This window comes from Chiloscyllium plagiosum, unplaced genomic scaffold (assembly GCF_037043375.1).
Source record: "Chiloscyllium plagiosum isolate Xiang-an unplaced genomic scaffold, Cpla_swu_hap1 HiC_scaffold_14, whole genome shotgun sequence".
In the NCBI taxonomy this organism is placed as follows: domain Eukaryota; kingdom Metazoa; phylum Chordata; class Chondrichthyes; order Orectolobiformes; family Hemiscylliidae; genus Chiloscyllium; species Chiloscyllium plagiosum.
Genome location: NW_028270152.1, coordinates 45,188,719 through 45,448,887, shown reverse-complemented (window position 1 = coordinate 45,448,887; position 260,169 = coordinate 45,188,719). Strand labels below are relative to the sequence as shown.

At 41.0% G+C, this 260,169-nt stretch overlaps 4 protein-coding genes across 10 annotated transcripts in view; 2 read left to right on the top strand and 2 right to left on the bottom strand.

Annotated features, from left to right (window-relative positions):
• The window catches only part of atxn7 (ataxin 7), a 141,359-nt gene extending 95,397 nt beyond the window's left edge, over window positions 1-45,962 (bottom strand). Inside the window, exons 1-3 of one of the 2 annotated variants that reach the window (XM_087994408.1) lie at window positions 45,470-45,535; window positions 45,255-45,323; window positions 11,199-11,509 (exon numbers count right to left, since the gene is read on the bottom strand). Coding sequence is in view for 1 of the 2 variants with exons in the window: in XM_043708266.2 (XP_043564201.1) it covers window positions 45,255-45,323; window positions 45,470-45,635 (235 nt within the window). In the remaining variant the exon portion in view is untranslated. Of the gene's footprint in view, window positions 1-11,198; window positions 11,510-45,254; window positions 45,324-45,469 lie in introns of both variants that reach the window. The other variant, XM_043708266.2, reaches the window with a different exon arrangement.
• Window positions 45,963-83,410: 37,448 nt separating this feature from the next.
• On the top strand, window positions 83,411-115,163 carry thoc7 (THO complex 7). The gene is made up of 8 exons (XM_043708263.2): window positions 83,411-83,446; window positions 86,266-86,383; window positions 90,701-90,828; window positions 92,837-92,923; window positions 105,913-105,970; window positions 106,317-106,383; window positions 106,474-106,543; window positions 112,978-115,163. Exons 1-8 carry the CDS (start codon window positions 83,431-83,433, stop codon window positions 113,043-113,045), a joined length of 612 nt encoding a protein of 203 aa, XP_043564198.1. The 5' UTR covers window positions 83,411-83,430; the 3' UTR covers window positions 113,046-115,163.
• A 6,340-nt stretch (window positions 115,164-121,503) lies between these two features.
• On the bottom strand, window positions 121,504-237,430 carry LOC122559053 (putative uncharacterized protein C3orf49). Of its 5 annotated transcripts, none has more exons than XM_087994407.1 (7): window positions 237,327-237,430; window positions 231,240-231,413; window positions 132,551-132,756; window positions 127,811-128,271; window positions 122,668-122,798; window positions 122,463-122,579; window positions 121,504-122,283 (listed from the first exon to the last, which is right to left on the bottom strand). In XM_087994407.1, exons 3-7 carry the CDS (start codon window positions 132,670-132,672, stop codon window positions 122,092-122,094), a joined length of 1,023 nt encoding a protein of 340 aa, XP_087850533.1. In that variant the 5' UTR covers window positions 132,673-132,756; window positions 231,240-231,413; window positions 237,327-237,430; the 3' UTR covers window positions 121,504-122,091. The 5 variants fall into 5 exon arrangements, with proteins under 5 accessions (XP_087850533.1, XP_043564195.2, XP_043564196.2 ...); XM_043708260.2 differs by lacking the exon at window positions 231,240-231,413 and adding an exon at window positions 137,380-137,544; XM_043708261.2 differs by lacking the exon at window positions 231,240-231,413.
• On the top strand, window positions 156,555-247,982 carry LOC122559258 (cadherin-related family member 3-like). 2 transcript variants are annotated; one of them, XM_087994406.1, is made up of 20 exons: window positions 156,555-156,662; window positions 160,391-160,453; window positions 162,454-162,656; window positions 165,388-165,553; window positions 168,893-168,984; window positions 170,396-170,487; window positions 173,826-173,933; window positions 181,138-181,334; window positions 184,567-184,744; window positions 204,023-204,185; window positions 206,052-206,148; window positions 208,817-208,915; window positions 214,715-214,947; window positions 217,786-217,957; window positions 220,504-220,739; window positions 221,678-221,898; window positions 233,331-233,350; window positions 233,451-233,482; window positions 235,231-235,279; window positions 247,425-247,982. In XM_087994406.1, the coding sequence occupies exons 2-20, from the start codon at window positions 160,426-160,428 to the stop codon at window positions 247,577-247,579; spliced, it is 2,541 nt and encodes an 846-aa protein (XP_087850532.1). In that variant the 5' UTR covers window positions 156,555-156,662; window positions 160,391-160,425; the 3' UTR covers window positions 247,580-247,982. The 2 variants fall into 2 exon arrangements, with proteins under 2 accessions (XP_087850532.1, XP_087850531.1); XM_087994405.1 differs by lacking the exons at window positions 156,555-156,662; window positions 160,391-160,453 and adding an exon at window positions 160,482-160,611.
• Window positions 247,983-260,169: the final 12,187 nt, after the last annotated feature.

The following is a 260,169-nucleotide window of genomic DNA, read 5'->3' as shown; positions in this document are numbered from 1 at the left end:
GCGCGCGAGAGGGAGAGGGCGCGCGCGCGCGCGAGAGGGAGAGGGCGCGCGCGCGCGCGAGAGGGAGAGGGCGCCGCGCGCGCGCGAGAGGGAGAGGGCGAGGGAGCGCGCGCGAGAGGGAGAGGGCGAGGGAGCGCGCGCGAGAGGGAGAGGGCGAGGGAGCGCGCGCGAGAGGGAGAGGGCGAGGGAGCGCGCGCGAGAGGGAGAGGGCGAGGGAGCGCGCGCGAGAGGGAGAGGGCGAGGGAGCGCGCGCGAGAGGGAGAGGGCGAGGGAGCGCGCGCGAGAGGGAGAGGCGAGGGAGCGCGCGCGAGAGGGGAGAGGGCGAGGGAGCGCGCGCGAGAGGGAGAGGGCGAGGGAGCGCGCGCGAGAGGGAGAGGGCGAGGGAGCGCGCGCGAGAGGGAGAGGGCGAGGGAGCGCGCGCGAGAGGGAGAGGGCGAGGGAGCGCGCGCGAGAGGGAGAGGCGAGGTAGCGCGCGCGAGAGGGGAGAGGGCGCGCGCGCGCGAGAGGGAGAGGGCGCGCGCGCGCGAGAGGGAGAGGGCGCGCGCTGCGCGCGAGAGGGAGAGGGCTGCGCGCGAGAGGGAGAGGGCGAGGGCGCGCGCGCGAGAGGGAGAGGGAGCGCGCGCGAGAGGGAGAGGGCGAGAGAGAGAGGGCGAGGGAGCGTGCGCGAGAGGGAGAGGGCGAGGGAGCGCGCGCGAGAGGGAGAGGGCGAGGTAGCGCGCGCGAGAGGGAGAGGAGGGCGCGCGCGCGCGAGAGGGAGAGGGCGAGGGCGCGCGCGCGAGAGGGAGAGGGAGCGCGCGCGAGAGGGAGAGGGAGCGCGCGCGAGAGGGAGAGGGCGAGAGAGAGAGGGCGAGGGAGCGTGCGCGAGAGGGAGAGGGCGAGGGAGCGCGCGCGAGAGGGAGAGGGCGAGGGAGCAGCGCGCGAGAGGGAGAGGGGCGAGGTAGCGCGCGCGAGAGGGAGAGGGCGCGCGCGCGCGAGAGGGAGAGGGCGCGCGCGGCGCGAGAGGGAGAGGGCGCTGCGCGCGCGCGAGAGGGAGAGGGCGCGCGCGCGCGAGAGGGAGAGGGCGCGGGCGCGCGCGCGAGAGGGAGAGGGGAGCGCGCGCGAGAGGGAGAGGGCGAGGGCGCGCGCGCGAGAGGGAGAGGGGAGCGCGCGCGAGAGGGAGAGGGCGAGAGAGAGAGGGCGAGGGAGCGTGCGCGAGAGGGAGAGGGCGAGGGAGCGCGCGCGAGATGGAGAGGGCGAGAGAGAGAGGGCGAGGGAGCACGCGCGAGAGGGAGAGGGCGAGGAGCGCGCGCGAGAGGGAGAGGGCGAGGGAGCGCGCGCGAGAGGGAGAGGGCGAGGGAGCGAGAGGGAGAGGGCGAGGGAGCGAGAGGGAGAGGGCGAGGGAGCGCGAGGGAGAGGGCGAGGGAGCGCGAGGGAGAGGGCGAGGGAGCGAGAGGGAGAGGGCGAGGGAGCGAGAGGGAGAGGGCGAGGGAGCGAGAGGGAGAGGGCGAGGGAGCGAGAGGGAGAGGGCGAGGGAGCGAGAGGGAGAGGGCGAGGGAGCGAGAGGGAGAGGGCGAGGGAGCGCGCGCGAGAGGGAGAGGGCGAGAGAGAGAGGGCGAGGGAGCGCGCGCGAGAGGGAGAGGGCGAGGGAGCGCGCGCGAGAGGGAGAGGGCGAGGGAGCGCGCGCGAGAGGGAGAGGGCGAGAGAGAGAGGGCGAGGGAGCGCGCGCGAGAGGGAGAGGGCGAGAGAGAGAGGGCGAGGGAGCGCGCGCGAGAGGGAGAGGGCGAGAGAGAGAGGGCGAGGGAGCGCGCGCGAGAGGGAGAGGGCGAGGGAGCGCGCGCGAGAGGGAGAGGGCGAGGGAGCGCGCGCGAGAGGGAGAGGGCGAGAGAGAGAGGGCGAGGGAGCGCGCGCGAGAGGGAGAGGGCGAGAGAGAGAGGGCGAGGGAGCGCGCGCGAGAGGGAGAGGGCGAGAGAGAGAGGGCGAGGGAGCGCGCGCGCGAGAGAGAGAGGGCGAGGGAGCGCGCGCGCGAGAGGGCCGAGGGAGCGCGCGCGAGGAGGGCGAGGGAGCGCGCGCGAGAGGGCGAGGGAGCGCGCGCGCGCGCGCGCGAGAGGGCGAGGGAGCGCGCGCGCGCGAGAGGGCGAGGGAGCGCGCGCGCGCGCGAGAGGGCGAGGGAGCGCGGCGCGCGCGAGAGGGCGAGGGAGCGCGCGCGCGAGAGGGAGAGGGCGAGGGCGCGCGCGCGCGAGGGAGAGGGCGAGGGCGCGCCGCGCGAGAGGGAGAGGGAGCGCGCGCGAGAGGGAGAGGGCGAGAGAGAGAGGGCGAGGGAGCGCGCGCGAGAGGGAGAGGGCGAGGGAGCGCGCGCGAGAGGGAGAGGGCGCGCGCGAGGGGGAGAGGGAGGGCGCGCGCGCGAGGGGGAGAGGGGGAGAGGGTCCCCGCGCTTGACCTCACCCATTCGGGCTGCTGCACTTGTTCCAACTTCCACATAAAAAAACCTCAAAGGCCTCATGCATATCATGCATATAATTAATTTCAAAATTGCATGTCTCCAATGAGAAGCTCCGTCTAAAGGCTGTGGAATTTTTAACCTCTTAACATTTTTGGAAAACTTTAAGGATTATGGTCATTATACACATAACTGGCAATATCAATGGTGAAATGTTGCAATGCCAACATCAAGCTCAAGGTCTCCTTCTCAATCTTAACACTATAATGTTAATTTTTAACTTTACTACTTTATTTTTATAGTTATACCAACAACAGTAATACTTTACTTGTAATTTGGTTTCTTGATGTTACTACTTGTACCTAGTTTGCACCCAAGTTGGTACTTCTGTACTTGAGTACATGTGACATTAAAGCTCAAATCAAATCAATTGTGGAATATTTTTCTTGACAATTATTCAAGTTTCTGGAAAACTACCCAATAGGTCAATCTTCCTTCAAGAGTACAGCACAGGCAGGCACATCATTTGCTTCGATAGCCACATTGAATGGCTTCGCACAATTAGGTGTGGCTAACAGCTTTCAGGTGAATACTCTGGATTCTGCATGTTTCCACTACTTGCACTCGACCATATGTTCCATTCAATGATGCTGGATGTGACTGGTACCTTCGCAAATCTTTCTTTTCCAGGTTGCGCATTTCAGGCAAGTGATTCCCACATGCTGGTGGAAATGGTGCATTTGTTTAGGGAGGCATTCAGGGTGCCTTTGCTCATGACCTGTGTCTCAATGCTGGGCATACAGTCCTGGAAGAGAACACATGTTATCCTGCACATGGATTTGCAGAATTTTGTTAAGCCAGCATTGATTATAACTCTCCAAAGTTGCAGCAACTGCTGTACATGGTCCATGTTCTGATGCACATAGAGTGTGGACCAAAGGTGTTCTGTAGACCAGGGGCTTCCTGAGCTGTGTTCGAGGTTTCAGACTACTGTTCCTCAGGTACCTAACAGCCGCACTGATGCATTGGAGTTAACGTTGAAATTGATCACTGATGTCGGCTCTACACCAAGAGGGGGACCCATATATATGGCCAATGATCTACACTATTCAGGGACTTACCATGAATTATGATGGTTGCGTGACAGGAATAGGTTGGTAGTGAAACAATGAAAATTCTACACTAGTACACCCTGTGATGGACTGAGGGCAGCCAGAGCAGCCTTGGCTGATAGGGCACAGGACCATTTGTTGGGATCCTCCCTCGTTCCTGGCCTGTACTGTGGCCATGGCCTGGTGTTGTCTTTTTATGGGCCCCACAGTGGCCTTTCACGTTGGCTACAGCCACCTCTATGATCTGCTTGGGCCAGTACACAGTGGATGTAATGCTTTGCAAGCTGCAAAGCATATGCTCTCCCAGCACCACCAATCAACCCTACACACACAACCAAGCTCCTATGTCTTATGCCAGATAATGGCCAGTGGTTGGTTAGACACAGGAGAGCTACTTCAGGTTGGAGGCGAACAGATGATTGGACTTAATAGTTCAGCAGCTCTCTTGCACTTGTTGCTGGCTATTGGCCATAATCTGTCATTAGGCCCTGACATTCTGGTCACTACCTCAGACAGGGAGGGAGCTACAAGCCTTGTCCTAACAGGTACCGGTAGACTTGGGGAGGGCTGCTAGTGAGGATTAAGTGGCTGTGCTCCAGGAGTGGTGGAGTATTGCACAGTTTCTCAGGGCAATGATGTTCGGTGGATGCAGCAAGGCACACGTTAACAGGTTGTGATAAGTATCTGGAGCGTGGTAAAGACCTCAGAGATTGTTGCAGCTTGGCATGGGCAAGTCTCTGAAGGTGAAACCAAAATTGCATCATTCACGTCAGGCAAGATATTGCATTTACAACAAATAATGTTAAAATGATTCTAGAATTCAAGGAGATTTCCGTTCTTAACAATTTAAGTGTTCAAGCGAAAAGGATACTAAAAGAGGAAATTATAAACACGGAGTTCCTATACTTATGCATAGACTAACTGGATCAAAAACTGTAATATAGTACCAAAACAAGGGGAAGAGATTAAGTACAGCCAAACATCAACCAATGATTCACTACTGCACTTCTTAAACCAATAGCACAAAAAATACAGATCAATAACATGAAATCAAAAATATCCACTTAAACAGGACAAGAGAGAGTGCCCAACTCACTCCTAACACAAAACTGTTGCCTTGCATTGGAAAATTCAGAATATTTCCTTTCACAGTATATCAGTTAGTTATTTTCAATAAGGCAGCAGATTATACAATGCTCTCGGAGCATACACCACAGGATTCAACTTGGAAACTCAAAATTCTCCCATAATACTAAGTTGCAGAGCAAGTGATCAATGTGGTTGCAAAAGACATGTAATTGCCATATGGAATAAACAGGAACCCAGTCTCAAACGTTTTCATTGCATTCAATACAGCAAGCCTTTATACAAACAAAAATCCTATAGATGCTGGAAATCTGAAATTTTTAACACTAATGGAAAAAGACTCAACAGGTCTGGCAAGAACTGAGGAGACAAAAACAGAATTCATGACTCAGATCAACCATCTTTTGTCAGAACCAGGTCTGTGATGAAGGAACTACGAGAGATTACATACAACATACCTCAGAAACAGGCCAATCTGCCAAACCAGTTATAGAGTCAGAGATGTACAGCACAGAAACAGACCCATCCAACTCATCTACGCTGACCAGATATCCTCACCTAATCTAGTCCTATTTGCCAGCACTTGGCCGATATCCCTCTAAACCCTTCCTATTCATACAGCCATCCAGATGCCTTTTAAATGCTGCCACTGTACCAGCCTCCACCACTTCCTCTGGTAGCTCATTACATACACGCACCACCCTCTGCATGAAAAAGTTGCCCCTTCGGTTTCTTTTATATCTTTCCCCTCTCACCCTAAACCAAATGCCCTCTAGTTCTGGATTCCTCCACCCCCAGGAAAAGGGCCTTGTCTATTTATCCTATCTATCCATGCCCCTCATGATTTTATAAACCTCTATAAGGTCACCCCTTAGCCTCCAACGCTCCAGAGAAAACAGCCCTAGCCTGTCCAGCCTCCCCCTATAGCTCAAATCCTCCAACCCTTTGCAACATCCTTGGAAATCTTTTCTGAACCCTTTCATGTTTCACAACATCCTTCCAATAGAAGGAGACCAGAACTGCACACAATATTCCAAAAGCGGCCCAACCAAATGTCATGTACAGCTGACCACCCGACTCCTATACTCAATATGTCCAATAAAGCAAAGCATACCTAGCGTCCTTTTTCACTATCCTATCTACTTGCGACTCTACTTAAAAGGTCTCTTTGTTCAGCAACACCTCCCAGGGCCTTACCATTACGTGTATCCAATGAGGCTTTCCAAAATGCAGCACCTCACATTTATCTAAATTAAACTCCATCTGCCACTCCTCGGCCCGCTGGCCCATCTGATCAAGATCCTGTTGTACTCTGAAGTAACCTTCTTCGCTGTCAACTAACTCTCCAATTTTGGCGTCACCTGCAAACTTACGAACTGTACCTCCTATTTTCACAACCAAATCATTTATATAAATGACAAATAGTGGTAGATCCAGCACTGATCCTTGTGGCACACCACTAGGCCTCCAGTCTGAAAAGCAACCAATCAATCACCACCACCCTCTGTCTGTCTTCTACCTTTGAGCCAGTTCTGTATCCAAATGGCTAGTTCTCCTTATATTCCATGAGATCGAACCTTGCTAACCAGTTTATCATGATGAACCTTGTCAAACACCTCACACCACTGTTTACATACTAAAGACTGCTGGCATAAGAGTAATAGTATGCGAAAAAATAAAATGATTCAAGAAAGAAAAACTGTAAATGAGTAATAATGAATCATCAGTATCAGTGGTCTGCTGGGAAACAAATGGAAGGGGAAGAGGTTATGCTTTGAAATTAGTGAATTTGATGTTGAATCTAGAGTCTGTTCAAGTACCTCGTTAAACAGTGAGATGGTGTTTCACCAGCATACATTAGGCTTCCCTGGAACAATGGATATTGACTCTGACTCTGACTCTAACAGCACAGAAAAAGACCCATCGGTCCAACTCACCCGCACAAACCAGACATCCTAATCTGACCTAGTCGAATTTGCCAGGATTCGGCACACATCCCTCCAAACCGTTTGTGTTGATATACCTACCCAGGCGCCTTTTAAATGTTGTAACAGTACCCACCTCCATCATTTCCTTTGGAAGCTTGTACATGCACGCAACACCCTCTGCATGAAAAAGTTATCCATTGCATCCTTTCTTAAATCTTTCCCCTCTCACCTTAAACTTATGTCCTCTAGTTTTGGACTCCTCCAATCTTGGAAAAGACCTTGACTATTCACCCTAACCATGTGCCGAATGATGATTTTATAATCCTCTATAAAAAGGTTACCCCCTCAGTCTCTGACCCTCCAGATTAAAAAAAAAAGCACCTGACCATTCAGCCTCTCCCTATACTTCAAACCCTCTAGTCCAACATGCTTGTCAATCTTTTCTGCACCTGCTCATGTGAAACAACACCCTTCTGACAGAAGGGTGACCAGAACTGTATGCAGTATTCGACCAATGTCCTGTAAAGCCACAACATGACACCTAACTCCTATACTCAATGATAATGACCAATGAAGGCAATTGTGCCAAAGGCTTCCTTCACCACTGTCTGTGACTCCACTTTCGAGTAATTATGCATCTGCACCCCAGGTATCCTTGTTTGGCAACACTGTTGGGGCCCTACCATTCAGTGTATAAGTCCTGTATGAAAATGCAACATTACACATTTATCCAAATTAAACTCCATCTGCTACTCCTCAACCCATTGGCCCACCTGATCAAAATCCTATTGCACTCAAACAATCTTTTTCGCTGTCCAATTCTCCACCTATTTTGGCGTGATCTGCAAACCTACTAATCATACATTAAAACTCAATCATTTATATAAAATGATGAAAAGCAATGGACCCAGCAGTGATCCTTGTGGCACACCACTGGTCTCAGGCTTCCAGTCCAAAAATAAGTCTCCACCACCTACCTCTAAGCCAATTTTGAATCCAATTGACTGGCTCCCCCTGCATCTCACATGATCTAATCTTACTAACCAGTCTACCATATGAAATCCTGTCAAACACTTTGCTGAAGTCCATATAGACAGAATGTTTCCCGAGCTGCCTTCAATCCTCTACATCACCTCTTCAAAAAGTATCAAGTTATGACACACAACTGCCTATGCCCAAAGCCTTGATGACTATCCCTAATGAGTTCTTGCCTTTCCGACTGCAGTAAATCCTGTCCCTCAGAATCTTCACTAACTTACCCACCACTGCCTTGAGGCTCACCAGCTGATAGCTTTTTCTTGCAGCCTTCCTTAAATAATAGCACCACAGTAGCCACATCTCTAGTCTTCCAGCACTTCACCTGTGGCTATCCAACAGGGGACCCAGCAATCTCTTCCCTAGCCTTCCACAAAGTTCTGGGAAACACCTGATCAAGTCCTAGGGATTTATCAACCTTTATGCATTTTAAGACATCCAGTACCTCTTTCAGTAAAATGACTTCTTTCAAGGCATCAATATTTATTTCCCTAAGTTTGCTAGCTTCCAAACCCTTCTCCACAGTAAATACGGATGCAAAATATTCCTTTAGTATCTTGCCCATCTCTTGTAATTCCACACATCGATGGCCAATCTGATCTTTGAGGGGCCTTATTCTCTCCCTAGTTACTCTTTTGTTGATGTTGGGGAAATCCTTGTTTTTATTCAAGGTGACGACTCGCTGGGGCCCTGCACTTGCTTTTACCTCCTTCACCCCACCTGGCCCCATTGATGTTCAGTATTTTGACAGCTGACTGTCTCGGTTGTGTCAATCACCTGTGTAAACCCTCTCCACCAATGACCATGGGCAATTATTACTGATGCCAGGATAATTATTGTTCCCTCAACTAGGAGAAAGTGAGGACTGCAGATGCTGGAGTACCAGAGTTGAAAAGTATGGTGCTGGAAAAACACAGCAGGCTAGGCAGCATCCGAGGAGCAGGAGAATAGACGTTTCGGGCATAAGCCTAAAGAATAGCGTGTTGGCTATTAAATCTTTTGTTTATGCTTGTGGAGGGCTGGTTACAAATGTAACAGTTAAAACGAAGTTTCATGCCACACAGAGAACACAAAATGTGAAATGCTGAGAGAACACAGGCTTACTGGGAGACATCCATTTCCATCGGACCTTGTTTCAAACCTGACTCTTTGGTCAAATTTTAGGCACTTGCCCCCAACTCTGCATATAGTTTGGTATCAAATTTTGCTTTATATTTTGTTATAAAGACAACATACAAATACAAATTGTGTCAACTCCAGGCTACCTGAAACAAAAGATGAATAAAAAGGCCCATCTAAGACATGTGACCATGACACTCTAATCTAAAGGAAATATTTGAAAGTTTAATTTACAAAGTAGATGTAGGAGGACAGAGAATTTAGAGGGGGAAACGGAAGAGAGAATTAAACTTGATGGTGACCTGCAGCTCAAGATCACACCTACAAGTTGAGTGTTCCAAAAACAAAGTAACTCAATCTACCATCACATGGCAACATACCACCGGAAGGAAAAAGGGGTTGATGGTTGAGTGGTTGATCAGAATTTCATGAAGGAACCAACTTTTTGAAACAAAAAGGGATGGGGGTTGATGCGTTTTGCAGTATGGGCAATTATTACCAATGCCAGGATAATTATTGTCCTCTTGTCCACATCCAGTTTGAGCTGAGTTTTCATTCCTTCCAAAAACAAAACCTTATTTCCAAAAACTTGGCACTCAGTGGGATAGCGCGATGCCTGTTAAATCTTTTCTTTATGCTTGTGGAAGGCTTGTTACTAATGTAACAGTTAAAACAAAGTGGAGGTTATTATCGCAGTTGAGGTTGCACAAGTGGGGACGATGATCCATTGAATAAGGCAGTTGATAGCTGGAAGATGAGGGACAAGAGTGACAGTCTTGTTGTTCTGGTAGGGAGGAAAGTGATGAAAGAAAAAAATGCGGGCGATGGAATAAAGTCAAGGGCCTGTGTACACCAATTTTAGGTAGAGGGGGTGTGGGACAACCATTGATACAGAAAATCATATAGAAATTTAAGAAATCATGAGGGGCACAGATAGTGACTTGTAAAAAGTCTTCTTCCTAGGGTGCGGAGCTCAACATTAGAGGGCACAGGTTTAAAAGGGGAGGGGAAAGACTTTAAAAGCACCCGAGGGGCAGCTTTTTCAGAGAGTGATGTGTATGTGGAATAAACTGGCAGAGGAAGTGGTTGATGAAAGTACAGTTATAACATTCAAAAGAAACTTGGACAGGTATATGAACAGGTAAGGATTAGAATGAGATGGGCCAAACATAGGTAAACAGACTAGTTTAGTCTGGGAAACTTGGTCAGCATGGCTGAGTTGGACTGAAGCGTCTGTTTCTGTGTTGTATGACTGAGATGCAACAAAAAGAGAAACTGGGAGAATGGGAGAGTTCTTACAAGGAGGAGTAGAATCTGTGAATTTATGCTGGATGTCGAGTGATTGTTCATTTCTGAGGTCAAGTGGGAAAGTTGAGGAAGAATAGGATATGGCAAGGATAAGAGTTGAAAATTGGAGACAAAGTTGATGAAAGTTTCGGGTTCAGGAGAGCAGAAATAGCTCTATAAAGAAAAAGATAATAGTTCTGTTCAGAATCATAATCAAAACATCTTTGATTTCATTTGCTTTCTTCAAATAAAAGGAAAGGCTAATCAGTACAAAGCTGAACAAAAGTTTAGCCAGGCACAGGCAGGTAATGGTGGATGGAGGTTGGGTTTCCATCCAAGGAAGATTCTTGAGTTATCTGGGTGTAGAACAGAGGTGTCACAGGATTGGAGAGCCATGGTTAAAAAAAAGATGCCAACTAAGACCAGGAAACAGTTATCCGATAGACTGTAAGGAGTGTTCTAGATGTACATGGAAGAGAGATTAGACATGGGAGGAAATGAGTCAAGATCGGATAAAATCAATTCTGTGGGGCAAGGAAAACAGATCAACCAGCATAGTTCTGTTTGTGCACCATAAAGCGATAATGAGTGAAGATCCTCAAAGAAAACTAAAATCAATGATAATCTTCAAAATTGAGTCAGCAAACTATGTGGTTTGCACTGGCTAAAGAATAACAAATTTAATAATAAAGCAGAAAACAGTACAAATGCTGTAAATCTGGAATAGAAAAAAACCCATCAAAATATTCGAGGTATGTTGAGATAGATAGAATTAGCAGCTCAGGTCAATATCCAAGCATAGATGGTGGTGAAGTGGGATGGAGGCAAAGAAGAAAAATAAGCTGGAGACAAAAAGAAACAAGGCATAAGTACTGAGAAAATCAGAGACTCAAGCACAGAACAACCTTGACTATCTGAATTAGATGAGCAGGAAGTAGACTGTTCAGATAACCAACAACGTTTTTTATGGGACCTTGAGATTTTGTTCGGATAATCAGAAATTTGGATAAGTAATGTTCGGATAACCAAGGTTGTTCTGTATACTAGAAATGGAGAAAAGGTACATCCTAATTTAAGTTAGTAAGTGGAACGTAATGTAGAAAATGGGAACAGAGATAGACAACTTTGTCCCTTGCACACAGTGCACCATTTGATAAGATGAATCTTACTGTGGTGTTAACTCTACTTTACTACCTCTGCAACTTGTTAACTTACTGCATGTTCACCAGCGAGATCATAACTAATCTGAATCTTCTACTCCACTTTCCTATCTTATGTAACTTTCTATTCCATTTCTGATACAAAAGTTTATATATCTCAGCCTAAAGAACGTTCAAGGTGGAGAGATTTTTTACATCAGTACAGAAATGAAGAATTACAGGATGAGGCAGGAAAGTGGAATTGAGGATCATCAGATCAGCCATGATTGTACTGAATGGCAGAGTAGTCTCGATGGGCTGAATGGCCTACTTCTGGTCTTATAGTATTTCTTGCTGTAGTTGATCTTGTAGTATCAAACTGAATATCTAAATACAAACAAAATAATTAAACTTTTGATTATATATGTACACTTCTGCATAAATTATGTAATTCAGCTATAAAACTAGATCAATATTTTAATACAAGCATGGAGAATACACTCAACTAAGGCAATCATAATATTTGCAAATAATGAACAAATGTCAGATGAGCAAATGCCATGTCAGTATCAATGTCACATGATTGCAATCCACGTGATCAAAATACCTAGGAATATATCACTTAGCAAGACTAATGTCCATGCAGTAACAATGGTAACGATCAAATAAAATAAATGTAGTTGCACAAGTTAAGGCTATATCACTAAAATATAGATTTTGTTACTGTATCATCAACAGGGCCAAGGCATTAAGTTGGCAATAATATGGACATATTGGGAGTCCATATTTCCGTGGGCGGCACGGTGGCACAGTGGTTAGCACTGCTGCCTCACAGCGCCTGAGACCCGGGTTCAATTCCCGCCTCAGGCGACTGACTGTGTGGAGTTTGCACGTTCTCCCAGTGTCTGCGTGGGTTTCCTCCGGGTGCTCCGGTTTCCTCCCACAGTCCAAAAGATGTGCAGGGTCAGGTGAATTGGCCATGCTAAATTGCCCGTAGTGTTAGGTAAGGGGTAAATGTAGGGGTATGGGTGGGTTTCGCTTCGGCGGGTCGGTGTGGACTTGTTGGGCCGAAGGGCCTGTTTCTACACTGTAATGTAATCTAATCTAATCTAATTTCAAATCCAAGTGAACTTGCTTCACTGAACCAAGGAATGGAATAATTTTCATTCAAGCATATCAATGTTCCCTAAATTCCACATGCAGGCAAGTCCAAATGGAATATAAAAAGAGGTCAAGGTTACCACACAAGCATCAGCCCAGACCTAAATGGCAAATTGAACAATAGGAGTGTCATTATGACCCAAAATATGTTAAGAGATACTTGCCAGACCAATAGGGAGACATTCCATTTGTCTATTCCCCTCTTGGCAACGTACAGTAAATCATACCTTGGAAACAGCATAGGTAACATAGGATGACCTTGCCTAACCTTACTATGCACTGTGACCCCAGTGGCTGAAGTCCAAAAAGGCTCAAAGTTGGGGATAAGGGACACCTGGCAGCCAACCACTCAGGAAAGACTCAATGCAAGACTCACTAAGACCACCTGGAGTTTCTTGTCGATGGACCCAGTTAACTGAGCTCCAACAACCCAATCAAGTTCACCAGAATGGGTATTTTTCAGGCAGCCTAGTTTGGGAAAAATTCACTTAAAAAAAAAGTTTCGCACAGGTTAAGTTGACAGTATTTTAACAACAAAGTTGGAACCATAGTCCTTTGTCTCTCAGTAAAAAAAAACACACCTGGGTAAACGTGTTGTAAGTAATAAACTGGTTGAAGTTCTGTTTAGAATATTTCACATGTAACACAATGTTGATTTCCTTTCATAAAAGGTACAGGCACCAAAGTCCTACTGGACTACAGGGCTGCCTTCATTAGAAAGATATGACTGGTGATGGCTGCACCTCATGTAACCTCAGTGGGAAGTGAATCAGTTGTTGCCATCACTGTGCATCACAAACCAGCCAGTCAGTCAACTGTCTTCTTCCCTTAATAGGGCCTCTGTCTCATTTATTTGACCAGCTATATCACCCACCACTCAGCTTGCAGATTCAAATACATATCTTTTCCTTAAAGCAGAACCCTGGCATCCAATGCTTTGCACCAACTTGGTTGTGATATTTTAGAGGAATCCTCAAGAAAGTGAAACTCCTCTTTATCCTTTCAAGTATCAAGCAGTGCAAGCTTCAACAACATTCTGACACCAACACCCTTCCAGATTCGTCATCTCTTAAAATCTCCTCTGATGTCATCTCTTCCTTCAATCTCACAACTTGTGATTTGATTATCTCATTCAAATCCTTAAATCAGTACCCAAGGCTGGCCCCTCCTAACAGCATACATTAATGAACTTCAATCTCAGCACACCAGTTATTATTTACACCTCCACATCTTATGATGCTCGGAGCCCTGCCCCTCACTACAGATCCTTTATGTCACCTTTTGTGCCTGCCTACATGAATCCTTCCTTTTGGTCCCTCCATTGAGAACAGTTAACATTATATCAGTCATCTCAATACCTCTAATTTCTTCTCCCATTCTAACTTACTTCACTCTAACATTCCACAACTTCATGCTCTCTGATAGAAACCCAAAAGTCATTAAATTAGGGACAAAACAACCTCAATTATCCCAACAAGATGGGCAGAGAGTATTTCGTTTGGATAACTGATTGTTCAGATAACTGGTCTGATCGTAAACAAAAGCAGCATTTACGGGACTTTGAGATCCTGTTCAGATAATCCAAAATTTGGATAAGTGATATTTGGATAACTGAGGATGTTCTGTATACCAAGGGCACCAATGATATTTTTCATTGAACCAACTTCTATCGCTCAACGGTAAAATGTCACCTCTGACATACTTGCCCAGCACTCCTGGACAATGATCCCATTACTGAACATCAAACCATCAATTCCAAGGCTGTCAATGATTATGTTTCAAATTTACTTCATTGGTTTTAATATGCTTTGGGACATTACTAGATTGTGAAAGGCTCTGTGTAAAGGCTCCAGAGACCTTCTCTTAACCCTAGCTCACACTACCAAGATCATAATTTAAAAGTTGAGTTTGCCCCGGGAAAGTTTTTCCCCAACCCATATCTGAAACTATTCCACCGCCTTCTGGCACTTCAACAGCTTCTACCTAACTGCTTTTCACCATATACATTCGAACCATCTACATCTCCAATTTTCACCATTTCAGTCACTTGTTCTTTAACCCGAGAAACAACTACCTCCCCCATCTGGCTCAACTAAACTTCTCCTTTAACATGAGAAGAAGTTGCTCACTCACTTCCTCCAAATAAAACATGCTACTACTGGAACCCATATGGGTTTTGGCTAGGCCTTCTCTTTTGTGAGCTAAGCAAAATACTCTTGGCTCCAGTCCTCCTCTGGCTCCTTCTTCCACCATTTTTTTCACTACATCAGTGTCATTTCTCTCCCAGAACTGGAAAATTTACCAAGTGACTCCAACTTGCACCATTCTCTCACCTGCCCATGATCCAACAATTCTTCGCTATACCAGGTGGTGTCTTAAATTTGTTGTTAGCTTCAGAAATTAAGTCCAGACACTAGTGACCCATAATACACTTCCAGTAAGAGTACGCTATCGCTCTTCAACGGAATAATGCCCTCCACCATGGTTAGCAATCCTCAATGTTTGGCACTTATTCTTACTCATTCACCTCTGTCCCAGAACTGCAATGATAACCCTCTCAACTTAATCTTTCGTCCCATTAGGCTCCACATTCAACATCATGCCATGCTATATCTACTAGCTCCAGCATGACATCAAACATTTCTTCCTCCCCTTTCAGTAAGGACTATCGCCTCTGCAATATTCTGGCTCACTTCCTTAATAAATCCCTCCCTTTGCAAGTACAAAAAAAATTGTTTTAATTACTTTCCACCATTCAGAACACCAAACTATTCTAAAAGCAATTCTATTATTCCTTCCATTTGACTGTTCATTATGCAATTTCCAGCCAACTGCTCATTTTAATTCTCCATTCTATTGCCATTCTGACCTTTGTCATTGGCTCTGAAAAAGTTCAAATGGAGGCCAATGCAAGCTTGAGAAACAACACAATGACTTTTGGACTCAACATGAAGTATAACAATTTCAGATCATAACATCTACCTCCACAATGACTCTGCTATTCCTCATCCAAACCTTTGCTTAAACAGAAATGCCCACTTAACATCTCCCTTTGCCTTGAACTACTGTCTTGTCATTTAACTTCCTGTCTTTCAGCCTAATATATCCTTCCCTGGTGTGTGTCAGTGGTTCAGTTAGTAACATTATGTCAGAAGGTGGTGGGATTAAGTGGCACTCTGAATCTGGAGCAGCAATAGCTACACAGTTACTTCAGTGCAATACAGAGACTGCGGCACTGTGGAGGTTTCATCTTTTGGATGAGATGCAAATTCATGGCCTACCTGCTCTCCCAAGTATGTGAAGGAAGATCCTATAGCATCATCACTTCAGAGATGAAAGCGATTGCATTTGCTATCCTGATCAATATTTATACTTCAAATCAGCATTACAACAAGTAATATCTGGTCATTTTCACAGGTTGGGCTGATACAAACTGGCTGCCACATGTCCTATATTATGATATGGACTACACTTCAAAATTACTTCATTGGTTGGAACATGCTTTGACACATGACACAAATGTAAAAGGCTCTATGTAAATACAAAGCTTTCTTTCATTTCCTTTCCTTTGTGCTGTCTAATCTTTAGCCTCTCTAAATACGGAGTTCAAATTAAAACTAAGAACCAAAATAACAATCAACTCCTATCCACATGCTACTTGAGCATCCAAACTTTGTTGTTTTACTTCAATTTTGAATACCTGCATTAATTTTGTTAAAGTGCTCTTTTTCTATACGATCTCTAATTGTAGTTGTGGAAATAACATTCCTTTTTTTGGAAGTCAGCATAGTGAGAGTTTTGAACATAAGACGATGAGTGCAACAGCGGTCACCTGAACCTTTATAGCTCTTCGATAGAACTCAAAATAGATATCCAACCTAGAGTTTAAGGACAGTTCTACTGATACACCTACTGCTGGAAGCAACGATATAATCAGGAGATTGGTAACCTGCAAAAAGTGCCGTGTAACAGGAGCAATGACATTTACACAGAATGATTAACTGACCCTTGATCACTACATGTTTATGGAATGACAAATTGAGCAACTGGTAACATACAAACATATGAACTGATCTGTCAGTCATCTTTTATGGATTTAATGATTTTTCTTGGTGATGTAGAATCTTGTTGTGTTTAGTTTGCATTACACTATAATTATGTTGCTGCTTTGGTGAAAACTTTCAGGAGACTGCAGGACATGCACTACTTCACAAATTAGCCAGCTGTTACTATCTACCTGAATAAGTTCAGAAATGTTGTCAAGAAAAAGGTACATTTTTATACATTAGAATAAATAGAATTTGATTCAAATGTTTTAAAAAGGCACTAATCGAATAGATTCTGTCTCCCTACCAACCCGATGATGTTCATGTTCAGAATCATGTTGATGGAATGTTGGTGCTGAAAAGTCTCTGAAATGTAGTATATCACAGTTAGCTAGATACTTAGGAAAAATTGCAAATTCAAACAATACCTCACAGAAGAGAAAATTCTGCATTCACTGAAGATTTTAAGGAAATAACCTGCTGAATTAGTTTACCTCATTAATTTGCAGCACTAACTTTCACGTTGTAGATGTTAGCATTGTCATGAACTATTGAAGCATGACCACGTTATTTCCATCCCAAAATGAACTGATGGCTTCCAAAAAGGCAGACATGAAAGGCACTTCTACACCTCAGTAATTAAACAAGAATTTGAAAATGGATTGCAACCCACAGCCCCAAGGTTAAGCTACTTACCAAATGTTTTAGTGTCTTAAAATATGTAACTGTTTTCAGCAAGAGGTGATATATTCTGGATGCCTCTCAAGGTCACCATCAGAAGCCAATCTTCAGCCAACTGAACTCCATGTGAGATCAAGAATTGGCTGAGCACAGCATATACAGGAAAGGCTATGGCTCCTATCAATACCTCAACTCCAATGTTGAAGTCTGTACTCCAGACCTAGCTGCAGCTCCAACTTTTTAAAACAGTAAAATTACACCCTGGCAGCGACCAAAGTAGAAAGTTTCCCATGTATGTCCTGTCAAATGTAATCCAGTCAGTTACTGCCCCAGTATATCATCAAAGTAACAGCCAGTGTCAGTGTGCTATCAAACAATTTGCAAATAACCTGTTCGCAGCAGAAGCATTGCCTGTTAGAACGTTAAGGTGTAAAGTTGCATAGCCTGCTTGAGAAGACACTACAAAGGCCTTGTTCTGGTACAAAGAAGAATATAAGCCTCTCCTGACCCCGTAACCCTCCCTCCATAAACTTGCGGTCATCCAAAACTCCTGAGTATGTCCTAACTTGCAACAACATTGTTCACGCTTCATTCCTGCCTTTGGTCAAAACGGCATTAGCTTCCAGTTAAGCAATGTGTCAATTTTTTTTTTAAATCATCCTTGTTTTTAAATTCCTCTATGACCTTATCTCACCTTATCTTTAACCTTCTCCAGCTCATTTCAAGATATACAATCTTCTAATTTTGTCCCAAACATCTGATTTTACTTACTCTATTTCTGACAGCCACACTTTCAGAAGGGTCTCGGATGCAGTAATATTGTCCCTACCTCGGAGCCTAAAGACCTGGGTTCAAGTCCCATCTACTCCAGAGCTTTGAAATAGCATATCTTAAAAAAAAAAGGCCATGCTTTCAGAAGAGTCTTGTGGCACAATAGTAGTGCCCCTATCTCAGAGTTAGGGAACCCAGGTTTGAGTCCCACATACTCCAGAAAATATGTAACATATGTGAAGAGGTTGTTTAATAATAGCAAGCCACACGTTCAAATAAGGGCTCTTGTGGTGCAATGGTAGTGTCCGCACCTCTGGGCCAGAAGTCCTGGGGTCAAATGCTATCTGTTCTACAGGTGAATCATAAAACATCTGGACACATTTTAAATCAAGTTATGCCTTCAAAAAAAAAAGGAGCTCAGGTAATATGTTGGTCGTGTCCCTAACTGCCGTTGGTCCAAGTCCCAATTGTTCCACTGGTGTGTAATCTCTCTAAATAGGTGGATTAGAAAGTATCAAGCCACACCTTCATCTGTCAAGGGCCTCGGCCTTTTAGTGGAGGTGATGGCCTGGTGGCTTTAATCCAGAAACACAGCTTATTTCTGGGTACCTGGGTTCAAATTCCACCACAGCAGATGGAATTTGAATTCAATATATTAAAAAAAACTGCAATTAAGAATCTATTGATGATTGTTGGAAAAACCTACCTGGTTCACTAATGTCCCTCAGGGAAGGAAATTTACCATTCTCACCTGGTCTTGCCTACATGTGACTCTGGATCCATGGTAATTTGATTGACTTCCAAATGCCCTCTAAATTAATTGGCCTAGAAAGCCACTTCTTTGTATCAATCACTACAAAGACTCAAAACAAAAATCAAAAAACTGACAGGCTACCCCATACCAAACTACATGCCAGAAACGGCCCTGTTAACCCTGCAAAGTCTTCCTTACTAAAGTCTGGGGGTTCATGCCAGAATTGGAAGAACTGTCTCACAACTAGTCAGCCTGACCTATTTGATAGGTCCTTCCAAACCCACGACTACTCCCCCTAGAAGGGAGAGGGCAGTAGATACATATGAACCACCACCTACAAGTTCCCCTCCAAGCCACTCATCACTCTGACATGGAAATATATCACCTTTCCTTCATTATCACTGGGTCAAAATTCTGGAACTACCCACATCCCCCACCCAGATCTCTCCATCCACATGGATTTTGCTTTTTTTTCTTGCTGATAGCTGCCACTTTGTTCTATTCTTATTGTTACTTTGAATACTCCAGCTCCCCATTTCCTTCCATCCTTTTCTAAATATTTTATATTCTACAATGTTTAATACGAGTCCACAGTTTTCTGTAGCCATGTTTCAGTCATCTTTATGCCTGGTTCCTGCTATGCATGATGGCATCTGTCTCTCAATTTAGTACTAGCACTATCTTCATTGCTATACAGACAAGTTAACTCATTTTTATTATGATTATTCTTCACTGTGTTTAACCAATGGCATAAGTAGGTATTGCAAAAGGTGAAATTGTTGAGGCATTGGCTAAATATTTGACCCCAAAAGGGAAAAAGGGTGATCCAGGTAGAACACATTAAATTGGCTGGGATTCAGTTACAAATGAAGAAACTTGAATTGAGGGGTGGATGAGCATGAAGAGGAAAATATGAAATAGAGAGAGCACTACTATATTTGATATTTGAATTTGACAGTTAAAGACTACAATTAAATGAATGGGGAGGAGATGGTAAATTTGAAAATGGGTCAGATTTAACTCCTGGATACTAATTTAGAAAGGAATATTCACGTAGTGCCTAAATGGAGTGAGAAAGACATTGAAATGTATTTTGTATCATTTAAGAAAATTCCTATGTAGTTACAGCAGCCACAAGAGATTTGGGCAATCTTATTATGATGTGTATGGTTAGAAAAAGCACTGGAGATTTATTCAACTCTTTCAGATGAACAATTTACAGATTTTGACACATTTAAAACTGTTGTGCTCAAGGCATCTGAGCTAGTACCCGAATCTGATAAAAAATAAACTTGGAGTCAAAGCCAGACATTGTGAAACGTGACTGATCAAGAGATCATATTTGAACAATGGTATAAGTTAATGAAGCATGAACAGATTTTTCAAAACTTGGAGGTATTGTTAATGGATGTATTTCAGAAGTAACATTACCACCTAGATGATCAAAGTTTGCTTCTATCAGGGAGGCAGCTGTTTTAGGCAATAGCTACAACTTGCAATAGAGTCATACAGCACAGAAACAGGCCCTTCAGTCTAACCAATCCATACTGCACCCTACAAAAAGACAGCAGCAAGCCTTTGCTTGCAAACTCCAGATGGAAGCTGGAAAAAAAAAACAATCTAATAAAATACTAATTACAATAAAAAGGGGTGGTGAAACTGAAAAGTCAGATGCTTCTCAGTGGTGACAGAATAAGCATGGGAAATACAAATTATTCAGTGAGACCAACAAGTCATTTTTCCATGTAAAAGAATGAATGAAAACTCAGCTTACGGGAAGATGACATCAAAACCCATAGCTTGTGAAAGTGCGTGCCATGTTCCAACAGAAAATACTGGAAATGCAGGTGGAGCTGGTGACAAACTAATACTATCTTATTGACAGCAAGTACAAATTGCAGCATAATTTTTGGATATGAGAGCAAAGTAATTCCACGAGAACTGACGGCTGAATGCCACTGGCTCTAAACTACAGATTCAGAGAAATTCTGTCATAATCTGTTTTACCCTTTCGAACAGAATTTCCTTCAGCGACAGTCAGTTTGCATTTAAACCAGGTGGCTAAAGTTTTAACATTTGATCTGTCTTCTTTCAGGACTACTTTTTTTGTATGTTTACATATAAAAGACAAAGTTTTAGCTAGGCAACCACCAGAGTCACCTTTCTCCCATTCAAGTACAGGACAATGCTTCTCCTTTGCTACTTTAAGAATCTCATTGAGATTATTTTCTGATAATTCTTCATCTTTAAATTTTAATTAGTGTCACAGTTTTCTGCATTGCTTCTTGCCTTGCTATCCATATAAGCTTTGCATAATTCTTTACAAACAAGAGCCATATCTTCATTAGATTTTTATTTGCTACTCCATCGGTGATTAGGTATTACAGGGCAATCTTAAGAGACTTCATTTTCAACTTTTTTCACCAAATAGAAAGGCATCAAATACAGATGTAGGTAAATATCAGGCCTAAAGTGCAGCCAAGTCATGAGGGATATAGATAAGTTGAATAGCAAAAGATCTGTGGGCGGCACGGTGGCACAGTGGTTAGCACTGCTGCCTCGCAGCGCCTGAGACCCGGGTTCAATTCCCGACTCAGGCGACTGACTGTGCGGAGTTTGCACGTTCTCCCCGTGTCTGCGTGGGTTTCCTCCGGTTTCCTCCCACAGTCCAAAGATGTGCAGGTCAGGTGAATTGGCCATGCTAAATTGCCCGTAGTGTTAGGTATAGGGGTAAATGTAGGGGTATGGGTGGGTTGCGCTTCGGCGGGTCGGTGTGGACTTGTTGGGCCGAAGGGACTGTTTCCATACTGTAAGGTAATCTAATCTAATCTAATCTAATCTAATCTTTTCCTCAGGATGGGAGCGTCCAAAATCAGAGGACATAAGTTTAAGGTGAGAGGGGAAAGATTTAAAAAGGGAGTGAAGGGGCAACTTCTTCACACGGAGGATGGTGCATATATGGAACAAGCTGCCAGAGGAGGTGGCAGAGACAAGTACAATTACAACATCTAAAAGACATTTGGACAGATGCATAGATAGGCAAGGTTTAGAGGGATATGGGCTAAATGGGATTCACGTTTAGGAAATCTGGTTTGTATGAGCAAGTTGGGCTGACGGGCCCGTTTCAGTGCTGTGAGACTCCATGGCTCATCCACTCTTTGTACTTCCTTGCTTGGTGGCAGGGAGGGGGGCAAGTTTATAGTTCTGGTCATACTCTACTTCAGAATTCGGATTTATAGGATAAAATTCATCAAATTTACAAGAATTATGCATATACAAATGGAAATAATAGATTGTAGGTTTAAGTTACAATTTTCTGACAGAATGTGGAGGTATTTCCCTGGTAGCTCAGTTAGTGGTTTTGGCACTTTTAAGCAGGCCTCAAACATCACACATGATTTTTTTTCAAAATGTTACATATTCACTATTTTTTAAACAGAAGAATTCAATGATTTGTAGAAAATACAATAGATCCTTTTGATAGCATTTGTAATAATAATAAAAAAATGGTGTGGCACTGTGGCTCAATGGTTAGTACTGATGACCTTATAGAGGTTTATAAAATCATGAGGGGCATGGATAGGATAAATAGACAAAGTCTTTTCCCTCGGATGGGGAAGTCCGGACCTAGAGGACATATATTTAGGGTGAGAGGGAAAAGATATAAAAGAGGCCTCGGGGGCAACTTTCTCATGCAGAGGGTGGTACATGTATGGAATGAGCTGCCAGAGGAAGTGGTGGAGGCTGGTACAATTGCAACATTTAAAAGGCATTTGGATGGGTATATGAATAGGAAGGGTTTGGAGTGATCTGGGCTAGGTGGGACTAGATTGGGTTGGGATATCTGGTCAGCATGGACGAATTGGACCGAAGAGTCTGTTTCTATACTGTACATCTCTATGACTCTACTGCTGTCTCAGAGTGTCAGGTACCAGGGTTCAATCCAGCCTCTGGCGACTGTGTGTGGAGCGTGCACATTCTCCCTGTATCTGTATGGGTTTTCTCCGAGTGTTGCAGTTTCCTCCCACAGTACAAAGATGTTTATGTTAGGTGGATTGGCCATGCTAAATTGCCCATTTAGGTGTCCATAGATGTGTAGGTTAGGTGGATAAGCCAAGGGAAATCCAGGGTTTATGGGGATAGGGTACTGTGGGGTGGGGTGTTTGATGCTCTTAAGAGGGTCCATGCGGACTCAGGCACACGGCCTGCTTTCATACTATAGGGATTCCATGATTTTATGGCTGGCAAATACACGTGACAGGTACAGTCAATCCTTGCATGTTTTTTAAAAATTTACTCCTCAATCTAGGTGTCAGTTTACATCTGTAAATATAATTTAGGAAGTCTGTCCAGTAGCAAGTGATATTGTTATAGGTTGTCAGTCGCAGTGGATCATTATCTGCGCATGAGCAGAAAGCGTCCCCTCTCATGTTGCAGCAGAATTGAAGTAATGAGATTATCATATTTTGGAAGGACAGTTTCATGTTTATAGTAAGTTAATTGGGGGTCACAACATCTGTATGCAGTGTGGACAGTAAGCCTGTGTGTTTGAATTGTTTAAGATCAAAAGAAGATTTAAATTGTTTTACTGAGAAGGTATAGGATATTTTTATTTGGAGACAATGGTAGCAATCTGTGTGTTAACAGTGGAGTCTTAGTCTCCCAAAATCTCAGCAAGGTGTTATTGGTATCAGGTTGTAAACACTTGTCTTGTAAAATGTCTACTTCCAAGTTGAAAGGAGTTGGAGTCAATGATCGTTAACTAACATTTCTATCCAAATGTAAGACTGCTATGTTTTACATTGCCATGGAAAATCTGGCGGAGGCAGCCATTTTTGATGTCAGGTTACAGCTTTTCTTTGAATTTAATGAATGTATGTACAGAAGGAAAAGGATGCTTTATGTGCCATCATTGCAGAACATGGCTTAGGGAGAGGAGGGGAAGAGGAGAAGAGGGGAGTGGAGAGAGTGGAAACGTTGTGTAGTCTAAATGATGCATCCTGCAGCTAGATAAAATTTCTGAAGTGTTTATCTTGACTTGGTCTGAAAAAACAGGAATCATTGAAACAGGCTTTACTACTGATAGTGTCCTTAAGAAACTCTGAACATGGAAGAGAACAACTAGAGACGGTCATTCAGTAAAACAAGGCTGTGTTAAACTATTGAAAGCTGGGAGCAACTGTAGATTGTTGGCTAAAAGTACCACAATTCTGTGGCAAATATATTGGGCGATAAGCATAAAAAAGGGACTCATTACATTCTATAGTTTAAGTTCTAAATTGCCTACAAGAGAGAGTGTTCAGTCTCTCTTCTCTACAATGTTGGCATTTTGCTGAAACTCTTGTTTTACAATGATTAGGACAAACTAAGGGTATACTTGTAAATCATTCAGGACATTTCCCCCCTATAATATCAATTGTTGCAAATGTTTCAAGTTTGACACACTTGCATTTGCCCTTGTGAGCGTATAACAAAAGCTTCAGCAACAGGTCTCTTTTCATCAATATTCACGTTCTGCGCTATCAAGCAACTGTTTATTTAATAATGTATTTTAGATATTTTTTGCAGTACGTCTGAAAGTGTTTACAGTACATGTGAAATGTTGTCTTGTCATTCTTCCAACTATAAGTTCAAGCCATTTTGAAAAATTCAATTTCTATGTAAAACATTTGTATCATTAGCATTGTTAAATATATTATACTGGATCCTCTCATCCAAATCATTGATACAATTCATAATAGCTGATGCTCAAGCACTGATCCTTGTTGTACCCCATTAGTTACAGCCTGAAAATGACCTATTTATTCCTACTGTCTTGTTTGCTAGCCAACACTCCATGCTAATATAACTCCCAATCTTCGGAAGCTTGTTTAATAATCTGAAGTGCCACTTTACTGCATTTTTGCCGCATATAGAGATGCCACCTCATCTAATCTGTTGTTACCATCTCAAAACTCAGGTCTGAAATATTATTTCTCCTTAATAAGACCACATTAACTTAAAATATCCTTCTATGATCAAGTGTCTCATTAACACCTCCTTAATAATAGATTCTGGCATTTCCCACATTGCTTCTGTCAGGCTAACTTCCCCATAATACCAGTTTCACTCCATCTTAGTCTTTTCTTTCATTAATTGTCATGAAATGTTTTGTATTGTCCAAACCATAGGGCAGTTCCAGAACCTAAGAAATTTTGTAAATCAAAACTAATGGCTCCACTATCTCTGTAGCTACCTCAAACCCAGAATGCAGGTTTTTCAGTTCAGATGATTTGTTGACTTTGTCATATTAAGTTTTTTGCCAGTGTTATTTCCTTACTATTAATAAAATCACCAAGTTCCTCATTTCTACTAGTCCTTTGGTTTCTCTAAGTTTTCCAGAATATTTGTGTCTTTTACCATAAAAGCAGATCCATAATGTTTGCTTAATGCCTATACTTTCTTATTTTGTCAATGATCTTATTTTCAGTTCTCCTTGGTATGCACCATCTAACCTAATTTGGTTGGAAATATAAACTAAGAAATTAAATTTCAAATGTCTGAAGTACATAAACTGTAAAACTTAAAAACAGGGACAGGCTGATCCTTGTGATTCCTCTTTTCATTTCATGCCACCTTTACCTCCAACTTCTTTCCCATTTGCTACCCATCTGCTGCTTTCCTCGACTCCATCCTGTGACCATAATCATTAGTTTAAGTGGCACCTTAGCAAAATAATTGCAGAAACAATATACATCTACGACCCTATTACCTCTTCAAAAAGAAGAATGAAGTTGGTCGATCAAAATTTTCCCTTTTGAAAACTACCCTTGCTGAATATTTTATGTTTAGACATGAATCCCTACTAAAAATGAGATATGGAAATATTATTTTTGGAAATGAGAGAGATGCTAAAGAAAGAAAATGTATTAGATTAAATACATTTGATACGTAACCACATTTGAAAAGTCGATGTACAAAATTTGGCATTGTAATGGCTTTGTATCAACAAATACATAATCATATCAATGGCCATGTTTCACTGGAAAAAGATAATTGAAAAGTCATACAATTACTGATTTTAGGATTCTAAAAAAGGGATCATGTAGACTATAACAGGCTACTTCACTTTATTCAGGTGCAACAGAACTGGAAGACACAGCCTGTGTTTGAAGTAATGCGGGGCAACGGAAGTTTAATTTCAAAGCTTTGGCAGTAAACAAGATTTCAGTAAACAAGTGGTCAATCTATGAAACAAGTTCCCTAGGGAGAGGATGGAAGCAGTTAGTATTGATTCATTCAAAAGTAAATTCTATAGATCTTTCTCACTAAACATTTTGGGACACATTACAAGTAATCAAAGACATGGCATTCTTTGGAGGTAACTTTAAATCTATCAAAGCTCTCCAAGATGAGAATTATTCACATATAATTTGTCAAACTGGAAAAAAAAAGATTGCGAGGGTTTGTCACGAAGTACATTATTATATCATGAGATGCTAGAAGTCAACTAACTGATATATAATTTTTCATCTAGCAATTCGTATGCTCGCGAATAAGAGTCAAGTGGTAACAAATCATATGCTGTTACACAATCAGGGGAAAAACTAAACTTGATCAAACCACCATGAAAAAAAACAAGTCAGATTACCCAGCCTAATTCAGTGTAGCGTTGACTTATCCTTTCTAAAAAAAACCATTATTGTTTGAATGAATGAGTGATAGCACGCAATGACAAGATGAAGGTTCACACATTACTACATGAGGGGTAAAGTCCAAACTTGAACAGAGAAACATTTGTCCAGCCAGAGAGAAATTTGCTGGAAGGAGGAATAGGGGACAAGACAAGAAAAAAAGTTGGCAATTGGGGATTTTGTCTCATCAGCCAAACAAAGTAAATTAACAGAAACCATGGCGCCACCCATTTTTCTAGCCACTGAATGGAGGAGTGGTATACTGAAATGGACTAAACAATCGTCACACATTTAGACAAAAAAATTAATTAGAAAAGCAATGCCAATCCAGCCAAGTAACTCAAGAGTCAGACCCATAGAAACGTACAGCACAGAAACGGACCCTCTTGTCCAATACTTCCATGCTGACCAGATATCCGAAATTAATCTCATCCCATTTGCCTGCACATGGCTCATATCCCTCTAAACATTTCATATTCATATACCAGTCCAGATGCCTTTTAAATGTTGTAATTGTACCAGCCTCTGTCACTTCCTCTGGCAACTCATTCCATACATGCACCAGCCTCTGCATGAAAAAGTTGCCCCTTAGATCCCTTTTAAGTCTTTCCCCGCTCGCCCTAGACCTATGCCTTCTAGTTTTGGGCTCCCCCACCCAGGGAAATGACCTTGCCCGTTTACCCTATCAATGCCCCTCTTGATTTTAAAAATGCTAAGGTCACTCCCTACCCTCCAACTCTCCAGGGAAAAACAGCTGAACCTAAAATTGACTTCTCCCTACAGCTCAAACCCTCCAACCCTGGCTACATCCTTGTAAATCTTTTCTGAACCCTTTCAAGTTTTGCAACATCTTTTCGATAGGTGGGAGACCAGAACTACACACAATATTCCAAAAGTGGCCTAACCAATGTCCTGCATGGCCACAACACGACCTCCCAACTCCTATTCACAATGCTCGGACCAATAAAGGAAAGTATACCAAATGCCTTCACTATTAACTGATATCTTATCAAAAATTTAATAAAATGTAAAATTTTTCAGCAAACCTTTAAAAACACCAAACTGATGTCACTCAGTAGCTTATTGTTACTTTTTTCCCTATAGCTGTATTTTTATGAAGGTCATGCAATTGGACATATTGCTGCAGTCTGGCAAAGTTTCCCCATTCCACACTGTAGTCAACATGTGTATGACCAGAGGAATAAATTAGAATCAACAAATAAGTCAAAGCAATCTCATTTTCAACATTTTTATTCCATGAATTTATGGATTACTGATTATTGCAATTCTAAAGAGTAAAACACAAGAAACTATTGCACTTTGATTTAAAAAAAACATATCTGACATGTATTGTGACACCTCGTTCAGTGACTAGATGGTCCTTTCCATTTTGTGAATATTGAAACAACCAGACACTTGAGTATCTACCCACAGTGAGCTTTTTATCTATAGCTTTCATCAGATGCAAAACTAACCCCAAATTTCATTGAGATTCCTTTAAATAATGAAGGTACACACTTGACAACTTGTATGTTTATTAATCAAATTTCAACGTAGTCAGCCCCCTCTCCCCAATACAGCGAAGAGTTAAAGGATTTACAAGTTCAATACAAGTTTAACCTCCACCAACTTAACATTTACAGAACAAGTTGATAACCCTTCCTTACCAATCAATCAATTGCTTTTTAAAATGTTGGAATTTATGCTCTAATTGATAAATGCAATCACCCATGAAGATGGAAAAGCAATCAAACTTCACTTTTGCCTGCTGTGACTGATAAGGGGAAACTGCAGAAATAAACTTCCACTGTTTACCCTTTGAAAATCACCAAAGTGTTTAAGAAAACATTAGCTATCTCCTCAAATATTTTTTCTCACTGGAGCTAAACAAATTATGTAATGCAAATAATAAAATTTGTGTGGTGGAGTGTTGAATGCTACAAACAGTATACAAATACTCTAATTATGGGCAAAATGACATCCTGTCACGTGTTCTTTATGGCCCCTTTATTCCCAATACATTTTAAAAAGACCTGTATATCTGGGTCTGCAAATTATTGTTTCATCAATAAACAAAAATCACACCATTCACTGTGTACTTCACTTCACTCTCAAAACATACTGCCCCACATGTCTTTCAGTCATGCCTACTATCCTTTGCCCTCATTTTTACCCATTTTGGCATTCCCCAAATTGGTACCACAAACTTCACTATTGATTTCTACATCCATTTCATTTTTCTAAGACAAACAGAATCCTGCATATCTCTAAAATCACAATAAAGTACCCACACATTGATCAATTTCTCCAAATTCACCTTGTTCATCTCCAATCCACGATGACTGTCCCTAATTAATCGAGGACTTTGAATGCTCACTTAGTGTATCCTTTCCAAAGTGGTGTACTGTATCGACAATCAGCCCTATACTACAAGCACTCCAATTACAGCTTCTGTTTATTGCACAACCGACATGTGACAGAGCTATATGGTTCCAGCAAAATAAAATGGGGGGGGGGGGGGGGGGGGTGCATACACACACTGTATTACTACTTCAAAAAGTGGAAAACATTCTTAGGCAGCCATGCACCAACCAGATTCTTCCTCCCCAACTGATGCTGTACTGTTGTGTGAGAATAAATCAGAAAGTGTGGCAATTTTCCTTGTACTGTTTCTTCAGTTTGGGCTTCGGAGGCTTACCTCTAACCCACTCTTTACTACTATACCCTCCCCTTCTCTGGTTTCTCTCAGCTTTTATCCATATTTCAACACCAATAATTTTAATTAATTCACGGTTTTATTTTAATTACTTTGCTCTGAAATATGCTTTCGATATCATCCATACCTGGCTGCATTATGTCTTAGTTTATATTGTTTCTAAAAAGGGATTAGAATTTAATAACATTTCTGGTAAGTATTTTAGGCAGTTCAAACATCAGCAACATAAAATCCGATGATGACAACAATGACAACAATAACAATAACAACTCAGATATGGTTAGGCCTTCTTTCAAGAATAAGTATCTTGGGACATTATGAGGTACGAGCACAAATTTGGTTTACAACATTGACTTGCACCTTCATGTAATTTGCTTAGAGGGTCTTGTAGCACAGTGGTAGTGTCCCTACCTCTGGGCCAAAAAGTACAGCTTCAAATCCCACCCATGCTGGAAGAGGTATCACAACATGTCTAAACAGCTGATTAAAAACATATATTTATACACAACCTGCTTTTTCATGTAACTCAAATTCTTCTGAATTAAGCAGGTTTCTCTTGGATTGACTTATGTATAAAATCTTTCACAGCCTTATAATGTGTTTACAGCCAAGTATATATTTTAAAAATATATATTCATTCTTGCAGGAAAACACCAAGTATGTATGGCTCTTCAGCAAATATTTGCACTAAGTCTAGCCCACAATTAAACAATTCTCTGCAATCATTGTTATGATAATTCCACTATCTGATTTTAATATCTTGGCTCTTCAAGGACTAAGATTTATAAAGAAATATACTGAACCAGTTTCACTGAAATTACCATTTTATCCAAAACCAGCAAACCTAAACAACTAAGGCAGTACCAAGAAACTTACATTTATGCTGGAGATGAAAGACAGTCTTTCCATGCTGAGTAACCCACAGACAATAGAGCTGGACTTGGAAATACATAAATGAACGATATTTCAGAGGGTGGTTGGCAGAGTAAACTGAAAATCAAAACCTGGAAAACTTGCAGTTTTGCTCTCCATTTCTGTCAACCTTAAAAGTTAGTGTAAAAAGCAACATGGAAAAAAATAACAAAGTACTCAAAATTCTACAAATTTCATAACTGCTGAGAAAAGACTCAGGTTGCATTCTCAATTCATTGACTCTAAAGAACTTTAAATTGTATTTTTCTCTAATCTTTCAGTTTGTACTAGACTACGCCTCTTCCTTTAAGCTTATTACCTATTTCTGATGTCACATTTTATTATTTTCTCAGGGTTAGTTTGAAAATTCCTCTCCCATTACTTTAAAAAAAAAGTTAGCAATTGGCTCCTTCACTTTCTAGCTAGATTTTAAATGTGCGTGCTAAAAATGAAATTGTTGCATCCGACCAATGGATTTTAAAAATGGGTCCAATTCCCCTTCACCTGATTATACCAAGTTTGGCAGCTTGAAGTCCAACAAAAGTTCCTTCGACAAACAAAAACAAAATGAACTGGAGCAGAATATAAATTCTTCCTTTGAAAGCTTTTTGATTTTATAGGGATGCAATGGCCTACAGGTATTGTCGCTATACTGTTAATTCAGAGACCAAGGTGCAAATCCTTCAATAGCAAGTAGTGAAACTTGAATCCAATTTTTTTACAAATATGGAATTAGAAGTCTAATGGTGACCACGAGTCCATTGTCAATTGTTGGTAAAAACATCTGTTTCATTAATGTCCTTTAGGGAAGGCAACTGCCATCTTTACTGGACTGGATTTAATATGATTCCAGACCCATAACAATGTAGTTGACTCATGGATGCCCTCTGGGATGGGCAACAAATGCTAGACTAGCCAATGATGCCCTCAACCCATGAATGAATTTTAAAAATCGTAACTAAAGATTTTCTTCAGATTAAAAGCACGAACATGTCCACATTTGATATGAATGCTTTCTCAGGGTAGAACTTGGGGAAAAAATGTTGACATTCCAATTGATGCTACTGCTGGACAACAAATCCCAGAGTGAAATCTGATCTGATTAATTATATCTTTGCTTATATTTAATGTAGCAGTCTTTCACTTTAACATTAGCACAGCAGGTTTTGGATTTGGTTTTAATAGTGAGAAGTTTATTAAGCAAAAATAAAAATGAACCAAACTAAGTTATCTACATGCAAATTTAAAAGATTTCAGAACCTGACAAACCAAAATCCCATCTCTTCCTCAACACCATTACATTACAGTTACTCAAAAATCCACAGTGCCTCTGGTCAAGCCTACAGGTTTGACTTACATGCTTCGTTGCAGGCCTTCTCTTCTGAACACTCACAACCGAGTTTAAGACTTTCTCAATCTTTTGAGAATCAATGTAGGTTTCTAATTAAATACTCCAGGTCTGGAAGTTTCACAAGCTAAAAACATATAAACATAAGAACTAAGAGCAGGAGTGGGCAGCCTGACCCTTCAAGCCTGCTCCTCCATTGAAGATCATGGCTAATCTTTTCATGCACTCAGCTTCACTTACCCACATTCTCACCGTATCCCTCAATTCCTTTATCTTTTTAAAAAGATAGCTACCTTAGCTTTAAAAGTTTACTGATGTAGTGTCAACTACTTCACTGGGCAAGGAATTCCAGAGACTAACAGCCCTCTGGTGAAGAAGTTCCTTCTCAATTCAGTCCAAACTCTGCTGCCTCTAATCTTGAGGCTATGCCCTCTTGTCCTAGTTTCACGTACCAGAGGAACCATCCTCTCTACTTCTACCTTATCTATTACTTTCATAATTTGATATGCTTCTATAAAGATCACCCCTGATTCTTCTGAATTCTAATGAATATAATCCCAGTCTACTCAGTCTCTTCTCATAAGCCAACCCCCCCTCAACTCTGGAATCAACCTAGTGAACCTCCTCTGCACCCCCTCCAGTGCCAGTACATCCTTTCTCAAGTAAGGACACCAAAACTGCACACAGTACTCCAGGTGTGACCTCAGAAGCACCTTATACAGCTGCAACATTACCTCTCTGCTTTTAAACTCAATCCCTTCAGCAATGATGGACAAAATTCCATTTGCTTTCCTAATTTACTTATGCCTGCAGACCAACCTTCTGTGATACATGCACAAGGACAGCCAGATCCCTCTGCATAGCAACATGCTGCAACTTTTTTAACCATTCAAGTAATAATCCTTTTTTACTGTTACTTCTACCAAAAATGTATGACTTCACATTTGTTAACACTATATTCCATCAGTCACACCTTTGCCCATTCACTCAATGTATCTATGTTCCTCTGCAAAGTTTTACAGTCCTCTGCACACTTTGCTCTGCCATTCATCTTACTGTCAGTTGCAAACTTTGACACACTACTCCAAACCATCTACATAAATTATGAATAAGTGTGGTCCCAACACCGATCTCGGAGGCACAGCACCAATTACCAGCTAGTACAGCATTAATTTATCCCCACTCTTTGCATCCTGATAGTCAGCCAATCTTCTATCAATGCTAATACTTTACCCGTAATGCCAGAAATCCTCATCTTATGCAGCAGCCTCTTGCGCTTCACCTTGCCGAAGGCGTTTTGGAAATCTAGGTACACCACATCCACTGGGTCCCCGTTGTCCACTTTACTTAATGTCCTCACAGAATTCAAAAAAAAATTGGCAAGCATGACCTGCCCTTCATGAACCCATGCTGCGTCTGTCCAATGGGACAATTTTTAAATCAAGATGCCCTACTATTTCTCCTTTGATAATAGACTCAAGCATCTTCCACTACAGAGTTTAAGTGGTTAGCACTGCAGCCTCACAACACCAGGGACCTGGGTTCGATTCTGGCCTCGGGCAACTGTCTGTGTGGAGTTTGCATATTTTCCCATCTGCATGGGTTTCTTCCGGGACCTCTGGTTTCCTCCCACAATCCGAAGATGTGCAGGCTAGGTGAATGGGCCATGGTAAATTGCCCATAGTGTTCAGGGATGTTTAGGTTAGGTGCATTAGGCAAAATTAAGGGTAGAGTAATGGGTCTGGGTGGGTTACTCTTCGGAGGGTCAGTGTGGACTTGTTGGGCCGAAGGGCCTCTTTCCACACTGTAGGAATTCTAAGAAAAACCTAACTGGTCTGAAATTTCCCATCTATTGTCTACCTCCCTTTTTAAACAGTGGTATCACATTTGCTGTTTCCCAATCTGCTGGGACTGCCCCAGACGTCCAGTGAATTTTGGAAAGTTACTGCCAGTGCACATGCTATTGCTCCCACCATCTCTTGTAGTGCCCTGGGATGCCTTCCAGGAGACTTAGCTATCCTTAGCTCCATTAGCTTGCCCAACACTAGCTCTTCCATAGTAATGATTGTTTCTAGAGTCCTCACCTATCTTTGTCTTTTCTTCACTTACTGGCATGTTATTAGTGTCATCCAATGCAAAGACTGATACAAAACGCCTTGGCCATTTCATCATATCCCAAAACTAAATGTCTCTTCTCATCCACAAAAGGGCCAACGTTTACTTTAGCCACTTTTTTTTTTGTTTTATATATTTATAGAAACTTTTGCTATCTGTCTATATATTCTGCTATTTGTTTTTCTCATACTTTTCTTTATAGCTCTTTTTGTGGCTCTCTGTTGATCTTAAGTTTTCCCAATCTTCTAGCTTCATGCTGTTTTTGGCCACTTTGTGTGCCTTCTCTTTCAATTTGAAAGCTTCCCTGATTTCCTTAGACACCCATGACAGTTTACCCTTTTTCTTTCAGTCCTTCCTTTTTACTGGAACGTAAGTTTACTGAGCACTTAAAAATATCATTGGAAGTCCTCCATTGCTCATCAACGGTCCCACCATGAAACCTATGTTTCCAGTCTACTTTAGCCAGGTCCTCCCTCATTCTATTGTAGTCCCCTTTGTTCAAGCAAAGGACCCTGGTATTGGATTTTATCTTTACACTCTCCAGCTGTATTATAAATTCAACCATACTGTGATAATTCCTTCCAAGAGGATCCCTAACTGTGAGGTCATTAATTAGTCCTGTCTCATTACACAGGACCAGATCAAGAACAGCTTGCTCCCTAGTCAGTTCCATTACATACTGTTCAAGAGAAACAGTCACACAGATACACTCAACGAACTCCTCCTCAAGGCTACCGTGACCGAGCTGGTTCAACCAATCTACATGCAGATTAAAATCCCCCATGAAAAAGCTGTACCATTTACAGGCCTTGGTTATTTCTTTGGTTTATTGCCCACCCCAGTGTAACGTTATTATTTAGTGGCCTATAGACTATACCTATCAGTGATGTTTTCTTAGAATTTCTAATTTCCACCCAAATGGATTTAACCTCATTCCCCACAGAACCTATTTCATCTCTTAGCACCGTCCTGATGTCATCCTTGAATATCAGAGCTATACCACCTCCTTTACATTCCTGTCTGTCCTTCTGAACAGTCTGATACCCCTGAATATTTAACTCCCAGTCGTGACCATTCTCGAACTATGGCTCTGTAATGGCTACCAAATCATTCATTCGCCACAATTTGTGCCGTTAACCCATCAACCTTGTTACGAAAGCTACGAGCATTCAAGCAAAGTGCCTTCATGCTAGCTTTCTCACTGTCATGATTCTTTTGCCAAAGTATCTTACTTCCTTAACTGCCCTGAACAATCTCCTTTCCTTTCCTCAGAATACACAGTCATTCTATAACAAGATTGTTCCGTTCTTGTGCAGCCCTGCATTATCGAAAAATTGTGCTCGAGAAACAGCACTTAAAGTGTTGGCAAAGTAATTGTATTACAGCAAATACACGTCTTGAAAGTGTGCGCTATAGAAACCATGTCCCCTACTCGGCAATTGGCCACAGCAAATTCAAATTAACAAAACACACCCGATAGCAGAACAATCTGTACACTTGCTTCTGACTCCAGTCAGGATTCCTTCAAAACAACTCTAAAGCTGCTGAACTACATTACAAGCAAACTAACTCATCCGAGATTCTGCTATGCTAACGGATCGATGTCTTCTCTCTCCACAGTGTAAACAAACTTCCATTAGCACTACAGGAGGCACGTACTGGTTTAGAATAGGTAGGTCAGTCTGTCTGGAACCACTAAGTTTTAAACTTCTTGACAAAAAAAAAGACGCATACTGTGAAATTAAAATCCAAACTGTAAAATAAAAATGAATATAAATCACACACCTTTCATCACACTTGGAAGAATTAAAAGGGGTAGACAGGCCCATAGTGTTTAGGTTCTACCAGAAAGCCAGGAAAGTAGAAATTGCAAAAAGGGTGGCACCTGAGAATAGCGAAACAGAAACCTGAATTAGAATTCCAGAGAAGAAAAAAAAAGGGAAGAAAGAAAATTCCTGGAATGGAAAGAGGAGAAACAGGGGGGGAGAAAAAAGAAAATTCCAAGAAAAGAGAAGAAAAAGGGAATTTCAATTGAACCAACTTGAGCTAAATCACAGCTCTGGAGAAACAACCAAACACACCTAATTTATACATGATAAAAGTATTCAAGTTAGTTTGAAGAAGAGAGGAACACCTTTTTTTCTGAAAGGTCAGTAGCGGCCAGTCCAGCAATAAACATTGATACATCATTGGTTGAGGGGGAAAACTCAACAGTGACTCTCTTACATGGAAAGTACTACTGACTACCATGTAACAAAAAAAAGGGCAATTTAATTATGTACCACGAGTGCTAGAGGCATATCAGCAAACAGTCTGACAAGACACATGCAAAGTATGAACAGCTTAAGCAGCTTACTTTTGGTCAGTGGGTATATGGGCACCTAAAATTGCAGAAACAATGAAAACCTTTGTGAGGTAATAAGGAGTTCAAACAACTCCTTATCTTTTCCAATGTAGACTCATGTTGAGGCACAGAGGTTAGCAGAGCCCAAACAAGCTGAAACTTTAGCTGACAATCAGGAGTTAACACACACCCCCATAAACTCAGAAGCTGGAGTCTGGGAGCAACATACTAGTCACTGGGAGGTTCGGTGAGCTGATGAATTGACTTTTGCATGTGGAAGTTGCTTCCACATACAGGCCTGGGAGATTTGCACAGTGGAATTGTGGGGAACTTTGGGGAAGCGGTCACAGGCCAAACTGCGACAACAGTCAATATCTGAAACAAGTTGAAAGATGAACGGTCTCAACTATTAAGAGGAGGAGAGATCCATATAGGAGGTAGGTGGGATATACCTAAAGTGCTTTCACCATGAGAAACCAGGACATGTAAAAGGAAAATTGTTGGTTTCAGCATTCCCCAGAAACTCAACCAGTAAAAGCAATGTCTGGAACATTAAGATTCGGAGCATCTGCGCAAGCATGATTAATGACCAAAGACTGCTATTTGGCATTTGTGTCCAAAAGGAAGAGAGACTGACATCCAGGGACAGAAACCAGCATTCTGAGACACTGGATATTCACAGACCTTGTTACTGGAGGAAAGAAAAAGTCTACCTGGAAACAAATTAAATCACGGGATGCCAAGTGGAAAAAGGTGCCAGGAAAGCATATATGGGATGATGAAAGATTGACTGTGGAGTACGCAGCTTGGAAAGACAATGGAATTAGACCAAGGTTTATAATCTTATTGACAGAAGAATGACGGGGGAAAAATTGATTCTTAACAGAACATGGAAGACAAACTCTCTTTTGCTCTCCGTGTTTCCCTTAATCTCCAAAATCAATGTACACTTGAAAAAATAAACAACTGAGGCAGGGGGACACAATTCAGAGAACTCCAGAATTTTATAAAATGTCACCAAAAGTGCTCAACAGTTGTGGACTCAGTTTCACTCACAAGGACTCTTAAGAACTTTAAACTTTATTTGCCTTTATTTTGTCGTTTGTACCAAACACTTCTTCCTCCACCCCAAGGGTTTATTACCCACATTTAATGTCATGTTTTATTATTGTCTCCAGGCTACGAGATAATAAAATACAATTTTCCTTCACTCAAGCAAACCTTAGTAATTGGCTCCTCCATGTTAAACTGAAGGGTAATATCTGCATGTTACAAAAAAATTGTGACCAACCAAGAGGGCGAGCGAAAGGGGAGCAGACTGGTCATCTAATAAAATTTGTCCCTCTCCTTCACATCATGACAATCTTTGCAGAAAACAAACTTTCAAAGCCCTTCATAATTTATTCATTCTAACAAAAACAAATAGCAAACATCAAGTCTCCTTTCTTAAAATCATGAGCAACATTCCAGCAAAGTTTTGTTTAAGCTCAGCCTCTGCTTCTCAACCTTCTGATAATTGTCTGCCGTCAATGATTCTCCACCTAAGCCCTGTTCAAACACTTTAGAAATCATCTGAATGGACATGAAAATCGACTTCCCGTGCTCTCATCTCAATATTAACCAATCATCTGCCTTCAAAAGGTACGTCTTGTTGGAAAAAAAAGTATAATTGGGTTTGAAAAACCATTTTACGTAAAAGGTTCAACAACTGTTAACAACTTGGTTGTCAAGGGCTCCAAACACTCCAAGAGCATAAGCAATTTACCTGTACTTCTGTATTTTGTTTCTCTGCATCATGAAAGTTCTTGCGACTGCTTTGCGAACCCCACTGTTCAATCTGTAAGTGGGAGCTCCAGCTTCCATTTAAGAGTTGTTTTAATTCTCTGCCTCATTTATACTTCAATCATTACCTCAAAGTATTCCCAATAAATTTAATACAAGACAGGAATTAAAGCAACTCATTTCAATATAAAGCAGGAATCGAAGGAAAAGCAACGCATTTTTTGATTAGCCACTTCACAGTCTTCAAACCTCAGTTCACCTATATCAGGTCATGAAATAGTGGCCATTTTTTGGATAGCAGTTGTTAATTCAACAATTTTTCCATTTACACTTCAGCTAATTAGATCTTTTGTTTCAACATTTATCCTTGTGTAAGACAAAGGCGAATGCAGTGTCAACTCTAATAAAAATTCAATTTCTTCTACATTCCAACCCAACTCTTACTCTCCATTTTACCTTTCTCTGCCTCAGGGTTTGCTCAAGGACTATTTCATATCTTTCCAGTTCTGACAAAAGGTCAACTATTTCTCTCTCCATAGATGCTGCTAGAACTCTATTCTCCATGTTACTACAATTTTAATTCCTGCTTTGTTATCAGAACATTTTTGCAATGTAAATTGCTGTTTTGCCTGCTTTACGGCACCATCACAACACCAAATCCAGAGACCCTTCATAGGAGATCCCATAAGCAAGTTAACACAAGGAAAAGATTAAATGAAAAGTAAATGCTGAAAGTACTCAACAGGACCAGCAGTATCAATAGAGAGAACCAGAATTAATATTTTAGGTCAATAATGATCCTTCATCTTCATATTCTGAAGAAAGGTCATCAACATCCTGAATCGTAAAATTTATTCCATTTCACAAGCGCTGCCTACGAAACTCAGATCAGGCAAAGTGCAGCCAATGTTAACTTGGCAAAAAAGAAGATTCAGATCATCAAATGTATACTTCAAAAATTATCTTCTCAGACGAAAAGGTTAGCAAGAGAAAGATACCAAGGAGCAACTACAAAGCTACATATGGATGCTTAACCAGAAGTATTTAACACAAAAATAAATTTTAAAAGAATGCTTTAACTAGTGAGTGAGCAAAGTCAGAATTAATTCTTCTGTGTGATGGACGGAAGCAACCTTCAATCAAAATATGAATCCAAGTTCCATTACAACCTGTCTGTGTGGAGTTTGCACATTCTCCCAGTGTCTGCGTGGGTTTCCTCCGGTTTCTTCCCACAGTCCAAAGATATTAGGTGAATTGGCCATGCTAAATTGCCCAGTGTTAGGTGCATTAGTCAGGGGTAAATGTAGGGGAATAGATCTGAGTGGGTTGCTCTTCGGAGGGTCGGTGTGGACTTGTTGGGCTGAAGGGCCTGTTTCCACACTGTAGGGAATCTAATTTTAAAATATTGTTAGTTTCATCCAGATATTTAGAGTCAGGTGTACAGCATGGAAGCAGACCCTTCGGCCCAGCTTGTCCATGCCAACCAGATATCCTAACCTAACCTAGTTCCATTTGCCAGCACTTGACCCATATCCCTCTAGACCCTTCCTAATCATATACCCATCCAGCCTTTTAGTTGTAACTGTACTAGCCTCCACCACTTCTTCTGACAGCTCATTCCATACATGCACCACCCTCTGCGTAAAAAAGTTCCCCCTTAGACCCCTTTAAATTTTGCTCCTCTCATTCAAAACTTATGCCCTCTAGCTCTGGACGACTCCGCACTAGGGAAAAGACCCCATCTATTTACCCAATACATGGCTCTCATGATTTTATAAACTTCTATCAGGTTACTCCTCAGCCTCTGACACTCCAGGGAAAACAGCCACACCCTATTCAACCTCTCCCGACAGCTCAAAACCTCCAACCCTGGCAACAACCTTGTAAATCTTTTCTGAACCCTTTCAAGTTTCACAACATCTTTCCGACAGGAAGGAGACCAGAACTGCACGCAAAATTCCAAAAACAGCTTAACCAATGTCCTGTACAGCTGCAAGGTGACCTCCTAACTTGTATACCCAATGCTCTGACCAATAAAGGAAAACATACCAAATGCCCTCTTCATTATCCTATTTACCCGGGACTCTACTTTCAAGGAATTATGAACCTGCACTCCAAGGTCTCTCCGTTCAGCAACACTCCCTCGGACCTTACCATTAAGTGTATGGTAATTTCTGCTCAGATTTGCTTTTCCAAAATGCAGCACCTCACATTTATCTAAATTCAACTCCATCTGCCACTTCTCAGCCCATTGGCCCATCTGATCAAGATCCTGTTGTAATCTGAGGTAACCTTCTGCGCTGTCCACTACACCTCCTGTTTTGGTGTCATCTGCAAACTTACTAAGTATACCTCCTATATTCAGGTCCAAATCATTTATACGAAGTTATGAAAAGCAGTGGACCCAGTACCGAATCTTGTGGCACACCACTGGTCACAAGCCTCCAGTCTGAAAAAACCAGTCCTCCACCACCACACTCTGTCTTCAACCTTTGAGTCAGTTCTGTGTTCAAATGGCTAGTTCTCCCTGTATTCCATGAGATCTAACCTTGCTAACCAGTCTCCCATGAGGAATCTTCAAGAAGGCCTTACTGAAGTCCATATACAGATGAACCTCAATTATCCGGCATTCGATTATCTGAATATCAGATTATTCGGCAAGATTTCAAGGTCCTAATGCTTGGCTAAAACTATGTTATGTAGCATTCAATTATCCGGAACTCTGTTAACTGAACGAAATACTTCCCACCCCTGTCCTTCTGATAATCGAGGTTCCTCTACAGATCACGTGTATTTCTCGGCCCTGATCAATCCCCTTAGTTACTTCTTCAAAAAAACTCAAATTCACATCACAACCTATTTTCCATTTTGTTTAAGGATAGCCGTAGTGAGACAGTTACCTAGGAGAAACAAATAACGAGAGATATCAAAGGATTTTCTTAAAGTAACAACTGCAAAACAACTGAAAATTGATACATACAATGTTTGATTTCTTCATCAGTAAATGACACCAAGTTATAGATAAAAACTGTTTCCCTTTCCCAAGATTAAAACAAACTGCGAAATTCTTCCTTTCCCCCATTTACACCTCTTGATCCAAGTTTTGCTTCTATACTCACCTCACTGTTTCCACCTTTTGCTTTGCACCTTCTCTCACATGCACACTTCCTTCCACCACCAACCCCCCCCACCCACCCATATGGCTCAAAATTTAATTAAACTACCCTCTATTTTTTCCAAATTCTGAGAAAAAGTTCAACTATAAAATGTTTAATGTTCAAAGTTTGGGTGAAGATTTGTAGCTCGGGTGCTCGTTGTTGTGCCGAGCTGGAAATTTTTGTTGCAAACGTTTCGTCCCCTGTCTAGGTGACATCCTCAGTGCTTGGCAGCCTCCTGTGAAGCGCTTTTGTGGTGTTTCCTCCGGCATTTATAGTGGCCTGTCCCTGCCGCTTCCGGTTGTCAGGTACAGAGAACACCGAACGGAGAATTCACCACAAAGGTATACAGAAAAGCCACACACACAGACCAAGTCCTGAACTATGAAAGCAACCACCCCAATACACACAAACGAAGTTGCATCAAGACACTATTCAAAAGGGCCACAACACACTGCAGCACACCAGAACTGCAAAAAGAGGAAGAGGAACACCTATACAAGGTATTCGCCAAAAACGGATACCCGCGCAATTTCTTCAACAGACGCCTAAGGGAAAGACAATGGAACGAGGACATGCCACAACCCAAAGGACTAGCCACATTACCATACATCAGGAGCATTTCAGAAATGACAGCAAGACTACTGCGACCACTAGGACTTATAACAGCACACTCTCAGACAACAACTCACCAGGTCAAAGGACCCGATACCCAGCATGAGCAAAACCAACGTAGTGTACAATATCCCATGCAAGGACTGCACAAAACACTACATAGGACAAACAGGAAGACAGCTAACGATCCATATCCATGAACATCAACTAGCCACGAAACGACACGACCAGCTATCCTGAAGAAGGGCTTATGCCCGAAACGTCGATTCTCCTGTTCCCTGGATGCTGTCTGACCTGCTGCGCTTTTCCAGCAACACATTTTCAGCTCTGATCTCCAGCATCTGCAGACCTCACTTTCTCCTCAAAGCTATCCTTAGTAGCCACACTCGCAGAGGACAAGCAACATGAGTTCGACCGAGACAGCATTACTATTATAAGACAAGCCAAACAGAGAACAGCCAGGGAATTCCGAGAAGCATGGCACTCATCCACAAACTCCATCAACAAACACATCGACCTGGACCCAATATACCGGCCACTACAGCGGACAGCTGCAACTGACAACCGGAAGCGGCAGGGACAGGCCACTATAAATGCCGGAGGAAACACCACAGAAGCGCTTCATAGGAGGCTCCCAAGCACTGAGGATATCACCTAGACAGGGGACGAAACGTTTGCAACAAAAATTTCCAGCTCGGCGAACAGAACCACAACAATGTTTAGTGTTCTTCACCCCCCACAAAATAAAATGGTACATAACCTGCAGAGTATTTACAGCAAATGGATTTCCAGCATCTATACTGCTTTGCTATCAGAGCAAATTGAGCACTTCGAGCATTACCAAACAAACTTGCCGTTTTTAAATATCAGTGAAAACTGACTGGAACATTGTTTTATTTTAGGGGGATTGGGATGGATAAAGAGCTGATAGAGAGTGGTTGCAAGGAAAGACCACACATGCTTATGACATGTGGATTTGCCACCACAAAAAGAGACCATTCATGTAGGTTAAACAGTTACAAAATTTCACAAAATATATTTAAAGACCCTTAGCTGGATAATGAAGAAATAAGTCGTGACCTTGACTGTACATTCATTTGCAACGATATAGGAATATGCTGCAAATTGTACCAACAGTTGTAAACTTTACTAACAGAAGAATTATATATTTCAATGCATGAAGGAAGAGCATGTTTCAAATATCAGATTTCAAAACTCAGTCGCTCATCTAGATTTTTTTTTAAAAAAGTAAGATTCCTCATTCCAATCAAATCTAAATAGTATTTAAACACTGGTGCAAGAGTCTTCACTAGCATAAAACTGACACGTAGTGATCAGAACAGGTGCAATTTACCTTACAGTTTGGATAACAAGTGTCTAATCGGGCTACTGATTTTTCAGCCAGCAATGGGAGGTCAAATAATACTTTACAATTATGTCGAGCATAAGATGTACTAAAATTTTGGTGTGCGTAAATCACGTGTCAATTAATAGGAATACACTGACTAATGGAACAGGTATATAGAACCTTTCCTACTGCACTGAAAAATATAGATGTGTCAAAGAATTTAACTTCAGTATATTTTCAGTGAATTACACCAATTTACAGTACAAGGAACTCCCTCATTTTCTTTTCTTTAAGCCATTCCATTAGTTATGTTGTTATTTGCTTCAACAGTCACTACACTCCAAGATACTCCAGTGGCTATAAGAATGATTTGAGAAATCCTGAAGTTGTGAAAGGGACAACATAAATCCAAGTTCTTGAAATATGAATATATGAAAAGATGTTTAATACTGCATGCAAAATAACTTATTTCAATGTATGTAATACCAGAATATGTAGGTACGAAAGGTATTTACTCATTCTGGGCGAAATAAGACAGTTGTCCTCTTCCAGTGCAACTTACTAAAACAAATGCGCAAGCACGTAGGGAATCAAACCAACTGGTCAAAATAAAACAGCATTCACAATAAGAACTCAAATAACGCAAGATTTAAAAACGTTTAATAATCACCCACCAAACCAGACTGCAGTATCCACAAAAGTATATACTCAGTGGAGACACTGCGTTCAACATCAAAAGATGTGTCAAAGCTGGTCTGATAACATCCACAAAGCAATCATGACAAATTTGGATTTTGGCTCTTGATAGTAGAAGGCAAAACAAAGGGTAAATAATGACAATCATGGACAGGAAATCAAGCCAAATATTTTTAAAAGCGATTTAAATTGGTGCAAATGCTTCCTGTAGTCTATAAGCATTAGATTAATAAAACATCACATTTTTAATGGATATTTGTTCAGCATAGTGAATTAAAATTTAACCAGTCTAGGTAGATAGCATTTTCCTATTAACAATTGAGATTAAATATAACAATGATGTTCAATTTACAATATAGTTGCCCATCGGAGACTCCACTTATCCAACTCTGAGGAACAAGTCATATTTCTCAGTGAAAATAGCTGTCAAATTGAACACTAAAAACATTAGAGATGTGCAACAACATTTTTAACATTGATATCTGGCTTCTTAAAACTTAGTTTTTCTCATTTATTAAATCTCATACTGACATTCTAACCTAGAAAATCTATTTTTTTTTTGTTGCGACATCTCCCATCTATTAACTTAAACTTAAAGGGGAGTTTGTGTTAAAATGCCTTGCAGGTCCATTAAACATTTTCCATGCCTACAAGCGTGTATCGAAGGGGTTATTAACAGCGTATGGTTTCACAGATTCAACAAAATTTAGTTTCAAGTAAACCGGCACTAGATAAGTTTGCCTTCAGAAACTGATAAACGTTGGTCGAGGAAATGAAATATTATTAATGTCAGCAAACACATATCAAGTATAGTGTTCACTCAAACACCCTCAAACAGGTTTGAATCCCAACTCAAGAACACATCTATCGAATCCGTACAAGTTTTCCGATTTCCACCTCAACACTCTAGGAGAGTGAGACTAGTACTGGATTGTGGGCAGTCATGTACCACAATCTCAGTCAGTATCTTAGAAAATAGAAAGACTGTCCAAATTCATTTTCTTAAGATCTTTCCAGACATCTTGCCTTAGCTGGATAGATTCAAACTAAAATACCAGTACTTAAAATTTAAATGTAAATCTTGTAACAAGATCAAAACATCCATCTGCAGTATTTTACTGAATTTTATTTAATATTTCAGCCCTATTCTAAATTAGAAATTAGATCATCTATAGATTTAATAGGAAAGAAAGTCCAGTCTTTAATGTTCCATTTCACAATTTGATTTTAACTGAAATTTAACTGTGATCCATTCATAGATCAATGTCTAAACTACAGATGATCCAAGATGTAGAGAACAAAGGTAAGATAGGTAAATTTAAGTGCCACTTTTTCTTCAAATGGTCACTCCTGCCAGTTACAATAGAAACTGCTAGATACATAATATGGACACTTTAAAGTTAGTTTACATGGAACAGTTCAAAATTTATCTAAAGTTTAAAATTTGACTAAAATATCAAGTTTCACAAAAATGAATCATAGTGGCAATTTAGTAACAGGGTATATTACTCAGCTTGAACAGAGTCTGGCATAAATGAAACCAAAAATAGCTAACATTAACCTCTTGAAGTATATTGTGATGAGCTTCTCTGCAATCAGCCAAACATAGCAGGATGCCAAATTATGTTGTTACTGTTCGTGATTTCAAGTTTGAATTGCTCCAAAATATAATCTAGAACCACTCCCTCATTACCTGACAAACAAGATAGCAACTGAACCTTAACACGTAGATCACGGAAAGCAACTTTTAAAAAAATTAAGTCTACGAAATCATTACGTGGGTGGGGGAGGAGAAGAGCTGGCGAAGGGAATGGGAACTTTGAACGTTTTGTCGGTTAACCTAGCTGCTACAAATATTTGGGTAAACCATGAGTTCAGAATGCATCCATGTAACAGGCCCCCTTTTTGGTCTAGTTGCCAGTGCCTGCGAAGCGGAGTCACCAGCCCGCGGTTAGGAGCCTGTACAACAGGCAGGCAGGAGCAGGAACACAGCAAAGTTTGAAGCCGCCACTCACCTTCCCGGCTCAGCCGCATCACCTCCCGGTTTTTCCCGCACTCCTTAAAAGTTTCTTCCAATTCGGTGCCTGTGTAACAATTGGACACATCAGTCAGTCACTGAGTTACACTTGCCTGCCTTGCCTGCGCCAAGTCGGCGCACAAACATCCCGGGCCCGCTCGTCACTTCGCCGCTAAAAGTCTTTTCTAAGGTTAAAGACCGTTTTGGGCTCACCGTCCGCCCCGTGCTGTTTGGCGGCATCGATCCAGTGGGTCCAGGGCTGTCCCGCCAGCGCCTCCGGACTGGGTAGTCTCCTCTCCACAGTCGCCATTGCTGATCCTTCTTGCTGCCCGGCCGCACTTCGGGCCGCGCTGACGTCAGCCTCGGCCGTTTCCGCCATCTTTTCGCTACATTTTGGCAGGAATTCGCCCTCCCCTTTAACTGGCGTCCCCTCCCCTTTAACAGGAGGCGCTGCTGGGACTCTGCAACACCGGGGCAAGTTTCTGTGGCCTCGCGACCCCCACTCTGCCCTTTAACACACTCAACCAATGCACCGCCTCATAGCAGACAGTTCACGTTATAACCTGTAAAATGAATTTATTGCGTAAATACTTGGAGGGTTTTTATTTGTTTATTTTCGCCGAGAACAGCAGGTTGAAGCTCTTTCGAAAAGCTAGCAGAGGCTGAGTGGCCTCCTGCGTTGTGTCATTCTTTAAACTCATGGATATGTTAAACATCACCATGACTATGCTGGTCAGAATGTGGCTGTACAGTACAAATACCGGCACTTGGTACTTTCCCAGTTTGTTCAGAAAGTGACAGCAGGGTAGTTGGGCGAGCTGAGATGTTCTTGTACTTATCCAGAGCAGACCAACGGGCTGAATGGCCTATTTTTGCCGCAAGAATTCTGTGATGATGCTGTTGTTGCCCCTCTTGCCATTTGCTTCAGTACCATCATATGACAGGCCGTGAAATGGGAAAAAAGCAAAAGGCACAAAAAACAGTAACCTTGCTGTTGACGAACTCCCCCCCCCAAGAAAACTTTTAAAATTGCAGACGCCAATGTCAGAAGCAACAGATAATATTCATTCAGGACTGACATCAACCTGCTATCCAGACTAGGAATGGTGGATCCCTATGCAATATATAGACCGAACAACAATGAGCCACCAGCAGAGGTGTCTGGCTTTGACAATCCTCGATAATAATGCAGAGCACACTATAACATCTTCAAAGAGCTTGGTGATAAAGTCAGCTTCTCTGTTAATGCAGAACTGCCTGAAATATAATGGTGGCTATGAACGCACATGGAACACATCACCTTACCCACTAAAACCAGTAGTGGGGGCTATCTTGTTTCTCCAATTATCATCTCAGTCCATCGCATGGACAACTAAACTAGATATTCCATGAGAAACTATTCCTGTTGTTGAAAATGTTGTAGTATTCTATAAATTTGCATCTGTATTCCTTGTCACCAGCTGTTCGCAGCAGATTATAACTGCAAATGTGTATCGATTGAAAAAGCGTTTGGGATTGCAACTCAATGTTTTCTGGAAATTTATTGTATCATTGGTGTATTTACGTTTTTATTCCTTAAAATAAATAGGTACGTCGAAAGTGGTTTAGATAGTCTGGAATGTACTTTTATGTGGTAATAAAAAGGGCATATTCTCCAACCGAAGAATGATGACGCACACTTTAATACTTTTAAAGGACAGATTATCATTATAGCCACCCCCGATAACTGTGCTCTGCATCTACACTTGGTAGCAGGTGCTGACTTCTTTAGCACAAACATAGCAGCGTTGCACTTCCTAAAGGGAGGACGTCAGCTCCAATCACCTACGCTGTATCGCGCGTCACGGCTGGAGTTCCAGCCCAGTGAGGGAAGCTCCAAATCCAAAATACTCATATCAGCAAAACAAACAGCTGGAGTGGTTGATGCTTCAAGCGGATAAGCTAGTTTGCAGATATTAACAGAAATCTCCATTTCAGTTCTGAGGAAGTGTCACCGGATCCGAAACGTTAACTTTCATTACTCTTCACATTTGCTGCTAGAACTGCTGAGCTTTTCCAGCAGCTTCTGATTTACAGCACCCGTAACCTTTTTATCTCCATTTAATAACTAGTAATGGAGTTTATAAAATGGATAATTCCCATCTGCACTAAAATGCAACTTTTTGTGCCCCTGAATGAGATCAAAACGCATTGTTTCCCTCTCAAACATATTATAATAGGCTTCTATCATAAATAATATGTAGTAAGTTAATTATTTTTATATTCTTCAGTTTTTTATTTGTAGTTCTGTTCATATAGAAAGTGTATATCGAGATCACTGATTTGAAGCTGCGTCCTCTCCTGACTGTTATTCACTGATTATTAGCTCAATTAAGTCCCAAAACTAAACTCCGTCATTGTGGTGTCATCAACATGATATAATAGAGATAAAATAATATAATCTTAAAATTATTGTCATAATTAAAATTCTTTGCAACTGAAGCCATTAATGGAGCTATTTCCGATGAGAATCTTTCCCTGAGCATTTATCTGAAAAAATGCATCCATTCTAAAAGAAATTAGTAACAGGTTAAGAAATGCATGAAAGGTACAACTCTAACTAGGAGACTAATCAGACTATTTAAATTCACTTTTGATTTATAGTGCCTTCTTTTCAAGAAAGGCATTGAGAAAGATGTCAAGACAGGGCTCCTCCTGGAATATTCCTTCAGGTATTTGTGGAGAATCTGATGGAGAGAGAGAGAGAAAAGGTCATCTCATTTGAAGATGCCCTGATGTTGCACACATTCCACCTCCCCTCTTTTTTCTCACCTTGCCTTCTATTCTCCATTCTTTCCCCTTTTTGTGCCCCAGCCCTCTTACTGTGTTTTACCCACTCCTTTTAAAATATACAACACCTTTTAGCTCCTTCTTATCTAATATCTTCTTCCTTTCAACTCTTCTGCTAGACCTCTTTGTTACTTAATTTTCCTATCACATTCTCAATTTACCCTTTCTCTGTGCTCCACATCAACAAAATGCCTCGTCTGAAAATACATCGCCCTTGAAGAATTTCTCCTCTTCTCCTTCTTCCAAGGATGCCTACCCTGAAAAAGTTCTCATCCTTGTGAGAAGATTTGTAACTCGGGTGCTCGTTGTTGTGGTTCTGTTCGCTGAGCTGGAAATTTGTGTTGCAGACATTTCGTCCCCTGTCTAGGTGACATCCTCAGTGCTTGGGAGCCTCCTGTGAAGCGCTTCTGTGATGTTTCCTCTGGCATTTATAGTGGTTTGTCTCTGCCGCTTCCGGTTGTTCGTTCCAGCTGTCCGCTGCAGTGGCCGGTATATTGGGTCCAGGTCGATGTGTTTGTTGATAGAATCTGTGGATGAATACCATGCCTCTAGGAATTCCCTGGCTGTTCTCTGTTTACCTTGTCCTATAATAGTAGTATTGTCCCAGTCAAACTCATGTTGCATGTCCTCTGCGAGTGTGGCTACTAAGGAAAGCTGGTCGTGTCGTTACCGCAAATTCGACCCAAACTCTGGGTCAGATATGTAGATGACACCTTTGTAATCATTAAAAACACAGAAATAGAAAACACACACCGACCGGATCATCAATGCAACACTCACAGGAATCAGATTCACTAGAGAGGAAGAAAAGGACAACCAACTCCTATTCCTAGACATGATGGTACAGAGAACACCAAACGGAGAGTTCACCACAAAGGTATACAGGAAAGCCACACACACTGACCAAGTCCTGAACTATGAAAGCAACCACCCCAACACACACAAAAAAAGTTGCATCAAAACGCTGTTCAAAAGGGTCACAACACACTGCAGCACACCAGAACTGCAAAAAGAAGAAGAAGAACACCTCTACAATGTATTCACCAAAAACGGATACCCCCACAATTTCATCAACAGACGCCTAAGGGAAAGACAGGAATGAGGACATGCCACAACCCAAAGGACTAGCCACATTACCATGCATCAAGAACATTTCTGAATTGACAGCCAGACTACTACAACCACTAGGACTCACAACATGGCACTCATCCACACAAACCAACAGCCACTCTCAGACAACAACTCACCAGGTCAAAGGACCCGATACCCAGCATGAGCAAAACCAACGTAGTGTACAATATCCCATGCAAGGACTGCACAAAACACTACATAGGACAAACAGGAAGACAGCTAACGATCCATATCCATGAACATCAACTAGCCACAAAACGATACGACCAGCTATCCTTAGTAGCCACACTCGCAGAGGACAAGCAACATGAGTTCGACTGAGACAGCATTACTATTATAAGACAAGCCAAACAGAGAACAGCCAGGGAATTCCTAGAGGCATGGCACTCATCCACAGATTCTATCAACAAACACATCGACCTGGACTCAATATACCGGCTACTGCAGCGGACAGCTGGAACTGACAACCGGAAGTGGCAGAGACAAACTACTACAAATTCCGGAGGAAACATCACAGACGCGCTTCACAGGAGGCTCCCAAGCACTGAGGATATCACCTAGAAAGGGGACGAAATGTCTGCAACACAAATTCCCAGCTCAGCGAACAGAACCACAACAGTTCTCATCCTCTCCCTCTTCTAAGTATGCCTACCTTGAAGAAGTTCTCCTCCTCTCCCTCTTCCAAGTATGCCTACTTTGATGAAGTTCTCCTCTCCCCCCCACTCCACTTTATCCCAGTTCCAATCTTCCAACACGGCCCCACACTCATGTCCTGTCCTACCTGTCCAGCGTCCTTCTCAGCTATCCACTCCATCCTCCTCTCCGACTCACTATTACCCCCCCCCTCCGTCTACCTATCGCACTCTCAGCTACCGTCCCCCCCAGCCCCACCTCCCTCCCCTCATTTATCTCTCAGCCCCTCGGCTCACATCCTTGTTCTTGATGAAGGGCTCCTGTCGATTCTCCTGCTACTTGGATGCTGCCTGACCTGCTGTGCTTTTCCAGTACCCCACTCTCGACACTGATCAATCCAGCATCTGCAGTCCTCATTTTCTCCTGAAAATACATCACAGCAATATAGCTTCTCCTTAACTCAGAGGACCATTATGGCTTAGTTATTAAGTGTATTCAAGTCAGAGATCAGTATGTCCTTTGTGTTTCTAATAATCTATGGATATTGCAGGAAAATGGAATTGAGGTAGAAAAGCTCTGATCTAGTTGCATGGTGGAGAAGGCTCAGGGGGCCAAATGGCCTACTCCTGTTCCTATTTCCTTCTCATTGCATAGATGATCAGAGAAATGTAATGGAAATAGAAGCATGTTAGAATATGTGATTTTAAAATATAAATGAATTAGTTCTGCAAAAATAGTAGAATTATCTTCACATAATTATCTTCACCCTGCTTCACATAAAATGACATTTGTTTTAGTTAGTGTGTTATACAATGATGTATTAATTAATAATGGAAATAAAATGAATTATATATGGAAAATGTTTAGTTTGTAGATCACAGCATTCTATTTAAAATGATTGTCTTTAAGATGTTATAATGTTTAGGTTTACCTGTAATACCTGGTACACCTGCAAATTTAACTGCTATAGACCTTTGCATTGTCAATGTTAATTTAACTCATAGTTAGAATATCTAATAGTCTTAACATCCTAACTTCTAAAATTATAATCAACATTTAAAATTGAATCTTGAATTCTGCATTCAGAGATTGGTCACACTTCCCAACATTCATTGATTTCCAAGCCTTTGGACAGTTCTTGGTGGAAATTCTGATTTCCCCTTATAAAAGTGATTCCCAACAACTTCTTCCCTTCTCTGACTATTTCATATCTTCATTATGAAGCACTTATTGGCCCTTTTGAGCTATCGTTGGTAAACTATACCTGCTTCTCCTGGAACAGGCTCAAGGTGCTGAATAGCCAACCGTGTTCCTAGGTTCTTCAAGGTCTTGCAAGCCACTTCATGAGCTTAATTAGCTTATCTTTGTTACTCGTATAGCTATTAGCACACTCAAGAAAACAAAAGGAATATATTCAAGCCTTGTTCCTATTTGGAACAATCCAGTAACTTGGGGAGCCTATTTCTCCTCATTACTTTCTTTATGGCAACACCTAGGCTAGTCAGCATTCTTTTCTCTTATCATTCAAATTGTTCACACAAACAAAACAGAAATTGCTGGAAAAGCTCAGCAGATCTGATAACATCTGAGGAGAGAAATCAGTGTTAAAGTGTTGAGTCCAGTGAATTTTTAGCAGCTGGGGAAATGTTGGTTTTATGTTTATAGGTGTAACATCTGTCCATTTACTCCCTTCCTCCTCAGTATCTAAGGACTCAAACATACCCTTCAAACTAAGGGTTAAAAGCTAACATTTTCCTAGCTTCCTACTGGACACTATATGTTAGCTGATTTCTTTTCACAGATACTGCCAGACCTGCTGAGCTTTTCCAGGAATTTCTGTTTTTGATTCTGATTTCCAGCATCTGCAGTTTTTCAGTGTAAATTGTTATGATTGTTTGGAATTTCTCATTCTTGTCATAGAGTCATAGAGATCTACAGCATGGAAAAGACCCTTCGGTCCAACCTGTCCACGCCGACCAGATATCCCAACCCAACCTAATCCCACCTGCCAGCACCCGGACCATATCCCTCCAAACCCTTCCTATTCATATACCCATCCAAATGCCTCTTAAATGTTGCAATTGTACCAGCCTCCACCACATCCTCTGGCAGCTCATTCCATACATGTACCACCCTCTGCGTGAAAAAGTTGCTCCTTAGGTCTCTATAATATCTTTCCCCTCTCACCCTAAATCTATGCCCTCTAGTTCTGGACTCCCCGATCCCAGGGAAAAGACATTGTCTACTTATCCTATCCATGCCCCTCATAATTTTGTAAACCTCTATAAGGTCACCTCTCAGCCTCCGACGCTCCAGGGAAAACAGCCCCAGCCTTTTCAGCCTCTCCCTATAGCTCAGATCCTCCAACCCTGGCAACATCCTTGTGAATCTTTTCTGAACCCTTTCAAGTTTCACAACATCTTTCCGATAGAACGGAGACCAGAAATGCATGCAATATTTCAACAGTGGCCTAACACTGTCCTGTACAGCCGCAACATGACCTCCCAACTCCTGTACTCAATACTCTGACCAATAAAGGAAAGCATACCAAATGCCTTCTTCACTATCCTATCTACCTGCAATTCCACTTTCAAGGAGCTATGAACCTGCACTGCAAGGTCTCTTTTTTCAGCAATATTCCCTAGGACTGTGTTTGTCCTAAGCAATGCAACACAAATTTAAAAAGCCTCTTTTCAACAATATTCAAGATCTATACAACCAACTAACTATTTATAAATCTACCACTCCCAATCACATGATACTACATATTATTTTCCTGCAAAATATTTCCTTATCACATGTTGCAAAAATGGGTGACAAAACTCAATTTCAGAATGTCCCAACTAATTACAACTAATAAAGTAATTTTGAAGTGCACACTTTCTTTACATCAGCCTAACGGGTCTGAAAAATCTTTACTTGTACAGTATTCCTTCAGTGCTGTACTAGATTGTCCAACATAGAGATTGTATGTATTTCTTGAACCCATACCATTTTAATTCAGAGACAACAATTCAGAGTAAAGTGTCAGCACAAAATGATAGTTGATATGTTTCGACTGTAATGCAAATAGGCAACATTTGGATGGGAACTAGCAAACCTGGCATCATAACAGTCTATGGCCAGAATCTGAAATTGTTGGAGAAACTCAACTGTTCTGGCAGCATATGTGAAGAGAAAGCAGAGTTAATGTTTCAGATCAGTTCTGAAGAAGGGTCACTTAACCTGAAATGTCAACTCTACATTCTCCCTACTCTCTCCATAGATGCTGCCAAACCTGCTGAGTTTCTCCAGAAATTTCTATTTCTGTTTCAGATTTCCAGCATCCATATTTGTTTGATTTTTTTGAATGCCAGAAGCTTCAGTTTTTTTGAGTGTCTTGCTTACTTCCTGACAGGCAGCAGGACACCTAAGGTGGATTTTCAGGGCAGTGGTATTTTCCTTCAGGAGAGCAGCGGTTGTGCTTTCTCTGAAATCAAATCCCCGAGGATGGAGGCCTCACCCAGTAAGAGCTGCTAGGCAATTAGAGACTCTTAAAATCAGCAGTGCCACCGAAAAAGTTGTACCTACTGCCTGAAGGACAACCAGGATATAAACGGATCAAGGTGCCAGGTAAGTTTTTTTTGGGTTATGGGGTGTTCTGGATTTAGGAGATATGGGAAGAAAGATGGCATGGGGAAGCAGTGGCAAATGTTTGACTCTCAGCAGCCAATCCCAGCCCTATGTCTGATTCCTCATTCACGCAGGAGAAAGTTAGGACTGTAGATGCTGGAGATCAGAGCCGAAAATGTGTTGCTGGAAAAGCGCAGCAGGTCTGGCAGCATCCAAGGAGCAGGAGAATCGACATTTCTGGCATGAGCTGAAGAAGGGCTCATGCCCGAAACGTCGATTCTCCTGCTCCTTTGATGCTGCCTGACCTGCTGCGCTTTTCCAGCAACACATTTTCGGCTCCTCATTCACGCAGTTTAGTACATATCAAGAGAAATCCCATCAATGCTCACCACACTCTCTCCCCATTTCCACATAATGGAAAGATGACCTGCCATACTGGTTTTGTCAATTGGGTAGGCTGACTCTTCTTTTGTCCTGCCTGGAGGCTGAGATAATTGAAGCCTAAGGGGGAACAAGCTCTTTAAATCTGTCATGAGTTGACCAATTAAGAGTCTCAATTGGTGGAAAAGTGGAAAGCTGGAGTTTGGGCCTTACCCAGAACATAACTTTGGTAGAGATGGGAAGCCAATGAGGTTCTTGGAGGCCAGCAAAGTTCTGGGATGTCACCACTCTACCTCTCCATTAAGTTGCCTTCTGGCCTCCAGACCCACTGACTTCAAGATCAAAAGATTCCAATGCTTTTGCAAGTGGAACAGAAATTTGGCAAAATAAGTTACGTAGTAAAATAACTAACAATCTCAGGGCCTAGATAGATATCCAGGAATTGCTCAAAATGTTATATTTGCAATGGGTGCAGCTCTTTGCTTGTTTGTGGAAAGTGTTTTTCACCAAACTATTATTCTCTGAAACATCCACAAGATAGAAAAATGCAATATTATTATAAAACAAAATGTAAACATTAAATCCTATACATATTCAGATATATTACACAACTTACTGAATTAGCCTGTGTTAATTCACCTGTTAGAAAAAAAAACTACATACAAATAAAAGTGTTATGGTTTGAGGGGTTGTGATTGAGGAGTGAGCATATGTTAATGTTTGTATCCTGGTCCTGTGATATTTTAAAGTATATATGGCTTCATTAAATCTCTAAAGTGACAAATCAGTTTTCACTCAGTTTTCATTAATATTTTATATAATTCCTAATCCTAGCATCACACTTGCTTTGAAAAGCTTGATCCATAAAATGTTAGCTAATACAGCCATAAAATTATCTTTCTCATAATGCTCCATATAATGAAAGTTGGAATCCATCTGCTGCAAAATTTTTCAGAGACATTTTACAAGTCTAATGGCTTCTGAGTAAAATATTGTATTTGTTGTTAGATTTTATCTAATCACCACAGGGATAAAAGAAAACAGTTAGTCATTATATTATTACATTTATTTTATATCATCAAAACATGAAGATCATTAAAGCTCTATTAATTACACTTTTTTATTGTAGTAGATAAATTAAAATATATTGCATAATGAAAGTAAATGTTGATATTAGTATCAAAGTGTTTGCATGAAGATAACTAATCATATTTTTATTACAAAACCATGTACCTACAAAAGATTCTCCAAAATGAAAATGTTGAAACAAAGTGCTACAATTCAAGGTTATGTAACTACTTTAGTAAATCCTCTACTTTCAGTGTAGTTTTAACCATATCAGTCAATCAAATGCAGGTTTATTTGAAAACATTTTATGAACTACAAAAGTACTTAAACTGCGTTTAAATTGGGGTTTTAGCAGTCACTACTGCAGATGCACAAACTCTATTTGCAACTATTAAAATTGTATTCCTATGCCAATGAAAACATAGTTAATATGAAAGTAATGACTTCTTGTTTGTGGCTTTGCACTTGTGAGTAAGAAGGATGAGAATGGCAAGTTTTAGGAATCGTGGAATATACCAAGGCATTTTATATATGTATTAAGAGCAAGAGGGTAGCTAGGGAAAGGATCGGTCCTGTTATGGACCAGACCAACCTCCTGAAAACTTTTCAAGGAAATAGCCTAGGCCCTAAATTTTTCTTATTTTAAAGGCAAGTGCTGGTGTTGCATTTGAATGTAATTCAATTGGTTAAGCTAACAGGCTTGAAGCAAAGCATACTTTATTCATACACTATAGTTAAAATACAGACAAGATAAAAACCAAAGAAAAGAATTGCCTTAACTGTAACTCTATTAAATTACTTAACAAACTAGTAAGCTACTGATTAGTCATTCCAATGTAGAAACATCCGATAAGCACACCTTTGGCAAAGGCAAATTCAGTAACGTAGATTGTCTCACATGCAATTCTAGCAGCAGGAAGAGAACCCCAGCTTTCAGTTGTAATTAGAGTGGGACATGTATCAGCTATCACAACTTCAACAGCTACTGAAAGCTAAAACTAAAATCCCTTTCTCTGTGGGAAGTTGGCACACCCATTCAGGCTGCTTCTGTTGTTCCAACTTTCAAAAAACAAACTAAGGCCTCACAAGCTGCTTACTTAGTTGGTTTTGAGCAGACCACTTGATATCTCTGTCTCAACCTCTCTTCATAAAAAAAGCCAGCATAAAATATACTACAGCCATAGTGTCATCACAGTCCACTCAAGGCCCAAGGAGGGAATTTATGTATGGAGCCAGAGGAAATGGGTAAGGTCCTTACTGAGTACTTTGCAATGGTATTTACAAAGGAGAAGGACATAGATAATGGCAAATTAGGGAGGGATATGATGATGTTCTAGGGCATGTCGATATTAAGAAGAGGAACGTGTTCAGTGTCATGAAAAATGTTAAGGTAGAAAACTCTGATGGGATCTATCCCTGGATACTGAAGGAGGCAAGGGAGAAGATTGCTTTGTTCCTGACATAGATCTTTGTATCTTCCTTAGCCACACGCATGACCCCAAAAGACTGAAGAATTGCCAATGTTGTTCATTTGGTTAAGAAGGGCAGCAGGAATAATCCAGGAAATTATAGCCCAGTGAGCCTTACATCAGTGGTAGGGAAATTATTGGAGAAATTTCTTAGGGACAGGATTTACTTGCACTTGGAAAAGAATAAACTTATTAGGGATAGTCAGCATGGCTTTATGCAGGGGAGGTCTTGTCACAAATTTGATCAAGTTTTTTGAGGAAGATGATTAATGAGGTAGCGCAGTGGAATATGTATGCATAGATTTTACTAAAGCATTTGACAAGTTCACTCATGATAGGCTGGTCCAGAAGATTAAGTCCCATGGGATCCATGGTGAATTGTTAATTTGGATACAAAACTGACTAGGTTATAGAAGACAAAGTGTAATTGTAGAGGGGTATTTTTCTGTCTGGAGGTCTGTGACTAGTGGTGTTCTGCAAGGATCAATGCTGGGGCCTCTGTTGTTTGTAATATATATAAATAATGTGGATGAGAATGCAGGTGTCTGATTAGTAAGTTTTCAGATGACACAAATATTGGTGGAGTTGTGGGTAGTGAGGAAGATTTTCAAGGATACAGCAGGATATAGATCAGTTGGAAAGTTGGGTAGAGAAGAAACCGATGGCGTTTAGTCTAGACAAGTGTAAGATGATGTGTTTTGGGAATAAACTATAGTAAATGGAAGGAATATTGATATACAGAGAGATATTGGGGTGCGAGTCCATAGCTCCCTAGAAGTGGCAACACAAGTGGATAAGCTCGTAAGGAAAGTCTAAGACATGCTTTCTTTCATTGGTTGGAGTATCCAGTATAAAAGTTGGCAAGTCATGTTGCAGCTGTATAAGACTTGAGTTAGGCCTCATTTGGAGTGTTGTGTGCAGTTCTGATTGCTGCACTATAGGAAGTATGTGGAGGCCTTTGAGAGTGTGCAAAAGAGGTTTTCCGGGATATTATCTGGATTGGAGTATATTCGCTATAAGGAGAAGTTGGATAAACTTAGATTGTTTTCACTAGAGCATCGGAGACCAAGGGGGCAATCTGATTGGCGTATATAAAGTTATGAGAGGCGTGGATAGGGTGGATAGTCGGAGTCTTTTTCCCAGGGTGAAAATATTAAATACTAGGGGGGCATAGGTTTAAGGTGAAAGGAGGAAAGTTTAAAGGAAAAGTGCAAAGCAATTTTGTTTTGCACAGAGGGTCACAGACAGCTGGAACACGCTACTGGGGAGGAGATAGAAGCAATCTATAGTCTCTTTTCATGTAAATAATATTTTGTTTTTCTTATCTCCCTATCATCATTTTCCACATTTCGCTTTATCTGTAAAATCTTTGCCACTCAATGAAACTACCTATATCCCTTCACAGACTTCGTGTTTTCCTCCATATATATTGACGACATATCAAAGCTGATAGTCTTAGTAGAATATTTAAGTGATAATAGACTGCCAGACATAGAGGTATTCTGATGAGATATTAAGCCAAATTGATTTTCCGCCTATCTTTGTGTTGTCAACAGGTTTGGCTACAATATATATGGTCCCTTCACTAAGTCATCAATATAGATCATGGCATCCAATAGTTACAATCTGACAACCCTAAAATGAACCATTTATTCTGAGCCTCTGTTTCCAAGCTATTGCATTGTCTCTAATGACTTGGTGTCTTGTACCTTTTATGTGGCAACATATTGAATGTCTTTTGGAAATCTAAATACAACATTTTGATTGGTTTCCCCATATCTACCCTACTCATTATATGCTCAATTGCAACATTTAAGAGGCATTTGGATGGGTATATGAATAGGAAGAGTTTGGAGGGATATGGGCCGGGTGCTGGCAGGTGGGACTAGAATGGGTTGGGATATTTGGTCAGCATGGACAGGTTGAACCGAAGGGTCTGTTTCCATGCTGTACATCTCTATGACTCTATGACTCCAATAAAATTCTTAAACATTATTTCCCTTTCGTAAAACTATGTTGAATCTGCTTGATTCTACTAGGATTTTCAAAATATGCTACTCCTTTACCAATGGATTCCAGCATTTACCAATGACAGAATTAAGCAAACTAAGCAATCATTTCCTGAATTCTGTCTCCCTCCTTTTCTGAATCGGATTTTTAACACTATGCAGATTTTCAATCTGCTAGGATCCTTGTAGAAAATTGGAGGATTTTTAAAAATGCACTCAGGCTCTCTACATCATTTTTTAAGATCCTAGGATATATGACATCAGGTCCAGAGGGCCTGTCTGCCTTTACACCCATAGATTTGTCCTGTACTAATTTTCTACAGATTATTACTGAAACATTGATATATGGGTCACAGAAGGAAGTGGCTATTTATGTCTGTGTTGCTCTCTGCAAGAGCATCTCAACTAGTCTCACTCTCCTGCCCTTTCTCTGTTGTCTCTTCAGATTAATATCCATTTCTCTTTTGAACATCATAGTTGAATTTGATGTGAGCACACTCTTAGGCAAAGCATTGTTCAAAGTAAATTTACTGTATCCGTTGCACCCGATGTGGTCTCCTCTACATTGGGGAGACAGGCTGCCTACTTGCGGAACGTTTCAGGGAACACCTCTGGGACACCCGCACCAACCAACCCAACTGCCTGTGGCTGAACTCTTTAACTCCCCCTCCCACTCCGCCAAGGACATGCAGGTCCTTGGCCTCCTCCATTGTCAGACCCTGACCACACGACACCTGGAGGAAGAGTGCCTCATCTTCCGCCTAGGAACCCTCCAACCACACGAGATGAATGTAGATTTCTCCAGCTTCCTCATTTCCCCTCCCCCCACCTTATCTCAGTCCCAACCCCTGGATTCATCACTGCCCTCTTGACCTGCAATCTTCTTCCCGACCTCTCCGCCCCCACCCCCTCTCCGATCTATCACCCTCACCCTCACCTCCTTCCACCTATCGTATTCCCAGCGTCCCTCCTCCAAATTGCCTCCCCCCTACCCTTTTTCTCAGCCCGCTTGGCACACCAGCCTCATTCCTGAAGAAGGGCTTATGCCCAAAACGTCGATTCTCCTGCTCCTCGGATGCTGCCTGGCCTGCTGTGTTTTTCCAGCACCACATTTTTCAACTCCGGCTCCATTCTTATCCCACTTGAAGCTGGATCTCCCCAGTAAATTATTCTTATTTATTTTCTCCCATCAGCCCTAAAGTTTATGATACAATGATCATTGTTTCCTAATTGTTCCCCCACTGACATTTTGTTTACTTGGCTCAATTCAATTCCAAGAACCAGGAAGGGGACTGATGGTGCTGTTGTTGACACTCTGGGAAGGAAACTGATGCCGCGAGAAAGCAAGAGAAAGAAAAAAAGAACAAAAGTAAAATAAAGAGAGTGAAAAAAAGAAAAAAGAGATGTGGATGGAAGCCCTGGGGGCAGGACTCAGTCACGAATGCTCCTACTCCACAGCTTGGATGGATACCTTGTATGGCTTGGGTGAGGAAAGATTTAATATCCTGGGATCTTGAAGAAGATAATCCTATTATCCAGACCTCCTCATAGCCTTTGTGAAAAAGGTTTTTGTTTACCATTTCCACCTGTTGACCCAGTCAGAAAGAGATGGTGGTGACAGCTATCTACCGAACAACATGTTGGCAATGGTTGGCATCATATATTCATATGACGAAAGCCTTCTCTTCAAGTTATTCATGGATGGCAAGATGACTCAGTGGTTCGCACTGTTGCCTTACAGCACCAGGGTACTAGGTTCGATTTCACCCTCAGACAACTGTCTGTGTGGAATTTGCACATTCTCCCCTATTCTGCATGGGTTTTCTCCGGGTACTCCGATTTCCTCCCACACTCCATAGATGTGCAGTTTTGTGGATTGGCCATGCTAAATTGACTGCAGTGTCCAGAGGTGTGCAGGCTAGGTGGGTTAGCCATGGGAAATGTAGAGTTACAGAGATAGAGTGGTTGAGGTGGGGTGATGCGCTTCAGAGGGTTGGTGTGGTCTTCCAAATGGTCTGCTTCCACCCTGTAGGAATTCTATGATTTAATAGGTAAACCATTCAGTGACATACTCTATTTGTGGAATGCAACAAATGGAACATGAAGAACAGCTCCAATGGTAGTTGTGGCGGTTCAGGTCAGGCTATTGCCACATATTCTTCAGCCTTCAAAGATCTATCCTGCTGGCATCATAACCATTTACACTGCATCATCCTGAAGCCATTACAGGATTGTTAACACTGACATAGAACTATAGCTCCTCATCAAACTATAACTGCTTCCCCAATTGTACAAAAGAAAATGGTTCTGTTCTATTTCATACAATGTGAGCTGAGATGGTGAAAATTTTTACGTTTTGTTCAGAAGAGCTGATTTCATTTCACCTCAATAAAGTGTAACATAATGCAAGGATAATCAGGTATGTATAGATGGAAATATCTCTGCCTAAGTACATTTTGTGCTCTTTGTGGCTCAAGTTCTGGACTTGCTTTTAGACACCCTGGAACATTGTCACTTGACATTAACAATGTTTATAAAATCATGAGAAGCGTGGATAGGGTAAATAGACAAGGTCTTTTCCCAGGGGTGGGGGAGTCCAAAATTAGAGGGCATAGGTTTAAGGTGAGAGGGGAAAGATTTAAAAGAGACCTAAGGGGCAACTTTTTATGCAGAGGGTGGTGAGTGTATGGAATGAGCTACCAGAGGAGGTGGTGCAGGCTGGTACAGTTACAAGATATCTGGATGGGTATATGAATAGGAAAGGTTCAGAGGGATATGGGCTAACTGCTGGCAAATGGTACTAGATTTATTTAGGATATTTGGTTGGCATGGACAATTTGAACCGAAGGCTCTGTTTCTGTGCTGTACACCTCTATGACTATATGACATTCACTGCGTCAGGTTGCTGGCAGTCCCCACCTCCCATAACATTTGCTTTTATACTCATGCACACTTTGAGTTTTTCGGTAATAGTTTAGTGTCCAGAGTGGAGGTCTGGAGAATCGAGTGGCGAGCTGGACTCTCCAGTTATTATTCTGATTTACAGTTTGGAAATGGTCACCATCTAGTTTCTATCTGGCAGGTGGGAGAATGAAAAACTATGTTTCAATGAGGCAAAATGATGTAATAACGAGGATGTTAATGCATGCTAACACATGCAAATAACCCTCTTGCTGCTCACTAGTGAGAATCTTGTTTTGTTATTCAACACATGGTTGAAAAATAGGAACTTTGCCCATGGCAGGAATCCCCTTTCTGCCGATCTGACATGATTCTTTCAACCTTCCTACCAATGCTCTTTTCTAAACTACCTTCTAGATAATTATTAGGGATAGGCCAAAAATGCTGGCCTAACCAACAACACCCTCTCCCATGAATAAATTAGGAAACTATCCACTTTTTAACCATTAAACCACTTGCCCAATGAGCTCTCTCTCTCTATCTTGGTTTCCCAGAAGAGAAATAATCAAATTACTTTCAAACTCTTAGAAGTGTTTACACAGTCCAAGCTTATAATTTAAACTTCTATAAACTTGAGTACCGGCTTTATTTATTTTAACACTGAACAGTGGCTCAGTGGTTAGCACTGCTGCTTCGCAGAAATTCAGGTTCAATTTCAGCCTCGGGTGACTGTCTGTGTGAAGTTTGCATATTCTCCTTGTGTCTGTGTTGGTTTCCTCTGAGTGTTCCGGTTTCCTCCCAAGGTCCAAAGATGTGCAGGTTAGGTGAATTGGCCATGCTAAATTGCCCATTGTGGTCAGGGGTGTGTAAGTTAGGTGCAATAGTCAGAGGAAATATAGGACAGGGGAATGGGTCTGGTTGGGTTACTCTTGAGAGAGTGTGGACTTGTTAGGCCAAATGGCCCGTTTCCACGCTGTAGGGATTCTATGATTCAAATCATCTTTGGTCACAGAAGTAACTTCCAACCACCCTTTTCTTTGCTTTTGAACATATTGCTTGGTGCTTTGTGCCTTATTGTTGTTGGTGCAACACTGATGTGAGGCTTAGTTGTTAATTTTGTAACGACTGAATATGTTCAGATTGTTTAATTAAACACACTGTAAATAGCTGAGGATATATAATTTCTGGTTATTACTTTCCTGCAAATGCCATTGAGCTTTAAAAAAGCTTTCTTTGCATTCAAGCCTCAATCTCCAAGTTCAGAAGTGACGCTTTACCACTATGGCAGCAATCACAACATTAATGTCAGAAGGTGTGATAAGTACTCTGTTGGGAACAAGCAAGCTGTGCTGCATAACATTCTGGAATTGTCACTTACTCTACAGTTGATTACTGCACTGTATGTACATCCAAGATGACACTGCAATTGTGCATAGAGGACACTTGAACCCAGCCACCAAAGCAGCATATTTTGGGTCTGCTCCACTGTTTGTGTCTTTGCTCGATGGATTTATAAGGATCTTCTGGGTATTAACGCAGGAAGACAGACTGGAAAGCAGCAACATTTATTGAAAAATATCAGGATAGAACCATTACTTGTGTTGTACATAGGCTAGTCCAAGTCCAAGGCAGACAAATACCTGGATCCGCTTTTTAATAGAATTAACCTATGTTACTAATCTACTGGTTCAGAGATGTCATTCCACATGTCTGGAGCAGATGGGACTTGAACCTGAGCCTCTTAGTCTTAGGATAGGGAAACTACCACTGCACCACAAGAGGATCTCTGGGCCTTTTTTTTCGTTCTCTTTCCTTTTTTATTTTTTGTAGAGACATTATTCCGCACCTCTGGGGCAAGTGGGACTTGAACCCGGGCCTCCTGGTTCAGAGGTAGGGACTCTACCACTGCACCACAAGAGCCCATGGGTTTGCTGTTTTAAGAAAAATTAACTTATTTTCCTAATCAACTTGCTCAGATGTTATTATACACCTCTGGAGCAAGTGGGGCTTGAACTCAGACCTCCTGGTTCTGGGGTATTAACTCTACCTTTGCATCACAAAAGGGCTTGGGTCTGCTTTATAAAAGGCTCGAGTGATGAGTTCCAGCTGTGGAGGCCATTGTCAGTTATGAAGATAATTCAAACTTAACAAGTTGATGGAGAGGTGGAGGTCATATTGAAACATTAAGAGGCTATGACTTATTGATTTTTCTTCTGCTGGTTGTCATGGTAAAAAGAAAGGTATGGATAGATGACTATAAGATTCAGATAAGTAATTAGTTAGTTTGAAGCGGTATGATGCCACCAGTATGCTTTCAATTCCTATCACCACCAGCTGAAGTCACCATGAAGGACTTCCTCAACCTCTCCCCCTGCCTGATTAATGGTGGCCCTCAGGTTAAATCACCACCAACACCCTCTCTAATGAGAAAGCAGCCCTATGGTCTGGTAAGACTTCAGTGACTTGACTAGCTTATGCAGTCATAATGTCATGATGGATATTAGACATGATAGAAGAACTAAAGAGACAGGACAAGATAGATTTCATGAATAACTTGCTGCTGGTGCCTTCCAGAGTGGTTTACAACACAGAAGATTGCACTTGGCCTATAATGTTGGTGCTTTGCTTTAATAGTACATAACTAAACCTTCTGCTCTCAATTTTCCAATTGTCATGCATCTTCTGCTTGAAATATTTTTCATATTTTTCTGTGAAAACATTAATATTCATGGTCCTCAATGATTCCTTCTAGCAATGTATTATATACTTTAACAACCTTCTGTTAATTGTTTCACATTCCAAGTAGCAATTTTTAAATTTAATACCCATAACCAGAAAAAAATATTGTTTTCCTGTTTCTATCAAAATTCTTGGTTTCATTAAATAACATTCCAAATCTCTTGAAATTTTCTCAGTTCCAATGTGAATAATGTTTGTTATTACAGATATTATTTATGTGTTCTTTTACTGCTCATAATCATTATGCTTTTTATGGAAGTAAGTGTAACTTTTCTTCCCCTTGGAACATAATTAAACTAAATTTGAAACCTCTCAATTAAGTAATTCAGCACCAAGCTTATACAAGCTTAAAAATAAGGATTGTTTATTCTCACATATTTTGAATTAAATCTAACAGCTCATACACTCATTTTCAGTAACCCACAAAGATTTAGGGCAGGACCTCCAGTTCCGAGTAGATTCCAACATTTTCCCTCTCCATGCTAGTGAAAATTGGAGCCATTGCATTTCAACGCATTGTAATGCCAAAACATGGCTATGATGCAAAATAGCTTCTAAAATTTATTACAGTATGATAACAATCAGCTATTCAACATTTTTAAATTTTTTCTCTACAATTTGTTACAAACTCCAAGACATTGAACATTGAACATTGTTACAAAATACTTCCATTCTGGTACAAATCTGATACATTGCTGTTACCGTAATTGGAAAGTAGTAGTGGAGATAATAGAAAATTAAAACTACAGGAAACATATTAGCCACGTGGATCGTTGGATAATGAAGCGGATAAATGCAAATTTTGCGACTCAATTCAGAGCAGATTTTGGCATAAAACCCTTACTTTTATTCCTCGTTTTATTTGTGTAAAAACAGATATTCTAAACAAAGCAGGTTTAAAACACCAGATGCATTTTTAAAAATCAAAATCATGTCAAGCGTGTAACATGATACCCTTAGTTGGGACAGACCTCAAGTCAGTTTAACTATATTTTTTGAAGGTTCTTGCTGATTGGATTTCATTTCTTCAAAAACGGTACACAACTTTTCTGATGACTAGTGGGGTATTACAATAAGCAGTGCTTGGGCTGTTCGCAATCTATGTCAATTATTTGCACGTGGGGACGAAACACAATATTTACAAGTTTGCTGATAACATAATACTAGGTGGGAATGTCAGTTGTGGGTAGAATGCAAACAGGTTTCAAGGGATTTGGACAGACTGAGCGATGGGGCAAGAATGTGGCAGATGGAATATAATGTGGAAAATGTTAAGCTTCCAAAAGCAATGTTTTTCTTACATAGTGAGAGATTGGGAAGTGCTGATATCCAAAGAGATCTGGTGTGCTCATTCGTAAGTGCCTGAAAACTAGCATGCAGACTCAATAAACAACTAGAAAGGCAACAGAATACTGTATTTATCTTAATTGCAAGAGGATTTGAATGCAGAAGTAAAGATATCCTGCTTCAATTGTACAAAACCTTGGAGAGATAACTCCTGGAATATTGTGTGTAGTTTTATTTTCCTTGCCTCAGGAAGAATAGACTTCCCATAGAGGGCATGCAATGATCAATCAATAGACTGGGATGGAAGTTCTATCCTATGAGGAGAAGTTGAGGAAACTGTGTCTATAATCTGTTGAGTTTCAAAAAATGAAAAGAGACCTTATTGAAAGATACAAAATTCTAACACAGCTCCACATGTTAAATTCAAAAATGATGTTTTCATTGGCTGGTGTTCTGGAGCCATGGAGCAGAGGAATCAAAAGCCAGAATCAAATGAAGACATAGGAGAAAATAATGGGGATGGGACAAAGAACTTTAAAAAAGATGAGCCTTAAGGCTTTGTGCCTGAACACCCAGTGCATTTGAAACAAAATGGATGAATTAATCATGTAGATCAATATTGAAAGGTGTGATGTAATTTGGATTAATGAACATTGCTGCAGGGTCACCAGGGATAGAAACTGAACATCTGGGAGTGTTCAACATTTAGGAAGGACTGACGAAAAAGAGAGACATAAACACAATATTGAGGAAGGATGTTAGCTCAGACAATGTAGAATCTGAGTGGGCAGAATTGAGAAATGCCAGGGGCAAAAACAAATTAGTGGGGTGTATGCCGTATAGACCACCAAACTATAGTGGTCATGTTGGGAATGGCATTAAACAGGAGATCAGAGAGGCATGCAATAGTGGAATATCTGTAATTCTGGTTGAGTTTAATCTGCATCTAGATTGGGCAAATCAAGTTAGTCACCGCAACACAGAGGAGGAATTCCTAAAATGTACTGTATTTGCGATGGTTTTCTGGATCAATACTTTGAGGAACTACAGAATAGGTCATCTTATATTGGGTATTACAGAATGAGAAAGTATTAATTGCTTATGTAGTTGTGAGAGACCCTTTTGGGGAATGAGTCTTATCATAGAATTCTTCATCAAGATAGAGAGAGAGTTGATTCTGAGACCGGCATCCTGAATTTTAATAAGAGAAAGTACAATGCTATGAGGCATGAGTTGAGAAATGTTGCTTAAAGGAATGACAATGATAGGCAAATGCAAATGTTCAAAGATCAAGCATGTGAACTACAAAAATTGTTTATTCATTTCTGGTGCAAGAATGCAAAGACAGCTATGATCAAACCATGGCTCTTGAGGAAAATTTGATGTAGTATTAGATGTAAAGTTTGATATAGTATTAGATGCAAAAAAGATGTATACAAATTGGCAAGAAAAAACATTGAGGATTGGAACAGTTTAGAAGTTGACAAAGGAGAACTGGGGACCTGTGACCAGTGGTGTCCCGCAGGGATCGGTGCTGCGTCCACCATTGTTTGTCATTTATATAAACAAATTGGATAAGAATTTAGGAGGAATGGTTAGCAAGTTTACCGACAACACCAAAATCAGTAGTATAGTCAACAATGAAGAAGATTGTTACAAAGGGGTCTTTATCAATTGGGCCAATGGGTTGAGGAGTAGCAGATGGAATTTAATTTGATTTGATTAGATTTATTGTTGTCACATATACCTAGGTACAGTGAAAAGTTTTGTTTTGCACGCAGGTCACAGCAACAAAGATGTATAGATCATAGGATGCTTAGACAGAGTGGATTTGGATAAATGAAAGGTATTGCACTTCAGTAAAGTGAATAAGGGGAGGACTCATATAGTTAATGGCAGAGCCTTGGGTAGTGTTGTCAAACAGAGAGACCTAAGGATTCAGGTACATTGTTCTTTGAAAGTTGCAGCACAGGTGGTAGGGCATTTAAGAGGGTCTTTAGCACGTTTGCCTTAATTGCTCAGAAAATTGAGCATAGATGTTGTGATGTCATGTTACGGTTGTACAGGATGTTGCTGAGGCCACTTTTGGGGTGCTGTGTACAGTTCTGTGGAAACTTAAATATTAAGAATGTTCAAGATAGATCGTTAAGATTTATAGATACCAAAAAAAAAAGAGATATGGTGATAATGTGGAAAAAATGGCCCTCAGGTGTAAGATCAACAATGATCTAGTTGAAAAATGGAGCAGGTTTGAGGGACCAACTAGCTTATTCCCGAAACTATTTTTTGTGTTCTTATATTACCATCACGAAAATCTCATGGCCATAGAGATGACCATTGCTGGTGAATCAAAATTGAAAATCCAGCTTAATATTTACAATTTCTTTGAATCCAAACTCTTTTATTCTACTGCAGCTTCACCTTTCCTGATAGCTTCAATACTGCCTGTAATACCCATAGCTTCACAATATTGAACTTGTTAACAAATGACATTCAAAGTCTAACTGAACCCAAACTATCTACTAACCCTGAGTTTGAGTGAGTAAGAATGGCAGAACTCTCAACATTTGCTTTCATTACTCTCATGCTTCTGACAGAATTTTCTAGAGTCCACATATGTACATCTTAGTACAGAAATCCTTTACTTCCCCAGAGTATATTCTGCACTGTTGAAATCTATCCAAAATCATAACCAATTAGAAATCCTAATTTCATTATTACTGTTAACTATCCATATTGGCTCTAAAAGTGTCATTATAATTTGCTGAATGTCAATTTTCTTCCATACTTATTCTTTTAGGAATTTATGATATTTTCACTTTCATCTTAATTCAGTGTGTATGCCCTAATCATTTGTTTTGCTACCTGTAAGCTTTAAAATGAGAAGTGCTGGGATTTAATGGTTTTTACTGCCTGCGTGGTTACTTATGAGATTAGCTGATGACATCACTGTTGCTGGAGATTCCCTTGGCTTCATGCCAAATTCAAACCTATATCAGGAAATGGGAAATGTCTGCCAGAGAGACTGCCAGAATTTTTGGGACAGCTTTGTTTGAGATCAGTGCTGAGAGTTATTACTTCATGATGTTCAGTCCAGTATTAATCATTTATATAAATGTACGGTTACCCAATTCAGATTATGAAATTATTTTGAACTCCATGCCTTTTGAGTAATTTAAGTCATTCAAACGCAAAACTAGAAAATTTCTAAGATATAACCTTACTTAAAACATTGATAAAGAATGAAATCATTGAATAGTTACAAAATTCTGACCATTGTCACTGTGTTGGCTCTCTGTAAAAGTAACTCACCTAGTCCCACTTATCTACCATTTCTTCACAGCTTTGCAACCCTGTTGGGTTACTCCAGTAATTTCTGTTTTTATTCCTTGTTACACACTGATCATTGTTCCTTAAATGATCCACTTCTGACCTGATCCATTCCCCACAATTAGATGAAGTAACGTTCCCTTGCTTTCAAATTGGAAATGTGCGGCAGAAAACTCTCATGAACACATCAGCATGATCATAGTGGAATGTGGAGGCCTGTTTTTGCAAATGCAAAAACATTTGATCATTGCTTTCTCCGACAGGTCAACAGCAGGAACAGACTGCTGCCATCGCCCAGATTCAGCTGTTCAAGAAGGATGGCATATCAGAGTGTCCAAATTCATAACATGAACTCCCTCTGCAACTTACGGAAAACACAGCAGACTATTGCAATCTAGAATACCAATGCAACAATACATGCAAATAAATTTTATCTTCAGAACTATGCAGCTTGGTTGCTGCACGGCTGGTGTTGTATCTTTCTTCTGCCCCTGCCCTAGATTTCTTTACTTGAGTTAGTCACAATTTTTTTAGTGGATGATCCTTATCACCAAAACTCAATCTTGAAAATGTAAAGATTGTGTCTTATTCTTTCACTCTACTTTTGATTGCGGACTGAACTGGGAAAAGGATTTTTTTTAACAACAATGGACTGAGGAAGAATTTCTGTATTTTAAAAAGAGTAAGTTACATTTTACTCAGTAGCTGTGCAAACATTGGCCAAGTGTAAATAGACAGGGTGAAACCAAGGCATGTGTACAAAGTGAGATTTGGCAGCAAAAAGTAGCTGATAGGTTTGTGCGATTGTGATGAGTCATGGATGCTAACAGGTAATAATTCTCAGATTGGTCGTTGGGTAGTTGAACCGCTTATGGGTGTGAAAGATACGGGGAGAAGGTGCTAGACCTTTGGAAGGGCAGGTGGTTTGTCTTTCTCTCTCTCCAGTGAAAGAGAGAGTTAGAGAAAATGTGATGATACAATGGCTTTAAGAAGTATATTTCATCCTTTTTTCTATGCAGAAAGCTTGAAACAGAGGTGCTAGGCCATCTGCTCAAATTCAATAAACAACCTGTAAGGCCATGGGATTTTTTAAAATTGAAACAGGACTTTTATTTTTGTCATTCTGTATTTGTTGGGGTCTTGAAGCTGAATGTGGAAGCTCTTACTCCTCTCTTTGCTAAAAGCTGGGGCTCTCTTCCCACTGCTAGAATTGTATATGAGACAATCTATTTTACTGAATTTGCTTTTGCCAAGAATGTGTTACTATATTGGAACAGTTAATTAGTAGTAGGTAATTTATCTATTATTTTGTTCAGCATTAGGATAGAGTTACAGTTAAGCCAATTCTTTTCATTTTTTTTGCACGTATTTTAACTATAGAAGAACAATAAAGTGTGTTTGCTTAATGTCGAGTAGTTTGATCAATTGAGTTACATTTGGAGTGTAACACCTTACACTTTACTTTAAAATAAGAAATGTTAGAGTCTAGGTGTCCTTCTCTTTTTTTTGAGGAGATTTGATGTGTTCCATAACAGAAAGGCAGCTATTTGCTCCCATCAGTTGATGTAAGGTATTGTTTAAACTGATAAGTCAGAGAATTTATTATTTGTGAACCAGTCAATCTGTGCATCCTGTGAAAAAGTGAAAGAACTTGAAGGTAAAGATCAGAGAACAAAAATATTTGGGAAACAAAAATGTCACCCATCAGTCCTTGAGGACCAATGCTGTTGAGCTGTTTACCAAATTTTTTTGTCCCTCCAGCCAAAACACCAAAGACTTTTAAAAATCTGTTTGTGTGTTTGTGTGTATAGGGCGATGCCAGAGCTTTACCTAGTAGAGTTATATGTCAACACTTCATTGCTGTTTCCCAATGGTGAGAATCTGTTTATTTGCAATAAGTACTAGGGCTTGTTAAGTGCAGAAACCCAGTCTGTGTTATCTGTATTCACAGCCAGTCTGGCAGCATCCATGGAGAGGAAGCAGATGACCCTACTTCACTGGACCCAAAACATTAACTCTGCTCCGTCTTCACAAATTTTGCCAGACTTGCTGAGTGTCTCCCGCAATTTTTGTGTTTGTTCCTGATTTCCAATATTTGCAATTCTTTGTTTATTTTTACTATCTGTAAACGATGTCTATCAGACAGGTAAATTGAGGACTTTGTGTACTTCAATTTTTTTTAGCTCTTGAGATGACTTTAGGAACAGTGGGGCTTGATTTTCAGCTGTTACCCCAGTGAGGCATAACAAAGAGAGACAGCGAAGTGAAAAACTTAATCAACTAAGAGTATCTGTGTATGTAGGCATCCTGCTTGCTTCCAAAGTAACTACATGGTCAACAGTCAGTGGTTATTGACCAGATACACATTGATGGAGTGAAATTCCTTGCGATTAATATGCAACTTGGTTTGTAGTTGGTTTGTGAGGCTCTTGTTGGCACATGTTTGCATGCACACTATCATACCTTGTACCTTGTGTTATCCAGTGAAAACACCTTTGACTCTGTCTGAGTGATTATCTGGGATCAAAGTAATAATCGATGTACTGGCAGGGTTGGCCCTATGGAAGAAGCCATTGGTCACCAAGCCTGGGTGCAATGACTTTTCATGGATTTGAAGTAGCCACATTTCTCCAAAAAGCCCCTGGCATAAATGTCAATACTGAGGACAACTGCAACAGTTAAAGGAGGACATTACGAAACTTGCAGAATGGACAAACAACTTACAAACAAAGCTTAGTGCAGATTATAATGATGAGGAGATGTAGGAGCTCCATTACATGTGGAATGTACAAATCCAGTAATGAAGTGAAATGTAAAGGAACAAAGAAATCCATGAGCGCAAATCCTTTAATTTTGAAAGATAAGGCCATAGGTTGGCAGAGACATAAAAAAAGAAAAATCAAGCAGTATGTTTTATTTCATGAGGGATAGCTTTGGTAAACTTGCATCAGACTTATTGTGTGCAGTTCTGTTTGCTGTACTATAATGAGAATGTCAAAGAATCAGAGGGATGATTCCAGAATCGTGTAAGCAAACATAATCTTGAAATGGTTGTCAGGTTGGTCCACTTCACTTTGAAAGTGATAGTATTAGGTTTTCACCATTCTAAAAGACTTGAATAGAGTGGATAGAAATTATATATTTCCTCTTGCAATGGAAGTATAACTTGAAGCAATCATTATAAGGCAGTCCTCAAGAACTTCCTAGGGGAAAGATATAAAAGAGACCCAAGGGGCAACGTTTTCATGCAGAGGGTGGTACATGTATGGAATGAGGTGCCAGAGGAAGTGGTGGAGGCTAGTACAATTGCAACATTTAGAAGGCATCTGGATGGATATATGAATGGGAAGTGTTTGGAGGGATACGGGCTGGGTGCTGCCAAGTGGGACTAGATTAGGTTGGGATATCTGGTTAGCATAGACAAGTTGGACCGAAGGGTCTGATCCGTGCTGTACTTCTCTATGACTCTAATTTGTTATGGACCAGGTCAAACCCCCTCAAAACATTTCAAGAAGGTAGCCAGAATCTGTTTTAAGCAGGTGTAAATGTGGATATTCCAGGAATAATGCAGCTGGCCCAACCACTCAGTTTTAAACAAAATAGAATTTATTGCTACATGAACAAAAGAACCAAATTTAGAATAGCATAACTATTTGAAAATCCATCGACTCTATCACAACTTCATGACGCTGTTCCAAATGCCTGCAACTGTCCCCATAAATACCACCTTGGCAAAAAGCTAAAATCAGACACATTGGAATCTATGTGTTTACGACCCCTCTGAAAGAAAAAAAAATTCCAAGGAAATCTAACCTTGTTAAAGGAATAGCATCGTCACAAATTCCAATCAGGAATTCAGAAGAAATTTCTTTACCCAAAGCTCATTCAGCCCAGTTCATTCTGACTTTCACAGAGAAACATAATCAGTCCCAGTCATCCTCTTGGTCCCTGTGCTCTGTATTTCAGTCAAGTGCCCATCATATTTCCTTTGAAATCATTGTTTCCAAATCCATCCCACCTGAGCAACAAATTCCCAGTCATGACTATTCACTCTGTAAAAATATTTTTTTCTCAAATTTCTCCTGCATCTTTCTTATCTCTCAAATCTGTGTCTCCTGGTCCTTGTACCATTTAGGTAATAGATTTTTATTGTCTACTTTTTCTCAGGCTGTCAATCCGGTACTCCTCTATCAACTTTCCTCTCAATATCGTTTGTGTCAGAAATCTGCTTCCAATGGGAACCTGACTGTATTTTAGAATTTCTGAAAGTGAACCCTTAATAGAAAAGAAGATGGGTTTCCTGTCCAATGAAAGTAATTGGATTAGTAATGGAGGCAGGTTTCAGACAGTAGCAGTGTCTGGAGCAGCAGTTCGTCATAAGGGAGAGAATTTGTGACAAAGCTTGCCCTTGCACCATGTGGAGAGGAGATGGCACAACAGAGCTAGAGCCTGGCACACATGATGGAGAGGAGGGAAGTCTTCATGTACGTGGCAGGAGGAGGCTATCACATAAGAGGGGTACTTTTCTTTCTGCCTGACAGTATTGCAGGGCACTACCTGACTGTACCAGGCACAAAACACAATCACCCAACACCACAATATCTCATCACATCTTATGCTATGCATTGTCCATCATCAGTAAAGATGGCATCTGTCATCTGGGATGTGCACTAGTGTATAGCCAATTATATGATGCCACAGAAATCTGCATTTTAGGGCACAAATATCTGTAACCATTTTTCTAAAGAGATTTTGTCTCCTTTGTCATTTTTTGTCAGTCACTTACAGCCAACTTCTTGTTTGCCAGTAGATACCATGAGGAGGGTAGTGTCTCCTTCACCTTTATGGCTTTCATTTGTTTCATTTGGCTTCCCAACACTCAGTACTCTGCCATTCCTTTACCCATTGGTGCAATTCACCTTGAATGGCCTTTATTTCTAAGGTTGCAGAGTCTGTTGTCAGCTGTAGCCTTCCTGGGGCTCAGGGGGAGTCTAAATAGCCACGTCCATCTCCCCGAATACCATGTGATGCCAAGAAGGTGATGGTCCTGAAGATTCTTAATTCTGATTCTTCTCATGACCTCAATTTTAAATTTAATTATAGAGGGATAATCCCATTAATCTTTTAAAAAAACTTCCCTTTTAAAACTTTTTCTGCCTCCTTGCCATACCCTCACCTCTATGCTGCCAGTCTGACACCAGACAGCTAGTGAAGTTGCCTTGATAAAAATTTTTAAAAAACCTGTGAAGATGAGTACTTAGTGAGTATACAATGATTACGAGGTATTACTAGGAATGGGCAAGATCCTTCTGCCAGCCTTGAGAAAATATGCAAGGCAGAACATAGGTTAGGAAATTAAAGAACTTTCCTCCTAAATGCACATTTTTTTTTCTCAGAATATAATTATGTTTTATGATTTGGTGTACATAATATCCTTTGGTACGCTTACAAATGCACATTATTTTTTCACAGAATATAGTTTTGTTTTATGATCTGGTGTATATAATATCCTTCGGTACTACTTACTACTGAGGAGTTTAACTGAGAATATTTTGCTGGTAGCAACTTTAAATCTAATATCAAATGCAGGCACTTTTACTACAAGTAGTAAACACTGCATAAACATGGCAGGTAGTCATGTGACTCAGCCAACGTTGTCTATCTCATATGCTGCAGGCAAGGATGCCCTGAGGCATGGTACATTGGTGAAACTGAGCAAAGGCTGCAGCAACGGATGAATGGGCACTGCACAACAATCAACAGACAGGAGTGTTCCCTCCCATTTGGAACACTTTAGCGGTCCAGGACTTTCGACCTCAGACCTTCGGGTGACCATCCACCAAGGCGGACTTCAGGACAGGCAGCAGCGAAAAATGGCCGAGCAGAGGCTGATAGCTAAGTTCTGTACCCATAGGGAGGGCCTCAACCAGGACCTTGGGTTCATGTCATACTACAGGTGACCACCATTGCACTATACACACACACACACACAGACACACCTACACATACACACAGGCACTCACACACACTCCTACAGACACTCACATGCATCCTCTCACAGACTTAGACCACTTTATACTCACACACACACATATACACTCTCTCTCACAGACACTCACAACCTTCCGCCCCAGACACACACGCACACTCCTACAGACATACACATTCCCACACTCACACATGCATCCTCTCACAGACTTAGACACTTTACACTCACACACACATATACACTCTCTCTCAGAGACACTCACAACCCCCCACCCCTGACACACACATTGTTACAGACACACACACACTCTGACACTCACACACGCATGCTCTCACAGACTTAGACACTTTACACTCACACACATACACATATACACTCTCTCTCACACTCGCAACCCTCCACCCCAGACAGACAGACACACACATACACAAACCCACATGTACACATATACATATGTTTGTGGGGTGAATTTGTACTTGCAGAGTTACATTGTACTTTGCTCAAAAACTGCATGAATCCATGTCAAACTCTGTTAACTCACGTTTTAGATTAGAATCAGTCTCAACATTATGGCACAGACAGGGAACACAGGGGGCCAACACCTTTAACATCTCAACATCATATCTGGCTGACACCATTGTTACAGTTAACCTGAGAATGAAACTTTTAAAAAAGGTTTTGTGATTTACATATGAAAGAAGTGAAACTATCATAGTATTCCAACAGATGAGAGACTTAACAAACAATCAAGGTATTTTTCAATGTATAATTTCAGTTACATCACACTGTAAACTTTTGCTATAAATTCTATGTCTTACAATAGTGTCCTCCACACCCACCTGATGAAGGAGCGGCGCTCCGAAAGCTAGTGCTTCCAATTAAACCTGTTGGACTACAACCTGGTGTTGTGTGATTTTTAACTCTGCAGAATATATGTATCCCAGCCAATTCTGCTCTAACCTGATGTCTCTATTTTGTATCAACTATACTTCAGAAAATTTCAGAAATTATGTGGAAAAGGAAATTAATTTTATTCAAGTATTTTCAAAATGAATTTGTTTTACTTTTTGTATCACAAATACCTCACTCAATTTTTAAATTTATTTTCATGCATTCCGAACAAACCATCCAACCCTTGGTTAACTCAGTAAACTACATTTTCATCAGAATCAACATTACATTAAATTTATTTTATTATTGTAATCAAATATAAATTATAACAGTTTCAGGAGATTAATACATTTCAAGCTGACCTAATTGATCTTGTTGGACCATAGCCCTGTTGTGTTTATTTTGAGTCATTCAGTATTTGTGTCATAGACTGTCGCACAACATACGTCACTCTCTGATCAACTTTAATATTAAGTGCTTTCCTGGAGAGGTTGGCAGAATGCCATTAGACTCAGAAATAGTTTCACATTCTCCATTTACATGCAGATTAGCCACGGGGGAAGGAGTGGAGAGAGTGATGTATCGCATGCAGGTTATGAAATCAGCAGTGTGTGCAACAAAAGCTCTCCACAAGAAGGCAGTCTCCATTCATCAGACTTTGAGCAGATGGCTGCAATTTCTGTAACACCATTTCTGAATCTACATAATCACTCTGTGAAACTGAAAGTTGTAGCTGAATTGTGTGAGAATATTAAATGATCAGATACATATAGCAGGGGTCGCTTATTGAAAGTGATCTATAAATTAGTAAATTGTCCTAAACACAAATTTGTAGTGAAGTTATTTGTGAAATATAACATTTCCTAATGTTAGCATGGAGCAGAGGATAAGGTAATAAATTTGAAAGAATCAACCTTTAGTTCTTTAGTTCATCTTACACCAAAAAATTACAACCTTTAATATAAAAGACTTATAGTAAAATGAACTGCTTAATTTCCAAACACACGACCAATACCATTTAGCAGGACAAGGGCTGCAGACATAGGAACATTACTACCTCTAAATTTCCCTCCAAGCCATCTTGACTTGGAAGTATATCACTGTTCCTGTGGCATCACTGGGTCAAAATTCTGGAACTCTCTCCCTAATGGAATTGTATGTCTACTGGACTGCAGCCATTCAAGAAAGCAACTCACCATCACCTTCTTAATGGGCAATAAATGCTGGTTCAGCCAGCGATGCCCACATACCATGAATGAATTAAAAGAAAGAAAAATAAAGATAACATAGCATAAGGTATAAAAACATAAAAATGGTTATATCACACCACATTAAACATCCAAAACTAACATTGAAGGGTTAAGTGACTGTACTACAAAGACAGATATATAAATTGACCATATTGATCATAAGAACTTGTCAAAGCTTTACCTCAGCATGTCTTTAGGAATTAAAGGGGTTGTTAATTTAACTTGTAAAGCTGAAAGGAACTTATTCATTAAGAGATGGAGACAGTCTGAATTTAATTCATTAATCTATTAACTAATATACTCATGAAGTGATCAGACCATATAATGACATGTGTTTGTTCAAATAAAATAGACTGTCTTGACTATTGAACAAATATGGCCAGATTGTTTGCAATATTTACAAATCAACATGGAAAGTAATGATCAGGTCTTAGGTCAATGCCATCAAATTCAAGACCATAAGAAATAGGAACAGGAGTAGGCTACCGTCTGCCCCACCATGCAATGCGATTATGGCTGATCCCATATCCTCATTTCCACTTTCCTGCCATTTCCCCATAACCCTTGATTGTCTTACTGATCAAAAATCTATCTATCTCAGACTTAAATAAACAGAAGGACTCTGTCCCCATAGATCTCTGTGGCACATTTATCTTAATTTCATTATATCTTTATTTAACTTAAACACAATTGTTTTTGACCCAGGTTTCTGATTCTTGAACTGAATATTAAATTCTATCATGTTACGATCACTACTTCCATGGGACCTTTTACTCTGAAGTTATTTATTAAACCTTATTTATTAAACCTGCTTCATTACCCATTACCACATCCAAGGTAGCTTGCTCCATGGTTGGCTCCATGACATATTGCTCTAGGAAGCTAACTCTAATGCACTCTAATTTAGCAACTGTATATATCAAAATTGTTAATGCAGTAAAAACATTCCCTCCAACCTATAAGATTCCTAAAAGTCAGAAATTTCCCTCATTTAAACACCTTGAGATGTTAATGACTAAACATTGTACAAAATGAGGATGGACAAGAAGTTGGAGCAAGATCAGGCCAATCAGCCTCTCGATTATACTCTGCAATTCAAGTAGATCATGGCTAATCTTCTACATCAGTGACGTTTTCCCATATCTCTTAATGTTGTAAAATCTATTGATCTCTGCCTTGAATATACTCAACGATTGACTCTTCACAGAATTCCAGAGAATTTCAAAGATTTTCACCCTCTGAGTAAAGAAATTCATTTATTCAGGCAGTCCTGAGGTCTCAGACTAGAATATATGTGGCATTGCTAGTGCTGTAAAAATGTGGCGAAATTCATCAACTTCTTTGTGTTGGATCCTGTCAAATGGAACAGATATTTCCAATGTGTTATGCTTTGAAACAAGCAAGTGGAGTGTACATGTGGCTTCACCAAGGGCCTTCATTCCTGATGAGGGCTTTTGCACGAAATGTCGATTTTCCTGCTCCTCGGATGCTGCCTGACCTGCTGTGTTTTTCCAGCACCGCTCTAATCTAGACTCTTCACCAGGTTAATGATGAGGGTGCCATTGACTATAGATGTATTGTTTTGTGGACACAAGCCCCAACTGTACAAGCTCAATATCCAGTTGGTGTGCAATCATTGTCAACACATCCTACAGGTTAACGAACATTAGTAGCTCCTTATAATTCTTCCTGAACATCCATCACACCTCCTGCCCACTCCTCCTTTTCCTGGTTCCCTCCGCCCCCTCCACCAAAATCTCTCAACCATCTATCCCTCCCCACCATTTCTCCTTTCTCCTCCCTCTCTCCATCTCATCTCTTTCTCCCTCCTAGTTTTTCCCCCAGCAACCCTCTCACTCATTTCACCTAGCCTTTCCCCTCCTCTCTTTTCCCATATGGCATTCTTCCCCCTACCCATTCCCCAATCTCTCTGTACCACCATCTCTTTCTCATTCCCCACACCTTCCTCTTCCACTCCAGTTCATTCCCTTCCTCTTTCCCTCATCGCCCCTTCCCATTTACCTTCTGAACCCGTCTTGTTTTGCTCCATTCTTCCCTCTCTGCCCTCCCACTCATGTACTATTCACCCCCATCTGTCTCATGCTCCCCTCCTGCATCCTCCCACTTCTCATCCTCCCATAGTTCTCTCTCTCTGTCCCCTTTTCTCCCCTTTCCCTCCCTTCTCCTGTCCTGTTTTCCTCTCTCTCTGTCACCTCTCGCCACCCCATATCCCCCTTCCCTCATCTTCCCTTTCTCTGTCATTCCATGCCCCCCTCCCCACCCCTCACTTCTGTCATAGTTATAAGGGTCTACAGCACAAAAAAGGCTTTTTGGCCCATCAAGTTTATGCCAGTCAAAGACAAACATCTAACTATTCTAATCCCATTTTCCGGTTCTTGACCCATAGCCTTGTATGCTTTGGCATTTCAAGTCTCCCATGATAAATGCACTATCTTTTTTGCATACTTTCATTATCTGCTAATATACTCTGTCCTATCATATAGCTATTAGGGTGCCTATTGACCACTCCTTATCAATGTCTTCTTCCCCTTGTTAAATCTTACCCCCATCCATATCAATGTTGCAGATGAATTTTAATAAAAGCAAGGTTATCCATTTTTGGACTGTAAAAGGATAAACTTTTTTTAGAAGGCATAAATTTAAATACTTGCCAGTCCAATAAGATTTAGGGGTTCAGGTGCATAGATCTTTAAAATGCCACAAACAGATGCAGAAAATAGTCAAGAAAACTAATGGAATGCTTGCCTTCATATTTAAAGGGCTGGAATATGGTGATGTAGACTTTATGCTGCAGCTATATAAAATCCTTGGTAAACTCCATTAGAATACTGTAAGCAGATCTGGGTACCATACCTTAGGAAGGATGTTTTGGCCCTGGAGGGAGTTCAGTGCACGTTTACAAGGATGAAACCTGTACTTCAGGAGTTCAAATTATGAGGACAAATTAGATAAATTAGGCCTTTAGCTTCTAGAAATGTAAAGTTAAAATGTGATCCAATTGAGGTCTTCAGGATAATAACATGGAAAGATAGACTAGACAAAGACAAACTATTTCCACTGATTGAAGTTTTGAGAACCAGGGGGCATAGTCTAAGAATTAATACCAGGCCATTCAGGAGAGATGTTAGATATGAAGAGTAATGGAGTTTGGAACTGTCTTCATCAAATGATGGTTGATGTCAATTCAATTGTTAAATTTAAATCTTGGGATAAACAATTTTTTTATCAAGCAAGAGTATCAAGGGATATGGGCCTGAGGCAGGCATGTGGAGTTAGGCTATAGATCTTATTGAATGGCAGAGCAGGTTCAAGGGCCTGACTGGTCTACCCCTGTCCCTAGTCTATATTTTCTAATTCAAGATAATTTCTTGCGATTGTAATTATTCTATTGCTTATTAAAAATAGCAACCACTATTTCCTTTCTGTCTGTTTGAAATAAAAATTACAAACCCTTGAATATTTAGCTCCCTGCATTGACTTTCTTGAAACCATGTTTGGGTAAGGCCAACAAGATAATACCCATTAACTGCTATTTATACCATTAATTCATTTATTTTGCTTGAGTACTATAAAGAGCTATTAATTTTGAAATGGCTTCCAACATGGATCTGCACTGATTCACCAAGTGGGGAAGGATGGTAGATTGTAATTAGTAGTTTGTGTTGGACAGATCCAGGGATAGTGATCAAGAATCTGGGATATTGGCTATGATTTGGTGAGCATAACCATCAATAGCTGTTGATTAGTTTGTGGGACAAGGCATTTTGGCACAGACTATCACTTGTTGGTGAGGGAGAATTTTGTTTGGTACTACCTTTTGGTTTCTGCTGTGATACCCTTTTCCTCATCACCAATCCCCCTCCCTCTGTCATTCCCCCCTCCTCATCTGTCTTCTTCTGCCTTCTGTCATTAACCCCACCCTCTGTCATTCGCCCCTCCCGGTCATTAGCCCCTCTCCTCACCCCTTTCCCATCTCCTCTGCCCTCATTCTATCATCAACTCCTCCGTCATTCTCTATTGCCCCTTTCCCACCGTCATTCCCCTTTCTCCTCCCTCTCTGTCATCCTTCTCGATAAATTTACCTAGATGAGTATGCTACTGCTATTACACACTTCATTAGCAAGTGTGGCGAGGACTGAGAGCCAAAGAAGTCAATCCGAATGTTCTCCAACCAGAAACAATAGTTGAACCAGGGAGCCACTGCCTACTGAAGTCCAAATGTGTGGTGTTCAAATCAAAAAACCCTGGCAGGAAATCCTTACACAACCTCCGTAAGACTATTAGAGATACCAAGAGACAATATCAGACTAAGCTAGAGACCCAAACTAACCACACAGACATCTTTTACACCTAAAACACTGACTTCTCCACCTCCTGACACTGCCTGGCTTACTGTATTCTTCCAGTCTCCTGCTTACTCACCATTTGTGGCAAGGCCTACATGACACAATAGGCTACAAAGTGAAGCAGAATAGAATAGGACAAAACTACATCCCTCCTTAATGCACTCAATACATTTTATGCTTGTTTCAAACAAAAGGTCAGTGAAATGGCGTCATCTGCCCCGAAAGCCTCAGACACAACTGTTCCGTCAGACACTGCTGCAGACATCAGCTCAGCCTTCTTGAGAGTGAACCCATGAAAAACAACTGGCCCAGATGGAGTCTCCGGCTAAGCACTCAGATCCTGCGTGTATGAGCTGGTGGGAGCTGGCATCTTTAACCTCTCCTTACGATAATCTGAAGTCCCCACCTGTTTCAAGAAGGCCACCATCATCCCAGTACCAAAGAAAATTCATGCAGTGTCCTCAATGCCTCAATGGTTTATTCATCATTTCCAGTTGGGAAACATTCAAACTGACCTCTTTCGCACGCAGTCCTCACACACTTTCTAATGAACCCTGTAATAGTAGTGGCATACTCATCCACCATAATTCCACCAAACTAATCTTCAAACTCAGAGACCTAGGTCTCTGCGCTGCCCTCTGCAACTGGATCCTCAACTTCCTGACCAATAGACTGCAATCAGTGAGAATAGACAACAGCACCTCCTCCACAACAATCCACAAAGTTGCGTACTTAGTCCCTTACTATACTCGCTGTACACTCATGACTGTGGCCAAATTCCATCCTAACACCATCTACACGTTTGCTGATGACACCATCATTGTAGGCTGGATCTTAAACAATGACCAGACAGAATACAGGAAAGAGATAGTGGTGGCGTGGCGTTGAAGATCTGGACTCCCAGTGGGGTCTCTTTGTTCCGCGATCAGCCAATAAACACTCGCAATTGGTCTGGCTTTTTAAGACTTCACTCTTTATTTTTCATACACATGGGCATAGAACATCCAGAAACACAGAGGTTATACACTTCCGTGTTCCTCAGAGGAGCTGTGCACATGGCTTAAAAAAAGACATTCTTATACTTTTCTTAAAGAAGGGTAGAGGCCATGATCACATAGTACATTCAACAATTACCAATCAATACACAATACTGCTTTATTTGACAATTATTTGGTCCAATGATATTTCCTGGGAACCAACTTTATTTTCCAACACTCAGGCCACCCTTATCTCACTAACCGAGCCATTGCACCTGCATCTGAAGGTCAGTTAGGATGGCCAGTAATGTCTTATCCAGTCTAATTATTTCTATGCTGTAAAGGAGGCATTTTCTGCTAATCTCTATTGAAGCAGATTAAAAGCCATTTTATGCAGCTTTAGAAGAATTGTCGATTTGCAGTCTAGGAGCCATTTTGTCATGTTATTTGCATTGAGAAGACATTTTATTAAGTTATTAAGAGCATCTGTTAAGTGGTTGTTCCTGACAACAACTAGTTACCTCAGCCTGTATTCAGGTTTCAGATCCTCAGTGTAAAGAAAACAATCTCTCCCTCAACACCAACAAAATGAAAGAGCTGGTCATTGACTTCAGGAAGTAAGGTGGAGGACATACCCCTCTCTACATCAATGGAGCTGAGGTGGAATTGAACGAGAGCATCAAGTTCCTAGGAGTGACGATGCAGCCTCAAGAAAGCACAACAATGCCTCAGGAGGCTAAGGAAATTTGGCATGTCCTTAAAGACACTTGCCAATTTTTATAGGTGCACCATAGAAAATATTCTATCTGGATGCAACATGGCTTGGTACAGCAACTGCTGTGCCCAGGACTGGAAAAAATACAGAGATGTGAACACTGCCCAGTCCAGCATGCAAGCCAACCTTCCAACCATTGAGTCCACCTACACTACTCCCTGCCTTGGAAAGCAAACATAATCAAAGACATTTCCCACCCCAGTTATAATCTCTTCCAACCTCTTCTTTTGGGCAGAAGAATCAAAACCTTAAACACATGTACCAACAAGTTCGTCAACAAGCTCTTTCCTGCTGTTATTAGACTTCTGCATGGACCTCTCAAATTTAGTGTTTGCGCCTCCTCTGCAGCTGTAACATTGCTCTTTACTATTACTCGTATGCACTTTTTACGGTACAATCTGCCTGTACTGCATATGACAGCAATAAATGAAATAAAATAATTCTCCTCCCCTTTCTCTTCCCTCTCTCTTTACATCTCCTCACCATCAGACTCCTCTGACTCCACCCCCTGAGACTGACCCCGCCCTGGAGCTGCCATGTCGGTCACTGACGGTACGGTTTTGCTCCTTTTCTCGTTTCGCGCTGTCGGGGCCTGGCCTCCGGACCCGGATCCGGGCACTGGGTTGGGTTGGCGGGCGGGAATTCTCATTGTTGAATCGACTCGTCTGCTGCGGCCGGCCGGCCGGGCTCGGCTCGGTCCCCAGTTGTAGTTTGTGCCGGCGGGAGTCCGGGGCCTCTGCCGGTCGGTGGGGCTTCCTCGGTAACGATGGGGAAGCGGCTTGGATTGTGTTCCGGTTAACTGGCTCCCTGTGCGTTTATATAATGGAGCTTTAAAGGGACACAGTGGTTGACTGTGGTAGAAGTGGAGTGGGGACCCTGTCAGAGCACAAGGCCTCAGTCAATGAGAATGGAGAAGCGCAGCGTGTGGTCAGTGGGCCCTTCACTCTTCTGTTTTGGACCCATTCCTAACGCCCGCACTTTCTAGATAAACATTTCACTGTCACTAGGGAGAGAACGATCTGTTCCATTACATATGCGATGTGGTCTACTAGCTCTAGTCTTTTTTTGACCCATCCCAATCTCTGGTAGTGTTGAGGGAAATTCTGCCCTCCATCGCTCCCAAATTGTTTCACCTCTCCAATGTCCAATTTTAATTATTCCTCGATTGAACACAGTGCCCTAAACTGTTGCTAGGCCCGTGGTTATGAAAGTTCCTCCTTGAACCTTTCCACACTCCTTTAAGGTCTGCCTGAAAGCCTACCTCTTTGTCCAAGCTCTGCCCAGTTAACTCTTTGTGACTTGGTGTTTAAAAGCAACACTTTTTATGACACTTTAATACATTGTAAGTATTTTCCATAAATGCAAGTTATGTCTTTGCAGCTTAATCTTTCATCCTGTGTTCATAATTTCTGGCACCACTCCATTGAGCTATATAGAGAAGGGTAGCTCACTGAGCTTTACTCCTCAGGTTCTTAAAGGCCTAATTTATCTCATTTGTCCTCATAACTTGAACACCTGAAGTCCAGGTTTCATCCTTATAAACTCCAGGACCAAAGCATCCTTCTAGAGATGATAAAGATAAACTATTTCTACTGATTGGGGGAGTCTAGAACTAGGGGACATGCTTTGGTAATTGGGACCAGACCTTAATGAGAAATGTTAGGTGACACTTCTAAACGCAAAGGATGATAGATGTTTGGAACTCTCTTCCACAAATGGTAGTGGATAGTGGATCAGTTAGTTTTAAATGTGGGACAGATTAATTTTTGTTAAGCAGAAGTATTAAGGGATATAGACCATAGGCAGGCATATGGAATTAGGTCACAAATCAGCCACAATCTCACTAAATAGTTGAACAGGGTCAAGGCTAAATGTTCCTATGTCCTGAGTTAACATTTTATAGAATCCCTGTGGTGTGGAAACGGGCTATTTGGCCCATCGAGTCCATTAAAGAGCATCCCACCAGACACGTCCCTACCCTATTCCTGTAGCATTGCATTTCCCATTGAGAATGTTTGTAGGGTATAAGCAAGCAGGGAAGAAGAGTTAAGCTCTGAGTTTTGTGAAACCAGAGGTTCAGCTGAGCATGACTCAAAGCAGATAAGGACTTAGAGTTAACAATGGGGTCCTGGAGGCAAAGGTAATGGGTTAACAAGGTGCAAAAGCAGTCATTATGTAGAGTCATTTAACAATATTGGAAGCATTTCGTATGCAAGGTTAGCTAACAAGGGGAAAAGTATCCATTGTATGAATCCGGTTAACAAGGTTAAGAACATTCAATGTATAATAGTAAAGGGCTCGGTCTCTGCTATTGATACTTGTTTGTAGTGGTCACCCAAATGATATGTATATTACCTTATCTGGATGCTCTTCCCTGTAAAATGACTATATAGTTCACTGAGAAACTGCTGTTCCAGAGAAGACTCATGTCTCTGCATATGGGCGATCGTTCTCTCTCTCCCTCCAAAGTCTAGAATACAGATGGAGGAGGTAAAAGTATACTGTGTCTCTGAGCATTTTGCTTCATTTGAGGGAGGAACAGGACGACACCACCCCAATCCTATAATCTTGCATTTCCCATGTCTAACCCATACATCCCTGGACACTATGGACTTTTGGCATGGCCAATCCAACTAACCTGCATGTCTTTGGATTGTGGGAGGAAACCAGAGCACCTGGAGGGAATCTAGGCAGATACGGGGCGAATGTACAAACACTACACAGACTGTCGACCCAGTGTGGAATGAAACCCAGGAGCCTGGCACTGAGGTAGCAGTGCTCACCACTGAGCTGCCATGCTGCCACACTTGAATGAAAAAATTTGTACATTTTTCCCTTGGCTATAGAAAAAATGGATTTGCAGCACCTTCTCTGTTATCAAATTGGTGCTGTACTGTCAAGCAACTTAGCTGAGTTAATATATTATATACAGTTATCTTTGCTTTAGCTTGCATGTATGTAAGCGTCAATGCTGCCCATATACTGAACTACTTTGTTTAAAAATCCTCCCAAATAGCATTTTTGTCCAAAATGCTTCTAAGCTAACTGTTTGCTCTGAAATGAATGGATTTTGTTTAAAATTTCTCGTGATACATTAAGTTGCAGTTCATCTGACTCTTGCTTTTGAAAGTCTTATTAGCGTATTTTAATCTCAGCGTGCCAGGATCATGCAATTGTGAAAAACAACAAAGCAGACTTCTGTACAAGTGGTTAATTTCATGAATGATATATTGGGAATGATGAGACCTCATTAGTTTAAAAAAAAATTCTTACAAATGTTTTGAGTGAAGTAAAATCTTATTACACTAGGGAATCTGAAACCAACGTGATTGGAAAACATGAGTATTATTATCTCAATTATTCCATTTTAGATGAAGTTATACGTAAGCGGCTTCTAATTGATGGAGATGGTGCTGGAGATGATCGACGTATTAATCTACTACTAAAAAGCTTCATTAAATGGTGTAATTCAGGATCTCAAGAGGAGGGGTATGTGATTAGTTTCACTTGAGATGAGCATCTCTAATAATCATCTCTTAGTAAAAGGGCTACATATGGAAAGTTACATTATAATATATTAGACAATTTGTGGAAGTTTATGCTTGTAGAGTGTGAGATCATAAGTATTATAGGCAGTTAACTATATTTGTTCAATTTCAATGCCAAATCGTTTTGTATGTTTTTATTGGTAAAAATTATTTTCATAATCTTTGCAGTATTTAAAGTATATTTGTCCACACTCATACAAATTATAATTCATCCAGTATTTCGAGAATACGAACATTATATTTTTCTGAAAAGGACTATCTCCTTGTATTGATCTAATAGGAAAGGGCATAAGTGGAGTGTTTCAGTGTTCTGCTGGTGAATATTTTATTTTCTGTTATTTATGTAGACAACTATTGCCACTTCAGTACCACGTAATTTAAACAAATTTGAGTTTATCAGCACTTTCTATTTCCATTGTCTAATTCAGTACTGCTGTCATTAATTTCCAGTATTGAATCAGATGATATTCCCTCCCATCCGTGCATTAAATTGTCTATCTGCCTTTATGATCATTATGAACCTATTGTGCTGGGTGACAAATTCTTCATATGTTAACACTTCCTGACTGTAGACCAGCTAATAATGTACAGTGTTTCTTTGAGCTGTCTGATTTTATGAAGAGCTTGTCTGTGCATCCAAACAACAAAGAAAGGAAAGAATCGGCTGGTGCATGTCTATACTATTGTTGTTTAAATGCAAAGTTGCCATAGTCCTACCAGAACTGATCTTAGTTAGCTGCTGTCTTTAGAGAGAATTGACTGGTGGTCATTTAAACTGAGTGTCCCCACACTGCAGGTGAGGGGAAAGGTTGAGAAGGAAGGACCTTCATTGTAACCTCAGTTGGTATGGGAATTAAACCTGCGTTGTGGGCCTGTCTCTAATAGTGTGGCACAACTACTGTGTGTTCTGACATAGATAAGTTGACTGTATAATTTCCTGGAAAAGGCAAGAAAAAAGTTATAGACCAATGAAGGGAAAAAAACGGATGGGGTATTCTTCCGATGCCTAAAGTCCATCAAAGAAGTTCTTTAAAAAAAAACCCAGCAGTTAGTGGGGAAATGCTCCCCAATACCCACAGCTCTTCCTTAAATGCTTGCAATGAATGTGCAACTTGTTATATCAATCACTGACAAATGAGTTACCTTGTCATGTTGGATGTTTATTTTGTTGATGCACAAGTTCCCTGATTCTCCCCAATATTCTTAAGTTAAGTAGATTATCCAGGAACAGAAGCAGCAAGTGCTTGAAATACTTAGCGAGTGAGAGAGAAACAGAGTTAACATTTTAGATTGGTGCCCTATCTCCAGAACTGGTAAATATTAGCAATGTAGTTGGTTATTTTTACAGAGGTAGGGAGGGGATCAAAAGAACCCAAGGGAAGGTTAGTGGTCGACCAAAAAGAAGGACTGATTTAATGACAAAAGAGGTGATGTAAGTGAATGCCCGCATTCATGTGCATATTGATTCAACAAAGAAAGAAATTGCAAATTACTAAAGGTCAAAGATTTCAGAAATAATTTGCATGAATTAGAGTGTCCAATAGGTCAGCCTCTACTTGAGGTTTTTTCAGCTGGTTGTGCACACAAGTTCCTTCCACAGGAAGTCAAGCAGTTAATTTCCAGAAAAAGATGTAAGCTGGGACTTGGTTTACCTTGCAGATAAAGACAGTTTTTTTTCCTGAAATCAGACTTTTGAGAGATCAGAGGCAGGTGCTAGCTAAGCCTGGAATTACTATACCTTTACAAGCAAAAGTCACAGCTGGATGATTGATGGTGGTTCAAACAAACTGATATTTTCAGTCACAGTACTGGGCTTTTGGTTGAGACACTCGGCTAACGAGCTGGTTTTGATGTTCCCTGGTCAGAACCCATTGTTTTTTTTGTCGAACCAAGTCAAGCAATATTGGGTTTCACTTGTCTGTTGTATAGAGCTAGACATCTTAACTTCCAGACCTTTGTGTTAGCCTGCCTGGAATGTTCATGCAGTACAAGGAGCGTCACATTCCAGGAGGTGATGAATTTGTTTTTGTCCTGGTAATTGTTGGAAATTTCTGGAAGGAGCCAATTTGCTCAATCTTTGTTTGTTAGTAGCCGTTTTAAAACCTGACATGAGGCCATTATAAAATAAGACTTTATTTAGAAAAAAGGATCTCTCTCACTTTCTGCCCCCTGTACATTGCACAATGCTTATCCACTGATTTAAAATTACCAAGTGATTTTATTACATTTGTTAGATGTGATTGCCTTTTGTTTATGCTTAGATTTATTGACTTGCTTCACTAAACTCCTGAATTCTCTGTAGATTTTAATCTTTACTTATCCAGTAGCAATTTTAAGGATGATCATTCTAAACTTTTTTATTAATTAAGATTATTTTTGACTTAACATCCTTTTTTGAAATGAGGTTTGCAATAATTTTTCTATCTCATTTTGCTACTACTGTAAATTCTCCTAATACAGGTCAAGGTATTGTACTGAAACCTGTTTTAAACATTTATGTACTTCACCTGGAACAGATCATTAAGAATAATCTTGAAACATTAAACACAACATTAGTCATTGCTATTTGACCACGTTGTTAACAAACACGGAACAGAAATGTGTATTTCATGAACTTAGATATGAAACATCAATTTTATGAACATATGAATTAGGAACAGGGATAGGCCATTTGTCCTATTGAAATGCTCTGCCATTTGATAAGATCACGACTGGTTTGATTGTGGCCTCAACTATTTTCCCATCTATGCCCATACCTTTAGAATCCTTAGTTGTTTAAAATTACAAACATTAATAATCCTGCCTCCACTGCTCTCTTGGCAAGAGAATATCACAGACGCATGAACTTCTGAGAGAGGAAAAAAGTTTTCCTTGTCTGTCTTAAATAGGAGAACCCTCATTTTTCAATTATGTCTCTTAATTCCAGTTTTCTCCCAGATGGAGAAACATCCCTTTAGTATTCACCCTGCTAAACGCTCTCTCTATCTAATTATATCATTTTTTCATTCTGCTTAAAAGCCCAATCTGTCCAACCTTGCCTTGGAAGTAGCTGCCTCATCCTAGGAATCAGTTGAGTGAATCTTTTAATTTATTATGCAGTTATGTTCTTCCTTAAATAAGTAGACCAAAACTGTATGCAGTACTCTAGATGGGGTCTCAGCAATTACCTATACAACTGTAGCAAAGGATCCCTTTTTTCTAAAATTCTATCCCCTGTGCAGTAAACAGCATTGTTATTGGGAGATAGTTGGGGAATTGGTGTTGATTTTGGTGGGGGGGAGCTGTGAAAAATAAACATAATTGTAATCTTTTATACTTGGCTATAGTTTTGATGTTGATTTGTTTTGCTACTTTTCTCTTTTGAACTATTTTCTGCTGGCTCCTTGACTTGAGATATCCTTTAATGTCTTGCTCAAGTGGGCACCATTATAGCCTCCAACTAATTTTGTACTGATCAAGCCTCGGGTTTCTGTTGGTTCAGCTATTCATAAAATAACCATACTGTGAAATAAAAAGTTTAGCTTTGGGTTTTGACCTCCTATTTGAAGTGAAATATAAAATTGTGCTTCTGGAATTTCCAGTGACAGTCATAATCTGCGACTCATGACAGCACTTTGTTTAGTGGCTGTTCTTATGGACCAGGCCAGACCCCTCAACACATTTCAAGAAAGTAGCCTGGACCCTAACTTTGCTAGTTATTTTAAGCAGGAATAAAGTGGATAGTCCTGGAGTGATGCAGCTGGCCCAACCACTTAGTTTTAAACAAAACAGAATTTATTGCAAGATTACCAAATGAAACACAAACAAAAGAGAACAGAAAAAGCATAACTTAACCTATCCAAAAGCTCAACAGATTATCCCAACTTAATGATGCTGTTCCAATACTTACTACAAGCCCCATAAACACCCCTTTGCAGAAATAAGAGAAAATCTAGCAGGAGAGATGTCAGAGAGAGGAAGGATCAGCATTGACCTTCTTTCGGTCCAGCAGCTTCACAACTGACTGCTTGCTAAATACCAAATCAAAACAAAGACAAAAGCTGAACTAAGAGAACTGGCCACTCCCCTTTCATTGTGCAAGTTTTTTTAAGTTAAAAGCTTTTTCAGTTAGATCAATCACAGATATTTCGGAACCTGCGTCTTTACGACCTCCTGAAAGAAAAACAAGGACAACAAAGGCTTGTTAAAGGAGCAGCACATCTCACTAGGTAGGATGAAAATTGACTGTTGTGTTTTAATACGTTATACTATTTTCTAGATATAGCCAACACCAGCGCATGCTTGGTACCTTGGGGCAGTGTGAATTCTCTATGGGAAAAACTTTGCTTGTGTATGATATGAATCTGCGGGAAATGCTGAATTATGAGAAAATATCAAAAGACATAGGTAAGAAAAATCTTGAAAGTGGTACTGTGAAATTGGTATGTTTGTAATGGTAAACAAGTGGCACTGATTAGTTTTTTTTATAGGATGACTGGTCAGAAATGCATGTTGTACTTTTGATCTGCCTGTATGTTTACTGTGTAATACAAACATTATTTGCTTACATCAAGATTAACATGGAAGGTAATGAACCTCTCAGGACTATTGGATGTCTTATTTCTGCAGTGCTCTACTACATAATTTTTAAAGTTAGACAAAACTAGATCAAAGTTCAAAGAATGAACCAGAATTATCATACTTGAGAAGGTTAGAGAATGAAGGTCATCTTATTGAAACTTAATAAGAGGATGTAGTTTAAGTTTGGGACATTGAGGGAGTAAGAGCCAGTGTAGTTCAGGAGAAGTAGAAGGATGATGGGTATTGAAGTTTGCTGCAGAATTAAATAATGGCACCAGAGCTTTGAATGTGTTTATTACTGGAATGAAAGACTGGTGTTTAAAGTATTCCCTTTGGAATGACAAAGAAACAAATGAGAGTTTTAGCAGCAGTTGGGCTGAAACAGGATCAGAGTTGATGGAAAAATGAACAGTCGTTGAGACAGTGAGGATATAAGATTAGAAGCTTGGCTCAACGGTCAACAGGAAGTGGCTGAAAAATGTCTGGTTCAATTTGAGGCAATGGTCAGGGAAGGAGATGAAATCATTGTGCCAGGCATTGGAAACAATTACTTTGTTATTGCTGCTATGTAACTGAGGGAAAAAGCAGCTGATCCAAGGCTAAATGTTAGGTACTTGTGGGTTTCTTGTGTGTGTGTGTGTGAAAGCTGATTTCATGTTTAGATAATGCTGTCATAGGTAAATAAAAGTGAACACGTAAAAGTTATTCTTGAGGTGACATAATGCTGGGAGAGGAAGAGAGGCCACTGGCAAAAATGTTCCAGTTATAATTGGATAGGTAATAAAAGACCAGCCCATCAATCACAGTGGCATTTGGTGAAGATGGTGTGTCTGACCATGTATAAGCTACAGAGACATTACAGGAGCATAATGCACTATGTTCATACTCGCATAAAGCAGTTTGAGCCTTTAGTTAGCATCATTTGAATTCTGCAGAAGAATTTGAATGATGTATTTGAATGTGGAACATAGAGTTTTACTGAGAACAGCTATCTTATTGTAACTCTCAAAGATCTTCGAGATGCTGGCCATAGTAAATTGTGCAGAAGATTGCTAATAGCCCTTGAAATGTATCCAGTACAATCTACCATGTTTTGGAGTGGAGAGCTGAAAGTATTATGGAGGGCAGATGAAGGAAGAAAGACACAATTTTATTTAATGGTTAGTTTGGTTTTTTGAAAATTTATGTTGGAGCTTTCAGGGTACTTGGCTATAATTGCAGTAGTCAATGCTGACCATTATTATTGTACTGTTAAAACATTTTCCTTGAATATTTTAGCATGCATACTTCCACATTTGGATTGTTAATGAAAGCTCAAACCTGTGCCAAATACTTGGGCGGCCCAGTGGTTAGCACTGCTGCCTCACAACGCCAGAGACCCGGGTTAAATTCCCGCCTCAGGCGACTGACTGTGTGGAGTTTGCACGTTCTCCCCGTGTCTGCGTGGGTTTCCTCCGGGTGCTCCGGTTTCCTCCCACAAGTCACAAAGATGTGCAGGTCAGGTGAATTGGCCATGCTAAATTGCCCGTAGTGTTAGGTAAGGGGTAAATGTAGGCGTATGGGTGGGTTGCGCTTCGGCGGGTGGGTGTGGACTTGTTGGGCCGAAGGACCTGTTTCCACACTGTAATGTAATCTAATCTAATCTACTTCTAAAGAAGTACCTTACTAACAAATACGGTGTGTTAGTACATTAGAATTAGAGTATCCATTTACTTTTTACTACGGTCTTGCATACAGTGGAACATTTCTGATGAGAACCTTTGGAATGCAAGAGAATTTATGAAAATGAATTCTATTTTATATTCGTGTTTGTGAAGAAAATTGTTATTTTCAGAAAGTAACATTGCAGCTGCACATGACAAGATCTCAGAATGCAAAAAACAGATTCTACAAGCAAAACGAATTCGGAAAAATCGTCAAGGTAATATTTGTGCAATTTTTGTTTGTCTACAATTCAAATAATTTGTCGTCTTGAACTAAGAAGTTTGATCCAAGAAATCAGCACAGGCACCAGGAAAATCTATATTAAGATTTCTGTTTAGAGTTGAAGGAATATAGGAGCAGGAGCAGGCCATTCAACCATCCCATCCCCTTTTTAAAAAAAAGTGTACTATTCCCATGGCCCTTAATGTCATTTGTAACTAGAAATGTATCAGTCCTTGTCATAGTCATAGAGTCATACAGCACAAGCAGATCCTATGGTCCAACCAGTCCCTGCTGATCATAATCCCAAACTAAACTGGCCCCATGTGCTTGGCCCATATCCCTCCAAACATTTCTTATTCATGTATTTAGCTAATGTCTTTTAAATGTTTTAATTGTATTCATATCCGCCACTTACTCTGAAAGTTCATTCCATACACAAACCTCTCCCTGTGTAAGAAAATTGCCCCTCATGTCATTTTAAAATCTTTCTGCTTTCTCTTAAAACAAAAATGCCCCTAGTCTTGAAATCCCAGACCCTAAGGAAAAGACACCAGCTATTCATCTTATCTATACCTCTCATTATTTTATAAACATCTGTAAGGTCAGCCCTCAACTCTCTACACACCAGTGGGAAATTTCCAGCCTCTCCTTATAACCTAAACCCTCCGTTTCTGGCAATATCCTGGTAATTCTCTTTTGAACTGTCTCCAGCTTAGTATCCTTCCTATAACAGTCAGACCAGAACGGGGGACAGTACTCTAGAAGAGGCTTCTTCAACACTCTGTACAACCTCAATGTAATGTCCCAACTCCTATATTCAAAAGATCTGAGCAATAAAGACAAACATGCCAAACACCACCTTAACCACCCTATCTTTGTGATTCAAGCTTCAAAGTTATGTACCTGAACCCCTTGGTCTCTCTGTTCTACAATGCTACCCAAGGCTCTACTTCTAATTGTATAAGTCTTGTCTTGAAATTATTCAAAGACTGGTCTTCCTCAGCTCTTTGGGATGGAGCATTCCAAAGATTTACCATCCTCTGAATGAAAAGGTTCCTTGCCATCTGTGTGTCTTTTATTGAGAGATTGGTTCTAGATCTCTCATCCAATGGAAATATCCTTTATCTCTACCCCTTTGAGGATTTCATTAATATTTTTTATGAAGTTGCTTCTCATTTATCTAAACTGCAGAGAATACAGGCTCATTCACTTTCATGTTTCTCAAAGGACAGTTCCACCATCCCAGAAATCAGTCTAGTGAGTTTTTGCTATACTCCTTCTATGGCAAGTATATCCTTCCTTAGGTTGGGGATCAGAACTGCGCATGATGCTGGATCTTAAACAGCTTGTACCATATTTGATTCCTCAAAATATTGCTCCAGAAAATGATCTGGATTGTGTTCTAGGATTTCTTTCTCCACAAGCTTAGTATTCATTAGATTTACCCAATCTATTTGAAGATTTAAGTCAGCCATGATTATTCAATTTGCTATCATGCACCTTTTAATTTCTTGATTTGTACAATTCTCTACATTACCACTTACTGTTATTGGTCTTTAAATTATTTCTCCAATATTTGCAGCCCCTTAGCTGTTCCTTCGGTCCATCTAAACAACCTCCTCTTCCTCTTTTAGTAATACAGTTACCTTATTCCTTATTACCAGCACTGCTCCACCTTTTTCTTCTTGTCCTTCTCTCCCAAATGTTGACTATCCTTTGATATTCATTTCCCAGTCAGGCTTGCCCTACAGCAGTGTGTTATAACGGTAATTAAATCATGCCATTTGCTTTTATGACCAGTATTGCTTCACCTATCATATTGCAAATGCTGTGCACATTCGGAAACAGGTGCTTTAAGTTCTGCCTTAACATATTCTGTAATTTGACCCTGGTTGATTCTAGGAGTTACTTTCCTGCTGCTCTCCACTTCAATTACAGCTTTATTTTTTATCTAAATTCTCTGAGGTTCCCACCCCAGTAAGTGGTAATGGAGTATAAACTCTTCCCAATAGCGCTAGAAAAGTTCCCCACATATTTTAGTCCAGGTCCTGCTAAGGTGTGCTCCATCCTCCCTATAGTGTTCTCACTTGGCCCAGAATTGATCCCAATGCAGCAAAATCTAAAGCCCTCATCCCACGCCATCTTTTTCAGCCATTTGTACATTTGTTCAAAAGTCCTATTTTTCCGCTCAATAAAACATGATGTACAATCCTGAGATTACTGCCTTAACGGTACTGATTTCGATCTTTTGCCTAATGCCCTACATTCTAATTCCAGGATTTCATCCCTTTTTCTATGTATGGTGTTTGTGGCAATGTGAGAAATGGGATCTCTGGTACTTCACCCTCCTCCCGCAGTCATCAATGACCTGGTATCAGACAGCATACCATCCTGGAGCCAGGTCTGTGGCCCCAGAAACTCCTGTGTGTTCCCCTAACTCTTGATAAGTCTGTCACTGTTGCCCTTCCAAGCTTCTTCTCTCTCCACCCTCAACCATCAGTACCTGTGTAGTTGAGTCACTTGCAGTGCTACAAGCTTGTTTCTCGCATATGACTACATTATAGTGGGTCCATACTTACTGGAAAAATATTTACAAGTTAATAATATGCAAATTGGCCACCAAATTCAGGAAGTTACACCTCACTGGGGTAGTGTGCTGGAAATAAAGCTATGCTGTTCTTGGAGCTGTCGCAAAAGTTAGATTTTAAAAAGTATGCAGAATTCTGCATTTTACTTGTCTTTAAAATTGGCATTGATATAAAGCACGAGCCAGGTTTCAGTATTTATAACAAATGAACAGATTCCAACTACAGGTAAACAATGATGAACTGCCAACATTTATCTTGACTAGTTAGTACCCTAAACCCCCTTATAAGCTCCCCTTTTAGGCACACACTCAGTAGTTTGGACACTGGACAAGATAATCATTGGGCTTTTCAGTTTTAATGGCATCACTGACACAATTTAATTTTTAAATATGTTTCTTGTGTGTCATGCACATTGTGCTTAGTTTAATTCAATTTAGTTGCAATAGGGCCAATTAATTCAGTTGCCGAGAGAATGTTGTTTAATAACACCGATGACAGGTTCAGGTTCTGTACCAGCTGACATTTTACATCCTTCATTGTCACATCAGACAATATCATGCCAAGACAGTTAAGAATGCATTGCCAACCATAAGTAACTACCTTCAGACAATTGAGATGCCACATAGACTTGGCAATGGAATAGGCCACTCAGCCCCCACAAACCTGCTCCAGCATTTAGTAATATCACGGCTGATCTGAGTACTTCATATTTCTGCTGACACCTGATAACTTTTCACCCCTTTTTTTTAAAATCAAGAATCTATCTACATCTGTCTTATCAATTTTCAAAGATTATGCTTCTGCTACCTCTATTTTTATTTGCTCATGGGATACTGATGTCACTGTCAATGTGCCAGCATTTATTGCCTGCCCCTAATTGCACTTGGTTGTGAGCTACCTCCTTAAACTGTTGTTCTTGGGGTGTAGAGACATCCACCTTGGTGTGAGGAAGGGAGTTGCAGGATTTTGACCCAATGACAGTGAAGAAAAAGTGATATAGTTTGAAATCGTGATTGAGGTGTTTTGCGGGAGGTTAGGGGGTGGGGGAGAGATTGGAGACTTGCAGGCAATGATATTTGAATGTATCTGCTACTCTTGTTCTTCTGTGAGATAGAGGCCATGCGTTTGGAAGGTGCTATTGAAGAAATCTTGGTGAGTTACTGCAGTGCATCTCTGGATGGTAGGCAATGTGCATTGGAGGTGAAAGGGGGTGAAATTTGAAGATAATGGATGAGGTGTCAATCAAGTGGACTACTTTGTTCTGATTACGATGAGGTGTCAATCAAGTGGACTACTTTGTTCTGATTGCTGTCAATGTCCTGAATGCTGTCAAGTCTTTTGAGTACAATTGGGGTTGCATTCATTCAGGCAAGTTCGCTGCCTGAACTGCTGTGCTTTTCCAGCACCACTCTAATCTAGAATCTGGTTTCCAGCATCTGCAGTCCTTGTTTTTACCACTGCAATCTTGCACTCCTGACTAGTCTTGTTTCGATGGATGGGCACTGGGGAGATAGGTGAATTACTCAAAGCAGAAAGCTTAGTCTCTGACTTGCTCTTGTAGCCACAATAGTCATGTGGTTGGTCCAGTTCAATTTCTGGTCAATGGAAATCTCAAGAGTGTTGATTAGTGTGGGGTTCAGCAATTGTAATGCCATTGAATGTTCAGGGACAAAGTGTCAATATCACTTTCATTGGAGATGGCCATTGCCTGGCACTTGTGTGATGCAAATGTTAATGTCATTTATCAATCCAAGCTTGGATGTTGGGTACGCCTTGCTGCATGTGGACACGGACTGCTTCGTTATCTGTGGTGTTGCAAATTGGGGAGATAATGACCTGTTGGTATTATTGTTGGACTACTCATCCAGAGACCCAGGTAATATTCTCCAGACCCTGGGTTCAAATTCCACCATGACAGATGATAAGAGTTTGAATTCAGTAAAATATCTGAAGATGCGTCGATGACCGTGATTCTTTTGTTTATTGTCGGAAAAGCCCATCTGGTTCATTAATGTCCTTGAGGGAAGGAAATTAGTTGTCCTTACCTAATCTGGCCTACATGTGACTCTTAACTGCTCTCTGGGTAGTTGTAAGTGGGTATTAAATACGAGCATAGCTAGCAATCCATTCCATGTGCATGGATATATTTAAAAAATGCTGGTGAACATTATGCAACAATAAGCAAGCATCTCCCCTTCTGACCTTATGATAGAGGATGGTAGTCTTGGAACATGGTGGATCTAGCATACAACTTTGAATGTCTGCAATGATGACTTGTGCTGAGATGATTGGCCTCCCAACAACTACAACTGTCTTCCCTTGTGCTATTTTTCTCCTTGACTCCAGTTTTACCAGGGTACCTTTATGCCAACTTGGTCAAATGCTATCTTAGTGTCAAGAACAGTCATTCTTTACTCTTCTGGAGTTCAGCTCTTTTGTTCATGTTTGGACCAAGCCTAAAATGAGGTCAGGAGCTGAGGTGGCCTTATCCAAATCTAAATTGAATGTCAGTGTGCAAGTTACTTCTTGGTAGAGCCACTTAGTAGAGCTGTTGTCAACCATTTCTATTTTTTCGCTGATGATTCAAGTAGACTGATTAGGGTGGTAAGTGGCAAAGTCTAATTATCCTGCTTTTTGTGCACTGGGCATGACTGCAATTTTCCATATTGTTGGATAGACGGTAGTGTTGTCTTGAAAAAACCTGCTTAAGGGTCAGCTAGTTCTGTTCACTGGTCACTCAACTTGATACTGTCATGGACATTTACATCTGGGACAGGGACATTGGTGAAGACAAGGTAAAGTAGCTTTTTCCCTTTTGCTGATTCTCTCACCACCTTCTGCAGTCCCAGTTTAGTAAGCTATGTCCTTTCGGTCAGCTCAGTAAGCAGTGGTGCTACCAAGCCGCTCTTCGTTTTGAACGTTGAGGCTCCCCCTCCTAGAATATGTTTTGTGCCTTTGCCATCTTCAGACCTTCCTCCAAATGGTGTTCAACACAGAGGAAGAAATGAGGTTTTTGTGGTACTGAGTTCCAAATACTCTAAAGCTTTATTGAGAAACCATTTCTCCTTAGCTGTGTCTTAAATAGATGATCCCTGATTTAAATGGTAACTCCTTGTTCTCAATTTGTGACATTGTTCACGTACACTTTAAATAAGATTACTAGTACTGTACACCGTATTTCAGGTTGGTCTCCCCAATTCCCTAAACTAAAGCATAACCTAGCAAGTTTTGAGAAAATTTGTAGCTCAGGTTGAGGTTCTGGATGTAGGTTTACTCGCTAAGCTGGAAGGTTCGTTTTCAGACGTTCCGTCACCGTACTAGGTAACATAATCAGTGAGCCTCTGGATGAAGCACTCGTGGCCTGACCCACTTTCTCTTTGTGTTTAGGTTTCCTTGGGTTGGTGATGTCATCATGGTAGTCCGCAAACCCACCAACACACTAAAACAGCAGCTAATGAACTTAAAAGACTCTATACAGACAACAAACAAAACTAATATCATTTATAAAATACCTTGCAAGAACTGTAACAAACACTATATTGGACAAATATGCAGAAAACAAGTCACCAGGATATATGAACAGCAACTAGCCACAAAAAGACATGACCCACTCTCACTAGTATCCTTACATACAGATGAGCAAGGACAACACATCCATCCTGTGACAAGCCAAACAGAGACATGAGGGAAATCAAGAGGGCAAAAATGGGATATGAGATAGCTTTGGCAAATAGAATTTAGGAGAATCCAAAAGGTTTTTACAAATATATTAAGGACAAAAGCATAACTAGGGAGAGAATAGGGCCCCTCAAAGATCAGCAAGGCAGCCTTTGTGTGGAGCTGCAGAAAATGGGGGAGATACTAAACGAGTATTTTGCATCAGTGAGAAAAGGACATGGAAGATGTGGAATGTAGGAAATAGTGACATCTTGAAAAATGTCCATATTACAGAGGAGGTAGTGCTGGATGTCTTGAAACACATAAAGATGGATAAATTCCCAGGACCTGATCAGGTGTACCCTCGAACTCTGTGGAAAGCTAGGGAAGTGATTGCTGGGCCTCTTGATGAGATATTTGTATCCTTGATAGTCACAGGTGAGGAGCCAGAAGACTGGAGGTTGGCTAACATGGTGCCAGTGTTTTAAGGATGGTAAGGACAGGTCAAAGAACTATAGACCAGTGAGCCTGACGTTGGTTGTGGGCATGTTATTGGAGGGAATCCTGAGGGACAGGGTGTTCATGTATTTGGAAAGGAAAGAACTGATTAAGGATAGTCAACATGGCTTTGTGAGTGGGAAATCATGTCTCACGAACTTGATTGAGTTTTTTGAAGAAGTAACAAAGAGGATTGATGAGGGCAGAGCATAGATGTGATCTATATGGACTTCAGTAAGGTGTTCGACAAGGTTCCCCATGGGATACTGGTGAACAAGGTTAAATCTCACGGAATACAGGGAGAACTAGCAATTTAGATACAGAACTGGCTCAAAGGTAGAAGACAGGGTGGTGGTGGAATGTTGTTTTTCAGACTGGAGGCCTGTAACCAATGGAGTGCAACAAGGATCAGTGCTGGGTCCTCTACTTTTCGTCATTTACATAAATGATTTGGATGTGAATGTAAGAGGTATAGTTCGTAAGTTTTCAGATGACACTAAAATTGGAGGTGTAATGGACAGTGAAGAAGATTACCTCAGTTTACAACAGGATCTTGACCAAATGGCCAATGGGCTGAGAAGTGGCAGATGGAGTTTAATTCAGATACATGCGAGGTGCTGCATTTTGAGAAAGCAAATCTTAGCAGGACTTACACACTTAATGGTAAGGTCCTAGGGAGTGTTGCTGAACAAAGAGACCTTGGAGGGCAGGTTCATAGCTCCTTGAAAGTGGAGTCGCAGGTAGATCGGATAGTGAAGAAGGTGTTTGGTATGCTTTCCTTTATTGGTCAGAGTATTGAGTACAGGAGTTGGGAGGTCATGTTGCGGCTGTACAGGACATTGATTAGGCCACTGTTGGAATATTGCGTGCAATTCTGGTCATCTTATCGGAAAGATGTTGTGAAACTTGAAAGGATTCAGAAAAGATTTACAAGGCTGTCATCAGGGATGGAGGGTTTGAGCTATAGGGAGAGGTTGAATAGGCTGGGGCTGTTTTCCCTGGAGCGTCGGAGGCTGAGGGGTGACCTTTTAGAGGTTTACAAAATTGAGAGGCATGGATAGGATAAATAGACAAAGTCTTTTCCCTGGGGTGGGGTAGCCCAGAACTAGAGGGCATAGGTTTAGGGTGAGGGGGAGAAAGAAATGAGAGACCTAAGAGGCAACTTTTTCATGCAGAGGGTGGTATGTGTATGGAATGAGCTGCCAGAGGAAGTGGTGGAGGCTGGTACAATTGCAACATTTAAAAGACATTTGGATGGGTATATGAATAGGAAGGGTTTGGAGGGATATGGGCCGGTGCTGGCAGATGGGATTAGATTGGATTGGGATATTTGGTCGACATGGACGGGTTGGTCCGAAGGGTCTGTTTCCATGCTGTACAACACTATGACTCTGATTCTAAGCATGGCATTCCAACTGGAACTCTATCAACAAACACATTGACTTTGATCCCATTTACCACCCTCGGAGAAAAAATGAACAGGTGACGAAATATCTGAAATGAACCTTTCAGCTCAATGAGCAACCTACATCCATAAAGCATAACCTTTTTGTACTCCTTCCCCAAACTGTAACATTCTACTTTTTTTTCATCGAGGAACTCTCTTTCTGCAAAGGCAGTAAAAGCAGAGACTGGAATGTTTTTTAAGGTAGAGATAGATTAATTCTTGATAAGAAAATTGGTGTAACATTATTAGGGTTAGGCAGGAATGTCACTGTAACCCAGCATTTGCCATGACTAACCCACCTGGCCTGCACATCCCTGGATATGATAGGGAAATTAGCATGGCCAATCCACCTAACCTGCATAACTTTGGACTATAGTAGGAAACCTATGCAGAAACGGGGGAGGATGTGCAAACTCCATACAGACAGTCACCTGAGTCTGGAATCAAACCTGGGTCCCTGGTGCTGTGAGGGAGCAGTGCTAACCACTGAGCCACCATGCTGCTACATTCTGGCCTCAACTTGTTTGTGGAATAAATGTGCTGATTTCATGCTGAAGAAGATCAGTTTGAATCACAAAGATTAAACCACCTCTTCTTTCTCCCCCACCCCAGCATTACATAAGGATATTTTTTTGGGAAATGAATCTTCTTAGAATAGCCAGCTTTATTATTTTCCTGTTCTTGCATGCTACATGTAATACTTGTGTGGTGACATGGTATATATTAGCATAAGTAACATCTCAGAAACATCATTATTGCACTTAACATCTTAGTCATTAACATCTTAGCAGGGCATCAGGATAAATCACGTAGCTCTACGTCTGTACAAAGCGTGTGTGGTGGTAGCTGATTTAAGCAACTGTACATTCAAGTCCATATTTATGATTTATAGCACCCACAATTTTCCTGGCATTAATATCACATAGAAAATTTTGTCTGCCTGAAATTATACATGAAGATCCTCTGCCTTTTTAATGTACTTCATTTCTGTCAAATGAGCGAGGAATATTATGTTAAAAATGGACTCAATTATGAAGTAAAAACATAGCATCAGGTGTTGCAATGGCTGCATTGTTATCCCTGAATCAAAAGTTGTTGCTTCAAACCTCATTCTGGATATGAATACATAATCCAGGCTGTTACTTTGATGGACTACACTGCAAAGTTCATGTTTTGTGCTTTTTAGTACCTTGGGTGGATGTAAAATATACAATTGCACTTCCATGTCCTTGCCATCATCTGTTGATGAGCCAATGTCTCAAGCAAACCAGATTAAAACTGATTTGGAGATGCCGGTGTTAGACTGGGATGTACAAAGTTAAAAATCACAACACCAGACTACAGTCCAACAGGCTTAATTGGAAGCATTAGCTTTTGGAGCGCTGCTCCTTAATCAGATGGTTGTGGAGGACAGAATTTATAGCAAAAGTTTAGTGTGATGTAACTGAAATTATACTTTGAAAAATACCTTAATTGTTTGTTGAGTCTTTCATCTGTTCGAATACCATGATAGTTTCACTTCTTTCATGTGGAAATCACAACACAATTGGTGTTAGCCAGACAATATGTTGAAGGTGTTAGCCCCGTGTTCTCTGTGCCATAATGTTTAGACTGATTCTTATCTAAAAAGTGAGATAAGAGTCTTACATGACTTCATGCAGTTTTTGAGCAAAGTACAATATAACTCAGCAAGTACAAATTCACCCCACAAACATATATGTATATACGTGCATGTGGATCTCTCACTCTCAGCCATTCCTATAGACACACGGACACGCACGCAGACACTCATAAACACCCTTACAGACACACACACTCCCACATGTATCCTCTCTCAGACTTCGATCACTCTACACTGATGCACACACATATACACTCTTACAGACACTCTCAACCCCCCACCCCAGACACACACACTCATCCCCTCAGACTTAAGACACTCTGCACTCTCATACACACACTCATATACTCTCTCTCACACTCAACCCCAACCCAGACAGGCGCACGTGCACACAAGCACTCATATACATATATGTTTTGTGGGGTGAATTTGTACTTGCAGAGTTACATTGTACTTTTCTCAAAAACAGCATGAATTCATATAGGACTCTGTTATCTCACAGACAGAGGACGCAGGGGGGGCTAACACCTTCAATATATTGTCTGGCTAACACCAATTGTTACAGTTAACCTGAGAATATAACTTTTAAAAAAAATTAAACCTGTTGGACTATAACCTGGTATTGTTGCTTTTTAACTTTGTACAGATTAAAACTAGTCATTTATCTCAATGTATTTTGTGAGGCTATGCGGTGTGTAAAATTTGCCCCTTATAACAAATTATCACTCTTCAAAACTATGTATATGTTGCAAATTTCTTTGGGATTCAATACAATTGTGAAGTTCATTCCATCTTTCTTTTATTTCTTAGTTAATAAGTAATATGTATGCTATGGGCTGTACTAAAACTTTCTTCCAGATTTTATATTTAGAAGGGTCAATGTTACTACATAAGTAGAGAAATGCAAAATATTAATGAGTAAAAATTTCAGAATCTTCTATCAGAAAACTGATATTTAAGCTACCATAAATTATTTTCTCCAGTCATGTAGCAATTTTAACTATCATCTGGATGTCAGAATGTGATGCAGTGACACAGGTTCAATCTTCATACCAGCTGCAGTAGTCCATGGAACTGTGCGTCATGCTTGTGGAGTGATGCCCTTCAACCCATGTAATCAATTGTCTGCCTCTAATAGAGAGAGATGCCTATTGCCAGTTCTGGATTAGGGCTAATTATTCGAGTTATCATCAAAACATTTTTTGAAATATGCAAACAATCTGACTGGAATTTGTTTCCTTAAAACTACATTGCAGTCAAAGTAAGAGCAACATAATTTTTAATCACAATTATTTTTAACATACAGAAAGGCATGAAATGTTGGCCTATGACAATATTTTTGGAACATTTTATAACTATTTCAGTTTCTCGTATTGAGACATTTAAAACATTTGTAAAGTGGAAAAATTATAATCAAATTCTAACAGAAGTAGAATCTTTGTCATAAGGCTGGGAGCAATAGTTCAACTTCTGAACTTGTGGACATCTTTACTCTTTGCAAGCTTCTTAATTTTTACCACAATGAGAAGAACGTACATTGATTATTATTCTCTCATGGCACAGTATTCAAGAAAATGTTAGTTTCTTCGTGTTAAGTAACATCTGCATTGAAGAATACAAGATCTTTTTCAAGTTTTAACATTCAGATGTCAATATTTAGCATGTTTTTACAAACTTCAGTCGATGAAAATATCTCTATCTGAAATTATGTTAGTAGCTTTAATATAAATGTTTAGTTTATGAACCTGAACTAGACTGAATAGGGAGTATAAATTCAGGTTCAATATCTATAAGGAATACACACTGTCTGTGTCCCTCATTTCAAATTGTTTAATCTACTTTTATTTGACTTGCATTAAACAAATTTATTTTTCCCATCTTAATGTTCTGAATCACATTGTACTAAAAAAATGAAACCGAAGCTCAAGTCCCCATCTATTTCATTACATGCTAATAAATATTCTGAGTAAAATAAAAATAAGTTGTTTGGACAAAGATCAGAAACTTAATCACCACGTCTAGTTATTCTAATTTTTTTTCACACTACTGCAGCATATAATCTAGAGCCATAACTTGGACCTCCTGAAAACCCCAACCTTCAGTAAATCCCCAGTCAAGTTTATGGCTCATTTAAGGCAGAATTCTCTGAATAAAATAACCACACTACAGATGCCACATGCCATTAGGTATCCATTGCTATTAACACATGGCAATTACTTAAAGTTGAATTGAAGCATCCAAGTAACCAGGCTACAACTTGAGAAGTTATTGTACAGACTCTGGGCTTTCCCTCATCTTCTGTTGCACTGTACGGCAGCCTCAAGATCTGTAACTTTGCACTTTTTCAACACTTTGCCAATACCTCATGGTCTCAGTGCTGTCTTGGCTATCTCCCTATTTACAGATCTCCACTCATTCCACTCTTGTTCGCCACATAAATCCCTTTCTTGTTGCTCAACCAACATGAGCATCACTTCCTCTGATCGTCTTTAGATATCTTCTTGCCTTCAATTTGGGATTTCCTGTCACCTGCCCTTGTGTTAATTCCTGTCTCAGCTTTGGGTCTCAATTTCCTTTGGAGAGAGTGCAGAGAAGGTTTATGAGGATGTTGTCTGGAATGGAAGGTGCTAGCTATGAAGAGAGGTTGAGTAGGTTAGGTTTGTTTTCATTAGAAAAAAAGAGATTGAAGGGGGACCTGATTGAGGTTTACAAAATCATGAAGGGTATATTCAGGGTGGATAGAGATGAGCTTTTTCCCAGAGTAAAGGATTCAATAATGAGAGGTCATGCTTTCAAGTTGAGAGGTGAAAAGTTTAAGGGGGATACACGCGGCAAGTACTTCACACACACTGGTGGGTGGCTGGAACGTGTTGCCAACAGAGGTGGTAGAGGCAGGCACGGTAGATTCATTTAAGATGCGTCTGGACAGATGCATGAGTAGGTGGGGAGCGGAGGGATACAGATGCTTTGGAATTGGGTGACAGATTTAGACAGTAGATTTGGATCGGCTCAGGCTTGGAGGGCCGAAGGACCTGTTCCTAGGCTGCAAATTTTCTTTGTTCTTTTGGTTCATTTACTGGGAACTAAATTACCGATAATTAGATATTTTTAACTCATTCATTTGTGTTGGTGAAACAGCATTTTTATAGTTTTCTCCATGTTATTTTTCTTAGAGTATGATGCATTAGCAAAAGTGATACAACAGCATCCTGATAGACATGAAACCTTACAGTAAGTATGTAAGCAAATAATTTACCATAAATTTTACTTTTGTTTATTAAATATGACATAAATTCTGATACAATGGGTAAATGGGCAAGTATGCAGAGGCAATATTTGGTCATAGTAACCTTACTGTTTATGACTAATGCTGAATATTGATTGTTCTATCAGTTTGCATTTGTCACGTGGAAGATCCCATCCACTGAACCGAAATCAATGATCAAAGAAACAGAAGGCAAATTCAAAAGAGGAAAGTTGAGAATAAATGACAGAATAAAATGCACACTAAATGTCAGTAGAAAATGTTAAAATTATATTTGATCTTTGATAAATATTTTCTCTGATTAATTTCTAGGCAACTGGAAGCATTGGGTAAAGAATTAGAGCACCTTTCTCATATTAAGGAGAGTGTTGAAGATAAGGTAATATTAAACCCCGGGCAAATTTTCCATTTTTATTTTTTCAGGTTTCATTCAAATTAACACTCCTAACTGCAATTTTATTATTACTAGCTTGAATTAAGAAGAAAACAATTCCATGTTCTACTCAGTACTATACATGAACTACAACAAACACTGGAAAGTAAGTACTTACAGAAAAGAAAACTTTTACCATTTTCCCATATTTGCATATAGCAGCTACAACGTGAAAGACTTTGACCAGCCAGCTTTGTTAATGTGGTGGGAAAGATGAGAAGTCTGGAAAATTTTCAAATGATGTCCTTGACCCATATTACAATCACAACACCTGAACAACTCCTATCAAAATGAACAGTTATACCTGACGGTGCTGGGTGTACTGAGCCATGCCGTCTTCTGTGGCACACAAATTAAGCTAGTTGATGGCTACATTTAAGTATTTGTGTGTTAACCCAAATGTTTAATTTCTGCTTTTATAGTATCCTAAGTTTTTAATTGTGCACTTATGCACATGTTAAAGCTCCACACTATTTTCAGTGTTATGCAAGGGAATTACTAATTCAGGATAATTAAATTCAAGAATAAAGGATCCTGAGTTAGATTAAGTATCCAAAATGATTAGGCTTGATTCACTGAGCATAGGTATAATGTACTAAATGCAATAATCATGGAGCTAATGGTGAAGGAGCAACCCTGGCCAAGTGCAAATCAGTGAAAATGCAATGCAAACATTATATGGTGTTTAACCAGTTTAGGTTCCATGCCATATTTTGAATGTCTCATCAAGGCAAGGGAATGTTCTGCTAAAACATGCTTTGCATTACAAACTTGGAGCTGTCATTTGCACCTTTCAGTGAAGCCAGTTTGTTCCATATGCAGTGTTGAGTATCTCATGAGAGTTGCCTTATGCTGCTGTGGACGCAGAACAGCTAGTTTCATAACATAACCAAGGATGTGATAATAATCCTCCCTCTTGATCTGAACTGGACATTTGTGGACCTTCCTGCTACATTATCTCTGGCAGAATGAATATTTACTTATTGAGGTGAGACTAAATATAAATCTGTAGAAGGCCATAAGAGAGAACAACAGAATTAGTCCATTCAGCCACTTGAGTGCTCTGACATTCGATCATTGTGGATATGTTTCTCAACCCCATTCTCCTGCCTTCTACCTGTAACCTTTGTTCCTCTTACTAATCGAGAACCTACCTATCTCCAACTTAAATACACTGTGACTTGGCTTCCACAGCCTTCTATGGCAATGGGTTTTACAGATTCACCAGTACCTGGCTGAAGAAATTCCTCCCCTTCTCAGTTCTAAAGTGTTAACCCTTTACGCTAAAGCTGTGCCCTCATGATCTAGTTTCTCCTATAAGTGGAAACGTCATCTCCATGTTCACTCTGTCCAAGACTCAGAATTCTGAGTTTCAATGAGATCCCCCCCTCGTCCTTCTAAACTCCATTGAGTACAGAGCCCAGAGTCCTCAACTGCTCCTCATGTGGCAAACCTTTCAATTCCAGGTTCCTCCTTGTAAACCTGTTCTGAACTCCCTCCAATGCCAGCACACACTCCCTTAGATATTGGGCCCAAAACTGCTCACAATATTTAAAATGTGATCTGACTAGAGCCGTATACAGCCCCAGGAGGACATCCCTGTGCTTGTTTTCTATGATTTTTATTTTGTGGCAAGGTCAACATATCAAATAGCAATTGTGATTTGGTTATAGATGAGAGTGCTCACACTGATTTCTCCATGCAGGATATTTTTGTTGTTATTCATGAAAGAATATTTTAGAGAAAGGACCACTTCTTCGCACTATTCAATTAGATCATGGCTCACCACTTCCCTAATCTTCCATAGACTTTGGTGTCATGAATACCCAGATATCTATTCATGTTTTGAACATGCTTAATGATTGAGATTCTGCAATCCTCTGGGATAGAGAATTGTAAAGATTCATCACCGAGTGAAAAACATTTTGCTAATCACAGCCTTAAATGTCCAACCTCTTTCTTTGAAATGATGCATTTTTCTAGGTTCTCTATCGAGGGCAGTATTCTCTTTATAGTCACCAGTCAGACCCTCTGAGCTTTAATGAGATTACCCCATATTCTTCAAAACTGAAGAGAATACTGGATACAGTTTCTTCATTCTTGCTTTGTTAAACAATCCTGGCAATCCCAGAGTTTATTCTGGTGAACCTCTGTTGTACTCCCACTATGGCAAGATGCTTGCAGGTAAAGGGACAGCTGGAAAAAGGGACGCCTTCAGGAATGAGATAACGAGAATCCAGAGAAAGTATATTCCTGTTAGGGTGAAAGGAAAGGCTGGTAGGTATAGGAATGCTGAATGACTAAAGAAATTGAGGGTTAAGAAAAAGGAAGCATATGTAAGGTATAGAAAGGATAGATCGAGTGGATCCTTAGAGTATAAATGCAGTAGGAGTATACTTAAGAGGGAAATCAGGAGGGCAAAAAGGGGACATGAGATAGCTTTGGCAAATAGAATTAAGGAGAATCCAAAGAGTTTTTACAAATACATTAAGGACAAAAGAGTAACTAGGGAGAGAATAGGGCCCCTCAAAGATCAGCAAGGCGGCCTTTGTGTGGAGCCGCAGAAAATGGGAGCGATACTAAATGAGTATTTTGCATCAGTATTTATTGTGGAAACGCATATGGAAGGTATAGAATGTATGTAAATAGATGGCGACATCTTGCAAAATGTCCATATTACAGAGGAGGGAGTGCTGAATGTCTTGAAATGCATAAAGCTGCCTAAATCCCCAGGACCTGATCAGACCCTAGAACCCTAGAACTCTGTGGGAAGCTAGGGAAATGATTGCTAGGCCTCTTGCTGAGATATTTGTATCATCGATAGTCACAGGTGAGGTACCGGAAGACTGGAGGCTGGCTAACATGGTGCCACTGTTTAAGAAGGGTGGTAAGAACAAGCCAGGGAACTATAGACCAGTGAGCCTGACGGTGGTGGGCAAATTGTTGGAGGGAATCCTGAGTGACTGGATGTACATGTATTTGGAAAGGCAAGGACTGATTAGGGATAGTCAACGTGGCTTTGTGCGTGGGAAATCATGTCTCACAAACTTGATTGAGTTTTTTGAAGAAGTAACAAAGAGGATTGATGAGGGTAGAGCGGTAGATGTGATCTATGTGGACTTCAGTCGGGCGTTCGACAAGGTTCCCCATGGGGGACTGGTGAGCAAGGTTAAATCTCATGGAATACAGGGAGAACTAGCATTTGGATACAGAACTGGCTCAAAGGTAGAAGACAGAGGGTAGTGCTGGAGGGTTGTTTTTCAGACTGGAGGCCTGTGACCAGTGGAGTGCCACAAGGATCGGTGCTGGGTCCACTACTTTTTGTCATTTACATAAATGATTTGGATGTGAGCATAAGAGATACTGTTAGGAAGTTTGCACATGACACCAAAATTGGAGGTGGACAGTGAAGAAGGTTACCTCGGATTACAACAGGATCTTGATCAGATGGGCTAAAGGGCTGGGAAGTGGCAGATGGAGTTTAATTCAGATAAATGTGAGGTGCTGTATTTTGGGAAAGCCAATCTTAGCAGGACGTATACACTTAATGGCAAGGTCCTAGGGAGGGTTGCTGTACAAAGAGACCTTGGAGTGCAGGTTCATAGCTCTTTGAAAGTTGAGTTGCAGGTAGAAACAATAGTGAAGAAGGCACTTGTTCTGCTTTCTTTTATTGGTCAGAGTATTGAGTACAGGAGTTGGGAGGTCATGTTGCGGCTGTATGGGACATTGGTTCAGCCACTGTTGGAATATTGTGCAATTCTGGTCTCCTTCCTATCGGAAAGAAGTTGTGAAGCTTTAAAAGGTTCAGAAAAGATTTACAAGGATGTTGCCAGGGTTGGAGGATTTGAGCTATAGGGAGACTGAATAGACTGAGGCTGTTTTCCCTGGAACGTCAGAGATTGAGGGGTGACCTTATAGAGGTTTACAAAATCATAAGGGGCATGAATAGGATAAATAGACAAAGTCTTTTCCCTGGGGTCGGGGAGTTCAGAACTAGAGGGCATAGGTTTAGGGTGAGAGGGGAAAGATATAAAAGAGACCTAAGGGGCAACTTTTTCACAGAGGGTGGTGAATGTATGGAATGAGCTGCCAGAGGAAGTGGTGGAGGCTGGTACAATTGCAACATTTAAAAGGCATTTGGATGGATATATGAATAGGAGGGTTTTGGAGGGTTATAAGCCAGTGCTGGCAGGTGGGACTAGATCAGGTTGGGATATCTGGTTGGCATGGACGAGTTGGACCGAAGGGTCTGTTTCCATGCCGTACATCTCTATGACTCTAAGACCCGAGATAAAAAATCCATGCACAATCCAGGTGCCTTGGATCAGACACTTCCCAGCCTCATTTAAGCAATGATTTTGCAGAAGTCACATGACACCAGGTGATAGTCCAACAGGTTGATTTGAAATCACAAGCTTTTGGACTTTACTTCACCTGACAAAGGACAAAGCTTTCGATTTTCGATAAACCTGTTGGATTGTAACCTGGTGTCGTGTGACTTCTGATCTTGTCGCACTATTTAAATCATACTACTTCTGTTTTCTTGTTTCAAATTGGGTAACTTCACATTTTCCATTTGCCATGTTCTTGCCCGTTTACTTATCCTACTTAAGTCTCCTTGAAGCCTCCCTGCATCCTCTGGAGACTTGCATTCCCACCCAGTTTTGTCTCATCTGCAAATATGGAAATACTGCTTTTGTCCCCATGTCTAGATATGTTCTAATGAACTTGTTCACATACGCTATGGCGCACCTCCAGAGCAGGTGGGACTTGAACCTGGACTTCCTGGCTCACAGATAAGCACCCTGCCCATGTGCCACAAGACCCCTCCTTGGTCCCCACATCTATGTTTTCTGTTTTTTGTATTCAAAAGTGCTGTTACGCAAACAAATGTTTTTCTCCCCCTCACCAAGTCAGCTGTGGGTTTTTTCCATTTAATAACCATTACTAATAGGTAGTCCCAACATCTACCTCTTTTTGAATCAACCCGTTCAGATGTGATATGGCACACCTCAGGATGAGGTGGGGCTTGAACCTAGGACTTCTGGTCCAGATTTGGGATGCTACCACTGCACCACAAGATGCATAATTATAATTGAATTCAGTTCCACCATCTGACATCGTGGGATTTGAACCTTGGTCCCCAGAACATGACGAGGGTCTCTGGTTTATTAGTCTATCAATAATACCCATTTGGTCATCATCTTCCCTGGGTCCTCACATCTGAATCTAACATTTTCCCTGCTACTGACATCAAGCAAAAAGGTCTGCAGTTCAAGTAAAAGCAAAATACCATGGATACTACAAGTCTGAAATAAAAACAAAGTGCTCGAGACTGAAGAATCAGAGTCATACTGGACTTGAAATATTAACTTGTTCTTTTCTCTCCACAGATGGTGCCAGATATGCTGAGTTTCTCCAGCACTTCGTTAGTTCACCATTTAATGGTGAAGTTATACTTGCTACTTTCCGGTCTTCAGGGTCCTTTCCAGAATCCATAGAATTTTGAAAGATAGCAATCATTGCATCCTTCAGCCCTACAACCTCCCCCATTAATCCTCTGGGATGAGCTCATCAGTTCCAGGGGATTTATCAACCTTCAATTCAGCTAATGTTTCAAGTGCTCCCTCTTTATTAATACTAATTTCTTTCAGTTCCTCATTTTCACAACCTCATTCACTAGTATTTCTGGAAGATTTTCTGTATTTTTCTCTGTGAAAGCAGACACAAAATAGTTGTTTAGTGTCTCCCATTTTCCTATTGTCCATTGTAACTTATGCAGTCTGGTAATCAACCCACAATTGTCTAATGTTCTTCACATATACCTAAAGATGCTTGTATAGTCCTTCATCTTCTCACTAGCGTGCACTCTCATTCTCTTTTTGTTTTTGTTTTAATCAGTGTCTTGGTCATCATTTGTTGAATTCTTAATTGCTCCTAATCCATGGGTTTTTTAAGCAATTCTAAAAGCAGGACTCCTGAAAAATTAAGTGGCCTTTTTGAAGCCATTTCAAACCCCTTTCATAGTGTTATAGCTTTAGGATTAGTTCCTTGTGCCAAATAAAGTGTCCCTTTACCTCATGGAGTGTGTATTTTGAAGTGCTGCAATATTTCACAAAAGGGCTGCAGATGTATAGTTCCTTGAAAGTGCAGTCGCAGGTAGACATGGTGGTGAAGGAGGCTTTTGGCATGCTTGCCTTCATTGGTCCATGCATTGAGTATAGGAGTTGGGATGTCATGTTGGAGCTGTACAGGACATTAATGAGGCCACTTTTAGAATACTGCATTTAATTCTGATTTCCCTGCTATAGAAAAGATGACATTAAACTTGAAAAGGGTCAGTTTCCATCCTTTATAACTAACCATGCATTATAATGCAAGGTAGTTCTGTGCAATTATCAAAGAATTCTACTGTTGTTTCAACAGAATAAGGATGTTATTTAACCTTTCAAAGGTATGATAAAATAAACAGCAATGCTCAGATCTTAGTTATGCAAACATTATATTTGTTGTAACACCACTTTTTTTATGCTAATTTAGGTGATGAGAAATTATCAGAAGGTGAGGACTCTCCTGAGACTCGCATGGAGATGCAAAATGGGCATTAGTGGAGCTGCCATTGAGAACATTTTTATTACAGTGAAAGTTTTTTTTTTTAAGAGGAAAAACATTTAATGCTTACCTTAGAGCTCTAAAGATCAGCTTTTTAAGTGCATATTGTTTTTGAAAGCAAGGATGAAAAATATGGAAGTGTTGAATTGATTAATAAAAAGCACAAATTGAAAGCTTGTCTCAATACAGATGCCATGAAAATATTGTTGAATGTCATAAAAGCTTGCTAGGTTCACCAATGTCCTTTTAGGGGAGGAAATCTGTCATACTTAACTGGTTTGGCCTACAAGTGATTTCAGTGTCTGAACAATGTGGTTGACTCTTAAATGCTACATGAAATTGTCTAACATTCGAGTCATTTGAAGTAAATTGCTACAGAAAAGTTGCAAAGGAATAGAACTGGATGGACCGCATACATCAACTTGGAACTAGAAACGACAAAGCACACTTTGCCTCATTGACTCTGCAAAGCCCTTCTTTCTAAAGCCTGATGGCTTATACTACCATTTGAAGAACTGTCTGAGAGACTAGTCAATCAACAGACTGATACAGTCATACTCACCAAATTGTACCTTACAGATGTATCACATCACTAGGTATTGTCCCACTAATAGGGCAGACCAAGCTGCACAGCTGGGAGGGAGTTACGCTTGGAATCTTCAACATTGTCTCTAGCCTCCATGAAGTGACATGATATCAATCCAAACATAGGCAAGAAAATCTACTTATTACCAACTACTACACCATTAGCTGATGAATCAGTAATCCTCCCTCAAACATATATTGGATGAAACACTGAGGGTAGGAAGGGCATGGAATGTACTCTGGGTGGGGACCTTCAGTCTCAATCATTAAGCGATGCTTGGCAACACTGCTACTGAGCAACCTAGCCAAGTCCTGACCAATATAAATGCCAGGTTATGTCTGCAACAGGTGTTGAGGCAACCAACAGGAAAAGCCTACCATATCTTGTCCTCCAACAGGAAAAGCCTACCATGTCATTGATGCATCTGTCCATGACATTTTTGGTAGCAGTGAATATTGTACTGTCCTTGTGAAAGCAAAGTCCCAACTTCACCTGATCATATTCTCAATCGTGTTTTGTGATGCTATGATGCTATCACTGTAGTAAATTGGATGATTTCAGCTCTAGACTGGGCATCCTTGAGGCATTGTGGCCCATCGAAAGTAATAGAATTACACTTGACCACAACCTCTAACCTTGTGGCATATCACTCACTTCACCATTGTCATTGGAACAGTTTGGTGGAGGGGGGACATTGGTGGGGAAGATAGTCCAACTCCTGGTTAACTATTGAACTAAGGTCTAAGTTTTTCATAATCTATCCAGTAGTTTACCTGAAGCAGAACCCTTCCGATTATCCCAACTTTAAAGTGTTATTTCAGAGGGTTCCAGAATCTTCAGTGTTTCAACCAATTCCCACACAGTCAGCTGCCTTTGAGATTTTGACTGGTCTTGGAGCATAACCCCAACCTGCTCGCTGACCAATGGAATATCTGGACCCAGATAATTTAACTATCTCCCCTTGATATTCAATGCTATTACTATTGCTTAATTTCCAATTATCAACATTTGGTGAGTTACCCTTGGCCAGAAAGTAAATACTTTGGCTATAAGAGCAGATCAGTGGTTAGGAATGCTGCAGTGAGTAACTCACCTCCTGGCTCTCCAAAGCTTGCCATCATCTGCAAGGCAAAAGTCATGACTGAGGGGAAACTCATCACCTGGCTAAGTGGTTGCGCTCCAACAACACTCAAGAAGCTCAACACCAACCAGGAGAAAGAAGCCCACTTGATCAGTAACCCATCATTCCTTGCATCATTGACACGCAGTGCAACCAATGCGTACTATTAACCAGCTGCATTGCAACAACTCAAAAGAACCTTCAAAATCCACAACTTCTACCTCCGAGAAGGTCCACAGTAGCTGCCACATGGAACCATCATTGCTTGTAAATTCCTGTCTAATCTACACACTTGACACTGATCTGGAACTACTGTGCTTTTTCTTCATTGTTGCTGGATCAAAATGTTAGCTTTACCAATGTTGCCCAATTGCCTTTAAAGAATAAAAACAGAAAATTCATACAATATCAACTTGTAGTAAAAGTTATTATGGGTTTAAGTTTTGTTTATAGGATCTACACATGACATTAGTTTTGTGAGATTGCTGAAATAAACCACTGGGAAAAAAAAAGCAAAGCTGAATGGAAATGTGAATGAAAGTATTCTAATTGAACAGAAATAAAGTTGAAAATATTTCCTAATGCATTAACTTCTTTCCAACTTTCTGTGAATAATATATTCTATGCTATTTGCTTTCTTAAAAGAATTAAAGCGGAGAAACAGATAATCGGTTTATTAAAATATTGCTTTCAAGAACTTTTTTTTTCTTATTCAGTTATCTAATGAACTGAGCTGAGTATGTGATCTTAAGAGTAACTGTGCCCCTATGGCTAACAGTTGAAGCTTAACAAGCATTATACTAAATTTATATAAACACCAGAACTGTCCACTGTGAAAAGAAGTTGTAAAATCAGACTGCTGACTAGGTATATGTCTGATACTAAAGGTTATTTAACCTCTGCGTTTCTAAAAAGGGATAAGTAAGACTGAAAAGAGGAACTATGGGCACATGTCTTCTGTTTACACTATGCTTGGATAAATGAGCTCAGAACTCTGAGAGTCTTGTTCAAGGGAGCATGATATCAAACAATCTGGAAGACTGGGGAAAAAAACATATAAAAGGGAAATTGAAGACACCGACAGCTTGAGACCAACCATTATGAAGAGGGGACCTTGAGTTTGGAACTCTGAGAAGACTACAACTTGATGGAGTAAACTTGGCCAGTTCATTATGCACAGGCAGTATCTAGATTCTAATCAAACAGTTAGATAATGTGTTTATTGTCTACTCACAAAGAGTTCATACTAAAGTGGAAGTTGTGTTGGATTCTGATTTGTCCTGATGAAGGGCTTTTGCCCGAAACATTGATTTTCTTGCTTCTTGGATGCTGCCTGACCTGCAATGCTTTTCCAGCACCACCCTAATCTAGACTGATTTCCAGCATCTGCAGTCCTCACTTTTGCCGTCTAATTTGGCTGTCTGTCCTTTATCAGACATGAAATTTGGGACTCTAGTGAAAAGAAAGGCCAACAAGTGTCTCACATTAATATATTCACCTTGTCTCATTGTTTAGTTATAAAAGTTTATAGAGAAAAACAAGCAGGCTTTACTAAGCGGTTTGTTTCCTGGGGACATTAATGTCAGTTGGAAGAAAATGGAAATGCAGTGTGTAATTGGTTGCTGAGCTCCTATCAACAACTTTTTGCCCCACCAAAGTCTCACTTCCTCAACCATTATTCTTGACAAATCAAAATGTAATCAATATGAGGAAATACATTCATTTTAGGTTACAAATAAGTAGTATTTAATAGCAGTTTTGGAACATAATTTTGAAGTCCCCCTGTAAATTTGAAAGAATGTAGTTGATTTTCTTCCTTTGGCTGAATTTCCCAAGTACATCAATTATAAAAAGGAACACAGTTGAATTGCCATAATTCTTTTAAAGACATTAAACAGCAAGCTGTTGGTTGCCAGAAAAATTGAATTGATTATTTAATGGATATTGCAGAAAATGTTTTAAAAACCGATGAGATTTGCTTTAAACTAAATACAAGAATGATGAATTATAAATATCATTTGTAAATAATTGTAATATTCTGTAGGATTGTTTAAAAGGTTTTGAGTACCTCCTTCATTAATTTCAACTCATTGCTTAAAATAGACATCATTATATCTTTCTAAGTCCTGAATAGGTTACATCAGACTTGAAACATAATCTAGTTTTTGTCTCCAAAGATGCTGCTAGACCCTGCTGAATTTTTCTGGCATTTTCTGTTTTATTTCAGAACTCTGGCATCTGTGGTGTTTTGCTTTTATATAACTGTATCTTTTCTCTTTTCCATTAAGAAATTACAAAAAAAAAACATTTTTGTGTGAGATAACATTATTGAAAAAGAGGTACAATCTTTTTATTTTTAAGATTTGCATTCATAATGTTATTTAAATTGTCTGCTATCTTGACAATAACAGATGCTTCAGAACACATACCTTTAAAGCCTTAGCTTTTTATTTTTCACGTGTTAAATTGCTACTTCATTAATTTGTGTTTATTGTTGCCTTTTTACATCACACCAGAGCGCAAACTTACTCAAGGAAATCCACATCCATTCACTGTAACACAACACCTGTTATATCTGTTCTGTGTAATTTGCAGTTGATGAGAAATGCTTGATTTTGGATACATGCATAGTGAACATAAAACCTAATGGAACAGCGTTTTTAGCTACATAATGATAAGACTCATGGGGTTCCTATTATGTATTTTAAGTTGATACCATGACTTCTGAAATGCAACACATTTTAATATAGTCTCGAACAAATGTTAGCACATATTTTCAATATTTGAATAGATGTGGGAAAGATTAGAATCAAAGATAGGAGCAGGAGTAGGCCACTCAGCCCTTCATATCTGTTGCACCATTAAATATGATCTGAGCTGATCATCCACTTCAGCACCATGTCCTTGCTTTCTTCCCACACCTTTTGATAACTTTAGCCCTAAGAGCTCCTTAAAAACAGTCAATGCTGTGGCTTCACTCAATTTTTGCAGCAGAAAATTTTACAGGCTCACCACATTTTTGAGTGAAGAAATTTCTCCTTATGACCTACCCATATCCTTAAACTGTGACCCCTAGTTCTGGACTCCCAAATAAGAATATCCTTCATGCATTTACCCTGTCTAATCTTGTTATAATTTTATAAATTTCTATGAGGTTACCTTCATTTTTCTAAACTCCGGTAAATAATGTCCTATCCATCCAATCTCTCTTCAAATGTCAGTTATGTCATTGCAGGACGAGTCTGATAGACCTTTGCTGCACTGCCTCCATAGCCAGACTATTCTCAAATAAGGAGAGCAAAACTGCACACAATATTCTGGGTGTCGTTTCACCAAGGCCCTGTACAATTGCAGCAAAACATCCTTGTTCCTGTACTCACATCCTCTCGCTACGAGGCTAACATACCATTTGTCTTCTTCACTGCCTGCTGCACCTCCAAGCTTACTTTCAGCAACTGGTCTTGTTTCACTTCCCCCTCTCCCAATCTGTTGCCATTCAGATAATAACCTGCCTTTCTGTTTTTGCTACCAAAGTAGATAATCTTACACTAATCCACATTCATCTGCTTTGCATTTGCCCACTCATTCATCTTATCCAAATCACAATGAAGCATCTTTGCATCTTTCTTGTAGTTTAGTGTAAAATCGGACCTCTTATTGTCTTAACAGATAATTACTAATTATTCCAATAGACAGAGGGTGCTGATTATTTCATTCAAGTTGGAGGTTAGAGTGTGATGCAGAACAATGAAAATGGGACTATTCCCTATACCTGCTGTAGTAATGCTTGGAGGCCTCTTGCCCTTGCTTCACCCTATTCATACAGAGTGGTGCTGCTCAAGGCAAATATTACCAATTGACTTTCTAATAGAAATTGATGTCAATGGTCTTTTGTCGATACAGCAAATTATTTTTCCTATTTTAGTAGACATGCAGGAAATATATATTTTATTCCTGAACTGTTCAAATTGTGGCAAGTCAAAAAAGGATTTTTATCTGATAGATTGTGTGCAAAGTTAAATATGTTAATACAGGAAAAGCAAAAAAAAACTTTTAATCTTGGACTCCCACTTCCAACCCTTAGCTGCGGACTAAAGATCATTCTACTCTAATCAATCTTTGTATTAACATAACAGCCTTCTATGTCACTGATGGTTTGTACCATTCTGGACACCTGCATGTTAAGTATCACCTCATGTAAATCAGTAACTCCACTCTAGCATGCGAGTCTCAGCCACATTTGCTACAGAGGACGACAGTGGACCGATATTTTGCTGGCCACTGTTTCCTCTGGAACCCCTTGTTCAATTGAAGTTTTAGTTTCTGTTGTTCTCATTCAATGCCCTTCCAAACAGTCACCCTCTAGGTCAGAGTTAATATCTATCATCTTTGTATCTCACTTGTAGCTGAGGAAGTCATGAACCAGTGACCAATTCACCATACAGGTGAGCACATTGTTGAGCACAAATTCTAAACTCCAAGCAACAGTTGGACTGTAGCAGGTATACATCTTACTGGCCAGAAGCTGTCTGACTTGAGGTGTGCAGTATTTAACAGTGGGCATGACGGTCCCTCCCAGCACTGGACCTAACACTTGTGATTATTGTCTCCACTGTTAATACTCTGTAACCTGGGGAAAAAAAAAATTATGGAGACTCTAAACTGCCCAAATCTTAGCATCCTTCTCTCAATCTCCCTGGTTGAATCCAGTGGAATGCAAAGAGTTATCTTTAATACTCATTTGGTTGCAGAAGTTTCCAGAAAGATTACATATTGTTTCATTAGTTTAGCTGAAGCCATGAGGGATCCTGTTTCCATGTGTTGCCACCAGGAAACACAGCTGAGGGCTAATCACTAGAGAGGCTCTGTACTAACAGGGAGATGGTATCCATGATGTGGAAGTGCTGATGTTGGTCTGGGGTGGTCAAAGTTAAAAATCATACAACACCAGGTTATAATCCAACAATTTTGTTCGGAAGCACTAGCTTTCAGGGCGCTGCTCTTTCATCAGGTAACAAGTATGGCTGGATCATACGACACAGAATTTATAGCAAAAGATCACAGTGTCATGCAATTAAAACAATATATTGAAGAAACCTAGATTGCTGTTAAGTCATTCATCTTTTAGAATGGGTTGCAGATTTTTGTTCATTCATATGTAAATCCCAGAATTTCTTTTAAGTTACATTCTTGAGTTAACTTAAGGTTTTATTTAAAAAAAGTGACATCTCAGCTCAGACAATATATTAAAGGTGTGAGGTTAGAGGCAGTCTGTATACCAGTCTTGAGTCAGACTGGTTCTACTTCCAATGTAGGAATTTATACAATGTCACATGAATTGACTGCCTGCAGATTGTGTGCTTTTTCAGCAAATGTATCTGCAATTACAATTCTGCAAATGCAAATTCATCCCATAGACTTATATGTGTGTGTGCATGTAAGTGAGGGAGAGAGAGAGTCACAGAGTGTGAGTGTGCTTGTGAGTGTGCACGTGAGAGTATGAGTGCGTGTGAGAGATGGTGTATTTACATGTGCGTGTGCTTGGTAGAGTGTGTGCATGAGTGTGATAGAGTATAAGCCTGTGAGAGGGTGTGCGTGTGAGTGTGGGTGTTATATGTCTGTGTGTCTGAGAGTGTATAGTGTAGTGGGGTCACCTGTGGTGTGACATGGACCCAAGGTCCCGGTTGAGGCCATCTCCTCAACTTGGCTATGTGACTTAAAAGATGAGATCTCACTTTTTTTTGTTATCTCAAGAATGTGACTTAAAAAAAGTTCTGGGATTTACATATTAATGAATCAAAACCTGCAACCCAATGTTGAAAGGGTTGAAACTTGAAAGAGTTCAGATTTACAAGGATGTTGCCAGGGTTGGAGGATTTAAGCTATAGGGAGAAGTCGAATAGGCTGGGACTGTTTCCCGGAGTGTCGGAAGCTGAGGGCTGACCTTACAGAGGTTTATAAAATCATGGGGGGCATGGATAGGATAAATAGACAAAGTCTGTTCCCTGGGGTAGGGGAGTTCAGAACTAGACGGCATAGGTTTAGGGTATGAGGGAAAAGATGTAAAAGGGACTTAAGGGGCAACTTTTTCATGCAGAGGATGGTGTGTATGGAATGAGCTGCCTGAGGAAGTGGTGGAAGCTAGTACAATTGCACATTTAAAAGGCATCTGGGTGGGTATACGAATAGGAAGGGTTTGGAGGAATATGGATCGGGTGCTGGCAGGTGGGACTAGATTGGGTTGGGATATCTAGCCGACATGGAGGAGTTGGACCGAAGGGTCCTTTTCTGTGCTGTACATCTCTATGACTCTATGACTTAACAGCAATTTAGGTTTGTTCAATATATCATTTTAATTGCATGACATTGTGATCTTTTGCTATAAATTCTATGTCTTATGATCCTGCCGCATTCTGAAAGCTAGTACTTCCAAATAAATCTGTTGGACTATATCCTGGTGTTGTGTGATTTTTTAACTTTGTCCACCCCAGTCCAACATCAGCACTTCCACATTATGGATTCCATCTCCCTGTTAGTACAGAGCCTCTCCAGTGGTTAGCCCTCAGCTGTGTTTCCTGGTGGCAACACATGGAAACAGGATCCCTCAAGGCTCCAGCTAAACTAGTGGAACAATATGTCATCTTTCTGGAAACTTCTTTAACCAGGCCAGGTAATCCTTCACACTCCACTAGACTCCACCTGGGAGACTGAAAGAAAGATGCTACAATTTGAGCAGTTTAGAGTCTCCATAAATTTTTCCCAGGTTGCAGAGTATTAATGTTGGGGCCAACAATCACCTGATGAAGGAGCAAAACTCTGAAAGCTAGTACTTCCAAATAAACCTGTTGGACTATAACCTGGTATTGTGTGATTTTTAACTAACATGGAGAGATTTAACACATTTGGCTCTCTTTTTGCATTGCTGCTAGCCAGGTGAGTTGACAATAAGAAGAAAACAAGCACACAAAAGCAGAAAGCATGCTATGTCTCTTCATACACACACCAGATACAACACATCAACCTGTTGGGATACATCAAATATTTGCATGAATGGAGCATTTGTTTGCAAGGCAATCAATGGCATTGGAACAAGATTGCTAATTAATGTTGTATTGGGCCAATTTTGGGTTGAGATTGTTCAATTAATGTATGCTATACTAACATAAAGAATTTAGTTCTGATGCCAATATAATCATCTGACTATATTTACTGTAAGTGTATTTTGCTCTTTCAAGTTTATCCTAATAGTTCACCTGCAAAGCATACCTTTTTAGTTCTTTGCATTATAAACTGAAGAATTAATTTCTAAATGGTGTACTTAAGAATTAAGGCTGATTTAGCAGCAGCATCCACAGAGAAAACACTTTTTCCACTTGTATTTCCGGGCACTTTTCTTAGAAATTCGCTGGAACTGCTTGGATGACTGTAGGATTTCATCTCCTAGATACTCACACTGCTGGAGTTCTGCATGCCTTTGAGCCAGTAATTTCATTGACTTTTCTGAAACTGTTTCAATTAAGTCATCCACCTAATTGAAAGAATGTTAAATAGATATTACTTCAAGAGATATTTAATCAGAGTGTACTGTGTAAACCTGAGTCCTGTAAATACATAAGGAATTCTGAGAAATGTAATTCACTGTCAGTCAGCAGAGTAGTTTGGCGATATGCAAAGAGATAGTTATGTTTGGAAGTCGTCTGTACTTACTTGTGCTTGAAGCTTTCCTACGGTTAGAAAGGAATGTCTCCTACTTTGCTCCACATTTTTTCTTTTATTTTTCTTTTTAAATATTTTTAAGTACTGTCTTTTACTTGAGCGGGGTGCCTAAAATGAAATAAGCAGTACTTTAGTTTCAGAAAATGTAAGCATACTTTTAAACTTATTATCACAGGATGTCATTAATTATGCAAACCTTTTGCTTGTCAGTGGGGAGACTCGTCACAGACACGCGGCGGGACATACGGCGTGATGTCACAACTAGATTGTTGCCAAAAATACTTGCAGTTTCTGCCTCCAAAACATCCACGTCCACTTGAATAGTTGCTGCAAAGAAAGTTATGTTGGATTTATATACATTTCCAATAAATTGTTGGGGGTCATTTGATCAAATTTTCAAATTATCGAAAGAGTTGGAAGAAAGATTTCAGAGAATTGCTCCATAGAAACACATGGTTGCTCAAGTCCACACTGTGGCACTTGGTGGAACAAATTGATGGGGAACTGCTCACACAAGGGCATGACTTTAAAAAAAACATATTTGATTTGATTTGATTTATTATTGTCACATATATCAAGATACAGTGAAAAGTATTGTTTTGCATGCTATACAGGCAAATCACACTTTACATAAGTACAGCAGGGAAATAGAACAAAATGCAGAATATAGGGTCACAGCTACAGAGAAGGTGAATAGAAAAATAAACTTTAATATATGCGAGGTCATTCAGAATTCTGATAACAGTGGGAAAGAAGCTGTTCTTGAATCTGTTGGTATGTGTCAGGTAATATGATGTGTGGACAAGGAATTCATGGCTATGCAACCGATTTTAATCTTTACTGTGGGACTCCATGAATGCAAGATAGGGGAGAAAAATCATCACTGCATCTCTGATGTAAGTAAGTTTTATTTAGACTCAGACCATCCTGAATAAACAGTTTAATAGTGACATTTGAACTGTTAAAAATATCAGTGTATCCTGTCCTTCTGTTGTAATCTTATGTGTGCATATCCTGTGTGGATGAGGAATGGGAGTTGCAATTGTATTTTGAATATTGCATATATATAAGCATTTATCATTTCTTTTGATTTAAACTTATAAAATGCCTGTTTTATGCCTGTTCTTGAAAATCACACACTCAGGGAATTAACAACTCTACAAAAACACATTTTGTTGCGTTTATTCAAGAGACTGTGTGCATGCATGTGTGGCTTCTATCATGCCTCAGAACTAGGGGATCTCTTGCTCATACAATTACATGTCCAGTATTTTAGCATAGTTATGTTACTGTTAACATAGTCTTGCTGATCAGGAAACTCTCTCAATCTTACTATCTTCCTTGGTGTATTGGAAGAATATGCAGATGGATAATACCCATTTATGGCCATAGTTATGCCAGAAGTTATGACACAACTTCTACAGCCATCAAATGGTGGTACTTGAATCTGAAGTTTCTGGCCAGAGATACGGACATTGTTACTGCACCACAAGACAGTGTATTGGCAAGTAATATCCTGGCTACAAAAGCACAAGATACAAATGGTAACAGGTGAGATCATCACCTTTAGCTGGACCGCACTTGAAGGAGGATGGTGTGGTGAAATGAGTCAAAGGCTGCAAACAATTTGAGAAGGATGAGGAGTGCAAGTTTACCATTGTTACATCATTTAGGATGTTATGTGAGACTTTGATAAAAGGGATTGTAACAGAGTTTCAAGGAATTCGGCAACAGATAGGTATTTCCTGAACTGACAATCCATTCAAAGACTTTAGAGAGGGAAGGGAGTTTGGAAATCAGATGCAGAGATATTTGCAAAGCCATTGGCGTCCTTGAAGAGAGTGAACCCATTTACAGTAGGGGCTAACATGCTGGATGCACTTGTGGTGCAGTGGTAGCATCCCTACCTTTGGGTCAGGAATCTGGGGTTCAAGTCCCATCTGCTCTAGAGCTGGTATAACCTCCCTGAAGGATTTGGTTAGAAAATATTTTGTGATTAGCATGGAGATGAGGAGGGAAGTTCAGTGTTCAGCAATTTAATTGTCATCAAGGGAGCAGGAGGTGGGTCTCCGAGACAAGATGAGCTCAGAGAAGACATGAGGGGAGGTAAGCAAGAAGCTAGAGATGAGGGCTAAGGCAACAGGGAACCTTATGTTTTTTTTCAACACAATTTTCCTTACTTCCATAGTGAATAAGAAAACAAATTTAAAAATGATTCAAAGTGAACTTTGGGGAAGGAAGTTCAATTATTGGTATATGAATAATACAAAACTGAATAATTTCCATTCAGAACTTTTAAACTTGGGCAGAGGGATAAAAGATTTGATATTATATGCACATATGTGCACTTAAACTGCAGAATAAAAGTTTCCTGATGTCTTAACACACTACCACCCTTCACTTTTGAGTTCTGTGTTTAAATCCAGCTTACCTTGAGGTAAAAATCTTAACTGAGCCACTTGTAGAACCTACAAGTCAGCAAACCTGCTGACTTTGTGTAAACTCAACCTAGTGTTGTTGATGGAACTCTAAGTAACTTTGCACTGAACTGGCAGTTTGATTTAGATTGGAAATAAAAATGACAAGAAGTCAAATAAATACAGCGATACAATGGGCATTGCTGTTCCGAGAGTACAGTTAAATTAGAAAAGATTACCTACAGTGCAGAAACAGGCCCTTCAGCCCAACAAGTCCACACTGACCCTCCAAAGAGTAACCCACCCCCATCTGACTAATGCACCTAACAACTATGGACAATTTAGCATGACCAATTTACCTGAGCTGCATATCTTTGGAATGTGGGGAGAAATCCATGCAGACACAGGAAGAATTTGCAAACTCCACACAGACAGTTGCCCAAGGCTGGAATCAAACCTGGGACCATGGTGCTGTGAGGTAGCAGTGCTAACCACTGAGCCACCATGCCATCCTAAATATGCAAAGCTTTTTTCTGTCTAAGATATGTGCAAAGCATCACCAAATTGTGTTCAGTGCTAACATTGGATATCATAAGAAGAACAATGATGACCATCTTCACTTTGTAGAGTACAAAGAATCACAATAATGTGAAGTACTGCCTTTATAGAGTCAAAACATTAATTAATATATTACATAATCTTAGAACTAGGAGAAAGTGAGGACTGCAGATGCTGGAGATCAGAGTTGAGAGTGTAGTGCTGGAATAGCACAGCAGGTCAGGCAGCATCTGAGGAGCAGGAGAATCGATGTTTCAGGCATAAGACATTCATCAGATAGGGTTGGGGGTGGAGCAGACGGGTTGGGGTGGGTGGGGTTGGGGCTGGAGCAGATGGGTTGGGGTGGGAGGGGTTGGTGGTGGAGCAGACAGGTTGGGGTGGGCGGGGTTGGGGGTGGAGCTCATGGAGTTGGGGTGGGCAGGATTGGGGGTGGAGTAGACGGGATTGGGGTGGGGGGGTTGGGGTGGAGCAGACAGGTTGGGGTGGGTGGGCTTGGAGTGGAGCAGATGGGTTGGGGTGGGCTGAGTTGGGGCGGAGCAGGGTTGGGGGTGGGCAGGGTTGGGTGTGGGCGGGGTTGGGGTTGGAGCAGACGGGTTGGGGTGGGCGGGGTTGGGGGTGGAGCAGACGGAGTTGGGGTGGGCGAGGGTGGGGTGGAGCAGACTGGGTTGGGGTGGGCAGAATTGGGGGTGGAGCCGACAGGTTGGGGTGGGCGGGGTTGGAGTGGAGCAGATGGATTGGGGTGAGCGGGGTTGGGTTGGAGCGGGGTTGGGGGTGGGCGGGGTTGGGTGTGGAGCAGACGGTTTGGGGATGGGCAGGATTGGGAGTAGAGCAGATGGGTTAGGGGTGGCTGGGGTTGGGGGTGAAGCAGACAGGTTGGGGGTGGGTGGGGTTGGGGGGTGGAGCAGACGGGTTGGGGGTGGGTGGGGTTGGGGCGGATGAGGTTGAGGGAGTGGGCAGGAGGTGGGATGGGAGCGGATGAGGTTGGGGGAGTGGGCAGGAGGTGGGGTGGGGGCGGATGAGGTTGGGGGAGTGGGCAGGAGGTGGAGTGGGTGGCGGATGAGGTTGGGGGAGTCGGCAGGAGGTGGGGTGGGGGCGGATGAGTTGGGGGAGTGGGCAGGAGGTGGGCTGGGGGCGGATGAGGTTGGGGAAGTGGGCAGGAGGTGGGGTGGGGGCGGATGGGGTTGTGGGCAGGCTTGGGGTGGGGTTTGGCAGATGGGGGAGTGGGTCGGGTGTGGGGGCAGGGAGGGAGAGGGATGGGTGTGGGGGCGGATGAGGTTGGGGGAGTGGGCAGGAGGTGGGGTGGGGGCAGATGGGATTTTGTGCGGGCTGGGGGTGGGGTTGGGTGGATGGGGGAGTCGGTAGAGTGTGGGGGCAGGGAGTGTGAGGGATAGGTGTGGGGGAGGACAGGGTTGGGGGCGGCAGGCGGCAGGGTGGGGTTGGGTGGATGGGATTGGGGGAGTGGGCAGGGGGCGGACAATGTTGGGGGAGTGGGCAGGAGGTGGGGTGGGGGCGGACAGGGTTGGGGCGCAGACATGGGGGGCGGGGGCCCGCACGCAGTCTGCTGCTGCCTCGTCTCCTGAATGGGGAGCCGACTTCACAGAAAACCCTGAGCCCCAGTGGAAATCAATTAACCGAATAATCAATTATCTGAACGATACAGTACCTGCCCATCCCATTCGGATAATCAATGTTCCTCTGTAATTGTCTAAGCCTGTCATCTGGTGGTTTCAGAGCTGAACTGCATATCATTGACTACATTATAAATTTGGTTTCCTGCAGTTTAGGTCCCTAAGCAAAAAGACTTGTGCTGATAAGAAAAGAAAACAGATCCTAATCTAGCATCCTTTTTGAGTATAAAGTTTGAAATAAAATATCAAAAGGATCTCTAAAGACACTATTGAGATCAAAGGTCCCTGACGAAATTGAATCTTCAAAACTGAAGTAAACTTGAGAGGGAAGTGTTTTAAATTTCTTTGCTGAAATATCAGCATATAATTACTTAGCTTAATAAATTGCAAAGTGAGGTCTTACTTACAACCTTTCAAACAATTTCTTTTAATTCTGCAATTTTCTGGTCACAAACAAGAAGATTAACAGTTTTCATTTTCAATATTTTCCGTAACCTTTGTCAGTATTCTTCCATCATTATAATCCTCTGCCTGGAGATACAATTCAGCCTAGGAACCAAGACTTCATGTGAATCAGCTGAATAATTCCTACTCTGACCAGACTTAGCCACACACAACAGTTAACTGATATGTGAACATCCAACCTTTCTGTTATGAATTAAACAGACTATCTTTTTAATGGAAAATGGCCTCAAGTTTATAAATAACATGCAAGTTATCTGCGACATATACAAACCAGTTTTCTGCGGTTGTGATTTCAATGTTGACAGTATCTTTGTTTCATCAATATTTGCCAATTGCTTGGCTTGTCCCTTGGATGTTTTGGCGTCTTTAGATCTGTATAAGTGTGAATCATTACACTGTACATGGTTTGATGCTGATTTTTCCAAGAACTCCAGTGGTGAGTCAGGCATCTTGCTTGTTCTTAGAACATGATCGCATTTTACTGGAAATTGTGGGAAGCTTCTAGTTCTCAAAGGACTTCTAGCACAATCTCTTCCAATTCTTTTGTCAACATTCTTTAACTGCTTGCTTTGGTAAGGATGTGCTATAAATCTCCCTACTGTTTTTCGCATTTTATTTATAAGGCTTTTTTTCTTTGATTCTCTACATTCAGAGCCACTTTGTCTGGACATTTCATCTTCAGGAATATATATTATAGGCTTGACTAGATTGGTAGATACAGCTCTGTGCCACCTGCAGCAAACAGCAAGAGAGAAATGATTAGAGGAATCATGTAAGCCACCCAACATTCCAAACATACAGCATTCATTCTTTTCAACTACTTTAGAAAACTCTCCCCTTTGTTCGTTAGAAGTTGATCCCTTTACATAATTACCCCATTTTGTCGACAATCACTTCTTTTATTCTCTTGGGGAATGTGAGCATTACTGGCTGGCCAATATTTAATGTCCATCCCTGGTTGCCCTTGAGAAGGTGGTGGCGAACTGCTTTCTTAAACCATGCAGACCATGTGCTGTAGGTAGACCCACAATGCTGTTAGGTAATGGATTCCAGGATTTTAACCCAGTGACGGTGAAGGAACAGTAATATATCAGGATGGTAAGTGGCTTGGAGGGGAACTTGTAGGTGGCAGTGTTCTCATATATTGGTTGCTCTTGTCCTTCCAGATGGAAGTGGTCATGGGTTTGGAAGTGCTGTGTATGGATCTTCGATGAAATTCTGAAGTGCAGCTTGCAGATCGTCCACGCTGTTCTGCTGAGCGTATGTGGTGGAGTGAGTGGATTCTTGTGAATTCGGTGCCAGTCAAGCAGGCTGCTTTGTCCTGGATGGTGTCAAGCTTCTTGAGTGTTCTTGGAGCTGCACACATCCAGGCAAGTGGGGAATATTCCATCACTCTCCTGACTTGTGCTTTTTAGAAGGTGGACAGGCTTTGGGGAGACATGTTAGTTTGATTATATTCAGATGAGATAATGAATTTTATACATTTAATCAAGCAATTACTAAAATACCTTTGCCACTTTCAAAATACAGTGCAAGGCCAATTTTTTTTGGAATTTCAATTACCTTTCCCAGTGGTCTGGTAAAGATTTCTCTTTCAAGGTTAAGGAGATTCAACTGATCATTTATTACAGTGAGAAAAATTTAGCCTTTTTAGAACTACATTTCCTAGGGAGCTCCCTATGTACCATCGTCCTCCTCCCTCTTCAGCTCTGATGAAGTCAATGATACTTAAAATGTTAGCTTGCTCTCTCCTCATGGATGCTGCCTGACCCAATATGATCTCCAGCATTTGTTGTTCTGGGCTTCTTTTTTCACTTGCGCACCATTGAATGCTGTGCACTACAAGGTTTATTTTTAGCTTCCTCACATTTCTCATCTACATGTTGCTCCTCAGTGACATGACCTTAAAACAGTGTCTGGTTTTGTGTGTACACTGACTACTGCAGTTGACTCCCACCACTGGCTTTTGGTACCACCCACCCACAGTATCTATTAGACTATCCAGTATTAGATGAGCAGAAGATGCTTCAAAGTAAACATTAGGAAATCAATGCCATTGTGTCTATTCCATGCTGCAAACTCCATTTCCTAGCAACTATTAAAGGCTCAATCAGACAGCTTGCAACCTTGGTGTCATATTTGATCTCAAGATGAATTCTTGGCCTCATATTTACACATCTAGAACTGCCATTTGCACTTATGTAATATTGCCTGACTTCATTCCTGCCTCAGCTTCTCTGCTGCTAAAATTTTATGCATGCCTTTTGTTACTTTTACACTTGGTTGTTACAATTAAATTCCGACAGGCCTCTAACCTTTCACCCTCTGTATGCAAGGAGTCATATATCAGTCCTTGCTCTCACCAATTTCCATTTATCTATCACACCTATGAATGCTGACCTACATTGTTTCTAAATTAGACAATGCTATGATCATAAAAAAAATCTCATCCTTGAAGTCAAATGCCTCCATAGCTTCACAGACCCTATCTCTGTCATTCCCTCCACCACCCTCAAGATATGGCTCTCCAAATTCTGGTCTCTTCAGCATCTCCAATTTTAGTGGTCATACTTTCAGTTGATAAGTCTCTAAAATCTTGAATTCTCTCATTCTCTTTACTGTTCTTACTCCTATAATGTACTACTTAAACCCAGCATTCATCTGCCCTAATATGTCCTCACAGTCATAACAATTTTGTGATATTTCAACCCATTAAAGGTGCAACATAATGTTTAGTTATTAGTATTAGTCAATAGACCAATGGTGGGTCTTTACAAGATGAGACATAAGAGGTTACAGTTTATTATATAATAGCAATAGGTACAAGTTACATTGACTAGTTAGGCAGAATTACTTAAAACTGTTAGGAACCAGAGATGTCATGTTTATCTCCTTGCCCAATTCTACCCAAAGACCCTGTAATATTATAAGATTGGATGGAATTTCATGCAACTTTAGCATTAGCTCTTTCTGAAACACTGTCTTACACAGCACCAGACTCATTCAGCAAAACTGAAATTAAGTATAATCACGATTAGCACCAGTGACAAAATCACAAGGCCCAGGGCTACATCTGACCTGGACTCCCAAACCCCAACCTGAGCATTGAGGCCCCAGCACGAACCTTAATATAATTGATTCCACTCACCCTCCTCTCCAGTTACCACCCCCACCCAAGCAGAGCACGCCCCCAGAGCCTCAGGGCCCAGTTATGGTCATTTAAAATTGATTTTTATTAATGGCCAAGATTATCGAACTGTTAGCAGGGCAATTGTCTGGAGTAGTTTAGAATCCCTACAGTGTGGAAACAGGCCGTTTGGCCCAACAAGTCCACACCGATCTTCCGAAGAGTAACTCACTCAGACCCATTCCCCTACCCTGTATTTACCCCTGACTAATGCACCTAATATACACATCCCCAAACACCATGGGCAATTTAGCATGACCAATTCACCTGACTTGCACATCTTTGGATTGTGGGAGGAAACTCACACAGACACAAGGAGAATGTGCAAACTCCACACAGACACTCGCCCAAGGTTGGAATTGAACCCAGGTCGCGGGCGCCAAGAGGCTGCAGTGCTAATCACTGAGACACCATGCCATCCTCAGAGTTTAGGATTCAATTGATCTGTGTCAAGAGGAAAATGTTGGCACCATCACCACTGGTTGAGGTAGGTCTTTCAGGAAACTGTTTACCGTGTAAAGGAGGTATGACAGCCACAAGGAAGATAGTGACAAATTACAGGAATAAACATTATTAGTGGTGTTGAAACATGTATTTAGCAATACAGATTGGACAAATGAAGATTTCTTACCATACACTTTTAAATTGAAGAAAAAGTTTTCAATTATCTATTAACTTAGCTACAAAATAAAACTACTCACATTGCTACAATTGCATTACTTAATTATTTGACCAGTACTTTCCAATAGTTTGTGAGAAGAGAATGTATTGTAGACAAGATTTTAATCAGATATTAAAACAAATTGGCCATCAAGTCTTCAAGAAAACATCATTCTCATTTTGCAAGTTATTATAAAGTAAGCCCTTAGAAGAATTTTTATTTGAAGCACTGTTTACAAAGTACATTTCCTTTAGTTTTCACATTACACGTGATGAACGAACTTAAATACACTTACATTAAGTGTATTTAGCAAGCCATGTTAATTAGAAAAGTGTCACTATTTGACTTATTAACATCTATTTTAATCTATCACTTTCACTTACATAAGCATAATTCAAGAGTTTTGAATTATTTTGATCAAAATTCTATGATTGTAGAACACATTTTCACATGTCATGTGCCTTCTCATTAAAAAGAATGACAGTCACAAAGATTGTCAACATGAACACATTAAATACTGTCAGGTTGATAAAATTCGACGTAAAGTAATTAGAATTGAACCAAGTATTAATTCTGAGACTTAATCTGCTTTGCAGAATGAAATATTATCTTAAAAATGTACATGGGGTTTTGTTAACTTCATACCATTCCCTAATTCTACTCATACATTACAAGGTAAATGTTAATTATAAATCATTTTCAGATCAAAATATAGTTTACTACACATATAATATCATAAAACAACATACAAAAATGTTCAGCAGCACAGAATTGTAATTCAGATTTGTGGAACAGCATTTCCAGTTTTAAAAAACTGCTACACTTGGCACATCATTGCATTTTCTTGAACTGGGAAGAGTCAGCAATAGAATTCATTCACATTTTGGGTGTTGTGTTATTGGCTAAAAAATATAGAAAAATCAAATTATAATAAAATGTAAACATGGCAAAATTTCAAAAAGTTTAACATTTAAGTGCTCCCAGTTCACAGAAGATTGAAAGAACAATGATGGAATTTGCTGTTGATTATAACTGAAATAGAAAAACAAAGAATGGTGCAGATACGTCTGAGATTAAATTAGTTGGTTTACAACCTGGCATTTGTAGAGTTTTTCAAAACTTATTTTCTAGTTAATGGAGTTCTCAAAATTGCAAATACTTACCTCACAATTCCTTTTCCTCTGTGTTCAAGTGCTTCTCTTTCTCTTTTGATCACTCTTCGGTAGTTTGGATCTTGATTCCGCATGACCTGGGAATGAACGCAACTTGCACGATTTTGGTGCATGGTTATAATGTAGCTGACAAAGTCCAGTTGAAAACTAAAACGATGCAGTTGTCAGATGCAGGATCTCAGCAATTGATCCTAGACCTGTTGGGAAGCAGAAAAGATTTAAACGTAGCTGACAGGATCATTGCCACATAATTGCACAACTTTGCTTGTGGTTAATTATGGAATGTCAGCTCCTTTTGCTTGCCCTTGTGAAGTGCATCATTGGAACTATAGCTGAGTGGCTGAGACTAGGCTAATAAGAAATCAGATGCACTTGTGAAATTCTACAACAGGCAGCTAGGCAGTGAATTCATATGCGTAAGTATTAACATCAAAGCCAGTTTGATTACATAAATAAAATTTTCTTTCAGCAAAAACAATGTATCAGTTATAAGAAGCTGCGGTGTGCAAGTTACGAAAATATTCGATCCAAAATATGCAAACATGTAAATTTCAGATATCTTAGATTATGATCGCAATTTTTTTTCTCAGGCTAATTACACAGGTAAGTTTCTATACTTTTTTCCCCACTTTCAATATGAAATAAGCTGCTAATATGAAAATGAAACACTTCAAAGTTGAGAGAAAAACAGGAAGCGCTATAAATACTCAGCAGGTCAGGCAAAATCCATGGAGACCGTAGCAGTTAACACTTCAGGCTGATGACTGAAATTGGATAACGTTAATGTTTTAAGCAAGAAAATTTGGGAAGGGTGGGAAAAAGAATGAAAGGAAATATCAGTTATAGAGTGGAGAAAGGAGAGATTCAATGAGAAAAGGTGGTGCAATGCCAAAAGAAATAGTCATGAGGTAAGAAATAAAAGTTCATGTGTGGAGGAGAAATGAAAGCATTGAAAAAAACAAGCAAAGAAAACCAAAGCCAGCATAAAAAAGTCAAAACAGGCGCACGGATTACGGTTTACAATTGTTGAACTCAGTGTTGAATCCAGAATGCTTTAAAGTGCCTAATGAATGGAAAAGTTGCCAATCTTCAAGCTTGCCTTGGAAAATTGCAGGAGACCAGAAGTATGGATATCCAAGTTGCAAAAATGCACAACATCATACTTGTAGTGGTGTTCTGTAAAGCAGTCACCCAATGTGATTTTGGTCTTGCCAGAATAAAACAGAACCCATTTTGGTTGTCTCAATGGCAGGTCTAGCCATTTGTTACTCATCCCTAATTATCTTTGAAAAGGTGTTGGTAAACAGACTTCCTGAATTGCTGCAATCCATCTTGTCCAAATCCATCTGTATCGAAAGAACATTGACGGCCATACTGCAGTGCATCTTTCAAGGGCAACTAGGGATGGGCAATAAATATTGGCCGAGACAGCAACACCAATACCCAATGAATTAATAATAAAAAGAATGATGTAGCATGCAGCTACAATTATGTACTAGTGGTGGAGAGAATGAATGTTTAAGGTCATGAATGGAATGTTAATCAAGCAGGCTCCTTTATCCTGGCTGGTGTTGAATCTCTTGAATGTTGTTGGAGCTGATGGGTGGGTGGACCATAAGACCATCAGATCTGCAAGCAGAAGTAGGCCATTTGGCTCACAGAGTTGGCGCTGCCTTTTGATTAGTTCATGGCTGATCTGATAATATTCAACTCTATTTTACTCCTTTATCCCCAAACCTCTTGATTCCTGACTTGTTTCTTTTAGAAAGGTGGACTACCTCTGGGGAGACTGAACATAAATTACTCACTACAGAATTACCAGCCTCTGATCTGCTCTTTCAGCCACAGTATTTAAATAGTTGAGACAAAAATAGGAATTGCTGGAAAAGCTTAGCAGGTCTGGCACAGAAGTTCTGAGGAAAGATCACTCAACATGAAACAATAACTTTGATTTCTGTCCAAAGATGCTGCCAGACCTGCTGAGCTTTTCCTGCAATTCCTATTTTTGCTTCTGATTTACAGGATTTGCAGTTCTTGTGGTTTTCGTTTAAATGGCCGGTCCTGTTCAGTTTCTCATCAATGGTAACCCCCAGAATGTTGATAATGATATAAATTTCATTGACTGTCAAGGGGAGATGATTCAATGTTCTCTGTTTCAGATGGTCAGTGCCTGCCATTTGTGTGGCATGAGTATTTCTTGCCAATTTATCAGCCCAAACCTAGATCTTGCTGCATGTAAAAACAGATTGCTTCAGTATCTGAGGAGTCATGTATGGTGCTGAACATTGTGCAATGGTCAGCTAGAACATCTCCAATTTTGATCTTATAATGAAGGGAAGATCACTTACTTAAAGGTCTATTCGAGGACATTCTAGAGCATGCTATGTTGTCATGGAGATGTGTGGAGTTCAGAGAGGTTCTCGGATTTCCATTAATCTGGATGATTACTGAGAAAGTTGGTTGCAGCTTGATGATGGGATAGAAACATAGAAACTAGGCCATCTGGCCCTTCGAGCCTACACCACCATTCAATATGATCATGACTGGCCATGCAATGCCAGTATTCCACTCCTGCCTTCTCTCCATCCCTTTAGCTGCAAGGGCCATGTCCAGCTCCCTCTTGAATATACCTAATGACCTGGTCCAACAGCTTTCTGTGATAGAGAACTCCATAGCTTCACATCTTTCTGAGTGAAGAAATTCTTCCTCATCTCAGTCCTAAATGGCTCACCCTTTAATCATAGACTGTGCCCCTGTTAGGGAATAAATCTTATGCCGGATTGTTTAAAACAAAATAGTCAGGAGTCGAGACCTTGAGCAATTAATTAGCTTTTAATCATGGCCATGGGGAAGTACGTCTTCGTTCAGAGAAGTCCAATGTAATTCCAATGAAGTACAGAATGTTACAAGTTACGTAGTACAACACAAACCTACTGCCCATTAACTATGCAACCTGGGGCAGTCGTAAGGTAAATGGTCAGCTCATACAGCTGCTACATACATTGTCCTGACCTACATTTCTTAAAGTCTACAAAAATGAGTGTTATCTTATCCTGCAAGTTTAGCAAGACAGAAACAGAAACCGATAAGAGGGCGTAATGAACAATACATCATCTATGAAGCAGAACTGTGTCTAAGGGGCCAGAGGAACTAAGACAGTTTGCAGCTGCAAGGTCATGTGATCAAAACAAATTCCTCAGTTTCAGCTCTAAAAGTAGGGTTAGTAGTCTGCATCTTACTGCAAAGATTGCTTTGTGACAAAATGGCTTCCACAGACATTTTGTGTCAAATCTGGTCAAATTTCTTCCACAGTCCTAGTACTGGACTTACCCAACATTGGGAACATTGTTCCCACATCTAGTCTGTCCAGTCCCATCAGGATTTTATATGTTTCTATGAGATCCTCCGTCATTCTTCTAAGTTCCAGTGAATACGATCTCATTCGATGCAATTATCTTCATATGTCAGTCCTGCCATCCCTGGAACCAGTCTGTTGAGCTCAATAGCTGGGCTCACTCAATAGCTGAGCCTGAGTTGAAAATTTTGAAGTTTTATTTTTATGTATTAACCTACTGAAAAATGTCTTCAGCATCACATCATTCTGTTATAGATTCTCTGCCACTGAAATAATCTTTTGCATTCTACTGAGCTGCCAGAGGAAATGGTTATGGCTGATACAATTAGCAACATTTAAAAGGCATCTGGAAGGGTATACGAATCGGAAGGGTTTGGAGGGAAATGGGCCAAATGCTGATAAATGGAACTAGATTAGGTTAGGATATCTGGTTGGCATGGATGAGTTGGACCAAAGGGTCTGTTTCCATGCTGTATATCTCTATGACTCTGCAGTTTGCAGCTCATTAAGAAAAAGTAACCAAAGTAAATGACAGCTAGTAAACCTACACTGTAGTGGAGAAGGAAAAAAAAGCGAGTTCATCATTCACTGTGTGGAATCTGCGTAAGAAGGTGGAAGACCGCCTAGTAATGAAAGGCCTACAGTGGTTGAAAATAATCTCTTGGCAAAAGAAAGCAAATTGTCACAAAAGTATTGAGAAGACAATCAGATCAAGGGACTGAGGTATCCACAGCCAAGAGGTAGTACATCAAAGTCTTAGTTTTGTGAACAGCTTAAACCGAGGAGAATTAAAATGGTTTCCATAGCAATATGGCACACCTTTGTGTGGTTCCAACTGAGCTGCTAGAGGAAATAATAAATAAATTTAAGTGCATGACCTAAATAGCTATAAGTCATATTGCTAAGTTAAGATGTTTAAATCTCTTACATATAATGAAGCTTGCTTTTGTTTAGAAATGTTCAATCTTGTGGAATAGTCTGTCTGGCTATAACAAAGTGCTTGAATTTCTCTTTAAATGTTAATAGTCCCTAACAGGATCGTAACAGTGGAAAAAAACTTGATAAGTACTGAATGCACAAAAGAAAAAAATACTTTGATGCATTGATGACAATAGAATATCCTCTGTAATTTAGGTACAGTATTCAAAGAGCTTACCCCAAATCTGTTCATGATTCAATATTTGTTTGTCCTGTGCTGACATTTCTTGCAACACATTCACTATTCCTTTTAGTGTTTTCACCTTAGAGTTGTTTTATTTGGCATTTTATTTCCATCTTTTCCCTTCAAGTCCACACTGCTGTTTCATATTCTGTGTTTTCATCTTCTGTTACTATCTCATACAAGCCTACATTCTCTTTCCTGTTGATGTGATTGTTCTGAACACAGTATGGTATTCCATTTTAATGAAATAAATAACTTAAAATTCACAGTAAGTCACCATCAGATGTTTTATAATTCACTTACCACACCACATTGGTCTGTATTCTCCAACCAAAAGAAAACATTATTGTGTTCATTTTGATGTTTTTTTCCAGATTTCCAACCATCATGCTTTGTCCTTTGGCTCACCTACAGACTTCTCCAGTCACATCTATACCACTTTGTGATCAGCTGACAGTACTTGCAATTCTGCAGAAAGTGAGTGGTATGTCAATTTTTTATCATTTGGGATTCCCAACTGTTCCTTACATTTGTACTTTGCTCTTTGGCTCAAAGTGTAGTTTTGTTTGGGAACAGAGATATCTCTAAAGTTGCCATCAACACAGTTGAGTTCTGTGATCAGTTGGCAAGAATTGCAATTTTATAATCATGTTGGTTGGAGCCAGTTTCTTTCTGAGATGCAGTAGACCATCTTGAAGAACAGCTGTGAACTAGTGTGATTTCTTTCTAGAAAGATGAGAACATTAAATTCTCAGTTATCACATGAACTTTCAGTCCTTTGCAGTGTCAGTATGGCTATTAACTTGCCAAAAGAAATCTATGTATTTTAGAAAGACTTTGACTTATATAGTATTATGGCATGTTCTGAGGGATCTGAAAAGACTTAAGAAAGGTTATTTTTGGAATGCAATGCAATTGTAACACGATCTTGTATACAGCAAGGCCCACAAACATCAATGATGAGTCTATCTGTCTTTGGTTGTGTTAGTTGCTAGAAAGCATGGCAAAAACATTCCCCATTCTTCTTCAAATGTTGTCTTGCAATACTGAATGTTTTATTATATAAGGTAATGTTTCCAAAGGCATTAATATTTGTGTTATATTGGTTTCATTATCCTACTGATGCCATACACAGTCTGTCAGTGGACAAAGAAAGTCTGCTTTAGCTTTCAGAGGGAGCAGCTGGATCTGTAGTAGCTTCCTAAGATCCTAGTAACAATGCCTGATCAAGTGTAGTTGGACTTATTGTTATCGTACTGTAAATCTTCTTTTTGTCTAAGAACAGTGGCTATAGTGGTGCAACCACTACCAATAATCAGTAGGTAGAATCAAAACAAGGCAAAGACAAGATTGGTGGAAGTAAATGATCTCAAACAGCCTTTACCTGGTACCACATACTACTAGAGGTCGCAATTACCGCAAATTGCCAGCAGTCGTCATCTGTGGAAATACCGCAGATTATTCCTAACATAAAAACAGCCTCTGTTTAATATTTCATTCAAATGTAACACATCTGATAATGTAGCACTGTCTCAGTATTGCTGTGAAGTGTCAGTTTAATTTGTGTTATGAGTGCTCAAGCTACAACCTTCTGACTGAGCAGCAAGAGCAGTAATAACTGAACCAAGCTGACTCTTTAGCAGATCAGATAAGCCTGATGAAGAAGTTTTACTTGGTATGGATATAACAATGCAGATTCTCAAGGTGATTAGGGTTAAACAATAAATGCTAGCATACCTACAACTCAGGAACAAATGAAAAATATTTGTTCTTCCATGGGATGTCTGTAGTATGTTTGACATTTTTGAAGTGTCATATCCAAATTGAAATGTTAACTCTTTTTTCTCTTTCCAAAGATGCAGTTAGACTTGCTAAGTATTTCCAGCACTTTTTATTTTTACTTTGTACATGTACAGCTATTCCAAACTGTTCTGTTCGGATCCCTTTTCCAACTTTCCAAATTAAATTGTTACGTGGAAACTGGCACCAACATCTCAGTGCACCCAGCCACATGCATCCCACATCAGTCAGGATACACGGGTATACAGTATAAATGTTGAAAAATGTGGTGCTGGAAAAACACAGCAAGCCAGGCAGCATCCGAGGAGCAGGAGAATCGACGTTTCGGGCATATGCCCTTCTTCAGGAAGGGCTACAGTATAAATTACTTACTTTTAAGTCTGGTGTTTTTCAGTTCCTGCAGGCAGTTGGAGAGCACAACTCGGGTAATGTCTCCCACCCATCCTTCTCCTCTAAACAAAAAAACAACTTTTGTCTCGGTTGGCAAGGTGACAAATGTTGTCTTTTGTGTTTCTTTTATTTTCCCAGTGATGTATTTGGGAATTTACAATAGTGGGAATGGAGGCTACGGCAGTTGAATGTTCTCCTCCAGTATGTGGAAGGTAAGAGTCACCTCCAGTGTCCCTACTGACTTCATTTGTGGGAAGTGCACCCAACTCCAGCTCCTTGAGAGCCATGTTAGGGAACTGGAGCTGGAGCTAGATGAACTTTGGATCATTCGGGAGGAGAGGTGGTTATTTAGAGGAGTTACAGAGAGGTAGTTACTCCACAGCCACGTGAAGAAGGTAGATGGGTCACCGTCAATGGTAGGAAAGGGAACCGGCAGGCAGTGCAGGGATCTCCTATGGTGGTTCCTGTCAATAACAAGCATACTGTTTTGGATACTGTTTGGGGAGGGGGGGACTTACCAGGGGTAAGCAATGGGGTACAGGTTTCTGGCGCAGTCTGTCCCTGTTGCTCAGAGGGGAAGGGGGGAGAGGAGCAGAGCTTTAGCCACTGGGGACTCTGTAGTTAGGGGGACAGATAAGAGGTTTTGTGGGAACGAGAGAGACTCATGATTGGTGTGTTACCTCCCAGGTGCCAGGGTTTGTGATGTCCCTGATCGTGTTTTTGGGATCCTTGAGGGGGAGGGGGAGCAGCCCCAAGTCGTGGTCCACATAAGCACCAACGACATAGGTAGGAAGACAGGTGGGGATTAAGGCAGAAATTCATGGATCTAGGGTGGAAGCTGTCTCTCTGATTTTTTGCCCATGCCATGTGTTAATGAAGCGAGGAACATGGAGAGAACGGAGCTGAACACGTAGCTGCAGGGATAGTGCAGGAAGGAGGGTTTTGAATTCTTGATGATTGGAGCTCTTTCTGGGGAAGGTGGGACCTCTACAAACAGGATGGTCTTCACCTGAACCAGAGGGGTACCAATATCCTGGGGGGATATTTGCTAATGCTCTTTGGGGGGAGGGGGGGTTAAACTAATGCAACAGTGGGATAGGAACCTGAATTGTAGTTCAGTGTAAAGGAGGTTAAGGGTAGTGAGGCCAGGGATAGGTTTTCAAGGTTATGAGAGGGCACAGTTTAGATCAGAGTGGTGCTGTAAAGGCAAACAGGTCAGGCAGCATCCGAGGAGCAGGAAAATTGACGTTTCGGGCAAAAGCCCTTCATTCCTGATGAAGGGCTTTTGCCCGAAACATTGATTTTCCTGCTCCTCGGATGTTGCCTGACCTGCTGTGCTTTTCCAGCACCACTCTGATCTAAACTCTGGTTTCCAGCTTCTGCAGTCCTCACTTTTGCCATGAGAAGGCACTGGCAATTAGGACGTTGGTTTGAAATGTGTGTACTTCAATGCCAGGAGCATCCGGAATAAGGTGGGTGAACTTGCAGCATGGGTTGGTAGCTGGGATTTCGATGTTGTGGTCATTTTAGAGTCATGGCGAGAGGAGGGACAGGAATGGTTGTTTCAGATTCTGGGATTTAGATGTTTCAGCAAGAAGATGGTAAAAGAGGCAGGGGTGTGGCATTGTTAATCAATGGTTGTATTACAGCAGCTGAGATAACATTCGAGGATTCATCCACTGAGGTAGCTTGGGCTGAGGTTAGAAACAGGAAAGGAGAGGTCACCCTGTTGGAGTTTTCTGTTGGCCTCCGATTGTTCCAGGAATGTAGAGGAAAGGATAGCAAAGATGATTCTCGATAGGAGCGAGAGTAACAGGGAGTTGTTATGAGGGACTTTAACTTCCCCAATATTGACTGGGAATAATATGGTTCAAGTAGATGGGTCAGTTTTTGTTCAATGTGTGCAGGAGGGTTTTCTGACACAGTGTGTAGACAGGCCAATAAGGGCCGATGCCATATTGGATTTGGTACTGGGGAAAGCCTGGCCAGGTGTTGGATTTGGAAGTAGGTGAGCACTTTGGCGCAATTCGGTTATGTTTACAATACAATAAGCAGGGATAGGTATACACTGTAGGGAAAAAGGTATAACTGGGGGAAAGGCAATTATGATGCGATTTGGGAAGATTTAGGATGCATAGGATGGGGAAGGAAACTGCAGGGGATGGACAGATATGAAATGTGGAGTTTAATCAAGGAACAGCTACTGCGGATCCTTGACACATATATATCTATCAGGCAGGGCAGTGGTTGTTGGGAGCCATGGTTTACTAAAGAAGTTGAAGCTCTTGTCAAGAGGAAGAAGATAGCTTATGTGAGAATGAGGCATGAACGCTCAGTTAGGGGGCTTGAGAGTTATAAGTTAGCCAGAAAAGATCTAAAGAGAGGGCGAAGAAGGGCCAGAAGGGGATGTGAGAAGTTGTTGGCGAATAGAATCAAGGAAAACCCTAAGGCTTTCTATAGGTAGATCAGGAACAAAAGAATGACTAGAGTAAGATTAGGGCCAATCAAAGATAGTAGTGGAAAGTTTTAGATTTTTTAGATTACATTACAGTATGGAAACAGGCCCTTCGGCCCAAGTCCACACCGACCCGCCGAAGCGCAACCCACCCATACCCCTACATTTACCCCTATACCTAACACTACGGGCAATTTAGCATGGCCAATTCACCTGACCTGCACATCTTTGGATTGTGGGAGGAAACCGGAGCACCCGGAGGAAATCCACGCAGACACGGGGAGAACGTGCAAACTCCACACAGTCAATCGCTTGTGTATGGAATCTGAGGAAACAGGGGAAGCACTTAATGAATACTTTTCATCAGTATTCACATTGGAAAAGGGCAATGTTAGCGAGGGTGCGGAGATATAGGCTACAAGATTAGATGTAGTTTGCATTGACAAAAAGGAGGTTTTAGCAATTTTGGAAGATCTGGAAATAGATAAGACGCCTGTGCCGGATGGGATTTATCCTCAGATTCTCTGGGAAGCCAGAGAGGAGATTGCAGAGCCTTTGGCTTCGATCTTTATGTCATCGTTGTCGACAGGAGTTGTGCCAGAAGATTGGAGGATAGCAAATGTTCCCTTGTTTAAGAAGGGCAGTCGGGACAACCCTGGTAATTATAGGCCAGTGAGCCTTACTTCGGTTGAGGGTAAGGTGTTGGAAAAGGTGAAAAGAGATAGGATTTATAATCAACTGGAAAGGAATAATTTGGTTAGGGATAGTCACACGGTTTTGTGAAGAGGTGGTCATGCCTCACTAACCTTACTGAGTTCTTCGAGAAGGTGACAAAACAGGTGGATGAAGGTAAAGCAGTTGATGTGGTGCATACGGATTTCAGTAAAACGTTTGATAAGGTTCCATATGGCAGGCTATTGAGCAAAATACGGAGTTTCGGGATTTAAAATGCTTTAGCGGTTGGATCAGAAATTAGCTAACTAAAAGAAGACGGGGTGGTGGTTGATGGGAAATGTTAATCCTGGAGCTCAGTTACCAGTGGTGTGCAGCAAGGATCTGTTTTGGGGCCACTACTATTTGTCATTTTTATAAATGATCTGGATGTGGGTGTAGAAGGATGGGTTAGTAAATATGCAGATGACACTAAGTAAGGTAAAATAGTGGATAGTGCCGAATGATGTTGTGGGTTACAGAGGGACATAGATAAGATGCAAAGCTGGGCTGAGAAGTGGCAAATGGAGTTTAATGTGGAAAAGTGTGAGGTAGTTCACTTTGGAAAAAGTAACAGAAATGCAAAATATTGGGCTAATGGTAAAATTCTTGGTAGTGTAGATGAACAGAGACGTCTCAGTGCCCAGGTGCATAAATCCCTGAATGTTACCACCCAGATTGATAGGGTTGTTCAGAAGGCATGGTGTGTTGGCGTTTATTGATAGGGGGATTGAGTTTCGGAGCCATGAGGTCATGCTTCAGCTGTACAAGATACTGGTAAGGCTGCACCTGGAGTATTCCGTGCAGTTCTGGTCACTGCATTATAGGAAGGATGTGGAAGCTTTGGGAAGTGTTCAGAGGAGATTTACTAGGATGTTGCCAGGTATGGAAGGGAGGTCTTATAAGGAAAGGCAGAATGAACTGAGGCTGTTTTTATAGGAGAGAAGAAGGTTGAGAGGAGACTTAATCGAGACTTACAAGATAATCAGAGTGTCAGATAGGGTGGACAGTGGGAGCCTTTTTCCTTGGATGGTGAAGGCTAACATGAAGGGACATAGCTTTAAATTGAGGGGTGATAAATTTGGGACAGATATCAGGGGTAGTTTCTTTACTCAGAGAGTAGTAGGGGGTGTGGAATGGCCTGCCTGCAACAGTAGTAGAATTGCCGACGTTAAGGGCATTTAAATGGACATTGGACATACATATGGATAATAATGAACGGTGTAGGTTAGATGGGCGTCAGATTAATTTCACAGGTCGGTGCAATATCGAGGGCTGAAGGGCCTGTACTGCGCTATGCTCTATCCACAAAGGTTGGCATCTGTATTGTTGGGCTGAATGTACCTAATAGATTCTTTACAATTTGATCAAAATGAATGCAAGAAGACATACATGGAAAATACATGGAAAATTTATTAGCTTAATTTACTTAATATATACAAACTGATGAGTCTCACTGTCTGATCTCAAGTCAGGGACTTTGTACAGAAGGGACTTGGAGCCTTCATTTTTCCAGCTTTTGCTTTTTATGTGATGTGGTTTGATGCCCACAATGAAGAGTTTGGGTTTAAGGCAGACTGGTCAAAAAGATCAAAAAACCATCTTCAGGTTTGGCTTCCTTGGAACACTGAGTATTATATGTTAAGACTAAATGCTACAGTACATCATTATTAAAGATTTTCCAGGCTCTAAGCTTACAGTTACATTATTGAAAAATTATTTCATATTCTGTTGCCTAATTCTAGTTAGGTTATGTCACATGCTTATCTTCATATTTCTGTCTTTAAAAACCAACTAACTCCACTCACACTCTGGTTTTTGTACCCAGAAGGGAGCAGCTTCATAACATCATTGTGAGGTTGCTCCCTTTCTTTAGGCTACCTAGTTATGTGTTCCACATACTCTCACCTTATTAATTAGTCTATTATGCAACATTAATTAGTCTATTATGCAACATCTTCCTGTTTGTCAAACAGCTAACGATCCGCATCCACGAACATCAACTAGCCAGGAAACGACACAACCAGCTATCCCTAGTAGCCACACACGCAGACGACAAGCAACATGAATTCGACTGGGACAACACTACCATTATAGGGCAAGCCAAACAAAGAACAGCCAGGGAATTCCTAGAAGCTTGGCACTCATCCACAAACTCCATCAACAAACACATAGACCTGGACCCAATATACCGGCCACTACAGCGGACAGCTGAAACTGACAACCGGAAGCGGCAGGGACAGGCCACTATAAATGCCGGAGGAAACACCACAGAAGCGCTTCACAGGAGGCTCCCAAGCACTGAGGATGTCACCTAGACAGGGAACGAAACGTTTGCAACAAAAACTTCCAGCTCGGCGAACAGAACCACAGCATTCATTATCATATTTTTGATTTCTAGATGTTTTTCCATTTTGTTCTGAAATAGGAGTTCCAATACTTTTCTTGCTATTAATGTTAAGCTGGCTGGCCTGTAGTTCACTGGATGTGTTTTGTTTCCTTTCTTAAATATATGAAAAATATTAATTACCCGCCTTTCCTCTGGGACTACAACCTTTACTAATGAATTATTAAAAGTGTGTAACAGCACCTCTGCTCTCTCTTCTCTTGATTCTATTGAAATTTACAGATACATCTCTCCCAACCATGGTTTTATTCTCTTGAGCTTTAGTTTAGTTTATTGAATATTTCTCCACATATTTTATGTACAGTTTTTATCATTTCATGTTTTGATGCCATGCCCTCTTGAACTATTTCCCTGATCAATACTGAAACAAAACCATTATTTAATATTTCTGCTACTTCTTTATTGCTGCTTTTCTCCTGTCTATTCCTTATCCCATACTATTCTTATCCCCACTTTCCTTGTTAGGGCTCAATCCCTATTACTAGATCCAGTCGCAAATCCTCCTTTTTTAATACTTATGTAGACATTTGGGGGGGGGGGAGGAATTCCAGGATTTTGACCCAGCAATACTGAAGGCATATCAACATAATGGCAAGTGGTTTGGAAGGGAACTTGCAGATGGTGTTATTCCTACAAGAGAAAGTGAGGACTGCAGATGCTGATGATCAGAGTCAAAAAGTGTGATGCTGGAAAAGCACAGCAGGTCAGGCAGCATCTGAAGAGCAGGAGAGTCAACGTTCTTCATCAGGAATGTTATTCCTATATATCTGCTGCCCTTGTCCTTTTAGATGGAAGTGGGAATGGTTTGGAACGTGCTGTTCAAAGAGCCTTGGTGAACTGCTGCAGTGCATCTTGGAGATAGTACACATTGCTGCCACTGAGCATTGAACGAAGAATGAAGAACTGGCTTGGTCATAGAATACCAAGTAGGCCCTTCCGCTCGCCAAGACTGTGTGGACACATGATGCCTTTCTAAATGAAAAACCTTTACCCTCTGCATGGTCCATATGTTTTTATTTCATGCTTATTCAAAAACCTACTAAGATGCCTCTTAAACATTGTTATTATAATGGCCTCCATCACCTCATCTGGCAGAGTATTCCAAGCACTTATCACTTTCTGACAAGTTCTGTATCTCTCACATCTCCTTTAAACTTATCCCTTTTACCTTTTGTTCCCAGCAATAGACATTTCTACCTTGGGAAAAACACTTGATTATCTATTCTATCCATGCTTCTTATAATTTTGTAAACATCCATCAGTTCACCCTCATCCTTTGATGTTCAAGTGAAAACATAACAAGTTTTTCCAATCTTTCGTAATAGTCAATATCTTCCAAACCAGGCAAAATACTGATAAACTGTTTCCTTACCCTCTCCAAAGCTTCCACATCCTTCTGGTAGTATGGTGACTTGAACTATACACATTATTCCAAATGAGGCCTAAATAAAGTTCTTTATTGCTGGAACATGACTTGCCAATTTTTGTACTCTATACCCTGACCAATGAGTGCAAACATGCCAGATGCCTTCTTGACCACCTTATCTACCTGTGTGTCACTTTCAGGAACTGTGGACCTGTATGCCAAGATACTTGTGTTTGTTGATGCTACTCGGGATTCTGCCATTTACTGTATAGTTCTCTCTTGCAATAGATCTTCCAAATGCATCATCATGCTTTTGTCTGGATAAAGTCCATCTGCCATTTCTCCACCCAGGTCTCCAGCCTTTCTATATCCTGTTGTATCCTCTGTCAATCCTCCTCACTATTCACTCCCCCAATTTTTGTGTCATTTGCAAGCTTACTAACCTGGCCACCTCCATTCTCCTCTAAATTATTTATATATTTCACAAACAACAGGACTGATCCCTGCAGAACACCACTGGTATTAGATCTCCATTTAGAAAAATACTGTCTCACCATTACTCTCTGTATTCTATGACCAAGCCAGTTCTGTATTCATCTTACCAGCTCACTAGAGATCTCATGTGACTTTACCTTTATATCTGCCTGCCATGAGGCACCTTGTCAAAGTTCTTGGTAAAATCCATGTAGACAACATCTACTGCCCTGCCCTTATCAATCACCTCAAACACTCAGTCAGGTTTGTGAGACACAACCTTCCCCTCTCCATACAAAGCCACTTTGCTATTACGTACATATTTTTCCAAATGGGGGTAAACCCTATCCCTAAGGATCTTCTTCAGTAATTTTCCTGCAACTGATGTAAGACTTACTGGCCTGTAATTTCCCGGATTATCTCTGTTGTCTTTCTTAAACAAAGGAAAAACGTTGGCTATTCCCCAGTCCTCTGGTACCTCTCCAGTGACTAAAGAGGATACAAAGATTTCATACAAGGCACCAACAATTTCCTCACCTGCCTCCCTCAGCATTCTGGGATAGATCCCATCAGGTTCTGGGGACTTGTATATCTCAGTGCTTTTCAAAACATCCAACACTTCCTTTTATGTATTGACATGGCCTACAATAACAACATACCACTCCTGAAACTCAGCGTCTGCCATGTCCTTCTCATTTGTAAATACTGATGCAAAGTATTCATTATGGACCTCACCCACTTCCTCTGGCTTCACACATAAATTCCCTTCATTCTTGAGTGAACCTACCTTTTCCCAAGCTACTCGCTTGCCCCTTAATCCTTAATCCTGCTTGTCAAAAACATTTCATGGCCCCTTTTAGCCCTCCTAAATCTTTGTTGAATTCTTTCCTGCTATCTTTGTATTTTTTGAGGGCTCTGTCTATCTTCAGTTTCTAAACCTTACGGATGTTTCTTTTTTCTTTTTGACAACACTCTCAATTTCTCTTGTCATCCAAGGTTCCTGAATCTTTCCATTCTTTTCCTTTATTTTCATCGGAATATGCTGGTCCTGCACTCTAATCAGCTGGCCTTTAAAAGATTCCCACATACCAGATATGGACTTACCCTGAAACAGATGCCTCCAATCTACATTCTGCAGTTCCTGCCTAATATTTTGTTAATTAGCCCTAATTTAGTACCTTCAACTGAAGACCAGCCTTATCCATAAATAACTTAAAACTTATAGAATGATGGTCATTATTCCTGAAATGCTCCCCCAGTGAAACTTCAATCGCCAGGCTGGACTTGTTTCCTAATGCTGGGTCTAGTATGGCCCCTTTTCTAGTTGGACCAGATACATATTGTTTCAAGAAAAACATCTGGACACATCTAACAAATTCTCCTCATTCAAACGCCTGACACGAAGACTGTCCTGGTCAATATAGATGGTGGAGTGACTGAATATTTGGGGATGTGATGCCAATCAAGTGAACTGCTTTGTTTTGGACGGTGTCAAGCTTAGTCATAGAGTCATAGAGATGTACAGCATTGAAACATACCCTTTGACCCAACCGGTCCATGCCGACCAGGTATCCTAAATTAATTTAGTTCCATTTGCCAGCATTTGACCTATATCCTTGTTATGAAGATGTGGGTGTACTGTACCATTAAGAGAGTTAAAGGCTAGCAAAACTACCTGACAACACCAAGTGTTCTTTATAAGGTAACAATGTAACACTTAGTTGAAAGCTAGATTAGCTGGGTTGCCTGGAGATGAAAACAGATTTGAATTAGGCAAATCAGTTTAAATTATACTCTGAAAAAATACCAAATTCCAATCAAGTTTGAATTTAGCATATTGACAATCTTAAAAGCCAATGACACAATCCAATGCTTTGGGGGGTATAAGACTAGGGAAAATTGAACAGTTGGGAGGAGAATTGCCACACCACCTGCATGTAGAGACTGCCCAAAAAATAGCTCTCTTAAAGGTACCTTTATTGATCAGTAACCTGTGAAGAGAATTCCCAAGAAGAAGAAAAGAAGACAGGAATACAGAGAAGAACAGAAAGCTGCTTGGTTTTGAGATAAGAAGTTTTGTTTTGTAAATCTTAATCCGGATTTTTATTGTAGAGGGGAAAGTAAAAGATAGGTTAGCGGAAGGAGTTGTAAATATTTGTTAGTTAATTATTCTCAGTTATACTTTAAGAAATAAAGTTGTTAATTTTTACTTTAAATAGTTCTTGGCCTCTTGAAGTTTCACAGATTACTGCAGGGGATAAATCTTTTCTGTGTTGCTGGTTTAAATTAAACAGGAGGGTTTACCCCGTGTTGTAATACTCTCTAAATCCGGATACCTTTTCAATGTTGTAATTGTACCAGCTCCCAGCACTTCCTCTTGCAATTCATTCCATACATGTACTACACACTGTGTGAAAAAGTTACCACTTAACTCCCTTTTAAATCTTTCCCATCTCACCTTAAACCTATGCCCTCTAGTTTTGGAGTCCCCTATCCTGGGGAAAACTATTCACCCCATCCATACCTCTCATGATTTTATAAATCAGCCTATTCAGCCTCTCTCCGTCGCACAAACCCTTCAACCTTGGCAACATCCTTGTAAATCTTTTCTGAACTCTTTCAAATTTAACATCTTTCCTATAGCAGGGAACTGAATGCAGTATTCTAAAAGTATTCTAACCAATGTCCTGTACAGCTGCAACATGACCTCCCAACTCCTATACTCAATGCACTGACCAATAAACACAAGGGTACCAAATACTTTCTTCATTACCCTATCTACCTGCTGACTCCACTTTCAAGGAAGTATGAACTTGCACTCTAAGGTCTCTCTGTGTTTCTTGAGCTTCTTGAGTGTTGTAGAGTTCCACTCATCCAGTAAAGTGGGGAATATTCTATCACAATCCAAACTTGTGCCTTGTAGATGGTGGACAAACTTTGGGGAGTCATGAGATAAGTTATCTACTGCAGTATTCTCAGCCTACGGACTGCTCTTGTCACCATATATGTAAATGGCTGTTCCAGTTAAGTTTCTGGTCAATGGTAATCCTTAAGATTTCAATAATAGGATTTTCATGATGGTAATTCCACTGAAATGTCAAGGGGTGGTGGCTGGATTGTCTCTTATTGGAGATGGTTGATGCCTGGCATTTTTGTGGTATGAATGTTACTTGCCATTTTTCAGCCTAAGCCTGGATATTGTGAAGATTTTGTGCTTCAGTATCTGAGGAGTCAAAAATGATGCTGAACATTGTGTAATCATTATCAAACATCCCTACTTTAAATGGTGGTGGAAATGTCATTAAAGAAGCAGTTGAAGGTGGTTAGGTTGCTAATTTATATTGCAGTATGTGCCCGACAAAGTCATCAACCAGTAAAGGGGTTTTGAAAAAGATGCAGGATTTATCAAACCATGAAACTCCTGGATCCCTGAATGGAGGAGGAGAGGTGAAGAGGAATAGTGGACCAAGCACCAGAAGAACAAATCCTGTAGGTGCAGCTTGCAGCCAGACAAGCTATAGAAGCACTTCAAGGAAAATGAAGAAGTCAGACTGAACTCTGGTTGTGTCAAGTCCCACCATTTTCCAGAAACCACAAACAACCACCTGATGTCAGAGTGTGACTTTTGTATAATGCTGCAGGATAAGTTATGACTCGTGGGATATGGTAAGCACCCAGTATCAAGTGTATCAAAAGACACAACTAAGTTGGACTTCTTCATATTTGGTTCCTTCCAGAGGTCCACCAGGGAGCTATGCAATGTCCCCATTGAGTTAATCACTGCTACATTAAGTAGGTGGCCCAGACCTTGTTCAAATGTATGGACAATTCTTATAATACTGCAATGATCCCGATAGTTCCCAGGCAAAGCAGAGTATTGGTTTGGGACCTTTGTAATGTATAGAGTCCCTACAGTGTGGAAACAGGCCCTTTGGCCCAACAAGTCCACAGCGACCCTCTGAAGAGTGTCCCACCCAAACCCGTTCCCCATTACTCTACCTTTATCCCTGACTAATGCACTTAACTGACACATCCCGGAACACTATGGGCAATTTAGCATGCTGAAAATGTGTTGCTGGAAAAGCGCAGCAGGTCAGGCAGCATCCAAGGAGCAGGAGAATCGACTTTTCGGGCGTGAGCCCTTCTTCAGCAATTTAGCATGGCCAATCACTTAACCTGCACATTTTTGATTGTGGGAGGAAACTGCGGCACCTGAAGGAAACCCACGCAGACACGGGGAGAATGTGCAAACTCCACACAGGCAGTTACTCGAGACTGGAATCAAACCCGGGTCCCTGGTGCTATGAGGCAACAGTGCTAACCACTGAGCCACCATGGTCTATTCACATGTGCAGGGTGTAATCAGTTGTATCTGTAAAGCCATCAGCTCCTTCATAACAGCAAGTAGTTTTTATGAACATGAAGAGGTTCTATGAAATTAACATCCATGTGATGTGCAACTACCCGAAGCACATCCTGTAGATATGTGCCTCTTCTCAAGGAACTGTCATGGAAGTCTCAGTACTTCAACACCCTCAGATGGCAAATCTGTCCAGTTCCATGCATGATTTCACAGATGGCTCCTTGGAACAAAGTGTGCCAACTTGATTTGTGTACTGATGCTGATGAGAAAGCCTTGCATTGCAGCTAAAGAACAGTACACAGGTTGACCCAAACCACAATCAAGCAGACAATTGGTTTATCGAGGATTGATTTGTTGCCTTAACTGTTGCCAATGGAACAATGCAGAGCGCTTCATTGAAGATTCCACGCTCATAATTGTCTGCTACACAGCTTATCATTCGAGAGAGGGAAAGTGTTGTAGCCAGAAGACTTGGATGAGCCACATTTATCTGATGAAGATGATTGGGAGAAGGAAGCAGTTAACTAAATAAAGGGTGGTATGTTTGATACTTTGAGAGTTTGAGATAATCAGTATCTTTTTTTTGAATAATCTATTTAGTTGATAATACGCATTTACATTGATTTCAGGAAAGGACATGGATTCGCAACTGACTTGATTTGATTTGATTTATTTATTGTTACCTGTATTTTGTTACAAAATAGACTGAAAAGTGTTGTATAATGTTACTGCTATCTGACACCATCTTAAAACACAGAAAAATAAACCAAAACATAGAATATAAAGGCAGAAAAATAAAGAAATAAAAAAACGTGTTCAGTTTTACAATCCTACTTGTTAAGTGCTCCACCATAGGCCATGGGCTTGGTGGTCAGGCATGAGTCCCTTTCACCACTGCCACTGGAATGGAAGTCACCATTCTTTGGCACCAGCTCACCTCCACCTTTACCCTCATCACTATGGATCTCCACAAACTTCCTTTTATTCCTCTTAGATAGCGGAATGATTTAAATCCACAAGAGAAGTCATTTATTTCAGCCTAATGGATTCAGGTTTTAAAAAATCAAATTAGATGTTCAGAATAGACTGTGTTGGTTCTGCATATGATAGAAAGCTTACACCAAAGGCATCAGTCATGGAGTGAAGCACAGGCAGCCCTGTGATAATCGCAGTTACACTCACTTCCAGCAGTTGTAATATCCTTGAGTGACTCTTGCATAAGACCTCCAACGTGCATTGCCAATTTATCTCAATGCTCTTATTAGTTATTGGGATCCATCAGGGATCCATCACCCAGCCTCTCCATGCACATTATCCCTTCCATGGAAAGGCCCATTTTCTACCTATCTCCTTACAAACAGTAAGATGATGATGATGCAAGGTTTTATACTGCAAGTGAGAAGACAACAATTACTAAAAGAAAGGATTCAGCAATAGTCAAACAGAAGTATTGATCAGGAATATGGAAACTATAACCATCTATCACCTGGGGGTGTCTAAAATGTGCTTTCTGATGCACGTTTCAGAGCTACAAAGAGATGTGGGCCCAATGTGTATAATTGAGGAGAGGTAGGCTGCTGGACATGATAGATTGTGTCCTGTGATGACCCTGGGGAGATCCCCTTGGTGCCCAAGATCAGAACAGCCCTGATATGCTGAGGGGCTTATGTATAAGTGCTGCCCCTCCTCTGAGGTTGAGACAGAGGAGCTGAGAAGTACCTGTACCTCATCAGAGCACCTTGGGTGGTAGCCTCGGTAAGATGCTGCTACTCCGCCACCATCTCAGTGTACCATAACATCTCCCTGTCTACTAGAGTCACCTGGAGAGGAGTGCAGGGGCTTTATTCCATTCTCACCTGGCCTCTGAGAACATAATGCTAATGATCAAAGTGTTGCTGCACAGACTTATGGCAGATCTAGCAGCCGCTAGCTAATCTGGTAGATTTTACTTTCTCTAGTGTTGCCACCCTCTCGATGCAGGAATCTACATGCTTACAAGCTGACAACCACAGCATGCCAGGTCTGGATTGTCATCCCCATTATCTGAGCATGGCTGTGGCTTCTGGCTACTCTGTCAGATATTCTTCTGTCTGCTATGGCAACAACAACAGGGAGGAATATTCTCCTCAGCCTGGGGATCAGCATGGGCCAGGCCTCCAGTCGTACTCTGACTATTAGGCCCCTCAGATGCTCTTTTGTGTGTGAGAAGTGTTCACCACTTTGTGAACTCTTTTTAAATTGCAAATATGTACCCATCAAGGTCAACATATTTGTGTTGGTGCGGGGGGGGGGGGGGGGGGGGGGGGGGATGGAAAGATACATTAGTTTGGGAGCTGAAGTCTCTTATTCTGGGATTGAGGCTTTTATTTACTGGTTGAGGTCTATTACTCTGGGTTTGAAGAGTCTCAGTCCGGTAGTGGTTGGCTCCTATTTGGCTCTTATTCTGGGCACTCTGTTCAGGGGGTTGATAGCTCTCTGTTGGTGGGGGTGATAGCTCTCTGTGAGAGGCATTGATGCATCTCTTCAGGGGGTTGTTAGCTGTCTGTCAGAGGGTTAATATCGCTCTGTCAGGAGGCTGTTAACTCTGTCTAGGGGGTTGGTAGCTCTGTCGGGGAGTTGATATCTCTTGGTCAGGGAATTGATAGCTCTCTGTCAGAGGGTTGATGGATCTCTGTCAGGGGGTTGATATCTCCCTGTCAGGGGGTTGATGGATCTCTGTCACGGGATTGATATCTCTCTGTCACGGGGTTGATGGAACTCTCAAGGGATTGATGAAACTCTGTCAGGGGGTTGATGGATCTCTGTTGGAGATTAATGGAAATCTGTCATGCGATTGATGTATCTCTGTCAGGGGATTGATATCACTCTGTCATAGGGTTGATGGATCTCTGTCAGGGGATTGATATCTCTCTAATGGATTTCTGTCGGAGGTTAATAGTTCTCTGTCAGGGGATTGATAGATTGATTAGATTAGATTCCCTACAGTGTGGAAATAGGCCTTTTGGCCCAGCAAGTCCATACCGACCCTCCAAAGAGTAACCCACCCAGACCCATTCTCCAACCCGACCCTATATTTACGCTGATTAATGCACCTGACACTATGGGCAATTTAGTATGGCCAATTCACCTAACCTGCACATCTTTGGATTGTGGGAGGAAACTGGAGCACCAGGAGCAATCCCACGCAGGCACGGGGAGAACGTGCAAACTCCACACAGACAGTCACCCAAGGCTGGAATTGAACCCGGATCCCTGGCGCTGTGAGGCAGAAGTGCTAACCACTGAGCCACCATGCTGCCCCAAGGGGATCTCAGGGGTTGATTGCTTTCTATCAGGAGATTGATATCTCTCTGTCAGGGGGTTGATGGATCTCTGTCAGGGAGTTGATGGATCTCAGGGGTTGATAGCTCGCTGTCAGGGGATTGATATCTCTCTGTCAGAGGGTCGATGGATCTCTGTCAGGGGGTTAATGGATCTCTGTCAGGGGGTTGATATCTCTCTGTCAAGGGGTTGATGGATCTCTGTCACGGGGTTAATGGATTTCTGACAGGTGGTTAATGGAACTCTGTCAGGGGATTGATGGATCTCTGTCAGGGGATTGATATTTCTCTGTTGGGGGTTGTTAGCTGTCTTTCAGGTGTCCTGTTACTCTCTTTACATAGGTGGGGCCTGGCATAGGTTGGTATGGCAACACTGCAAGTTCAGAAGCAAGGTCTGGCAGCAGTTGAAAGTGATGCCATGTGTATACTCCCATCAGCTGACGCTGAAATCAGCACCTTCATCCATTCTACACCAACACTTGATTTGTCAAGTGCTGCACCTCCCTTCACTGTGTATTCCATTTAGCCAGCCATTTTCATCCAAATGGCAATATTGCCCACTTGTTCTTTCTGTCATTAAATTTCACCAAGTGAGTGAAAATTTACCATTGTCTGAGATTTACTCCCCTGAACAGAAGATGGCAGTAAAGACTGGCAGTAGAAGATGTTAGTTTAAATATGATTGCAGCCACAGTATTCTCTATTAGCTATCTCTCTACACAACTATAACCCATCAAGATGATAGTTATTGATATATTTTATAGTATCCATTGTTGTTGATGTATTGAAATGACAAATAAATGGCTCCAATAAGTTTTGCCAAGTGCTTGTCACCCGATACTTGTGTCCCACTTTGTTACAAATCATATTGAATCTAACCCTTCTTGGGCAAAATATTGCGTAGAAGCATATTTCTACTGTTGCTGTCTCCTGCATTTTGCTGAGTTATACATGCTAAAGACAAGACATTTTGCAAATATTTTGGGAAGCTAATTAAGCACATAAGGGAATAAAGTTATTTTGCCTAGTTGATGAATTGAGATGGGAGAAGGTTCCTGTGAAGCATAAACAATGGTATTTAGGGTATTTGTGTTGAATGGCCTCTTTTTTATACTGCAGACATTTGATTTGATTTGCTTTGTTATTGTCACATGGATCAAGGTACAGTGAATGTTTTGTTTTGCATGCAGTACAGGCAGGTCAGACCATACAAAGTGCATTAGGGAGGTAGAACAGAGTAAAGAATACATTTAGAATTGAGGTTTAGCAGAGCAGAATGATTATAAGATCTGTAAGAATACAATCAGCTTAGACAGCTCACAAAATGTTGCCATGCTCTGGTGCCATCTTGAATAAACTGCATAGAAACTGTGCATATCAATGTGTTTAATTTCGATAAATTAGCTCAAAATGTCACATATTCAAGAAAAATACCTGTACCTCAGCATTTATGGGCAGAGGATTGTTATGCTTCACAAAAGAACAATGCTTTGGTTGGCAAAGATTGTTGTATCAAATTGTCAGAGATATCTGCAGCCTATTGTGAGTGTACTCCACCTGTCATTGCTCCACCTGATGCACTTTTAGAACTCGCAGCCAGACAGCCACCCGATCATCCTATCTATCACCAACTATCTGTGAGCTTCCTACCTCTCCATCCCTGACCAAGAGGGATGCAGGTTTGGCACTTACCTGTGTACATCTGTGAACTCAATCACTTGCAGTGACCAGTTCAAAATCTTGCAATTTTGCAATCACTTCTTTTACAATGGGGAGAAAACAGATCAATGAGAGAGCAAAGGTGAGGCACTCAGCCAGTCGAAACAGTGTACTTGACCATGAGGCTAATGCGTCACATTGAATAAGGATTAGAGTATCAACATAGATTGATTAAATGGGAAGGTGATTAAGTGTGTGGAAACTGGAGGAAGGGGTCTGGCCAAGCTGAACATCAACAGGTCCAGACACAGTTGATAAAGGGAGTCATAGTACCTGACTGTTTGACTCTCTTTTATGGTTATGTCCACACTCAGTTGCCCATGGAGTGGGAGCATGCAGAGTCCATCAGCATAATCTATGCTTTTAGTGACCTGTTAGCAGAGAATAGGGTGCATCTTTGCCCTTGGTAATGATATTTGGATAAATTTCCATTGACCTTTACTTTTATTATCATGTTCCAACACAGGCTTTCTAAACCACCATTGCTTATTTAAAAAAAGAGTAAAACTGGAAGGAAACTGAGAGCTTCTGCAAGTTGAGAGCCTGCGGACAGTGACTGAACAAGAACAAAAGCATTGAAGGTGGGGAAGGTGGCGGTAGCTAAAAATACAGCATATAGCTGAACTTTTCCTTCTCTGGTTTGGGCATTAAACCACTTCCTACATTACAAGAATGACCTGAAAACAGTGTTCTTGCTGCGCCCAACTTCTCAGCCACCTCCAACCGTTCTAAAAATCATACAACACCAGGTTACATCTAATAGGACCACCACATCATGACCTCTAATAATAGTTACTTAGTGAGAGTCTCAGGGTTTTTTATGTCCTTGGCTGAAGTGACAATCCCCCTACTCCTCCTAACTATTCCTGGTAGAAATTCCTCTTGGGCATCATTACTTTTAGTCCTCCTCATACTCTATGACTACCATTCGTCCTGAATACCTCCAATTTACACTTATGCCTTCACTCTTTATTTGTCACTGAGTTCAAACCACATGGGTTTGTATTATTCTCAATCTATAGTTAGAAGGTGCATAACAAGAAATCAAAACAAATTGGAACAATTCAGCTGTGATTGCAAACTTTAAACCATTTAGTTGACCTCCCAGATTTCCTTATGCAGTTCCACTGCTCTCCTCATCCTTAGCACAGAGCCTTCTTCAGATTAATATCAGAGCCACAATCTCACCTGTCACTGCAGCCTGAATTTTACTGAACTGAGAGTCATAGAAATAGGGGCAGAGGGTCGAGTGAAAAAGTGAGGACCACATCGGGATGTTTCCTTGACACAGCTGGGGAAGTGGTGAGCAGGAGGTAGAGTGGTGCCTGAATCATCTGCCTACTCCACAGGGGCCTTCAAGAAAGTAGCGTCTCTGTGACAACCGAGGGTGCCATCACAGCAATAGGCTCCATGATCGCATGAAGCAGCCTTCAGTGGGAAAGGCATGTTTCATAGCCCCAATATATTTTTCCCCTTCATTGAGTAGGAATTTTCCTCTATGGCCATCTTGAACTTATTATTTCTAATTACCTACCCAAAGATACTTTGATTTTGCAGTTCCCCAACGTACCTCTGCAGCACCCAACTCTCTTTCAGGGGTGCTGTTTAGGTTTTGTGGCTGTTGGCTGTCAAATTTGGTGAGTGCAGGTCCTCTATTTGGTCCCAAAATCAGGATCCGAAGCCCCCAGGAAAGTTCTGCTCTTCTGTGCAGTTTGTCAGTTAGGAACCCCTCAGTACAGTCATAACCACAGAAGAGAGGCAGACAGTCAGGTAGTACAACTCCCCTTATTGTCACATGATAATTATGAAGCTGTTCCACCCATCCAGCTGGACAGTAAGGATCATAGTCTCCAATTTAAAGGAGAGTTGACAGTCTTTCTGATGATCTGGGCAATATTGATTCCTCAGCCAGTAACTCCAAAGCAGACGAACTAGTTGTTTATCTACCTATTCTTTATGGGCTCTTGCTATCTACAAAGTGATTACTGGTTTACTGTAGTCACAGCAGTTCACTTCTTGCTTGTAAAATGCATTGAATGTGCTTGTGAGAGAGGTAGTTAGGAGCTAAATAAATGTAAACTTTTTATATTCAATTTGTAGAAAAGAGGATGTAATTGAAAAAAAGTCCTCTTTAATGATTTAACTTGAATTATAAGTATACAACATAAATGGTTATTTATTTAAAATATCATGTTTACCTGCATTAAAATATTCCACTTCTACCTTTATTCAGACGTCAGTGGCTGATTAAATGTTTCCACAGCCCAAGGATCCTTTTGCCACGGTGTAGTATGTGCTCAATTCAGAGCTTCCTCCTTGGGTCAGCTGATTTAAGAAAACTTCATGATAACCACATAAATATTTATGTATATCTTTACAATGTCAACCAGTGTTGTGAGACCTATTGGAGGCCATTAGCATGACATGTGAATCAATATGTAACCCTGTTAAACTGTGAAGACAACTGAAATTATATGTGTTCTTGGTATAATGATAATTATTATTATGTAATAGACTATGATAATGTACATGTTACTTTATGTGTTATCATTGTGGAGGAATTGAAGGATATGATTTTGCTCTAATGTTGAGAGCTTTTCTGGGCAATTGCTCAGGGATAAGAATGATTGATGTCAAGCAATTTCCTTTTGCCAGAGGTGTTCTTGTAGCAGAAGATTAGCTCTTCTGGGACAGTGAATGCATTTAAAATTTGCCAAGTCAATTGGAGACTGATACTATGTGATCAACTTCTGAGGAAGTCATTTTCACAGCAGATTTGCTGACTTTATTTAAACCATGACAGACATATGAAGTGGAATTCAAATGTGTTTATCAAAATACTGTACAGTTACAATATATAGTTCTGAGTTGATGTGAGTTCTTTTCACTTCAAAATCAAGACTAGTTTGCATTACAGTACACTGACAAGAGTACTTGTCAATACTTCTCTTAACTTTTCCTTTTTGTTCCTTTGAAGATCAATATACATCATCCTAAATACACTGTTTTCTTTCTAAAAAGTGTGCAATTTCCTTTACAAAGTCTCAAAGCTATACAGCCATTTTATACTTAAGTTCCAATGTCTTTCTTATTCCTCTCTTAAAAATAAGTTAGATTTACCCAACCAATTCCTGACATATTGCACTTCTTGAAAATTTCTAACCATTTCTGCTTTGGGCAATGCCTTGGCCAGTTTTTATTTCTCTATGACAAAGGTGAATATTTTAACTGCATGTACTTCATCAACCCTTCAGAATTTTCAAGTTGTCAATTCAGTCAAATCAACATCTCTCCTATTCGAAGCAAATAAAGAATACATTTTCAGCACAATGGGCCTGTGGATGGCTGAACAAATCTTACTTCAGCTGAAAATCAAGTCTGTTTAATCTATGGCCTCTTGTCGTGGACTCTGCCACAGGGACCAATTTGTTTCCATCTGCCTCAATTTTTTCACATTTTCACATTTCTGACTTACTCCTGTAACTTTACGTTCCTGTCTGATGAAAAACAACTCAAACTTTTCAACTCTTTATCCTTACCTGTATTTCATTAGACCCGACAGCATCATAATGAAGCAATGGAAGGGCAAAGCAGGAAAATACTTCTTCAGAAGAGGTGTTAATTTTGCTAAACGTCAAGGCTGTAACCCTCTAAAGAATGATACAGCCTAATTTTTCTGACAAGGTATGCTCAAATTGAGCTACTTTTGAACATTGGTCAAACGGGTGCACAAAAACCTTGTGCACCACTAACCTGATCTTGAAGGTGGACTGAATTTTAAAAATGGTTTTACAATAATAAAAAAAACACAAGAGGGAATCCACTACAGTACAATATAAAGCCTGATTTATGCCACAACACAACGTTGCCTGAATCTCTGCTTCTCAACCTGTCATCAGAAGGATCACATTTCAGCTCCCCCCTCATTCAGTGGCCCTACTCATCATGTTTCCTATTCTTGCAGGGCTATAGAAGCCAACCACCTCTCACCACCACCTCCTGCACTACTATGTCAATTGTCAATCAGGAAATCTGTTGCATTTCATTACACTGGTGTCCATAGCTTTAAGAAAATCCTCTCTTAAATGTGATCTTTTCTGAGCTTGTCATGTTTCCTCTTCAAGCAGTTTGGGAAAAAGCTGTAACAGATTTGAGGTGTATAAATCAGACATTAGAGTATGGTTGGAAGCATGGAAAATGCTGCGGTTTGGAATATCATATTTCTTAACACATGGATTGAATTACGTTTAGGCTGAACGCAAATAAGGTAGCTTTTATAAGTCCGTGATTGAATTTCTGCTTTCCACAGATGTCACTGTAAGGTTTTGGAGGTGTAACCAGTCAATGTTTGTGTTGGACACCTGGAGACGAGGTAAGATTTGAATTCCAAACAAAGCTATCAAACATACGTCCTCATAGGAGAGAAACTACAAACTTCATGAGCAAAAGTCATTTGCTGCTCTATCCCGCACACTTTGAAGAAAATGTGGAAAACTTTGTCTGTCTTCTTTTTATTTGAATCATTGACAGGTTAGCGTTTCTAACAAATTAAGATGTAATATTTTACCCATTTTAAAAAAATTAACAAATGGAACATATATGGAGCACGATACATATGTCAGTAATAATTATTTAAAATGGTAAAATAGTATAAAGATTTTAAAGTGCCTTAGGTAATAGGATTATGTTTCAAGCAACAGAAAAGGACAATGATTTTTTACAATTTATGAAAGGTTTTAATAACTTGATTCCCTTGTTTTACTCTAGCTGCTGTATGCAATACGTTTAACAATACATTTCAGTTGATCTCCCGGTGAAAGCTGCATACTAATTATTTATTGCAATGATATGCTTATTAAATAATTCAAAGATATTGTTAGGAAATAGATAATAAGGGACCAGATCTTCTGGTCTCCTGATGGTTGGAGACTGGGCATGCCCCCAAAGATGTGCATTGAGACCATATAGTAGTCTTAATGCATGGACAGTGGAAATTGTCTGGGAGTTTACAAACAAATCCCATGAGCAAATATCCTCTAACTTTGAGTTAGAATTGAAGGCTTTTGAGGTTTCTAACTCATGTATATGCGTGGCTACTCAGGAAAATTAGATAGATAAAAACCATGTTTAACTAAAATTCTGAATTCCCTGACTCCAGACTGAACACTGTCTGACTGCTGCCTGAACTGATTGCTCCCTCCCCTAACTAACCCCTGACCAAACTATCTCCCAACTCCACAACTACCCACTGACCCTACCTAACTGATGGCCCAAACTGACATTTCCCACACGACTAAGCCTCAGAGCGCAACTTGGCTCCCTACACTTTACTACACTGACATGACTGGACAACCCACCAGCTTCATCCAACTACACTCTCAAATATCCCCTCAAGTACCCAATGACACTTGGACTTCAGTGTTAAGCTATGTGGAGAGATTACACAAATTAGGCCTGTTCTCTCTAAAACTTAAAAGGTTAAGAGATGATCTGATCAATGTCGTCAAGATATTAACAAGAAAAGACAGGGTAGATAAAGATAAACTATTTCCACTGGTTGGGGATTCTTGAACTCAGGGACATAGTCTGAGAATTAGGGCCAGACTGTTAAAGAGAGATGGTAGGAAGCACTCCTATAACAAGAGGTGGTAGATATTTGGAACTCTCTTCCACAAATGCACCTCCTGATGCTGCCTGGCTTGCTGTGTTCGTCCAGTCTCCTGCTTGTCTACCTTGGATTCCAGCGCTTCTTGTCTATTCCACAAATGGCAATGGAGACTAGTTTGGTTGTTAATTTTAAATCTGAGATAGGTCAGATTTTGTTAAGAAAAGGGATATTGGCTTAAGACAGGTATGTGGGGTTAGGTCACATATCAGCCATTACCTCACTGAATATTGGAGCAGGCTTGAGGCGCTGAAAGGAATATTCCTGTTCCTCTGTTCCTAATATGTCCTGACCTGATCACATCCCACCACAACACAACTAACTCCCTGACCCAACTTATAATCTACCCATCCACTTGCCACCTTGTCTTTCTACTCACCTGCCATCCTATTTCCTTATGCACCCAACTGTCACCCTAACCCATCGCCACTTGTCACACGACCTTGATCCTTCTGCCACTCCCCTGCTTCACCCATCCACCATTCTCCCACCTTGACCAGCTGACACTCTACTTCCTCACCCACACAGCTGTTATTCAATGTCCTTTCTCCCATGTCATCCTAACCTAATGACCCAATACATGACCTGTAATCCTAACCCAATTCATGAAATCAGTGAAAAAGAAATATTTTTAGAATTAAGTTGCTAACCCTAAAAAATATCATATTCTCTGTGAAATTTGACTTTGAAATTTTTCCTTCATCCAGGTACTCATTGTGCACCAACTATTTCTGGTGTGAACCCATTGAATCTTAACCTTCAAGAAGATGCAAAAATCCATCATCTACTCACTACAATTACAGTTGCTTTGCCTGCAGGAGATAAATTAATTGGTGGTCCAGTAATCATTAATGCTGATCCTGCTCAATATCCATTTGATATAATTCCAAATACAACAAATATGTGGGATGTAAGTTTTAAAGCACTTACTTTCTAGAGTTTCTGTGTATAGATTACTTTATAAAATTGCAGAATCTAAAAAGCAAGACTTTAAGAATATAAATTTATGTATCTTTTTAGTTATTTGTCTGAGCAATAATTGCTTACAAATTTGAACATTAAAATATAATCTGAGAGATAAAATGATATTTAGCACGGTTTTTTACTTTCATAGAAATACTTTGGAGAAATGCTGCAGGTTTGTTGAAGTTATGAATTTCCACAGTTTGTTCAGTCTCAGTCTGGTTCCCAGTTTCTTCAGTGTCATTCTGACTCCTGGTTATTTGGAATTGTGAACTCTTGTCTGATGTATTCTTGGAGGTGTGATCACATGGCATTTCCTCACAGTTTGGAAATATTATTGCATTGATCTAAGTTGCATATCAGTATCACCAAGAGCCAGGTAAGATACTTCTGTTTCATAGTGACACAAGTAGAGTCATGGAGATGTACAGCATGGAAACAGATCCTCATTGCAACTCATCCATGCCGACCGGATTTGCTAAATTAATCTTGCCCCACTTGCCAGCATTTGGCCCATATCCCTCTTAACCCTTCCTATTCATGTACCCATCCAGATGCTTTTTAAATGCTGTAATTGTACCAACCTCCACCACTTCCTCTGGCAGCTCATTCCATACACACAACACCCTCTACCTGAAAAAGTTGCCCCTTTAAATCTTTCCCCTCTCATTTTAAACCTATGCCCTCTAGTTTTGGACTCGCCCACCCCAGGGAAAAGACTTTGTCTATTTATCCTACCCATGCCCCTCATGATTTTATAAACCTCTGTAAGGTCACCCCTCAGCTTCTGATGCCCTAGGGAAAATAGTCACAGCTTATTCAGCCTCTCCCTATAGCTCAAAATGATATAACTTAAATATTAAAGAGAAATGCAAGATTTAAAGGAAAGGAAGGTTGAAACAATATGTGTATATCGTGTTTCTGCAGATCGATCACAACAAGAAACATTAAATAATTATACTGACCCAACGATTAGGTAAAGATAAAGTCACATTAGTCCTACCGCCATAGAGCTGCTCTCTCATTCAAGAAAGGTGACTGGTGGATCACAAATAAAAGTAAACTAAATCTAAGATTTTCATGCAATTTTGAGATTTTATACAATGCACATCAATATAGAAAAATTATGAATAAAATCAAAACCAAAGTTAGTTCTATTTACTGACTTCCCCATCTGCCAATAAACTTCACAGAGTGATGTTCAGTCCTTAGGGAACAGTATCAAGGTGATTGAATCACGTGGTGCAACACAACAGCACATAGCCTCTGACCAGACTCTATGGAATCAAGAATTGGATCCTTCCTTGAGATCAGGAAATGGTATTCATGGTCAGAATTCCTACTCCAGATTTGTGTCTGAATCTGCCTGATAGTGATACCTCTTCTCCACTATTCCCTGCCTGGCTGGAAGCCAAAACTATCAATTAGGCTGATTTCAAAGTTGGGAAACCTGTCAGGAGCTTCTTACATTCTAATAGGTCTGCCCAACTTTCAGTGGGTTTGAAAAGTTAAAATACCTCTATGATAGCTGGATAATACAGAAATTGGGATTAATCATTCGAGAGTATACAGAGTAGCACTGAAAGTTAGAGAGTAGGAAAACTAAGACTGATGGCCCAATTTTCCCCTGGAAGTGGGGAATTGGGATTGCATCTTCAGACTTCTGGGGGACTGTGATTTTGTGATGTCAATGGTCATAATTCACCAGAATGTGAGTCCTGGACCCAATTGAGTAAACCTGAGGTGGAATTGGAGATGGGATAATTCTAGAGTGGGCAAGTTGAAAGGTCTTCCTCCATTCCTAAGTACATGATCCTTGATTTCCTCATGGATAAACTTCAAACATTAAGCTGTATTGAGAAGGCCTCAAAATGCATTTAAATTAATTTGAAAGAATGAATGTGTTAAAAAAATGTTTTCACCCCATCCCTCTCACCCACCCAGGCCTCCCACCCAAACTATTCCCCACCCAACCCTTTCGTTTATCGTCCACTCTCCATTCTCTATCTTCCATCCATTATTGACTTTGTGAAAATATGAACTCACAAGTCCTACTATAAAAAAATTGGCTTAATTGTATTCGAGAGCCCATAAATCCTCCATATAAACAATTTGACCTTAAAACTACAAATTTCACAGATGGCTAAATTGAAAACATTAAAGCAAACAAAAGTACTTTGTAAGTTACATCTCTTCTAAAATTCTTTCATGCTTCCATGCAACGGATAAAAAGCCTGACAGCTACATATATTGCACAAATTAGAAAATGTTCAAGAGATGGCCTGTTAATGAAATTCCCACAGAAAATAGTGACTTTGTTAATAGGAGGGGGACTGATTAAAGCATGTTCATTCTCCCAACATTAGGATTTCTGGCCATGCCACTTGGTAGCCATTATTTTGCCATTGCACCTCAATTCCTATCTGAATCAAAATGGAAATATTCTAACTAAATGATCAAAAATCGAAGAATTAGAATTGAGAGTTAGAGAATGAAGCCATGAAGCTTTAATAGGAAGACAGAGGACAAACTGACAACATCAGAGATTTTCTAAATTGTGTTAACTAATCAGAAGGAGTGACTGTCTGTAATCTTTAGTGGTGAAGTAGATAATTACTCGATCCTTCTGCATTATGCACTGATTTATTTTTTGTTGCTATGCTTTTCCTTTTCAATAGTTCGTGACAACCAACAGTCCAAAGCTGGATTTTGAAACCACTTCACGATACACCCTTCAATTGCTTGTTAAAGATGAAAAGGATAGCTCTGCCTCTCAGACCATCATAATAAATATTCTTGATGTAAATGAACCGCCTGTCTTTCTGGGACCTTTGGGTGAAAAAGGTATATATGTATTTCGAAGTATCTATGGTAAATCTGTCTCAGCTAGCAACGACAGCCTGTTGAAAAAGGTATACATTACAATGGCTTGGAATTCATTGCAGTAATAATGTCAGTGAAGAATGCTTTAAATTAAATGGTTGTGCTGCCCAATATTACAATGGAAAGTTTATACCACAAGTGGTTAAAATACAATACAAAAAAACACAGTAGCAAATTGGGTGTGATGTTCCTCATATCCAATAGAATATCAGAGATACCATGACCTGACACAGAATAAACAACAGGTTTCTAAACAGAGATGTATTTGGGAGCAATGACTTTGACCAGATAACATATGGATGAGTTGCAGTCTGTATGGATTGAACAGTGAGGCTAGATTAATTTCACTGAGTTTTTATTAAAACAATATAAATATATACATCATATGAAGAATAAATTCATGTGCAGAGGATTATTTCATGCACTGTCTGTAATTTTCAGCCATATTTCTTTGCCACTTACAATTCACAAACCCCATCAGGACAACAGTTCAATAAATTACATTAGAAAAATAGTGGTTGGCAGAAAACCAGATCATGTCTGCCTGTCAAAACATTTATTTCATTGCTTAATTGAGGTTTAAGATTCCAATTAAGTTCCAAGAACAAATTTAGCCCTCAGGCAACCCACTGAGTGATTGAGTACTGGTTCTGAGCCCTTCAGCATCATCCTGTAAAGGTCTGAGTGGTTGTGGTGATCACTGATGTTATTTCAGTAAACTCAATCTCACCACTGATTTTAATGGGAAGGAGATAGAACAGTTAGATTTCCAACCTTTTTGGCAAGGTGATGTAGTGAAAAAGTCTCAAGAAATGATGTTACCTTGTATCCACATTATTGTTAATAATTGTTCACATCACTGACATCATAATTTCTGGAAATTTCTTTCCATTTTAAAGACGTGTATTGCAGATGGAAGATTACTACAGAATGCTGCAAATTCAGGGCAGATATTTGTTGTAGGAGCTTAATTCATATCACCCAAAATGATATTTTGTAGGAGTACATTTTTTTTTGTATGCTGTTAAAGTGTTCATCTGCAGGGTAAGCATAATTTTCATTGAGCTTCAAGGAAAATTTCTGTCTGAGAGTCCTAGTGAATTTTCACACATAATCATCTCAAACACATGCCACTAACTACCCATCACCCCCTTATGGCAGCCTTCTTGTCTGATGCAAATCCATTTTTTTCCACTCAATGTAGCTGGAAATACTCACCACTACTTTAAAAAGGAAGGATATTGAACCTGATTGCCCAAAGTGACCAAATGACCTTGTCCAAGCCTCAGGACTGATGTCATACTATGCCAGGACCACCTGACCAACAAGTGTTTCCCTGGACCTCAAGGAGGACCACTCCCCTTAGACTTTAAAACATGTCATTTGTTTATTACACATACAGTGTGTTTGCTGCATAAACTGCTGGTACACGTTGCAGCTGTGAGATTGAGGGAGCAATCTGCTGGACAGCAGATGTCCCCTTCCTTGGTGGATGGTGAAAGACTAGCAATGACAAACTGCCTGGCTTTGTGTCTGCACTGAATAGCAACACAGAACTGTGATCTTTTAAACTGTGGCTGAGAGGATAAAGTGCAAAAGTCAATGCAAGGCTGTGAGCATCTAGGTAAGTGCTAAGTGAATGCGTGCTAGGAGAGTGAGTGAGCAAATCTGCACTGCAGCCTGGTCCAGTGTGAGCTAGAGACCTGCCCTTCTGTGCGAAGTGTTTCATTTTAGTTTGTTTCAGTCAGTGTTTCATTTTATGTCTGTTTAATTTACTAACCATTTCAAATTTTCAACTCTATGGTTTGTGATAATAATAGTAGCTGGCTAGAGAATTTAATGGGTCCTAATGTCAGTGGGAATACCTCTCAATTTCTTGAAAGTTGATTTATATCTTAAAAAATGATTGAGCGGTCAATCTGAGACTCTACTAAAAGTATTTGCTAGCTGTAATAAAATCATAATTGTTCATTTGTGATTTTGCAACAAATTTGACCAGAAGAAATTGCCATCCAGAATGGACTACTTTGACTAAGAAGTGAATGTTGGAGAAGAATTTTTATATAAGTTGAGTATAAGACCATAGCAATAAGTGTAAGCCATTTATTCCCTTCAGCCTGTATCCCAGAGCTTTGCTCAATATGCCTTTAAACCTGTACCTATCAAAAATACATGAACAGAAGTGAAAAGGTGGCAACAGCTCAGAGATTTATCAATATGCCAATAAAATGTGCAACCAATAAAACTGGCTCAAGAAGCGTTGTGATGCCAAAATGTATTTATAAATAAAGATTTGCTCCATTTTTCATTACTATCAGCAAATGAAAACAAAAATTAAATGAGCTCTGTAAAAGATTTCACAGAATATTGATGTATGGAAGTACAGGAATGCCTGAATGCCCATTTAGAGGACAATATAGTAGTATGTTGGTCTCTAAGTGTAATGCTTGCTAAATGGAAATGCAGTCCAGAAAGAGGTTATAACAATCCCGTAAGCTGCTTACTAAAGACTTCCATCATGACCATAAATTTGCAAACATTAACCCTGTAAAGTATATATCAAAAAATCATAAAAATGCCACAGTCAGATTATTAGTCAAATTATCAAGTATAAGTCACGTAACACCTACACAGGACAGTGATTTACAGCCAGTGGCTTTTCAGTGTTTCCTAGCAACGTTTTTACAAAGTGGCATTGACAATGGCTGGGAGCAGTTCATCAGTCCATCAATTCAACCTGAGAATAATATGCAGAACAAGAAGTCCTGTTTGTGGAAACGAGGAATGGTGAAAAAGATAGACAATTTTTATCCTAGCTACATAAATATTACATCCCATAGCTTACTGAAGTCAGAATTTTTTTAGATCAAAGTAATAAAACAACTCTACATTAAGCAGTGCATTAAACAAAACCCTGTCTAAAATGTGTGGATATTAATCAACTCAACCATTTTCTTGCATCACATTTTTATATCAAATTAATTTGTCCACACATAATAGAAAGATTGACCTGTTTAATGTAAACGGATTGTTGATAGTAGACAAAAGAATCTTATGCAAGTATAGGTTAAGCATTCATCTGTTAATATTTCACAGGGAACTTTCCAGCTACTGTTGACAAACCAGAAAACCATAACTGATACTTAAGGAAGATTGCTTCCTTGTGCTCCATATATATATATAACAAAGATATTTAGAACAAAACCTAATAATGATGTTGTGACACAGGAGATATCTTCCCTGTGCTCCTAAACAGAGAAGACTATGTTTCCAAGCTTTGAAATTCATTCTATGTTGCAGATGTTGAGGTTTACATCGCAGAAAACACTGCTGTCAATACACCAATATATAAAGTTGCAGCAAAGGATCCAGACGAAAATGATGCATTAACAGTAAGTCAGAATATTGTTTGCTTAAAAAAATGTTTTTCCTATTAGGGTATGGTTGCAAGCCCTGAAGAAGGGAGCAGTTTCCCAACTTAAGGAAGTGTCAACATCAAATTGGTGGGCAAATAGACTGCTACGAACAGTCCCATCATTTCACAATTACTTCCCTCCTTCCTGATTTAGGGACAAAATAAATCTAAAAGACTGCAGAACAACTTCATCTTTTTAATTCTGAAATTATAGCTGAACTGCATTTTATTTTAAAAAGCTATGACTTGAATAATAATGCAAAATATTGCAACACTAACAACTGATTTTTTAAATCATGACTACAATGCTGATATTAAGATTATTTTACAAATAAACACTGGGCATTTCATCAGTTGTCAGATTGTGATGTTTATGCAAGTCATTTTAAAAAAAAGATTTAAATCTAATTGTAATAGCTTCAAGCAGGGTTTCCTGTATTTAATGACTTAATGTATTAAAATGGCAACTAGTTTTGGAAGTTACTGCATCTGTAGATGGTGCTGTAGCATAATGTGATGTTATCTAGCACTCCATGACATCCTGTCAATCGTAATAAATACCAAATCAGCTCTGGATAATTGCAACAGAAAATAATACTATTCAAGAAGCACAAAGATCTCAGACAAAATTAGCAACATATATAGCCCTGTAATCAAAATTGGGAAGAAAGTTAACCCATACGAAAAAAAGGGCACAGGTTGACAACTGAAACCATGGCTAAATATGACCCACAGAGAAATAATCCTATAAAACACATGAATAATAAAAGTATATATTAATAAAAGTTTGGGAAAATAGTGATTGCCAAAAATGAAAAGATCTGAGTAAATGTCTCAGGAAACAAATCAAGTACCTGTTAGCTTGGATGTAATTCAGGCAATGGAAAGATCATGTGAATCTCCAGAAGTGAGAATAATTTAGCAAATATTGGGAAAAAATAACAGAAGACATGCAAACAGGAGAAAGGCCTGAAAATTGAAAGGTGCTGAATTGAAATCAGATGTTCCTCTCATGTTGAAGTAAAAATGTTGACAATTCCTTCCCGTTCCATACCCCAAACTAAAGACAAATCCATTTTGATACCCTCTGAAACATGAAGGCAACTAGCTCCCATGCAGAAAGGACAGCATCTGGATTTCTCCTAGATAATGCCATTGAAGAACAAGACTAACACTGAGAGTGCAGCCTACAGCTATATATGCCACGGAAATACCTTTCACTTAATATTTGCACGGAGCCTCCTCCAAAGTAACCTTCTACTTGCCTATTTTCCAACCTTCCACCCCTCATATTTTTTCTGCATCTGTGAACTAGTTTTACTTAAGACAGTTAATGTGTATGTTTCAGAATTTCTTTCTTTCAGAAATGTTAACTTTTTTTTCAACAGTATTCACTCTCAGGCATCACAGACTTTCAGATAGATTTGGTTGGTTCAATATCTGTAGCCAACATTCTTGATTATGAAAATTCAACAAGGAGGTAAACTGAGTATAATTTAATATGATTTACTTTGATTTGTTTTTATATAAAAATGAATTTATATTCATAAACATCTTATCATAGTTTCTACAAGATATCTTAAACATTAACTATCTATTTAAATTCATGGTTTCATGGAGTAATGTGAAGGAGATATTGCATGCTGAAATTAATAGAGATACTTAGAAGAAGTGGAGTGAGCTCAGTCACAAAGACAAAGGGTTGCACCCACACACTTAGTGCATAGGCTAGAGTCATTTCCATTCTAATTTCTCTATTGTCATTTATTCAAGAATTGAAATTAATAGCTGTGAAACTGATTCAAGTTTTAGCCTGCTTTCTATTTAACTTTAAATCAATGACATCTCTGTTTCTAACCTGCTCACAAGATCATTTGGTGTAGTTCAGTCTAAAATGAAGAATGTCAACAATTTGAATCAAGTTTATTTTGCTTCCATAAAGCTGAACAAGGGCAAAAATTAATAACAGTTCAATTTTAATGAAGTGAAATTGAAAACTGAGTGTAAAGGGCAAATTTCTGATGTTCTATTCTACCCAACTTAATATATAATGGTTTATAGTGAAGGGGAGCAAAATCAAAAATGTTGTAAATGTTATAAATCTAAAACAAGAAGAAAGGAATACAGAAAATACTCAGCAGATTAATCAGTTTCTATGTAGTGAAATAATGGGCAAGATTTTTAGTGACATGAGGAGATAAATCCAGAGGATGGTGGGAGATATATTTTGTGTAGGCAAGGATCTCCCAGTTGGTTTCAAATTGCAGTCCTGATTCCAAAGCCAAAACCTTGCCCAATGTGTTATGTTTCAAATATAATTTTTCATCAGAAAGGAACTCCAGTGCATGATTTCACCTGGAACATAGCGTCTAGAGTAGCTTGGAAGCTGTAGATCTCAAAACAAAATTTGGAAGGCTTGTACTGACATTATACTAGAGTACTCGATGGTTGCGAATTGCTTCTCTCTCCTATATTTGGGGTGAGAAAACAGAGAAATGCCTCTATGAGATAGAGAATAACCATGTTGAGTAGTTGTGGGAGAAAATATAGACAAGAAGTGAAGGCAATCTTTGCAATCTGCCGGAGGACATGCAGAAAAGAATGCATTACTTGATTAGTAATGTCTAGATGAATGTTGAAGGCTTTGTCAGCTACAGTATAATGCTCTGTGTGGACATGATAGTTAGCTTATGTTGTTTGAATAATGGTAAACTGTAAACCTTGTTTGCCTGAATACTTTCCCACAAAAGTCTGGTTAATTTTGTTGACAGATAGTGCTTTGCTGGAAATAAAGCAAAGTATCAAGGAAATATTTAAAAAATTTGTCAACAGGTTATAAAATAGTTGGCTTCCTTGCTATAATACTTCATACTTGGGGAATATCATAGGACTGATACGACAGGACGTTTCTCTTTATTTAATGCTGCATGCTAAGAAATAAAGGCCAACGTTTTATGGGTCACATTTTCATAGTGTGTTTGGGAACCAAAGACCTGGGTGAACTCCAGGTCATAAGCTAGTGCCTCAACTGTGGCACTCTTGCAATGTTATTTTTAAAATTTAAATGTTCAAATCTGTCAGGAGGTAAATTTGGTACTCAGTGAGTGGCGCCAAGCTCCTACAGGAGGCAGGAACTGACTGTCTGCTGTCAGCAGCAAAGGCAGGTGGTAGCTACATTGGGACATGCCGTATCCTCCCAGAAACAGGGACTAAAGTAGGCATCTGTCTGGAGTCATTTGGCCCATCAAAATCATTTGTATTATTAACTTGGAGACGATTCAGAAAAGATTTACAAGGATGTTGCCTGGACTGGAGGGTTTGAGGTATAAGGAGAGGATGGATAGGCTGAAACCTTTTTTCATTGGATTGTAGGAATTTGAGGGATGACCTTATAGAGCCTTATAACATCATGAGGGGCACAGATAAAGTGAATAGCAAAGGTTTATTTTTCCGAGGGTAGGGGAGTTCAATTCTAGAGGTCATTTTTTAGGGTGAGAAGAGAAAGATGTTAAAGGGACCTGAGGGGCAACTTTTCCACACAGATGGTGGTTTGTATGTGGAATGAACTGCCAGAGGAAGTGGTAGATGCAGTTACAGTTAAAACATTTTTAAAAACTTTTGAACAGGTACATGAATAGGAAAGGTTTAGAGGATTAGAGGCAAGTGGGACTAGTGTATTTTGGAAAACTTATGACTTGACGATTCTATGACTCTATAAACCTTTTTTGACCCTGTGGTAAGCCTGACAGCTATGCACTAGACTATTGGATTTGGTAAAAGAAACTATGAACTCGAATATCCATTGAATAGACTAACAATTTCCTTAAGGAATTTATCACCCTGGTGAGAGGGTTTCCCATTCTCTGCTCCCTGACAGCACTTGTTGTTCCAGAGGCACCAGCATTCTGAGATGAACTTCAGGAAGCTGATTTTCATGATGCACCCTCACCAGGTCCCCACTCCAAAGACAGGTTTATTACACTTTTGATGACTTTTAATATTGTAAGATATTTTTCTGGGATTATCTGTTGAGATACACAAATCTGTTGGCTCCTTTACAGTTCCTAATCTACTGCCATTAAGAAGATATTGTTGTAATTCTTGGAGCAAAAAGTACATTACACTTCTCAACATTGATTCTTATCTGGTGTACAAAGTTAAAAATCATACAACATCAGGTTATTGTCCAACAGGTTTAATTGGAAGCACTAGCTTTCGGAGCGCCGCTCCTTCATCAGGTGGTGTCCTGAACGCCGCTCTGAAAGCTAGTGCTTCCAATTAAACCTTTTGGACTATAACCTGGTGTTGTGTGATTTTTAACTTTGTACACCCCAGTCCCACACCGGCATCTCCAAATCATATCTGGTGTAGGTTGTCCCAATCACTCAGCATGTCTATTTTTTTTGTAAATTCTTGCTCCTATCTGCTCAGCACGTTGAATATGGATGTACAATTGTATTCCTTTGTCCACGTTCTTGAGATACAAGGAATAATGCTGAGCTCTCTCTCTCTCTCTCTCTCTCTCTCGAGAGAGAGAGAGAGAGAGAGAGAGCTCAGCATTATTCCTTGTATCTCAAGAACGTGGACAAAGGAATACAATTGTACATCCATATTCAACGTGCTGAGCAGATAGGAGCAAGAATTTACAAAAAAAATAGACATGCTGAGTGATTGGGACAACCTCTCGAGAGAGAGAGAACGCTACAAGTAGAAATAAACATTAATATGTATTTCAATACTATTCTCAAATGCCAATTACTCTACATCGATTATTAACCACATTTCTGTATAACTAATGCAAGTCATTATCATTTGAAGCTATTTGTTATCAGTGAAGGTGGAGGACACAAATGCTTTGTTCATTGTTGGAACTGTGAAAGTGTTCATCACCAACGTCAATGACAATACTCCAGTATTGTCGTGCATGTAAGTGTCCAATTAATTTATGAACTGCATTGCATATTGTGGTGTATTTTACTGGACTGTACTATTGGAAAGCAAAATGATTGAACAATAGCATGTTTCAGAAGTTCAAGTGCTGCCTACCATTGAAATTAATCATGTGGACACAGTCTGCAGTTTGCACCTAAATTTTCAAGTTAACTGGCGAGGCTGGCTGGTGGCAGGACTGCTGTGTCAAAATTGGCCCCATTATCCCTTCAACTGGAATAAGGAGAAACATGTTTGGTTAAGAATGACTGAGGTTAAACATTTTGGAAATTCCCATGAGCTTTCAATGTTGAAATTTCAACTGGTCATTGTTCTGATGATAAGTCTCAAGTTAGCAAATAGTCTATTTAGTTACATTTTAAGCTGGAGGATGTTTCTTCTTTTGTTCTGGTTAAAATGAAGAATGGCTGTGCTGAGCATTGAAAATTCTCCAACTTTTTTGTATCCAGATTTCCCAAACGCATTACAGCTCTGGTTAGAGGTAAGATGAAGTTTAACCCATGCCAGCTTAATAATGTTCATATCACACAATCTCAGAAGAACATGCTGAATACATGGCCAAAGCAAATCCCATGTTTCATAATTATACACAATTGAATACTCCTTGTAACATTCAAATACTAATGAACATTGAGCTTTTGGGTGGCTTTGTCTTGCAGCTAATGACTATTATGTAAAACTCATTGCATATAAGCTTTGAATCATCTTTCTTCCTGGCTGAGAGGATTGCGTTCTGGTCCACTCTGCAGCCAGGCAGTGTTTAATTTGTTTATCTCATCAAATCACAAGAAGTTTTGTGTGCCTGGTTTTTGCTGCTGGGGTGCTTCTCTTTATGAGGGAGTAAAATTTCAAGTTCTCTTTAGCACCAAATGTTTTTAAGTTTTATGTTAAATTTATACTGGAGCAGATGAATTATCAAGGTCTCAATAGCAACTTTAATTTATGTGGTCCCTTTTATGTAAGAAAATGTTCCAAGGTACTTCATAGGAGCACTGTAAAGAACAATGTAATACCTAGGCACTTAAGATGAAATTAGAGCATCTGGCCAAAAACTTGCTTCATATCATAGAATCCCTACGGTGTGGAAGCAGGCCATTCAGCCCATCAAGTCCACAGTGACCCTCTAAAGAGTATCCAACCCAGATTCTGTAACCCTGCAATCCACCTAGCCTGCACATCCCTGGACACTATGGACAATTTAGCATGACCAATCCATGTAACCTGCATGTTTTTGGACTGTGCGAGGAAACCGGAGTATCTGGAGGAAATCCATGCAGTCACAGGGAGAATGTGCAAACTCCACACAGACTGTTCTACAAGACTGCAATCAAACATTTGTTCCTGGCGCTGTGAGGCAGCAATGTTAACCACTGAGCTGGTTCATGAAGAATCCTTTAGGGAGCATCTTAAAATAGGCTGAGGGATTAAGAGCAGCAAAGATACAGAACAGGAGCTCTGTGGACAAGCCATTCCAATCAATGATAAAGCAATATAATTGTGCATGCACAAGAAGCAGGCTGACCATTACTCAGTGCTTTTTCTGCCCAACTGCTATTCTCTCTCTCTGGGCTCCATCTCCACCTAGTAGTTACTCCTGCCCTCTCTCCCCACCCCAGTTTCAGCATATATCCAACCTTTTCCTAGCTACAATCAGTTCTGACTAAGGATCACTGAACCCTAAATATTAACTCTGCTTTCTCTCCACAGATAGAGCCAGACCTATAGAATTTCTCTAGTAATTTATATTTTTTATGTCAGAGAGTTGTGGTGCTGGAGGAGGTTCCAGTAAGTAATGGCATGTTGGGTTCTGCTTTGTCTAAACCCTCACTGGATTGCAGACAATGAACACAAATAATAATTTTGTTAAAACATCATAGAGTCACATTTTCCCAGATTTGAATGATATGGGAAATGATGAGACAGTTGGGAAAATATGATGAAATTGGAAAAATGAGATTTTTATTATTGAGAAAAATGCAATTAGAGTCATACAGTCATAGCGATGTACAACTCGGTCCAACTCGTCCATGCCGAGCAGAATCCTAATCTAATATAGTCCCATTTACCAGCACTTGGCCCATATCTCTCTAATCCCTTCCTATTCATACACCCATCCAGATGTCTTTTAAATGCTGTAATTGTACCAGCCTCCACTACTTCCTCTGGCAGCTCATTCCATACATGCACCATCCTCTGCGTGAAAATGTTGTCCCATACATCCCATTTATATATTTCCCTCTTACCCTAACCTATGCCCTCTAGTTCTGGACTACCCCACCCCAGCGAAAAGACCATGTCAGTTTATCCTATCCATGCCTGTCATGATTTTTTAAACCTCTATTAGGTCACCCCTCAGTTCCAATGCTCCAGGGAAAACAGCCTCAGCCTATTCAGCCTCTCCTTATTGCTCAAATCCTCCAACCCTGACACATCCTTGTAAATATTTTCTGAACACTTTCAAATTTCACAACATCATTTTGATAGGAGGGTGACCAGAATTTCATGCAATATTCCAAAAGTGGCCTAACCAATGTCCTGTACAGCCGCAACATGGCCTCCCAACTCCTATACTCAATGCTCTGGCCAATAAAGGAAAGCATACCAAATGCTTTCTGCAATCAAATTTTGAATGGTGAGGTGAAAATCGCACTAGTGAGCAGCAAAAATAAACATTGGCATGCCATTAGTGCCTAATCTCACCTCTGATATAAACTTTGCTATTCTCCCAGGCGCTGGATAGAAATCAGAAGTGACAATGCAGCTCACTGCTTGCTCCTCTGAGTTTCCATCTGGGACAGCAGTTCCAACCATCTCAGGGCATGCTCCACACAGGCAGTGAATACCTGCAACAGCCCTCTCAATAGAAGTTGACATCAGATGTGCACCAGCCTCACCACTTCATCATGGCACATCCCTGACCCACTAACAGCTTTCTACTTCAGTATCACATATTGGAGGGAAATACCCTTTCATTGTAATGCTACTGCTAGGAGGCAACCCGCACCAAGCAACCCCACCGCCCCGTGGCTGAACAGTTCAACACCCCCTCCCAATGAGAGGTCCTGGGCCTCCTGCATTGCTAAATCGTTACCACCCGATGCCTGGAGGAAGAATGCTTCATATTCCGCATTGGGACCCTGCAACCACATGGGATCAATGTGGATTTCAACAGTTTCCCTCCCCCACCACTATCCCAGTCCCAAGCCTCCAACTCAGCACCACCTTCCTGAGCTATCCATCACTTTACCCAGCTATCTACTCTATTTCCTCTCTGACCTATCACCTTCTCCCTCACCTTCATCTACCTATTGCATTCTCAGCGACCTTCCCTCCAATCCCACTCCCCTTCCATTTATCTCTCAGCCCCTCAGCCCACAAGCCTCGTTCCTGATGAAGGGCTTATGCCCAAAAATTCAATTCTGTTGCTTCTCAGATGCTGTCTGACCTGCTATGCTTTTCCAGCACCACACTCTCAACTACCAGGAGACAACTGCCCATTTCATGAATTAGACCAGGATACATCTCAGCACTCCTCGCTTGCTCGCTTCATGGCCACTCACTTTGTGCCCGCTGGGATGTTTGTAGTAACTCTGCCTTGCCTTTACCTCTTCTGCATTTGTACCCTCCAGCAGAGCTTAAAGGCTCACAGTCCTTCTATCTTGCTGAACGATTGAGTGCAGACTCAAAACCAAGCAGATTGTCTTAGCTTAAAAATGTGTTGCTGGAAAAGCGCAGCAGGTCAGGCAGCATCAAAGGAGAAGGAGAATCGACGTTTCGGGCATAAGCCCTTCTTCAGGAATGAAAACGTCGATTCTCCTTCTCCTTTGATGCTGCCTGACCTGCTGCGCTTTTCCAGCAACACATTTTTAAGCTCTGATCTCCAGCATATGCAGTCCTCACTTTCTCCTAGATTGTCTTAACTGTCAGCAGTGATCGGTCAAATGGATAGACATGTTGCTGTATGGCGCAGTTCTACATCAATGTCATGCTTCTAGCATGTGCTGAAGCCTTACAGAAGAACATAAGATATAGGAATAGTATAATGCAATTCAATCCCTTGAACCTACTCCGCCATTTAATGCACTTATGGTTGAACTCATCTTGACCTCCACTCCACTTGCCTGCGTGCCTGCTCCCCATAGTCCTTTAACCCATAACTAATTAAAAATCTGTCTCTCTTCCTTAATTTTATTCAATGTCTTGGAATCCACTGCACCTTTGAGTAGTGAATTCCACAGATTCACAACTCTTTGAGAGAAGTGATTCATCTTAATCTCTGTTTAAATTTACCTTCCTTTAGCCAAAAATTATAACCTCTCATTTTAGATTGCCTCACAATGGGAATCAGGAGGAGAAAGTGAGGACTGCAGATGCTGGAGGTTAGAGTTGAGAGTGTGGTGCTGGAAAAGCACAGAAGGTCAGGCAGCATCCGAGGAGCAGGAGAATTGATGTTTTGGACATAATCAGGATTCCCAACACATGCTAGAAGCATGTCATTGATATAGATACAATCTTATGAGTGCTTTGTATACTAACCTATTTTTATGTCTATTCCCTTTGCAATGAATGCCAAAATTCCCATTTGTCCTCCTTATTGCCTGATGTACCTGCATACTAGCTTTCTGTGACTCATGGGCAAGGACACCCAGATCCACTTGTACCAAAACATTTTGAAGTTTCTTTCTATTTAAATGATGATTACCTTTTTTATTATTCTGATCAAAATGGTTAACCTCACACTAATCCACGTTAAACTGTATCTGCCAAATTTTGGTCCATTCACCTAATTGATCTATATCCATTATAAATGTCTGTTCCTTTATTGCAGCTTACTGTGTCACATATTTCAGTATAATCTGTAAATTTGATTATAGGATATTGGTGTTTACACAATAAACACACTGAAGGCGAATCAGCCATGTGGCCGTGTTTCAAAGTCAAAAAGGAGTAATCCTTAGTCATGTCATGCAAAACAGCCTTCAATCAAGAGCTACTCGTGCAACAAAGGCAATGTCTGATCTCAGAATACGGGCTTGTCTGATATTGTCAATTAGCCACTTGGAACATTTAGCCCCAGGGAGTCTGTACTACTGCACTCCAGGGAATAGGACACAGCCAGTCTGCAGGTCCAATGCAACCAGTATGGGGATTTGTTATTTCAGTCAAAACTACACAGATATCAGTCAGGACCCAGCCACTCCTCAACTGGGGCTGTCCATCCAAGGAGAAAGTGAGGTCATTCCTGAAGAAGGGCCTGTGCCCGAAACGTCGAATCTCCTGTTCCCTGGATGCTGCCTGACCTGCTGTGCTGTTCCAGCAATAAAGCTGTCCATCCAAGTCGATCAGGGGTGTGGCCCATGGTAAATCCTGGGAATTGGAATTTAGCATCAGCCACTGCAGTGGAGAGAAGTTGTGCAGGTCAAGTGTGGGGTTGGAAACAGCATGCTGGGATGCAGAGGGAACAATAATTGTAAAAGGGGAGCAGCTCAATATATAAGGTTGGGAGACAATAGTGCATTGAAGGACATGGGTTACTGTGGGACAGAGCTCATTGACAGTCACCACCTCTCCTGGATTTGATGGGAGACTGTGCAGCATGATGGTTGGCATAGTTTGAGGCTCAGGGATAATATTCCAGCCTCTTCAGGTACAGTATGTGATTCACTACAAATTATTCGCTTGACTTATCCCTTGCCTTCTTCTTATCTCTAGAATCACCTCAGTGTGAATTTTAATTCTGCCCACTTGGCAGAAACTGGCTCGGTAATTAATTAAAGTTCATTTAAATGACTTGTGCTATCTGACTCCTCAGATTTTTGATTCTTAATAATATTTCTGAGCAAATCGCTAAGCCAGCAATCCAAATCTGGCGGAGTCATTAAGTATACAGATTTGGGTCCTGTCACCTTTGCTTTCAGGTGAAATCCTTCACAATAGGGTTCGCAACTAAAGAGGCCTTTGACAGTAAGTTTTCACTTCCCTTTCTGAGGGTGAGATGGTATGGGCAAGAAGAGAAGGGAAGTTTATGTTTGACCTAAACTCTCCTTTACTCTTGTGAAACACTGTTCTAAACCTTATCTGCACACAAATTGAAATTTTATTGAGTAACCATCAGCTGCCCTATTCTCCCAAGCCTGGTACAGGCATGGTGCTATAACATGTGTTTTGTTAATGCAAATTCACTGTAACATGATTGACAAATTGGCGACACTGTTTCTAAAGTACAAACTTTTAAAACGTGTGTTGGCTGTAAGACGATTACATCGCCAACACTTTAAGTGCTGTTTCTAAAATTCGATTTTTGTATGCGAAGTCGCACAAGAACACAACCATTGTGTTATAGAAGAACTACCTGTATTTGCAATCTGTAAACTTTTTTTGGAAAAGTAGGGAAGCTGAGAGGCAGAGTGCAATTGGGGGCCAAAGGCGGCCTCAGTCTTCTGCTGGAAACTGAGCAATTAAATTGCCAGCAAAATTTCCTGCCTCACTCAGGTTAAGTCACTCAGCTGGCCAGCTGGTTTGCGAGGCAAAGTGACACGAATAGCATGGGTTCAATCCTGCAATAGCTGAGGTTACTGTGAAGGACTTCCCTCTTAACCCCTCCCTTGTCTGAGGTGTGGTGATCTTCAGGTTAAACCACCACCAGTCATCTCCCTCTAATTGAAGACAAGCCATATTATCTAATAGGGCCATAGTGACTTTACCTTTTATGGTTAATTTCTAAGAGACAAACTGCAAAGAACAGTTGTGTATCAAGTCAATTTATTATTTGGTTCTGAAAATGCATTGCATGCAGATAGTCAAGATTAGTTTTCATGTAGAGAGGAACCTCGATTATCTGAAGGACATGGGCGGGGAGTATTTTGTTTGGTTAATTGAATTCTGGATAATCGAATGCCGGATAACACAGTTTAGCCAAGCATCGGGACCTTGGGATCTTGCTGGATAATCCAATATTCGGATAATCGAATGCCAGATCATCAAGGTTCCTCTGTACACTATTTTATCTTTTAAATCAGTAAACCCAGTATATGGTCTAAGGGATTGATATTATCATTGAGGCTTATCATGGACCATGTTGCAGAGTGGTGAAAAATTAAAAACATCGTGTATTAATATGCGGCTTTAAAATGAGCCGTGCTTTCCTTTGTTGCAGTCTGACTAACTTTATATTATGTAGTTTCAAAAATAGGATTAATGGCAAAGAAACTGATTTTGGAGAAACATCGGACACGGGGCAGACAGCAATTATAGACTTAGATGAAGAGCTTGCAGTTGGAACAGTCATTGCAACTTGCATAGCTACCGATGCTGATGATATGGGTGACATCACTTACCAACTCGAACCTGCAAGCAATTATTTTGCCGTTGATAAAAGTAAGTTATGCCAGTAATTGATGATTGCCATTCTGAATTTGGGTTTGTGGTCTAAAAGTACTGATTAGCATTCTAAGAACAATAGTTACATGTACAATCTGTGCTAAGTAACTTTTTACATAAAATGTGCATTTATAAATGAAAATTTTCATTTTACTCGTTCACCAATGCCTGGTACAATAATGATGTTTATACATTATGTTGTTTAATCCTCTTTTCTCCTGACCATCCCCTTAAGTGTGACCCAGCAGTAATGATGGAGATAGTCACACATGTTGGTGAAACTCAATTCCCTCCTCTGAGATGTGTTTAAAGTGGGGAGTTATTTACCTGGGCTGGAGGATGACGGGTAAGGAGTTGATTCGAAGGTGGCCATACTGCCCCTTTATTAATTGAGATCTTTAAATGAACAACTCATATTCCTTTAAGAGCCTCATTGTATTGTGGCTGGTATGTCAGCAGTGGATATGATAGTCACCCTACAGGAATTGCAAAAGCGAGCCCTGTTGACTTAATTTATTGAGATATTGGCATGGTTGGTTAGACTAACATTTATTGTCTATCCCTAATTGCCGTTGTGAAGGTGATGATGAACAGAATTGTTGAATCATTGCAGTCGTTACAGTATAGGAACACCCATAGTGCTGTTATGAAGGGAGTTCTAAGATTCAGTGAAAGAAAGGTATGATATTTCCAAGCCAGTGTAGAGCGCGCCTTGCAGGGGAACCTGCAGGTGGTAGCATTCCTATACATCTGCTGCCGGTGTCCTTCTAGGTAGAATACATTGTGTGTTTGGAAGATGCTGTTGAAAGAGCCTTGATAAATTGCTGTAGTGCATCACATATAAAGTGCTATTGTGTACTGGGATGGAGGAATTAAATGGTTAAAGTATTGGTTGGGTTGCTAATCAAATGCGTTACTTTATCCCAAATGTCGTTAGGCTTCTTGAACTGCACCCATCCATGTAACTAGATTATATTCAATCACACTTCTGAATTATGCTTTATTGATGGTGGACAAGCTTTGGGAGGTCAGGAAGTGAGTTACTAACTGTAGAATTCATAGCCTCTGATCTGTATTTATTTGCTTGAATGTTCCTCGGGTCCTTCATAATAAGGCACAGTGTCCAATTGAGATTCTTGGAATATCGAATGTACAAGTCATTAAGAACCATCCTGTTAATCTTGCTGCCAATACTTCTCCCCTCTCAATCAAACTGAGACGCACAACACCCATCTTGCCCTCACTCCTCTGTGACCTGAGGCCCATGACTATCCTGAGTCTCTCCCTAGGCACAATGTTGGCAAGCATGACCACTCCCAGTGACACTGCCAACAGTTGCTAGCCTCTGAGGATGGGCAGCACGAAAGGGATTGATGCCTCAGGTAAGTGTAATCCTGGGGAAGTCCTGCTGCTGGTCACTCAAGTGCCCATCCAGTGTTTAATTCAGTGTATCTTCTCATTAATTACCTGCCTCACCCCTAATGCCATTGTCTAGTCCAATTCTAGCAGCATCTTACTATGCACTGGAACAACACACTGCTGTCAGAATATCTGGAATTGACTGGCGTCCTTATCACTGGCATCATCTTTAAAAATACTTTTGTATACCTGTACAAGCAGCATTATCCAGGAGCTGACTGGCATAATTCCTGACATTTGCATCAGGCATGACAGACAAGGACAGTTTGGTGCCCGCTTTGTGGGCAGGAATCTGGTAGACCTAGGGTTGCAAACATGGGACATCCTCTTCTCTGAGGGCAGCAGATGAAGCCATGGCAACGTACCACAGCAGCCTTGTCTGACATTGCCACTGGAATCAGTGTAGCTGTCTGCAGCAATGCCCATAACTGTAGCAGAATGACCCCTCTCCATCCCACCCATGTAAGTATCACCATTTTCTCTCTGATATTTCACTCTTACACAGTCTCTGTTACTGTCCCCACCTCCCACCAAGGCTCATGCTCTACCACTCTCAGTATTGCAGGCAACATGTTCCCCACTCACTCTCACCCCATGCCCTGATACCACTAACTTTATATGCCTTCATTTGCTCAGGGCACCTCTTGTCCTGCACCATTAGTAACAGCTGTGTCATTCACTTTCATCTCCGGTAATACCTGCCTCTCATTCCAAGAGTCAAACAGCTTACAGTAGGACAAAATGTATCCAGATGGGTTGTAGGCTACCTGATACTTGGCTCCTCACCCTTTATGTGGAGAGTGTTCTGACTCAGTCCACCCCAAGTGGCTGACTGACTGTGTCCATGCTGGACTGGTAATCAGACACTGCCCATAACCAACTGTGCTGGGATCTCCTAAGTGAAGTCTTGACTTGACTCAGGCCTGCTGACAACTGTGACCTTCCTGGCTCTGCATCTGCACTAAACAGCAAGATCACATTACTATGAGCCTGGTGTCTCTGGCTGAGGGGCCAAAGTACAAAGAGACAAGGCAAAGCAATGCAAGACTAGGATACTGTGAGAATCCAGATAGGTCAGAGTGAGTAAGGATAATGTATCCCAGAGATGCTACCCGTCCAATCCATGAGTTAGTTGCATGTCCCTATTTGCGCAGTGTCATAGACTCATAGAATAGAAACCTAATAGTGTGGAAGTAGGCCATTTGTCCCATCAAATACACACCAACCTTCCACAGAGCATCCCACCCACAGCCAACTCCATCCCTGTAACTCTGCATTTCCCACCTAGCCTACACATCTTTGGACTGTGGGAGGAAACCAAAGCACCCGGAGGAAACTCATACACATGCGGGGAGAATATGCAAACTCCACACAGTCACCTGAGGCTGGTTTGACCATGCTAAATTAACCCATAGTTTCCAGGGATGTGAAGGCTAGGTGGATTGGTTGTGGTAAGCAGGGGGATATTGGGGATAGGCTAGGAGGTCGGGTCTAGTTGGGATGCTGTTAGGGGTTTGGTGCAGACCTGATGGGCTGAATGGCTTCTTTTTGCACAGCAGGAATTCTGTGGTAGTCAGTAGCAACTTTGAAAAAGGCAATTTTCAATCAGCAAGTAACAAATTTTGGAATGTGAATAAAATCAGTTACATCAACCCTGTTATAAGTCATTGTGTTTTAACTGGACAGAGAACTTGTTTACATTCTGTCCTTTTCTTGCCTGGTAGTAATCCAGGAGGTGTTGGTATCTCACTGATTACATTTGTCATGGTTGTCAAAAGAAACCAAAGTTTCAACTTTGCTTACTTTTCAGATACTGGAAGTGTTATGATTTTATCCCAAATGGATAGAGACTCATATAGATTTCAATCAGTTCAAACATTCTCTGTTAAAGCATGTGACAAGAACAAGATGTGCGCAGATATTCCTGTCAGAGCCACCATCCTTCCGATTAATGACAACGCTCCGTTTTGTTATCCATCTGTTTACAGGTAAGTTGCTTACAGGTGTACGAGTCTTTACTAGACCGTCATGGCTGAGCAATAACTTCCACATTCTATTCTAATTGTTCAAATGAATTCTACAATATTTTCACATCCACATTGTGTTGTGCGGTTTTAAAGATTCACAGCATGGTGGATTTGCTACTTAATTCAAAAGCATGAGGGCTGAATTTTTCCCCTTCCCTGCATTACAGAGTTGCCTTAATGTCGTTAACCTGTACGTGAAAACTCTTTTTTTCTGCAATCTTGGTGTAAATACTTTAAAAGACATACAAAAATATGTGAGGTTTATTTGAATGAAGATAGTTCATTGAGCACACTACCATTTTGATGCACCAAATGTTCCTTTTTACTGATTTTGTCATAACTTTTTCCAAGTAAAGACACATCATTCTAAGATTCAGGGATTGCAGCCTACAATGCTTGTAGTGACTGTTTAAAATGACACAATAAAGTATTTTTGTTCTCTCTCACTGTGTGATGAAAAGTAGTTTAAGATTATTTTTATAGCTACCATTACATACCCCCATTGATAGACCAACAGAGGTTTGGATTCAAAATGACATCAGGATGAAATGAAAAAGTGAACTTGAGGAAGAAGATCATGCATAATCTTATTGAATGGCATAACAGGCTAATAGTAGCATAAGCCTTATTCCTGCTCCTGGCCATCCCTGGCCAACTTATATATAGGAATTGTTAATATAAGAACTTGAAGAACGCTTATTCGTTGATAATTTGGAGTGGGAAAGATGCTAAAGGGAAAAGGAGCGAGCAAACAACAGCAGGAAGGACACTCCCTGGCAGCACCGGGTATGCTATAGGCTGCAGCAGCCTGACAGACTCACAGGAATTGGCGATGGGATGGCGAGACCTACTGTGAAGGTTGAGGTTGCGATTGAGGAGATCCGTGCCCAGGTCCAACCCATTGTGACCATGCTGCAAAAGCATAAACGGGAGCTCCAAGTCCTCTGGGAGTAGCTGGAGGAGGTGAAGGGTCAAACCACAGCCTCGGAAGCAGCAATCAAGTCTTCTTCTGGTCGGATCCAGGTTCTGGAGCAGCAAGTGTGGGCCTTACGAGACCAGATCAATAACCTCGAAAATCGAGGTCGGAGGACGAATCTTCGCATTGTCAGGCTCCCAGAGGGTGAAGAATGTGGGCAGCCAGTCAGCTTCTTAGAAAACTGGCTGCCGCAGTTCCTGAGCTTTCAAATTGAGTTTGGAGGGCTGCAGATTGAAAGGGCCTATCGGATTGGAGTGCACAAGTCTGGGCTGGTACAACTCTCCTGCCTGGTCCTAGTGCACTTCCTCACATACAGGGACAAGCAAAAAGTGATAGAAGCCTCCAGATCACTGGGAAAAGACCCACTGCACTGCTGCACAAGGGTCAAAGATCACGTTTTTCCAGGATTTCTCGGCTGCTGTAATTCGAACGAAGAAGTCCTTCAATAAAGTTAAAATGAGGCTGAGGAACCTGGGCATCCAGTACTCCATAAGGTACCCAGCTGTGCTCCATTTCAGCCATGAGGACGCAGTTTATACATTTGACTCAGTGGATAAAGCAAGAAATTTGTAGACACTTTAAAATAGACGGATTTAATCTTCGTCTTCTCTTCCTTCTTTCCCTGTATTTTCCCTTTTTACCTTTTTTCTCTTTACCTAATAATATAAGAAAAACAAAAAAAAATTGGAGTATGTTGTTTCTATTATATTTTTATAACTGGATTTTATCATGGGAAATTTTGTGGGTGCCCTTTATTGTTTTCCCTTTTTTTTGTTCGTTTTTTCATTTAGTCACAAGGAGGGGTGACATGGAGCCGGGGATGGGCAGAGTGCTTATCCTGACTTTGTCTTCTTTTGTTGACTTAAGGATCACCTCCTTGCCTAAGTCCGGGCCTGAAGGAGCTGTGCAGGAGGGGATGGGTAGGGTGAGTGCTCCAAATCAGCCAGGGGGAGAGTCTCCCATTCAAGGTTTAATAGTTGGTTTTCTTTGTAGGTTTTTGGTAGCAATAGATGTTTGTAATTATGATAGAGTGGTTTTTGTAGACACAATTCTGTGACTCTATGAGTCTTCATTTACTTGTGCTTGGTGCATTGCAGGCAGGATTCTCTCTCCCGGGGCTTTGAGTGTCTCTGAAAGGGGATATGGCTAAGTGTCTTGTTAAATGGTGCACCTGGAACATTAAGGGAAGTCATTTGCCTTTTAAGAGGAAAGAAAAGTGCTTTCTAGCCTTAACAGGGAAAGAGTTAATATTGCCCTGTTGCAGAAAACCCATCTTGTCAATGGGGAAAACCTGAAGCCATAACGGGTGTGGGGGGACGGGGGCTGGGGGGTGGTCATGATTGGGTATTCTTTTCAATCTTTACTAAAAGTAGGGCAGTCACTGTACTTATCCAGAAAAATCTTTGTACACATTATTAGAACAGGTGAAAGATGAGCAAGGGCATTTTGTGATACGTAAGGGCCTGATACATGGGGAGGTGAATGGCATTTTAAATGTTTATTGTCCTCCAGCGCATCCCCTCAAATTTTTGATTTTGATTTTGATTTGCTTTTTCTAAGTTGAGTGCCTTTAGAACACATATTATTATAGGGGGGTATTTCAATTGCCTTTTGGATCAGACAGTAAACAGGATGACTTGTAGGCCCCTGACTATCTCTTCACAGGCCAACAGGTGATTGACTTATGTGAGGAGTTGGAGCTGGTGGATATTGGCGATGTCTTCACCCTACTGGCAGGGACTTCACCTTTTTTTTACAAACGCTCATAAATGTCACAGCAGGATTGATTTTTTTTGGCTCCCTTAACCCTTCTGGATTTGATTACAGGTTGTAAAATTGGGAACATAGCTATCTATGTATATTTGACAGTATATTTGGAGGTTAAGGCCAAGAGTGAGGGGCTAAGTTTGCAGCATTTGCATCTGGATTCTTTTCTCCTTAAGGATTCCAAATTTGTGGAATATATTTTGAGTTTCAGGAGTTTTTGACTATCAACTCAGGCACGGCTAATAGTCCATCTATGCTATGGGAGACTGCTAAGGCCTCTGCTATGGGATTAGCTATTTCCTATTCGGCTAGTTGGAAACAACAGAACGGGGAGCAGCAGCGGCTACTTGAAACGCGGCTGAAAGCTGCTGAGGTGGCACATATTGCAAGGCCTTCGGTGACCAAACTACAGTGGATTACGGCCCTCTGGGCTGCCTTGGATTCAATACTGACGCAAAACACAAAGAAAGAACTTGAGTATGGGGATAGGCCAGGGAAGTATTTAGCGTATCTGACTAGGAAAAAACATGCACCCCAATCCATTACTACAGTTAGAGACAGCGCTGGGGTCTTTACACACGATGCCAAAATGATTAATGAGGCTTTTTGGAGTTTTTACTCTGAATTGTATCAGTCTGAAGGTTGCGAGGATAGGACGGCCAAGATGGAAGCCTTTTTTACAAGCCTGAACCACCCGGGAGTAACCTTGAAATTGGCCTCTCTACTTAATGCCCCCTTGACAGTTCAGGAAATACAGGAGGCAGCTAGGCAACTTCAGAGTGGGAAAGCAGCCTGGCCCTGATGGTCTCCCGGGTGAGATTTATCAGGAGTTTATAGGAATTCTGTCAGGGTCGATGTTGGAGATGTACAATCACTCCTATATGTATGAATGCCTACCAATGTCTTTGAGAAAATATTTCCCTCAATCTTAAGAAGGGGAAGGTTCCTGAGGATTGTGCCCCAGACAGACCCATCTCTCTATTATACTCAGAGTTTTAGATTCTATCTAAGATTTTGGTGCTGAGTTTGGAAAAGGTGTTGCCCCATATTGTCAAAGATGACTAGACAGATTTTATAAGGGGCTATAGATCCTCTAATAATAATTGAAGGTTGCTGAATATGGTCCAAGTTTGTCAGCAACGATTGATCCAGGGGTTGGTGATTTCCTTAGATGCAGAGAAAGCATTGGACCCAGTGGAATGGCCGTATCTTTTTTATGTCTTAGAGACTTTGGGTTGAGTGGGGTCTTTGCTAGGTGGGTGGAGGTTTTATATCACCACATCTGGCCGCAGTCATCACCAATGGAGTGAAGTCTGGGAACTTTATGATTGGTAGGCGTAGTCGTCAAGACTGCCCCCTTTCACCATTGTTGTTTACGTTGGTGATAGAACCGCTGGCAGAGGCCATTCATCAGAACATCCACATAACCACTCCGGAAGTGGGATTGAGGGCACACACGATTATACAGTATGTTGATGATGTCCTACTGTTTTTATCAGACACAATTATCTCTGTAGCCCATTTGATACAATGTATTAATTCATCTGGGGCTATTTCAGGATATAAGATAAACTTTGCAAACTCGGAGGCTATGCCTTGGGGGACTTCAAGGAAGTGCCAGAGGTTGAAGGTAGCCCTAGGTTCCCCTTTAAGTGGTCACGGGCGGGTTTCCGATACCTAGGTATTGTTATTACCCCCATGTTCAATCGGTTATTCCGGATTCACTTTGCTCACCTGCTCGACAATATTAGGCGGGATCTCCAGAAATGGGAGGCTCTTCCAATTTAGTTGTTGGGCCAAATAGCCTTTTTCTTTGTAAATATATTTATTAGCAAATTTTCTCACTTTACAAACATATAAAATTATTGAAAAATACAATGAGTAACAAATATCAGTATAATAAAAAGAAAAAACCCCGCAAATTACAATACAACTACTGTCTACTAACTATTAACTTACCCTATAATACAAAACAAACCCTAACACTGTGCAAAGCAAACTAATAAATAAGTAAATAACTAATAAATAAAACAAAGCAAAAAAAACCCCAAAACTAAACAAAATACAGAACAGCTATGCTCGGCGCAAAGCTCCCAAACAAAGGAACGGGAGCATTGTGTATATACCCATATTAACTCAGGAGACCCCCTCCAGGGCCCAGGGCTTGACAAACCTAACCATCCTGGTTAAACAAATACCCTAGTTAAGATAACTGACAAATCTACATCCAAATAACTCAAGTAGGGCTGCCATGTCTTATAAAAATGGTCTGTTGTTGGTGCACCATGTTTGTAAAAAGTCCAAGGGAATGTGCTCCATAGTTAATTTCTGCCATCCCAGCAAGCCCAGTGGGTTCTCAGACACCCAATTCATCAGAATATTCTTCCGTGCACAGTATGCATGAGTATTAAATAGTTTCTTCCCATGCCTGTCTAAAGATGGTAAATTCGGTAGACATAAGAGGAGAGATATCGGGTCTACTTTGACTTCAGTCCTCAATACCCTCCCTATCTCTCTCGCCACAGCGCTCCAATAAACACGGAGCCTGTGGCATGTCCAGAAGCAATGAGTAAGAGTACCTACACTTATTTTACATTTGGGGCACACTGAAGATGCCCCTTGTTTAAACTTTGCCAGACGGTCTGGTGCCTGATGAGGCCTGTGCGGAACTTTTAACTGCGTAGTGCATGTCCTATTACAGCTTGAGATCTTTCGAGCACTCTCCCATATGTTTTCCATGCTTCAGAAGAGATCTCCACTCCTAGCTCTTGCTCCCAGACCTCACATAACGGGTTAATATCCTGCCAGGCCCTGACACCCAGCAGGCGATAGAGAGGCACTAACCGAGAGGGTGCTTGTGTATCGGGCTTATAAGGCTTAGTGAGAATCGTAGTCTTCTTCTGGATGAAATCCCTAACCTTAAAAAAACAGAAAAGGTCTCTGCTGGGTCACCCGTATTTGCAGTTCAGTTACTCAAAAGACATCATAACCTTCCCCTCAAACAAGTCTCCCAAACTAGAAACTCCTCTCGCTGCCCATAGTTTGAACCCTGAGTCCATCACCCCTGGTCGGAACCCTGGCATGCCAACTATAGGTGTAAGTGGCAAAGTCTTGGATAAAAACCCTCACGCTGTCACATCGCCCTCCGTGCCTTGACTGTACTAATGACAATGGGATTCTGGCAGTGGCCCATAACTGTCCTCATCTTATCCATGAACAACAGGTTAATAAGAGGGCACTTTGCCTGGGAGGCCTCAATATCCAGCCATATTGAGTTTGGATCGTTTCCTACCCAATCACAGACAAAGGACAGCAGGGAACTCAGTTGATACCTCCTGATGTCTGGGAAATCAACTCCTCCCCCTCGAGGCAACTGCAATTTAGTAAGTTTGATAAGGGGCCGCCCACAATGCCAGACAAAGGAACCAAACCATCCCATAAGCTTTTGCAGCGTTGAGCTGGGAAACATAGGGAGCATACGCATGGGATAAAGCAAACGAGGAAGAACATTTATCTTAACGAGAGATATTCGGCCCAGCCATGAGATTGGAAGAGCCTCCCATCTCTGGAGATCTCATCTAATATTGTCGAGCAAGTGAGCAAAGTTAGTCCAAAATAACAGATCAAACTTGGGGGTAATAAAAATGCCTAGGTATTGGAACCCTGCCTGTGACCACTTAAAAGGGAACTTAAGGCCATCTTCAACTTCTGGCACATCCTTAAGGTTCCCCAAAGGCATAGCCTCCAATTTTGCAAAGTTGATCTTATATCCTGAAATAGTCCCAAACATTGTATCAAATGGGGTACTGAGGTCATCGGGTTCGATAAAAACAGAAGGAAATCATCTGCATACAGTGTAATCTTGTGTGCCCTTGATCCCACTTCTGGAGTGGTAATGTGAATGTTCTGATGAATGGCCTCTGCCAGCGGCTCTATCACCAACGTAAACAACAATGGTGAGAGGAGGCAGCCTTGCCGACTACCCCTACCAATCCTAAACTTCCCAGACTTCACCCCGTTGGTGGTGATGACTGCGGCCAGAGAGTGGCGATATAAAACCTCCACCCACCTAGCAAAGACCCCACCCAACCCAAACTGTTCTAAGACATAAAAAAGATAAGGCCATTCCACCGCGTCAAATGCTTTCTCTGCATCTAAGGAAATCACCAACCCCTGAATTGATTGTTGCTGACAAACTTGGACCACATTCAGCAACCTTCTAATATTATTAGAGGACCTACGGCCCCCTTATAAAGCCTGTCTGGTCCTCTTTAACAATATGGGACAACACCTTTTCCAATCTCAGCGCCAGGATCTTGGACAGAATCTTGAAATCTGAATTTAATAGAGAAATGGGCCTGTATGAGGCACAATCCTCAGGAACCTTTCCCTTCTTAAGAATTAAGGAAATATTAGCTTCTCTCAAAGATAGTGGTAGGCATTCATGCATATAGGAGTGATTGTACATCTCCAACATTGGCCCTGACAGAATCCCTATAAACTCCTTATAAAACTCACCTAGAAGATCGTCAGGGCTAGGCTGCTTTCCCACTCTGACGTTGCCCAGCTGCTTCCTGTATTTCCTGAACTGTCAAGGGGGCATTAAGGAGAGAGGCCTGTTCCAACGTTACTCCTGAGAGATCCAGGTTCTTAAAAAAAGTCTCCATTTTAGCTCTCCTGACTTCGCAACCTTCAGACCAATACAATTCAGGGTAAAAGCTCCGAAAAGCCTCATTAATCTTTTTAGCATCGTATGTAAGGACCCCGGTGCTGTCTCTGATTGCAATAATGGATTGGGGAGCACGCTTTTTCCTAGTGAGGTATGCTAAATACTTCCCTGGCCTATCCCATATTCGAAGAGCCTTTGTCTCACAAAAGCAAGTTCTTTCTTTGCGTTTTGTGTCAGTATTGAATTCAAGGCAGCACGGAGAGCCGTGATCCGCTGTAGCTTAGTCACTGAAGGCCATGTAAAATGTGCCGCCTCAGTGGCTTTCAACTGCGTCTCAAGTAGACGCTGCTGTTCCTCCTTCTGTCGTTTCTGGCTAGCTGAATACGAAATAGCTAATTCGCTAGCAAAGGCCTTAGCAGTCTTCCATAGCATAGACGGACTACTAGCCGTGCCTGAGTTGATAGTCAAGAATTCCTGAAACTCCTTCAAAAAGAATTTGGAATCCTTAAGGAGAAAAGGGTCCAAACGCCAGTGCCACAAACCTAGCCCTTCACTCTTGGCCTTAACCTCCAAATAAACCAACATGTGATCAGAGATAGCTACATTCCCAATTTTACAACCCATAATCGAATCCAGAAGGGCCGACGGAGCCAGAAAGAGGTCAATCCTTGTGTGACATTTATGTGGGTTTGAAAAAAAAGGTGAAGTCCCTGCCAGTAGGGTGAAGACATCTCCAAATATCCACCAGCCCCAACTCCTCGCATAAGTCAACTACCTGCTTGGCCTGCGAAGAAATAATTGGGGGCCCACAAGGCATCCTGTCCATTGTCGGATCCAAAAGACAATTAAAATACCCCCCCCTATAATAATGTGTAATGTTCCAAAAGCACTCAACTTAGAGAATGCACTAATCAAATGTTTGAGGGGATGCGCAAGAGGATAGTAGACATTTAAAATGCCATAACCTCCCCATGTATCAGGGCTTTAAGTATCATAAACCTTCCCTGCTCATCTTTCACCTCTAATAATGTGAACGGAAGATTTTTCTGAATAAGTACCGCCACTCCCCTACTTTTAGTAGTAAAGAATGGAAAGCATACTTGGTCATAACCCCCCTGTTGTAATTTCAGGTATTCACATCATCAAGATGGGTTTCTGCAACAAAGCGATATCAACCCTTGTCCTCTCAAGACTAGAAAGCACTTTTTCCCTTTTAACAGACTTCCCTTAATGTTCCAGGTGCACCATTTAATAATAAGACCATAAGACATAGGAGTGGAAGTAAGACCATTTGGCCCATCGAGTCCACTCCGCCATTCAATCATGGCTGATGGGCATTTCAACTCCACTTACCTGCATTCTCCCTGTAGCCCTTAATTCCTTGTGACATCAAGAATTTATCAATCCCTGCCTTGAAGACATTTAGCGTCCCAGCCTCCATTGCACTCTGTGGCAATGAATTCCACAGGCCCACCACTTCTCTGGCTGAAAAAATGTCTCCGCATTTCTGTTCTGAATTTGCCCCCTCTAATTCTAAGGCTGTGTTCACGGGTCCTAGTCTCCTCGCCTAACGGAAACAATTTCCTAGCGTCCACTCTTTCCAAGCCATGTATTATCTTGTAAGTTTCTAATAGATCTCCCCTTAATCTTCTAAACTCCAATGAATACAATCCCAGGATCCTCAGCCGTTCCTCATATGTTAGACCTACCATTCCAGGGATCATCCTTGTGAATCTCCGTTGGACACGCTCCAGTGCCAGTATGTCCTTCCTGAGGTGTGGGGACCAAAACTGGACACTTTACTCCAAATGGAGCCTAACCAGAGCTTTATAAAGTCTCAGTAGCACAACGGTGCTTTTATATTCCAACACTCTTGAGATAAATGACAATATTGCATTTGCTTTCTTAATCACGGACTCAACCTGCATGTTTACCTTTCGAGAATCCTCAACTAGCACTCCCAGATCTCTTTGTACTTTGGCTTTATGAATTTTCTCACCGTTTAGAAAGTAGTCCATGCTTGTATTCTTTTTTCCAAAGTGCAAGACCTCGCATTTACTCACATTGAATTCCATCAGCCATTTCCTGGACCACTCTCCCAAACTGTCTAGATCCTTCTGCAGCCTCCCCACTTCCTCAGTACTACCTGCCTGTCCACCTAACTTTGTATCATCAGCAAACTTCGTTAGAATGCCCCCAGTCCCTTCATCCAGATCATTAATATATAATATGAACAGCTGCGGCCCCAACACTGAACCCTGCGGGACACGGCTTGTCACCGGCTGCCATTCCGAAAAAGAACCTTTTATCCCAACTCTCTGCCTTCTGTCAGACAGCCAATCCTCAATCCATACCAGTCGCTCACCTCGAATACCATGGGCCCTCACCTTGCTCAGCAGCCTCCCATGTGGCACCTTATCAAAGGCCTTTTAGAAGTCTCAATAGACCACATCCACTGGGTTTCCCTGGTCTAACCTACTTGCCACCTCTTCAGAGAATTCCAACAGGTTTGTCAGGCACGACCTCCCCTTACTAAATCCATGTTGACTTGTTCTAATCCGATCCTGCTCTTCCAAGAATTTAGAAATCTCATCCTTAATGATGGATTCTAGAATTTTACCAACAACCGAGGTTAGGCTAATTGGCCTATAATTTTCCATCTTTTGTTTTGATCCTTTCTTGAACAAGAGAGTTACAACAGCGATCTTCCAATCATCCGGGACTTTCCCTGACTCCAGTGACTTTTGAAAGATCTCAACCAATGACTCCGCTATTTCCTCAGCCACCTCCCTCAGAACACTAGGATGTAGCCTATCGGGGCCAGGAGATTTATCAATTTTAAGACCTTTTAGCTTTTCTAGCACTTTCTCTTTTGTAATGGCAACCATAATTCGCTAAGCCATATCCCCTTTCATAGACCCTTGAACTCCTCAGAGAGAAAACCCTGCTTACAACGTTCCGAGCGCAAGTAAATAAAGACTCATAGAGCCGAAGAACTATATATACAAAAACTACTCTATCATAACTATAAACAACTATTACTACCAAAAAACTACAAAGAAAACCAACTATAAAACCTTGAATGGAAGACTCTTCCCCTGTCATAGGGGGCACTCACTCTACCCATCCCCTCCTTCACATCTCCTTCAAACCTGGACTGTGCCCCAGCCTTAGACCAGAAAAAAAAAAACAAGGAGATGATCCTTAAATCAACAGAAAAAAGACAAAGTCAGAATGAGAACACCACCCATCCCTGGCTTCATGTCACCCCTACTTGTGACTAAAAGAGAAACAGAACAAACAAAAAAAGGGGGGGAGAGACAACAAAGAACATCCAAAGATTTCCCATCAAAAAATCCAGTTATTAAAAAAAAAGGAATAACTTATTCCAAGGTCTTTTTCCCCCTTTCCAAAAAGGAAATTATTCAGGAGAAAGAAAGGAATTTTAAAAAAAGGAAGAGAAAACATGGGGAAAGATAGAAAAGAGAACAAACATTAACCATATTCTTGAGGCCAATCCGTCTATTTTAAAATGTCGACAAAGTTTTTAGCTTTATCCGCTGAGTCAAATGTATAAACTGAGTCCTCGTGTCTGAAACGAAACACTGTGGGGTATCTCATGGAGTACTGGATGCCCAGGTTCCTCAGCCTCTTTTTTACTTCATTGAAGGACTTCCTCTTTCGAATTGAAGCTGCAGAGAAATCCTGGAAAAACATGATTTTTGACCCATTGTACAGCAGTGCCTGCGGATCATTTTCCAGTAATCTAGAAGCTTCTATGACTTTTTGCTTGTCCTTATATGAGTGGAAATGCACTAGAACCGGGCGGGGGCACTCCACTAGCTCTGACCTGTGCACTGTAACCCGATAAGCCGTTTCCATCTGTAGCCTGCTGGACTCGACGTGAAGGCCCAAAAACTTCGGCAGCCAGCTTTCAAAGACACTGACTGGTTGCTCACCTTCCTCACCTTCAGGGAGCCTGACAATTCGGAGATTTATCCTCCGACCTCAATTTTCGATGTCGTCAGTATGGTCTAGTAAGGCCCAGCACCTGGATTCGACTGGATGAGGACTCCATCGCAACTTCCGAGGCCTTAGTTTGACCCTCCACCTCCTCCAGCCGCTCCCCTAGCCCCTGGATCTCCTGCTCATGCTTCTGCAGCATGGATGTGATAGGTTGGACCTGGGCACGAATCTCCCCACGGATCTCCTCAATCATAGCCCCAACTTGCAAGGTAAGTCCCTCCATCGCTGCAGCCAATTCCTGTGTGTCTGTCAGGTTCCCGGGGGGTTCAGGACAGGCTGCTGTTGCTGTTGTCTGTGGTATGCCTGCTGCTGCAGGAAAGTGTCCTTCCTGCTGCTGTTTGCTCAATCCTTTTCCCTTTGGCATCCTTCCCACTCCCAAATATGAACAAATATGTGTTCTGTAAAATTTTAAACTAAGATGGATAAGATGGATAAGATGAGGACAGTTATGGACCGTTGCTGGAACCCTATTGTTATTAGTACGGTCAAGGCATGGAGGGTGATGCATCAGAGTGAGGGTTGCTTATCCAAACCTTTGCCACTCACCTCCATAGTTGGTCTGCTGGGGTTCTGACCAGGGATGATGGACCCAGGGTTAAAACTTTGGGCAGCAAGAGGAGTTTCCAGTTTGGGAGACTTATTTGAGGGGTAGGTTATAATGTCTTTTGAGCAACTGAGCCGCAAATATGGGCTGCCCAGCAGAGGTCTTTTCCGTTTTTTTCAGGTTGGGGATTTCATCCAGAAGAAGACTACGCTTCTCACCAAGCCCTATAAGCCTGATACAGAGAGGCTGTTGCTATGTGCCACAAGCATCCTCTCGATTAGTGCCTTGTCGCCCGCTGTATGGTGGAGCCTGGCAGGATATTAACAAGTTATGTGAGATTTGGGAGCAAGATCTAGGAATGGAGATCTCTTCTGAAATGTGGGAGAACATATGGGAGAATGTGCGAAAGATGTCAGTTTATAATAGGGTTCATCTGGCACCTGACGAAGTTTAAAAAAGGGGCATATCCAATGTGCCCCGAATGTAAAATGTGTGTAGGTACTTTTACCCATTGAGTCTGGACATGCCACAAACTCCATGTTTATTGGAACGTTGTGACGGGAGAGATAGGGAGGGTATTGAGGACCGAAGTTAAAGTGGACCTGATATTTCTCCTTCTAGGTTTACCGACGTTATCATCTTTAGACAGGCATGGGAAGAAACTATTTAATATTCTTACTTACTCTGCACAGAAGAATATTCTGATGAATTGGGTGTCTAAGAACCCACTGGGCTTGTTGGGATGGCGGAAATTAACTATGGAGCACATTCCCTTGGATTTTTTCACAAATATGGTGCATGACACAACAGATCTTTTTTTACAAGACATAGTAGCCTTTTCTGAGTTATTTAGACACAGATTTGTCTGCTATCTTAACTAGGGCATTTGTTTAACCAGGATGGTTAGGTTTGCTGAGCCCTGGGCCCTGAAGAGGGGACTCCTGAGTAAACGGAATATATATGACACTCCCTTTTTTTGTTTGGGAGCTTCACACCAAGCATCGTTATTTTGTGTTCTTTTGTGTTTTTTTTGGTTTTATTAATCACTTACTTATTTTTCAGTGTTGTTTTGCACAGTGTTTGGTTTTGTTTGGTATTATAGGATAGGTTAGTAGTTAATAGACAGTAGTTGTATTGTAATTTATGTTTTTCTTGTTATTATACTGGTATTTATTATATTTTCAATAACTTCATTTTTTTGTAAAATCAAAATAAACTTTTTTTGCTAATAAATACATTTGCTAATAAATATATTTACAAAAAAAAGCCATCTGATGCTGCAGCATAGTTGTGCTCACAAATTTTTCCATCCAGTTGGACGTCAGTTTTACACTAGAAAGAACTGACTTTAAGTTCTGCATGAAGTCTTATATCAAGTTGGTGCTTGATTCCTTATTGGCAGTGAGGGCAGGTTTTTTGTTAGACCCTCCGTCAAACTGAACTTTTCATTTTGCATGCCCATTTCTGAATGTCACCCATTGATCTCCTCACTTGAGTCCTCTACCGTGAAACCCATTCGCAACTTTTCTTTTCCTGGCTCCTGTGCTACCTTTCTCTGGCCTAGCAGCAAGCCACTCAGATCCAGTGACTTTTCCCATATGTCTTGCTGACTAGTTCCTATTACCTCTTGTCCTGCAAGAGGGAAATGTGGCAGTAAATGTAGCGCAATATATTTCGGTTACATGGCTGTTAATTGAGTCGCTGGTATTTACACATTGTGAACTGTGAACATGAAACTGCAAGCAGGGAGATAATACTATGTGTCGTAAGTATGAATTGTGATTGATACATGGTGTTGGTAGGTATTTTATAGTGATGTGATGTAGAAAGCAGTTTCTGAGATTAGTAATATAGAGATTAGTAATATACTTGATGGGATATATCATTTGAAGACCTTGATATTCATGTGAAATCATTCCACATCTTTTGGCATTACATCCAAGCCCTTGGAGCCAAACTAACCTGAACATCTGACTGCTATTATTGCTATTATTACTGCTATTATTGCCTCCCTAGTATTTGTCTCAAGGATTTCCTCCCACACTGTTTTTAGTGGTCGTCTCTTCTTCTGTCCACCTCTGCACCATGACCTCCAGGGCTGCATCCAAAAAGCCTGGAGTTTCACTCTGTTATGTAGATTCAATTCACTTCTGTAGTGAAATTCAGCATGGGTTCCAGCCAAAATGCAGCCCATCCCCTTTAAGAGATGCAGACTTGTTTTAAGAAGCACAAATTAGCTTTAACTCTTAATTTTCCTATTCTGAACTGCAATCTCTCAGTAGCATGCATGGTGCTGTCTGTAGTCTGCATCACATAAATAGGTAGGGAGCACAACATTTGCTTGCTGCCTGTACTGGAACACAAAGTTGAAAATCATACCACATCAGGTTATAGTCCAACAGGTTTATTTGGAAGCACTAGCTTTTGGCTCCTTCAACCATCTTAGGGTCATAGAGTCATAGAGATGTACAGCATGGAAACAGACCCTTCGGTCCAACCCGTCCACGCCGACCAGACATCCCAAACCAGTCAAGTCCCACCTGCCAGCACACGGCCCATATCCCTCCAAACCCTTCCTATTCATATACCCATCCAAATGCCTCTTAAATGTTGCAATTGTACCAGCCTCCACCACTTCCTCTGGCAGCTCATTCCATACATGTACCACTCTCTGTGTGAAAAAGTTGCCCCTTAGGTCTCTTTTATATCTTTCCTCTCTCACCCTAAACCTATGCCCTAAGTTCTGGACTCCCCAAGCCCAGGGAAAAGGCTTTGTGTATTTACCCTATCCATGCCCCTCATAATTTTGTAAACCTCTGTAAGGTCACCCCTCAGCCTCTGATGCTCCAGGGAAAACAGCAACAGCCTGTTCAGCCTCTCCCCATAGCTCAAATCCTCCAACCCTGGCAACATCCTTGTAAATCTTTTCTGAACCCTATCACATTTCACAACATCTTTCCGATAGGAAGGAGACCAGAATTGCACACAATATTCCAACAGTGGCCTAACCAATGTCCTGTACAGCTGCAACATGAGCTCCCAACTCCTGTACTCAATACTTTGACCAATAAATGAAAGCATACCAAACACCTTCTTCACTATCCTATCTACCTGCGACTCCACTTTCAAGGAGCTATGGTCTCTTTGTTCAGCAACACTCCCTAGGACCTTACCATTAAGTGTATAAATCCTGCTAAGATTTGCTTTCCCAAAATGCAGCACCTCGCATTTATCTGAATTAAACTCCATCTGCCACTTCTCAGCCCATTGATCCATCTGGTCAAGATCCTGTTGTAATCTGAGGTAACCGTCTTCACTGTCCACTACACCTCCAATTTTGGTATCATCTGCAAACTTACTAACTGTACCTCTTATGCTCTCATTCAAATAATTTATGTAAATGACAAAAAGTAGAGGACCCAGCACCGATCCTTGTGGCACTCCACTGGTCACAGGCCTCCAGTCTGAAAAACAACCCTCCACCACCACCACCCTCTGTCATCTACTTTTGAGCCAGTTCTGTATCCAAATAGCTAGTTCTCCTTGTATTCCATGAGATCTAGCGTTGCTAATCAGTCTCCCATGGGGAACCTTGTCAAACGCCTTACTGAAGTCCATATAGATCACAGTTACTGCTCTGCCCTCATCAATCCTCTTGTTGTTAGTTCCTCAAAAAACTCAATCAAGTTTGTGAGACATGATTTCCCACGCACAAAGCCATGTTGACTATCCCTAATCAGTCCTTGTCTTTCCAAATACATGTACATCCTGTCCCTCAGGATTCCCTCCATCGACTTGCCCACCATTGACATCAGGCTCACTGGTCTATAGTTTCCCGACTTGTCCTTACCACCGTTCTTAAACAGTGGCACCACGTTAGCCAACCTCCAGTCTTCCAGCATCTCACCTGTGACTATCGATGATACAAATATTTCAGCAAGATGTCCAGCAATCACTTCTCTAGCTTCCCACAGGGTTATAGGGTACACCTGATCAGGTCCTGGGGATTTATCCACTTTTATGCTTTTCAAGACATCCAGCACTTCCTCCTCTGTAATCTGGACATTTTTCAAGATGTCACCATCTATTTCCCTACAGTCTGTATCTTCAATATCCTTTTCCACAGTAAATACTGATGCAAAATACTCATTTAGTATCTCCCCCATTTTCTGCGGCTCCACACAAAGGCTGCCTTGCTGTTCTTTGAGGGGCCCTATTCTCTCCCTAGTTACTCTTTTGTCCTTAATGTATTTGTAAAAACTCTTTGAATTCTCCTTAATTCTATTTGCCAAAACTATCTCATGCCCCCTTTTTGCCCTCCTGATCTCCCTCTTAAGTATACTCCTACTGCCTTTATACTCTTCTAAGTTCACGCGATCTATCCTGTCTATACCTTACAGATGCTTTCTTTGTTTCTTAACCAAACCCTCAATTTCTTTAGTCATCCAACATTCCCTCTACCTAGCAGCCTTTCCTTTCACCCTAACAGGAATATACTTTGTCTGGATTCTCGTTATCTCATTTCTGAAGGATTCCCATTTTCCAGCCGTCCCTTTACCTGTGAACATCTGGCCACAATCAGCTTTTGAAAGTGCTTGCCTAATACCGTCCAAATTGGCCTTTCTCCAATTTAGAACTTCAACTTTTACATCTGGTCTATCCTTTTCCATAATTATTTTAAATCTAATTGAATTGTGGTCACTGGCCCCAAAGTGCTCCCCCACTGACATCTCAGTCACCTGCCCTGCCTTATTTCCCAAGAGTAGGTCAAGAGTAGGTACATCCACATACTGAATCAGAAAATTGTCTTGTACACACTTAACAAATTCCTCTCTATCTAGACCCTTAACACTATGGCAGTCCCAGTCTATGTTTGGAAAGTTAAAATCCTCGACCATAACCACCCTATTATTCTTACAGATAGCTGAGATCTCCTAACAAGTTTGTTTCTCAATTTCCCTCTGACTATTAGGGGGTCTATAATACAATCCCAATAAGGTGATCATCCCTTTCTTATTTCTCAGTTCCACCCAAATAACTTCCCTGGATGTATTTCCAGGAATATCCTCCCTCAGCACAGCTGTAATGCCATCCCTTATCAAAAATGCCACTCCCCCTCCTCTTTTGCCTCCCTTTCTATCCTTCCTGTAGCATTTGTATCCTGGAACATTAAGCTGCCAGTCCTGCCCATCCCTGAGCCATGTTTCTGTAATTGCTATGATATCCCAGTCCCATGTTCCTAAGCCTGAGTTCATTTGCCTTCCCTGTTAGGCCCCTTGCATTGAAATAAATGCAGTTTCATTTATTAGTCCTACCTTGTCCCTGCCTGCCCTGACTGTTTGACTCACTTCTGTTTTCAACTGTATCAGTCTCAGTTTGATCTCTTTCCTCACTATCTCCCTGGGTCCCACCAACCACCCCTCACCACTTTACTAGTTTAAATCCTCCCAAGCTGCTCTAGCAAATCTCCCTGCCAGTATATTAGACACCTTCCAATTAGGTGCAATCTGTCCTTCTTATACAGGTGACTTTTATCCCAAAAGAGATTCCAATGATCCAAAAATGTGAATCATTCCCCCATACACCAGCTCCTCAGCCATGCATTCATCTGCTCCAACCTCCTATTCCTGCCCTCACTATCTTGTAGCACTGGGAGTAATCCAGATATTACTATTCTCGAGGACCTCCTTTTTAAATTCCTGCCTAACTCTCTGTAATCTCCCTTCAGAATCTCAACCTTTTCCCTTCCTATGTCATTGGTTCCAATATGGACAATGACCTCTTGCTGGCCCCTCTCCCCCGTGAGAACATTCTGCACCCTCTCTGAGACATCCTTGATCCTGGCACCAGGGAAGCAACACACCATTCTGCTTTTTCTCTGCTGGCCACAGGAACGTCTGTCTGTACCTCAGACTAGAGAATCCCCTAACACAATTGATCTCTTGGAACCCGATGTACCCCTCATTGCATTAGAGCCAGTCTCAATACCAGAAACTTGGCTGTTCGTACTATGTTCCCCTGAGAATCCATCACCCCTTACATTTTCCAAAACAGCATACCTGTTTGAAATGGGTATATCCACAAAAGACTCCTGCACTAGCTGCCTACCTCTCTTACCTTTCCGAGAGTTAACCCATCTATGTGACTATATCTGAGACTTTCCCCCCTTTCTATACCTTTTATCCATCATGTACTGTTGCCGTTGCAAACCTCACATTGCTTCTGACTGTTTCTCCAACCGATCCATTTGATCTGATAAGATTCGCAGCCAGCAGCATTTATGGCAGATATAATCTGCAGTAACCCTTAAACTCTCTTTAAACTCCCAAATCTGACAGGAAGTACATATCACTCTATTAAAGGCCATTTTTGCTCCTTCACAGTCTACAGACCCAGAAGATGACACCGTCTTATTCCTCTACAAACACTGCCCCAGGTTAAATTAATAGTTATGGCTTATATTTTAAGTTTAATCAAAAGATATATCTCTAAAAACATTTAATCAAGAAAGAACCCACTCTACTCACTACTGTTGATTCTCTGTAGGCCACACTTAAAACAATGATTAACTTATCTGATCCTGTGCTGTGAACTTCACCCAACAATTCCTCCAAGATCAGTTGTGAATTTCACTATTTGATAATTTTCCCAGATGCACTCCGATGTCCAGCGATAAATGACTTCAAACATCAAAGGTAGTAACTGTACAGGTTCTCTCTCTCTCTCTCCTGCAATGGCCTCACCATGTGCTTCCTTTGTCTGTTCTTCTCCCTTTTAAAACTGCTGTTGTTTTGATTGGGCAGCACCTTGAAAGCTAGTGCTTCCAATTAAACCTGTTGGATTATAACCTGGTGTTGCGTGATTTTTAACTTTTGTACACCCCAGTCTGACACCGACTCCTCCAAATCATTGGAACACAAAGGTTTCCATTAGACATGTATAGTGACCAACACATTTTCAGGCCTTATCAAAATTTTCCCTCACAATGTTCTGCAACAGAATGCAATCTTAGCAAACATGTGAATAGTTGTGAATTCAACAAATAGTTGCTATATATTATGCAAAATATCAGCTAATTTGAACTTCTAAATATTTTTGGACTACTGCATTGTTCAGGCCGAACCATTATTTGAAATAATGTTAGTAGTAGTAATAGTACCAGTAATAGTAATGAAGAAGGTGGATTAGAAAAATCATACCAGTGTGAAAGATGCCCGTTGAAATGTACCCAGTGACTGCTTTTTAATTTGCTTTTAGAACTACACTTCCTGAACTACTCCTTCGTGATACAGTAGTCGCTGTTTTAATCTGTAAAGACTCTGACACTCCACGTGATGCATTAACGTATGTTCCTCAAAGTGGTCCCCTTGGGCCTGGAATGATATTTAAGCAAAAGACTGGCGCAGATAACGTCATACAGGTTGGAGTTATTGATTGAGTATATTGTATCTGGAGTTTCTTGTACATTACTGGAGTGAGTATGCTTTTGAGAATAGCATGTAATTGTATAAAAATTACACCAATTGATGGATGTAAAATCAAAGGTAATGGCCACTTGGAAAATTAGATGAAAAGTGCTCGGAGTTCCAGAGGAAAAATCCTTTAACGCACTCTTCATCTTACAGGCAAGAGACCCAGACTGAGTGGTAATGCACTCTGATTTCCCTGATTTTGATTGGAGGTAATTGATTCTAACATGAATCTAATGGATACACTGCACTGTGCTCTGCAGTTTTACTGCCATATCTTTTAGCAACCTGTACATTTATTTTTTTGGTCTCTCTTTTTCTCCTGGTTAGACACTTGAGTCATCTCAGAATGTGTCAAGATTGGTTTAAATTATATAGTTGCACACTATAACTATTATACTTGCAGATTTTTTTCCATCATACTATGGTGTTGTATGGGGAGGGCCAGAAGCTCAAGAATTACTAAAGAAAATTGGATCTTTTATTCTTCATCAACTACATCTTCATTAATACTTATTGTTATCAAAGAACGCCTGCTGGTATAGCATAGAGCAAGAACCTGACTCGGCAAGTGAGGAAAGGCAGAATGATTATGTACTTGTGACAAATGATGGATTCATAATTTACATTTAGAATCTGATGTGAGGTGGAAATGTTGGTAAAGGGAGACACTTCAGCTCACACATTGCATCTCCCCCTAATCCAGGTAACATTTTAGGTAGTGAAGGTGGGATTATTTGGTAGGGAGATCGCTGAGATCATTCATGGTCCACCTTAGGATTTCCACCCAGCTTTAAGCCATTAAGCTCAATACTTCCTGTGCTAGCTGAGAGTACAGAAACAATCCATCCACACAACATGAAAGTTCCAAAGATGTAAGAAATAACTCAAAAAAAATATAATTCTGTTCCCCTGCAGGGAATGAAGATTTTTAAAATTAATTCAGTCTCAGCTTGATAAAGGTTTTCAGCCCAATCTCTTGTAGTTGCAGGATATTGTTTTGAGTTTCTAGTAGCGAAGTGCAGTCAGTCTGGGTCTTTGATTAATCACCTCTTCGGTTTTAAGGTGAAATCTCTGCCTTCCTAAAGTTCATCAGTGTTTTAGGTTAATGTTTAAACTCAGAATTATTTACATTGAAAACTCCCAACGGAAATCACTCCGCAGAAGCTGGTATCCTGTCACCAAGTCACCCTTTATTTACAAGTGGAGAGTTCTTGACACTGATCCAGCTCCCTCAGAGTTGGCTCCTAGAATGAGCAGAACCTCTGACACTCCTATTTATTTATTTATTTTATTTTTTTTCTTTTTCTTTTTGCAGGTGTGAGACACAGTGAAAGACACAAAGTGCATGAATATTTATTCAATTTCCACTACCAGGAAGATAGGAAAATACCCGAGTGGCCAGTGACAAACACTGCCCTTCACATAAAAGGACAATGCTGTGTGATCAAAACAGTGAAGGGGAGGGGAGGGACTAAATCAAAATAGAGTTGGAGGGGGGACACTCCTATTTATATCTGTCAGCCAGGGCTCTCTGATTGCACCAGATTAGCAGCCCCAATCAGAGAACTTATATTCTTCGAAGTCCACCTGCCTGACATTGTTACAATCACTACACTGTCCTTTCTCAAATAATCGTACAGTCCTTCCCAGATTTTCTATCTTTTAAGTTTTTTACCTGGCAGCCTTTTCTTAGAGGTTTCCATTGCATACACACTCAGAACAAACAAGAAATGAAAAACCACAATAAGAGTTGTATTGCTTGTTTTACTGGCACATGTATTACTGCTATCTGTCAAGCTTTGTTTGGTGCTTAGGTGGGACTCAAAGACCTGGATTATGAAGATGCAGATGTTGCTGCTGTGGGGCATACATATCAAATGACAATAGCAGCGTCTGATTCAACACACACTGGTGAGTGAAACATTTCCTTGTATACTGTTGACACTGTGAATTAATACTGGTTGCTAAGTTTTGAACTGAACTTGGTACTAGAAGACAAAATGGGGGCCAGGCCTTTGCTACTGAAGCTTACAACTCAGGTCAGGAGAGCATTAGCCCTACAGAGCATACCCATTTGAGTTTAAAGGGCTTGGTTAGGAGTGGTTTCACTCTCGGGAAGTGGGCAGATGGAGTTATAAGCAACCTGTTCAAAGCATTAAAGTATCAAGTGATTAATCTCTTATGAAAACAAACTTCTATTCAGTAGTCACATCAAAGCTAAACCTTTAATAGCCTCTTCGGGTCATCATGGCAATGTTGGAGTATTGAATTGGAGGCAATGGCCTTGAAAATAGATCCTTTGGGACCATTGGTGTGGGCAAGTGCCAAGGCAGGCTGGTTAGAAGGCTTGCCTTGCTTCTCTAGGAGTTCATCATGATTATTCTAGACACTGTGATCTCTCCAGCCCAGAACCATTCAAAGCAAATTCAAATTCAAAGCACTGAAATCTCAAGTGGTTAATTTTTTATGATACCAAACTTCTATTCAGTAGACACATCAAAGACAGCTAATCTTTTAATAACATGTACAAATTAGCATTCAAACTATGAATCTAGTTTCCCATTGGGATAACTGTAGAATTTAAAACTCAGCCAAATATTCATAATGACCAACCCTTGGGGAAATGTCAACAAAACTCTTTATTAAAACTGCATGGTCACTTGGCAATTCCTTTGTAACTTATACCAATACCCTCTCAAATAATGCGGTTCAGCAGACAGTGTTTTCTTCAAACTGTCACTGATAGTTTAAGCCTAATGTTTTTCATGTTTCAAGGGTGGGAGATTTAAAAAATACTTCAGCTTATAACACTTTAACAGACCCCACTTACCTATCAAGAGTATGAATGTCTACCCCATCAATTCATGACAAATAATATGGGTTAAGGCCCATTGAACAGCTAAAATTAGGTCTGTTTGAGCTTATCACTAAGTCAAAATGACCCTCTTATGTGATTCATGCACTTCTCCCTCGCCTTCCTGGAAATAATTAGTTATTGGAAATGGAGGGAAGATTTCAGCGTTGGAGTATCAACTGCATTTTTTAAAGGTCAGAGAGAATATTCCATCTTTGTGAAATTCTGGCAATCGTTTTCATTCCTCTATAGTTTGCAGGCTTGATTTTTCCTCTTCAGTATCTTGAAGGAGCTGAAAAATGTGTTGCTGGAAAACTGCAGTAGGTCAGGCAGCATCCAAGGAGCAAGAGAATCGACGTTTCGGGCATAAGCCCTTCTTCAGGCTTATGCCCAAAACGTCGATTCTCCTGCTCCTTGGATGCTGCCTGACTTGCTGCGCTTTTCCAGCAACAAATTTTTCAGCTCTGATCTCCAGCATCTGCAGCCCTCACTTTCTCCTAATATCTTGAAGGAGCCTCCCATTCTCAATTTCAAGTTGTCTATCCTCCTGATGCAAATCATCTAGTCTGCCTTCAATTATATGGTGTCATCATGTAGATGGGGAAGGTGTATCCATGATTACTAAACCATTTGAAAAGAGCTACTACAGCAAACGATTGACTATCATGGCATAAGCTATTTTACTTAAACTACTGATTGTTCTTTTACTTTCTTCCTCTATTTCTGAAAGCCAAGTACTTTTGACCTTTTTATGGCGTTACCCACCTGCACTCCCACTGTCAATGAATTACATCTTTGAACCCTATGTTTATCCACACCCTTCTTTCCATTAATTATAAACTACCATTCCTTGATTTTCCTCCCACACTCCTCCACATTACTTGCATCTACAGCCAATCTGCCCATTTTATTAAGATGTTGCTGGCCTCCTTCAGTCGTTTTTTTTTACTGCTGTTTGCCAAGCCTCCTACAAAGCCAACACAGTGAGCAGTTTCAAGCAATTTCTTGTACCATGCAATTATGTCTCTTGTTAATAGCACACTCACACTCATTACTGCTAAATTTTGCAGATTTTATTTAACACTATGCTTGCGGTTTAGTAAACAAAAATGACAAAGCAGACCATATCATTTCATTATGTGAATTACAAAGAACTACTTTGGTTATTGTGCTGTGGTCTCCTCTTGATGGTCTAAAAATACAACTTTGAAAATTTGGCTGTAAGAAACAAATATAATCTGTTACAGGGAAGTGTGTAATTTTATGGAAATAAATGATTTATGCTTTCAACAATTCCCCATAAAATTCCTCACAATGTGATTCACTTTATAAAATTGGTCAAGCTATTAAAAAAGTTGGAATTTCTCCTATGCAATGTTTGGGAAGAAAAGCTCCTTCACTTTTCTTGTACCATTGGTGTTTGCAGTTTCATTGCTATATAATGACTAAAATGTAATCTTCAGGTCATGGACTTACCATTAGCCTGAAAAGTGACTGTTATGGTAACATGTACATATTTAGGGCTTAGAGTGGAATCATTGCCATTCAGTGATTCAAAATGCCAGGCATTGATTGTGTCAAGCAGTAATGATCTTTGAGCTGAGTACAGCATGAAATGAACCAAAGAAAATTATGTTCAGAGTTGTGTTGTGTTTTTGCATATTACAGGCAAGACCATAAAATGACACTTGTAAAGGAATAACTTCCTCTAATTGCTTCCAACAGCAACTGCTACGGTGTTTGTAGAAATTACACCTGTGAATGACTTTAGTCCCATATTTGAGAAGGATCCTTATATCTTTGATGTCCTTGAGTCAACGGCATGTGAGTCACTTGGCTGAATTTTCCCATTTTCATTTGAAATGTTTTACCAAGTAATGCCTAATGTGCCAGGGCTTGCAGATCCTTTTGAAAAATTAACTCAGGAGTTGTGAGTATCACTGGTTGGGTCAGCATTTATTACTAAACCCTAGTTCCCTTGAGAAGTGGTGGTGAGCTACTTTCTTGAACCACAATGGTCCATGTACTGTAGATGGACCAACAACGCCCAAGGAAACTAATTCTAGGATTTTGACCAACAACATTGAAGGAATGGTGTTACATCTCCAAGTCAGGATGGTGAGTGGCTTCGCGGGGAGCTTGCAGGTGGTGGTGTTCCCATGTATCTGCTGCCCTTGTCTTTCTAGATGGTAGATGCTATGGATTTTGTAGGTGCTGACTAAGGATCTTTGGTGAAATTCTGCTGTGCATCTTGTAGAGAGTATACACTGCTGCTACTGAGTGTCAGTGGTGGAAATAGTAGATGCTTGTGGTTTTCTTTTGTTCTGGATGGTGTCAAACTTCTTGAGAGTTGTTGGAGCTGCACCCATCCAGACAAGTGGGTAGTATTCCATCGCACTTGTGCCTTCTGCCTTTGTAGATTATGGACAGGCTTTGGAGAGTCAGGAGGTGAGTTACTCAGTGCTGGATTCCTAGGGGTCGAAGTCACATGGCTATGCTGAGATGTGTGACAGAATGGGAATGAGAAGTCTGTCAAGGCACATCTGGATGTCGTGAGTATCTCTTTGCACCATTTATGCTTTTTACAAAGTTTCTCACTGGGCAGCGGCAAGCTTTCAATTAAGGAGGAAACAATAGCTTGCTAAACCTCTCGTTAACATCCTAACCCTCCTTATTAATATTCAGCTTTCTATTTAACCAAATGCACCAAACAAGCTCAACATCAAGAATTATTGACATGGAAATCATGAAGCTGGTGACTTCAGCTCACCGCTGGCTGTGTCAAAGCTCCATGCGGCTCCACTCCAAACAGCAACTGACAAATCCCTCAGGTTTGATAATATGTATCTCAGAATAAAAAGGATGTGGTCCTGGAAATATTGGATGCATGATCCACAGGCATCAGTCACATACATCCTTTATCCACCGACATTGGTACCTGGCATTTGGCAACCTCTGATGACCATCATGGCACCTTACTTGATCCACCAGCGTGGGGGTGAGAAAGGGGCTACTACTTTGGAAAGCATCTTAGCAAGCTATGCTTCGGAACTGGGGCATACAGGCTGGGGGAAGGTAGGATGACAACTGTAAAAAGGGCAACAGTATCTGCAAAGGGGTATTAAGTAAAGCATGGATGGGAAGGGGTTTATGATGCAGGGGCTTCATCCATGTTCAGGAGAACTTTGGCTTCAAGTTGGGGACAGTGTATGACCTCACTTGGTATGTCACCTAGTGTTCAAGGGCCTGGGGGAGGGCAGGTGAATAGTTGCATGCTGATGTAAACAGGTTGGGTCCCTACCTATGGAGAGGTGTAAAGCCTTTAGGGTTTAAGTGAGGGGCTACAAGAAGGTTGATTTGGAGCTTTGAGTATCACTGACACAGAATCGAAGGCTGCAAGCCATTAATTGAAAAGCATTGAACATTACCTTCTATCATACTGAATCAAAAATACACAACGGGAAAGTAAATGGCTGCAACCAAAGTTGGACTGAGCAGGGTAAGTGATACAAGGGAGGGGCTGTAGGATCTATTGATGTGAGGCCATTTAAAGGGAAACGACATTGCACATACACCCGTGCACTGTACACAAGCCATACCCTTATATCCTTATAGGAGAAGGTGAGGACTGCAGATGCTGTAGATCAGAGTTGAAAAGTGTGGCGCTGGAAAAGCACATGAAACTGATGAAGGACTTAGATCCGAAACGTCGACTCTCTTGTTCCTCAGATGCTGCCTGACTTGCTGTGCTTTTCCAGCACCACATTTTTCGATCCTTACATCCTTATAGTTCTGTATGTGAATGTGGCAACAGCAAAGTATTGTCTTCCAGACCTTATTATGCATTACAGTCAGAAGCTAGAGAAATTGTAATGGCGAACAAAGATATGTCAGAAGAATTAACACGTAGATTCATTGGTCTTCACAAACAGGACACAAAATAATCTCACAGAAATATTAGGGAACCAAAGGTCCAGTGAGAGAGTGGAATTGAAGGAAATTAGTATTAGTAGAAAAATGATGCTGGGCAAGTTAATGGGATTAAGGACTGACAAATCTCTAGGGTTTGGTAATATGTATCTCAGAATAAAATGGATGTGGTCCTGGAAATATTGAATGCATTGATGATCATCTTCCAAAACTGTATAGACTCTGAAACAGTTCCTACAGATAGGAGAGCGACAAATGTAATCCAACTATTTAAAAAGGGAGAGAGACTATAAACAGAAAATTACAGACTAGTTCGCCAAACATTAATGGTGGGGAAAATGATACAGTCTATTGTAAAAAATATGATAACAAAATATTTGAAAAGCATCAATGGGGTTACGCAAAGCCAGCTTGGGTTTATAAAAGGCACATCATGTTTAACAAATCTACTGAAGTATTTTGAGGTAGTAACAAGTCAAATAGATAAGGGAGGTCCAAAGGATGTGGTGTATGTGGATATTCAGATTGATAGGTTCTATATAAGAGGTTAGTAGGCAAAGTTGAAGCACATGTGATAAGGATAATGCATTGGCATGGATCAGGAATTAGTTGACAGGCAGGAAAGTGGGAGTGGCAATAAATGAATCATTTCCCAAGTGGCAGTCAGTGACTATTACTGCAATGTCACTGTTTGGGCTCCAGTTATTCATGAAATATAAATGACCTAGGTAAGGGAACCAAATAGAATATGTCCAAGTTAGCTGACAACCCAAAACTGGGTGGGAGTGTGAGTTGTGAAGAGGATACAATGAGTCTTGAAGGCTCATTTAGGTTAGTTGAATAAGTGGACAAATACATGGCAGATACAGTATGGCATGGCGAAATGTGAAGTTGTACTCTTCAGTGTGAAAAACAGAAAGGAAGTATATTATTTAAATAGTGACATATTGGGAAGTGTTTATATTGGTGTCCTTGTACACCAGTCAAGAGAAGTAGACAGGCAGGTGCAGAAAGCAATTAGGTAGGCAAATGATATATTGGCTTTCATTGCAAGAGGATTTGAGTTCAGATGGAGATTGTCTTACTTCAGTTATATAGGGCCTTGGTGAGATCACAACTAGAATATTGCATGTGGCTTTGGTCTCCCTACCTAAGCAATATACTTGTCTCAGAGGGAGTGCAGTGGAGGATCACTAGGTTGATATCAAGGATGGCAAGGTTGTTCTAGGAGGAAAAGATTGTTTGACTGGGCCTGTATTCACTAGCATTTAGAAGGATGAGAAGGAATCTCATAGAAACATATAGAATTCTAACAGGACTGGATAGCTCCAGGACAGGTATCCTTTCTATTGGGGAATTTAGAACCAGGAGACACAGTCTCACAATATAGGATAGACCATTTAGAACTGAGATGAGGAAAAATTGCTTCACCCAGAGGGGAATGCATCTGAGGAATTCTCTGTCACAGAAGGCTGTGGAAGCCAAATCTCTGAATGTATTCAAGAAAAAGATAGATACATTTCTAGATTTTAAAGACATTGAGGGGTAAGAGGAAAAAGTGAGAATATGGCATTGAGACAGAGGATCAGCCGTGAGTGTAATGAATGGCAGAACAGGCTTTAAGGCTGAATGGCTTACTCCTACTTTTAATTTCTATGTTTCCTTTGTTTCTGATATGAGACGCTCAGTTGATGCTTTTAAGTACAACTGATTGATTACATTTGTTTAACTGACAAGATAAGGAAGCAATTGGTGAGTACAATGTCATGATCATCATTCTTGAAGCCGTAATTCTTCATGTGCATTCTTGGACATAGAAAGACCTGCCAATGAAGTGTAAATTGAAGCAGATGAATGACATTATTGAATCACTACAATCATGATTTTCGATCTTCTATCTGCCTCAAATCCTGAGAGTTTCACTCCACCCCAAAGAGAGAAAAAGAGTAACTTATTCCACCCACATGGTGCAGTTATTTTGTGCAGTTATCACCCAGTCAACTTTCAATCTGAAATGGCAATGATCCAATTTTGTACCTTAATGAGTGACCTGAGATGCAGAATGCTGTCCCCATCGTCATGTTTCCTTTGGTGTTCCTGTCCCTGTGACCCCTATGACCTGTCAGCTTCTGTTTCTGTTGAGCCTCTTTATTAATTTCCCTGCTTTATCCTCAGAGCTCATGACTTTGTGAATTCATGTGCCGATTTTGGCCTTAAAATGGAGGGGCCAGACCGATAGTTAGCTGGGCCAACTCCCCTCTCAGAGCTCCCATTTCCTTTATTGTCTATGCGATTCTGCCCTTCTACCTTGAATTGCCCCCTTTCATTGTATTCATTTCCTCAATTACCCAGTCCAATAGACCCCATCCCCAGATTTTAGTTGCCCTTTTTCCTCAGGACAACATGGCCTGGCCCCTGATAGCCCCTTGTCCATTATTATCCAAATCCGTAAGACTGACTTCCATAGCAATCCTATTTGATAGGGTAGATCTGACCGACCATGGCCCACTACCTAGACTGATGTACTACTGCACTTCAACTGACCTATGTGTATTCCTGGATTAGTTGCTCTTGATCTGCAGGGTTGACCTCAACTGTACCCCTGTACTGCAAGGACACAGATACCTGCACTTTGGTAACACCAAGTATCTGACTGATTGAGGGCAACAGTACACCCTGAAAGACGTAGTCCCTTTTAATCCTACAAACAACAGGTTTCCTTTGACTTGCAGGCATGCACATTTGCTTGAAGCAAGTGTAACGTGTTTGCCATGTCAGCTCCTGTCACATACTGTGGGTATGACATTAACAAAGCACAGTGGTGTATGGTGTTATGTTCACTCCTGTGACAGTTCAGTGCTCTCCACTGTGACAAGCTGTCTGCCTTTCTGTCTGTGCTAAAAATTAATACAATCAGACATGTTCAGAACCTTTAAGTAAATGCAAAGTCAGTGAGTGTAAATAAATTAAGCTAAGCTTTATAGGGTGCGTCGTTGTGTCTCTGCATGCAAAATAACTTTCTTCAGGGCATTGCCTTGTGAAATCCGAATCAACCTATCCAGTCAAATTCAAACGAAGATCAGTAATTGACTGTCAGTCATCATTGGTGCATTCTCCATAGCAATAGCTCCACTAATAGGAAAACACTTGCCAACCAATCACCACACTCTTCTCAGACACTGCTGTATTAGCAATTGTTCTGACGGATGCAAGACAAAATGTTTCAACAAAATATGTCTTTTTTCAATATTACTTTAAATTGTGAACAACCAGTTCCAGCGCTGATGCTTGTGAAACACCACATCTCACCTTCAATCACTCTGAATAACATTCTTTTTTACTTTACCCTCAATGGCTGGGATTATTCAGCAGATCCAATAATATCTGTGGAGAGAGATATGTTTCAGGAATGTGACCTTTCACTGTTAACAGAAACTTCAAGAGTTTCATGTTTAATTCTGCATGTGTGGGTTCCAAACATTGCTTTCCTGATGGAATGATTGCAAGTGTTGATCATTTTGCTCTTAGAACAACTGCAAAATCTAGAACAAGGCATTTGTCATATCTGCATTCCTCTAACTTCATGCCAGGCATGTGTCTTTGTAAAATGATTCCACTATTTACTTAACTTCTGATTTGTTATAGATGCCAACAAGCATCTCTGAAATATCTATTTTTAATTACTTTATCTAGCAAAACAGAAGATTGGGAGAGTTATCGCCACAGATGATGATTATCCATTGAACGCAGTAACTTACAAAATAATTTCTGGAGACACACAAATTATAAAACTATTCTGGATTGATCCAAAAGAAGGAACCATAGAGCTGATAACCCAATCAGACTATGAGTCTGTTCGACAATATAACCTCACTGTGGAAGCCATTGACAGTGATCCTAATCAGCCCAAAACTGCAGTGACCCGGGTGAGAATACATACTTCTGATAAATAACTGACAGAAAAGCTAGGTGTCAATTCAAAATTAGGAGCAGTATCTTAGCAGTGTTTATGTACTATATTTGCGTCTCAAGTTTCCATAAATATTACATTTATTCTATCCACAATGTCATGGTGACTGTAGCTTGCCTGTGGGGTAACTGCAATGAAAGGACAAATTGCAGGTCTTTAATCACATAATGTTAAGAAGTGCGTACACTTATAAGGCAGAAATGTCACCAGGCTATTTCAGGGTTATATCAGTTGTCAGTCCACATTGACTCGGTTCTGATTTCAGAGTAATAATGTTTTTGAACAGATTCAGCATTACAATCTGGATTCCAAATTGAATTTGTATAAGGTTTTGAAAAAAGAATCATCCAAAATTGTACTGAAAATGTTACATTTTTATAGCTACTTTGTTACATTACTGACCATCACTAATTCTTTGATTTATGTAATTTTAAATGTGAGAAATGCAAATCTCAACCCAAAAGGGCAATGTTCCATAAATAAACCATGGTTTATCTTGCTTCACTGTTCTCCTGCTTCCTTTGGGCACTTTGAATAATCCTGGCTGTCTATCCTGGAGCTGAAAACGGGGATCTTGCTGTGAAAGTTCACCAGAAGACTTGTTTTTTGCATAATTAATTATGATTTTGAACACTAAAGGCAACGATAGCCATGGTAAAAATAAACTACTCAACATAGATAGTGTAATAAGTCACGCTGTGAGCTCTCTGTAAGTTGGGGAAAACATTAAACATGGATTTATGGAGTACATTGAGAATTTTTTCAAAACCAGTTCTGGCAAGAATTCCATTTCAGTGGCCTGGAAAGCAGATGTAATTGCCTGTTTCTGCAGAGATAGAACTGTGCTGGAGTTACTGATTTGCAATCCTGGAAAGTGAAAAATTCTAATAGAGCTACTAACTCAGAAAATTAGGCATGAGTTGTTATAATTTGTTATCCGCCAGATTGTTGTTAATAGAGATGTATGTTGCAAATTGCAACAGCTTAGAGGTTATATAGTAAATAACTGAACCATATAGGTCCCACATTAAATTATCATGCATATGAAGTTTAAACATACCAAAAAAAATGGAAGTCAGATATTTTGAGGAGCTTTGGAATAATTTGACAGTCCAGGACATGCATCAGACTATGGGGAAGATTTTTCTTTGTAGATCCTTCAATCCTTCTGTCATTCTTTGACTACATGGGTGTGAGTTCAAATGTTGAAAGAAATTTGCATTTGGGTGGGTGTTGCTGTTAAATGACTGATGTCCAGCTTTACAGTGAGGAACCAACAGTAACCCAAGGAAGAGGAAAATGTACAGCACTAGAGAAAATTTTGCAGATTGGAAAACTTTCCAATATTTTCAGCCCAAACCTGATTTTTAAGGGACAAGATAAAAGTGAGAAAGATAGAAATCTCAAACAGTTTAGAGAAGAAATTAAAATTTATTGTGTCAAAATTCCAGTCTCAAAAATAAACAAGAGCTGAAAGGCCAAATTTAAGGAGCCAGCTTTCAATAATGTTCTTGGTCTCAGAAACTTTACAAACGCCTCCAAAGTCATATTGATTCAGGGCTGGTCACGCAGTCTACATATGGCATGACCAGGGATTACAGCTATCCCTCAGCATGTTAAAAAATCAATAAAACTGTTGTTGTAATTGTTGCAATATAGCTTGAGGGTTCAGGAGTATTTATTGAGTATAAAAACCTTGTCTATAGCACAAGATTGGACTGCAGTTTCAAATCATTGCTGCCATTCATTATATGTAAGATGATAAATTTTCTTTGTTTGCCATACATTTGTATTGCTACTTTAAGCTGAGAATAGTACCATGCAATAGAGGACTAAACACAATTGGCTTTATTAGGTAAGGTCTACATAAAATTTGGATTTGTAATCTTAGGCTTGTAATTATTACTAGGGTTTTTTTACAGTAGGGTAAAAAGCTTTACCATACTTTTTGCTGAGGTTTTCAAATGCTGGTTAAAATTATATAAAGTATAATCAAAAACACATTTCATTCTATCTCAGGATTTACTGGGCTACCTTCAGTAGGTTGGTATTGTACATTAATGCCACCACACATAGGCACATGTTTCAATCAGAAATAAAGCACTGGCTCTGATTTCCCAGGAATCCAAACTCATTCCATGGTTTCACTATGGTGGAACTTGGAATAGGACCTAAATTGACCAGAGAGGTGCCCTCAGTTCCCAGATGGCCAGTTGATTTGTCCCTAGTTGAGCAGTCAAGCTGGTTTCACTTATGACCAGTGTGCCTAATTGAATTTATTGGCTCAACTGGTTCCACTTGAGACCATCCTATACAGCGTGACCAACTCTTCAGCGATTAAAGATAAAGAGAATACTGACTCTGGTACCAGGATGGAGGGAGTGGTGGCATATTGGTGACCATGAGAACTGGATGTGGCAGTTTGATAAGTATGGTGAGATGGATGGGAAAGAATTAATAGCTAAAACTTTTAGGATATGTCAGGATCTCTTACAAAATATGGACAAAATGCATCTCTAATGGGTTGAACAATTAAAGAACAATCTATTAAAATATGAAATAGACTGGATTAGCTGCATATTTCCAAGTACAATACTAAAATACTTCCCTATGGGCTGTGTATTAATGTGATAACATGGTTTATACTGTGTGTAAATGCTTCATTTAAACCACTTTCTGAAAAGCATTGATGCAAATATTCGCCAAAACTGATGCAAATATTACTGTCATCTTCCATTTTAATTATTTATTAATCTTTGCCTTTCTTCCCTATTTTAAATATGTCCTCTGTTAGGTCATCATCAATATATTAGAGGAAAATGATGAAAAACCAGTTTGTATTCCATTGTCATATAAAGCAAGCATTCCTGATAACATTGCTGTTGGGACTAATGTTAATAGTTTCAGATTGAACTGTCGAGACAAAGATTCGCTGGACAATGAGATGCGGTTTGAGATTGTATCAGGTATGTTTTTTACTCATCAAGTTGCATAGCAGGGTAAAGTACAGAATTATTCCAAAGCAATTATACAAAGATAAATGTAAGAAAAAAATGACAATAATAATTGTGACTGTATGTCTAATTTTATATATAAATGGGGCTAAAACTAGCATTTTTATTACTGGTATCATTAGTTTTGGAGGAAAAACTATGGGATTATCTTTGTCTTCTTTTGCTAGCTGTATTGCATGTTAAAGTAATTAAAGTTTCAATGGGTTTGTATTTTATTCTGAATCTGACTTTCACTACAACAATATCACTATGCATTTACGAAATGCCTTTAATCTATTAAAATGCCCTAAGGTATTCCACAGGATGTTATTGAACAAAATCAGATACTAAGTCACAGAAAGAGATATTAGGAGAGGTGACCAGCAAGCTTGGCTAAAAAGATGGGTTTCAAGGACCATATTAAATGGTGAAAGGGCAGAGACATTCAAAAAAGAACTCCAGAGCTTCGGGTCGAAGGTGAAATGAGTGAAGTAGATAGACTCAAAGGAAAATGATGTCCCACATTGATAAAATTGCAGCACTTTTCATAGCATTGAGATAAATGGAATATATGAACCTGCAAATACAAACATGGTAACATTATCATTTTTTCAGTGGAGGCCTTTTGAGCTTTCTCTTATCACCACTTTATAATTTACATTTTGTAAAATAAATATATAATCTTTTGATTTAGAAAATATTACAAAGTTATTAAAGGAAGACTTAAAATAACACGAACACAAGTAATTCTAGATCTTTTTTAATGTACCAAGAAAGGCTTGAATACCAGCTTTGTTGGTATAAAACTAAAGACAGTAAGACTGATTTCATAGATTGGAAACTTATGTATGTGCTTGCATATACAGATACTTAGCTTATCCAAGTGCTTGAAACAATTAATGCTTATAAATAGGGGAATCAACTATGACACAATCTAATCAGGATAACCATACCGTAGATAGCAGCTGTCAAGCACAATGATGACTGTTGACATTGTGTGCTTTCATATGTATGATGCAGCTTGCCATTCATTGTTTAAATAACATACTTTTGTCTTGCAGACTGATTTTGCAAATGCAAGACTCTATATTAAAGTTTCCATGGAAATTAGAATGCAACATCTTTGATGTACCAGATCAGAACTATTTTATCTCAAGCGTGACAGATATGGAGGCAAGAGAAAAGCTTCATAGGAATAAAAATAGACCATTCAGCCCCACCAAGCTATTCCCCAATTACATTAGAAATCACACAACACCAGGTTATAGTCCCAACAGGTTTATTTGGAAGCATTAGCTTTCGGAGAGCTGCTATTTCATCAGGTCATGGTGGAGTATAAGATTGTAGGACAGAGTTTATAGCAGAAGTTTACAGTGTGATGTAACTGAAATTATATATTGAAAAAGACCTGGATTGTTTGTTAAGTCTCTCATCTTTTAGAAAGGGCATGTTGATTTTAGTTCTTTCATATGTAAACTTTCTTAAAGTTACATTCTCAAGTGAACTTTAACAACAGGTGCCATTTAACAATGGGCCAACATGCCCTTTCTAAAAGATGAGAGATTTAATAAACAATCCAGGGCTTTTTCAATATATAATTTCAGTTACATCACACTGTAAACTTTAGCTATAAATTCTGTGTCCTACAATCTTATACTCCACAACCACCTGATGAAGGAGCAGTGCTCCGAAAGGTAGTGCTTCCAAATAAACCTGTTAGACTGTAACCTGGTGTTGTGTGATTTTTAACTTTGTACACTCCAATCCAACACTGGCACTTCCAAATCATGACCCCAATTCAGAGTGATGATGACTGATTTGTAAATCAATCACCCTGGATTCATATCCATTTTTTGCCTTGTTTATCTATTGATAATCAACTTACAATTATAAATACATCTAGCTTCTACTGCTTTTTGTAGTTCCATAAACTAACTGTGAGAGTTCCACACTTCTAGAACCTTATGAGTATTTCCTTAAGCCTTTCCTGAAGATTTTAAAGTTATGTCCCCTCCTTCTAGGCTCCTGCATCAGCAGAAAACATTTCTCTATATCTCCCCTTTCAAAATTATAAAACAAACAAGTTTTAACCTTCTAAACTCCAGGAAATATAGAACTTGGGTTCTGTAAACCTCACCTATAACATTTTTTGGAGCCCCATTAACATTCTTGCAGATTTGAACTACAGGTATAACACTTTCAAGACTTCTGTGTTATATCTTGTCTAAGGTGTGGTGCCCAGAACTGTACTTGGTACTATAATGCAGTCTAGTTATTCTTGTTCCCTAATTGGGCAGCAAGTGTATCGTCTGGTGAATCTGGGAAAAATCTCAAGTGAGTGTTCCCCACATCGTGTGGTCTTCTGATCCCCATTTGAGCCTGATGGTGTGGTCCTGAAACTCATGGGGAAAATCCTGCCCTTAGTTGCTTTTACTGTCATTCCATTATGATGAAAATGATGATAAACTGTCAATTCACCTTGCAGTGTGTCACTTCATTCAAATGCATTTTATTTACAGGAAATGTGAACAATCATTTTGGTTTTGACCCTGTCCGTGGTTCATTTGCTCCGAAACTAATAATCAAAACTCCATTTGGCTATGAGGGTAAAACAGACATTCAGCAGCAGTTTCATCTCATTGTCAACATCATTGATGACAATATTAAGAGGATAAAGCCAAGTACAGGAACTGTAGTGATTGATATTACAGTAGTTCAGACAAGAACAACTACTCCAACAACAACATCCTTTTATGTGAGTATCTTATGTAATGGTACAATTTCAAACAGATCATTTCAGCTACAGCAGAAATTTAAAACATGGCTGAAACAGATTAGTAGGGTAAAAGATTTTTATCTAACGTTTTGCCGCACTTGGGAATGGTTAATTAAATTTGAATGTAAAAGTTCCATAAATAAATTCCTTAGCAGCAAAATGCACTGCCTGTTGTACTGTGGAGTCATAGAAAGGAGAAACATTGCAATTTGATTCTTGTGGTCTATGCTAAGATAGCTAATCTCTGCTGGAACAGCAGTTGGGAGACTCCTGCAGAGAGTGGAAGCGAAAAGATCTGAGATTCTGCTCTTGTGTCTCAATCCAATCATTTGCTAATGACTTTGGCGAAGTGCATTGATTGGAGCTGCTGTCCGCTACAAGGACTTACATTTAACTCTGGAAGAGTTTCTGGGACAAGGGTTATTTGCGTAATTTCAGGGGTGCACTCCAGCCACTAGCAAGGAGTCCATTTTAAGGCAGGGGTCAGGTAAGATGAAATGTATAATGTGCAGCACAGAATGTCTTGTGCTGCCAATTTTGAAAAAAGTTCTTAATTTCATTTTTAAAAGGGCGCTATATAATTGCATGTTCAAGGCTGTAATCCCCCATTGGCCACTGATTTGTCAGCCTGCTTTGTATGAGAGCCTGGCAATTTCCATCCTCCCTGAATGGCAAATTGTGATTTGCTTAGGCTTCATGCTGGCACAGATCAGCATGGTCCAGTCACTGTGCCAGTTCATTTTGCAGAAACGAATTTCTTTCACCCAAGTATCTCAAACCTAAGAAGTAGTCTGCACCACTGCGTTGGTCCTTCATCTAGGTGTACCAATTAAAAATAGCAGACCCTTGCAAAAAAATGTATTTATTTTATCTTATAGTAATCTCAAGGTAATGAATTTCCTGTCTTGTTCAAACAGAACAGAAAAGGATTAACTGTTATCAACTCTGCTGTGAATACTTACAATCCAGATGCCTGGTACATCCCCTTCGTTCTTACATTGTTGGCAATCCTATTGGCTCTCCTCTTTGCCTATGGCCTGTACCTAATCTTGAAATATACCAGATGTATGGAAATCTGCCAAAAGGCATGCACCAGAAAGACACCTCCCAGGAAGCCAAAACTGCAACCACCAAAAAAGTAAGTCCTTTATAACTATATATGATGATGATACTTTCAGTTTGAAGTATTACGGATTAGGATATTTGTGTTCCTAATAATCTTAGAAATGTGTTTCATTGGAATTAGCTTGGTAGAAACATGAAGGCTGTCAGGGCATAAATTGGACAATCTCTGAAAAATGGAGGCCAAATCTTGCAAAGAGTAATTAGCCAATCTCGTAATGAGCTGCCTGCTCATTTAATGGATCTCCATGTCCAGCCGAGTGCTAACTGTGCTGCTCATTGGCCCAACAGGGCACCACTTAAAGAGGAAGTGCTTTGGGATTGGAAAGAGTGGTATGCCTCATTTACAAATGCTGAACTGAGCTCCTAGTGGAGGAGGTAGAAAGGCAGAGAAAAGCTTGTGCCCCGAGGGGGTCAAGAGGATCTCAGGATTCACAGCAAATGTTATTTAAAAGATATTGGAGGCTATTGCTATGAGTAAGGTTGAGTGAAATAGGAGTTGATGGGAAGGGTGAGGGCAGTAACAAATTAAAAATACTATATATGAATGCACGAAGCATTAGAAATAAGATGGATTGGCTTGAGGCTCTTTTGGAAATTGGCAGATACAATATTGTGGGGATACCTGAGACGTGGCTTCAAGTGGACAGGGCCTGGGAAATGAATATTCAAGGCTACACGTGCTATCGTAAGGATAGACTGACGGGCAGAGGGGGTGGGGTGGGGTGGCCATTTTGGTAAGGGATGATATTCAGTCCCTTGCGCGGGGGACCTAGAATCAGGTGATGTAGAGTCAGTATGGATAGAGCTGAGAAATTCTAAGGGTAAAAAGACCCTCTTGGGAGTTATCTACAGGCCCCCAAACAGTAGTCTGGATGTTGGATGTAAGTTGAATCAGGAGCTGAAATTGGCCTGTCGCAAAGATGTTACTACAGTTGTTATGGGGGATTTCGACATGCAGGTAGACTGGGAGAATCAGGATGGTATTGGACCTCAAGAAAGAGACTTTGTGGAGTGCTTCCAAGATGGATTCTTAGAACAGCTGGTGCTGGAGCCTACCAGGGAGAAAGCAATTCTGGATCTAGTATTGTGCAACGAACCAGAATTGATCAGGGACCTCGAAGTGAAGGAGCCATTGGGAAGTAGTGACCATAATACAATAAGCTTCAATCTGCAATTTGAGAGGGAGAGGGTACAATCGGAAGTGACAATATTTCTGTTGAATAAAGGGAAATATGGAGCTATGAGGGAGGAGCTGACCAAAGTTCAATGGTGCAATACCTTAGCAGGGATGACAGTGGAGGAACAATGGCAGATATTTCTGTGTATAATGCAGAAGATGCAGGATCAGTTCATTCCGAAAAGGAAGAAAGATCCTAGGAGGAGGCATGGGTGGCCGTGGCTAACGAGGGAAGTTAAGAAACATATAAAGTTAAAAGAGAAAAACTATAACATAGCAAAGATAAGTGGGAAAACGGAGAACTGGGAAGCTTTTAAAGAACAACAGAGAATTACTAAGAAGGAAGTACGCAGAGAAAAAATGAGGTACGAAGGTAAACTGGCCAAAAATATAAAGGAGGATAGTAAAAGCTTTTTTAGGTATGTGAAAGGCAAAAAAATGGTTAAGACTAAAATTGGGCCCTTGAAGACAGAAACAGGGGAATATGTTATGGGGAACAAAGAAATGGCAGAAGAATTGAATTGGTACTTCAGATCTGTGTTCACTGGGGAAGACACAAGCAATCTCCCTGAGGTAACAATGGCTGAAGGACCTGAATTTAAGGGAATTTATATTTGCCAGGAATTGGTGTTGGAGAGACTGTTAGGTCTGAAGGTTCATAAGTCCCCGGGGCCTGATGGTCTGCATCCCAGGGTGCTGAAGGAGGTGGCTCGAGAAATCGTGGATGCGTTGGAGATTATTTTCCTGAGTTCGATAGATTCGGGATCAATTCCTGCAGATTGGAGGGTGGCTAATGTTGTACCACTTTTTAAGAAAGGTGGGAGAGAGAAAGCAGGAAATTATAGACCAATTAGTCTGACCTCAGTGGTGGGAAAGATGCTGGAGTCTATTATAAAGGATGAAATTATGACACATCTTGATAATAGTAACAGGATAGGTCAGAGTCAGCATGGATTTATGAAGGGGAAATCATGCTTGACTAATCTTCTGGAATTTTTTGAGGAAGTAACTCTGAAGATGGATGAGGGAGATCCAATAGATGTAGTGTACCTGGACTTTCAGAAAGCTTTTGATAAAGTCCTATCAAGGAGGTTAGTGAGCAAAATTAGGGTGCATGGTATTGGGGGCAAAGTACTAACTTGGATTAAAAGTTGGTTGGTTGACAGGAATCAAAGAGTAGTGATAAACGGCTCCATTTTGGAATGGCAGGCAGTGACCAGTGGAGTACCGCAGGGATCAGTGCTGGGACCGCAGCTTTTTACAATATATATTAATGATATAGAAGATGGTATTAGTAATAACATTAGCAAATTTGCTTATGATACTAAGCTGGGTGGCAGGGTGAAATGTGAGGAGGATGTTAGGAGATTACATGGTGACCTGGACAGGTTAGGTGAGTGGTCAGATGCATGGCAGATGCAGTTTAATGTGGATAAATGTATGGTTATCCACTTTGGTGGCAAGAACAGGAAGGCAGATTACTACCTAAATGGAATCAAGTTAGGTAAAGGGGCAGTACAGAGAGATCTGGGTGTTCTTGTCAATGAAGGTAAGCATGCAGGTACAGCAAGTAGTGAAGAAGGCTAATAACATGCTGGCCTTCATAACAAGAGGGATTGAGTATAGAAGCAAAGAGGTTCTTCTGCAGCTGTACAGGGCCCTGGTGAGACCGCAACTGGAGTATTGTGTGCAGTTCTGGTCTCCAAATTTGAGGAAAGACATTCTGGCTATTGAGGGAGTGCAGCGTAGGTTCACGAGGTCACTTCCTGGAATGGCGGGACTACCTTACGCTGAAAGACTGGAGCGACTGGGCTTGTATACCCTTGAGTTTAGAAGACTGAGAGGGGATCTGATTGAGACATATAAGATTATTAAAGGATTGGACACTCTGGAGGCAGGAAACATGTTTCTGCTGATGGGCGAGTGCCGAACCAGAGGACACAGCTTAAAAGTATGGGGTAGATTATTTAGGACAGAGATGAGGAGAAACTTCTTCACCAAGAGGGTGGTGGCTGTGTGGAATGCTCTTCCCCAGAGGCCCAGTCTCTGGATTCATTTAAGAAAGAGTTGGATAGAGCTCTCAAGGACAGTGGAATCAAGGGTTATGGAGATAAAGCAGGAACAGGATTCTGATTAAGGATGATCAGCCATGATCATATTGAATGGTTGTGCAGGCTTGAAGGGCAGAATGGCCTACTCCTGCACCTATTGTCTATTGTCTATTGTCTATTGTCAAGTCTTGAGAAGCTAGATGGAGTACCACAAGAGGATCAAGACCAGGGATTGCAACTTCACACACTGTATCATTCTAGCAACACTGCGGGACTTAGCAAGATCAAATGCCATTATCTTCTTCATCCATCACTCGTGGCAGAATAAGACGCTCCATCCAGAGCTTATAGAGTCAGAGAGTCATAGAGATATACAGCATGGAAACAGACCCTTCGGTCCAACCCGTCCATGTTGATCAGATATCCCAACCCAATCTAGTCTTATCTGCCACACCCGGCCCAGATCCCTCCAAACCCTTCCTATTCATATACCCATCCAAATGCCTCTTAAATATTGCAATTGCACCAGCCACCTCTACTTCCGCTGGCAGCTCATTCCATACATGTACCACCCTCTATGTGAAAAAGTTGCCCCTTAGGTCTCTTTTATATCTTTCCCCTCTCACCCTCAACATATACCCTCTAGTTCTGGACTCCCCGACCCCAGGGAAAAGGCTTTGTCTATTTACCCTATCCATGCCCCTCATAATTTTGTAAACCTCTATAAGGTTTACCCCTCAGCCTTCGACCCTCCAGGGAAAACAGCCCCAGACTGTTCAGCCTCTCCATATAGCTCAAATCCTCCAAAACTGGCAACATCCTTGTAAGTCTTTTCTGGACCCTTTCAAGTTTAACAACATCTTTCCGATAGGAAGGAGACCAGAATTGCACGCAATATTCCAACAGAGGCCTAACCAATGTCCTGTACAGCTGCAACATGACCTGTAGTCAATACTCTGACCAACAAAGGAAAGCATGCCAAACGCCTTCTTCACTGTCCTATCTACCTGCGACTCCACTTTCAAGAAGCTATGAACAGCTTCTTTGCTCAGCCCGATCTTTTTCTTTGTTTTATTGCTTTTTTGCTACTTTTCTGCAATTTTTTTACAGCTTTTGCCTTCTTTGGAGGGAACAGAGGAGGCAACTCCAAACTAGAGGCTGCTACTTATAAGTCTGGGAGGTGAGACGATGGAGCAGAGGCCTACATGGGCAAGCACTCCCGGAACAGAGGCTGACACTGGGAAACTGTCCCGGAGCAGAGGCTGACACTGGGAAACTGTCCCGGAACAGAGGCTGACACTGGGAAACTGTCCCGGAGCAGAGGCTGACATGGGGAAACTGTCTCGGAGCAGAGGCTGACACTGGGAAACTGTCCCGGAGCAGAGGCTGACACGGGGAAACAGTGCCGGAGTGGAGGCAGACACAGGGAAACTATCCCAGAGTGGAGGCTGACACAGGGAAACAGTCCCAAGTGGAGGCTGACACAGGGAAACAGTCCCAGAGCGGAGTCTGACACAGAGAAACAGTCCCAGAGCGGAGGCTGACACAGGGAAACAGTCCCAGAGCGGAGGCTGACACAGGGAAACTATCCCAGAGTGGAGGCTGACACAGGGAAACAGTCCCAAGTGGAGGCTGACACAGGGAAACAGTCCCAGAGCGGAGTCTGACACAGAGAAACAGTCCCTGAGCAGAGGCTGACACGGGGAAACAGTCCCAGAGCGGAGGCTGACACGAGGAAACAGTCCCTGAGCGGAGGCTGACACAGGGAAACAGTCCCAGAGTGGAGGTTGACACGGGGAAACAGTCCCAGAGCGGAGGCTGACACAGGGAAACAGTCCCAGAGCGGAGGCTGACACGAGGAAACAGTCCCTGAGTGGAGGCTGACACAGGGAAACAGTCCCTGAGCGGAGGCTGACACAGGGAAACAGTCCCAGAGCGGAGGCTGACACGAGGAAACAGTCCCAGAGCGGAGTCTGACACAGGGAAACAGTCCCAGAGCGGAGTCTGACACAGGGAAACAGTCCCAGAGCGGAGGCGGACACAGGGAAACAGTCCCGGAGCTGCGGCTGACACGTGGAAACAGTCCCAGAGCGGAGGCTGACACGGGGAAATAGTCCCAGAGCGGAGGCTGACACGAGGAAACAGTCCCAGAACGGAGGCTGACATGGGGAAATAGTCCCAGAGCGGAGGCTGACACGAGGAAACAGTCCCTGAGCGGAGGCTGACACGAGGAAACAGTCCCAGAGCGGAGGCTGACACGAGGAAACAGTCCCAGAGCGGAGGCTGACACAGGGAAACAGTCCCTGAGTGGAGGCTGACACAGGGAAACAGTCCCAGAGCGGAGGCTGACACAGGGAAACAGTCCCAGAGCGGAGGCTGACACAGGGAAACCTTCCCGGAGCGGAGGCTGACATGAGGAAACAGTCCCAGAGCGGAGGCTGACACAGGGAAACAGTCCCAGAGTGGAGGCTGACACGAGGAAACAGTCCCAGAGCGGAGGCTGACACGGGGAAACAGTCCCAGAGCGGAGGCTGACACGAGAAAACAGTCCCAGAGCGGAGGCTGGCACAGGGAAACAGTCCCAGAATGGAGGCTGACACGAGGAAACAGTCCCAGAGCGGAGGCTGACACGAGGAAACAGTCCCAGAGCGGAGGCTGACACAGGGAAACAGTCCCAGAATGGAGGCTGACACAGGGAAACAGTCCCTGAGCGGAGGCTGACACGAGGAAACAGTCCCCGAGCGGAGGCTGACACAGGGAAACAGTCCCTGAGCGGAGGCTGACACGAGGAAACAGTCCCAGAGCGGAGGCTGACACAGAGAAACAGTCCCTGAGTGGAGGCTGACGCGAGGAAACAGTCCCTGAGCGGAGGCTGACACGGGGAAACAGTCCCGGAGAAGATTTGCCTTGGAGCAGCTCAGAGCTGGTACAGAGCTGACTGGCGACTAGGAGTGGAGCAGGGGCGATTGTTGGACTGGGGTCTGGTCTGGGCGGACCACGTGTCGAAGCCCCTGCGCTGAACTACTACCATGTAATGTTTATTTGTAATTTGGTTACGTGACTGTAATGTCTATCCATTTAACTAAGTAATATTTTTAACTTATACCAAGAATCACTGTAAATTAATTCAATCACTTTTTCTTTTTCATTCCTCTTTTGGTATCTAAGATTTGTACCTCGGTACTTAAGATGGCACCATTGTAAATTTTTCACCGTACTCTTGTACTTCTGTACTTGAGTACACGTGACAATAAAGGATATTCTATTCTGTTGCAGTATTAATTAGGCCTCTTGTCTGACATCCATATACTTGACATTAGCCTGCACACACTGCCAGCAATTCAACTGTGCACAAGGTATGTGACAGTCACCAACACACAGACTTCTCTTTTATAACACAAGGTGATGTAGAACCCTCAACAGTTAGAGCTAATTGGATGGGGTTAGGTAACTTTGCTTGTCTTGATCCTATTAATTGCTAACACTGTGGTCATTGGAATGGATGTAAAAAATTGAGTATGACAATGCTCCTGTACATAATCCTTTCAGATATCATTTCTTCCCAATCCCATAATCTTCCAATTTGTTAGCCACATAGGTTGTAGGCTTCTTTTTCCTCCTCCTCCCTTACCCTTGTGCTTTTACCACCTAAAATGAGCATTCTAGCCACAGAGGGCAGGAATGCCAAGAGGAGAATGATAACCAAGACACAGCATAGAGTGATAGAGATATACAGCAAGGAAACAGACCCTTCGGTCCAACTCGTCTATGCCGACTAGATGTCATAAATTATTCTCGTCCCAATTCACAACATTTGGCCCATATTCCTCGAAACCCTTCCTATTCATATACCCATCCAGATACCTTTTAAATGTTGTAATTATACCAGCCCCACCACTGGTAGCTCATTCCATACACGCACCACACTATGCATGGAAAAGTTGCCCCTTAGGTCCCTTTTAAATCTTTCCCCTCTCACTTTAAACCTCTGCCCTCTAGTTTTCCATGCCAGGAAAAAGACTTTGTCTATTTATCCTATCCATGCCCTTCATGATTTTATAAGCCTCTATAAGGTCACTCCTCAGTCTCCGACGCTACAGGGAAAATAGCCCCAGCCTATTCATCAGCCTCTCCCTATAGTTCAAACCCTCCAACCTTGGCAACATCCTTGTAAATCTTTTCTGAAACCTCTCAGGTTTCACAATGTCCTTCCTATAGCAGGGAGACCAGCATTGAATGCAATATTCCAAAAGTGGCCTAACCAATGTCCTGTATAGCTGCAACATGACCTCCCAACTCCTATACTCAATACTCTGACCAATAAAGGCAAGCATATCAAATGCCTTCTTCACTATCTATCTACCTGTGATTCCACTTTCAAGGAACTATGAACCTGCACTCCAAGGTCTCTTTGTTTGACAACATCCCGAGGACCTTACCATTAAGTGTATAAGTCCTACTCTAATCTGCTTTCCCAAAATATAGCACCTCACATTTATTTAAATTAAACGCCACCTGCCACTCTTCGGCCCATGAGCCCATCTGATCGCAATCCTATTGCACTCTGAGGTAACCCTCTTTGCTGTCTCCTACACCTCCAATTTTGGGTGTCATCTGCAAACTTACTGACCACACCTCCTTTGGTCATATCCAAATCATTTATATGAATGACAAAAAGCAGGGGAACCCAGCACTGATCCTTGTGGCACATCGCTGGCCACAGGCCTCCAGTCTGAAAAGCAACCCTCCACAACCACCCGCTGTCTTCTACCTCCGAGCCAGTTCTGTATTCAAATGGCTAGTTCTCCCTCTATTGCATGTGATCTAACCTTGCTAACCAGTCTACCATAAAGAACCTTGTTGAATGCTGAACCTTACTGAAGTCCATATAGATCATGTCCACTGCTCTGCCCTCATCAATCCTCTTTGCTACTAATGCTACTGAATTTCACAATCTCAGACACCGACTGATTTACTAACGCTGGGCTTATCTTAGAGAATAGGGCACATATCGTTTTCAACTGTGGACAAGGTTAGCAGACATGCTGGTTCATGGAGGGTGATATTTTATCCTCGAATTCTGCTGTAAAGAACTCAGATGAGCAATTTGATGAAACATCCCTCTAGAAGAACACTGTTGTATGCACAATGTGTTGTAAAGCCAGCCAGAAAGCCTATTGTAGTAAGGGATTGTGCTGTTTCTTGAGTTTCTGTTTGGCATTTCTGCAAAGGGCTGGCATAGAATTGGTGGACCTTTTGGAATCTCCATCTTTCTGTACAACATTTCATATCTCATTGATCTCATTGAAACATATCAAAATCTGACGGGGTAAATGCTGAGAGGATATTTCCCCTTATGGGACAGTCTAGGACCAAGGGGCATAGTCTCAGGATAAAGGAGCACCGATTTAAGACTGAAATGAAGGGGAATTCCTTCTCTCAGAGGATTGGGTGAGTCTTTGGATCTCCTTGCCACAGAGAGCTGCGGGGGAAGAGTCCTTGGGTATATTTAACGCTGAGATATGTAGATTCTTGATCAGGAGGGGAATCAAGAGTTACAGGAAAATTGCAGGAAAGTGGAGCGCCAAATCAGCCATAATCCTATTGAAAGGTGGAGCAGGCTCTAGTGGCCAAATAACTCACCCCTCGCTTCTGTTCCTTTTGCTTACAGTTCACCGCTCACTTTGTTAGCACTCACAATACTTACAGAAATTCTCACCATATTCTGGCTACCTTTATCTCATTCTCCATTTTTTCTCTCCTTATTCATTTTTTTCGTCATTACTTGCAGATTTTAAATTCTGCGCAATCTCATGACTTGCAGCTTGTCGTTACACAATGATAGTTGTTTGTAACCAACCCCATTTAGAGATGTTATGACACATCTCTGGAGCAGGTGGGACTTGAACTTGTGTCTTTTTTTATTTCAAAAATATACTTTATTTATGAAAAATATCTTTGTAGATGCATAGGTACAAATGCAGTTCTGTTTTGTACAGTTTCATATCAAAGAAGCAAACAAAACATTGGTTTTTGACTCTATCAAAAACCAAAGACTTCTCTTATCAAGATTTACATACATTGAGACATTAGGAAGGACTGATAACTGAATGGAAGCCCATTTACCTTCAGCAGGAAGACCTCAGAGAGTGGTCTTTCCCCATTGCACCTTGGTGGCAGCTGCCCCAAGCATTAGTGTATCCCTCCGTGCGTAGTCCTGAAATATGCCAATCTGCACCACTTGATCGAGGCCAACCTCTTGTTCCGGAAGACCAACATGTTGACGTGAACTTGAGTCTTCTGGTCCAGATGTAGAAAAATTATCACTTTGCCCCAAAATCCTTAACTTTAAATAGCACAAGATGGACTTGATCTATCAACTTCTCATTCTATCACTCTACTTTTACACAATTATATGATGTTTTAAAATTTTAATGTTATCTTTAAAATTTAAGTTAACTACAGATGGTAGGTCTGCTCTTTGGAATTTGTTTTACTTATTGGAATTTATTTATGTTGTGTGTTCTGAAATATCCTATTAAATATCTAGCATGCCTCTCTATTAATCTATCCTTTAACATAAGCTACCAATTCACGTTAGCCAGACTGCTTTTATGCCCTCATAGTTGCTGTTATTTAAATTTTAAAAGGTAATCAAGAGACCCACTCCTTTCTTCCTCAAACTAAAAAATTAGTCATATTATGATCGCTGCTACCAAAGGCCACTTTGACTGTGAGATTGTTATTTGATCCGATCTCACTGCATAATATCAGGTTTAGAATTGTCTGCTCTCTGGTCAGCTCCAGAACATGCTGTTCTCAGTAAGTATCCTGAAAATATTCTGTGAATTCTTCATCTAAGCTATCTTTGCCTATTTGACTTTTCCAGTGGGTACATAGATTAAAATCCCCGAATGATTATCTAACAAGCTCTCATTATTTCTCCCTTTCTGCTCTACCCTATTGTGTATGGACTGTTAGGGAGCCTGAACAGCACTCCCACAAGTAACGTCTTGCCTTTATCATTTCTCATTTCATCCAAATTCTTTCAATATCATGGTTTCCTGAACTCAGGTCATCCCTCTCTATTATGCAAATGCCATCATTAAAGGACAGAGCCATCCCTCCACTTTTCCTTACGTTTTTGTCATTCCTGAATGGCCTGCACAAATCCCAAACTACAGCTTCCCTGATATCAATTAATGGAGAAGTCAATAGTTAAAACAGGGGAGGGAGAAGAATTAATCAGATGGTGGATAACATTGAGAAATTAATAAGGGAGGCTTGGAGAAAGCCAGGGAAGAAGCAAAAAGTCAGTAGCCTCACTGTGGCTCTGATGAAAATGAATACTGAATAGAAATGAATAGAAGGCACAAAACACATATAACACTTGTAAATACTTGTAAAATTGTTACAACAACTGGAAGAGGCTAACCAGTACTAATCTGTAAGTTATTGCTTATAATAAGCACTATTGTTGGATCCATCATGTTCCTGAACTTGCGTTCATTCTGCAGTGTTATGAGCAAATCTTGATTGGAGAATTGACCTCCAAAATGGCATCACTTTTAGCATTCACTACTTTTGCACCAGTGCCTGCATCAATGTGGCATTGCATACAATTTGGCGTACAAATGTGTGGGAACTCCTGGGTAATGTTTTATTTGGCTGGTGTGAGTTTGCTTCCAACAAGGTGCTTTACCTGATATAGTCATGTTTGCAATCTCCCCTAACTTAATAAACTGGACATGCATGTTTTAGTTTTAAAGAATCCAACAGGTACTCGTTAAAACTAAATATTATGGAGAACCATTGCATTTTTTGGTCATGGAAGTATCTGGTCTAATACCAAACTATTAATTTATAAAAGAGGAGCACATTTCCAAGTCAGTGTAATGCTTCAAGTGATCTGAGGCAAAATGAAGTGTGAAACTTTATATCCTCAGGTCACATGCTGTAATAGGGAGATGATATAATGAGCAGGTGTCTGAAAGGCAGACTGAAGTATTAACCATGAGGCATAACACAACAGTAGCTCCCAAGAAAAGGTGCTAATGAAATCTCACCCATTTTTAAAAATCTCCATCAGTAATCAATTTTTGACTTGCATTTTTTGTGGTTTACTTGAAGAAAATATATATAACTAAACTAAAATAGCTTGATAGTTTTGTGATGATTCCCTTTTAATTAACTTTCTCTGTCTTATTGCATTTGTAGAGTCAAGATTGACATTCCAGGTGAGTATTGTGTCTGATTAAAATAAACCCTGAATTCACAATAAAAATGAATCTAATTAATAGCGATTTTTTTGTAAACTTGTTCTCTTTTTAAACATAGAACCTAATGAAGAAAAGCTAGAAGTTGTAACGGTAAGTATTAAATTTCCAGCTCAGCAAAATATTTTATGGAAGGGGTGATTTTACTAAATTATGTTGCTGGCAGGGTCACTGATTTGTGAGGAACTAATACACAGTAATCACAGCAAAGCTTGTCATAAATTTCTCTCTATTGAGTAGAATTAATCTTGATGTGCTCAGAGTAGTCCCTGCATTCCCACTAGGAATGTGGTTTTATAAAGTCAGCCCTTATAGGTGGAAAGTAATGCAGTGAAATGTTCTGCAACATATTAATTCACAAAAAGAAGATCATGAAATGAAAAGCTGGAAATGGGAGCATGGAGATATTCTGCCTTTCCTTTTACCTCAAGCAACTGCATTTGAGTCCAACAAATCTCCTCTTCAACACTCCTGAACAATCCTTGATCAGCAATGTTATTCAGAAAGACCCCAAGGATGGGACAGGAATTTTGAAATAGTTAAAATTTTAAAATAAGGAGCAGGAAGTTTATTGTGGATTTGCAAAGACATTTTTTTCATCCAGAATTTAGTGCTTACCTTACTGCCATAAGGGTGGGTGAGGTGGGAAACGTTAAGACATGTCAGAATTATTTAGATGAGCACTTGAAATATCATGATGTACAAGGTCATGTGGCAATTTTTAGAAAATGGGATTACAATGATAGACACCTGATGATGAGTGCAGACAAAATGTTAGAAGGGCCTTTCTTCATGCTGTAAAATTTCTATGACAATGACTCTACACTGGTCTGGTAGAATAAGATCTGAGGTTAGTTACTAAAGCTCACTGTTAGGTAGGATTAGAGGGAACTTTGTTTTGAGTCTAATATTAGAAGTCATAGAAGCCCTACGGTGCAGAAAGAGGCCATTTTGCCCACTAGTCCATATCGACCCTCTGAGAGATCCCACCCAGACCCAGCCCATAACCCCACATTTACCATGGCTAATCCATCTTGCCTACACATCCCTTGTAATTTAGCATGGCCAATCCACCTAACCTGCACATCTTTGGACAATGAGACAAAAGTGGAGCACCTGATGGAAACCCTCATAGATGTGCAAACTCCACACATGGTCACATGGGCTGGAGTCAAACCGACGTCGCTGTTGCCACGAGGCAGCTGTGCTAACCACTGATTCACTGTACCACCCATTAAGATAATATTATTACATAACTGATCATATTTTCTGTTAGTGTTAAGCAAGCAAAAAGGCAAAATTTGAAGTTCATAAATTTTGCTGGAGGACGTTATGTATATGCTAAAAGGTGATCTTTTGCAGTGATCAAAATATTCCCAGCAACTACCAGGGTAGGGTTGAAGTGGAGTTTATTCCCATTAACCTGCATGGTTGGCACTGCTGTGGCAGTTAAGTCTTTCACATTCGCACAATACCAAATAATTTCTCAGCAATTAGCAATGGGTGTTGACAAGAAGACTACCTGGCAGAGTTGGCCTCACAAAGCTAAAATGCGGAAACGACTTTTTAAACCACTGCCTTTATGTTCTTAATGTAGAAAAGAGATTGTTATCTTGTCAACTCTGTTCTAACATTAGAAATTTCTCCAGCAGCTGGAAACTGATGATCGCAACTCTGCATATATTTAAACAGCATACGTGGAACTCTGATTTATATCTTTATTGCAAAGATTGAATGGGACTACATAATTAAAGTGTATACAAGCAAATAAATATTACCAACATTTGAATATGACTAAACACCATCAATTTGACTTACACATAATTGCCCTTTCCCCACAGGAGGTAACTAAGTATGATACTGTCTTCAATGGACAAGCTGTTGATCCAGGTAATGTATGATGATATTTTTCCAATGGATAGAGACAAGTCCGTTTATTTATTTATACAGATAATATAGGTTATCAGCTCTGCTGGATGATTTAGTAGCCACAGCCTCACAATTAAATTCACAACTTCCAATTTTGAGCTTTCTAGCATCTGCTAGAGTGATTTCTGTCGTAGAATATCTGGGAAAAGGAAAGCAAACTGCATTGTGGTATACTCACTAACCACTGCATATGATTGTACTTTATTATGGCTGATCAGAAAAACAATGGCAGAAATAGTGTCTGTGGACATACCTACAGGTTGTTTTTCACTCTGCAATGATGAGGACTTACTTTTTGTGGGGCGAGGAAGGGCAGTAATTGGAAAGGAGAGATTTTTACAGTGTGGGATAAGTAATTGTTACAATTTAATAAGTTCACAAAAGTTGCACCCTGTGATCGTGATTCCAAATCTAACTCTGTACGCATTGCCTCCAGTGAATAATCCCAGGTATACCTGCAAATGTTGACATACACCCTGTATCTTCTCATTACAAGTAGTGATTTGTGGTTGGAGTAGTTTACTGCAGAAAAATTTCCTTTCGGTGCCGGCTCTAAAGGCCTATCCAATTATTAGTTGTAATGGATAGACCACTATAGAGTTTTAACAAGAAGAGGTATATTTCACACAATAACAATAGACACCATTAACTTTAACTAGCATGGCACCAGTGCAAATATCAATATATATTGTGAGAGGTAATTTCGGTTTAAACTTTAAGATGTGCCTGGACCACAGACTGATCTATAATAAAAGACAAAACCTTTGTTTCTTTTCTAGAACATTTTATATACTCAAAAGTAGAATAGTTTAAATTGTGCAGAATGCTGACAATTTGTGAGCAGAGTAAAAACAAACAGGCCCTTGATTGATGAAACCATTAACACAGGCAGGGAAGGATGAGTCCTTGACTGATAAGACTCCAGGATAGGGAAACGACTCGAGAGACATCTGTTACAGATTGAAGTCTTTGACTGATAAGACTACAGGGTGAGAAAAACAACAACTTTAGAGACTCTGGAGCCATTTGTTGCAGACTTTGTGATAAGAATAATGATGTTTTAAGAATGTGAACCTCATGGCTTGTTAGAGCCAAGGAGAGGAGGGACTTGTACTGTATATAATGGGAGACTTTGTAAGCCTCGGCGTGCCTTTTCTTCAAGGGTGCCCAACTCTGCAGACTTGACTTGTTAATAAAACTTTGTTTTCCTGAATTTGTCTAGAGCGATTATTGAGAAGCGATTTTCGTTTCTAACATATATCAACAAGCAGGATTGTTATTTAAGCCTTCCTTGGGACCTTGCACATGACTCATGCTACTCCATCCAAAGACTGAGATTTTATTAGGTTGGGTGGAACTGATGTATTTTCTACATTCATTCATTTAGAGCAAATACCTTATATAACACTTCCAGGACTTCTGAGTTCAGCTATTTGAGAACATTGTTAGTTGTCCAAAACTAAAGGTGCCGTAATTGTAGAGTGCATGTTTCACTAAGACAGTAGCCATACTAACGTGATCAAATCATCACAGGCATTTTAATATCTCACCCAATCTTAGGCATCCACTTTATGAGTTTAGGTAAGCATTAGGAAGCATCAGAACAATTGATTTTCTCACCCTCACAAATTTCTAGCTCAGTATGAACAGCCAGATCATGCTGGGAGCTGGCTTGCTGTAAATGTGGCCTGAATATTGATTTAGTCCAAGCCTTCCAATGCAATTTATTGCAAACATAATTGGTTTCAATGTTGTAAATTAAATTTGAAATTTTACTACTGTGCTTGTTAACTTCACTACCTAATTGATATCTATCTGCAATAGTGGCTATGCCACCTGGACTATGATTCAGATATATAACTTCATGTTCTGATACAACAGAAAAAGAATTTAAAATGTTCAATTAGTTAACTAAAAATTTGCAGTAAATAACAAACTAATATCAATAAAAATAACCATTGAACGACAGTTCATTAATATCTTTAGGAAGAAAGTCTGTTGCCCTTACCTGGTCTGAACTTGATGTGTCACCAATACCATAGCATTGTGATTGACTTTAAACTGATCTCTGAAATGGCTTTGCTATATCTGAGAGTTTCTCATCACCACTGCTTTGTTTTTGCCAGGGTGCTGTGTATGTTTTGCATCTGATTTATCTTTGAAAAGTTAAGTACAGGGAACACAGTTCAGTGAACAGCCTACCATAATCAAACACAGGTCAAATAAATCATTAACATTTTTTCCCCTTTTTAACTAAAGACCTTGTTTGAATTGAATCATCCATCCAAAGCAACAAACATATAAACATCAACCCTTTTCTTAGAAATCAACTTGTCTGTTTTCCCCAAGTACAGAACTCATTTTTGAGATCTAAAGTTTTTTTAGGTCTGTAATTAGATCTACAAATTGGAGTTTGTGTTTCTATTTGATCAACTTGATGAGGTGGATGCTCTATATCACTCACAGGTAAAAGAAATGATTTGGAGATGCCGGTGTTGGACTGGGGTGTACAAAGTTAAAAATCACACAACACCAGGTTATAGTCCAACAGGTTTAATTGGAAGCACACTAGCTTTCGGAGCAATGCTCCTTCATCAGATGATAGTCACCTGATGAAGGAGCGTCGCTCTGAAAGCTAATGTGCTTCCAATTAAACCTGTTGGACTATAACCTGGTGTTGTGTGATTTTTAACTAGGTAAAAGAAAAGTACTCTAACAATCACTGTCCTCAAAATATCCTGGTCTGCTCACTATGAAGCAACTTGAATTCCACCTGATATTCTCATTTCATTTAAAAGCTTTGGTAATGAATGACAGCTTTAACTCCTCTGTACCCAATAGCAATTGTGGTCATGCTTTGGCTATTTAATTCAAATATAATGTCCACCTTTAAATTATAATTGGAATGTTGCTCAGATCAGACCTCCATTGCTGTAGCCTTGGGTTCAGCTCACTCCAGGTGCTCCTACTTCTCAAGGGGACAGAGTGGTATAGCAGGCACTGATAGGGAGGAGGAGAAACAGACAGGCACCCCAACTTTTTCATGGCTGGAGACACCAGAATTTCCTTGACTCACCACCTCCTCTCTGCCAGTCACCCCACTGATGGGTGGCACAGTGGCTGAGTGGTTATCATTGCTGTCTCAGAGGGCAGGGACCCAGGTTCAATTCTACCTTCATGTGACTCTCTGTGTGGAGTTTGCACAATCTCTCTGTATCTGTCTAGGTTTCCTCCGGATGCTTCCACAGTCCGCGGATGTGCAGATTTAATGGATTGGCCATGCCAAATTGTCCCCATAATGTCCAGGGATGTGCAGGCTAGGTGGATTAGCCATGGGAAATGCAAGATTACAGGAATTGGGTAGGTGAGAAGGTGGGTCTGTGTGGGATGGTTTTTAGAGGGTCATTGTGGACTCAATGGGCCAAATGGTCTGCTTCCACACTATAGGGACCTATAATTCTAGGTGGCAGCTGAGGCAAAGGAGGCTGACCCCATACTTGAGGGGTTCAATTAGGCCAGGGTCTCTGAATGTTCAATCGTTGTATATAATGTGCACTTTATAGATATTCACTTGCACAGTGTCCACCTTAGTGAACCTGAGGGGCACCAGTATCCTTGGTGGGAGGTTTGCTAGTGCTCTTGGGGGGGGTTTAAACTAACTCTGCAGGGGCATGGGAACCCAGACTGTAGCTTTAGGGTGCAGGACCTGGAGTGTAGGGAGGTTAGGAACATGGCATCAATTTCAAAGGAGGGTGCCTGTAAACAGGAAAGTGGTTTGAAGTGTGTATACTTCAATGCAAGAAATATACGAAATAAGGTAGGTGAACTTGCAGCGTGGGTTGGTACCTGGGACTTCGATGCTGTGGCTATTACGGAGACATGGGTAGAACAGGGACAGGATTGGCTGTTGCAGGTTCCAGGGTTTAAATGTTTTAGTAGGGTCAGAGGTAGGGGTAAAAGAGGGGGAGGTGTGGCATTGCTTGTCAATGATAGTATTACAGCTGTGGAAAGGACGATGGATGAAGACTCGCCATCTGAGGTAGTTTGGGCTGAGGTTAGGAATAGGAAAGGTGAGCTCACCCTGTTAGGAGATTTTTACAGGCCTCCTAATAGTCCTAGAAATGTAGAAGAAAGGATTGCGAGGATGATTCAAGAGAAGAGTGAAAGTAATATGGTGGTTGTTATGGGGGACTTTAACTTTCCTGATATTAATTGGGAAAGCTATAGCTCAAGTTCGTTAGATGGGGCAGTGTTTGTCCAATGTGTGCAGGAGGGTTTCCTGACACAATATGTAGATAGGCCAACAAGAGGTGAGGCCATACTGGATTTGGTTCTGGGTAATGAACCAGGCCAGGTGTTAGAATTAGAGGTAGGTGAGCACTTTGGGGATAGTGACCACAATTCGGTGACCTTTACTCTAGTGATGGAGAGGGATAAGTGTGCACTACAGGGCAAGAGTTATAGATGGGGGCAGGGAAATTATGATGCTGTGAGGCATGACTTAGGATGTGTGGCCTGGAAAAGTAAGCTTCAAGGCAAGGGTGTAATTGATATGTGGAGCTTGTTCAAGGAGCAACTATTGAGTGTCCTTGATAAGTATGTGCCCGTCAGGCAGGGAGGAAAGGGTCGTGTGAGGGAGCCGTGGTTTAATAAGGAATTGGAATCCCTTGTTAAATGGAAGAGGGCGGCCTATGTAAAGATGAGGCGTGAAGGTTCAATTGGGGCGATTGAGAGTTATAAGGTAGCCAGGAAGGACCTGAAGAGAGAGCTAAGAGCAGCAAGGAGGGGACATGAAAGGTCCTTAGTTGGTAGGATTAGGGAAAACCCTAAGGCTTTCTATAGGTATGTCAGGAATAAAAGAATGACTAGGGTAGGAATAGGTCCAGTCAAGGATAGTGGTGGGAAGTTGCGTGTGGAGGCTGAAGAGATTGGGGAGACACTGAATGAATACTTTTCGTCAGTATTCAATCAGGAATAGAACATTGTTGTCAATGTGAGTACTGAGTCATAATTAAGTAGAATGGACGGCTTTGAGGTATGTAGGGAAGAGGTGTTGGAAATTCTGGAAAGGGTGAAAATAGATAAGTCCCCTGGGCCTGATGGCATTTATCCTAGGATTCTCTGGGAAGCAAGGGAGGAGATTGCAGAGCCATTGGCCTTGATTTTTATGTCCTCGTTGTCTACAGGAGTAGTGCCAGAAGATTGGAGGCTAGCAAATGTGGTTCCCTTGTTCAAGAAGGGGAGTAGGGATAACCCTAGTAACTATAGGCCGGTGAGTCTCACTTCTGTTGTGGGCAAAATCTTAGAGAGAATTGTAAGGGATAGGATTTATGAACATCTGGATAGGAATAATGTGATCAAGGATAGTCAGCATGGTTTTGTGAAGGGCAGGTCGTGCCTCACAAACCTTATTGAATTCTTTGAGAAGGTGACTAAGGAGGTGGACGAGGGGAAAGCAGTAGATGTGGTGTATATGGATTTTAGTAAGGCGTTTGATAAGGTTCCCCATGGTAGACTACTACAAAAAATACGGAGGTATGGCATTGAGGGTGAGTTGGAGGTTTGGATTAGGAGTTGGCTGGCCGGAAGAAGACAGAGGGTAGTAGTTGATGGCAAAGATTCATCTTGGAGTGCCGTCACTAGCGGTGTTCCGCAAGGATCTGTTTTGGGACCATTGCTGTTTGTCATTTTTATAAATGACCTGGAGGAGGGGTTAGAAAGTTGGGTGAGCAAGTTTGCGGATGATACGAAAGTTGGAGGAGTTGTAGACAGTGAGGAAGGATGTGGCAGGTTACAGCGGGATATAGATAAGCTGCAGAACTGGGCAGAAAGGTGGCAAATGGAGTTCAATGTAGCTCAGTGTGAGGTGATTCACTTTGGTAAGAGTAATAAAAAGATGGGGTACTGGGCTAACGGTCGGATACTTGGTAGTGTGGATGAGCAGAGGGATCTTGGTGTCCATGTACACAAATCTTTGAAAGTTGCCACCCAGGTAAATAGTGCGGTGAAGAAGGCATATGGCGTACTGGCTTTTATTGGTAGAGGAATTGAGTTCCGGAGTACTGAGGTCATGTTGCAGTTGTATAAGACTCTGGTGCGGCCGCATCTGGAGTATTGTGTGCAGTTTTGGTCGCCATACTATAGGAAGGATGTGGAGGCACTGGAACGGGTGCAGAGGAGGTTTACCAGGATGTTGCCTGGTATGGTAGAAAGATCGTATGAGGAAAGGCTGAGGCACTTGGGGTTGTTTTCATTGGAGAAAAGAAGGTTTAGGGGTGACTTGATGGAGGTGTATAAGATGATTCGGGGTTTAGATAGGGTCGACAGTGAGAATCTTTTTCCTCGTATGGAGTCAGCTATTACAAGGGGGCATAGCTTTAAATTAAGGGGGGGTAGGTATAGGACAGATGTTAGGGGTAGGTTCTTTACTCAGCGAGTCGTGAGTTCATGGAATGCCCTGCCAGTAGCAGTGGTGGACTCTCCCTCATTATGGGCATTTAAGCGGGCATTGGATAGGCATATGGAGGATAGTGGGCTAATGTAGGTTAGGTGGGCTTGGATCGGCGCAACATCGAGGGCCGAAGGGCCTGTACTGCGCTGTATTCTTCTATGTTCTATGTTCTATGTTCTATGTAGTCTTACTATTTCATTAAGAGCTCATAAGTGAAAGAATGCACAGGCAATAGCCACAGTGTTCCCTCCCTCAGTACTTCATGATATGGGGTCAGATTTTTAATCAATTTTGACATGTTCTGATACACTTTTTGGGAAGGTTGGAATTGAAGATAGATCTCCTAGCCTAGTGTTAGGGACAGTATCACTGCACGACAAATATTGAAGTGCTGCTTAACATGGATTTGAAGGCAGATGGTTAGAATTCAGTAATCACTGAAATGCTGATTGCTGAAGTAGCCGCTCAGTTGACCTTGCATTCTAATCATCAACTCTACCCCTTTCAAAAAAAGACATGCCTTACCCTTCCCCCACTATGTGCTGCCTTGTTAATGTTGGAAGCTCATTACACAATTGATCTTTGAATCAATATGTCTTTGCTGCAGAGGGTTGCAGGCTCCCCCTGTGACCCACAACATCCTTACATATTCGGCACCTTGCCTACTGTACGGCTTTTATCCATTGAGCTGTCACCTACCCAACTGTTTTAGTTGAGCTGCTTTATCTTATGATCAATGTTCCCATTTGACTGTGGGAGTCAAGTATTATTGAGGTCTCATGCATTTGTTGGCTCTGCACTCTCCCCAAATTTAGGTGGAAGTGACCATGGCTTTCTTTGATCCCCCTTTGCAATCATGAGACCATAAAACTATGATATAAGAGCAGAATTAGGCCATTTGTCCCATCAAGTCTGCTCCGCCATTTGATTATCGCTGATATGTTTCTCAACCCCATTTTCCTGCCTTCTCCATGTAACCTTCGATCTCCTTACTCATCAAGAACCTATTTATTTCTGTCTTAAATGCACTCAATGACTTGGCCTCCAAAGCCTTCTGCAGCAATGAGTTCCACGGATTCCTCATCACCTACCTGAAGAAATTCCTTCTCTCCTCAGTCTAAAGGCTCCTCCCTTCACTCTGATGCTGTGCCTTTAGGTCCTGATCTCTCCTTTCCTTTTGTTATTATTTGTTAGGTGTCACTGGGTGGCCAGCATTGATAGCACATCCCTCTTTGCCCTTGAGAAGGTGGTGGTGAGCTGCCTTCTTGAATTGCTGCAGTCCACTTGCTGTGGGTTGACCCACAATGCTGGGAGGGAGGGAATTCCAGGATTTTGACCCAATGACTGTGAAGGAACAGTGGTATATTTCTAAGTCAGAGCTGTGAGTGGCTTGGAGGGGAACTTGCAAGGTGGTGGTGTTCCCAAGTACCTGCTGCCTTTATCCTTCTAGGTGAAAGTCATTGTGGGTTTGGAATGTGTTATCTAAGGATCTTTGGTGAATTTCTGCAGTGCATCTTGTAGATAGTACACACTATTGCTACTGAGCACCGGTGGTGGGGGGATTGAATGTTTGTAGATGTGGTGCCAATCAAGTGGGTTGCTTTGTCCTGGATGGTTTCAAGCTTCTTGAATGTTGTTGGAGCTGCACCCATCCAAGCAAGTCAGCATCACCCTCCAGACCTGTGCATTATAGATGGTGGATAGACTTTGGGGTGTCAGGAGGCGAGTTACTCGCCGTAGTATCCCTAGTCTCTGACGTACTTTTGTAGCCACTGTGTTTCTGTGGTGAGTCCAGTTGAATGTCTGGACAATGGTAATCCCAAGGATGTTGACAATGAGGGATTCAGTGATGGCGATACCATTGACTATCATGGGGCGGTGGTTAGATTGTCTCTTATTGGTGATAGTCATTGTCTGGTATTTGTGTGGTGTGAAAGTTATTTGCTACTTGTCGGCCCAAGCCTGAATATTGTCCAGATCTTGTTGCATTTGAGCATGGACTACTTCAGTATCTGTGGAGTCATGAATGGTGCTGAACACTGTACAATCATCGACGAACACCCCCACTTCTGACCTTATGACAGAAGGAAGGTCGTTGATGAAGCAGCTGAAGATTGTTGGGCCTAGGACACTACTTTGAGGGACTCCTGCAGGGATGTCCTGCAACTGAGATGACTGACCATCCACAACCACAACCATCTTCCTTTGTGCCAGGTATGATTCTAACTAGTGGAGCGTTTGCTCCTGATAGCCATTGATTCCAGTTTTGCCAGGGCTCCTTGATGCCATATGCAGTCAAATGCGGCCTTGATGTCAAGGACTGTCACTTTTACCTCACCTCTGAAATTCAGCTCTTTTGTCCATGTTTGAACCAAGGCTGTAATGAGATCAGGAGCTGAGTGACCCGGGCGAAACCCAAACTGGGTGTCGCTGAGCAGGTTGTTGCTGAGCAGGTGCTGCTTGATAGCACTGTTGATGACCCCTTCCATTACTTTTTTTTTTCTTTTTTTAAAACCTTTGAAGGTTTTGTTTTTTTTCTCTCTTTTTTTTCTTTTTTATTTCTTTTTCTCTTTTTTTCTTTTTGTGCAGGTGTGAGACACAGTGGGAGACACAAGGTGCATGAATCTTTATTCAATTTACACCACCAGGAAGATAGGAAAACACCCAAGTGGCCAGTGACAAGCAGTGCCCTTCACAAAAGGGCAACGTTGTATGATCAAACAGTGAAGGGGAGGGTAGGGATTAAATCAAAATAGAGTTGGAGGGGGAAATAATGCACTCCACTCCTTGCGGCGCCCATCTCTCCCTGAACAACTCCAGGGTGTTGGTGGACACCGCGTGCTCCTTCTCCAAGGACACCCGGGCTCTCTTCCATCACTTTACTGATGATGGAGAGTAGACTGATTGGCTGGTAATTGGCTGGGTTAGATTTGTCCTGCTTTTTGTGTACAGGACATACCTGCTAGTGGGGAAAAATCTTTTCCACATCCACTCTATCCAGGTCTCTCAGCAATCTGTAAGCTTCAGTCAGATGCCCCCTCATCCTTCTAAACTCTATCGAATACAGACCCAGAGTCCTCAAACACTCCCCATATGATAAGCCATCCATTCCTCTCCTTTATTCTGCTCGATTCCATCCAACTACATTCAGTTGCTTCCAATGACAGTACCATTTCCTCAAGCAGTCATTACACCAGGTCAGTCTACACATGAACTTTCCGTAGCCTCAGTGCACTATAAACAAACCCTATAAATTGTCAGTTAATGTATAACACACTCGCATAATAACTATGATCCATCCTCAGCACACGTTGCAGGACATCCCAGACTGATTATGGTTGATCCCCAAACTGAATTTACAAGATGCCCCTCATACCAGATAAGCAAGGCCAGGAATGATTTTGAATGAGTTTCGGGACTGACCACTGCCCTGCCCCTGTTTTGAAATGGCACTGATGCCTAGACTTGAACTGGACCCACCATTTGATTGACCATGGCCAACTCCCAGATTAGAAATGGTCCAGCCCCAGAACCAGCTGGTGGTATTTCCTGATTGACAGGATTCCCCTCACCTGACTAAGCATGCCTCTCCTTACGCATTTACACAGTACCATGTCCTTCATATATATATATATATATATACACTGTGTTTATCACATTTGCTGCAGGCACTTGCACCACCTTGGCATTGAAGCAGTAACACGTACCCTCTGTTTCACATTGATGCTTCACTGTTTTTTCCTGCCACAAGCTATTGCCTTGCCCTCTCACTTGGTGAACTCTCAGACACATTCTGTTGCCTGATTCTTTGCACTAAGCTGCCATTTTGAAGCAAAAATCGGTGCATTGCTGTTTTCCGGCAGGTTCTGTGATGGACCAGGGCCACATTGTGTCTTGGTTCCCTTCAACATACTTACTGTAGTTGTAGAGTGGAGCTTATGGCAAATGTGAAGGTAATGAGCTTGGACAATGTTTAGCTAGAGGCAGCCAAAGCAAAGAACTTGCCTGGACTGGAGGCTGAAAATCAAATCAAATCAAACACCTGCTTCGTGCAGTCAATTTTCTAAAGCATTGAGTATCGCTATTGGGTAGAAATTAATTGCCAAATGTCAATTCTAGCAACTTGAGTAATTAATGCGATGCAAATGAATACAGGTTGACTTCTCATCACCTAATGGCAAGCAAATCATAGAATGTGTCATGGTGTAGAAGATAGCTATTCAGCCCATTGTGCCTGCACCAACTGGTTGAATGGACATCACTACCCAATGCCAATCTCCTGCTTTTTCTCTTTTCCTTGCATGCTTGTTTTTATTCAAATAATCATCCAATTCCCCCTTGAATTCCTCTTGAATTCATAATACCTCCCTGATTAATTAATTCCTCCCTCTCTAATGAGGGGGCATGCAAGGCGAGAGGAACTAATTCCTCAAGTTTGTCTCGACTGTGAGAATTTTTTGCTGATTAGTTCATCATGCTAGCCATTATTCTCATCAGCTCATGAAGCAGATAATCTTGCACATGGTCTCAACCCAGAATCCAGGCCCATTTCTAGAGCTTTCTGAGAGTGTCAGTTACTTCACACTCTAGATCCATCTGTAGGCTTCAACAAATGAGTACTGTATACACAGATTATTGAACAGACTTACATAAACACAAATAGACCAATTAAATTATTAAAGACAAGCGTCACTTTCTCAAAGTTAATTGCGTATGGGTAATAAAAGCTGGTCTTTTCTGTAATGTTCCTATCTGATGAATGGGTGAATAATAACCAAAATCTTTCTAAGTACTCTTTGAAAGACCACACTTAGAAAGACTACACTTTCTAAGTATGCCTTATGAGTGAAGAACTTTGGGATGTCCTAAGGACGTTAAGGGCTGCAATAAAAATGCAGTTTTAAATTTTATTTTAATTGGATACAGCAGTGTCAATTATGTCTGACGTTTGAACCTTCAACATTAAGTATTATGCATTGGAATATGCATATGTCAAAGATACTGGTGTTTCTGCTATTTCCTCTCATGTTCCATGGTTAATGTTAGACCTTGTTTCCAGCTAGGTGCTTGTGGCTTACAAATTGTGGAGATAGGCTTAATGTGAGGTGTCAAATGTAGGTAATATTATCACAGTGATCTTAATGTCTGACAATTTTATTTACAGCTGCTTCCTATCATTTATAATATTTTATTTGACTGAAAGGTCAGCTTCAAATATGATTACCATCCTCAACCATACCTCTTCCAACAAAATATTCAAATTAGCATCAAGAAGGGGATAGTTTTTGCTATCTTTTTACAGCTACTTTCCAATGCAGCAAAAACAAATCACTAATTAAAGAGTAACTGCTCCCATGATTCATCACCCATCTCACCTCCATTCATTTCACTTCAGAAAAAAATGTGTAGGGATCAAATTCAAATTAATTTTAAAAATTAAAGCCATTTCACCCAGCAAGACCAATTGTAAATTCCTTCTGGGATTAATGAACTAGCTCAAATGCATCTTCAGTGGACTGCAAATTTTGAGGTTTTACTTATTTTTAATCGGCAGTTCACAGAACTACTGAGTATTAATTCAGATTTTATTCTATCCGTGCTTTAATACCTAAGTAATGATGTCTCCAGTGCAAATAATCAATGTGTTTAATTCAGTTACAGGGAGGTGGTATGAATACAACAGTAAAACAGGAGCAAGGAAGTGGAAGGAAGCAAATGAGTTACAGGAGGCAAACATGAACATAGTGACAGAAAAAGCTGAGCCTACGAAACCTCAGTCACCAAAAAAACTGAATGATTTCAAGAAATAAGAAAGGAACATTTTAAATAGATGTGTACCTTTTTAGTTAGTCAATATTTGTTCAATTGTACAATCTGCACAATTCTGTTGAACAATGTATAATTGGAATTAGAAGTACATATTACATTTTGTTCAATGATATATTTTTAATTAGAGGAAAAATGGATTTTGAAATGTGATTATCATTAGATTTATCTGTGATCTATAGCCAATGAATGCATAGAGTGCATAAAACTTTAATCTTCAATCCACAAAATGCTTTATGATAATACACTAAACACATTAGAATTTCATGGGAATGTAAAAGACCGCTTTGAATTAATCACAAAGTTAATATTTAAAATGTTTTTAAGGAGGAAAATAATGAAAGTTTAATGAATAAATAATAAAAACAATTTAATTGCCTCGATTAAACTCAATTACAGTATGAGTCATTTATAAAACTTGTGCTTTGTTGGATCCACTATTAACCATTCAAATTCCTTTCCTTTTTACCAAAGATTGTGGTAGAAATTTTACTTAAATGTGTTCTTTGGATCGGCGCCTTTGGAACTCAATATTTCATATCCCAAAAAATCAATTTAATTGAACTCAGGTTGTAAGTTCGTTCACAGAGCTATTAGATTTGTTCTCAGATGTTTTGTCACCATGCTAGGTAACATCATCAGTGAGACTCTGGTGAAGTGTTGATGTTCTGTCCTGTTGTGTTTTTGTCTGTCTTGGTTTGTTGTGGTAGGTGATATTTCCAATTCTGTTTCTGAGAGATTGGTAAATGGGGTTCAAATTGATGTGTTTGTTGATGGAAGTCTGGTTTGAATGTCAGGCCTAGAGGAATTCCCTTGCGTGCCTTAGTTTAGCCTGTCCTAGGATGGATGTATTGTCCCGGTTGAACTGATGTCCCTCTTCGTCTGTCTGTATGGTACTAGTGATAGTTGGTCATGTCTTTTGGTGGTTAATTGGTGGTCATGTCTCCTGGTGTCTAGCTTCCTGCCCATTTGTCCAATGTAAGTTGTGTTGCAGTCCCTGCGGCTACTTTGTATATAACATTCATTCTACTGGTTGTTGGTATGGGGTCCTATAAATTTATCAGAAGCAGTTTCAGTGTGATGGTAGGTTTGTGGGCTACCATGATGTCTAGGGGCTGGAGTAGTCTGGTTGTCATCTCTGAGATGTCTTTGATGTTTGGTAGTGTGGCTAGAGTCTCTGGGTGTGCTGTGACTTCTTGTTTAGGTCTGTTGTGCAGGAATAGGTGGACTGTGCTTACCGGGTGCCCATTGTTCCTGAATACGTTGTACAGGTGTTTTTCCTCAGCTTGTTGTAGCTCCTAGGTGCTGCAGTGTGTCATAGCTCATTTAAATAATGTCCCGATGCAGCTCTGTTTATGGGTGTTGGGATGCTTGCTCCTGTAGTTGAGTATCTGTGTGTGGCTTTCCTGTGGACGCTGGTCTGCAGCTCTCCATTGGCTTTCTGTTCTACTGTGACATCTAGGAAGGGGAGTCTGTTGCAAAGAAAAGACTTGCACTAAAAGAATAACTGGCCAAGCTTACACACAGCAATAATCTGTACAATTCAGAGACTTGGATAAAGAACCTGTCTGACTGACCACTCATATACACGGACAAAGCTGTCCTCATACGAAGGTTGAACATCAACCACAAGGATGCAGACAAAAAGGACTCCCTAGCATCACTGGAATCCACCCTGAAAGGCAACAGACATACAGGAGAAATCCAGCAGGTCATCAGACAGACAATAGCACCAACACTAAGGAGAAAGAAAGAAGGGAACACCCTCAACACACTGTAAAGGAAAGTTCTGGAAGGACTCAGAAAAGATAGAAATATTGTAAGCCTATCAGCAGACAAACGACGCATGACCATCATTCCGAACAGAACACAATACATTGAAAAAGCAAATACACTACTCACAGATACCAATACCTACCAAGAGGTGACGATGGACCTGACTCCACAGTTAGAAAACTGCATTACAGCCACTCTGAGGAAACTGCACAAGACAAGTGAAATTAACAAGACAGACCTCCAAAGAATGAAACCTGAAGGATCCAACACACCCTGTTTGTATAGATTGCTGAAGGTATATAAACAAGGGGCACCTGTCAGACCCATAGTTTCACTTCCCAGTACACTGACATACAGAATAACAAAGGAACTACAACGTAAACTGAAACACCTAGTAGAAATTCAACCCATTCCACCCAGGAATTTGTTAACATCATCAAAGACACCAAGGTAGAGGATGATGAGGTCATGGTTTCATCTGAAGTGACGGCCCTATTCACATAAATAAACATCACCCTTGCCAAAGAAACACTGGCCTCACTGCTAGATGAACCAAGGACACAAATGCCTGACAGCACCAACTCCATTAGCATGGCCAGTATCCTCAAACTAGTGCCTCACAACCCACTTCACCTTCAATGACAAGACCTACAAACAAATCAATGGAGCACCTGTGAGATCATCAATATCAGGACTCTTAGCAGAAGCAGTTATATAGAGGTTGGAACGAACAGCCCTTCCCGTGATCCAGCCTAAGCTTTGGGTCTGCTAAGTGGATGACATCTTTGTCAGCACGAAACACAACCAATTAGAATAAACTCACAAACACATAAGCAACATCCTTACCGGCATAAAGTTCACCAAAGACGAAGAGAGCAACAGCAGACTACCCTTCTGAGATGTCACAGTAGAATGAAAAGCCAATGGAGAGCTGCAGACCAGCATCTACAGGAAAGCCACACACAGACCAGATACTCAACTACAGGAGCAAGCATCCCAACACTCACAAATGGAGCTGCATCAGGACATTATTTAAATGAGCCACAACACACTGCAGCACCCAGGAACAACAAGAAGCCAAGGAAAAACACCTGTACAACTTATTCAGGAACAACAGGTACCCGATAAACGCAGTCCACCAATTCATGCACAACAGACCTAAACCAGAAGACACAACATGCCCAGAGACTCTAGCCACCCTGCCATATATTAAAGACATTTTGGAGATGGTGACCAGACTACTCCAGCCCTTAGGCATCATGGTAACCCACAAACCTACCACCACACTGACACAGCTCCTGATGAACTTAAAGAACCCCATACGAACAACCAGCAGAATGGACATCATATACAAAATATCCTGCAAGGACTGTAACAAACATTACATTAGACAAATGGGCAGGAAGCTAGCCACAGGGATACATGAGCACCAATCAGCCACCAAAAAAATGACCAACTAGTATCTGCACAAATGAAGAGGGATTCTAGTTCAACCGGGACAATGCATCCATCCTGGGACAGGCTAAACAACGGCATGCACAGGAATTCGTAATGTCCTTGGCATTCAAACCAGAACTCCATTAACAAACATATGGATTTGGACCCCATTTACCGACCTCTCTGAAACAGAATTTGGGCGGCAGGGTGGCACAGTGGTTAGCAGTGCTGCCTCACAGTGCCAGAGAGCTGGGTTCAATTCCCGCCTCAGGCAACTGTCTGTGTGGAGTTTGCACATTCTCCCAGTGTCTGCATGGGTTTCCTCCGGGTGCTTCGGTTTCCTCCCACAGTCCAAAAATGTGCAGGTTGGGTGAATTGGCCATGATAAATTGTCCATAGTGTTGGGTGTAGAGGAATGGGTCTAGGTCGGTTGCTCTTCGGTGGGTCAGTGTGGACTTGGTGGGCCGAAGGGCCTGTTTCCACACTGTAAGTAATCTAAAAAACAATTGGAAATATCATCTACCACAACAAACCGAGACAGATAAAACCCAATGGCGCAGAACATCAACGCTCCACCAGAGGCTCACTGATAATGTTATCTAACATGGTGACAAAACATCTGAGAACAAATCTACCAGCTCACCGAGCAAATTTACAACCTGAGCTACAAGTCTTCTCCAAAATCTCAATTAGAATCCTTTGTTCCAAGGTGACTTTCTGTCCTATAGGTTTTGATTAAATAGTTTGAGGAACAAACAAAAACATGGCACTGGACTAATTCTGCAATCTAGCTGTCTCAGCTGAGAATAATAAACACAGAAATTACATTTGCGTCATGGGGTAGATTACTGACTGCCATCTTCCTTTATACTAAGTATGACTCCAACCATGCAGACTTTCCTCCTGATTCTCATTGACTTCAATTTGTTCTGGACTTCTTGATATCAGACTCAATCAAATGATGCCTTGATAGCAGGGCGATCACTGTCTATGAATGTTGGGCTTAGAAGTACTCATTGCTGCAACTTACAGATGCACAAACTACCATTCTGCCCATGCTGCCTGCACTTTCTGTTTATAATGTGAAAACACCAACAAATGTACAGCTTTGCAGCTTCGTCACTCCCACCAGCCTGCTCTCCTTCAACTAACTCTATCTACCATGACGACTTCTCAGAAGTTGGTAATAGCATCGCCATTGGAGGAAGATCAGCATAGTTTGGAGCAAATGAGAGTTGGATAAGGACTGATGTCAATCCTTGTGGAACATTCGGCCAATTCGAGGGAATATTGAGGACAGTCATGTGAGGATTTGTTCACAAGAACTTAAGAAGGGTACATTTCACTAAGTGAGCAATAAGGCAGCTCTGTCACATGCTGCAAAAGGACCTGTCATCTACCTTCACTGATTTACTGCAACTTTTATAGCACTTGCTTATCTTAGATACAAATGATGTGCTTCTGTAATTTGCAATATGTGAAAAAATATTAAGGAATTTGTCATCTTTGGCATCCCCACAAGGATGTAGAAAGATAGAACCATTCTCATTTATCACAAATATTTGCATTTTTATTTATTCAGTTATGGGATGTGGGCATCGCTGTCTGGGCCAGCATTTGTTGCCCGTCTGTAGTTGGCCTTCAGAAGGTGGTGATGAGCTGCCTTCTTGAACCACTGCAGTCCATGTGCTGTAGATAGGCCCACAATGCCATTACAGGGTGAGTTCTAGGATCGTGACCCAGCGACAGTGAAGGACCATGATATATTTCCAAGTCAGGATGGTGAGTGGCTTGGAGGGGAATTTGAAGATGGTGGTGTTCCCATATATCTGTTGTATTTGTCCTTCTAGATTGAAGTGGTAATGGATTTGGAAGGTGCTATCTGAGTACCTTTGGTGAATTTCCGTGGTGTATCATGTACATAGTACACAATGCTGCTACTGAGCATTGATGGTGGAGGGAGTGGATATATGTGGATGCAAAGCCAATCAAGTGGGTTGCTTTGTCCTGGATGGTGTCAAGATTCTTGAGGGTTGTTGGAGCTGCACTCATCCAGGCAAGAGAAGAGTATTCCATCACACTTTCTACTTGTGCCATGTTGACAGGCTTTGGGATTCTGGAGGTACATTACTTGCCACAGTATTCCTTGCCTCTGACCTGCTTTTTTAGCCACTGTTTTTATGAGGCGAGTCCAGTTGAATTTTTGGTCAATAGCAACTACCAGAATGTTGAGAGTGGGAGACTCAGTGATGGTAGCACCATTGAACGTGAAGGGCAGTGGTTGGATTGTCTCCTTTTGGCGATAGTCATAGCCTGGCATTTGTATGGTGTGAATGTTACTTGCTGCTTGTCAGCCTAAGCTTGGATATTGTCCAGATCTTGCTGCATTTGAACATGGACTGCTTCAGTGTCTGAGGAGATGTGAATGGTGCTTAACATAGTGCAATCATCAGCGAACATCCCCACTTCTGATCTTATGATAGAAGGAAGGTGATGAAGCATCTGAAGGTGGTAGGGCCTACAATGCCACACTGAGGACCTCCTGCAGAGATGTCCTTGAGCTGAGATGACTGACCTCTAACAACCATAATCATCCTCATATGTGTCAGATATGACTCCAATCACTACAGAGTTTGTCCCTGAAACCCATTGATTCCAGTTTTGCTAGAGCTCCCTGATGCCACATCTGGTCAAATGCAGCCTTGATGTCAATGGCTGTCACTCTCACTTCACCTCTGGAATTCAGCTCTTTTGTCCATATTTGGACCAAGACTGTAATGAGGTCAGGAGCTGAGATCAGGTTATTGCTAAGCAGGTGCTACTTGAGAGCACTGTTTATGACACCTTCCATCATTTTAATGATGATCGATATGAGCCTGTTACGACATGGGGTAAACTCCTCTGCTAATTTAAACCTGACACACAGAGAAGCTCAGCTCGTGCTGTAATCTGTTAAAATTCAAGAGGCAAAGAACTATCCTAGAGGCCACTGATTAAAGTAAAACTTAACAACTTTATTCTTTAAGTCCAACAGAGACTATCAAAACAACAACTAGTTGCAGCTTCTTTCCCTTAAACCTATCTTTTACCTCCCACTCTACAATACTGTTCTGATAAAATGTCCTGATTTGGATTTACAAACCAAAATTATCACATTTCAAAATCCAGTTAGCTTTGTCAATTCTCCTTTGTAGATTTTCATTTGTAGATTTTCTCTAGATCGGTTTCCATATTCTGCTACAGAAATTTCTTATAGGCAGGTACCTCTCAGAGGGCTCTTCAGCTAGCAGTCGATATGAGTGGATATCCTTGGCAGTTCTTCCCCCAACTATTCAAAATGTCTGGTTTTATACCCCAAAGCATCGAAATGTTTCATTGTTTTTAATATTATCACAATACTAAATTCAAATTTGATTGGATTTTGGTATCTTGGGGCATAATTTAAACAGATTGGCTGAATTTGAATTTGTTTTTGTTTCATGGAAGCTCAGCTGCAGCTATTTGTTACAACCAAGTGTTACATTCTTACTTTGTTCAGGACTCTGTGCTTTGTCAGTCCTTGCTAGCTATTCAACTCTCTTAAAGGTACAGTACACACCTATACCTTCATAACATAGACTGATGGAGTGGTAATTGGCTGGCTTGGATTTGTCCTGCTTTTTAAGTCCAGGACATAGGTGGGCAACTTTCTGCATTGCTGGGCAGATACCAGTGTTTAACTGTATTGGAACAACTTGGCTAGGGGAGTGGCATGTTCTGGAGCACAAGTCTTCAGTACTAGTGCCATAATGTTGTCAGGGTCCGTAGCCTTTTCAGTATCGAGTGTCTCCAACAATTTCTTGATATCATATAGAGTGAATCGAATTGACTAAAGACTTGCATCTGTAATGCTGGGGATCAGCGGAGGAGTCCGAGATAGATCATCCACTAGGCATTTCTGCCTGAAGATTGCTGTGAAATCTTCAGCCTTTTCTTTTGCACTGAAATGCAAGACTCTTCCATCATTGAGGATGGAGATATTTGTGTAGCCTCCTCCTCTATTGAGTAGTTAATTGTCCACCACCATTCATGACTGGATATGGCAGGACTGCAGAGCTTAGATCTGATCCATTGTTGTGGGATTACTTATCTCTGTCTATCACTTGCTGTTCATGCTGTTTGGCATGCGAGTAGCCCTGTTTGGTGGCTTCACCAGGTTGACACCTCATCTTCAGGTATACCTGCTGCTGCTCCTGGCATGCCCTCCATTGAAGTAGGGTCGATCCCTTGGCTTGATGTTAATTGTTGACTGGAGGATATGCCAGGCCATGAGGTTACAGATTGTGCTGAAATACAGTTGTGCTGCTGTTGATGATCAAAAGCACCTTATGGATGCCCAGTCCCACATTGTCAGATGTTGTCAAAGTCTGTCCTATTTAACATGGTGATAGTGCCACACAACACAATGGAGATTATTTTCAATGTGAGGACTGTGCGGTGGCCACTCTTAGCGATACTATCATAGACAGATGCACCTGCAACCAGCAGATTAGTAGGCATGAGGTCAAGTATGTTTTTCCATCTTGTTGGTTCCCTCACCACCAACTACCTCAAATGGTAGTGCTGTTGCTAAGCCACTCTTTGTGGTGGGCATTGAAATCCCCTAAGCAGAGTACATTTTGCATCCTTGCTTTCTGCAAGTATTGTTCAATGTAGAGGAGCCCTGATTCATCAGCCAAGGGAGAACAGCGCGTGGGAATCAGCAGGAGATTTCTTTGCCCAAGTTTAACCTGAAGCCATAAGGCTTTGTGCGGTCCGGAGTCGATGTTGAGAATTCTCACTGAGCAACTCCCTCTGTGCTGCCACCACTGCAGGGTCTGTCCTGCTGGTGACCAGGATATATCCAGAGATGGTGATGGTGGTGGCTGGGACATTGTCTTAAGGTATAATTCCATGAATATGACTATGTCAGACTGTTGCTTGACTAGTCTGTGAGAAGACTATTGGCACTAGCTCCCAGATGCTGGTAAGGAGGACTTTGCAGGGTTGACAGGACTTTTTCTGCTGCTGTCTTTTCTGGTGTCCAGGTCAATGCCAGGTCTTTGCGGCTTTGTAGAGATTGATAAAACTGGTTTGCTAGGTCATTTCAGAGGGCAACTACATTACTATGGATCTGGAGTCAAATGTAAGCCAGACCACGTGAGTATAGCAGATTTCCTTCCTTGAAGGACATCAGTGAACCAGATGGGTTTTTCTGACAACTGACAATGGTTTCACTGTCATCAGTAGATCCTTAATTTCAGATTTCTTTTCATTGAATTCAAATTCCACCATCTGCCAACTCCTCAGAACATTGGCTGAAGGGCAATGTCGATTTTACTGCTCTTCGGATGCTGCCTGACCTGCTGTGCTTTTCCAGCACCACTCTAATTTAGTTCTGGATTAATAGTCTAGCAACAATACCACTCGGCCATTGGTTCCCCTGAACGTTATTTTGAACATTAGGATGTGGCTATAGAAAAAACAGTTTGAGAGAAAACATGTAAAAATCTGTGAACAATTGCAGTAATATAAACCTTGAACTGTAAGTTATCAGGTTTTATTGTGGAGTGCATTCTCTGATGCCATATAGTTATTGATCTTCAGTTTTTAAAAGCTGTGTTTTAGCAGGTTTCACAGCTCTTTTTATATTTAGTTTGTTAAATTCTTGACAATAATTATATAGCACATCTCTTTAAACTTGAGTCACTGAGATAAATACTATTATAAATACAAAGCAAATCTTCTGAGCCAGTCCTTCAAAACATGGGATGATTATGATCCACTCTGAGGTTGCAGGTCTGAAGTGACTAAACAGCCTACCACAGGGCCTGTACAACATACCATAAATCTGCACAGTATACCACAGGATCTATACAGTATACACAGGATCTGCTCACTATACTACAGGTCTGTACAGTATACACAGGATCTGTACAGTATACAACAGGATCTGTACAGTATACCACGGGATCTGTACAGTATACCACGGGATCTGTACAGCCCACCACAGGATCTGTACAGGGGAAAGTGAGGACTGCAGATGCTGGGGGTCAGTCAAAAAGTGTGGTGCTAGAAAAACACAGCTGGTCAGGCAGCATCTGAGTAGCAGGAGAGTTGACATTTTGAGCATAAGGTCTTAATCAGGAATGTGAAAGGGGGTAAGGGGGTTGAGAGATAAAGAGGTGGGAGGTGAGGCTGGAGGGAAGGGAACTTGGAATGTATATGTAAATTAAGGCTGGGGATAATGATGATAGATCGGAGTGGAAGGTGGAGCAGATATGTGAGAAGAAAGATGGACAGGTAGAACAGTTCAAGAGGATGGTGCTGAGTTGGAGAGTTGGATCTGGGATAAGTTGGGGGAGGGGTGATGAGGAAACTGGTGAAATTGACATTGCAGAAGATGGACTGTTCCACGTACCTGACGAAGAGGCAGGCATAGCTGGGACCCATGTCGAAGATGAAGCATTCTTCCACCAATTGTTAGGTGGCTTGAATTGGATGGTGGAGGAGGCCCTGGACTTGCATGTCCTTGGTGGAGTGGGAGGAGGAGTTCAAGTGGTCGGCCACAGGGCTGTGGGTTTGTTGGGTGCATATGTCCCGGAGATGTTCTCTGAAATGTTCCGCAAGTTGCCATCCTGTCTCCCCAAAATAGAGGAGACCACATCAAGAGCAATGGAAACTGCCGGATGTGGAAGGATCCTTTGGGGCCTTGGATGGAGGTGAGCGGGGAGATGTGAGCACAGGTTTTACACCTCTTACGGTGGCAAGGGATGGTGCCGGGAGTGGAGGGTGGGTTGGTGGGGGCCATGGACCTAACGAGGGATTCGCCGAGGGAATAGTCCCTGAGGAATGCAGATAGGGGTGGGGAGGGAAATATATCTCTAGTGTTGGGGCCTGATTGTAAGTGGCAGAGGTGATGGAGGATGATACATTGTATCCCGAGGTTGGTGGGCTGTAAGGTGAGGACCAGGGGTGTTCTGTCCTGGTTGCGGTTGGAGGGGTGGTGTTCAAGGACGGAGGTACAGGAAGTGGAGAGATGTACTAGAGGGCATTGTTGACCACATGGGAGGGAAAAATTAGGTCCTTGAAGTAGGAGGCCATCTGGGATGTTCTGGAGTTGAATTGGTCTTCCTGGAAGAAGATGCGGCAGATGTGGAGAAATTGAGAGTAAGGAATAGCATTTTTACAGGAGTGGGTGTGGGAGGAGGTGTAGTCCAGGTAACTGTGGGAGTCAGTAGGTTTGAAGTAGATGTCTGTGTTGAGTCGGTTACTGGAAATAGACGTGGAGAGGTCCAGGAAGGGGAGGGGGATGTCCAAGATGGTCCAGAGGCACTTGAGGTCAGGGTGGAAGGTTTTTGTGAAGTTGATGAGCTGTTCAATGAGGTAGTACTGATACAGTCATCGATGTAGCAGAGGAAAAGGTGGGGAATGGTGCCAGTGTAGCTGCGGAAGATAGACTGTTCCACATACCCGACAAAAAGGCAGGCATAGCTGGGGCCCATGTACTTCCCCATGGCTACCTCTTTGTTCTAAAGGAAGTGGGAAGATTTGAAGGAGAAATTGTTGACAGTGAAGACCAATTCAGCCAAATGAATGAGAATGTTGGTGGAAGGGTACTGGAAGAGAAAATGGAGGGCTTGGAAGTCTTCATCATGACGGTTGGATGTGTACAGGGACTGGATGTCTATGGTGAAGGTGAGGCATTGGAGCCCTGGCAACCAAAAGTCATGGAGGAGGTGGAAGGCGTGAGCAGTATCCCAAATGTATGTGGGGAGTTCCTGGACCAAGGGGGATAGGATGATGTCAAGGTATGCCGAGGTAGGTTCATTGGGGTAGGAGCTGGCGGAGACGATGGGTCGACTGGGGCAACCAAATAACCCCACCATCCTGTGGCTGAACTCTTCAACTCGCCCTCCCACTCTGCCAAGGACATACAAATCCTGGGCCTCCTCCACCACCAAATCCTAGCCACCTGACGACTGAAGGAAGAACACCTCATCTTCTGCCTTGGGACCCTCCAAGCACACGGAATCAATGTCGATTTCACCAGTTTCCTCATCTTCCCTCCCTCCTAACTTATTCCAGATCCAATTCTCCAACTTGGCACCACCCTCTTAAACTGTCCAACTGTCTGTCTTCCTTCCCACCTATCTACTTCACCCTCTACTCTGACCTATCACCAACACCGTTGTGGTTCTGTTCGCCGAGCTGGGAATTTGTGTTGCAGACGTTTCATCCCCTGTCTAGGTGACATCCTCAGTGCTTGGGAGCCTCCTGTGAAGCGCTTCTGTGATATTTCCTCCAGCATTTATAGTAGTTTGTCTCTGCCGCTTCCGGTTGTCAGTTCTAGCTGTCTGTTGCAGTGGTCGGTATATTGGGTCCAGGTCGATGTGCTTATTGATTGACTCTGTGGATGAGTGACATGCCTTTAGGAATTCCCTGGCTGTTCTCTGTACAGCCAGGGAATTCCTAAAGGCATGACACTCATCCACAGAGTCAATCAATAAGCACATCGACCTGGACCCAATATACCGACCACTGCAACGGACAGCTGGAACTGACAACGGGAAGCGGCAGATTCAAACCACTATAAATGGCAGAGGAAAGGTCTCAGAAGCGCTTCACAGGAAGCTCCCAAGCACTGAGGATGTCACCGAGACAGGGGATGAAATGTCTGCAACACAAATTCCCAGCTCGGCGAACAGAACCACAACAATGAGCACCCGAGCTACAAATCTTCTCACAAACTTTATCACCAACACCCCCCACCTTCATCAACCTATTGCATTCCCAGCTATCTTCCCCACAGCCCCACCCCGGTCCCACTTATCTCTCAGCCACCTTGGATACCCCCATCCAACATTTCTGATGAAGAGCTTATGCTAGAAACGTCGTCTCTCCTGCTCCTCAGATGCTGCCTGACCAGCTGTGCTTTTCCAGCCACACTTTTTGACACAGGGTCTGTACAGTATGTCACAGGGTCTACACAGTATACCACAGGGTCTGTACAGCATACTGCAGGATCTGCACAGTATACCACAGGAACTGTACAGTGTACCAAAGGGTCTCTACAGCATACCACAGGATCTGCAAAGTTACCACAGGGTTTGTACAATTTACCACAGGGTGTTTACAGTATACCACAGGATCTGTACAGCATACCACAGGGTCTGTACAGCGTACCACAGGATCTGTACAGCATACCACAGGGTCTGTACAGCGTACCACTGGGTCTGTACAGTATACCACAGGATCTGTGCAGCCCACCACAGGGTCTGTACATATACTACAGAGCCTGTACAGTATACAACAGAATCTGTACAGCCCACCACAGGATCTG

Coding starts and splice junctions, on each gene's coding strand:
- LOC122559053 (XM_087994407.1), bottom strand. CDS start 132,672: ATGCACCAAAATCGTGCAAGTTGCGTTCATTCCCAGGTCATGCGGAAT. Junction 128,272..132,550: donor AGAGGAAAAGGAATTGTGAG/GTAAGTATTTGC, acceptor TGTTTGCTGCAG/GTGGCACAGAGCTGTATCTA. Junction 122,284..122,462: donor TAGGAAAGCTTCAAGCACAA/GTAAGTACAGAC, acceptor TCTTTCAATTAG/GTGGATGACTTAATTGAAAC.
- thoc7 (XM_043708263.2), top strand. Junction 92,924..105,912: donor AATTCGGAAAAATCGTCAAG/GTAATATTTGTG, acceptor TATTTTTCTTAG/AGTATGATGCATTAGCAAAA. Junction 105,971..106,316: donor GATAGACATGAAACCTTACA/GTAAGTATGTAA, acceptor ATTAATTTCTAG/GCAACTGGAAGCATTGGGTA.
- LOC122559258 (XM_087994405.1), top strand. CDS start 160,566: ATGTGGAAAACTTTGTCTGTCTTCTTTTTATTTGAATCATTGACAG. Junction 217,958..220,503: donor GCGGTTTGAGATTGTATCAG/GTATGTTTTTTA, acceptor TTTTATTTACAG/GAAATGTGAACAATCATTTT. Junction 233,483..235,230: donor AAAAGCTAGAAGTTGTAACG/GTAAGTATTAAA, acceptor CTTTCCCCACAG/GAGGTAACTAAGTATGATAC.